General features: G+C 34.1%; 1 protein-coding gene and 1 pseudogene across 3 annotated transcripts; one reads left to right on the forward strand and one right to left on the reverse strand.

Annotated features, from left to right (window-relative positions):
- Positions 1-37,298: 37,298 nt before the first annotated feature.
- DUO3 (Homeodomain-like superfamily protein) lies at positions 37,299-147,457 on the reverse strand. 3 transcript variants are annotated; one of them, XR_016362122.1, is made up of 11 exons: positions 144,774-147,457; positions 144,608-144,691; positions 144,156-144,504; positions 138,669-138,753; positions 115,933-115,989; positions 96,440-96,499; positions 96,143-96,358; positions 94,174-96,054; positions 38,809-39,174; positions 38,535-38,699; positions 37,299-38,058 (listed from the first exon to the last, which is right to left on the reverse strand). XR_016362122.1 is itself a non-coding variant. In XM_089819546.1 (11 exons), exons 1-11 carry the CDS (start codon positions 146,410-146,412, stop codon positions 37,979-37,981), a joined length of 4,977 nt encoding a protein of 1,658 aa, XP_089675672.1. In that variant the 5' UTR covers positions 146,413-147,457; the 3' UTR covers positions 37,299-37,978. The 3 variants fall into 3 exon arrangements, 2 of the variants coding, with proteins under 2 accessions (XP_089675672.1, XP_089675671.1); XM_089819546.1 differs by having other exon boundaries at positions 38,535-38,703; positions 94,174-96,045; XM_089819545.1 differs by having other exon boundaries at positions 38,535-38,703.
- On the forward strand, positions 89,630-90,479 carry LOC149566116 (cyclin-U2-1 pseudogene; annotated as a pseudogene).
- Positions 147,458-288,358: the final 140,901 nt, after the last annotated feature.

The following is a 288,358-nucleotide window of genomic DNA, read 5'->3' on the forward strand; positions in this document are numbered from 1 at the left end:
CTCAGGAAATGCATATGAAGTAGAGTTTCCAGATGGAATTCACATTTTTCTTATTTTCAACATTGCAAACTTAACAAAGTATCATGATGATGGTGCAGATGAGGAGCTGATGTTAGAGCCATGTCCAATTCCTACTTCTAAGAAGGAAGAGATAGAGGAGATTCCGGATAGTCGTGTGGCTAGGAGTACCAGAAATAGGCAGTATGAAGAGTATCTAGTCAAGTGGAAAGGATGGCCGATAGAGGACTCAACTTGGATATCAGCAACTAAGGTTTCCCATTTGGGATTTCCTCTACCATTCATAAAGTGACAGAGTCACTTTTCAATCTACCCTAGGTGTCTGATGCAGGAGCATCCAGAGGTACAAGAGTAATCCTGTGTCACCCAAACATAAATGTACTTAGACTTAGTTTCTATTTCATGTGTTTTCATTTCTGGTCAAATAAAGGTTCCAACTCTCACAGTTCCACTATCAGTGTTCTAGGTTAGAGTATTTGAACACCTTGGGATACATGTAAATGTCAAAAAAAAATACTATGTAATTGAGCCATAATTTTTGTAAATTAGATGGTGTAAATTGGTTGGATGAACGTAATTGTAATTTAGAGCATTCCAAAAAAAGAATCAAGTCAAAAGGCCCCACAGTTTGAAATTTATCGCAGTTTTTCAATTTTTGGAGACCTCCTAAGAATGTTTCAAAGTTGGGTTAGGGGCATTAAATGACCTTGAACAAGGTCAAAAAATGGGAGACAAGTGAAGCTATCCACATGGCTATAGAGCACTTTGAGAGCTTTCTAGAAATGTAAACGGTTCGTCAATCGGAGCTATGGTTCAAAAGTTATGCCTCCTGGAAGTTCAATTACCATTTCTGGATTCTTCTAATTTTGTGCTGACTTCTAAAGCAACTTCTAGAGCCTTCTATTTGGTCAAAGGATGCCAACTAGCACTTTCTAGAATTTATTCCTAATCCTTAACCCTTTGGGGTCTATTTAAGAACATTTATGGCATTGTAAAAGGCAGTTCGGAGTGGAGTTTGAGAGAAGGTAATGGGAGAAGAATTTATCTCCAAATTTATGCTATTGTAATCCCATAGGGCATGTTTTGGATTCTATTTCTCTACGTGTACTAGCATATTTTCATAGTTAATAAAATTTTCCCTTTCCTATTGTGTCCATTCTGTGCTTGGGTGGTGTCCCCATCAATTTATCACACTTTTTGATTGTTTACCTTCTTTCTCAGCTTCTTCTTCTTCTTCTAATTCTTTCATTATCTGTTCTACAAGGTTTGTATAAACTTCAAGTTGTTCTTTTAATACTTTTGTTTGTATTTTTTTTTTCATTCTCTACCAAATATGGTATTCTCCATTCTCTGTCCATATCTATTCCATCTTCTTGTCTTGTTACTATTCTTAGTTTGCTTGTTTGTTGAGATTTGATTTAACTTATCTTCTTCCTTAATGATTAACATGTCTCTTTTTAAATCATCAAAGGTGTAATTATCTCCACCTAGTTTCAAAACTCATTGCATTAATTCCTTTTTATGTGAAACACTACTTTTATCGATACTGTCAAAGTTTAAGACTTGGATCAATTTGTCAGTTAATAGTTCCAAGTTCTCTTTATATGCTTCATCTATAATGAGCATTTCCAAATCTTCATTCTTTTTTGGATAGTTATTCAAAAAATCATGAAAATCTTGTGTAAGGTCTAAATTCCCTTTCATGTTACTTTGTCCCTTCTCACCTGAACTGTGCTTTGTTCGATTATTAATAGGTGAATTTTATATTAGGGTTGGTGTTTGCTAGAATTTGGTGAACATATTTATTGCCTCTCTTTTAGATTATATGTCCTCCTTCTTTGACTCTTCTTTCTTTTGAACTGGAGTTTCCATTATTTCCTTTAGATTCTTAGAGTTTCTTTGTTTTGGAGATTTATCAGAGAAACAAAGTTTATTTTCTATATCTTCAAGAGTACTATTGTTATTTTCTAGAAAATTTATGTCTCGAGACCTAAATTCCTTCTCTGGCACTTTTTCTTTCCCACTTAGTTCTTCTATTTTCTTTTCTTTATGTGTTTTCTTTTGTTTCTTATTTACCCTTCTATTACTATGGACTACTTTATTTATCTTGATTGATTTCTTCCTTGTACCAAAAGTATTATGTATTGTTTTCTCTTCTTCACTTTTGATATTTTCTTTGGAGCTTTGATCTTCAGTTGTAAGAGCTATTTTTGTCTGTAAACTAGTCCCTTTATAGTCCTTCAATTATTCCTATTGAATGACATCTTTATTGTTATCTGCTATTGGAAATTGTTCCTTTTCTTTGCTTTGGGTTTCCCTTACAATTTGCAATATCTCTATTTCTTCCTTCTGATCTTTCTTGGGGATTCTTATTAGATATTTTATTTTTTCCTTTCTTATTTTGCCATCCTCCAATTCTAAATCTATTTTCCTTACTGAATTATGAGTAGGCTCCATAAGGTCTTTCATGTTTAAGAACTTCTCTTGAAATTCCTTTTTGTTTATTATATTCATCATAGGAAAGACATCTTTAAGATCAGATGTTGGTTGAAAAGTTTTAAATATAATCTTTCTATCATTATTTGTCTGATTATTTCAAAGATTTTACCTTCAAATCTAGAGTAGTTTAAGTTATGAAGTGATCTGTCTGTTATTAACTTAATAGGTTTGAGTTGCAGGTTTTTAATTTTAGATTTAATCAATAATTTAATATTATTATTTTATTTATAAGAATTGTCTATTCCTATCAGATGTCCAATTGAAAAGCCCATTTTTCTAGGAATCTCTACATGCATAAGTTTCAGAGGTAGAGATTGAATGCAAATCTAGGTTGGTATGAAGAATTTTATCTATTCTTCCTTACAATCTGGAGTCCATTCAAAAAAATTAACAACATAACCTTTAAAATAAAAATCTAAAATAAAGAGAAAATCTTTCTTTAAATATTCATTGTTGCAATGAATATATGTTAATCTATCAGAATGGTGAAATATACTTACCTAATTTTTACAAAAGTCCTTTAGCAATTTAATAAGATTGATCATTTCTTGTTTTGACCTATTCCAATAAGTGAATACGCCTACTTTCTAGCAAACCTGCCAGGGATATTCACTTTCCTGATTGTTGATAATCAAGATTTGATCCTCATCTTTTTTAAGGTTTACATTGGGGTCAGTTGATGCAGGGAGATGGTTGGGGGAATATAAAGGAAGCTTGGTAACATTATTCCTACGGTGAGGAGGAATGTATGTGTTAGGAAAGTTAAGTGGTGGTTTGAGGGTAGAATTCTATTTCTTCCAAATAGGTGCTTCAAAGGTTTTGAGGGTAAAAGTGTAGGGATCATATAGGAATCCTATCTATTGTGAGTATAGGGGTAATATGTCTCAGACTGCATATTTAGTATGATTAAAAAAGAAAAAAAAATTGTCTAAAGTTGACATGGAGCAGACGATATTGGATCGGGAACATTTTTGAGCTGAGGTGCAAATTATTTTAGGGAAACCATCTATCTTAATAGTTTGAGGAATTGACAAAAGCTTACTTGCCTTTATATGAGAAGGGAAGAGAAGGGGCGGAGTGACCTAGTTCGTTTCCAAGTTGGATCTAGTTTTGTTATTCGTGTAATTATTAGCATTACATTCTTTCTTTGGCTAAAACCCTACCCTCTCTATTGATTTTTTCATTATCATTCGAATGGTAGCACTAGGCTTGTTAACATTTTTTAAATTTGTCTGTGATCTGTTTGGAGGTTTGACTTCAATGTGCTCATTTAGGGCCAAAAAGGGGTTTGACATCTTCACTGAATACCATAACTTTGCAAGGTGTACGAGTTTGAGGGGAGAAGGATTTGTGCATTATTTCTTGTACTTTTTTACATCCCTGCTAGGGCCTCGTGGAATATACAGAGGAGAAGGTTCTAGCTGTTTACGCAAAGGCTATGTGCTAGGGTTTGATTTTTCCACTAACTATGCCAATTTTTTGGAAGACCAAAAATTGGCATATCTATTTTGTTAGTCATTAAATGAAAAATTGCTCTATTCGCATTTTTTGTATGTTTCGCATTTTCCAAGTCTGCTCTGACTACCATTTTTTTCAAGATTAAATTATATTATAATTGTATGTTTATTTTTATTTTATAAAATATGATTAAATTTTCAGATTTATTTATTAGAAAATAAAATAAAAACATAAACCTTTTTTATGATCAATTTTTTAAAAAAAAATAATAATAATAATTTATTAATTTTGAAAACTAAATAAATATTATTCATTTAGTTATAAAGTGAATGTTAGTATTAGTGATTCTTTAAGTCTAGTTAAACTCTTAGTTGCATATAAATGATCTTATGTTTATTAATGCAAGAGAGAAGTTAATAAATAAATATTTATAATTATATTATATTTTAAGAGAAGTTGTGGTGGAGTTCACTTTGTAATCATCTAGTTAATAACTATTTGATTTTATGAGAGAAATTATAAATAATTCAATTATAATTATAATTTTATCTCTAGTTGCTTTATGAATTAAAGGAAAAGTAAATATTAATATTAAACTTTAAAAAAAAGTCAAATTAATATATTAGAAATGAAATTGATATTAATATTTAATCTAATAATATACATTTATGTTATTAATTAAATCATTGATGTTTTAAGATTATTTAAATTAATAACATGATAATATTGCTTGATATTTTATATGCTCAAAGAGATTGGATATTTAAAGGACATGGCTATCCTCCCTACAAATTGTATGGTTGATCACTTTTTAAAAAATCAAAAACATCATGAATTTTTTTTGAAAATTTTAGCATTTGATCTTCGTGATTTACCTAGTTCGTAGTCGAAAACAACAAAAAAATTGGAAAAAAATCACTATATTTTCGTGAATCTAGAAAAAAAAAATTTTGACTTTGTTTTGTCTTTGGTGTATTTTGTCTGGAGATTAGTCTGTCCCATGTTTAAATACTTATTGATTTAAATAAGTATATTAACATAACAATTTATATTATCCTATATATTCTTACTTTATTTCTAAACACATCCTTATGACCCAAACTAAACAATAAAAATTGATGGAATTAAATCATATGGCTGAAAACTATGTATTTTCTTATATTCTATTTATAGCCTTGTGATGCAGATTTTCGTGAGGGTTTTCTTTGTGGGTTGTTTAGTTGGCCAAGTTAGGATGCGCACTAGAGGCATTTTTGAGAATTCTTTTATAATTATTTGACTTGATGTCATGATATACTTTATGATTTGAATTGAGGTTTATGTTTTATGAGCTTTATGCTATTGAGTATTTATGAGAACTTGGGTTATGAGAACCAATATTATTTTTGGGTTGCCTATTAAGGAACTGAATTTGATCAGTATTACTTTTGTAGTATGAGACAAAATTGTGGTTTCTGAGTTTTGGGAAGGTAGTCTATGTGCATGTCTATGTAAGTGGCTTGCAATGAGGTTAGAGCCCAAAGTGGCTGCCACCTAGTAACTCATTGTGAGTTGTGTAACAAGTGATAACATAGTAATTTAAAATATTTAGACACACATTAAAAAGATAAGTTAGAGACTTTTTCCCTGCCATGCCTTGAGTGCTTGTATAGGCTAAGGATGGGAATGAGATGATATCTAGTGAGAGCTATGATTAGTTTTCCTCATCTTCATGAGAAAGTACTTTAGTTCCGCATGTGTCATGTTGAGGGTTTGGGGTCTAGAGTGACTAGTCTAGAGTAACCCAATACTTGAGGGTTTGGGGTCTAGTGAGAGACCAGTCTAGGGTAACTTAAGTAGTTTGAAAATGCGATGACACTCCCTAGTATGTAGCTTGAGTCTCCTTCATGGTTTTTTTCTTTTAATATTTGCCTCTAATGGTGTACATTTTGGATATTACTTTTAATGGTGTCTTTATTGTGAGTTGTTACTTATTGATTGGATTTCATTTATTGTTGATAGTTGACTTTTATTGTCAACTATTTATTGGTGGTGTACTTATTGTTGGTTGTTCTTATTGTTGGTGATTTAATTTTATTGATGACAGTTGTTATATATTGATTATTATTCTTGGACATGTGGCCTTTGACTTAAGGTGGATATCTATCATTGACTTTATTTTTTATTTTGATACTTTAGTGTATTTGGTATATGGATGTTGACTTGGTGTGTGATGTTGGTATTGGAATGAGTGTCTTTTTTTTTTTTTAATTATCTCTTCTTCTTGAGTAGTTTGTGTTACCCTTGAGGTAGTTTTGGCTATCAAGATTCCTTTCCTAGGATTGTTTTATGATTTGATTATCTGTGTGTGGAGTGTACATTATCTCTCCTCCACAATGGGAGTGGAAGCTTGAATAGGTAACCATGTGGTTGAGAGGTAGTGTCTTCTTACCATTTGGGTCCCCACTTAGTTTGATAGATGTTGGATGCTCGTTGATAGAGTTCTACTATCATCATTCTTATTCTTATCTCAAAGACTTCTATTCAATTGATGTATGTATGTTATCATGTATCTTCTATTATGATGTATTTGTATATATTCTCGCATGCCTTGTGACATATGCAGTACATGTTGTTCATTGGATGTATTTTCATTATATCAGTTGTACTTATGCATTTGCTTATGAGATGATGTATCTATTATTATTTATGATTCATGAACATGCAATAAACAATTAAACTAATTATTATAAACTTCTTAAATGTGACTCAAAGTGAAGAAATCCTTGAAGAATGAAAAACCTTATTTATATTTTCTTATGTGTACTTGATGTGTATGTGTATATTGCTTCCGCATTGTTAGCTTGTGTTGTTTAAACTTAGAAAAAAAGAGTTCAGTAAACATTGAATCGTGTTAGGTTATGTATCTTGGGTTCCTGAGAGGGGCATTACAGTTTGGTTTAGATTTATGATCATATGTACATGTTCAACTTTTATGCAAATTTTAGGTATCGGGCATCGACTTCCCTAAATTGCTAGGATGAGTGTGTCCTATCACAATATCTCAATGGTAAAAGAGGAGAAATAGTTCTCAAGTCAAAATCCTAAACTTGAGCCAATTCATCTAAGTTGGTTACCTTTCCAAATTCATCAAGTGACATGAATTCAAGACTCTAACCTTTGATTTTGACTCGTACTTTTTCATTTAGATGAATTTTCTTATTGAGTTTGTGGGTCTGTTGTGATTTTAGGTTATAATTAAATCAAACAAAGATATGATTAAATGATTTAATTAAATGAAGATTTTATAAAGAAAAATCAAATTTTAAATATATTTAATTAATTGAGAAATTAATTAAATAGAAGAAATAAATTTAAAGATTTAATTGAAAGACCAAATTTGGCATAATTATATTTATTTAATTTAATAATAATAAATTTAGAAGTTGCATTTAAATAATAAATTTTAAATATTATTATTAGTTAAATTAATAAATATGTTTTCTAAAAAAATCTTCTTATTTAATAAAAACATAGTGAGAATAATTTAAATAAGTCTTATTCTAATTTTAAAAAATTTTAAAATGTGCACAAGGGAATTAAATAAATTAAATTAATAAAAGAAGAGGCTTTTGCATATTCGTAAACCTGAAACCTTAGGATGAGTAAAACTCTTTATTAGGAGATTAGATCTCATCTCCACACAGGTTTGGGGGAGCAATTTTTTGAAAGGATTTTGGGAGATGAGAATTTTTGCATTCATCGAGCTTTGGTCAGATTTTAGCATCAAATTGAGGTAAGAATTCTGTAGAGTTTAGCATAGTAAATCTTTTAATTTACCTCTATCTTCTTTGTGTTTTTTATATGGATCTTTGTCTATGGAAATCATATTTTAAAACCCTTGTTCTTGAAACAATTGTTCTTCATCATAGAATCATCTTAGAGAAACAAATATGAGAACCTTACTAGGAAATTGGGAGAAAAGTAATTCATGGCTGGGGTATGAAATCGAGGAAATAATTATTTTAAATAAAATTGATTGGTTGCATCTATTCTTTCTATCAGACTATATAAAAAAAAAATTAAAAATATGTAAAAAGAAAATTAGCACAGTAATAAATTATTATTGTGGTAATTTATCTTCTTTTTTTCTTTTACAAATATGGGCGTTAGGTTTTGTTTTGGGAGGTTATATATATATATATATATATATATATATATATATATATATATGACACCACCCCCCTTTACCCACCATGGTCGGCACCCTTTGTCACATACAAGCCAAGGGCTATCGTGAGCAAACCTTGTGCTACCGCAACAGTCCCAAAGGTTGTTGCGAGCAACCAACCCTCTATTAGGACTATTAAATTATTGTTTTCTAAAGTTTTTTTTTATTAAATCTTAAAAAGAAGGAAAAAGAGGTTATTGTATTATTTATAATTTAGTTTTTTAAAAATATATATTATAAAATATTAAAATAATTATATTTTTTTAATTATTGAAATTAAATTTAAATTTAAATTTTATTGAATTTAGTTATTATTAAACTAGATTTAGTATTTATTAAATTTAATTGAATCTTTAAAGATATTGTTAAATGGAAGTCTTATGAAAAGTTTTTAAAAACTATTTAACTTTCCATGTGGAATGTCATTAGACTATAATAAACACATAGTTATTTGGAAAAACATAGACAATTAAGATATATACCTGAAACTTTGATTTTGACCAATCCAACTTAGAAACCTATATCATCTGGGATAATTTTGAAGACAAAAAACTTGAAACATTACTTCATGTCATTTTTTACAAGATTATATCAAAAAATAAAATGGCTTTTTAACTACACTTGTAAAATATACCTTTGGAGGTTTTGTGTTTTATCTTATGATGGGTTTGGGAAAAACTAGTGTTTTGACCAGCTAGGTATGTTTACCAAAGGCTTGAGAAGTGATTGATTTATGATTTTGTATGTAATGTTGTTTAGTCACGATTGTTTCATTCGCAACCTTGTGATGCATTCATGTGTATTTTGTGGTGAGAACCAATTATGTTGTATTGTAAGCTCGTGTTGTGATTTTTGTGATATAACCCTTGAGGATTGATTAGTTATATATGGTTCTTTCTAATTGGGCATATAGGACTGATGTGATTATTGTGATTTTATGAGATTTTTTGTTATGAGCTTAGGGTAGGTTATCTTTGTGTATGTTAAGAAGTGGATTGCAATGGAGATTGAAACCCTAAAGAGGTTTCCTAGGTAACCTATTGTAAGTTGTATTAGTAAGTGATAACATTTCATTAATGGGGTTAAAATGAATTAACAAGAGTCAATGTATTACCTTTCCCATGCCTCGAGTGCTAGTACAAGCTAGGATGGGAGTAGAGAGGATGCTTGTTTGTGACCTTGCCTCGTTCCTTGTCTGTAAGAAAGGATATTGATGCCACGTAGAGTCACTAGGGGGTCAGAGTCTAGAGAGACAGCCAAGACAACCTTAGAGTTGACTCATGTGATGACACTTGCCCATATGCATATTAAATTTCCTACGTGTCTTTTTTGTCTCTGGGATTAGATGTTTCTTGTGTACTTGGTGCCTTTGAGATAGATTGTTATCAGGATTCTTTGACCTAGATTCTTGTTATGACTTTGGATTGTTATCTGTTTGGGACTTGAGATTATCTCCTTAGTATAGTGGGAGTGGACCATTTAGGTTCCATGAGGTCGGGTGGTATTTTTTCTTATACCATTGAGATCCGACAACTAGATGTACCTTGTGCAATTGTTCTATTCTTCTGATCTTGTGATTATGTTTTATGGTCATATTCTAGTTCAGTGTACTTTGATTCGTAGAGATCCTATGAGATGTTGTATCTTATCTTGATGTATATTATTTTAGCATTTTATACTCTGTGACATATACAGAGGATGATTATGCATTTTAGTTATGCCATGTGGCATCTTATGTACTTGTATAATATTTCATATGATTTCATACTTATGGTTATATTATGACATGGACTTTTTTTTCTTATTAGATTTAATCTTCATAAAACTTATGTGTGTGATTCAATGTCATGGAACCCTTGAGAAATGTAATTGTTATTGTATTGCTTATGCATGTATATGATTTATCAATTCCACTATGCTATCTCTTGTTTGTATTAATCTTTTATAAAAAAATGTTTCACCAATTTAGTGACATAATAGGCTAATTTTGTTTGGATTTCCTGGTGGGGTGTTACATATGGTATCAGCGTCTAAGTTTCTACATTGGGAGCTCTGGGTATATTGGAACATCACTAGATGACATCTAGTCAACTTAAACAAACTTGAACTTTAGACTTGAATACTTAAACATAGAAAAAAGAAAAACTTGAATAACTCTTAATTTTGAAAACATGATTTCTTATGATTATCCTTTAAGGTAGTATTCCTTTGATTGACTCTGTTGGCATTTTGTTATTCTTTCTTGGATGTTATAGGAAGATGGTGTTTGAGACTAGATCGGTTGTTAGAGGTCAAAGTGTAGGCCAAGGTAAAGGTCATGGTAGAGGTGGACATGGTATCCCTCCTTTGATTCATAGAGAGAGTCATGTTAAGGGAGAGGATAGAGGGGGTAATAGTAGAGAGCGACATGTAGACTCTGAAGAACCTGATACTAGGCAGATACTGAAGATTATTTTAGAGCACCTACCAAACTAGGAGAAAGTTAAGAAAGAGAAGTCATATCATTCAGGGAATGATGAGAGATGGAGATCTTAGAGTCCTAGGAGAGGTCATATAGGGAATAGGTTAGAGGCTACCAAAGCCAATTAGATGAAGGACCTCCTGAGAGTCAAGATTAAGTTTTTTACAAGAGCTGGTACTCAATACAATGTAGAAAATTGTTTGATTGCACTGGATAGATGTTTTGCAATGCAAGACTTTGAAACAAATGTCAAATTAAGGTATGCCCTTAACCACATAGAGATATTTTTAGAAACATGGTGAAAAATTAAGGAGAAGAAGTTGGGTCTAGATATGAAGAACGTCACATGGGAGTTATTTCTAGAGCACTTCCATGAGTAGTTCTTACTTGAGGAGTGGAGTCAACATAGGGAAGATGAGTTTCATAATTAGAGACATCATACCCTAATAGTGGCAGAGTATGAGTAGAATTTATTTGAGCTCATGTCCTATGTGGGGATTAGTAATAGTTTTCCACTTATGGTGCAACACTTTACATAGGAACTGAATAACCATTTCATTGGTTGTGTGAAGGTATTCTAGCCTAAGACCCTTAAGGAAGTGGTTCATTAGGCTATACTTGTTGAGCAGAGTGTCACTTCAAGACATGGTGGTTTTGTGGGTACACCTATTAGTGGACATGCACCATCAAGGTCTAGGAGCACACAAAACTAGGGAACACTAGTAAATAAGAAGTATCTTTCATCTAGAGCCAACCAGAAACAACAGCAGCAAGGAGGATCTCATCCTCCAACATAGAGTGGTGGCAGTGGTTCACACTCTAGGGATTCTCATTACTCTCAATGCAATAGGCACAATCAGTATAGCCAGTCGACATAGAGTACTTATTCTTTTGCTAGTTAAACACACCTAGAGTGTAGGGGAGCTTTGTTGGAGAATGTTTTTCATGTAGTCAATGAGGGCATAAGTCATCCCATTATTCCCATTGAGAACCATAGTTCTCAGATCAAAGACCTACGCTTTCAGAACCCATGGTTGGGGATATGGGTAGATCTGAGAGGGTGTTTGTAGTGAATTCTTATCATCCTACAAGGGGGAGGGTCAAATGGGCCCACACATTAAGTTCTTAAGTTTTATCTTCTTGTAGGATTCTAGGATTAAGCCTAAGTCTAGTGGGGAGGATTTAGTCCCTACCCCTAGTTTACTTTTATGTTATATTGCCAAATTATTTTAGGCTAACTTTCGTGATTATGTGATGTGATTTAGTGGTACTTGGTTACCTGATTCGGTTTAATGTTATTTTCATACTTAGATTATATATTTGTGATGTACTTTATACTCAAATATTTCACGTGTTCATGGTTATTCTATTGATGATGATGCTTTGTACATTTCATATAGTCATTTTAGTTATCTTCATCATGATAGTTAAATGGATGATTTATATGTTGTTTTATGGTTACCTACCCCATAATTTCATGTGTATAGTGTATATGTATGTTTTACTTTATGATTGATGTTTCTGATATGGTTGAGGGAGGGAGCCATAGTCACCTACTAGTCAAGATCTACATGATGTACTACTCCCTAGCATTGCCTATTTAGTTTAAATTTATATGAATATGTACATGTTCAACTTTTATGCAGATTGTAGGTACTAGACATCAACTTCCCTGAATTTTGAGGATGAGTGTGCCCTATCGCAATATCTCAATGGTAAAAGAGGGGATATAGTTCTCAAGTCCAAATTCTAAACCTAAGATAATTGTCCTAAAATATAGGTCAAGTATCTAAGTTAGTTACCTTTCCAAATTTTTCAAGGGTCTATTTAGTTCATGGAAGTATAGAAATCAAGATTTCTACAAAGCTTGGTTTAGCCAAATCAAGATTTTGCAAATCTTCATTCCTATTTTTGGGATTTTACTTACTCGTTTGTTTCACTCGAAAGATGAGTGGGAAGACACATTTTTATGTGTAAGCTTGGAGTTGTAGGAAAACTCCAAAAAGTAGTCCAATCTATTATTTTTACACTCCTCAAAAGGCAAAACCAAGTTTTGATTTTCAATTCCGACATGCTAGTAGGAAGTCAGGAAACTTGGTGTTGAGACAAAATTAGAAGTTCGGTATTCTAATTCCATTTTACCAATTTTGGAACGAACACAAAAAAATTCAAATCCAAATGTTGAAAAAGCTAATTCATGTTATCTTCCATGGACCAAACGGGCCCCAAGCGATGTGAATTCGAGATTTTATCCTTTGAGTTTGACTTGTACTTTGTCATTTAGATGAGTTTTCTTGTTGAGTTTGTGGGTCGGATGTGATTTTTGGTTATAATTAAATAAAACAAAGATATGACTAAATGACTTGATTAAATAAAAAATTTATAAAGAAAAATTAATTTTTAATTATATTTGATTATTGAGAAATTAATTTAAATATTTAATTAAAAGACCAAATTTGGCATAATTATATTTACTTAATCTGATAATAATAAATTTAGAAGTTGCATTTAAATAATAAACTTTAAATATTATTATTAGTTAAATTAATAAATATATTTTCTAAAAACCTCTTCTTATTTCATAAAAACATAGTGGGAATAATTTAAATAATTTTTATTCTAATTAAAAGCAAAAAGGTGTGCACAAGGGAATTAAATAAATTAAAATAACAAACGAAGAGGCTTTTGCATGTTTATAAACCCGAAACCCTAGGATGAGTTAAACTCTTCATTAGGAGATTAGAGCTCATTTTTCCACACATAGGTTTGGAGGAGAAATTTTTTGGAAGGATTTTGGTAGATGGAAATTTTTTGCATTCATCGAACTTTTGTCAGATTTTAGCATCAGAGGAATTCTGTAGAGTTTAGCATAGCAAATCTAGTGATTTACCTCTATCTTCTTTGTGTCTGTTATATGGATCTTTGTTTATGGAAATCGTGTTTTAAAATTGAAACCCTTGTTCTTGAAACAACCGTTCTTTGTCATTCAATCATTTGAGAGAAATGAATATGAGAACACTACTAGAAAATTGGGAGAAAAGTAATTCATGGGTAGGGTATAAAATTGAGGAAAGAATTATTTTCAATAAAATTGATAACTTGCATCTATTTTTTCTATCAAATTATATAAAAGAAAATAAATTTTAAAAATATGTAAAAAGAAAATCACCATAGTAATAAATTATTTATGTGGTAATTTATCTTATTTTCTTTTACAAATCTGGGTGTTGGATTTCTTTTTGGGAGATTTTCTTTAATAAATAAATATATCTATAAATAAATAAAAATGGGGAGGCGAGGCCATGACCCCCTCACTCACCTTTACCCACCATGGTCAGCGGCCTTGGCTCTTGCATACAACACAAGGGTTGTTGCGTGCAAGCCAAGGGCTGCCACGAGCAAACCTTATGTTGCCACAAAACCCAAAGCCAATCGTGGCCAGTACATGGGCTGTCGCAGGAAGCCAACCGTTTATTAGGGATGTTAAATATATATGTATATTTAAGATTTTATTATTATAAAAAAAATCTTTAAAAAAGAAAAAGAGGTTATTGTATTATTTATAATTTAGTTTTTTAATATATATAGATAGATAGATAGATATATTACATGCAAATGCACTTGTAGAATTTGATTTTGGCTTGAAATATATGTGTTTGGCATACCAAAGCATATTTTAAATATGTAATGGACTTCCAAGAGTCCCATTTACATGAAAGCTCCCTTCTACGTGCAAAAGATGTCACATGTAACACTAGCGTGTGACTTTCTCTAGGAAGCCAAGTTGTAGACTTGGTCAAATAAATAAGTGTATTTTAAAATATGTAATTGGCCTTCAAGACCACAATTTTCATGTAAATGGCTTTTCTAGCTAACATGTAAAATGTAATGGGCCTTGGAGAGTGCAATTTTGTACTAAAAACACATGTAATGACCTCCCAAGACCCTATTTTTGCACTCAAAAGTTTAAAATGCATGAGTTATAACATGTATTGCATATGTAATATGTGATGAGGCTGGGAGAGTACAATTTGCATCTCCAACCTACATATATGTTCATTTTAGATATGTAATCTCATCCCTAGAGTCTAACTTGGCTTCCCAAGCCAAAAATGTTGACATTCTAAGCCCAAATACCATATGTTATTACATGTTTAAGGTCTGACTATGCATTTAAATGCATGTAAATGATATTGGAGACCACTTTTTGTTGTTTTTCTTCAAAAATGTCTCATGCATTGACATCTAAATGACACGTTTTGACCAAAAATGACTAGAAATTTGCATTTCCAGCACATGTGTTTGCATTTGGAGGAGGCATTTTGGAGTTTGAATGCAAGATTTGGCATGTGAGGATCATTTTTTTTACCAACATAAAAAATGAATCATGCTTGTGGATCTGGAGGGAAATTTTTTTCCCAAAACGCCCAAAGAGGTGTATTTCATCAAAACATTTTACATTTCAAGGGTTTGCTAACTTGCATTCTGCGTTTCTACATGCAAAAATGCCCAAGAAAATGACCATGGAGATTACCATTTGCAATTTTGAATTGGTCAAAGCCTATTGAGTTTTTGTGTGCATTTGCACTTGGAGAACCTAATTTTGGAGAAGACTTGTTCATCTAAACTTCTATTTCATCCATTTTTTGGTCATTAAACTCCAATCAAGTAGAATATTTCAAGTTTTCTTGTATTTCTTGTTTTGCTACAATATTGCATTATTTGGATCATTTTTGTTCATTTTTTCAAATGTAGCCCATGTCTTTTTCATTTTGTCTTTAAATAAGTTTGAAACCTTTGTGTTGTTGCAAATGCAAAAGTCTTCCAACTCCAAAAACAAAATTTCATGTAAAGAGAGGTTTTGAATTTTTTCACATTTGAGTCAAAAGCAAGAGGCAAGTTGTTATATTTTTAGTTTTTCTTTCTTATTTGTTGCTTATTTTTTATTTGTTTTTAGAGAAAAGTTGAAGATTTAGGCCCAAGAATGAAAGTGCATTTTCATGTTTCCTCCTCCCATGCTTCATCCATTTTCCACTTTCAAATAAATGTAATCACACTCTCTGAACCTGATTACATATTTTACATCATGTAAAATGAGGAGATTTTACCACATGCAATGTCATCTAGAGAACTCGATTTGGGTGAAAAAGTACATTTTAAAGCACCCAAACTCTCATCTTGCACATAACAAATGCTTCCAACTTGCATTCTTGACCTTTCCCAACAAAAGCCTCTTTTTTACCACATGTAATCCATCATCCTAAATTTGATTTTGGCCACTTTTGTCAATAATATAAGTTTTTTCATTCATTCCCAGTCTTCAAAAGTGTTCAATTAGTATCTAATCAATACTTCAAACACCCATCCCTCATGGACCTTTCATTGTGACTTAAACCCCAAAGCTTTCAAGGAGCCAATCTCATTGGGAGATGTTTTTATCTTCATGTTGCAGCACACTCTTCAATATGTGTTAGAACTTATTCAAAGAGTAGTGCAATCTTGCTGAGGAGACATGTTCTGATTCTTTAGAACTAATTATTCATGCGGTCTCCACTTTCCCAATGGTAGCCTTGGAACCTAAGTTCCTATGGCAATATGCCTATTAGTTTGTGGTGACTAATCAGGAAAGTATTGTACATATTTCATAAATTCTTTGGGGCTCAAGGCATCACCCCAAAAAAAAATTTGGGCTACTATTCACCATTCTCCAATGGCAAAAAAATTTGGGCTAATATTCACCAATTGGCTATTGTTTATATTCGCCAATGTATGACCAACATGTTGTAACTAATTTTAACCCAAAAGTGGGAAAATACTTGTAGAAATGCACTTAGGGTTAGGGATTTTTCTATAAGGTGATGTGAAAATTGGTTCTTGTGGCGGTATTGAGTTGTAAGAGATTACGGATTGTAAATAGGCTATAATCATCGGATCGTAATAATTTTGAACTTTTTGTTTGGTGGTGGACATAGCCCAGGGTTTGGGTGAACCACGTTAAATCTTGGTGTCTTTTGCTCTTTTCTATGTGGTCTATTATTTTTTGATATTGTTTATATTTGCATGTAATTGTTATTTCTTTCTGAGGTTTAACCCTAAAAAGTGGTATCAAAGCCAGGTTTTTTTTTTTAGTTATCTTCTGCAAGAAAGTCTCATGGTTGAGTGGGAGTCTCACGATTGAGTAGGAACAATGGTAGATGAGGGTAATCTGAGGGTTGACAAGTTTAATGGGTAGAAATTTTAGTTATGGAAGATGCAAATGGAAGACTATCTTTATCAGAAGGATTTATGGAAGCCATTGGAAGGAAAAACCAAGAATCAAGGATCTATGTCAAATGATGATTGGGATCTTTTAGATAGAAAGACACTTGGAAGCATTCGATTATGCCAAGCACCATCAGTGGCATTTAATATTACAAAAGAAAAGATGATAGAAGAGTTGATGAAAACTCTAGCGAAATTGTATGAAAATCCCTCCACTTCAAACAAGGTATTTCTCATGAAGCGTTTATTTAATATGAAAATTAGAGAAGGTCGATCTATTGCAAATAGTTTAAATAAATTTAATACTATTACTAGCCAATTATCTTTTGTGGGCATCGATTTTGATGAAGAAATTAGGGCTCTCTTGATTTTGTGTTCTTTGTCTAAAAGTGAATGATTTGGTAATGGTTGTGAGTAATTTTACTCCTGGATCGAGTACCCTAAAATATGATGATGTGATCGGTGTTATTTTGAGTGAGGAAACTTATAGGAGGTCCTCAGGTGGATCTACATCAAGAAGTGCTTTGAATGCACAAAGCAGAGGCAGAACGACTAAGAGAGGTAGTAACTCTAGAAATCATGGAAAATCAAGAGGAAAGTCAAAGGGGAGGAGGTCTCAATCGAGAGGACTGAATGACTACTGGTACTATGGGAAATCAGGGCATAAAAAGAAAGATTGTTGGACTTGAAAAAGGGAGACAAACCAGATGGAAGGAGGCAAATGTGGTAAGTAACAAATCCGAAGAGGATGCTTTGCTTCTATCTTTAGAAAGTTTTGATGATTCATGGGTTTTAGATTCTGGTGCTTCATTTCATGCTACACCTCATAGAGGTTATTTCATTGATTATGTCCAAGGAGATTTTGGGCTTGTTTATTTGGGGGATAATGAACTTTGCCAAATTGTTGAAAAGGGAAAAGTTAAGATTAAGTTGCAGAATGGGAATCATTGGCTACTACATGAGGTAAGACATGTTCCAAGGATGAGTAGGAATTTAATTTTAGTAGGGCAACTCAGTGATGAGAGTTGTGTAGTTGCTTTTAATGATAAAAACTGAAAGGTTTCAAAAGGGTTCTCTTGTAGTAGAAAAAGGTGTAAAAGTAGGCACCTTATATCTTTGTATAGGTCACATTGTTCCTTCTACTTTAATTGTTTTAGATAAAAATGAATGTTCAGGACAGTTGTTGTGGTTGAGCAAGGAGAACAAATAGTTGGTATAGATTCTGATACAATGTTGTGGCACTACAAACTTGGGCACATGAGTGAGAAAGGTATGAAAGTACTTAATTCAAAGAAAGTTTTACCATGTCTAAAATGTATTAATATGGACTTTTGTGAAAGTTGTGTGTATGGAAAATAAAAGAGAGTGAGTTTTATGAAGACTGGGAATGAAAATAAAAGGGAGAAATTAGAGCTTGTGCATACATATGTATGGGGATCTACTCAGGTATCTTCCCTCGGTCGCTCTTATTATTATGTTACCTTTATTGATGATGCAACTAAAAAAGTATGAGTTTTTTTCCTTGACAGAAATGTGATATATTTCAAACTTTTAAGAAATAGATATGCTTGTTTGAAAATGAGATTGGTAAGAAATTAAAATGTCTTAGATCTGATAATGGTGGTGAGTATTGTAGTCATGAATTAGAAGATTATTTCTCCAACAATGGTATTCATAGACAAAAAACTATTCCAAGGACTCCACAGGAAAATGGAGTGATTGAATGCATGAACAAGACTATAATGGAGCATGCAAGGAGCATGAGGTTACATGATGGGTTGCCCTTACACATATGAGTGGAGACTATCAATATTGTTGTTTATTTAATTAATAGAGGTCCCGCTACTCCTTTGAGCTATGGTATTCTTAAGGAAGCATGGACTACTAAGAAGGTGAGTTATTCTTTTCTCAAAACCTTCGGTTGTGAAGCATTTTCTCATATAGATTCTGAAAATAGAACCAAGCTAGAAGCTAAGTCAAAGAAATGCGTATTTGTTGGATATGGCATTAATGAATTTGGTCATAGGCTTTGGAATTTTGAAAATCGTAAAATTGTAAGAAGCAAGGATGTCATATTCAATGAGAAAGTGTTGTACAAAAATTTGTGGCAGTAATATGAGAAGAAAGAAGATGATTATGTAGTACTGGATGATATTCCAAAAGATGATTTTCCAGCAATTCCTCATGATGTGCAACAATTGCAACAAAAAATACCACACACACCAGTGAATGTTAAATGGTCAACAAGACTAATTTGACCTCTAGATAGATTTTCTCCCTCTTTGTATTCTATTTTACTAATAGATGTTGGTGAACCTGAATTTTATGATGAAGTTATATAGGTGGATACTAAGATTCGGTGGGAGTCTAAAATGAAAGACGAAATGGGCTCTTTGCTAAAAAAAAGACTTGAGATTTATGCAAATTGCATGCAAGTAAAAGGGCCTTACAAAATAAGTTGGTTTACAGGTTGAAAGAAGAGGATAGAGGTAAGAAAAGATTTAAAGCTAGGTTCATTGTAAAAGGATTTGCATAGGAAAATTATGTCAATTTTGATGAGATATTCTCTCCTGTTGTTAAAATGACTTCTATCTGTACTGGTTTAAGTATTGTGGCTACTAAATATTTGCATTTGGAGTAGCTTGATGTTAAAACAACCTTCTTTCATGGTGATTTGGATGAAGATATATATATATATATGGCTCAGCCACAAAGGTAAGGAGAACTTTGTGTGCAGATTGAAGAAAAGTTTATATGGCTTGAAGCAAGCACTTTGGCAATGGTATCTAAAATTTGACAATTTTATGCATGATTATGGATATAGCAGGTGTCACTCAGATCATTGTGTTTATTTTAAGAGGTTGGATGATGAAAAATAGATTATTTTATGTTTATATGTTGATTATATGCTTGTAGCTAGGTCTAACATGGATCACATTAAGGGGATGAAATGTTAGTTAGCGCATGCATTTTCTACGAAGGATTTGGGGGCAAAAAAACAAATCCTTGGTATGAAGATTTACAGAGATGGGAAAAATAGAAAATTGACACTATCTCAAGCTGATTATGTTGAGAAGGTGTTGCAATGTTTCTCTATGGAGAATGCTAAAGTTGTCAGCACACCTTTACCCGGTCATTTGAAGTTGACTAAGGAGATGTGCCCCAAGACACAAGAAGAGGAGGATAAGATGTCCAAGGTACCCTATGCTTCAGTTGTAGGAAGCTTCATGCACACTATGGTATGTACAAGGCCAGATATTGCACATGCAATGGGAGTCATTATCATGTATATGAGTCAACGTGGAATTGAGCATTGGAATGCAGTCAAATGGATTCTCAGATATTTGAGAGGAATATCTAGTAAGTATCTACACTTTGGGGGCTCTACTACTGACTTATAGGGATATGTTGACTCAGATTTGGCCGAGGATATTGATACCAATCAAAGTACTACAGGTTATGTATTTACTATTGGTGGGGTAGTTGTGAGCTGAGTTTTTAGGTTATAGAAGGTTAATGCTTTATCCACTATAGAGGTAGAGTATGTTGCTACTGCAAAAGAAGCCAAGGAGATGATATGGCTTTAGTTCTTCTTGGAAGAATTGGGACTCCCTCAGAGGAATAATTATTTGTTTACAAATAACCAGAGTCTCATTCATCTTGCAAAAAATTATGTTTTGCATTCAAAGACAAAACACATACAGTTGTGGTACCATTTCATTCGGTCAATTTTGGATGATGGATAGTTGAAGCTAGACAAGACACATATAGATGAGAATCTAGTGGATATGTTTACAAAGGTAATGACAAGGGAGAAATTGAATTCCTATTCAACTTTGGTTGGTCTTCTAGACTAAATAGGAATAAAAGAATAGAAAATTCTAGGGTGGTTTTGATCTAGTGGGAGCCCCATGTGGTAGTGGTATTGCTATAGGATCAGTCTCCCAGTGAGAGATTGTTTTCTAGTGTGGAGTTTGATCAGTCCCCAAGTGGGAGATTATTAGTTTGTGGTGACTGATTAGAAAAATATTGTACATACTTCATAAATTCTAAAAAAATAAAATTGGGTTACTATTTTCCAATGGCACAAAATTCATGGGCTACTATTCATCATTTGCCAATGGCACAAAATTTTGGGCTACTATTCGTCAATTAACTATTGTTTATATTCGTCAATGTATGGCTGAAATGTTGTAACTAATTTTAACCTTAAGGCGAGAAAAATACTTGTATAAAAGGGCTTAGGGTTAGGGATTGTTCTATAAGGTGATGCAAAAATTGGTTCTTATAGAGGTATTGAGCTTTAAGGGATTACAAATTGTAATCAAGTTGTACTCACTAGATCGTAATAATATTGGACTTCTTGTTTGGTGGACGTAGCCCTGGGTTTGGGTGAACCACGTTAAATCTTGGTGTCTTGTGTTCTTTTCTATGTGATCTATTATTTTTGGATATTGTTTATATTTGCATGTAATTGTTTTTTTTGTCTGAGGTTTGAACCTAATAGTGCCAAGCATTTAAAAATAATAATTATAATAAGTTAAAGATGTTGATGGGAAATTTGTTCTAAGTTTTCTACCTCCATACATCATTGAGAATGTCTTCAAAGTGTAGGAAAATTCAAAACGTGAAAATCTAACGAAGGAGAACTCATGACAATTGTGAATTGAGGAAAAGCTTGATTATGTCCTTGATTATGTGACCTTTAACTTAATGATATCCTACAATTTTTTAGCCCTCTTTCAAGAACTTCTTGGATCTTGTTAATGCATTTGGTCTTCTCCACAATTTTACTAGTTGCAAGCATTTTTATATGGCTGAATATATCGATCTCAAGATCACTAGTAGGGATCAAAGTTGTATTACTCATCATGTTTTCTAAGAGTAACTCCATGGGTGACTTTGAAGTGCTACTTATATCTCTAACTGGGGTCACCAATTGTGTCTTTGTAACATTTTGACTATTATCAATTGATTGCTCTACTTCATCTACTTGTTGATTCATTTTTGTTTCTACTACTATCTTTGTGTGCTTTAGTTGGGGTAAATAGAAAGATGTTTTGTGAGTAATTATTTTCAAACTAGCTTGGAACTTCTTATCCACTCTTTTATGCTCACATGCTAAAGTAGCCAGATCTTCATTTTTCTTCTCTTCTCCTTCTTTCCTTTCATCTTCTTTAATTTTTTCCTCTTTTTCTTCCTTGTCTTCATCATCAAAACTAGTATACCATAGAAAATTATCAACACTAGTGCCATAATCCTTAAAAAGATATTTTCATATATCAACAATGATGTTTGTGTTGTCAATATTCATTATATATGCACTAATTATTACCTTTGGGGCCTTTGATGATGTCATTTATGTTGCTTTCTTTCCTTTTGTATCTTTCATCTATGTGTTTGTTGTAGTAGTGGTAGGTATTGTTGAATATTCTTCTAATCTCATTATAGTATCATCCTTATTCTCCCTTGCTACTACTAACGCAATAGGAATAGGGGTTGTTCTCCCTAACTTTATAGTTTCTCCTTCTTTGCTAGGCTCAGAAGTAGTCAACATTGTTTTTTCCTCTAAAGTCTTTTGCACTTTAGTCACAGTATCCTTAAATTCTATCATAACCTTGAATATTGCTTCATTTGTCTCTTTGTTGACTTTCTCATAGTTTCCTCCCATAATTAGAATGGCTCTTGTTATTTTCCTCAAAAAAGGTTCTAGGCTACCTATTATTCTTTTGAAGTGTTCTTAATTCTTAATTTCACAAATCTTTTTGAATACTCTTTCCCTTATTGATTTATCTTCTAACTTAACTCTTTCCTTTATGTTTTTTAATCTTTCATAAAAATAATTTGGAATTTGTCCCTAAATATTTTTAAACTTTTTCTTGAACAAAATCATATATATGTTTATTGCATTCTCTAATTGCAACTTGTCAAAGTTATCATACAAGTGGTAAAATTTGTTTAACTTTGTTAAGTTTCCATCATTGATGATCAAAACATTCATGTTCTCCATCTTTAGTTTCCACTTCTTTTTTCTTTTAGTTGAAACCTAAGGTTTATCTTCTTTCTCTATTGTGTCATCTGATTTTTCTTTCTATTTCTTTGGTTTTGTGTCTTTCTTCTTCTTCTTACCCACATAAGTTACTATTGTCTTAGGCCTGTTACCAGGTCCTATGGTAAATTCTTTGACTCTTTTGTGTTTAGGAGGTTCAACTTCCTCTTTCTTTACTTCCACTAAGCTCACTAACCTTTTAGACCTTGGAGGTATGCTAGCATCCTCTTCCTCTTCTTTACACTAAATTGCTAAAGATGGAACAAATTATTGTTGAACTGGTGCAACTGTTGCATGTGGAGTAGTGGATGACTTGGTTGATAGTTCTGCAATAGTGGCTTCCATAGTAGATCCAATTTCTACTATTAAAGGTATTACAATTAGAATCTCTGACTGTATGCTTGGTCTCAACTCTCTAGCTATCCTCGTAGCTTCTTTGAATTCATCTTTGTTCATGCAAGTTTCTCTAAGAAACTCATTTATCTTTTTATCAAATTTCTTTTGAATGTCCTTGCTATACAACTCACTTTGTACTTCTTTCAACTTTTCTTCATATGTGCCCCATCTAGGGCATTCCTTATCTCTTTTTGATTCCAGAATTATCTTTGCATACCCTTCAATCAAGTATTTTGTCATCTCATAGCCCATAGGTTCAATAAACTTAACTCTTGGTTGCATATTTCTATACAAGTTACATCAATTTCTATAATAAAACATATTTCATCCTTATACTTTTCAACTATATCAGATGGAATCCTAAATATTTGCTTCATTTTAGCTTGGAAGCTCTTCATCATCCTAGATATGTCTTTGATAATTCTTTCCTCAGGCTATTTTCTATAGTAATGAGTGATCAACTCCATTGCGCATTTGTTTGAATTCCACTCATAATCAGGCATACCAACAAATCTCCTTATCACTTGAAAGAATAGGTGTGTCAATAAGGATTCAAATCTAAATCTTTCATTCTTGATCTTCTTGATCTTGTCAATGTTATCGACTATTTGTTGTCTTGGGATTCACACATGTTGACTTTTTCTCTCCCTACAATCATCATAAATATTGCATGGATAAACCCAGTAGGTACAAAGTTCATTCTTGTATTATAGTTCATCTTGTAACCTATAATCTTACTAATCAACCTTATACCAACTTGTTTGATCTTATCAACTTTCATGTTTCTTCCATTAGATCTTGATCTAATGTTGCTTTCTACCAGTTTCTTGACATTCTTTTCATTTATAGGGTTATTGTCATCATTACTCAATCCATCTTATGAATCAATCATTATCAATCATGATTGGAATATTTGCTACCCAGAATATGTCTTCATGAATACGACTCATAATTATCCTTGTCCATTCATGTCCTCAAAGAACATATATTTTGTGATATTTAGGTCTCCCAAATGCTCCAACCCTTGTTTTAAAGAAAGGTCATTGTTGTACACTAGATTCATGTCTTGCTAAATGTCATTGTCTCCTATTGTTTCGTACTTGTGCTGAATATACGCATGGATATATTCTACGTGTATGACTCTACTAGGTACTTGTGAAAATGCTCCTGATGGGTCATCATTTAGTGAAATGTATGGATGTTTCTTAAATTTATACCCAGGTCTTTCACTTACATCATGTACAATAGGATTCTCTATTTTCTCAAATTAAAGCTTCAAATTATGACTGTACAAAAGATAAATACCTTTAAAATCATAAAACTAGGGCTTGCAAAATTCGCTTTCAATTTTGCTTCAATACACTTCAATTTTCTCTCAAATTTGCTCCTTTATTCTCCTTAACTTCTTGCATGATCAAATGGTTCGCAAAAATCTGATTTTAACTTTTAAATCCTTTCCAATTAACTTTTGCAATAAATGTGCAAGTACATAGGGCTCAAAAAGTTATTCTTATTAATTAGAGAACTTGTTTCTCTTTACACACTCATATATGAACTCATATATTCATGCGCTCTTAGGTATAGCTTCCTTTCATCCATGTATACCTCATATTAACTATATGTGCAAACCTTGATTCTTTCTCTAAGGGTTATAATAACTTTCTAATGTCATTTCCCTTATAGTTTTCAAATGAAATGGTTGCTTTGATTAATAAAGGTTGGTTCACAACACTACTACTGATTTCAACTTGTTTTTGGGTGTTTAACTTGACTTCTACCTACCCAAGCTTGTGAACTTGTTGACTGTTACTACTATTATCATTCCTTCTAACATTGTTCACATTCCTTCTAAAATTTGGTGTTCTCATGTTTTTTTGCATTCTCATATTGTTCATCTTACAAAATCTTGTTGTGTATACCATATTATAACAAGTTTGACATGTTATCACATTGTTTCCATACCTAGGTCCTAACTGATTGATCTATACTATGAAATCTCTAGCAGTATGTCCAAATTTGTTACACTTATAACACATGATTCCATTCCTTATAACATTGGTTCCTCCAATAGGTACAGTAGTTTTAGGGTTAGTATCTTGATACATATTATTATTAAATCTAAGTCTTCTACATTCACTAGCTATAGGTCCATAACCATACCAATTATAACAATAACTAGAGATAGGGTTAGTGTACTTACTTGTAAAGTACTTCTTCATATGACCAAATTCATTTCATGCATAACATTTTCTAGTAAATTGCATCTACATTCCTTTAGGTGGTTCAAATTGTTTAGGTATATCTTCATATTGTTTAGATTCAACCTTGTTCAAATCTTCTTGTCATTGTTCAGGCTGTTGGATCACAAGATCTATTTCATCTATAGCCTCAAATCTCTTTGATAATCCTCCTTCATGGTAACCAATACAATTCTTTTCATAAGGAGGTCTTTGTGTCATGATCTTCTCATCAAGCTTCTCACTGCTTGAATATAACTTCTCAATATGTTTCTTTTTCGGTGTGAGCCCTCCTTTCACAATAGCATTGTACTTCTCAAGTTCTGAATACTGTAACTTTGATAATTCAAGTTTAGATATCACCTTGGTAAGTCTGAATTTCATATTTGCATTCTCAGTTCTCAAATCTGATTCAATCTCATTGTCATCATCCTTCAGACTCAACTTTAGATTTGTAATCTTTAGCTCATGCTTCATAATCTCATTTTCTTTCTTAAGCCTTGAAACTTCATTACTTTGCTTGATCTGATATTTAGTCTCTTTCTTGGATATGATATATTTATCTTATCTTTCAACTTCTTAATTTAGTCTTTCACATTTTCAAACTCGTCCTTCAAAGTATCTCTTTCCTCTATGATTACATCAGGTTGCTCAAGAGCTTCTTCTAGGTTCTTCTGTAACTGATCCATATCCATAGAGATCTTACTCAATTTGTCAGGCCTTCTTTGAGTAACTATGCTCTGATAGCAATTGTAAGAAATAGGAAATACTAAGAGAGGCAGAATTAGTATTTCACAAGCTTTTTCCCAACTATGGATATCTTTTATAACCTTAAAATATGCACATGTGAATATACTAAAAAGTAAACATAATAGTAAATCAACGCAACTCATAACACCATTATTTGTTAGAGGACTAGGCCTTGTTAGAAGCCTCAACCTTGTTAGGATTTTTTATTACAATTACAAAATGTATGAAAGATGAGCCCACTACCCAAACATGCAATATAGAATAATATTTAGTACACAAGAGGTATAGATACAAAAACCTCTTGCCAATGTTGATATCTTAATTAACTGATTTGACCTGTGTAGCTCGTTGTACAATCTTTACATATACTACCTCTTACTTTCAACATCAAATTTGCATCATATAACAATATCATAAAAATGGCATAGACATAACAAAACTTTGCATCTAAAGACCTTTCCTTTATACCATATTCTGATATGTCAGTCATCACAGCATCACACATGTCCCAAAAGCAAATATGATGTTTGCTCACTTAGGGTTAACATCTAGGATGTTGTCCCTAATTGGTTACGTAATTGATTTCATAATGTGCTAAGATGTACCACTCCCCGTCATTTCATGTTTAGTTTAGATATATATGCATATGTACATGTTTGGGTTATTTGCAGATTGCAGGTATCAGACATCAACTTTCCTAAATTGTCAAGATGAGCATGCACTATCACAATATATCAATGGTAAAAGAGGGGAGATAGTTCTCAAGTCCAAATCCTAAACCTAAGCCAATAGTCCTAAAGTATAGGACAAGTATCTTAGTTACCTTTTTGAATTCGTCAAATGATGTGAATTTGATATTTTAACCTTTGAGTTTGACTCATAGTTTGTCATTTAGATGAGTTTTCTTATTGAGTTTGTGGGTCTATTGTGATTTTCAGTTATAATTAAATCAAACAAAGTTACGATTAAATTATTTAATTAAACAAAAAAATTATTTTTAAGAAATCATTTTTTAATTATATTTAATTATTCAGAAATAAATTAAATGGAAGAAATAAATTAAAATATTTAATTAAAAGACCAAATTTTGCGTAATTATATTTATTTAATTTAATAATAATAAATTTAGAAGTTTCATTGTAATTTATATATAGCCAACCAGCACATAGTACTCATTCTTTTGCTAGTAGGGGTAGCTTTCAACAATCTAACGTACCTAGAGTGCAGGGAAGCTTTGTTGGAGAATGTTTTTCATCCGGACAACGCAACGCAAGCATAAGTCATCCCATTGTCCCCAACGAGAACCACAGTTCTCGGATTAAAGGCCTACAGTTTCAGAACCCATGGTTGGAGATATGGGTAGATCTCTGAGGGTCTTTGCAGTGGAGTCTTATCTTCCTATAGGGGGGGAAGGGTCAAATAGGACCTGGACATTTAGTGCTTAAGTTTTATCTTCTTGTAAGCTTCCAGAAGTAAGCCTAAGTCTAGGGGGAGGATGTAGTGCCTACACCTAGTTTACTTTAATGTTATATTGTTAAATTCTTTTAGGCCAGCTTTCGTGATTATGTGATGTGATTTAGTGGTACTCGGTTACCTAATTTTATTGATGTTATTTTCATACTTAGTTTATATATTTGATGAGGTACTTTATACTTAGATCATTCATGTGTTCATGGTTATTCTATTGATGATGATGCTTTGTACATTTCATATAGTGATTTCAATTTTTTTCATGATGACAGTTATATGGATGATTTATATGTGGTTTTATGGTTACTTACCCCATCTACATGAAAGCTCCCTTCTACATGCAAAAGATGTCACATCTAATAGTATTTGGAGTGTGTGACTTGCTCTAGGAAGCCAAGTTGTAGACTTGGGCAAATAAATAAGTGTATTTTAAAATATGTAATGGATCTTCAAGCCACGATTTGCAAGTAAATGGCCTTTTCCAGCCAACATGCAATATGTAATGGGCCTTGGAGAGTGTGATTTTGCATTACAAACACATGTAATGACATCCAAGACCTTGTTTTTGCACTCCAAAGCCAAAAACGCATAAGGTATAACATGTACTATATATTTTAAATATGTGATGAGGCTGGGAGAGTGAGATTTGTATCTCTGGACTACATATATGTTCATTTTAATTATGTAATCTCATCCCTAGACTTTGACTTGGCTTCCCAAGCCAAAAAAGTCGACATTCTATGGCCAAATAAAATATGTTATTGCATGTTTAAGATCTAACTATGCATTTAAATACATGCAAATGATATTGGAGACCACTTTTTGTTTTTTTTCTTCAAAAATGTCTCATGCATTGACATCTAAAGGGCAAATTTGGACCAAAAATGCCTAGAAATTTGTATTTCCAACTTACGTGTTTGCATTTGGAGGAGGCATTTTGGAGTTTGAATGCAAGATTTAGTATGTGAGGATCATGGTTTTCACCAAGAACATCAAAAATAAATCATGCTTGTGGATCTGGAGGGCAAGTTTTTTCCCAAAATGTCCAAAGAGGTGTATTTCATCAAAATGTTTTACATTTCAAGGCTTTGCTAACTTGCATTTTCCTTTCTACATGCAAAAATGTCGTATATGACCATGGAGATTACCATTTGCAACTTTGAATTGGTCAAAACCTATTGATTTTTGCGTGTGTTTGCACTTGGAGAACCTGATTTTGGAGAAGATTTGTTCATCTAAACTTCTCTTTCCTCCATTTTTGGGTCATTAAATTCCAAGAAAGTAGAATATTTCAACTTTTCTTGTATTTCTTACTTGTTTTGCTACAATACTAGATTATTTGGCTCATTTTTGTCTTTAAAACCTTCATGTTGTTGCAAATACAAAAGTCTTCCAACTCCAAAAACAAAATTGCATGTAAAGAGAGGTTTTGAAGTTTGTCATGTTTGAGTCAAAAGCAAGAGGTAAGTTGTTATGTTTTTAGTTTTTCTTTCTTGTTTGTTGCTTGTTTTTTATTTGTTTTTGGAGAAAAGTTGAAGATTTATGCCCAAGAATGAAATTGCATTTCCATGTTTCCTCCTCCCATACTTCATCCATTTTCCACTTTCAGACACATGTAATCGCACCCTCTGAACCCGAATGCATATTTTACATCATGTAAAGTGAAGAGTTTTTGCCACATGCAATGACATCTAGAGAACCCAATTTGGGTGAAAATTCACATTTTAAAGCACCCAAACTCTCATCTTGCACATACAAAAATACTTCCAACTTGCATTCTTTACTTTCCCCCAAAAAAGCCTCTTTTTTCCCACGTGCAATACATCACCCTAAATCCAATTTTGGGCATTTTTGTCGAAAAGTGGCCAAAATCACTTTTAGGGTGATGGATTGCACTCAGTATCTAATTAATACTTCAAACACGCATATGTCATGGATCTTTCATTATGACTCAAACCCCAAAGTTTTCAAGGATCCAATCTCATTGGAAGATGTTTTCATCTTCATGTTGCAGCACACTCTTCAAGATATGTCAAAACTTATTCATAGAGCAGTGACATCTTGTTGAGGAGACATGTTTTGATTCTCTAGAAGTAATTATTCATCCAGTCTCCACTTTCCTAATGGTAGCCTTGGAACCTAAGTTTGTGTGGCAATGTGCCAAGCGTTTTGGGAAAAAAAGAAAAAAAGTTAAAGATGTTGATGGGAAAGTTGTTTTAAGTTTTCATCCAGACATCATTGAGAATGTATTCAAAGTAGAGGAAAATTCAAAATGTGAAAATCTAATGAAGGAGAACTCGTGACAATTGTGAAATGAGGAAAAGCTTGATTACGTCAAGTTTTCAAATGACAAGAAGCAATTCGTCAAAGAGAATCAGAGGCTATCAAAAGACACAACACTATGGTTATCAAGGTCAATGTAGTTGCAAAAAATGCAAGAACTCCTGATGATGTGATCATCTGGAATTGCATCATCAAGTACAAGGCCTTTGCCAACAATCTTCAAGATTGATTCATTAAGAATCAACAACTTCAACATTTTCTTCCTCTAACCTAGTTTTACCAGGTCAAAGTGGTTGAGTTGCTCCCACTTTGTTCTCCTTTCTCTCACTTATTTTCTTATCTAAAGAGTGCCTCCCTCATTGTAAAAATTATTTTATTGTATACAAGAAACCTTTAAATAATTGTGCAAGCATAACTTCTGTTGTGTAGTACTATTTTGAAGAAAGTAAATACAAAGAAACAATTGGACTTGAAACTTTGATTGAGTGCAATTGTGATAATGCAAATTAGAAGCTTTGACTTTAGTTTGCATCTTTTATCTTTGATTCATGTTATTGTTGTACATTTTAAATAATTGGGCATAAATGAGTTAAGAAGTACATCAACTCTCTCTCAATAGATTCTACACATATCTCTTTTCATGATCTATGTTACAACATGCTTGCACTCTTCACATGATACACCATACTTGCACTTTTTTTTTGTGAAAGTTCACTATGGTGCATAAAATGGGTATTTGTATTATATTGTGTGGAGAATAGCCACATTCGAGGAAATAATACCCATCATTGCTATGGGACAACATAGAATCAAATAATGTCTTCATTAATATCCTGGACTAAGAGAGGTAGCTCAACAAATCCTAGCTGGATGATAATCTACATAAAGTATAGTTTTTTAGAGTTTTCTATGCTCCCTTTTATGTGTGTTTCTTAGCTTCTTCTTTTTCCTAGGAATCAAGAGTTGTGGTAGATATGCATTTAGCATGACCTATTATGTTGGGTAAGGGATGCAAAATATCTATTATATAAACAATACATTTTTTTCACCAAGCCTACAATTTATTTATGAATTTAATATATATATATATATATATATATATATATATATATATATATATATATATATATATATCCAAAATGTACAAAAAACATAGAGTTTACATAATATATGGCATTCAAGTTACAATGTCCTATTGGAAGGGGGGAAATATCCATAAACAGAAAGTGTTGATCATGCAACTACTATTGTAGTCCATGTCAACTATTAATCACTATTAGAATAACAATAAAAATGACTTTGTAGTCCAATAATTAACACCACACACTTTAGGATGTACCACTCTCTAATTCCATATTGGTTTCAAATGATATTTTGGTTGGGAAATATTATACCAATTATTGAAATTTTTAAAATAACAAATGGAGTTTTTCATCTTCTTTCACAACTTGCACACCAAAAACGTATAATAAAGACTCCCTATTAGTGGGTAATGTGAAACTCTTGTTTATTAAAGTTAGAAGTAAATCGAGGTGTTCTACCCATGGTACAAAAGGTTTAGCAGCAAAACAAGGGTGTTGACCCTTACACAACCACAAAGGTTGTCAAGAGATGAGCAACACATTAACTAAAGGTGTTGGTAGTTATAGGTCATGGCCACAATGGGCACATTTCAGCAAAGTTATCGACCTTCATTTAAAAATTCACTAAGGGAACAATCAACCACAACTAGCACTTACAACATAGAGGCCAAAAATAGCCATTTGTAACACATGGGCAATCACCCAACAAGTGGGCATACTACCAATAACAATTCATGTTTGACTTCATTGAGAGGACCATTATCAATGTTTTGTTCTATTAAGGTAAAACATAAGTATGGTTTTCATTAATACAAGAGAAGTCCATTGTTTCCATTATAGATAGAGGCCCAATGAATTACAATGTCAACATTTTAATCCTCTTTAGGAAAATGGAACATGAGTTCTATGGTAAGATGCAGATGATGATTTCTAGAGATGGTTTTGGTTCATACTTTACTAGAGTTTCAAGTCTTAAAAAAGAGAAAGCAAAGGGTTTCCTTTAACTTCTTGTATTTCGACAAAGATTTTACTATCAATGTCGAACTGACACCTTAGCAATATTCCATTTTCTATATTGAGACTAGTTCCTCTTGACCATTCTATAATGAGTGTGCTTAGTTTGTCAACAAAGAACTTAAATTGTGATTTTGAGCAAAGTGACTTAACAAATACATTATTATACCATTGGAAATAGAGCTATAGTCATTTAGAAAACATCAACAATTTTTACTCCCATTGTTGAATAAATTTACAATTCTAGGTGCTCTAATAGAGAATTTTTGTTATATAATGGATCAAGTTACCTATATGTAGGGCATATGATTTTATGGTAAGTTGTTGCTCTTCCGACCAAGCAATGCCCTATCTAAAATACAACATGAAGGATTCTCTACCCTTTGTGTTGCTAAGAAGCATCAAAAAAAAATTGGCTACCTTTGTCGATTCATCTACCTTACAAGGTGTTCTCAATTGTGTTCTGTAACAACTTTCCCATATGCCTACATACTTTTTTTGTTTGACTACTTAAAATGTCTCTCATTGATCATTGGACTCTAGTATAAAATATTTTTCCCTTGAACTTAAGAGTCTTGTAGCAAAATCCTTTCTTCAACAATTTTTTTAGTGAATGAGAAAGGTAAACAAGTAGCAAATTTTACCATTTATCACTTAGTTATTTTTGCAACACACTGTCCTTAGTATTTTTTAAACTTGCTATGTGATTCCATGAGGCTTATTTATTTATAAGTTATTTGTTTAACGCTTAGGGTTTAATTATGCCAATAGATTGTGATTTTCTAGCAAATTGATTAAAAAAATACTTTTTTAAATATTCGTTTCATTTTCCTATAATATAGTAAGTCAAGTTCCAAGGGAGGTTAGAGATCCCTATATGTCTCAAGGACATCTTAGAGATGGCAACCCATCTTCCAACAATGGATAATTTGGATACATCCTTAGGTAAGCGATAGAGGCAGTGGAACAAGGAGATGCTTCTTCTTAGTCCTTGGATCTCAAAAACGCAGATACATTGTGTGGGGGTTGGTATGGCAATGTGGAGGGACAAGGTAGCCCTACAAAATTGGTTAGAACCAAATTCACAAACAAATACCAAGTTCTTTGAAATGAACAACAAAGATAGGTTACCAATGAATGCATGTCTTTAATTTTCATTAGAATACACCATCAAATCTTGAAAATGGATACTAAGCTACTATGTCTATTTGAAAAAGGATCATCCAAAACTTTTATTTATATTCATAATTCTGTAGCTCACTAGAACTTTCAAAATGTTGTTAACGGGCATTTAATTTAATGTCAAGGTCAAAAGTGTAGGCACCTAGATGGCGTTGAGCTCAAAACTTACACCACCAAAAAAAAACTAAAAAAATTATAAAAATGTTGAATTAACTTTAAAAACTACTATGATAAATGATAACCCCGTGGGCTTAAAGAGTGATAGGAAAAATGTAGGAGTTGATGAAATCCAACTCCACAGCTGGTCAAAATCACCTACATGCAAATAGCCTGTCGAAAGGAGGCCGAGAAGGAAGAGGTGGAGCTTGAAAAAACCCTAAACAAATTTGAGAGAGAACATATTGCAAAACAATGAAAACGTAGTTACGATAAAAATGAGTTGTGAGTTACAAAGAGAGAGACCGAATATAAAAGCCTCATAGAAGCTTGTAGAACAAGCTGGAAAGTGGTAGAAGATAAGGTTGACAACTAAGCATTCACAAAAAGATGGAACATGCTAAAAGGGAACAAACTCTCATATTGTCAACAACTCATCACTACAACAATTAACTACTTAATATTAAATAAATGCATTAACCTAAATAAACGTAAGCAAATAGAATAATTAATTAATAACTAATTATTTACTCTAACAAAAAAAACATTAAAAATAAATAAACGAAAGAACCTTTAGGTATCAATACAAGTATATATATATATATATGAGTTCAATCATCTACAAAATTTAGTGCAATGAAAAAGTGTGGAAAATCCAACCCCACGTAAAAGTGGCTATTTTACGCACAAAATACCATGACCTTGAAAACACAAATTGACATGCATGTTTTTCTGATTTTTTTTTTTAATAGAATTGGAGACCAACTATGAAGATCAAACCAATAAAAAAATTATTCAAAGTTCATTGTGGTGCAAAAATGGATTTTTGTACGAATGTGTATGGGCATACTATTCGATGTGGAGAATAGCCCCCAATCGAGGAACCCATGTGGAACCAACATAGAAGCTGATAATGTCCACATGACTAAGAAGGGTCGTTCAACAATCCCAGCCAAATGATATATTCTCTCTTTAATAACATCACTTCAACATGCATGGTTGATAAGTACTTGCAATTGAGTGGAGGCCAAAAACCGAGTACACCTATTTGTTGAAACCTTTTTAAATAAGAACCCATGTATAAATACAATACCAATGGCACATATGCTTTTCAGTAATCTAAATCGTACTGTAACAAATGTTTAGTTGCATACATTTGCCAAATTTTCTCCTCCACTAGGACCCTTGCACGACTGTTGTGAAATTTGCAATCTATAATAAAGCAAAGGACACTAAATAATAATCACAGTTTTTTTGTGTCTTTTTGGTCTGTCGCACCTTAGTGGTCCAAGTATCTGGTTCTGGTTGTAGTGTCTGGTCGGTTTTGCTGGTCTCTGTTTTTTATTACCGCTGTTAACTGTCACCCTTAGGGGATTTGTACTGAATTGTAATGCTTTATCTTTGAGGTTTCAGGTACTTGTAAAACATGTATCTTTTGCTGATACTATGAACTTAATGCTTTATCTTGGCTAATTGTGTATGGGGTTTGGGGTCCCCTCAAAACCTGTTTTTACATTAATCCAAAAACAAAACAAAAAACACAGAGTTGCCTGAAAAAGCTGATCAAATTATACCATAAAAAATATGAACAAAGATCAAACAACTGCAATTTGGATGGTCTGAGCAATGACAGTTTGCAAAAGTAAAGTTTATGTTTACAGTTTTTTAGTCTGCTACGCTCCCTTTTGACAAATGTTTTTTGGCTCCTTTTAGTTTCTAGGAACTGAGAGCTGTGGTAGAAAAACAAATAGCACGACCTATTTGGTTGGGTAAGGGTGGCAAGACATCTATTGTATAAGCAATGTAATTTTTTCACAAAGTCTGCAACTTACCTATTAATAAATCAAGAATGTTCAGAAAACACATGTTTGCATAGCACATGACATCCGAGTTACAATGTCCTATTGGAAGGGGGAACAAATCCATAAATATAAAGTGTTAATCATGCAACTACTATTGTATTCCATGTCAACCGTTAATTACTACTGGAATAACAATAAAATTGACTTAAGTACTCCAATCAACACCGCACACTTAAGGATGCGCCACTTTCTAATTTCAAATTGATCGTGAATAAGATTTTGGTTGGGAAATATTATACCAATGGTTGAAGTTTTAAAATGACAAATGGACCTTTTCATCTACTTGCACACTAAAAATGTGTTTGAGACTTAATGTTAGTGGGTAAATGTGAAACTGCTTTTTTATTAAGGTTGGGAGAAGATCAGGGTGCTCTCCCCATTGTACATAAAGTTCAGCAGCAAAAGGGTGCTAACCTACACAACCACAACCAAAAGGTTGTCAGAAGATCAACAACATATTAACAAAGGTGTTGTTACAAGTCATGGCCACAAAGGGCAAACAGTCACCAAAGCTACTGGCCTTCCTTTGCCAAGGGAACACGAGGCTACAACTGGCCACTTACAACACAGGCGAAAAATAGCCATCAATAGCGCACAGACAAAAATGACTGTAAATGACTGTAGCCAAAAAAACACACGAGTACCAGAGCAAGGCCACAAGTGGCATCCAAACCTCAGAGCATAACGTAATGAGCAGACTACCACAAAACAAGGATAGGGCCACAGTGAAGCCCAAGTCAAGCCAGTTCCACGACCACTAAGAAAATGCGACCTGGACATGAAGTCATGCCCAAAGTACGAATAAATTGCCAACACCTCCATGAAAACAAGGCAAAAACCTTCATCTATAAAAGAGTAGGTGACTACAAGAGCTTCAATGTCCCCAACTCTCCCTTCATTGTCCGTGTCCCCCTCCCCTTCTGCATCTTCATTTGAAACTCGGCCCCACCACTCCCTTTCCTGCTTGCTCAATGCTCTCCCATAGTATCTCCTCAGTGTGTAAATGTGAAGTTGTTTAACGAAATGTGACACATCATAATTTAATAAAAAACAGCAGATTCAAATTTTGGGTATTAATAATAGGCTTGGTTTCAGTCCCACAAATAGAGCATGCAATGCCTTCCTCTTGAACCACTTGTACCATACGTAACACTAGCTGTTGCCTGGAACTGGAGGAAACCTAGCTTTTCTTGATATATTGCAGCCAAAATTGTCAAATGATTATTAAAACTTACATGAGAGTTGAACTTTTTCGCTATGAAACTTGCTCATAACCTTTAAATTTGCATACAGTTCCATTTTTCTCAATTGATCTATATTTACAGCTTCCAACATCCTATATGTTGTAAAATGCCCAGCATGACATAATGTCATAACTAATGCAAAGCCATATAAATTTACCACAAAGGACAACTTCCTACACATAAATTGCCAAATTTACAGGTGGCATTACAAAAACAGAATTATGAATTGCAAGAATAAGAGTGCATGAATGTGGGGAATCTTAAATCAGAAGACCTTTAAATTTGCATACGTTTCCATTTTTTCTCAATTGATCTATATTTACAGCTTCCAACATCCTATATGTTGTAAAACGCTCAGCATGACATAATGTCATAACTAATGCAAAGCCATAAAAATTTACCACAAAGGACAACTTCCTACACATAAATTGCCAAATTTACAGGTGGCATTACAAAACCAGAATTATGAACTGCAAGAATAAGAGTGCATGAATGTGGGGAATCTTAAATCAGAAGGTTATTTTGTATAATCTCACCCAAGACTTAGTGGCTACCCATTTCAATCATAAGCTTATACATATTAAATACAGTTTTACAACACTGATCAAAAGCATATAGGTTAGAGCTCTTTTCATTTTTGCTCTGTAGCCCTAGTTAGAACAAAAATTTCAAAAGAAAAAAAATCTTTGGTCAACAACTTTATTGACTTTCCAAGGGCCTTAATATGGCCAGACAAAACATGCACTAATCCGGAGATCCTGGGATCATATCATACAAATATAAACAATTTTATGACATCCAATCACATACGGTGTCATCAAACCCACAGAATACAAAAGATTACAGAAATATTTTTGGCCTAAAACCAGTCGACACACCTGCCTCTCAGAAACATGAGACCACTCTGTGAGAACAAGGATTATTTAACCTTAAACATCTTCTTCTGACAAACTCTAGGTCTCAAACTCTAGGCTAAGCTCAGCATAAAACCAAGCCTTTCCAATCACTCACATCATGTTCACTGAACATTTCTTTCTCCAGTCAAGGAGAATGACCATTATACCTTGTTACACTCATATGAATAACTTAAACACATCTCTTAACTTTCTTCTTGTAGCAAGCAAAACTTATATAACATGGTTAAGAGAAAACAATTAAGGATAGACGAGTCATTGTGGTTCAGATAAAATGGATTAAAAAAGAAAAAAAACGAATGAAGTAAAAATGGCACCAACACAACAAAATATTGCATATTATGACACAAATGAATCAACTTTGATTCTTTGGATAAAATACAAGACATATTACAAGAAATATAATTAGAAAGCTTTTAGCAAAAATGAAGTTCAAGAAGTTTCTTTTTCCTCATCCATCATGTTTTGCTGGATTCCAGTGAGAACTTGGCCTGCTTCAATTGTAGTTTTTCCTGTTTGTGCAAAGACATCTCAAATTAACAGTGTTAAAAGCTACAAAAACACGACAGTATTTCATGAAAAGATGTATTCTTCATCCTTTTAATATTTGAAGCTAATTAATTTTCTCATCTCCCCTTTTCCGCAAAATTCAAGGTAAGATTACTTTCAACACTTTAAGCTAAAGAACTCCATTTTATTTCTCTACCAATTTACAAAAGCACTGTTGCTCAACAGCTTGATCTGAATAAATTTTGAAAGTGCAGAACATAAGTTCTCAAGGTATGACCAAATAATTAAAATAAATTTCTTTCTTCCACATTAGCCACATCAATTTCCAAGGACATTCTACACACATTAGCTTGCTACTTGCCTCTAAGTAACACTAAAGAAATTTGAAAGGTTTGACAAATTACTCATGAGATAAAGAATGAAAACTACTGAAATACTGTTATATTTTGAGAAACATTTCCTCGGAAAAAAGGTATACCTTTCAGACCCCGATGATTGGAAATTTCCTTGTTAAGAGCACGAGACTCATTCCTTTCTGCAGCAATCTCAGAATGTATTCCTGAGCCATCTGAATGTGTCTGCAATATTGTTTCATTTTCAAACACACTGGAGCAACCATCTAGTCCAGCATCAGTACTTGGTGCTATCTGTCCAGCACACTAACATTTTTACACTTCTGCAACTACTTCACATAACTTTTCTGATAAAAAATTTCAATTCTGAAGTATTTAAATCAAATACAGTGTACTCACACTGAGAATATTTCCTGCTTGTATGTCACCATTATTCTGCAATTCTTCTATCCTTCTCTTCCTCCTGCTTCCAATCTGTACAGTTTCACCTTGCCGCTTGTCAACATCTTGTTTGCAACTTTTCTTTTTCCTATTGGATTTGACATCCAAAGAATCAGCAGCAGAGTCCCAACATTTTGACTTCTTCGACCTGTTCTTGACTAAATTTTGGTGCATACTAACAGATTCTGCAGCTGATACAGATAATGCAACCCCACTTGAACCGGTGGTTCTACACAGAACAGTATCTTCTCCCCTGCATTCATCTTCAGTCTCATCACCTTCTGAGAAAATTTCCTCTTTCTCGAATTCAATAGAATTGTCTTCCTGTTCAATAAGATTTACTTATAAGAATAAATGACAAATTTTATGTTCCATTGCAATCACTAAATCTAACTCCTCTTAGTAAGGAATAGTTTCACAAATTTAGCTAGCAAAATTCAAAATCCCATACAATATAAGGTGTCTAGTGCAGAATTCTTTTTTAAAAAGCACACTAGGTGTGTAAAGAAAAAACTCAGGTTCCTATTTCAAGCATGCATTTGCTGAAGCTTTCAAAAGATGACAAATCATGATAAAAGAGAAAAAGATAAATATAAAGCAGCTTCGCCTTAAACTACAGTTTTTCAGCAATTTTCAGATTTGCTGAAAACTCATTATGGTAGACACTTATTTTCAGATGCTGGTTTGGAAGAGACATACTTGATTGCGTAAATAATGAGACGTGATCTTGGCATCAGGTGTGTGATAGTATCATTACCAAAAGCCTAAAAGTAACATTTTCTGTTCATTTCCTGTAAAATAGTTATGGTTTATCACTCCATCTGACATTTACATATCCAAAGCTTCTCAATATCCACATGATAAGAAATTTTCGAGTTCAAATGGAAAGACCATTTCGGAACAGACATTCTTATCATGTAAATTATAAGACGGGTTCTTGCCATCAGGCATGTGACAGTATAACTGCCCAAATGTAACGCTTTTTGTTCCTTAAAATCTTTTCTTCAATGATTTTTTCTTATCAGTCCATTTTTTTTAAAGACCCAAAGCTTCATAGTATCAGCAGGTTAAGAACTTTCTGAGTTTATTTGGAATGATATCAGGTTTCTGTGGTTCCTGCACATTTCAATCAAGGCCAAGCAACAATATTTTTTTCTCGCAGCTCAAAAGGTGTGTTTTCTACATAACCATGAAATTTTGTTCTGCTATATTTGTTAAGCAATAAAACTAAGTTGTCATGTCCCTTTCTTGTAAATGCCCTTGGTTTGCCCAAAAAAAAAAATTCCTAGCAGGAGATGGAATAGGGTTACATGTCAACTTAGATCACCTTTATTGTTATTTCCGAGTGCCGTTCTACTTTAATCTAATTGTTAATGTTTTGAGATTGTTCAACTTATTTCTACCAATTATTGTCTTGTTTTGAGACTACGATTTTTCTAAGGCTCAGATATCTCTTCATGGTGGGCATTACATACTAATACTATTATCATCCTATACCAATTCACAGGGATTCTATTAATACTGTTTGATGATTGATATTTTTCTTTGATCTTCATTAATAAGTTCTACTAATTCAAGGTCGTTTGTATATAATCAGATTCTGCATTTGCTGGTTTTGGATCACTTATCTCTGCTGTTACTACCTTACTTCCTATGCCTGCTTTGGTGAGAATAAAATATTCCTTCGCACATGCCCAAAATGAACCCCACTGACCTCTTATATATACCAATACACAAACCCTTTCATTCATTGGTTGCTTCTCCTTAAACAGGTCAGCCAACAATTAATGTAATTATTAATTTGAGTTCCTGAAAAGTTGGGACCAATCCTATAAGAAAATATGTGACGGAGTCAAAACAGAAGCAGAATAATATTACATAAAAAAAATACCATACTTCATACTTTAAATTCAAATACATAACAATTATATAGGAGTTGTCTCCTACATTATAGGAAACTCCCATAACAACTCACCCAAATAAACATTTGCCATGCTCAAAGCCGATAAAATGGTGATAAGTGCATTATTTATTGGCCACAGTCACACAATAGGGACTGCTGACTGAACACAATCTTATTTTTAATTTTGTAAGTTCGACTGTGCTATTTGGGGAGGAAAAAAAGGGTTCCAAGGTTTTGAAATGTGATTTGTAGGGATTGAGAGCAATTTTTGGTGAATCTGAAGAAGTTTTTGTAGCAAAATCAGACTTGTAGGTACGTTTCATATATTTTAATCAATTTATCGTCTTTGTTGCATCTAGGTTATACAAACTCTACAATAGCATTTCTTAAGTACTCTAAATCAAGATTTAACATCAATTTTTAGCAATATTTTTAGATTTTTTCACAAGTTTCTTAAGAGTTTCACTAGGATGTCCAGTTCGTCCCTATGGGCCCCTGGACCAACCACGGAACGAACTGTTCCGTGGATCTGATCTGGTCAGCCAGTGGGTCTGGACAGGGTCCGGCCCACAGGTGGGTGGTTCGAACCATACTGCACCTAGTTCAGACCCAGGCGGACTGGGCTGGAAAACATCAAACGAACAGCAAACTTGATCCAGTGGATGGTCAAAGTCAGAGGCCAAGTTTTTTTTTTACGCAAATTTAATTATTTTTTGACATATAACAACATTTGAGTCTGATTAGGCTCCATTTAACAACAGCCACAACCCTAAAGAGTGGATTCTAAAGGCTTAGATTGGCTTCCACTTCTCAGCTTGCACTTGATGAATTTGAAGATTTTGACACCAATAATGTTATTGGTGCAGCTGATCCCACTGGCCTTAGCTCTGTTTGTGACTCAATTGATGCCAATGTAGTAGAAGAAGACACTTGAACTTGATGTTATGATTTATCACTTGACATTTTAATGTTCTGAATCTTTGATGTTGAACTTGAGTATATGTCAATATGATGCTATGATGGTATGCTCATGATGCCATGATTACAAGTTTATGTTGTTTAAATGTTTTTATGATACTAAGTGACATCTTAACTCATGCTTTTAGGCTTCACAAATATGTATACACATAATTTTTAAATGTTCTTGTACTAACAAACACAAACGAGACCAAAACCCTTTTCAAAATTTTGCCTACCAAGGGACTGGTTCTTCGAACCCAAATCCAAACCGACAACTAGAGAGTTCCATTTTTTTAAATAATTTCAACCCTAACACTTCTTTTAAATATTTTTTTCCAAGTTTCAAGTATGTTTAAAATTATTTAAACTAATTTAGCTTATTTGCTATATTTCTTTATTAAAATATAATATATTAATTGTTGGTTTTGTATGTGTAAGTTGACATTCTATTAAAATGGCAAATAGAGATTCATCCACAACTAGGTTAGTTGCAATGTCTGCCAGTGCCTCAGTTGACGCATATCCATCTAGACATATAGGCATGCATCCTAAAGGGGCTAGAGATTATTATTTTAGGATTGTTTCTGCGAATGTAGAATCATAACCATTGTTATTGATGATCTCCAAGTGCAGTTTTGGATCTCATATAAATATGAGACATGTCTTATGAATAGACATGTCTCTATGCTGTAATCATCATTTAAATAATATTATATTAACATGAATAATAATAATATGTAGAACAATATATATAATATAATATAATATATATTATTTACTATTTTATATATATATATATATATATATATATATATATATATATATATATATATATATATATATATATATATATATATATATATATATATATATATATATATATATAATTAACATGGATAAGTATGTAGGAAATGATTATTACTAATAATAATAATGTATATCAGATCAAATCAATCCAACTGAAGCTACAACTTCAACACTCCCTCTTCGTTGGGAGGATTGATATAGAACACATTATGCTCTCAAGTATATGAAGAGATATCATCTCACCTTTTATAACACACAATTCCATAATTTTAATATAAGCTTAAACACCACCTTAAGTGTGGTCTATAATAGTAACTATGTCATAGTGTTTGACAAGATCCGACCCAAAGAACCATAACAAGTTGGTTATCATGGTGTCCGGCAAAATCCAGCCCAAAGAACCATGATGAGTTGGTTATCATAGTGTCCGGTAAAATCTGACCCAAAGAACCATGATAACAACTCTACCATTTATAAGATCGCCACCTTACAATGGTTACCTTATGTTTGTTCGTTATCATGACTTCCAACACTCTGGAACAACAATTTATTGAAGTTTGTTATGATAACAAGTCTACCATTTATAAGATTGTCATCTTACAATGATTACCTTTTGTTTATATATGTCAATGAAAGATCATCACCTTTCATTACATATCATATGTGAAATAGTAACCACCATGAACCCAGTCAGAGGGTAGTACAAAGGTTTTCACCTTAATTTTCTCTCACAAAGAAGAATGCATTACAAGGAGTTTCACTTAGAGCTTCTCCTCATAGAGAAGATATCATTCACAAAGGATTGCACCTCAAAAAATTCTCCCTCTAAACAATGATCCTGGGAAGTTAGGTCCAGTTGTTACTCTCTTAGAGACTGTCTTCCCCAAGGATTCTTGTTAGACTCACTCTGAATCTGATATCTAATTTTCTGGTGATAAGTCATCACTTCCTCATGATATACATAGGAGTGGGCCCATCAAAATCATGCAGTTACACACATGTATTTCTAGACTCCCTCTGAGTATCAATCTTCTAAGCTCTTGTGTTGGCTTAGAAGAAGTGCCATACTCCCTCTTAATGTAGAAGAATCTCATAATCTCAATCATCAAAGATGTTTTCTTCAAGCGCCTCACTTTATCTATCTTGATCATCAGGGTCTTTGGAGCTACTATCATTAGACTAAGTCTACACGATATTAAGTAGCACATGTATAAGTACCAACCTTCTTTTCCTATAAGAATATCCTCAAACATAAAGGAAAAGATCAAGGCAAATAACCCTTATAGTATGTATAGCATTACAAATAAGAGAGAGACTACAAAGAGTAGATAAATGTAAAAGATAAAAATACTTATCTACACATAAAGATTCAGGAATTGTCCTTTTAGATTATTTGAGAATGGAACATCTCCCCTCTAAATAAGGTTCACGTGGGAATGGAACATTGACTATTATTCCCCCCCAAATGTAAAATTTTCACTCATTCTTATATTGTTGAACAATTTTGTATCAAATATGACAACTCCTTTCTAAGTTCCAACTTGCTCTTTTCGTCCATTTAAGGTCCAAACATTCATTTAGCTTAACAGTAGAACCGAACATGTCCTTCCATTTTATCAAACTCGTCCACAATACGCCAATATCTTAATTTAGTATAATTGTGCCATATGAATGACTCTACAACTCATACATCAAGTTTCATTCATCAAGGAGAGACTCGTAGATGGTTCAAATGAATTCTTAAAAACTTCATTAACGTCTCACGACAACTCAAATTTCCTTATAGTAACTTTTGCAAATTCAAGTGACATCATTTAGATGTCATCACTTCCTCATGATGTACATAGGGGGTAGGCCCATTAAAATCACATGGTCACGATGTATGAATCACGGTCCTCTTGACAGTGGCAAATTATTGATCACTAGAGAAGTCCATCTCAATATTGTTTACTCCCTCTAAATCAATGATCAAGATCACCAAAGGTTGACTAAATCATATCCTCTATCTCACTCCGTATCTTTCAAGGTTTCTCACAATGAAATGTCAAGCCCCTATAAATCTTAATCTCCCTCTGTCTACAATAACATTCTCAAAGGAAAAGATCAAAGCATATAACTTTTATAGTACATATACAAATACAAAAAAGTAAGAGTGTGACTACTATAATACTCAAGGATAATGATAATATTAGGAATAATAAAATATTCATAATAATCATAATAGTGTAATATTATTCCTTTAAAATAACATAATTACTCTATTCAAGATGACATCTTATTCATTATTCATTATTTTCCTTGTTTATAATTAAATTCCATATTTCATTATATTCAATAACAGTATTAGTAACTGGACATAATACTAATAAATTATATTGTTTAACATATTTTATATTACCAATTCCATTATATGTAATAATAATACATATATTATTATTACATATATTTAAAAAACTTCCTATTATTTATAAAAACATCATCTCATAAAGATTAATATTTAAGAAAGTATAACATACCTTTATACTTACCGTGTTGGGTGGGTACCCAAGGATATCACTATACTTGCGATTTGACTTACCCAGGGTTAATTCACCAATAGTAATTCACTCATTGCTTCTAACATGAAATAAGGTGATAGTGCCTTTTAACTCCTTTTGTCACTTGCATGCCTGTTAGATAATGTATCATGTGGATGCCACATGGATGGCTTTTATTTTAACACCTTCCTCATTGCTCATCCTGTGTCTTCTTCGAATACATGGGTCTCCTATCAATACACACAAGTATAGTACACATTTCTCTGAACAATACCACGCCTATCTCTAGGGCTGAGATTAGTGCACAATCTTCATGTAAGAATCATCCTCCCCTGCAATGTGCTCAGATGATGACAAAGAAACCAACATTGGATACCATACAATATAAGTATGTGGGTTTCAACTTGTAATGGCACTTGATAATTTTGTATATGTTGTAACTTGTAATGGCACTTGTTAATTTTTTTTTTAAAAAATTGTGCGTATGAGCTATCTCCTTGATAAAATCAAAGGTAGGCAATAAAGAACGAAGAACATTGCAAGTAGTTGTTCTTAAAACATGTGAGACGAAACAAGATATATCCCAAGAGGGATTATGGGATGAGATAGAGATCAAATCTGAGGATATGTTTTGCTTTCATAATGCTTCGAATGAGAGTCTCAGAGTTATTAATGGACCATTTGATGGTTAATTCCAATCCATGAGTTCAGTGCTTGATCTCAGATGAAATGAAGACTATTAAGGATGCACATTTGACTATTTTGGATGCTTTTGTGCATCTATCAAGAACTTCATTTCTTTGTTATAGTAACAACTAAGAATGTATACAGGCAACGGTACTATAAACCAATATTTGGATCGATACCCCATTAATTTATTGGTAGAAAATCTTCACCATATCACAGGTCAACCACCTAGGAGTCACTTGAGAGATTGTAAAATAATCTTAATGCTACTTCTATTATATTTCATATGGAGGGATGCTTGGCCATTAAAAATCTATTACAAATCATTTTCAAAATATATCTGTTCCTTGTGCTACGATGACTTAGGCTTATATTACTAGGTGACAGTGATTCTTCGCCACCATAAATATTTTCCACCATATTAAAAATCAACGTCATCTTAATATTTTCCACCATATTTAAAATATAAACAACACTCCTTTCTAGCAATTCGATACAAAGCAGAAATCATATCACATCCAATTCTAAAATTTGTGCCAAGTCTTGGAAGAAGTCCATGGTAGTATTCCTTCCCATCTGTGGCATTTTGTTTCTGCCAATAGGACGCGGTATCAATTCCCACCACAGCGGCTTCCACTCAGTAGCACTCATCAATGAAGCCATAGCACATGGAGGGTGGTAGGGCCATTCTGATCTTCTGATCCAAACATTTTGTTTTGAAGAAGCATGATATCATTGGCAATTTAATTTTCAAGGCATAGGCACGTTGTAAGATCTCCTCTCTACTTACCTTTCCAACACAAGACAACGATCTCAGACTTCTAAACAACGATTTAACCACAATAGTTGCTCTTTGTATAGCACAAGCTCAGTCACTCACACAAGACTTTTATTGCCAAAGTCTTTGTGACTCTTCAAACACCACTGAGGTGATAGTTCGAAAAATATAAACCCTCCTCTTCCGCACAAAACATGGTCCAACTCCAGTGTATTGATATTGGTTAGCGAGAAAACACTACTCTAACGCGGTTGTTGATAGAACATTACATCTCGTCAAGCCTAGATTGCATCTGAGCTAAGCTCAATGCCCCCACACATCAAAGAAACATATGTGAGAATTTTGAACCTAATGATGTCTTCCTTTATGAGTTCTTACATATTCACTTGTCTTAAGGGAAAGATTCCATGGTTATAGCCAACGAACCTTCTCGTTGTCTTCTAAATTCAAGACACGCTTCTTAGTTGATAAAATTGATGCCAAATTGGAGATTTAGAACAAGTTAGACTATGCGGTCATTAACGTGTTCAAAGAGACATTCCAAAAATTTGAACTTCTATATTTATTTCGATTAATTCGTTTTATTGTGTAATTCAATAAACTCCTCTTCTTCGGCTACTGTGCATTATGCTTCGCTTCCTACAGACTCCCATTCCTCTGGAGTTTTGCATATGATTTGAATCAATTAAAGTTACAGACTCAAAAATGAACCTGCTCTGATACCATGCTATTTTAGGATCATTTCTACAAATGTAGAATCATAGCCATTGTTATTGATGATCTCTAAGTGCAGTTTTGGATCTTATATAAATATGAGAGGAGACATGTCTCTATGTTGTAATCATCATTTAAATAATAATAGCACTTGCACCCAAAAGGAGGTGCAAGGGTATGCCGATAGGTTTTTGATTGGAAAGTATAAATGTGCAACTTTGTATAATTGAAAGAACCATATTAAAGTGATGGTTTGACGGTGTTTGAACTTGTTGCATTATAGAAGTGTATCATGTGCACAACCATTGTCTTTATGAAGGAATTAAATTTACAATAGTACAATGTTGTATTTTATATATGTCATCATAAGAAATCATGGTATTGAATTACACAGAAAGACATAAAAATAGATCTATATGTAAATATAATTCTTCTTTGTACCGTCTTTGTGATCGACAAGTGACATTGTATAGAAGAGAAAAGATTGAATACTTGAGAAGGGAAAAAAAAGATTTCATTCAATGATTGAAAAAAATTAAATTATAGTAATTAAATAGTTGTTGAAGCTAAGTAGTTATTCTTCTTTGTGTCATCTTTGTGATCAACAAGTGTCAATGTTTAGAAGAAAGTAATGGAATACTTGATAAGAAAGTGATCGAATACTTGATAAGAAAAACAAGATTGGCTTGAAGGAAGGATGCAAATTAAACTGTAGTACTTTAAAAGTTGGTATACAAGTATCTTAACATGGACGAGCTTTGTGCAAGATCAAGTGCAAGAAGATATTCTTCTTTATTTCTAATAATGTTACATGGAGTCTTTTACATTTTGTTAAAGTGGTTGAATTATCAAAGATATTACCAAGGATATCTTTCCTTGGTTGTATCTTGGTTAAATTCTCAAAGATATTACCAGGGATATTTTTCATAATGCTACAAATGATAATATGAATATCGCCAAGAGAAATGTGGTCCCGTGGAATATAATTATTACAAGATATGCATATAATTGATTTATTGAAAAGACTTTAGAGAAAATGCAAGTTGGTGTAATTCTTGATTTAATGACCTTTTCCAGCGTCATACCTAGACAAGAGAAAAGAAGAGCCTCAAACAAGGTATAAACATGCATAGAAATTCATCAAAGCATAATGGAAGTTGACTTTTTGTCAAATACTATTGTTGTAAATGTTTTTTCTTAATAAAAGTTGGATATACTTTTGTAGCTATGAATGCCAAAAGTCGGATATGCTTTGATAAATATGAATGCAAATAGTGGAAACATAAATCATTTTATCTTTTCTCCAAAATGCTTCGAACAGATGGTTTGTAGTAAGCATTACATGCTGAAATTCACATAACAAGACCTCTATGGGTAGTTGGTCACTCTAAGAGGATTCTTTAAGCCTACAATCTGCATTAATTGTCACACAAAGTGCAATTGGGATATTTAGTTCTTTCAACATTTTTCTATTGCGGAGTGATATGTGTTCACTTGTAGTGAACAAATGTCAATCTTTAGTAGTTGTTTGGGATCTATAAATCTCATTTCATATATTAAAATGTATTGAACATTTTTCATGTCTTCTTGGAATTTTGTCAACGCTTGTCACTGTAGTGGTTTCATTTCTCTAATTAGAATTTTAAGATCACATGTATGATTGATCCATGGATATTGAAAGGCATGATGTACGTCGGAGCAAGAACAAGGAGTGGAATGATTCTATTGTGCATTGAATATTTTAGTGTGTTGGGTATGCGGTCAATAAGGTAAGATTTTCCAGTTAAGTGATTCCTTGTATGACCATATATTAATTTAGAAACATTGTTTAAATATTGGGAATTATTTGACAATTCCTTGTCTGAAAAATTGATAATTATTTGTGTTCAAATGCAGATGAAAAAGGAAGGAAAACGACTTCTCTTTATAAAACGTTGTAATTTGTAGAAGCCATGAGCGGCAGGACGAAGACAGGTAGACTGCAAGATGCTACCAAAAATTGACAACATCTTTAACAAGTGGACAAAATCCCAAACTTCAATGTGGGCACCAAATAAATGGTGTTTATGTCTTCCTTCTGCATTTTGATTACTGACTTTATGACACTGATTTATAAGGAATTCTCACTATGTTCAATAGAGAACAAGTTATTCTCTGATGGAATTCTATACAATCGCTACTTTCGTGCATTGAAATCACCAACCAGATGAAGACTGACGTTGCTGTTCAACGAGATGATAGATAGCATGCAACTTCAGTATTGATCGGAGAATTCATTATCATGCATTTCATAATTTTAGGAACTCTCAGATCTCTGTTTTTTTCATTATCGTCAATCAGGTAGATTTTAGATTCAGATATAATAAATTTGTTGCATCGGCTTGAGATTCATGCAGCCATTAACATGGATGCTAATGCAATGTTTCTATGCTATGTTAATAAGAGATTTCCATTTTCAGGAAGTTTAACTCTTAGTTGTTTTATAGTTAATCTTACAAGAATTTACAAGTACGCATGTTGTTCAAAAATCAGAAATAATGTAATTTGTATTAAGTCATGATAGAGTTGCTGCAATAAAATTTGTTTTTTTACTCTGCTCCAAAACAGAGCATTCTTTGTCCTCTGTACAGAGTTCTATTATTAAATTTGTTTATTTTTGTTTTCTCTGTTGTTATATATTTGCTTGTTGCTACTATTACGATTCTACACCAAAGCTCTGAAGACATTAAGGTGTGCTTCCTCATAAATGTTAAAACTCGCCATATTATTTGTGATGAATCCAACAAAGAATTTGTCAATTTTCCATTTAGTCTTCTTTCTGTCTGTGGGAGCTGTCCTGAGGGCTATGGGCTAGGGCATGTATATATGTTTTTTTTGGTATATATACATTGTGTATGTCTATTTTTATATGGCATGTGGCTCAGGGTTGGAATATATACTAAATGAATATATGAATGTCATGGAATGGACGTGTTGTACAGATGGGCCAGGGGTTGCATTTGAGTTGCAAAATAGTGCCGACAGGAAGTCATTCCAAATAAAATGATGCCACAAATTATGTTGCTGAAATGCAAAAAGGGTTACACTGTTCTTAGGGCGTAATGTGGTGTTTTTGCACAGATATTATGTTCCTGTTGGGTGAGTTTGTTTAACTCTGCAGAAGAACTAAGGTTTCTTAATCATGTTGAGTAGCGTCACCATGAAATGCACATTTTTATTCATTCATTTTGAAACTATTTTGGGGTTTTGGGAAATGCGGAAATATAGATTTGTCATTTTATTTTTTATTTAATATATAGATTGTGCAAAAGCATTACTGTGAAAGAAAATCATGTTATTTCACACATGTAATTAGTTAATGTTTTTGGTATTTAATATATAGATTGTGCAAAAGCATTACTGTGAAAGAAAATCATGTTATTTCACACATGTAATTAGTTAATGTTTTTGGTAATCTTCTACTAGAGGTAATCTTCTATTACTGTTTGATCATCGGAAAAGAGCACATACATGCCACAACAGAAACGGTTGAGAATCTTTTGAAACTTTACAGATTGGGAAATGACATGGCCATCGGGACATACTTTTTCAGAAAAAAACAAAATAAGAATATCTATAGAGGAAATCGAGATGGAGAATGCTCCTGCAGAACAACAGCTACTTAACTATGTAGATCAATCATCGCACTCTAACAATGGAGCTTAAAATTTTGCCTTCTTTGAATTAGTGATACTAGTGATCATATCTGCAAAGACACCAATAGTGAATGAATGCATTCTCTTTTATGAAGGAGATGGATAAAAAATTAAGATCTTCTGCAATGAAAATATTTGTTAGGCATCTTGATCTTCTAAAATTATTGCAGGACATATTGCCAATAGGGAAAAATTATCAAAAGTCCATTCTCGCCAACACTGAGAATTATGAGGCATTTATTTACAGGCACGAGTCTTCCATGGCAAGGCATATTTCTCCTAGGACTACTCTCCAATTTGGTCAGATTAATACTCAGAAATGAGAAAGTAGAGAGAAGATAGAAGAATTGAAAATCTGGACACAGAGAAATTTAAAAATGAGTTCTATTAATCTGTTTCAAATACATCCAATTTATAAACTTAGCAGATTGTGCTCAGTGCAGAGGGAGGGTGGATGACACGCTTAGTAGGTTGGCAGAGTGCGTTGGTGGAATACAGGTAAGTGGTGACAGATAGTGCACAAGTTGGCGGTCTTGCACTATTAGTGGGCAGAAGGAGGCTACAATGTGTTGTCACAAAGTGAAATGCCCATGAAACGATGTGGACAAAAACCATCTTCGGAAAATTTATTTTCTGACAGAGATTTCCAAGTGAGACACAATTTCCAATTGCGTGAGACAAGTCCCAGTTGCAAGCAACCTCAATGGGAAAGCCTATCGGCTAATTATATTAACATGAATAATATATATATATATATATATATATATATATATATATATATATATATATATATATATATATATATATATATATATATATATTATTAACATGAATAAGTATATATAGAATATGATGATTACCAATAATAATAATGTATATCAGATCGAATCAATCCGACTGAAGCTAGAACTTTAACAAAGATAAAGGTTGGAAGTAAACCTTTGAAGGACCCAAAATTAATCCTATGCTTTGCATAAAGTTTGAAAAAGCAATTAGTGAAGGCATAGTTGGAAAACTCGGACTTGCCTCAAATTCAACAATCCAAAGAATTGGACGGGACTTGAACTTGGAAACACTCAAGAAAGGACTTGCCAAAAGAAGAAAAGCCAATAGATTTCCACAATCCATGAAATTATGTTTGCAATGCTTCTAGATTAGACTGCGTACGTAGTTTTTGCATCAACATTTTGGATAACAGTTTGTGATCCATCATCAAAATGAAAGAGATAATTGCAAACATTAAAAGAAAAGCAATTAAAACTGTAGTTTTACAAGAAAAACAAAAAGAGATTAATGCCTTCAAACCCTACAAACTTGTTTTGAGCTTTAACTAATCATATAAGTGCTGAAAAGGTTATTTTTGTTTTATGTTTTAACCTTGGCTGGGAGTTCTCAGCAAACAACAAGAGTCTTATTCAAAGACTCCATGTCCAAGTCCCAAAAAAAAATCCATGTGTCCAATCAACTCACTCTAGTAGACTCAGACTCAAGAGTCTATGGCAAGTTGACTCAACTTGCTTATGGACTCGAAAGTTTGTGGCAAGTCCGCAGGTTTTTCCAACCATGAGTGGAGGCATATACCACATGAAAAAACATCTTGCAAGGATCACAAAGCATGACACGAAGATTTGTGACAACACCACAAGAAATTAAAAAAGAAATGAATATCTTGCTTGTTGCCTAAGAAGAGGAAATTTTGAAAAGGGAAAGGGCAAAAGTAGGCATGAGGGTAGCCATTTCTCAATCTCAAGTATCCCACTACGTCTTCTTTCAAAGAATCATTTATTGATTTCTAATCACCATTACTAGTTTGGATTTTGCTAAAACAATTTAGATTCAACTCAAAATATAAAGGATCATAATGAAGTAATGTGGGTTGTGACAATGTATCCAATCAACCTTGAAGAAGTAGAGCACTTCAAGGCATAGTGGGCTCTCTTCGTGGCCCACGTATCAACAAATTCAATATCCCCTCAGCCACCACTTCTACTTCTTCTAGTAGATCACCACCACAATTGTCTTCTACAGATAGATTTTTTGTGCACAGAAACACACCTAGATCACAACCATCATTAGAGAGTACTAATTTGAAGTACCAATGCACATTGGCAAGTAGACATTGCTTGTGCTGATTTCTGGTACTTCAGCAGCATTCCCTTCATTGTTGCAGAAGGTCAATTTTCACTAAATTTTGTTAACAAAATTACTCTCGCAAGTAAGGGTACAAGGCACCTTCTTGTGGAGAGTTGAGTGGGAGGTTAAATCACTTGTTTTAATTTTTAAATGTTTTACTTTAGTTTTGAATCTTGATAGCTTATGTTTAATTTTGATGTTTAGAGGGTAGACCAAAGTTATGTTTACAGTTTATTTAATATTTTATAGTAATTACTTATTTTAAGAAAAAGTTACAGTGGAAACAATGTGACTGAGCAATCATTTTAGATGAATGGACAGATGGCAAGAACTGCACCATCATCAACTTTTTGGTTTCTCACAAAAATGATGTGGCTTTTTTTGAAATCCGTGGACGTCTTCAACAAGGTAAAGACAACTAAAACTTTGGCTCTAATGTTAAAATGAGTTGTAATGGATGTGAGAATTGATAATGTGGTACAAATCATAACCGACAACTGTAGCAACATGTGTCACTAGATAGGATCCTCCAAGAAAAATATAGGAAACTTTTTTGGACTCCTTGTGCAGCACATGTCCTTGACCTTCTTTTTGAGGACACAGAAACCTAGATTGGTTGAGACTAGTTGTAGAGGATGCAAGAAAGATTAAAAAAATACATTACCCTTGGATTCTTCGCTTGACGACAGAGCACACCCAAGGGAAGGAATTGATTAGAGCAAAAGTCACAAGGTTTGCGACAATTTTCTTAACATTGCAAAGTATTCTTGCTTCTTTGCATACCTTTTCTTTGACAACCGATTTTCAGAAAGAGCTATAGAAATCGTGAAGGTAACTTGGAAACTTCAAAAGTTGAATATTTATTTTTATTTTTTTTTTAATTCAAGTCTTTCATAATTAACTTGTAATTGTAATGATAAATTATAATCTTTTTCTACATTTTAATTGTAGGTATCAAAGCCCCTAGTTTGAGTTTTCTGCTTGGTATATGGGGATTGAACCCCAATTGGTATCTTTATGAGGCCATGGATAGGGCCAAAGAGGCTATAAAAACTTACTACATCGAGGGCAAACCCACATTTGACCCTAAATGGTAAATTATTGATAGGAGGAATCAGCTCCACCAACCCATTCATGAAGCAGAGTACTTCCTCAACCCTCGTTTTCACTTCTCTCCAGCCTACTCGAATCCCAATGGAGAGGTCGCGGAGAGCCTCATTGAATGCATGCAGAGGATGTTGCCTAAGGTTGAGGTGAGAGACATCATTGTGTCTGAATTGGACATATATTAGTATGCAAGGGGCAAGTTGTTCTCATCATACATGGCAAAGAGAGGAGGAAATGCTCAAACCCTAGGTACAATATTTTGATTTTTGGAGTCTTTCACATGTATGATAAGTAGATAAAAACTAAAATATTTCTTCACCTTGCTTTCTACATTTTCAATATTTTATTTTACAGATGCTTGATGGAAAAATTGGGATGGAAATGTCCCAAATCTGCAAAGACTTGCTCTCGAAATCTTATGCCAGGCTTGTGGTTCATCCAATTGTGAGCGCAATTGGAGCTTGTTCGAGGCCATCCACACAAAGAACAGGAACAAGTTAGCACAAAAACGCCTCAATGACCTTGTCTTTGTGCAATATAACCTTTGGTTGTGCATAAGAAAGGAAGATGAAACATCAACTAGTCCGCTTGATTTGGGTGACAGATCCTTACAACACCTGGACATCACAAGAGCAACCTCCATTGTTTACAGCAGATGAGATCTATGATTTGGAGAGGCAGGCTATGGAGGATGGTGGATTTATAGCAGGATTGGATGACATTCAAGAGGTTGAGGATATGAGCCATTGCTTGTATCAGCACCATCTTCATCCAGGATGGAGGTCGAGTCACAAACAAATAATGCAAAGGGAGTTAGCAAAGCCATAGAGGACTTCTAGGACTAGAATGCCTGCTTCTCCAGCAATTCTTACAAGAGCTATAAGGAACGGGAAGAGGAAAGTGTAGACTCCTTTGATGTTACATTCATATTTACTTATAATTTTACAAATACAAATTGCTATATTTAGTTTTCTTCGGATTTCAGACTATCAGGATATGGCTACCAGCCATTAGCATTCCACATGAGGATGTCATTTTGTACTCCATTTACACTTATATACATCTAGGATCAAATTGTTTAGTTTTTTACTCATCTATAACATATAAGATGCATTTCCTCATTGAGTTTTGCAAAAAAATGCATTTCTAATTAAATTTATGCAATTTTTAAGTTCCTGATTTTTTGGCTGATATGTGTTGACTAATCTCAGACTTTTTGCCAAATATTTTTTGCCCTTGGCGATAAGTTGTTGTTTACTGTTAGAAGTTGTAATCTTTCCTTGGTGTATTTATAAACCAAGGTTAGACCTTCTTCCTTTATTGTTGTAATATATTAGGATATAAGCCAAGGTGCCCTAATATATTTCTTTTTTGTCCTTTTTCCACTACATCTTATTTTGTCATCTAGTGGAATATGTGAGGACAAATATTTATTGTAATTCCTAATTTATATTATTCCTCCTTAAGCGGAATCTCACACTTGGCCTCACACACTTATGAATGGTGGCATTCATAGATATGGGAGTTACATTCTAACTCCTCTCTCTCATCTCTATTTAAGAGATGACCCTCTTCTCTCATTTAACAATGAGGTTTCTTCCTCTTCTCAAATATTGTATGAGCCATTGCTCTCTTGCTCTCTCTTTTTCTTCTTAGGCTTTTCATGCCTCATTCATAATGTCACAAGGGGTTTTCTTTGCTTTCCCCTTTCCAAATATCTTGTCTCATGGTGTTGGATCTTGAAGCTTTCTCTCTCCTATTTTATGGTAATATTTTTTCATGCATTTACTCACTTAGATTCTTTCCTGGTATTGCTTATTTACAGATTTCTTTTTCCATTTCTAACATTTACAATATTTTCAACTATGTTTAAAATCACAAAGCCAAAGAAAACCAAAAAATGGAGATCATATTAAGATGGAAGTGGAAAGTATTTTGCATGTATGATGATATCAATTAAGGCGAAATTCTAAGAGATGGAAATTTTAGATCATTTGTCATAATTTCAATCAATTGGCCTTAAAGTATATAAGATTTCATTTTGTAAAAAGATATATTCTTGACAAGTGATTTTGTTTTGCAAGATGGATATTTCATGAGCATGTGGAATATTCCAGGTCAAGCACTATAAGGTTACCACTTCAAGACTGACATATGAAAATCAACAATGCACAAGGGATACATTGAATAAGTCAAGATGAAAACCAAGTTCCAAGGCAAATGAGTTATTATTGTATGGAAAGGATGATGAACAAAAAATCTAGGTATAACATGAGAATTGATCAAGCGAGTAAACCAACAATATGTTAAAGGTCGAGCATGTTGTGAGAAAAGAGGACTTCAATTCAAGTCCACGTTCATGCTATAAAGATGGATTTTGAAGGACACATTGTGCAACATCATGATCAAGTCTACAAACGAAGGAGATCATCATAAGCTTGAATTCCCTTTAGAAATCCAAGTCCAATTAGAAAGATCCAACAGAATGAAGCACCTAATCACTTCTACAAGAGCAAGATCAAGGTGCGATACTACTAAAAGCAAGTTCAAGACATGTCAATGAAAGAAGATTTCTAAGAGGATTAATAAAATTAATGAAGATGACACAATTTGATCTCAAGAGATATTGTGAATGCTGCAGAAAAAAATTTATGATGATGAGAGGTGCAACTGATGAACTGTACAAGATAAGCATTTTGAGGTGATTATTAGAATATCGTAATGTTATCTTTAGTGGTCATCTTTGTTAGATCTTTAGTTTATTATGTAGTTTCTGATTCGTCTTTAGTTCACAATTATTCTTTCAAAAACATCGTCATTGTAAATCTATATAAGGAGCTTTCATCTCCTTCGTTTATTACAGCATTGTTGATCTATCATAACATGGTATCGGAGTAGGTTGATGGGATTTCATTAAATCTAGCAAATGTTTTAAGAAACATTCGAGCCTCTTTTGATCTAAATTTTTTTCCAGAAATTCTTTTTCAATTTTTTTTTTAAATGGAGGTATTTTATGAGCAAAAAATTGATGTCTTTGCAAATTTTTGCTAAAAATCACAAGCCTAGTCGATGGTTTTGATCGCATGATTTTCTAATTTGAGAAAAAGTCTCTGATTTTTAAGGTAGCATCTTCCTGCATGTGTTGTTTTACCATGCAAAGTCTCATGTTTTGCTGCATGAAGATTTTCTCTGATGGGTTTTCATTATTTTTTACCTTTATAATTTCTATTGAGTTTAAATTTCCAGTGGGTTTTCATAATTTTGTTCCCTTGAAAAATTATGCTTGGGTTCTAATAATTTTATTCCCTTGAAAAATTATGGTTGGGTTCTAAGAATGTTTTCCCCAAAATCATCTGTTGTGCTTTACCAGTTGTTCCTCAAAAATGATACTCTGTATTCTCTAACCAATGTCTCAGATTTTGCTATCTGCTTTCGATTGATCTTTCACCTCAACAATCATCTCCTAAAAATTTGTGGACTTTTAAAGTTTGTTTTGAGTTATAGTGCTCATTTACAAAAGTTCTCGGTGTATCATCTTGTAGTCCCATTTGTTACCCAACATAAAAATGGATGGTTTCTTGGTCATTAACATTTTGCATATCCAAGGTGGTCTCAGCAGCAAAACAGAATGTTATGGGGAATTCGTGGCCAAAAGGCAACAAATAGACAGTGACCATTAAGGAGGTGTATTAAAATATCGTAATGTTTCCTTAATGATCATCTTCGTTAGTCATTAGTTTATAAGGTAGTTTTTATTTTGGTCTTTAGTTCACGATTGTTTCTCTGGAATTATCCTCTTTGTAAATCTATATAAGGAGCTTTCATCTCCTATGTTTATTACAACAACAACGATTTACCATAATACTGGTTGTAATGTCCCCCTTTTTATTATTTGGACATTACATGAAGTTACTTAATTGTAAGTTTTTGAACCAGAATAATATAAATGCAACATACAGAAAATCAGAAAAGCATATGCACAAATGACACGATTATTTACCCTAGGAAAACGCTCCTACTTGAGGGAAAAGCCCAGCCACACCCAGAAAAGATTCTCTTCATTATATTTGAAAACAGATAGAGATCTTGAGCTTTTGATTGTTAACACTTAATAATCAATCAATAAGCTTTATGCAGAATAATTTAAGTATTAAGTATCTCACAGATATTCATAAAAAGGGGTATGAATTAAAATAATTGAAATTTCTTTCTTTGATAAAAGGTCAGAGACCCATACTTGGATTTATAAGGATAAAAGAATACACCAGAGATAGAGCTGCCCAAAACAACTAAAACAAGCAGCATAATCAGACTATGAAACTCCAATTCGAACATAAATGAGTGACACAAAACATCTCCTCACTGTGGCAAACCTGAACCAAACATTACTACAATGTTTTGAAACCCCATGTTACCTGTATGGACTGGTAACCTACACACTTTCCAAAAGAAAGACATAACAGAACCAGAGGATACCCTCCAAGCTTCAATAACTGTGCCTCTAATTTTATTGGAAATATGAACCGAACACCTCCCCACCTGCCGAAGGACATATATCCAACTCTTGAGCCAACCCTGGTGATAACCATTGTTGGCTAGCTAAAACTTTTAAGCTATCCCCCTCTGAGACACATGAGCCCTGCTCTAGCTGAGACCCTAAGTTGGATAACCAGTCCGCCACCATATTCACCTCTCTATAACGATGAGTAACTGTGAACTCTTGGAATTTGGGTAGCAATCTCCAGACCTCCCCAAGCACATATTGAAGTTCCCAGTTCACTATCTTCTTGTGAAACAAAGCTGAGGTAATAAGTTGAGAGTCTCCTTCAATCACTATCTTAGAGACACCCATAGACAGAGCCAATCCAACTCCTTCCAGCAGTGCTCTCGCCTCTGCTAAATTACTCGACCCGTCTGGGGATATAGCATAGAACGTCTTAAGAATTTTCCCCTCATGATCTCTAATAACAGCAACCCAAACCTGATCTACCTGGGTTTCCTTTAGAAGCACCATCAAAGTTCAATTTCCTAAGAGGTGGGGATGGCTTAACCCACTTAATAGTCTTCCTTGATTCTTATTTGAACTGTTTTCTTACCAAAACCCCTTTGAAAGGGATCTTAATTTGCCTCCATTCATTAAGAATGAGATTGTCAGTGGAGGAGAATGCAGAGGACAAGGACTTTGACTTCATGGTATAAGCATTTATGGGCCACTGAAATGCAACTTTCAACAACTCCCAAAACCTTTTCCACACTCGTAGATTCTTTGCAAAAAATTCATTTATTTTGTTCCCACCATATGCTCCACACCACAGCCGAAGGCACTACTCTCCATATTTCTGCAAAGAAAGAACCTTTGTGCAGCAAAGTTCAACCTTCTACCAATTGGTTAATAATATTTGGAAACAGGCCCACCCAATTTAACTTTCGATTAATCCCTTTCCAACAGCACTGAGCAAAGTCACAATTCAATAGAAGATGACTAATGTCTTCAAAGCATTTGCCACAAAGAACACATAGGAAATTGTCTGCTATTCCCAACCTTTAGATCCTGTCCCCTGTGAGGATTCTATTATGTAGAACTAACTGGACAAAAGCCCCAGCTTTGGGAAGCACTTCTTCATGCCATTAGAAAGAGAATTCCCTCTTACCTTGTAAGGAACACCCTCCCACCAATGATATATAGCCATCTCTGACCAAATATCTTCCACTACTACTACCAGTCCGTATTAAAGAATCACTCCCCAAATTAATACGTAAGGGTCGTTGTAGCAAAATTTTTGATATCATCTCCCTCTCAGCTTGTGGAATAGGAAGCACTAACACATCTTTCCACTCCACCTGTGGTACGCCGTCAACTGATTCCACTCTAATATAATCCCTCACCAACAAACCCCATCTTGCCGCCGAAATTTCTATCAATCTTGGCACATGACATATCAGATTCACCAAAGGAAGGCCAGTCCATGATTCTGTCCAGAAAAGAGCCTTATCCCCTGAATTAAATAACCCATGAGAGTTACCTCTCTGCACCTAATTATAAAATTCCACATAGATGAACCTCGAGGGGGATTTCTCATAGTGAAAATACACTTTGGTTCATCCCCCTCCAGATACTTTACCCTTAATATCAAAGCTGAAGGCTTTTCATAGTATTTCCATGCTATCTTTGCCCCTAAGCTAATATTTCTAGCCAAAACATTGTGGACTCCCAAACCACCTCCATATTTTGGTTTACTAATATTATCCCAAGAAACAAGATGAATTCTCTGCTTATCTTCTAGGTTACCTTTGCTAACAAATACTGCACTTGACACACACACACGCAGAGGCAGCTCTGCACTTGACACCCACACAGACAGGCAGCTCACAATATTTCTTTTAACATGCACACACCCAGGCAGTTCTTGATATTTAACATCCACACACCCAGGAAACTCTCGATAAGAGAATGGATTATTCAATTTTCATTTCATGAACCAAAACGTCACCAATTGGAGCTGATGTATCTTCAAGAAGAGGCCAAGAGTCAACAATTACCAATTCAAACAGCATTCTCCACAAATGAACTGTCAAATGGCATAAACCACCACATGATGCCCGCCATCACACACACAATAACGGGACATAATTCACATGAAGAAGGCTCAGAACAAAAGATGAAATAACTCCTGAACAACATGTGAGAATAATATCTCACATGGCTACAAAACCTCAACATGAATTCCCTCTTCACTTGTCTACTTCTTACAATGCAAATATATGCAGTGATAGTGAAGCGTGAATAAAAAGACAATTAATTACATAGACTGGTAGATATAAACGCTACAATAAGGGATTATAAATGCAATAATGAATGGTATTGTTAAAGTTGTAGCTTTTGTCGGATTGAATTGACCTAGAGATATTCCCTCTATGGTAATTAGTTAATCATCAATTAGACAAACGCATGCACGCACGCACGCGTGCGCACGCTCGCACACACACACATATATATTGATTAATTTATAAATTATCAGAGAGACATGTCTCTTCACAATAGATGCCTCTTCCATGGATATTTATATAACATTCAAATCTGCAATTGGAACAACCCATATAATGGCAGTGTTATTAAATTTGCAGAAAACGATCTTATAAAACTCAACAAGGTATCAGAGAACATTGCAGAAATAAAGAGAGGATTCATGGCATGTTTCAAGTAGGAGAAAGGTCATATAAATCATCCTAAATGCCCGAGATATATTCAGAGGAAGAACCCATGTGGTTGCAGTCCACACTTCCAGCTATCCTGGAAGATAAATATTTATGTCAGGATTCATAAAAGGTGCAGCGAGTGCATTTCAGCAACAACCCATAGTGAAAGCTGTTATTGACGGCAATGATATGTGAGAGCAGCAATTATCATTAAAAATATTGGTTATGAAGGCAACATCATCACTCAGAGTGTGCTGCAAGTCAGAAATTAAGACGGGCCAAATTTGACATTCTTTATTAGATATTTATGTGGAAGTACAGAGTCATACATAAAGACTACTATTAAATTCGCAATCGCTGTTTTTAAGTGCTTACGTTGAATAGCTTGTCGGGAAAAGGAAAATGTATTGTATGACACATCAGCAAGAGAGTAATGTATATCAGACATAATCGAGAGTATGGTTATCATTCCAGAGGTATCTATCCTGTGTCAACATCTATCTTCAGTGATAATTTACATGAGCAATATTATCTTTGTATAAAAGCTGGCTGCACATAACAGTTGGAAAGAAATAAATTTAATAATCAAATTTTGATATAATATTGGCGCTGCAAGCCAATTCATTGCTAAATCAGAAGTCTACATGTCAGGGAGGTATATTTCAAATATTTAGTGGATTGAAGTCATCATGGGACCAGATAATAATTCATTCTCCATTGGTGAAAGAATAGCTTGTGATTGAATATGACATTTTTGGAATAAGATTGGATTATATGGGTACTCCTAAATTCCAAAGACTATGGTCTTGAAACAGATATTGGAATCATTGATACTAAACTTAGTGGCAATAATATGTAGTCGGGCCAGCACTGTGGAAGAACCAGTCTGCTATTTGCGAAAAGTAAGATTAATAAAAGAAGTTAAACGAGCAATAAACATGGTATGAATAATGTTGACGTCTTTCAGATCTAAATGCCCTTGGATGGACATGTGTACGTTTGCTAAATTGTAGCCAGCTTACATCCACGACATAGTATGGAAACGGAAACATGTGCTTGAATCAGATATGGTCAACCAATAGATAACGTCAGATATATTAAACCGCCACAGGAGGCTATACTGACGGGTCAATCAGTGAACCCGGGATATATATACACCAACTTGCCTTGCATTGGAAGATCCATCAAACAGCATACTTACCAGATTAGACGAGCAGATTCGACTAAAATAAATTGCACAGCCTTCATGGATCAGCAATGAATGGGAACCGATATTGATAATCAGCAGATGAAATGTAAGAACCATTTCAGAAAATAAGATGAAGTTCCAAGCCAGCGAATAAAATCGCGAAGATTTCATTTATAGTTGAATACAAAAGAAAAACAGAAGCTAAGAGCTAAATGAGTATTTTTATACGTTGGATATGAGATGAGTGTGATTTGAAAGCCAGAGGGGTTAGCTGCAAATTTGAAGAATTTGGTGCTTCTGCTGTTCCAACTATACTGCAAGTAGATAGCATGAAAAGTAATGACTGGGATAAAGACTTGATGAAGAATAAGTCTTAAATCTTAGGGATTACAAGCTCACTTCTAAAGCAAATTAGAAGAAATGTTCCAACTCCATAAAACAGAATGAATGGGAAATCTACATTGTGGGGGGAATAATAATAATCAATGTTCCATTCCTACTTGAACCATCTTTCAAGGGAACATGTCAGAGAAGTGACACATATGGACCTTGTTTGGAGAAACTTGTATCAAGGGTATTGATGTGCAGATAAGTATTTATTATCCCTTAGTATTACATTTATCTCCTCATTGTAGTCTCTCTCTTATTTGCATATGTACTATAGGAGCTATTTGCCTTGATTTTCCCTTTGTCTCTAAGAATGTTCTTGTAGGCAAAGAAGATTGGTACATTAGTCATGCTACCAAATATTGTATATTAATCAAAGTTCCATGACAAAGGGAGTCACTAGAGGATTTTCTTAAATTGATTTTCACGGATCCTGATCATATTTGTTCAAGAGGAGATAGACCATGTAGAATTGGTTTCTCGAGTGATTGGGAATCTGTAGTAGTCAGAGGACTATGATTAATAGTAGGAAGACCTTTTGTTGATATCTAGATTGAAACATTCTTAAATAGATGGATACTTGTTGAACCAAGAAACATAACACGACTTGTTACCAGGGAGTCAGAAGATTGATATTAGATTCAGAGGGAGTCTAACACTTCATCAAAAGCAACCTTGGACGAGGAAGTCAGAAGATTGATATCATGTTTAGAGGGTGTCTGACAGTTTATCACAGGCATCCTTGGACAAATAGCGAAGAAGTCGAAACGTGAGCTTCTAAGGGAGCAGCTAGAGGATCTGACTCCCCAGGATCTTTGCTCAGAGAGAGAATTTTGATGTGCAATTCCTTGTTAATGAATTCTTCTCTACGAAGGAAAAGTTAGAGTTTAAATTCCTTATAATGCATTTGCTTCTATGAGAGAGAAGCTTGAGATGAAAGCCCTTGTCCATCCTCTAGAAGCAACTATGGTGGATCCACCCTATGAATTGGTTCATAGTGGATATCATGAGAGTTACTATTTCGCATATGTGGATTATGTCACAAAAGGTGATGATCTTTCATTAATGTAATTGTGAGGTCGCTATTGTAAGGTGGCGATCTTAACAATGGCTTGACCTTTTATCATTATTGACTACATTAAGTTGTTGTCCCGGAGTGTCAAATATCATGATAATGAACGTATCATGATAGACTACATTAAGTTGCTATCTCGGAATGTGTCGGAGATCATGATAGTATAATTGTTGTTCTTGAGTTCTTGATCTAGTATCATGGTAGACCTCATTAAATTATTGTCCCGGAATGTGTTGGAGATCATGATAACTAACATATCACGATAGACAACATTAAGTTGATGTCCCTGAGTGTGTCGGAGATCGTGATACTTTTGTTGTTGTCCCTGAGATCAAGGTTGTTATCTAATAGAATACATTCAATATTGTATTGGAGTTTGTCGGAAATCAAATAATTCATATCCTTCTAGGATGACATATTCTTTTGGTAGGCATCGTGATCATGATGCCAGTGCACATACCAAGAGAATATTAGTATGATGAATATCATATGATTGATATTTCTTGTTCAATCATGCTTTAGTTAATATCAAAAGATAACATCTAAGTTCATGGATATATGTTGATATCCTTAATTTGCCATTCCAAGAATATCATACTGAGATGATACCTATCTATATGCTTGAGAGCTTAATGTGTTCTATAACAATCCTTCCTAGCTAAGAGGGAGTGTTCGGGTTGTAGCTTCTATCGGATTGAATTGACCTACAGATATTCCCTTTATGGTCATTAGTTAATCATCAATTAAAAACACACACACACACACACACACACACACACACACATATATATTATGTATTATATATATATATAGATATGTTATATTAATATTGATTAATTAATGATTAATTTATAAATTATCAAAGAGACATGTCTCTTCTATGGACATTCACATAGCATTCAAATTTGCAATTGGAACACACCAATATAATGGCAATGTTATTACATTTGCAGAAAACGACCTTATAAAACTCTATAGATATGTATAACAATAATGACAATGTGATTAACAATGTTGTAATGTGAATGCAATGATAATATTAAAATATTCTAATGTTTCTTTAATGATCATCTTAGTTAGTCTTTAGTTTATTAGGTAGTTTCTATTTCTATCTTTAGTTTACCATTGTTTCTTTTAGAAACATCGTCTTTGTAAATCTATATAAGGAGCTTTCATCTCCTTTGTTTAATACAACTACAACAACATTGATTTATCATAACATGGTATTAGAGCAGGTTGATGAGATTTTATAAAACTTGGCGGATTTTTTAAGGAAAATTCGAGCCTCTTTTGATATGTAAGTTTTTTCAAAAATTTGCTTTTCGATTTTTAGAAATAAAAATCATTAGAGATATTTTATGAATTTTTTGTGGTTCTTCGAGAATTTTTGTTGGAAATCACAAGCTTGGTTAAGTGTTTTGACCCCGCGATTTCTTGGTTGCAACAAAAGTCTTTATTTTTTAGGGTTGCATGTGCTTATATGTGCTTGCATGTGCTAGCTTACCATGCGAAGTCTCATGTTGTGCCACCCTTACTAAATTTCTAATGGACTTTCATAATTTTTTCCATTAAAAAATTTTCTTATGGGTTTCTAGAATTTTTCCCTGAAAATTTTCTTATTCTATAATTTGCAAAGTTGCATGGGATTCCGTTGTGGGTTTATAATTTTTTCTTCAAAAAATATCTTCTAGGTTTTACCATTTTTCCTAGAAAAGACAAAGCTTTGTATTGTTTGGTTTAGATATTTTTCACCTCAAAAATCATGCTGGATTTTGACCAATTTTTCACCTCAAAATTTGTGTTCGGTTTTCGTTGATTTTTCTCCTCAAAAATTATGGCTTTTTGCAATTTGTTTTGGGGTATTGTGCTCATCTACAAAGTTCGGAAGGTTTATCTAATTTTCCTCAAAATCGTTCTAGTTGTTCTTAGTGTTTATCTCTGTCTCTAGGGAAGAGCAGCTTTATTATCCAACATCAAGTTGGATATTTTGTGATTTTTTTGTTTAGATGCTTTGCTGATTCTTGGAGGCTTAGTGGCAGACCCATCTTTGTGGCAGATTCAATGGCAAGCTCTTGTCTCGATTTGTAGAGCATTCTAAAGAAGGGGGCACCCTTCTCTATTATTTTTTGGACAGACTTTGGCTTCTTGGTCATTGACATTTTGCAGATCCACAAAGGGTCTCAACAACAACAAAATGTTAATTTGTGACCAAAAGACAACAATTAGACACTGACCATTAAGAGAAGGTATTAGAATATTCTAATGTTTCTTTAATGGTCATCTTAGTCTTTAGTTTATTAGGTAGTCTCTATTTCTGTTTTTAGTTCACAATTGTTTCTTTTAGAAACATCGTCTTTGTAAATCTATATAAGAAGCTTTCATCTCCTTTGTTTAATACAACTACAACAACATCGATTTATCATAACAGATAATGGATTATATCAGAATGTACATATGATTGGTAATTCCAATGTATCAATGATGAATCCTCTCAATATGGATAATGGATGGTTCTGTAGTCTTAGAACGCAATTTTGTAAAGGTTGTTTTTGATGTTACAATGTATTATATGCATTACATCTTGTATAGTCTTCTCTAATGTTTATATGTATTATATGATGTAAGTTACAAGATTATACATAATCTTCGAGAAGAGATATGTCATCTCTAGTATTATGTATACAATCTTCTCTGTCACATGAGTCGTCTCACATATGTATCTGTTGATGTATTCTCTTCTATGGAAGTTGTCTCTAATATACAATTATAATCCTTGCACCAATGGTTGCAACAAACTTCTATGCTCTATACATGAGTGATTCCACAAAGGGAAATACAAGTAATAATATCAAATCTTCTTCAATGTCTTTGGAGAGCCAATTGGCCAATATACATGTGTTGAAAAAACGCAATGGGAAGACACCACTCTTCATAACCAATAATTGCCATTTACTTATAACAGTCATTTATGATTATGAGTGATCATATGTAATTGTTTTTTAGACATAATTATCGATATATGCCAATTATCGATGGAGATGTGATATAGCCATCGTTGAGTATGTAATTGTTATTTACTCATAATAATCACTTGTGATTATCATGAGTAATCAAATAATCATAAGTCATTATAGTGAATGCAAGCCTGGAAAGACCATCAGTAGCATTGTCTAATTTCTCAATCATCCTAAAATATCGCCAATTGCATAATACACTAGCCCAAAATATCATCGACTCCATAATGTATAGATATGTACATGAACATGATGCTTAATGCATAGTGTCATTATGCTTAATGCATAGTGTTATGAATGCACAATGTGGGTCCATCTATGCATGGCATGATTTTCCCTATATGTGTGTCAATGTGCATGGAACAGTATATCATGGGTGGATGTATTTATAGAAAATTGATATGGATAATTTAATAATGATGATTGGTAGTATAGACGTATATGATGGCATATCATGCATGTATGTATATGATGATGTATATATGTTGATGGATATGCTGTAAACGATGGGGATCTACTAGTTTATTGAAATAAATCTAACTATTATGCAAAGTGCAGGGAATGTATGTTGTTTACTTCTCTTTGCCCGTATTTACAAGTTTGTTGTTTTGATTAGAAAAGTAGGAAATTGTTGCGGTGCCTAGTTATCTTCAACCAATTAGAGGGTCCTAGCTCCATGCATCAATGTTCATCCAATCAAATTGTTTAAAGTCTACACATGGAGCCCATTTAATGTCTCTACCTAGCCAATTTTCTCATTTGTCTATAAAAACAATGTAATTCTCTCATTGGCCCACAAGGTGGTTCTTTTATGTAATTGGGTACGCATTTAATGGTTGTAGCTTGTAGTTATATTATGGCTCTAGGCTTGATCTTGGTCGTTGATCACATACCAATCTTTGCCAGTCATTGTAGTTGAGCTCCCTATATAAGGGAAGGCCTTCTCATTTGTAAAGAGGGAGCATGGGAGAAATTGTTGCCTAAATTCTACCAAGATAACTGCAAGTTCATGATTGATTTCATGATGGATTACTTAAGCTGTTCTAGAGTGTTGCATGGCGGATTTCTTAAATATTAGAAGTTACAAATAGTTGGAGTAAGATGGATAGTTTAATGGAAGACATTGTCATTGTTGAAAGCCATGGTGAAATAGTGTCCATACCTTTTTGGTGATCATTGATTTGCATTATTTATGGTTTTAATGAGCACAAGTGGTTTGAACCATAGTAACAAGAATCGCGGCAATTCACGCAATTCAATTCAAGCCAAACGATTTGTTGTGAATCAATGAATTGAATCAATGATAAAGGGTTTATGAAATTAGTTACTAAATTTCAAGGGTTTTTTAAATTTGCCAATTCCATTCCAATTCATGGCCGATTCGCAATTCGATTCGGCCTTGCCGATTCTGATTCTCGTTACTTTGGTTTGAACATCATACTTGCACCCTTTGAAGATTGCAGTTGACTTGGTAAGGCAAGGACTGGTTTGGTCTCACCACAAGCTTAGATCTCTAAACCCTTATCGACTTGCACTTTATTTCAAGCAACTATTAGGATTAGTTTGAAGAGCTCAATTGCTTTATCATTCACGTTTTAAGAAGTTGACAAATCCTCTACAAAGAAGCTAAACTAAGTCCCCAAGTGATTAACAAAAAACCAAATCATAAAATAAGTTATGTTGAACAAGAATAGGAACCCTGAAGTTGCCTCTGCGATCTTTTCTTTGCAATCTTTTGTTTAAGGGGGGATTAGATATTTGGGAATTAGATATTGTTTTAGGATTGCAAACTTAATAAAGAATAATCTAGGATTTGGCCCATTACCGATCAAAAAATAAATAGAACATGATTCATTATTTTCAGTAGAAAAACGTCAGCAAATCCACCAATAAAGAAAGAACCCACAATATTTGTGTGAAAAAATTGTGCTAAAAATGAAAACATGTGAGCACGATTTTTTTTTAAATAAAGCAAAGAAATTCTGAGATTCTATCATGAGAAAAACTTGAAACCCAATAAAACTCAGAAATATAGAGTGAAAAAATTGTGCCAAAAATGAAAACACTTTTTTTAAAAGAAGGCAAAGAACTTCTGAGATTCTATCATGAGAAAAACTTGAAACCCACATAAACTCAGAAATCTAGTGAAAACCCACCATGATTATTTTTGGAAAAAAAGTTACAAAACTCTTCCATGATTTTCTTTGGAAAAAAAATAATAAAAACCATTCCATGACTTTTTGTGAAAAAAGAAACAAAAAATACTTTTGCAATTTGCAACAGCAAGTAAAATCACATTTTTTGATTCAAAAATGATTCAAAAAAAATCTTTTAAAAAAATTCAAGTAGCTATGAATTTTTGTAAGAAAAATTGTCAATTAACTTAATCCGCTTTGATAACAAGAAATGATAATCAATCGATATTACAAGTCAACAAAAGAGAGGAATACTCACATAGAGATTGCATGCATAGTTTCTAAAATAGAAATGAAAGACAGAAAATAACATTCTAAATAAAAACTAACAACAAAATAAAAAGATCTTGATTAAATAGCCATTGTAGAAACATTATATAAATAATTTAACACAACAAGATTTGTTATGATTTCAATGTAGTTACTTACTTAATGAAAAGAGGCTGCATTTATCTTGCAATATGTTTGATATGGTATTTTGGATTAAGAGATCATCAAATTAATTTTTCATTTTATAGTTTCACATACAGTGGCATGGAATTTTGCTATTCTTACAGTTGCGAGATTTGTCTGTTGAGCATGAGTAACAAATGAGGCAAAGATTATTCTATATTTAGCTCTTTCTTTCACCAGCTCATCCCAATTGTTCTTTGCATTGAGAATCCTCCCAAAATGCACTCTTTGCATTTCCATGCATGTTGGAGCATAAATACATTGAAGACCACCAGTGGCTCCAACAAGAGGCCATATATATATGGGATATCGAAGCAGCATGATCCTATTTAAAAGCTCATATGATCTATGGATTTCGATTTGAAGTTGAAAAAGATGTTTTGCATTGCCTAATAATAGGAGTCAACCAACAAAGATTTCAATGTTACTATTGTATTCGATTCATCCAACATGGATAGTCAATTAAAGGCATCTCGATCTATACAACACAAGTTGATCCAATTTGACAAAGTGGGAGAAGCAACAAAGCACAGAGGAGAAGGGGCTTTTTCCCAACAGTTTATCAAACCTGCAGCCATCAACATCAATGACTAGAGCCATTTTGAGGAGATATTGCATTAACTTCTTAGGCAACTGAAACCTGGTGCAACCTCTATCTAACTGTTTGTCCCTCTTCTTGGCATAGAATGTGTGAGAGGTGTCATTACAAGCTACAAAGTCATCATATTGTACATTCTTAAGAGCCTTTCCAATATAAACATCACCACATTTGGTTACTTTTGTGTAAAGATTGGGTGCTCACTAGATTTTGTGGGGGTAGTACTACTTGGAGTTCAATCTATACATTCTTGACAGATTGTACAGACTAGTGCAAACATTGCGTGGACCTGTTCCCCCTTGTTCATCGTTGGGTCGTAGAGAAGTGCAACCATCTAGAATTCTGAAGTAGAGAATCAAACTATATACAAAAGGTTTGTTTGATATAAAGTTGAACTAAAGATATTCATAAGAAACTTGAAAGTAAATAACATATTTGTTACATATAAGTAGGCTTTAAACTAAATTTTTTCATATGGACTATTTATTTTATGAAATGTTATTTTTTGAAGGACTATTGGGTTGATGTAGTGCATATAGCAGTTTATCCCTGGAAAACCCGCCAAGCACCCTTCCATCCTAGTGAGCTTCATCAAGCCAACCTTTGCAACAAGTGTGCACAGATCTATGCAGGCCCATGGCATTTAGTCACAATGGTTTTAGATATTTTCATCTCTTTGTTGATGATCACACAAAAAAAACGTGGATATATTACTTTCAAAGTAAAGATGAAGCATTTTCCTACTTCAAAGAGTTTTGAAATCTTGTGGAGAAAGATATGAAACAATGTATTTGAAATGCACGAGCATAGAATCATTCACCTACTTGAAGAAAAATGGGATTCAGCATCAACTAATTGCCACATACACCCCTAACAAAATCAAATTATTGAACGACGTAACCAGATCATCACGATAACTAATATGTTCAAGGATTTCAATGAGGTGAATGTATATTGGATTGAAGATGTGCGTACAAACAATTTATCTTTTGAATTGTGCACCAACCTAAGCACTTGATGGCATCACACTAGAAGCAGCCCGAATAGGGAGAAGAACCTTAAATCTCTCATCTTTGTATATTTGGTTGCACAACATGTACGTGCACTTCTAAACAACAAAGAACTAAGCTTATTGAAAAATATATAAAATGCATTCTTTTATCTTATAGTTGAGTTCTCCCCTCACATCATCACTTGCTCTTCACAGTGCTCCTATTTTCAAAAGAACTATGCCTAAGTGGACCGTTAGTACTATTTGTGATGCGAAGCTAGATGGAATTCTGGACACTCAACTTTAGGTCTAAGGACTTGTAACATGAGTGAGAATGGCATAGAGCTAGCATTGATGAGATCAATAGTTGATAATTTTGAGCCATTAATGTTCATTAAGCACTAGAATCAAATCCTTGGAAAGAGATTATAGATGCAAAGTATCAATCTCTAATTAAAAATAAAACTTTAAGAGCTTGTTGTATTACGATAATAGATAGTTTCTATTATCTCTGTTTAGTATCTAATGCTTATCTATTGTAATCTTCTGTAAATATTAGAATATTTATAATATTTAGTTTTCTCTTTCTAGAATAGAATGTTTCTATTCTTTACGATTGTTTCTTAAGGAAACATCGTCCAACCTCTTGTATAAATTGATCTCTTGATCACTGTTAATAACAAGCAAATATTTTCAAATTACTTCCATAATATGGTATCAAAGCCAATACTCTAAAAAAAATTAAACTATCTATAATTTCGTGGTTGAAATCATCTGTCTTTTATTTTCGAAATTATTTACATGCATATTTGCTTCCAACTCTCTCTATAATCCAACTAGGGTTTTTGTTTTGAGAGATTTGAATCCACCGACTTCTAGTTTGGTTCTACAACCCATTTCTATCCAGATCCGTCTGTTTTTCTGCACATTTCCGCCATTTTTTGTGGGTTTGTTTTGCAACAAGGTTGTTTTTGTTCAAAACCCTAAGTTTTTGTACCGGATCAACAAAAATACAGATTCTTGGTAGGTTTTTTGAGATCTCAACTGGGTTGTCTATTTTTCTGGGTGCCTCGATTTTTGTGCATCAATTTTCAAGCCAGCTTGTAAAGTTTCTTACCAAATTTCAAATTCATGGCTTGCTGATGCACAATTTTATTGCAAGTATGAACATTGTTGACAAAGGATAGATTTGCTCCAAAATCTGTTTATGTTAGTACAGAGATAATATAATGTTCTTGAACTTGAAATGTACTTTGACCCTTTGATGTGCTTGCATTAATTGATTTTGATGCCTTATTTATTCGAGCGGACCAAGTATACATATCACGCGAAGGGGTGTGAGGGTGAATGGTCATGTCTCTGAATGGAGACATGAACATTAACCATCACACCAATTCGGTGTTAACTAATCATGCTTGATTTGTTACAGACTTACACAAGTCTAAACAATATATAACCAATCATTATGAACAGCAGCCAAATATAATATAGATTGATAGTGATCTAAAATCAAAGGAATCAAAATAAGTTTCGATCAATGCCTAAATGATCTCAGACAATATATATGATCATCGGTTTCAACTGTGCATATCACAATTATTGTCAGACCGAAACTTCCTTCCATATAACTGTGCATATCACACTCCCTTCCATTTCCACCAACAAGAGTTATGACTCATGAAGATCCCGTTGATTTCAAACAGCAAGCCAACCAACATAGCTTCACAAGGTACTATAGACCTTATCTTCTGCGACATCAAAGCACACTAGAGCTTGTTGACTTTTATGGTAATCGCTTCAGTATCATCCAATATTGATGAGCTATTCTTCAATTATGGATCAACAAAAACGATAAATCTTGGCCCTTTCATGATGCAGTTAAACATCAATTTGGGGAAGAAGCAAATTTAGACATAATACGCTTTAACCAATCAACACAATGGTTGTGGGGTGTTCAAACTACTTCACATAGCTTCCTCTTGATTCACGCACATACAATACTTAGCTTCCACATCATTTATCGATACTTAATCCAATCACGATAACTATGCGATCTGGGGACCATGTGTTAAACCTTCATTTGACATTGCCAACTTAAGCATCTTCCTCGACTTCTACTTGTCAACATGCGGCAATCATAATACCTATCTCTATTTCATTTGCACAAGGAGATATCGTAGTCACCCCCAATTCAATCCATCAGTCAACTTAGTGATTCATATTTATCATACAGAATGTTTCATCTTCCACAGTTTAAGCAATTCGGTGCAAAGACAAAACTACTAATATTTCTGCTATATTGATTGTTACAGTCAAATCCACTGGTTACACAATCCTCGTTATCTTTTAACACGACCCTAATTTCACAAATCACCAGCTCTAGAAAATGAGGTATTCCTTAGTGATGAAGATGGTCTAGTGTGCTTGTCGATACGTCTTTCTTTGCTATGGTTGCAATATCCCTTGATGAGACACTGAAACTATAGTATTACCAATCCTAACATTCAAAGCAATGTGCTTTTGATCTAATTGCTCCAATGTGTGCACCACGATCAAAGGACATCTCTTATTTTTACTTCCACCAATGCCCAAGTTTGGATATAGAAGAAAACATTTTGTAGCAAGCATTATAAATAAGGGCCAATCTTGCGAGGCGGGTGCTGGGATCTGACATGTCGGTTATGATCCATGTATTTCCCAACGATCTTTGCACCAGTGATTATTTTTCCACCTTCTTGGCAGCTTTTCTTATTTACTCTTACTTTCTCTATTTGATTCAAATGCTCACATTTGTCATCCTGAAGAGAAATGAGAGACTGCAATTTAATGTGAGATCTGATCTCTTAAATTTAATGAGATCTCTCCTTAACCTGGCTCTAATACCATGTAAAGTTTCTTACCAAATTTCAAATTCGTGGCTTGCTAATGCACAATTTTATTGCAGGTATGAACACTATTGACAAAGGATACATTTGCTCAAAAATCTATTTATGTTAGTAAAAAGATAACAAAGATAATATAATGTTCTTGAACTTGAAATGTACTTTGATCCTTTGATGTGCTTGCATTAATTGATTTCAATGCCTTGTTTATTCGGGCAGATCAAGTATACATATCATGCGGTGGGGTGTGAGGGTGAATGGTCATGTCTCCGAATGGAGACATGAACAATAACCATCACACCGGTTTGGTGTTAACTAATCATGATTGATTTGTTATAGACTTAACACAAGTCTAATAATGTATAACTAATCATTATGAACAGCAGACCTATATAATATAGATTGATAGTGATCTAAAATCAAAGGAATCAAAATAAGTTTTGATCATGCCTAAATGATCTCAGACAATATACATATGATCATTGGTTTCAACTGTGCATATCACAATTATTGTCAGACCAAAACTACATGCTTTAACACAACTGATCCAAAAACCGACAACATATTCTTTTAGAGTTTTTTGAGCTCTCTTCTGGGTCATCCTTCACATTTTGTGGGTCTTCCATTTTTTGCCTCGAAGAACATGTCTTCACAAATACTCATTTTTTCATTGAAAAATGTGCTATGGCATCTCTCACTCATATTTTGCTCGAGGAAAATCAGAAGTTCACCTATTGCAATTATGGCACATGGAAACAACGGATGCTAACCATCTTTGAATATCGTGACAGCAATAAGGTGGTTATGGTTCACAGTAGTCTTCTCAACAAAGGCCTTCTGCTCCGGCTTCAGAAGGCTCCGAGTAGAAAAAAATTCAATCCAACTATTGCCACAAGTTTGGTGAATGTCGGAAGCGCTTAGCTGCCCTATCTAAGCAATCTGGTTCATAGCCCACAACGAACAGTGCAAAGCACTCTGGGCAGAGAAAATCTATTTTTTACGCTTTTTGAAAGCATTATGCTCGGGATAGATTAACTATTAAGGGAGGGTATTACGATAATAGATAGTTTCTATTATCTCTGTTTAGTATCTAATGGTTATCTATTGTAATCTTCTGTAAATATTAGAATGTTTCTCATATTTAGTTTTATGTTTCTAGAATAGAATGTTTCTATTCTTTACTATTGTTTCTTAAGGAAACATTGTTCAATCTCTTGTATAAATTTATCTCTTGATCACTGTTAATAACAAGAAAATATTTTCCAGTTACTTCTATAATATGTTGATCTATCACGAAGTAAGAAAGTCATTGGATGTATAAGGACAATCAAAACTAAAGGCAAATGGTAGAGAAATATAAGACTCGACCTGTGGCAAGGGATATGACCAAAGGGATCAACTATGATGAAACATTCACTCCCATATCAAAAATTAAAACCATCAAAATTATTTCCACTTTAGCTGTACAATATGGATGGACATTGTATCAAACGGACATTAAATATACATTTCTTAATGAAGCCCTTACCTATATGACCCAACCAAAGGATACATTGCAATTAATAAAGAAGAAAAGGTATGCAAACTTGTTAGGTCTCTATATGATCTCAAATAGGCTCCTAAAGCTTGGTGTATTAAAATTGAAAAACATTCTCTAAAACATGAATTCAGCACACATCCATTATTCCATATCATACAAATCTCTACCTTGAGGAACAAGCTAGGTTAATTGATTATTTAAGGTATGTGTGGATAATCTAATTATCAAAAGCAGGTCAAAATAAATGGTTGAAACTTGAGATAACCATCTCAAGAAGGCATTTGATCTAGGTTATTGCACTATTGTCTCAATCTAAAGGTTTGGCAAACTGATCAACATATCTTTGTATTTCAAAGAAAATATGCCAAATTACCACTTGAGAAATTCAGAATGATGGATTTTGAACCCATGTCTATACCTATGGAGTTAGGATTGGAGTTACTTGTTTCTAATTCATCTCCTAAGGTAAATGAAACTCTCTATCGATAGATGATTTGAAGGTTTGGCTTACTTGAGTTACACTTGATGCGATATCGGTTTTGTTGTTAATTGTCATTCAAAATTCATTGAAGAATCCAAAATGTATCACTGGAAAGAGGTAAAATGAGTCCTAAGGTATATACATGGTATAGTGAAACATGATTTGGAATACAAAACGATGATGAATTCTTCTTGACAAGATAAACAAATGCAAACTATATTGATGCTAAAAAATCCATATCCAATTTTGTATTGTTCCTAGGTTTAGGTATTATTTCTTAGGGAAATAAGAAACAAGTCATAGTTGCTTGTTCCTCAACAGAATCAGAATATTGTGCAGCAACTGCAGTAGTTTGTGAAGCAGTTTGGCTATACTGCACACTACAAGAAAAGTGGGTAACTCAAAATCAACCCACAATCCTCTAATGTGACAATCAAAGTGTTCCCAAGCATGTTCATAATCCAATCCTTAATGATCAAACCAAGCATATTGACATTGACTGCCATTTCATATGAGAACATGTTTAGCAAAACAATATTCACCTTCAAGTATACTATATTCAGGAATGTGCTAATTGTTGGCATTATGATGGAAAGACTGGTGGCAGTGATAAGAAGATGCTTGGTTGTCATTGATGGCAACTAAGTCAGCGCAGCTAAACAATATGTTCGGTGAAATTAGGATGAAAACATCACATGAGAGGTGAGAAGGTTTTATGATCGGTGATGTTGAAAGTAGGCTAAATCCAGCAGAGCAGTTGACATCATAGACAGCATTTTGGTGGCGATCATGGTACAGGTGTAATTATATAGTGCAATCACATGCACAACATCATTATGATTATCTTTCATCATAGTCATGACCACAACCTAATTGGTTGATTGGTAAGAGAGTTTGGATTGTCACAGTTATCGAGACAATTAAAAACAATTAAGTTCTTGAAGATGGGTAGAAGATTCCAGATAGAAAAATGGTACAGTAAGCGCGATCATGTTGGGTAATGTGATGATAAAGATTGGAAGTTATGGTATGATGAGTTGGCATTCTTAGGATCGTTGAAGAAGGAAAAGGCAGATTTGAAGAGGTGTATTGGAGGAGTCAAAACATGTTTGACTACCTGGGTATATGACAAGAAGATCTTGTTGAAGGCTGATGCAGTCATGATAAAATGTATTATGACATCGTGATGTGAATTGCTTAAGGTGTTTGTGTGGCAAGTTTAAGGTTTGAATGCATGGCTAGGATCAAGAGGCAAAAGTTGTGTCTAACTGAAGTGTTCTTAAAGAGGTATGTGATGAGAAAAAGTAGGAGTTGATTGTGAACTGCTAAGGTTGTGATTGAGATATTAAGCAGAGGAGAGCAGTGAACAGTTGCAGAAGTGCATAGAGTGAATTGGATCTGATAGGCAAGCAATGGCACATCCAAATCAAAGATCTTGTTCTTTCCTAATAGTTGCAGCAGGCCAATACTTGAATTGGATGAACTCTAAGTTAAAGTTCTTGGTGTAAATTTCTTAACTGGGTAAGCTCTCTAAAAGAGTTTTTCAAATACTCTCACAAGGTAGATCTTTAGAAAACTGTTTGTACTAAAATTACACTCCTGATTTTTGCTAAAATTATACATTTTTAAGAAATTAAGATGATTTAAGTCTTAAAAGGCCCCATTTAAAGGAGTAAATTGAAAATGGTTCAATAAAAGCCTCTTAGATTAAACTCTTTAGTATAAGTTGTCTACTCCTCAGCCACACTTGTAATTGAGTCCCCTTAGCACCAATTAAAATGTTGAAGTTTGTAGCTAAGATATAGATCTTTATCTCTGATTTTATGAGATAGGAATATGTTTGTCATGACTGTTATGGTCATCTTCAGCTGAAAGAGATATTTGTGATTATATTTAAGTTAATATTATGCAAAAGGACATGTGTCATACGTCATGCGAAGAGGCATGCGTATGGAAATGTGAAGTATTGAAATATGTGGAAATATGAAGGGTCTTATTTTTGGGACTCAATGAGACCTTCGTGTAAAGTTTCTGCAAATTCTGTACTAAAACTCAGACTTGATTATATTCTTTGATTGCTGAATATGATCTTCTTAATATTCTGAAGTAAGGAGAAGTTATCTGTATGTTGAATGCTGTTTTGAACTTTATTTATTTCTGCAATATATTTGTATAGGTATTATTGCTTGAGGGAGCAGACGTGTGTTTATTGTGTGCTCTCAAACTACAATAAAACCTACGCTTTATATCAAGACCAAAGGGCATGTCCCTTAAAGGGACATAACTTAAGGGACATGACCCTATCTAGGTCGGCCAAACACCAATTCTTGAAATCAGTGCCTAGAAGGAAGTAACACAAAGTTTAACTAACATAACCATTTGTTATGGTTAGTACACAATGTAATTTCTGCCAAGGATCTCCACCCATTCTAATATCAAGTCTAGTGTATATATATGCCATCTATGATATAATAGGTGAAGATTAAGGTGCGGTCTGCACTTCTCAAACCAGTATAGTTATCATGGTTAATATTTAACACTCCCCCTTAACTTGATAATCATACTGAGAGATAACATATCTAGCATCATCAATTACAATAAATAAGCATAGATTGATACTCTATATATATCTGATCTTCTTAAGAAAATGGAATCATGGAACACATGATATTGAATCATATAACCATCTTGTGATACGACTCGTCACTTATATTAGTGATGTCAGTATTGCATATAATGCAACACACAGGATAAAATCCGAAGAATGATTAAATTCTTCATTTATCCAGGTTGTGACTCATAGGAATTGGTAATCTTGTATCACAATTTGATCTTGAGTTAAGATCTACCAAAAAACATGATAAAGTCTCAAGAATAAATTTTTCCTTTATCCAAGTTGTCAATAATAGGCATAGAAATGCTTATGTCACAAATGATCTTTTGAACTCACGTAGATCAAACAATAGTTCTATACTGTTCAATACATTATCTGACGGATCGTCATCTCTCATAATGTTTTTTATACAAGTATTCATTACCTCATAGATCGTCACCTCTTTAAAAATGAATACAGATGGTGGAGCCCATAACAGTCAATAGCCTGACAAAAACTATTTTATTAATAATTTAAAGAATACAAATGAATTTACAATTCAGCCATGCCAAGTCTTTTCCTAAAGTGATCTATCTTCACTCTAGAGAGAGGTTTGGTGAGAATGTCTATTGTCTGATCTGTAGTGCAAATATATTCTAACTTTACAGTATTCATGTCTACCATATCTCTTACATAATGGTAAGGAATTTTGATATGCTTGGACCTGTCATGGAAAACTGGATTTACCGAAAGCTTGATGGAACTCTGATTATCACAATCAGTAATCGTAAAATTCATGGCTTGCCCAAATAATCCCACGAGTAACTTTCTACGCCAAACTGCTTCTCAAGAGGCCATCGCTACCACAATGTATTCGGCTTCTGTAGAGCTTTGTGCTACCAAAGGCTGCTTTCTGCATATCCAAGATATCATTGCTGATCCTAAACTGAAACAGCATCCTGAAGTACTTTTTCTATCTTTAACACTTCCACCCCAATCTGAGTTAGTGAATCCATGCAAATCTTAATCAACCTTTTCATATTTGAGCCCAAGATTAAGAGTGCCTTGTATGTATCACATAATGTGTTTAACTGCAACTAGGTCTTGTATTTACCAAATACATAAGGGATCCAATCATCTGTCTGTAGAGAGTAGAATCTATGGAAGGTGATTTTGCTGCTGCTTTTTAAGTTTATGTAGATTAGTCTTCATTGAAGAAGACATAGACTTGCAATTCCACATTCCAAATCTCTTCAAAATATCTTATGTATATTTCCCTTGATTAAGTATAATGTTGTCAAAATTATGTCGTACTTCCAGTCCTAGGAAGTAATGAAGGAGTTCCAAGTCTTTCATATTGAATTCTCTAATTAGATCTTTCTTGCATTGATCTATGAGATAATCATCACCTATTATTAGTAAATCATCAACATACAGTATCAAAATTACCATATCATCTTTATCCCTTTTATAATATAAATTTGGATCAGCGTCATTTTTGGAAAATCCTAAGCCAGTGAGATACTTATCAATTCTTCCATACCAAGCCCTTGGAGCCTACTTAAGCCCAAAGAGAGCTTTCTTGAGCTTGCAAACAAAAATGTTAGGATCGTGAGTTTCAAATCCTTCAGGTTGCTCCAAATATACTTCTTTTGTAATCTTTCCATTTATGAATGTTGTTTTTACATCCATCGGATGTGCTTTCCATCCCTTCGATGCTGCAATGGCTAAGACTGCCCTTACAGAGGTATATCTGGCAACAAGAGCAAAAGTTTCTTCATAATCAATCCCTTCTTTCTGAGAGAATTCTATCGCTACAAATTTGACTTTATATTTCTCAATACTACCGTCAGCAGCATGTTTTATTTTAAATATCCACTTGGAAGAAACAACAAATTTTCCTTTAGGTCTTGGAACAATTTCGCAAACATCATTACTCATAATAGATTGGTATTCTTCTATCATAGCTTCTTTCCAAGTTGTATGTTTAATAGCATTTGAAGGATTAGTTCGTTCTATTTTGGACAAATCATTCATGTTTGTTGTATAACTAGAAAATCTTTTGAGTCTTTTGCTTTCTCTAATTGTTCCAGAACGTGCAGCAAAGCCTTGTGCTTCCTCGACTGTTTTAATGGCCCAAAGTGGTCTTTTTTTAGCATTTTGAGTTTTCTCTAATATTAAGATTTTGAATTTCATCTTCAATTTCTTCTATGTTCTCCCTCTGAGACTCAGACTCGGTATTTCTATCAGAACTAGGTAAAGGAGAGGGTTCTTCAGAACTTAGGGCTCTTTTGAATGCTAGATCTTCAAAAATTGCATCCCTACTAAGTTCAATACTTTTCTGTCCAGGTATGAAAATCCTATATGCTTTAGATGTTTCACTATACCCTAAAAAAACACCTTTCCTCCCGAAGGGTTCTAACTTAGTTCATTTTTCTTTTGGAACATGGATATATACAAGGCACCCAAAGTTCCTAAGATGACTTATATTGGGTTTAACCTTAGTAAAGACTTCTTCAGGAGTTTTATCTCGAAGGAAGGAGTGACGGCTTTTGTTTTGAATATAGACAGCAGTACAAGAGGCTTCTGCCCAAAGATAATATTCTAGATTTTTATCAAATATCATAGCTCTAACAACTTCTATAGTTGTGCTATTCTTTCTTTCTACTACCCCATTTTGTTCTGGATTATAAGGAATGGTATACTCCCTCTTAATTCTTGTTTCTCTACAAAACCTTTTAAACAAATCTGAAGTGCATTCCCCTCCATTATCAGTTCTAAGAGTTTTAATTTTATGTCCTGATAAGTTTTCAGTTAATGTTTTGAATTCTTTAAATCTCTTTAGGATTTCTTCTGATTCTTTGCACTTTAAGAAGTAAATCCATGTTTTCCTAAATAAGTCATCTACAAACAAAATATAGTGCCAGAATCCTCCAAGAGAAGGAACAACCATAGGTCCACATAAATTTGAATGAATTAATTCCAAAACATTATTGGTTTTTCTAGTGCTATCATGAAATGGACTTTTGGTATTCTTACCCAGAGTGCACCCTTTGCATATGCTTGAGTGGTCTTAATTTAGTTTAGGTAAACCAGTAACCATCTTCTCCATAGTTAATAAGGTTTTGAAATTTAGATGTCCTAACCTTCTGTGCCATATTTCATTTATGTCTGCAGCTTCATGAATTAAAGCTTGAATAGGTCAACTAGGTTCTGAATTTAATTCATACAAATACCCTTTTCTCTGACCAATCAACTTAGCTTTCTTAATTGAGGAGTTTTTTTCCCAGCTTATTACTTTACTATCCATGAATGCAACATTATGCCCATCATCTTCAAGTGTTGTAATTGAGATTAGATTTCTTTTTAGTCCTGGTACAAAGAGTACTCCCTTGAGAAGAAGAGAATATCCTCATTTTAGTTTCAAGGTGCAATTTTCAATTCCTTTAATGGGAATGTGCTGAATTATCACTGATGGTGACTTCGCCATTAACTTTTTCTTATATAGAGTCTAGTGCTTCTTTGTATCCTATAATATGTCTAGATGATCCACTATCAATCATCCATGCTCTATTTGAGACTTCATTTGATAGTGACGAATACAATACACAATTCTCAGGATCATAGTTATCTTCTTCCCTAGTGACATTTGTACAGTTTACTTGTTGTTTAGAATTCTCAGGACAATTAGATATGTAGTGTTCAACCTTTTCACATCTGAAGCACTTTATTTTGAATAGATCTTTCTTAGATTTGTCATTCTTTTGATTTCCCCTTTTCTTCTTGAAATGCTTCTTCTTGCCATTATAGGAGTTTGTATTAAGAACATGAAGTGCTTCATCTTTTGTTTTCAATTTCCCTCCTTTCTTTAGTTTTTTGGATTCTTCTTGAAGACAATTTTCCTTAAGTCTATTGAAGTCAAGAAGTTTATCTCTGGCACTTTCTCCTTGTGCGAAAGTTTCCCATGAATCCGGTAATCCATCTATAGCCATCAGTGTTAGTTCTGTGTCACAAATGATGGTTCCTATATTTGAAAGTTCATCTCTTAGGCTGGCAACCCTTAGAAAGTATGAATTCATCGTTTTTCCCTTCTTTATCTGAATGTGATTTGGTTGCTTTTTTAGTGCGAGAACTCTAGTTGCATTGTTAACCTCATATGCATTTAGTAGTGCATTCATCATAGCAAATGTTGTTTGATGTTTTTCAAGCATGGGTACGATATCATTTTTCACTCCATCTAATATGATTTGAATGGCTTTCCTATTTCCTTTAATTTAGAAGGATTTATGAAATTCAACTATAGGTTGTTTGGATGTTGATTCAACAAATTGTTTTACATCATTTTCTTCAAGAATCATCATGATTCTAAATTTCTAAGCATCAAAGTGTTCTTTCTCATCAAACCTGTCCTCGGGTTTGATTGTGTATACCAATAAAGATAGGAGAATGATGCTAAATATATATATAAGGTCTGATTACTTAATTTGCAAAGCCTAGGTTCGACCACCAAAGTTCTGATACCATGCAAAGTTTTTGCAAATTCTATACTAAAATTCAGACTTTTATAATATCTTTTATATTGCTGAAGATAATCTTCCTAAGATTCTGAGGAGTTGTTAGACCAGGTTATTACTTTACCATCCATGAATGCAACATTATGTCCATCATCTTCATGTACTGTAACTGAGATTAGATTTCATTTTATTCAAGGTACGTAGAGTACTCCATTGAGAAGAAGAGAATTTCCTTATTTTAGTTTCACAGTGCAATTTCCAATTCCTTCGACGAAATGTGTTGAATTATCACCAATGGTAACTTTGCCATTAACCTTTTCTGATATAAAGTGTAGTGCTTTTTTATATCCTATTATATGTCAAGATGATCCACTATCAATTACCCATGCTTTACTTGAGACTTCATTTGATAGTGACGAATACAATACACGATTCTCAGGATCATAGTTATCTTCTTCCCTAGTAACATTTGTATAGTTCACTTGTTGTTTAGAATTCTTAGGGCAATTAGATCTGTAGTGTCCAAACTTTTCACATCTGAAGCACTTTATTTTGGATAGATCTTTCTTAGATTTGTCATTCTTTTGATTTCCCCTTTTCTTCTTGAAATGCTTCTTCTTGCCTTTATAGGAGTTTGTATTAAGAACATGAAGTTCCTCAACTTCTATTTTCAATTTCCCTCCTTTGCTTAGTTTTCTGGATTCTTCTCGAAGACAATCTCCCTTAAGTCTGTTGAAGTCAAGAAGTTTATCTCTCACACTTCCTCCTTGTGCAAAAGTTTCCCATGAATCTGGTAATCTATCTATAGCCATCAGTGTTAGTTCCATGTCACTAATGATGGTTCCTATACTTGAAAGTTCATCTCTTGGGCTAGCAACCCTTAGGAAGTATGAATTCATCATTTCTCCCTTCTTTATTTGAATATGATTTAGTTGTCTTTTTAGTGCGAGAACTCTAGTTGCATTGTTAACCTCATATGCATTTAGTTGTGCATTCATCATAGCAAATGTTGTTTGATGTTTTGTTAGCATGGGTACAATATCACTTTTCACTCCATCTAATATGATTTGAATAGCTTTCCTATTTCCTTTAATCCAGAAAGATTTATGAGGTTCAACTGTAGGTTGTCTGGATGCTGATTCAACAAATTGTTTTTAATTATTTTCTTCAAGAATCATCATGATTCTGAATTTTCAGGTATCAAAGTGTTCTTTCCCATCAAACCTGTCCTCGAGTCTAATTGTGTATACCATTGAAGATAGCAGTGTGATGCTAGATAAATTTACGCTCTGATTACTTAATTTGTAGAGCCTAGGTTCGACTACTAGAGCTTTGATACCATATAAAGTTTGTGCAAATTATGTACTAAAACTCACACTTGATATCCTTTGATTGTTGAATATGATCTTCTTAATATTCTGAAGTAAGGAGAAGTTATTTGTATGTTGAATGCCGTTTTTAACTTTATTTATTTCTGCAATATATTTGTATAGGTATTATTGCTTGAGGGAGCAGACTTGTGTTTATTGTGTGCTCTCAAACTACAATAAAACCTACCCTTTATATCAAGACCAAAGGGTATGTCCCTTAAAAGAACATAACCCTATCTAGGTGGGCCAACCACCTCTTGTAGAAATCGGCACCTAGAAGGAAGAACACAAAGTTTAACTAACATAACCATTTGTTATGGTTAGTACACAATGTAATTTCTGCCAAGGATCGCCGCCTATTCTAATATCAAGTCTAGTGTATATATATGCCATCTATGATATAACAGGTGAAGATTAAGGTGCGGTCTGCACTTCTCAGACCAGTATAATTATCATGGTTAATATTTAACATGAAGATTTGATACATAGTTTTTTTTTGGGTCAGATTTTTTTATCTCTTAGTGTCTTCTATATTGCTTCATGGTTAATATTTAACATGAAGATTTGATACATAGTTTTTTTTTGGGTCAGATTTTTTTATCTCTTAGTGTCTTCTATATTGCTTCAATTTCCCAGGGATGCAGAGATATTGGATGATTTAATGTGGATTACGCTTGGAATTGTCTTGTTTTGATGTTAGTATTCATTACATTATATTTCAACAATCAAAAGTAGTAAGTGGAAGCTTTTGATGTTGGGAAGGATTGATTTTATCAGAATTCGACTCCCAAATGCAGTAAGCGGGAGCTTTTTGATGTGGGTGAGGATTTAGTTAATCAGATTTCAATATTGAATGCAGATTAAACATCTTGTGATCCGTGAAGGTCATCACACCTCAGTTTAAGCGGCATGCCCTAAGAAATTCATCATGTTATGGTTTGAATTTGAGCTAGCATGATTTCTCTATGGGCCTCCATCTACTGACTGTGATCTATCTAAGCATCTGATGATTGGAAGTTTATTTTCTCAGGCTGGGAACTCGTAACTTGTATAAACTTGTTCCAAATTGGTAGGGAGAGGTTAAATTATTTTTTCAAAGTTCTTGAGGAGATGGGAGAAAGCATCACAATTAGGGATTGAACTTTGATGGGCACGACTCTATAGCATCGATCACATCATAAGGACTCATTTGTATACTACTCTTGTTCGATACTGCCTAAATCAAAGTTGCTCAATTTTCTGGGCAATAATGGTCGTCGAGCGATCAAAAGATTGGAGAAATGACTGTTGTGTTTAGCTCTAGCTGCCAACCTCTGGAAAGGGTATGATTCAAGATAGTTTGTCAATATGAGAAAACTTCGTCAGTTTTAATTTTCATTATAATGGCTGACTGTTAGTATGCTGCTAGTATTTCTTCAATTACCGAAAATTCTTTCAATCGTTTCTCATCATGAAAAATGAAGTATCTTATAATGATGAGAGCTAAGCTCTAATGTGATTTACTACTACTCATGTTCAGCATTCGTTTAAACATCATACTCGGCCAGAGAAGTCACGAGTGAATTTATTTTAAAGTGTTCGAAGGATATTGCAGGCCAGGGCAGAGTTTGGTTCTAACAGCAATTGTTCCTTCATTCCATTGATCGCAACATGTCACCCATAATTTGTTTGGACACTCTCTTCATCCACCACTCCTCTATTAGGTTGAGAGAGGAAGACGCGTCATCTTCAATTACTCATGTGCATGCATCGTGTGACAAAAAGGGAACATTTGGTGAGAGTCTGTACCATATGCGTATCTCCAAAATAGAAAATTCAAAAGCCTTGATCATCTCCCAAATGGAAAAGCTATGATCATCTCTTGAACAACAAATTCGTAATTGCAACCTGAACAGAAAAGAAATCAATTCAACTTGAACAAAAATTTGTATTCTGAATGGAAAATTCTTTATCAGGTCTAATGGCAAGTCTATTATGGAATTGAGTTTCTCTGAAGTGGTGCATCGTATTAAGCAGAGTTGCTAGGAATATTTGACAGGTCCAGTAAAAACTTCGCCATCAGGTAATAATCTTCAAACCATTATTTCTAAATGTGCATGACAAAGGGTAAAATGCAGCTCGGACTTGTTGCGTTTGGATGTAGCTGATAAACAAGTCACGGGTAAAATATATACTGCCTTGGAGTTGTGTAAAGGATTCAACCCAAGATGTTTCTAAGGAAAAAATTGCAAACAAGAAGGTGCATTCTGATTAATGAGAGATTAATGGGCATGAGAATGCTGATTGCAATCATGGGCAGATATTTTTGCATTAAGAGAGAGCTTTTGAGGAAGATTTTCAGCCTCAGAGGGAGGTTACAACAATATCTTTTATGTTGACCAAATTTGTTTTGATTAAGAGGGGGTCTTTAAGAAATCTTTGATTTTGTTTTGACTCTTGAGTATTATATTACCTGTGATCATTGATTCTGATTCTCAGAATCATATATTTTTTATTATGTGTCTCAGAATCATATATTTTTTATTATGTGCATGCTGACTTAACTTTGTGCAAAAGCCTATGAAGAGACTGGCAGGATATTTGGAAAATGTCAGTTCTCATTTTCCTTTATGGGTGCAATGAGACGGTGAGAAATTATCCAATGTTATTTGCAGTCTTGATACTAAACTGGTGGCACTTTATTAAAAGGGGAAGATCATATTTAGAGAAAAATACTATTCAACTTTAGAGGGAGATGTCCAACCCTTTGCAAGTCTATGCAATAGTCAGTCATCGTATTATGGTGATTAAAATTATCCCCACTAAGAGGGAAAATTTCAGTTATTAAAGTTGTCCTTGCTGAGAGAAAGCCTCTGTTAAGAGAATATCTCAGTTATTAATGCATTCTTCTATGGGAGAAGTTTGAGGTGAAAGCCCTCGTTTCACCCTCTACAAGTAGGTACTGTGGACCACCCTCTGTGAGTAGGCATGGTGGAAATGTATTCTTTTCTGGGAAAAATTTGAGGTGAAATCCCTCATTCCATCCCTTTGTGAGTAGGTACAGTGGACCACCCTCTGCGATTAGGCATGGTAGAAGTGTTCCCTTCTCTGGGAGAAGTTTTGAAATAAAAGTCTTCATTCTACCCTCTGTGAACAAGCATGGTGAAAGTCATGTGTGTAACTTCATTCTACGTGCTTATGAAGTAACTATGGTGGTTTATGTTATGTTGAGATAACATATAGTATCATCTTTGGTTGCAGCTATGTGTGCATGCCTGACTAAAGATCTCTCTTGTTAAGAGGGAGTGTAGACGTTTGTAGCTGCGATAGAGATCTTTATCTCTGCTTTTATGAGATAGGAATATGTTTGTCATGAGTGTTATGATCATCTTCAGCTGAAAGAGATATTTATGATTATATTTAAGTTAATATTATGCAAAAAGACATGTGTCATACGTCATGCGAAGAGGCATGAGTATGGAAACGTGAAGTGTTGTAATATGTGGAAATATATAGGATCTTATTTTTGGGACTCAATGAGACCTTTGTGTGATAGATGAAGAGTCTTTTGCAATCTATTTATATGATTGCTTGGTGTATTGTAATTCAATCAAGTGGAAAGCCATGTACTTGAACATTTTATGATCAATAAAAGACATTTTTGCTGATGTGGCTGGGATTTTCCCTTCCAATGGAAGGGTCTGCCCAGGATAAATGTTTTAAGTGTTGTGTATGGTTTATGCTCTTTTATTTCTGTTTATCTTTCTTTCTGGGATAACACATTAACACAAAATGCTGCCAAAAAATAACTTTAACATTATCTTTTTGGGGGATCAAATGAATTTATTTGACAAAGCCAAATGTAGGATGATAGTACTTAGAAAAATCTTTCCAATGATTATTATTTTTATATATATTAAGTTCTTTTTTAAGCAAAAGGCCAGAATCTTGAATATTTTATTAATATATAAAAGGAAATACATAATAATTACAAAATATCAAATTGGCTTTTAATGTTTTGTAGCTTATGTCAAATAAAACTTATTGAAGACACACACACACACACACACACACACATATGTTATTATCACAATCTTAACCATAATAAAAAAAAGTGTTCTTGATAACTAATGAGAGTTGAAGAGACATGCCTCTTAAATGTCATACACATATGCATTGAGAATGTAATTTGGGAAAACACATAAATTAAAAACAGTGTTAGTACATTTAAATCCTCTAGAAAACTTAACATGGCATCAGAGCCACTGGATCCCAGGAATCTTTCAAAGAATTGAATGAGAAATGGTGTCGCTCAAGGGATGGGACTCTTGTCAATAGGTATGCTGATATAAGCCACATGCCTTGATCATATCAATATCTATGTGGGCTTCAAGCTATGCCACAGATTGGAGTTTTGGCAACCTAAGTTTGCCACATCTTGAGCCTGGTTTCTACTGTCCATATTACAAGTTGAGGAGACTGGTCAGGGTTCTGAAACGTGAATTTTAGCCAAGAAAGGACTTTGATTTTAGTCGGCTCCCAATTTAATCCTTTTTGAGTCATTGTTGAAGCTACATTGCGATCGCATATAATTTGAATTGTGTGGTGCATCAAGGCTCTAAGCCCACTGAAGCATTGAGCATTGGTGCCCTATAGTGTCTTAGATCAGAAGGAAATATATTGTAAATGTATTAAGAGGTTTTGATCCCCCGAACTCACCTTTATTTCCTCTTAGTGGCAATAATACTGGAGCAGAAAGATTCTTACCTATGATGAATGTTCATGAGATATCATGAATCCACTGTTGCGTGTTTTGGAGAAACATATGCGTTGTAAATTAAATCTACTAGTGCTTAAGACATATCAGGGAGTTGGTTAAGGATATGGGATACTGATCCCACTAAACATTTTCTTCATCTGTATAAATGAATGCTTCAAAACATAAATAGCATTGTAGCCACCATTTGACAATGAAAGGCAAAAGTTGGGTATGGGCAGTGATGAGAAATAAGCCACGATTGCAGGGCCTGCACATAATCTTCCCACAAAGTGAGTCATCTGCGATGTACAAATATTAAACAATCAATCCCAGTGGTGGACACGTATTACAAACAGATCAAATGTAACTACTACAAGGTTTCCAATGGAATATACACATATCATACATCATTCTATAATTTTTTTTTGACAATTTGAAAGGGATCTCTGCAATAACGGACTCTGTCGATAGGCAACTCATCTCTTCAACAATAATTTGCTTTGATCTCTACTCTTGACAATGTCGAGCAGTCTTGGCCACCCTCAACTCCCTGTGTGCTCCCAGTTTTATAATCTCTTATACACAGAGTTGTGGTGAGGAATGACAGATTGGCTGTGTCAAACATCCTCACATTTAGCTCAGCAAAGTATGAGGTGTTCAATGGGACAGAGGTACCAAACGTTAACATTCAACTTTACTTGGAGAAAATTTTCAAATAAATTCGCTGCAGTTCATGGGTATTCCTAGTGGCATATGCTTACATTGACTGTCTTATTCAAGTCCATCCACAATTCAAAATAACATATCAGAATGTGCACAGACTTCTCATTGTCACCCTCATAGTCACCTCCAAGTTTGTCGAGGACATTAACTAAAAGAACTCATACTATGCCCAAGTTGAATGGTTTAGCACGGAAGAATTAAATAAATCAAAGATGGAGTTTCTTTTTCTTCTTGGATTTAAATTGCAAGTAACAGTAAAAAAATTAAAAAAGTATTGCTGCCATTTGGAGAGGGAAGTTGCAATTGATGGAGGATTCCAAATTGAGAGGAGTCTCCACTTATTCATCCATAACTGTAGACAACATTGATCGAAGGAGAACTGAGAAAGGGAACTAATATGAAGGTGATGTGGAGTACCCCATGGCTTATTATGGCCCCTTTCACCTTGGTAGGGTCACAATAAAGGTAAGTGGAATTATATGAATGTTTATCTTTATTGTGACCCTACCAAGGTGAAAGGGACCATAATTGTCAATGATTTTGTGAATTTTCTAATATTTCTATTTGGAATATAGAGGAAATGAAATCCAATCATGATCATTGAATTTTTATTTTTGAAGTAATAGAATAAAATTCTTATAGATTAGAGGTTTTACCAAGCCTTATATAAATGGCTTTGTGCTAGTGTAAGATTTGGGGTTGTTTCTATATAATGACTAAGTTGAGTATTATATTAGTCCTACTCTTATTTATATTTTCAATATGTACTATGAGTTATTTGCCTTTATCTTTCCTTCCAAGAATGTTCCTGCAGGAAGAGGGAGATTGCTATCAGATTCAAAGGGAGTCTGATGCTTCTTCAAGTTAAAGAAGCTCAAAAGATTGAGATTTAGAGGGAAATTGACATTTCATTAAGAGACAACCATGAAAGAGAGGAAGCAAATAGATGATATGATTAGTCAACCTTTGGCGATCTTGGTCATGTTGATTCAGAGGGAGTAAACCATGTTGAGATTATATCTCCAACGACCAATAAAGTGTAGCAATTAAGAGGACTCTGATTCATGAATATACCTTGTAACTATATGATTTTCATAGGCCTACCCCCTGTGTACATCATGAGGAAGTGATGACTTCCAAATGATGTCACTTGTATTTGCAGAAGTTACTGAAAAGTGACCATCTCACAATAACTTAATTTTCTATTATGATGGATATGATATGATAGCTAAGCATATCATGATAGATTATAATTTGCATGTTGGATATTTATATGGTAAGCATTATGAGAATGTGTATGCACCTACCTTATTAACATTTTCTGAGTACATGGTAAATTATGTGAATAAATGTTCTAGAGGGCCACTACATAGAGTACTTGGTGAACATCATACGACTTGATGTTCTGGAAGACCATTACTCACAGTACTTGGTGAACATTTTGCATCTCAGCATTTTGGAAGGCCATTACTCAAAGAGTATTTGGTGAATATCATTGATATTCTGGGAGACCAATACTCATGATATCAAACCTTATTGAGTACTTGGTGAATATCATGTATTGCGGGAGACCAATACTCATGATATCAGGTGTGATATCAAACCTTTTGAGTACTTGGTGAATATCTTGTGCCAATATTTTGGAAGACCAATCCTCATGATATCAAATGTGATATAAGAATAATGGAAATCTTTTGATCAAAGATTTCTTTTGTGTCATTTCCTAATATTACCAATGGTATAACATTGGTCTTGTGTTTATCATCCCTAGCTAAGAGGGAGTGTTAATGTTATAGAAGATAAAACTTATTGAAGATATATATATTTATATGTTATTATCACATTCTTAACCATAATAAACAAGTGTTATTGATAACTAATGAGAGTTGAAGAGACATGTCTTTATGGAGACATGCCTCTTAAATGCCATATACATATGCATTGAGAATGTAATTTGGAAAACACAGAAATTACAAACAGTGTTAGTACATTTACATCCTCGAGAAAACTTAACATGGATCAAAGTAGCCTAATATTTTCTTTTCAGATCACAACTACCCTAAACACTAAGAATAACATCAAAATGAATGTTGGCATGATATTCAAATTTGAACAATCGATTGAAAGCCTCCAAGTTTGTAACAATTTTGCCAAATTTATAATACACCCAAACTCTGGTTTTGACGACTGGACATAGAATCAAAACTAACTTCAAAATCCACATCTGATGTGTATACTTTTAACTAGAAGGCAGTATGCAGAAAGAATTGTCCATACAACCAAAACTAACGCAAGGATGTCAGCCTATATAGAAGATTTAACTGCATTTAAATGAATTTGCTTATTAAGTTTTACTAAACTTAAGTTCTCTGGCCATTCAGAAACCTGTCTCTTTGATGCTTTCGGAAAAATAGTAATTTGGGGAAAAAATTTGGAAAATATGTAGAAAATAGGCATTTATGTTACCATTCTATCAAAAGTAGAAGAAATAAAGTTTGATAGATACAGATCAAGTTGGGGCAATCAAAAGTAACCTATCTCTAAATTATAGTTAATGTCACTTTAGAACTTAATAAACTATGATATATTGAACGAAAAGTAATGAAACCAATTCCATCCTCTAGATATTGGTATTGCAAACCGAATCTCGAAAGATATACATCATTATCATTTTTGAAAAAAGAAAGTTATGCTCATAAAAGTCAACTTTCACTCCTTAAAAACGCTGATTTTTCACACAAGCCACTTTTTGAAGGAGAAGGAAAAATGGATACAAATCAATTTTAATTATTTTAAACAGTATATATTTAGAAACTAGAAACAAAATGCTAAAAGACACTAGTTTACATCATCTTCTAACTTCCTAATATTTTTGTGGCAATAGGTGTTTGAAAGTGAAGTTTTTTTTTTCCAGAATGTTGATCTCAGTATCAAAGTTGGCGAAAAAGTGGGACACACGATTGTGGCCTGACCCCCCTCTCCCCATGCAATTGACGCTATGGCTTTACCGGTCTGCCAACTTATCAGCATTCTACCTAATTGCATCCTCAATTCATGACATTTACAATTACAATGCAAGAACTCTTGAACTATACACGGGCAATCTAATGGCAACTATCACTAAAGTTGCATATTGTAAGGAAACTCAGGTGCGGAAACAGCTTCCTACACTAATCTCATAAAGAAAGTATGATGCAAATCCTATTAAAATCTTCTACACTTACAGATTCAATATCATGTAAACAACAATATTGCAGCCAACAATGCATACAGAAAATAGACAAAGAAAGAAACACATAACACAAAGATTTGCCAGTGGGGAAAAACCTTTCGGTAAAACAACCCCACCCCTCCAGAACTTGCACAATGTATTATCTTCAACAAAATGTTACAATACACTTGCAGAACAAGCTCAACAGCAACAACAGAAGACTCCAATAGCAACTCACAGTACCAACAATACATTCTCACGCATCATCTCTCTTCGCAACCCTAAAAAACGCTTATAACATGCGCTTCACTTTAGGGCTACTCCCAAAGGTCTTAGTTGCCACATGTCTTCACCTGTCATTCAATCTTCCTAACATAGCTCTTACGTGTCATAGGAATCCGTCATAACCGTTTTAGCCATGATCTCGTTACACACAATTCAAGATGTCGACACATCAACATTATTTGCAAGAAATACATTTTACAAAACAAATAATAAGAATAGGAATTATACAAGGTTGAGACACCTTATTCCTAACACATATAGCAGGTGGAATATTGTATATAATATGATTTTTTTGTAATTTGATATGTTTCAACATCGAGAAAAAAAAATGTGCTTAAATTTTGTAAGATATGCAAGTGGCATGAATTAATAATTTAGGCCCAACAAACAGTGTTGAAAACTTTAAACAAAAAAACAGTGATTCTGCATTTTAGCATGCTATTGTAGATCACAATTTTCTAAGATTCATAAACTGTGACATGACTATTTATTAAATATTTTTCCAAAAAAGATTTAAACTATTAAAAGTACATTAATTTCAATGACATCCATGAATTGTAGCATACCTTATCTGACATATTAAATTGTTGCTCAAATGCAAAGTAATCCCTGTCCGAATCACCCATTTCTTCACATTCAAATTGCACACTTTCTCCAATATCATCTTCGGAATCACTCAGCTCCTCTCGCTCCATCACTATCCCTGGTAAAGAGTCATCTTTAAGACTCATTTCCTGTGTATCCTCATTCAAGTCTCTTGAACTTGCAATATTCTCAGAAGATTTCTTGAGATTCATACCCACATATATTGCAGGGTCATTTTCCATCACACTTTCAACTACATGAAAATAAGAAGCTGAATTATTTAAAATGGGCTGGTCCCCCTGCATATTTGGATTTTTTTCATTTTTCCTCCTCTTAGCAATTTGATCAGTAATCTGTTTTCGACTCCGAGATGTCTGCTTCCGCTTTAAAACCCTACTATTGCCCCCTTCTCTAGTTCTGGGCTCCCGAATCCCATTCCCTTCCTCTGAAAAGGGTATCTTATTGTTTCTAGTATGTGAATGCCTTTCAAATTTCAGCTTACTTGCATCACTTGCAAGATATGTGATTGGAACTTCCCTCTCTTGCAACTGATTCTGTTCCTGGGTTTCTGTCTGACATGCAAGCGGCCTTGAAATGCAATTTGACAGAGGGGTTTGCATGGGCAGAACTCCAGTTCCTCCAGAATTGCAAGGCTGTTGCAGACTTAGACTAGTATTGACAGTTGACGAAGCCTCAGTAATTTCAATGTTCCTTTGTAACAAAGGGTGGAAATCAGCATTACTGGATGGTAAAGCAGTTCCTTTCTTCAATGAAGAAGGGGGATAAGAAGCTGGATATTTCGTCATGCCACTTTGCTGATAAGGAATAAAGAATGAGGGGAAGTCAGAGTTGCGTGCATTTCCACGCAGAGTACTAAATGGGGTCTGGGTTGTTGCACCATACTTATAAAAAACAGAATCTTCACAGGAATTTTGCAAAAGCAAAGGATGCATGTGAACATCAGTCTCATTTCTTTCATGATTTGCTTGGGTATCCACCTGTGGTGTTTCTTCATTCTCAAAATGTTTTGGCTCCTGATTTGATGTTGATCCTAATTTTTTATGTGCCCTGCTGATTTCTTTTTCAAAATTATGACAATTAAACAGAATATTGGGTTCGCCTGACAAATTTCTTTCGAAGCCAACAGAGGAGGCTGACACAATTGTAGTGGTCGAGACAGTTGAAGAATCCATCCTGAAATTTCTATTTGTGCTACCACTGGAGTTTTGCAAATGAATTTGAGAATCTGCTCTGGCTGGTATTGGTGGTGGATTTGCCTTTTTGTTTTGTGCATGAGCAAGTCTATGGGAACCACCACAATTGTGACCCATGAGCATAGATTGAGGGATCACACGAACAGATGGGGGAAGGTTCAAGGTTGGCAAATCAGGAGCTAGTTTCACTGTCTGAACTTTATTCTTGTTACGTGACCTATATGGCCGTAAATTAATCTGTGTTCTAATAGGTCTTCTTGCATAATCAACAGAAGCTTGATGGGAATATTGCATAGAAGCAGTCACAGTAGAGGGCAACTGAGAAATGTGTGTTATTTGGCCACCTGAAGTCTGATGTAAGGGTTGGATTTCTGACATAGATGGAATGAAATTATTTTCCTGCATTGAACTCATTCTTCCATTATAACTTCCTTCCCTCTGAGACCCTGAGTTAGCCAAAGTAAAACTGTGGTTATTTAAACCCAACAGAGGTGGAGCCTGTGGCATGGCTGCCATCAATCTAGAACCATAAGGCTTCCAATCTGCTAAAAATGCTTCATGGACATAAGCCTCATCTACATCCTCGGCATTGTCATCTCCACTATTCTCCTCACCATCATCATTTTCAAGTTGTTGCCCCTGCTCTTCCTGAAAAGTAAATATAAGTTTCCAGCTGTGGCCAAACACAACGTAATCATAAAGGAAAAGATCAATAATTGTTAGAATAATATAGCACCTGTGTACCATTACAACCCTCTTTTTGTAGAGCCTTGGATCTCCTTCTCATTGCTTCATATATTCGTCTCTTTTTCTTTGTTGCATCATCTTTTGTTCTATATGACTTTTGTGTGCCAAGTGCAATTCGCCACTGTCTACGCAACAAATTAGGATCCCGATATGGAACACAATACTCCCATACTTTCTTCCAATCATACTTCAAGACTTTGAGACCCTACATAAGGCATGAAAAACATCAACTTACAACAACAGAAGATACTTATTAAAAATTTGCTTACCAAATTTAACATCTCACCTCATGAATGCAAATCTTTTCTTCTGTTGTCAAGGGAGATGTCTTCATTCTCCGCACTGCCTGTACTACATTATATGTTAGAATTCAATACATTTGGAGCAAGACATCAACATTCATTGTTCATGTAACATTGCCATGTTATTCTAATCATAATTTGAGCATTTCTTTCTACATAATTATTGTTATTCAAGAAACCATGATGGTCAACCAATTAAGTAGGGAGATTGTTTTGCAGCTATTATTGCAATGGTCCATTCATTAGTGCTAGTTAATGCACAGTCTACAATGTATTGTGGAAAAATCTATTGGAAACAGGGTCTGCATGCCTTCAATACATAAATTACTAAAGCATTGGCATGTAGACTACCATAAGTTGAAGGCATTGATTATATACTCAAAACAGTTCTTATATAGGCAAGTCACCATTCCCTAAATGGTATCAACATTTGATGCATGTGCACCTGAAAAGAGAAATAATAGTGCCTTCAACTATGAGGCAATCAGGAATTCCCCTTTGGCCTTGGATTTCAGAACAGATGTTTCGTTCAATTAGCCTTTAGCAAAGAAATAATCCACATCCTAGATCTCTCTTATCTTTCCCAGAGTACCTTATATCGAGTAACAGTTTTCTTAAATTAAAAGAAACTATGACCCATCATTAGAAACTGAGATTAACACTAAAAAACTTTCCTATTAACAATCTAGATTCATCATTTTACTTCTACCTTCTCCCTTTATTATCTTGCCCAGAAGCAGCTTAGTTGAGGATTTTTCATATTCGTTATATCCATAACAGCAGTTTCCAAGATTCATACTACTCAGGATTAAAAATCAAATGCAAATGAATATGTTTTATAAGTGAAGTTGAAAATAAATCTCTAGTCGTTAACATATAAGTTGCCTAGCAAGTAAACACAGTAAGATACATAATATTTACACAATCAATGTCATTGATTAGAAAAAAAAAATGAATGTAGTTTCCTTGGTAGGGTATTAGCTCAACTCCGTGAATTTCTTTTTGTAATCACTCAAATCCTAGCTCTTTCTGACCACCAAATTCCCTGTAGGCAAGACATGAGCATATAGAGACTGTAACAAGGACAATGGAAATAAGCCGACAGATATTGGAAAGTAGCCATCCAAATTACATTAGAAGCAAAATAATGGAATCAGTTAAATCAACATGGCTGGCTAATAAGGATATGCAGATTCCGATCAAGCCAGCATGGCTAGTAGTGATACACAAATTCCAATCAAGAGAGATTAACTGATTACAAACAAAAAAATCAACATTGGCTAAATGGCAAACTATATCACCTGATTCCAGTACATGTCAATTTAGCAGATAGTATACTAAAAATACATAGAATCCAGTAGACAAACCAATCAAAATCTTTTACAATGAAACACAAATCTGGCAAACTGCACAAAATCTTCATGATCTAAATAAACTGCTGGTGGTAACTGTTCCCGCTTTTCCAATAATATTGAAATCCACAGCTCAATTACATTTGACTGCAATAATTGTATCATCTTATGATAAAGTAAAAATCACAGAAAGTTGTCTTGTACTAGAAATATGATTTCAAACATACAAAAATGATAACATAGCATAATGACAACTGTAGAATAAGATGGCAGAAAAAAAAATATGTTCTCATCATCCAACAAACATCTCTAAATATATTAATGATTTGATAATAACAAAACCACAAAATTTTAGGGTCAAATATAGTGTAGATACCTCTGGTGTCTACAATAAACCTAAGTTGCTGGTTCGGGTTCTGGGACAGATTAGGGTTCGAGTTCAGGTTCATGGGTTCAGGCAAAAAAAAACATCCCATTTGGGTTCGTGAGTGTGTCCGCATGCGCGCGCACACACACACACACAATATACAAAAAAAATAGGAGAAACGTACATAGTCGCAAAACTAAGTCATTTCACAGTATGAATATATGTTGTTTGACCATTGATCAATGCCAAATGTCAACGATAAACATTAAATACTCGCTCATTAATCTATCTTCATGATTGTAAAGAAAATCATACATTGAATTACTAAATTACGAAATGAAATTGCAAAACATAGACTAGTTCATCAAATAATAAAGTTTGAAACATAATGATAAATAGCTAGTGTTTAGTACTTTATCAATGATCATACTATCAAATGCCAATCAAGGTTTAAATCGGTCATCAAAAAATGAGAGATCAATGGCTTCATCCACAACTGAAACTATATCTAGGTCCTCATCATCGGAACCCAAACCAGTTCCACTAGTTCTAGATTCCGCTATATCGTCCTCCTCTTCCTCAACATGAGAGATTAGATGAGTGAAATAATTTTTTTATTAGGTTCCTTTTAGGGTTACATAAAAAAATATTACATAGAAAACACTCTTTAAAGTTGTTTTATTTCACATTTTGGACCCTACTGCCCTGGTTTTCCCGGGTTTGTAGTGGGTTCATTGTGGAATCGCCCGGGTTTGCTCCAGCACGGACCCAGGCGAACCCACACTCTGAATAAGGACCCTGCCCAGACCTGCAGTGATCCCAGATGCAAATCTGGACCTGCATGGACCAGGACCCAAATCCAGGCAGCAGGGGACGAATCCAGTAAGGAGGCAATAAACTATACAGCCAGCTCCAATATATTGTATGGTAGGCAAGAAATCAAAATATTATTTGAGGAAGTATTGAACAATCCCTTTTCAGTAGCATGGTAGGGATCAAGACAGTCAAAAAATGTTATACGTCTCTGTTTATTATCTACGGCAGCAGATAAAAACTTGTACGGCACGTATAAGACAGTACATCATCACAATATAGATTGCTAGAAAATTTAAAACAGCACCCAAAGTAAATTTTGACAATCAACACGCATACCAAGGTTTACTACAAAGCTATAACCAAGCCCAAATGTTACAACATACAGCAAGGTACTGCAACCTTAAATATATCAAATGCAGCTTCATCTTCAATGTTATCATTGTCTACCAGTCTCAGAGAACATCACATCAAAATTCGGGAAAGCAAAATTGAAAACAATATTTGGAACTTAAAAATAGAAATATTTTTTCTGATAAATGTGATGAACCTCCTTATAGCAATATCGTGAGAATGCTCGAAATAACAGAATACAAAGTAATAGCAGAACTCAGAATGAATCTACTGATCGCAGGCCACTTCGAGGGGGTAACCTCCTTTGAGCAAGCTCAATACAATAAATTCGTCCGTGTCCATCAAGGGCCTCAACCTATTCTTATATACTGAGTACGATCTAGAAAAGTAATACTACCTATGCATGTGGGATAATAAAATATACTCACGGGACGACTTACAAAGCATATGCGTCCAACAACACTACTCTAACAAAATAAACAGAAGGAACACACAGGTTCCTAACATCCCCTCTCCCTTAGAAAAAAGCTTTGTCCTCAAAGCTTAAGGTGTGGAAATTGTTGTTGAATCTGAAGAAGGGGTTCCCAGGTAGCATCCTCTGGTTGCATGCCATGCCACTGAATCAAGACCTCAGAGATGGAGCGAGAGCGAAGCTGGCGAGTGCGCTGGTCAATGATTGCCACCGGCTCCAGGATAATGGATCCTTCCGTATCCATTTCAGGGAGAGTAGTTTGTGCTCTGACAGTGGTACCCAGAACTTTCTTTAGACAAGAAACATGAAAGACTGGATGAATGCGGGAAGAAGGAGGAAGTTCCAGTTTATAAGCAACTGAACCAATCTTCTGCAGAACCTTATAAGGCCCATAAAATTTTGGGGCCAGCTTATGACGCCCTTTCAGCTTTAGGGAGGATTGTTTGTATGGCTGTAGACGAAGAAAAACCATATCCCCAACTTGAAATGAGCGCTCAGAACGGTGTTGATCTGCTTGCTGTTTCATCCGATTACGGGCCATGTGAAGATTATCCTGTAAGGTACGAAGAATCTGATCCCTGTTGCGGAGAACTATGTCAACTGCCTGGACTGGTGAGCTATTGGGAGTGTAGGGAAGGAGCACTGGAGGTGCCTGACCATAGACTGCTTCATATGGAGTCATTTTAGAGGCAGTGTGGTAAGAGGTATTGTACCACCATTCAGCTAAAGGGAGCCACTTGGCCCACTGATGTTGCTGTTCGGAAGTGAAGCAACGAAGATAAGTTTCCAAGCATTTATTGACAATTTCAGTTTGACCATCAGTTTGTGGGTGATAGCCCGAACTCATCTTCAGTTTGGTGCCAGTTTTCTGAAACAGTTCAGTCCAAAAATGACTGGTAAAAGTTGCATCACGATCAGAGACAATGGAAGAAGGGAGTCCATGAAGACGAAATATCTGGTCCATGAAGATTTGTGCAACAGAGGAGGCAGTATAGGGGTGGCTGAGGGCACAAAAATGACTATATTTCGAGAGACGATCAACCACAACCAAGATCACTGTCTTGCCACCGGATTTAGGAAGCCCTTCAATGAAATCCATAGAAATATCAGTCCAAATCCGTGTAGGGATGGGCAATGGTTCGAGCAAGCCAGGAAGGAGGGTCGTTTCACCCTTGTGGCGTTGGCAAGTATCACATTCAGCCACCATCTGTTGAATCGTCTGCTTCATCCCTTTCCAAAAGAAGTTTCTCCTTGCTCGCTCATAAGTTTTGAGGAAGCCTGAGTGCCCTGCTGAAGGAGAAGCATGGAGTTCATAAAAAATAGCCTGATGTAGAGCTGGGTTCTGAGGAAGCACTAGCCGACCCTTGTATCGAAGAGAAGCACCATCCCAAGAGTAATGTGGTATAGCAGAAGGATTATTGGCTAGCTGGTGAATGATTTGAGATAAAGAAGAGTCACTGTCATAGCCCTGCTGAACAGACGCTAACCAATTGGGAATGGGCATAGAAATAGCGGAAAGGGAAGCTTGATTATCAAATGTGCGAGAAAGAGCATCTACCACAATATTCTCCTTACCCTTCTTGTAGGTGATCTCATAATCATACCCCATGAGTTTGCTGACCCATTTCTGTTGTGTAGAAGAGGATACCCGTTGTTCCAGGAAGTATTTCAGACTTTGGTGATCGGTTCTGATGCAAAAATGACTCCCTAAGAGGTATGGCCGCCACTTCTGTACAGCATGCAAAATAGCCATCATTTCTTTTTCATAAGTAGAGAGGGCTAGATTCTTACCAGAGAGGGCTTTGCTAGTGAATGCAATAGGATGGTCATCTTGCAGGAGAACAGCACCCAATCCATTGCCGCAAGCATCACTCTCAATAGTGAAGGGTTTGGAAAAATCTGGCATCGCGAGAACAGGTGTACTGCACATAGCCTGTTTCAGTTGTTCAAATGCAGTCTCAGCAACAGGGGTCCAGGAGAAGGCATCCTTTTTTAACAGAGCTGTCAATGGTGCTGCAATTTTCCCGTAATCTTTGACAAACTTGCGGTAGTAGCCAGTCAACCCCAAAAAACCCCGAAGGCTCTTGAGAGTTTTAGGATGCGGCCAAGTTTTCATGGCATCTATTTTTGTAGGATCCACTCGCACTCCATGGTGTGCAACAATATGCCCGAGATACTCCACTTCCTCCTGGCCAAACACACATTTAGATAGTTTTGCACAGAGTTGATGATCAGAGAGAAGTTGCAAGACAAGCTCCAGATGATGGAGATGCTCAGCCCAAGTTTTGCTATATATGAGGATATCATCAAAGAAGACCAGAATGAATTTCCGAAGGTATGGTCGAAATATGTTATTCATCACTGCCTGAAATGTTGAAGGAGCATTCGTGAGGCCAAAGGGCATGACTAAAAATTCATAGTGACCATCATGTGTGCGGAAGGCAGTTTTAGGTATATCCTCCTCATTAACCCGAATTTGATGATACCCAGAACGAAGATCTAACTTGGAGAAAAAATGAGCCCCATGAAGTTCATCAAGAAGTTCATCAACAACTGGAATGGGAAACTTGTCCTTTATAGTGAGATGATTAAGTGCTCGGAAATCAATGCAGAGTCGCCATGACCCATCTTTTTTGCGAACAAGCAGAACTGGAGAAGAAAAGGAACTGGTACTAGGGCGAATAATACCTTGCTTCAGTAAGTCACGGACAAGTATCTCGATTTCGGTCTTCTGATGAAATGGGTAGCGGTAGGGCCTGATGTTGGGCGGAACACTGCCAGGAAGGAGCTGAATACGGTGGTCCTCTGGACGAGAAGGAGGTAATCCCACAGGTTCAGCAAATACACCAGAATACTTGTCCAAAATGTGTTGGAGATCGGCAGGAGTGCTAGAGACTGCTGATGGCTGCATCTGAATGGAATGGAGCTGAGCGATGACACCATGTGAATTCTTCTTAAGAAGTTTTTCCATACGGTGTGAACTGATGATGCTGAGAGACCCTGGTTGTAAGCCTTTCAAAGTGTGTTGGTGCCCCTCGACTGAAAACTGCATCCAAAGTTCAGCAAAATCCCAGAGAATGGGGCCAAGAGTGCGTAACCATTGGGCACCCAAAACCACATCACAGCCACCTAAGGGTAAGGCAAACATGTCAGAGCGCATGTTATAATCTCCAATAGAGAGACGCACATTGCGACATTTCCCTTTACAAGGTAAAGTGCCCCCATTGGCAATCATGACTTCAAAGCTAGAGCAGGGATGGATAAAGCAATCAGCCTGTTTGGCTATGCGTGGATCAATGAAGTTATGAGTGCTACCAGAATCAATGAGTATAGTAAGAGGGATCTTCTTGAAGAAACCCTGGACCCGCATGGTTTGTGGAGTAGTGACTCCTGCCAAAGCATGGACAGATATCTCTGGTGGAGCTTCTGGTGAAGGAGGTTCAGGCTGGTGAGGCTCAACCTCATCATCCACTGTTTCCTGAGCATCTACATATTCTTCCAGTTCCGGTGGAGAATCCACATCCAAGAGATAGAGCTTTTGCTGAACACATCTATGGCCCCGAGACCATTTCTCATCACAATTATAACAAAGCCCTTTGTCTCGCCTGACTCGCATCTCTGTTTCAGACAAGTGCTTGATCGGAGTAGTTCTGGAAGCTGGTATGACTGGAGGGTTGTGAGAACCTGTATTTCTGAATGGAACAAAATTAGATCTGGAGCGTTGTAGAGCACTAATCTTGTCTTCCGCTAACTTAGCCAACCCAAGGGCTTCCATCATTGTAGTAGGTCGAAACATTTTGACTTCTGAGCGAAGTGCATCCTTCAGACCACTGACAAAACAACTACGGAAGAATTCATCAGACAAGCCCTCTGTGTGATTAGCTAATTTTTCAAACTCTGTCTGGTATTCTCTTACAGTGCCTGTTTGACGCAGTTTAGTGAGTGCTCCTGTGAAATCATCAAAGGAACTAGGGCCAAAGCGCTCCAAAATGAGGGTGCACAATTCTCTCCATGTTGGGCCTACATTAGCCTTGATGTACCAACGGAACCATTGAAGAGCTTCATGTTCCAAATGAAAAGATGCAAGGGGGACTTTGTGGTTATCCAAAGTATTATGCAAGCTGAAATACTGCTCTGCCCTATAGATCCATCCAGTCGGATCAGAACCATCGAAGCGTGGAAAATCAAGCTTTGGGCCACGGAAATTGCCAGAAGAGGACCCAGTATCTCCTGAATGGTTTCGGCTCATGGCTGACTGCTGAAAGTTAAGACCCAGAATTTTGTCATCCAGATCTTGAAGTTTGGTTTTGAGGGATGCCATTTCTTCTTCCATGATTTTTGCTCCTGAAGGCCACGACAGAAAAAAAAATTTGATGTAATTTCCACCCAGCGAGCCCAAGAGAGTGCTCTGATACCAGATGTGATGAACCTCCTTATAGCAATATCGTGAGAATGCTCGAAATAACAGAATACAAAGTAATAGCAGAACTCAGAATGAATCTACTGATCGCAGGCCACTTCGAGGGGGTAACCTCCTTTGAGCAAGCTCAATACAATAAATTCGTCCGTGTCCATCAAGGGCCTCAACCTATTCTTATATACTGAGTACGATCTAGAAAAGTAATACTACCTATGCATGTGGGATAATAAAATATACTCACGGGACGACTTACAAAGCATATGCGTCCAACAACACTACTCTAACAAAATAAACAGAAGGAACACACAGGTTCCTAACAATAAAGCACATTAGAAAACCTCAAGTAGAACTGTAATGAAAGGCGTAGAGGGAAAAGAAATTGTTCAAATGCAAGAACGCCCTTTTTTGAAAACTTTCCTCCATTAATAACATTTTCAAAGATATGATGTGATAATATTTTCTGTTTGTTAATTACTCCGTCAAAGTTATTAAAATACAAGTCATTTTTAATTTTCACTCAGCTCTTGGTACCTTGGATCTAACAACAATTTGTTCATTAACTTATAACAACCTTTCAATAATTAATTGAACTCATCTTTTAGTTTATAACACAAAGTTACTTTTCAATAACTTAATTTAATAAATTGATTTCTTTTTCCCACCACCCTATTAGCCTATGGGAAATATAAAATAATTAAGTGAAGGATGCTCGGTGAACTTGACAAAGAAAGAGGGAAACTCTGAAGCAAGTGGCAGATTCATGTGCTTCCTAGAAAGAAGGGACGATTAGAGCCATGGGGTGTAATGTCCCCGGTAATTTAAGTTCAGTTATATTTAAATTAATCTTAGTTCTTATATCCTAAACTGATTTGACAAGAACATGCATTGATTTCCACAAATATATGATATAGGTAGGGACAATCATCCATTTGTATTACATATTAAGTAATTTAACATCATATGCTATATATATTTCTTCTTGCTAAGCTGGATCTGCTATTACTTTGTTATAAGGAAAGTGGAGCTCTAAGTACAATCCAAGGCGCTTGGTGACCACATGATAGATTCCCTCAAAGCTCACAGATCCAAGCCCTCCCTTGGGACTTTTGCCCTCAACGATTCGAAGATTGTTGATCCCCATCCTCTCTTGGTTACTGTTCTTTTGGAGTCTAAACCGCCATTCCTTGAATTGCTTCAGCCTTCCTTCTACATCACTAAAGTAACAACAAAGATCTTAGCAATATTCCCTTCATATATATATATATATATGAATGTTTTCTTATGTATAGTAGATGTTTATGAAGATGTTACTATTATGTATGTTTACGAAGATGCTTACTTTATATATCTGTGTGTGTGTGTGTGCCTGTATGTGTGTGTATGGGGATGGTTGAAAACATATTGTGCTGGAGGTTGATTAGTCACTTATCAATTTGATAATAAATTTGGTGTGGAGGTTTCCAATAGTAATATGCAGATTACTGTATTTTCAAATTGCCAACTTACCGTAGAGTCTAAAGAGAATAAAAGATCTAATGGTTTATAGCCCATCCACTAAATTGTAAATTGAACTCAGAAAAGTCTCGAGACAATGCCAGTTTGGAAGTATAAATTAGCTATGATGTGTATGTGGGAAATCGTTCCTATTAAATGACACCAAAACTTAATACAAACATTTGGTTAGGAAGATATAATTATTATACGAAAATAATTATGAATGCTGTGTGCATACTTCAGATTTATCTCTTTGAACCGGCATCAAAGTCTTTTGTTTTGATAAGGGCTATTGAGCTAGTGAGATGACTTTTGATAGAATTTTCCTATTTTTTATATAAATTCAAACTTTACATCAAGTGTCTTTCAAACTTTAATGTTTTCTTTATAAGAGGTTTCTGATATAATTTTTTTATTTCAAACTTCTTGTAATATTATAAATTTGACTCCTCTCGAGTGTAATTGTATCATGTATAATGTCCATTAATCATTGCAATGTACAGATGGTAGCTTCTTCTTTTTATGATTAATGGACATGATACAATATATTATTAATGTCTTAGTGGATGCTATCTCCAATGACTTTTCAAAACAAAGTTGAATGATTATTAGCTGAATATTATTTTTAATCCCAACATAGATGTGTAAATGATTACTTTCTGAGTTGAAAGTTAATTTTTATTCTGTAAATTCAAATCGCTGAACTGAAATGTAATAATCCCTGCTTAGTTTGATCAAAGAAGTTGAACTATGGCTAGTGAAATTTTGTCAAACAGTTGGCTTGTTACCCAGATCTTAAGCTCTGACACTACTGAAATATTCCAGCTCTTATTTGGCCAAGAAATTAGAATTGGACTAATGGCATATTGGCAAACAATTCACGAGCAGCCTAGTATGAGAGATCTGATATGGCTGTATAAATCCAGCAAGGGCAACTGCTGATTCTAATTCAATATATATTCTTAAGTAAAACCGACTGTATTTCGGACAAGATAATCCTCCCATAATAAAGATCTTAACAGGAAAACAATATTCACATGGAGTGCTCAGTAATGTAAATATGTTCAGAGATAACAATGAGGTAATGAGACTACCCGAATTTCAACAAACAGTTGACATACTCTTGTCTTCTGTCAAGTATTGGTGTCACTGTTATACTGTTAATGATCATAACCAAACTAACAAATAACTGTCCCACAAATTGGATTTATTGTTTGCAAGAGATTACAGTGTTGGTGTGTCAATGTATAAAATTGCAGACCCAAGTTATGGAGATTAACCAGGTAATATTCTCCACACTATTTGAGTCACAGTCAGACCTCTACGCACTAAGGAAATCATGCAAAAAGCAACGTATCTAATATGCAGAACAATGGCTAGATAACATACATTCTGAACTCAACGATTGAATGATGCCTTCTGCTGGAGAGGGAGTACTCGTGCTGCTATAGGATAGTGAACCCAAGCTGCTAGGGTAGGTGATACTTATGCTGCTGCAGTATGAGGACGCCGTTAGACCACCAAAGCATCTCCCACAATCACTTCCAGTCTGCATGTCTGGCTTCACCGTTATTATCTGCCCTTGTAGCCAACATTCTATATGAGGTTGCTGCTGCGTGAGTCCACTATGGAGCTCAGAATGGTGCGGGCCTGTTGCATCCTAACCCCACGCTAACCTAGGTGACCGTTCGCTGCTAGTAAGATCCTGTCTCGGGCAAGAGCACTAAGGAGAAATTAACACCCCGTCTTGCATTCCTTTGTTATCACTGCTATGGTATGACTGTTCTCCAGCCTGCCTACTAGCTCATGTCTGCTGCTATTGACCTGTACCTTGCTAGCACAGTCGGATATCTCAGTCCCTAATTTCTTTCTGCTATTGAAACTCCAACCTGTCTGCTCCTGCTGCCTGTACATTACCAATATCTGGTATTACCTTCGAATCTCTGTTACTTCTATCTACTATAGAGGCTCCAACTTCCTATAAACCAATGTATCAATTCAACTTTCAGTTCTGAAAATGCAATGTGAGTAATAGGTTTGCGTCCAGCCTCACTATTTTCCTTAAGGGGTTTCGTCCTTAGAAAATATCCACTCACATTTAAGCAACCTTTAGGATTTGTAAAATAACATATATTCGTAGTGTCAATCCCAATGTAGCTCCACGCTTTTATAACCTTGATATGAGGGAAGACACAAACAACTAGGCAATGTGGGATAAAAAGCCAATTTTGTCTTTTAGTCACTTAAGTTACTTAACTTTATAATAACATTAAAATATTTAAATAAATCACTTAAGTCACTTGAACTTTAATATCTCTTGAAATACTTGTCTAATTGCCATGCCGTCTAAAATAAGAATCTTACCTCATAATTCCCGATGTGACCAAATACACTTTCTAAAAATAGAAAGGGTCTATCTCTATTACTCCTAACTTACTATACATGGTAAGTATGGCAAATGGTGTCCAAAAGATATCGAACAAAGGCCAAATCCATATATCCCTGAATGTTGGAGACAAATCAATCCTTGTAAGACCCTCTAACCATCCTCATTAGCCTACAAGGATCTAATATTAGGCTAATCCCTGAAATTCTGATGCTGGCAACAAATGGGGACATTACATGAAACAACTTCTGAATTCGATCAAGAAATAGGTGTGTATAGATATAGTCTTGATCAGTTAAGAATTATGTGGATGTTTAGTTGAAGTGGCCTTATTAAAGAGATTTGTTTTTTACCCCTTTAAATCTTATCACATTATTGTAAATAGATATGGATTGTTATTTCATGAGGCACATAGCATGTAAATGCAACTGTGGAATTCATTTAGAAAAATAGGATGGAACTGTGATGTCCTCTTGTTTTAGTTTAGTTCTTCTTCCATAAGTTTGAGATGGAAATAAAATTTTGGGAAATGGTATCAGATAGAAAAATTGTTGCTTCTGTTTTTTACATGCATTTTGTGTGAACTACATGTAATAATTGATGTATTGGAACTATAAAAGGGAAGCATTTCACTTTCATATTAAATCATTAGATTAATTATATGTTTGTAAGAGTACAAAAATTAGATCGTGAATCATTTTGAAAATTATGATAGACTAATGCTGAGAAAAAGAGCTTTGAAAAAATGTTTCATTCTCTTTTCTAGATATATAATTTTCATGATGCACATGTCATGTTATGAGAACACTGAACTACATGAAGCGATATGTTAAAAGAATTGTAGTGATATCTGGATGCTTTTCCATGTATGAGATTGAATCACAATTCTATGAATTGAAATGTGATAAAAGCATACGTTATTCTTCTTTTCCCTTATTGGGATACATGCATTGGAATGTCCATAATAGTTATATTAGTCGAAAGATATCTCACAACAAGATTCCATTACTACAGTCTGTTTTACTTTGTTAGACTACCTCTAGCTGGGCTGGGTATCCTTCATGTCAGCAAGGATTCGGAGGAAGCATTAATGATTCATGGAAGGGCGGAAACACACTCCCACAATATTCTCACCCTAGATAACTTTTGTGAATAGGTGTTCAAAGATTCCTTCTGGGAGGACTTTTGTTTATAGTGCTTATGCTTCCATGTTTTTGTTCTGGTGTTGTCCTGGTGGTATTGGTAATTTGTTGTTTACTTTTGTCATCGATATAGAAGTTCATATTTGGTTCAATCTTTATCTTACTTTTGTCATTGATATAGAAGTTCATATTTGGTTCAATCTTTATCTTACTTCGATATGATTCAGCAGTTGGAAGATATCTTTTTGAGTTTTTAACTAGACAAGTTGGTTGAATTTTAACATATGTGGGCCGATATAACATATCTTATGGTGATTATGCTAGAACATGTTGACAGATGGTCGACGTTCCATTTTACTTGCACACCCAAGTATGCCTTATCTTCGATAGTTTTGGTCATAATTGCACATTTGTTGTTCCTCTATTATCTAAAATATTTTTATATCATGTCAACTTGTGCAATTGACCTTTGAAATTTTTGACCAACTCCTTGAATTACTGTGAATGTTTCTGATATGGCTTTAGTGTCAGAGGGTCTGTGTTTACATACAAATTATAAAAACAGCCAGAATTCAAAAAAATGTGAATCCCCACTACTGAAATAACTATTTCCACCAAATCATATGGAAACAGCTGCCCGCAATGGGTTCAGCAATGTGACACATAGGTCTACAAACAAATTGCCAATGGGAAGGGAGCTAGCGATGGTGAAAATTGAAAAGCTATTTGTTTTCCCTAGTAAACCCAACCAGAAGTCTAGGTCTACAAACTAATTCAACACAACCAATAGAGCTCTTCTCCATGAAATAGAAAATATAAAATAAACAAGATTATAGCATCACACAGATGAAACACTTGACTCCATTGTTCTCCTATCCTTCAAGGATCTTGTATGAAAGTGGTGTTTTCTCTTAGCTATTTAACACATGCACAAGATGGCATTGAAGGAATGGAGCATGGTTGATTGATGTTGATTCAAGATAATGATATATGAATATCATAGCAAGATTTGAAATCCCATTAGATTCAAATGTGGAAGAGAGGTGTTCTTTTATACAACTCTTCAAGAAAATCAAGGGTGGATATTAAGAGGTGAATAAAAGAATGACTAAGATTATTAATAAGATTAAGAGGTTAATTTGAAAGAAGGGATGAGATAAAGCAACGGTTAAGAGTTGGTTGACTTTTGGTATTACATCACAAGATGCATTGCATTTAGACATGTTGAGAGATGTTAGAGGTAAAAGATAATAAATTAATAATTTAAATAAAAAAAATTGTTTATTTAAATATATTGGAAAAGGCTGATGAATTAATTAAATAAATAATAAATATCTACTTAGTTAATAGAGGAAAAAGATAATGAACTAATTTAAAAATTATAAATATCTTATTTAATTAATAGATGAATTATGGTAAAATAATCAAATAAATAAATAAACTTATTTAATTATGGGAGGACAATTTTAGGCATCTACAAGAACTGGAAATGGAACTTGTTGGCAAATGATCATACTGAAAGCATAGATGTTGTCAATGATGGCAACATAATCAGTTGTTAAGGTTGCTTGACTTGATGATCAATTTTGATGGATAATATTCAAGAAAAATGCCCGAGTTTAGTGCTAGAAAACAGTGTCAGTCGGACAGTTTTGGACAGTGAACACAGGATATTGACTAGACATGGCTAAAATTTTGGATTAAGGTAATATATACTTCAGATAGGGCCGCCTATGTTCATGTGATGGTTGGCACACATTTTGATGAGAAAAGCTAAAATTAGCATACAGTCATGCAGGAACAGTTTTTGAAGATGAGGCAAATTGGCCAAAGTAATTTAATTGTTTTACCAATTCAATTGCTTGGCATTGTAGAGACGACATCCTAGATGTTAACCCTTGGATAGCATTGTGTAATATTTAACTCAGTAGTTTGTGCCACACATTTTGCAAGAGTTTTGTTTTTTGACATCATAGATCTATTCCTCCCAAATCAATATATTAGGTAAAAATTTGGGGACTTCATCATTACCATTTTTGTATTGTAAACTAATATGACAAAACTCTGCTACAAAAGTTCAAAATAAGAATAACATAACATCATTCTACACTTATGGAAATTGGGATCAAACTTTGAACTTATTAATTCATCATTTGTCAGTGAACCAATGTATTTTCACTTGGTGAGCAGTTTTATTCTTCTTACTATCACTCAACCTAGCTAATGTTTTGTAATAAGTTACTAAATGAGTTCTCTGACATCATAGAAACTCTGGACTTTGGCTTTCTATATAAGAGATCTATGGACTCTGTGGTATAAAAGTATAAGATAAGATAATATAAAATAAATTTATTAATATCCCACAATAGACCACAGGGTCTAATGGATGGGAAAAGTACAAACAAGGTACAGCCAACAACGGGAGCACTAAATGGTGTGCACAAAAAGAACAAGAAAGAAAGCAAAGGAATGTAATAAAGAAATACTGAATACTCCTCACATACGAGACGTAATTCAGAACCAATGGATTCACTCTGGGATGAGGGTGTGCCTCGAGCAATCTCCAAAAAAGCTGCTAGAGAGAGGGTGATATTGCCGACTGTGTCCTCTGCAAGCCTCACAGACTTGGTGTGACCTGAAGGAAGATCGAGCTACCCCTTCGTCCCCCGAGTAGGAGACATGGGTGTAAAGGAGGAGACGATGAGCTGGTCTGAAGTCTCTCTCAACGGGAACTGAAGCTGCACAGTGTGATCACAAAGCCGCATGGCCTCCTGGAGATGAAGTGCAAGACACCGCTAATTGTTGTACTGAAAAAAGAAGGGAGTGTTGTGCACTCTCTAAACAAGCAATAGAACCTCACCTTGATCTCATAGTAGATGGGGCAATGGAAAACAAAGTGGGCCTCAGGTTCCACCTCACCCACAGGACAGAGGCAGAAGATTCTATGTACTAATTCTTAGAATTGATCTTAAAAAGCCTACAACGAGATACATGTCTACTCTTGATTTGGTAGTATTTATTTGGGAGACCAAGCTATAAAATAAAATGGCCTTATCTTTCATTAAGGAAGAATGCAAGCCAATTCTCAATATAGAATGTGATGCAATATGGTTCCAAAGCTTATTGAACAATCTCCAACTTAACCAAACAATACCAACCAAACTTGTTTATGACAATCGGTAAGTGCTCCAGATGATTTAAATCAATTTTATAATGCCAAGACTCAGAACCCAACATTTCCAAGTTCACAAAACACATCTAGCCATCTGACATGAATCAGATCAGCATCTTTCCTCATCACCAGCACAATCTTTGAGGCTATCATTTTTTTTCCTCTAATTACTAACACGATTCCAAAGGCTGGTTTATCACAAATATACTGCAGTTTTTCCATCTGATTTTTTTGATTTGCCTATGAAAATTATGAAAAATGACATGTGCCATGAAGATTCATGAAACCTCAAAGACTTTAATTTGGGATTGGTGGCATAGTACTCAATCCTATATAATGCATCAGATGTGTTGCCTGCACAACCCTCGAGGTAATACACTGCACTGCATTTCAAAGGAAAATGGTAATAAATTGCTTTGGACTGTGTCAGATGGAAACACTGTTTCCTTCTTTAATTAACTTGAGATTTTTTATATAAAAAAATTGTATTTTACTGAATTTTTAGTTGTTTTAATTTCTCAAGTTTGAACCAATTACAGGAAAGTCAGATGGAGGTCTTTTATCTTATTGATGTGTATGAGGAAGCTTATGGAGCTCATCCTAGTACAGTGTATCTGTTTAGTAATTGTTTCCAGCTGTAGGAAATGGTGTCAGGCATAAAGCAAGATATCTCTCAGAAACTAATAGGATTTGAATGTGATGAATTTTAGTATGGTGTCTATCAAGCATAATTATGCATTTAAGCGACCTGATGTATTGATTGGAGAACGCTATGTTTTGAAATTGAGCTATCCTTTTAAGGGCTCAATGTTATGACAGTATGTCCGAAGCGGTCTTAAATATAGCACCTTCAGCAATATGTGAATCATGTCAGATGATAAGAGTCTCTTGAAGCAAGATATCTTCCATGATTGGGACTATGTGAGTAGGGTATGCTTCCGAGACAGAGGGAGGAACTAGAGAATCTGCTTCAGCTGTCTTCCAAGGATCTTTATTATATTGATCAAAATGATCTCTATTTTGATCAGTTTCTTCCAAGAGGAGGATATGACAATTAGCGGGAGCTTGAGCAGCAGAGGGAGAGTGTCAAATCTATTTTGCTAAGTATAGCTCGTGTAGCTCCTTGTTTGGCCAGCTTTGGAACCAACTCTATTTTTATTATGACAATCAAGCAATGAGAATGCCACCCTTGCTGAAAGGCAGTCTCTATTCAGAGAGAGGCTGACATTCCTAGGACGAGGAGGTCAAAACGTTGGTATCTATTTCATAAAGAGCCACACCATCATGAAGAATTGATTAATGAGTTCCTCTTTGTGAGGAAGAATTTTGAGGTGCAATCCCTTTTTAATGAGTTCTTCTCTGTGAGCGAGAAGTTCAAGGTGCAATCCCTTATTAATACATTCTCTCCGCGAGGGAGATTTGGGGAGTGAGCCATTATTACCATCCTTTGATATGGTTCATCGTAGATACCATGACAACACAAAGTTAGAGAATTTGTGGTGATTTTCTTGTACTTGTGTGGTATATATCTTTGTGAGGTAACCATCTCACAATGATAAAACAGGTGTACATCTTACCATCTTTTGTGAGGTGACAATCTGACAATGATAGTTGATAGCTCATGGAGTAACTGATATCCATGTGGATATCCTAAAATTTATTATGGTGGCTAGCACATGTGGTGGTACCCAAGGACATGTCATAATGGTAGATATTATAAATCCATTATGGAGGATAGCGCATGTAGTGGTATCCAAGGACGTAATGGTACATATCTTAAAATCCATTATGGTGGATAGCACATGTGATGGTATATGATGACATGCCATAAAGGTAACCTTTTAAATCCATTATGGTGGGCAGTGCATGTGGTGGTACCCAAGGACATGCTATAATCGTACATATCCTAAATCCATTATGGAGGATAGCGCATGTGGTGGTATCCAAGGACATAATGGTAGATATCTTAAAAATCCTTTATGGTGGATAGTGCATGTGGTGGCATACGAGGACATGCCATAAAGGTTACTTTCTAATTCCACCATGGTGGATATGACATGAGGTAATGCCTAAGGACATGTCATGTGATACATATCCAAAATGATCATATCGCATGACATGAAGTCCGAGAATATGTCATATGGAGATATCTAAAATTCATTATGATGTTTATGGTTGTTGATGAATTATGGCTTCAATCGGATAAAAACAATGACTAATTACTATTCAATTCAATTGTAGATGTATGAGTATATTATATAATAGAGAAAATTATTATATATGTATACTTAAGTACATACATATAAATAGAGAAAATTAAATAGTTATGTAATGCTGAATTAAATTAATTGATACAAGAAATTTTATATATAGGCCCCTGCACGCATACCCCTACTATTTTTAGGTAAGGGACCCCTTTTTGCATAGTCATTCGATGTTTGCTCATTGGACCTTCTCCAATTCCCAACGAACAACATAATCTCGACCTCCACCAGAAGGCAGCTTATTAGGTACTACTTTTTAAGCTTTCTTTGTCCCCCCTACTATTTAAAGGCTGCTGGTGCAAAGCCCCAATGAAGGCAAGCCTCGGCTTCTATGATAGATCGAGGGTGGCTATGTAGAGTCCCTCGTCACAGGCGAATAGTAGGGCTGTGGCCCTCTGTACACATGCACAAAGATCTACAGTTTCTCTCTTTAGGGAGAGGCAGAACCCTAAACTATATTCTTGGGGGGGTGCCCTTACATGTATACATATACACACACACACACTTCCATATCGTTCTCATAAGTAAATCATTTAAGATAGTGTTAGGAACTTACAAGGACGAACTAAAAGTTATCAAGAAGGATTCCTCCCTAGCTAAGAGGGAGTGTTGATATTATTGTAGCTACATAGATAACATAAAGGTCATAGCAACACAATAATTATATCAAATTAAAAACATAATTAATATAGTAATAATAATAATATATAGTTATTGTATTAGATAAGTTGATAATATAATTATTATATTATACAATAATATAATTATTATATTATACAATAATATAATTATTATATTATACAATAATATAATTATTATATTATACAATAATATAATTATTATTATATTGAATTATATAATTATAATCATAGCATAACAAAAGGTTGTGTCCCTTGGCTATAGGGCACCACCATCATATATGTAGAAAGATTGAGTCTTTCTCTAAAATAGAGATTGGAAAATATACACTCTAAAAGATTAACACGGGGAATTCATTTCAAAAATCAATCTGATAAAGATGGCATTTCAATCTGCACCTAATAATTTCTTTTAAACTGCTATGAGTTTAAGTTTTCTACATCCTTTCCCATAGTTGAAATGAATTAGCATGTAAAGGTGGTAATCAATAAGATTGACTAAACAATAGAAAAGACATTAGACATGGAAAAAATGAATACTGCAACCTTTTACATTAACATATACAGTTTGCAATACAAAAAACATGAAAACAAAAACATTACCTTGATAGGATTTTCGGGTGCACGTGAAGAGGCACGATTTTTTTGCCTTACAAATATCTGCAGCACATAAACTAACAAAGTTCAGAAAAGTTACAATCTTTTACAGTGTTAGATTCTTATCTCCATTTAATAAACTAATAGGTTCTTAAGTTTAAAACAAGATTTGCAGTCTACTGTTTGAATGTGTATAAACCAATGACATCAAGAGAGATTTCCTCTGCAGTTTTTGACAATTAAACAACCCAGTGAAACTCAGAAGGAAAGAGGAATTAAACTTATTTTTATGAAAATGCACCCAGGCATAAAAGTAGTTAAGATCACTGTGATGACTTAACTATTACACACTGAAACTGTATGACTTGCTAGCAGTTGTCATTCATTATAGGCCTGTGTGATTATGTTGGCATTAGCAATTTATCTCTGCTTGTTTGATACAACGACTGTAGCTCTTCATCATTGCCATTTTGTCATGTCACTTTGTTACATGCCATACTGAATAAATGATGTTCATAAGTTTCAAAAGTAACTGCTCAAATTTGATCTTGCACCTTCCAATCAATTAGGATTGGATCCCTGTTAAGTACAAAACAAAAAGTATTCAACTAAGTTTTAAGAACAGTGAAGGATAATGGGACAAAAAAATAAACAAATGGTCCACCTTAATACAGAATCCTCTTACTCAATGTACAGTGGGGATTCCATCTGTTCATGAGCATTTTGGAAATAAGGAGACAGAGAGAACATCCACTCCCTATTCCATAAAATAAAGTTATGGGGAGTAACTCCCCCTTTGAAGCATCAGTTTGGAGACAAACTCTCATCTCCACCTTGCCACAGATGTTGGGGTGCTTCTCTTCCTAAGCAACAGATCCTAGTACATGAGTGGATACCAGTTTCGGTATGGCAGCATGGTAAAAAGTTCCTTGTGTACATTGTGTATGTGTATATAGTTAGACACACGTGTGTGTGTGTGTGTCTTTTGGAAAATTCAAAATTATATAATATAAAACAGTGAGGTCTAGGAGTGGAGACGCCAATGGGATTTAGGAGCAGCACACCTTAAGGGGTTCATAGGCTTCTGAAAACACACATCGACAACACGCCATTTTCACAATTTTATCACTTAACCCTGAACCCTAATGTTTAGACATTTTTGTTGATAAAAATCTGTTAAAAATGCCTTAAGGTAGTTTTTGTTCTTAGAAAAAAGTTTGTTTGTACTTTATGGGGCCTAGCAACCACAAATCCCCCTGGGTTTGGCCTCAGATTTACCCAAGGTGTGCATAACCAGGTACAAAGACACTTTCTTTTATTTAAATGTTTTTGAAAAGCCTTTAGGTTAGTTTTTGCTTTTTATGACCCAATGGCAGCAAGTCCCCCAAGGCTAAACCAAGACTGAACCCATCCCAGGCCAAACAATATTAATGTGGGGCGGGTTCTAAAATAACCGGTGGCTCAGTAACATAGCTCTAACCAATTAAAACATTCGCTGTAACAGAAAAAGTCCCTAAACAAAAAAAGAATCTAACTACTCAACGACGGGGGTTTGATACACAGATCCAACAAAAAATTATTTTATTTTATTTTAGTTTTGGGGGGGTGGGGTGGGGGAAGGGGGTGAGAAAAAGAGGGAATAGAGACATCCTTATTTTGGTTTAGTCTGTACAAAAAGCATATGCATATCTCTTGGCGAAAACTTCTAAATGAGTTAAAGATTTACAAATTAAATAAAGTAATATCTATTTAAGCTTGGGCAATATTGAAGATTAAGAAAATAAAGTCTATGAGAAAATGGGGTTTAACATATACTAATGTAATAATGTTTATACCACTTGTCCAACTTGCATTCAACAGCAAACTATTTCATTAATGGTTGGGTTAGAGTTATCTCCTTAAATTGAGGCTCAGACTTATTATTGAGAAACCACGTCTACTTTAAGAGCAAGAAGTTGCTTGTAGAACTAGACTTATTAAACCTTGGTGGAAGAAGAATGCCTTTCTCGTCCTCAATAATGTCTAACCGAATACCATGGCACAAGACAAAACAACAAACTAACTAATATCACCGAAGGCAAGCTGGGGAGGATTGTAAACGTGATAACCCTGTCTGGTTATGGCTAATCAAACAACAATTTCTTCAACAAATTCATGTGTTTGACATTTCGTCAAACACTTGGCAAGCTAGCCCAATATCACTGTAATGCTAAATCTCTCTTGTAGTTTGGATTTATTGCTCTTGCATTTTGAACATTGAATTTCTAAATACTGAAATCATCATTTGTGTACAAACTTTTCAAGCAATAAGTTTAGTGAATTCCAATACTTAGCTATCATTATCAAACTCAATTACACCAACTACATAAACTAATAGCCATTTTTATTCAATGCAAATCTGATTGCTGTCATAACAAAAGGCAACTGGAATTACAAAGTATTAGATTATGAAGACAACGGCACCTGGCTTTGTGCAACAACAATTTTCCCTAAGCCCAGGCAGCAGTCAGCCAAATTACCACCATTCCACATTGAACACAGCCTCCTCCAGTGCTGCTTGGCATCCAAACGAGCACCTTGACCACTGACAATTCAAACACAGCCCTTAAACAGAAGCGCAAGCTCCTAAGTTTGGATGCAGGCCACAAGTAACTGATCGCAGGTCTCACACAGATAATCACAGGCCTCTTCAGGTGAACGCAGGCCTCCAGAAACTAACAGCAGCAGCGCACAGAATTTGTCAGCAGGTCACCAACATGAATTGCAGGCCCTCCAAAGTCATGCACAGGCCCTAGAAATTGAATCGCAGGCCTAACAGTACATCACAGTGGCAGAATTCTTAAACACATGCCTTGTAAACTGTGACACAGGCTCCCAGCATTCATTCACAGCCTTTCTAAGGTAGAGACAGCCCTGTATTGGATTAACTGCTGCCTTGAATGGCAACCGCAGCCCTTCACAATGCACAGTTAATTCCCAGAATAAATTGCAGGTATTTAATTAACTAAAACAGCTTCAATGATTTCTCCAAATAATGTCGACTTCTTCAGCATAGATTGACTTCTCAGATACAGAGAGAAACAGTAGAGAAGTAATAGCAAAATTGCACAAACTCTCAGCACCAAATCAAACCTTTCAGCAGTAGAGAATAGAATTAATGCTAATTCTAGATCTCTCAGCTACAATTTTCTCTCCCAGCCAGAGACGAATACAGTAAGTAGATTCAACCGAATTCAGAATTAAATCACTATACCTCAGCAATGATTCAAAATACCTCCCAGCTTCAAACCCTTATACTTCAGCAAGGGCATAAAATCAACCTCAAGAAAAACTCTCCACAAGTAACAAAAGAAAATAGACAAGCGGATGCCTTTCCCTTCACAACGTGCTTGTTATCCTGCATTTTGTCATCACAAAATGCAGGTAACAGTACAAAACTTTTTAAAACCAGTTTCACATCTCTCTAAGTTGAATTTGATATTCAATTGCTTAATGTCGATCAATCAATCAACTAAATTCGTATATCAAATTGTTTTACTGAAGGCTTTCGTCAAGTCTTTTTCGTTTTGCTTTCTGTCGAGCCCATGCTTGATTTTTGAGGCCTTCATCGTCCTTTTCTTTGCCTTTGAGTTTGCGTTTGTTGGTTCTTCGTCCTTTGGTCTTGCTGAAGTCATGGTTTTCGGTTTTCCCTTCGATCTGATCTAACCTAGAGCATAATTGGAGTTGTCAGTCAAGAGATATGGCCGTTTTAGTGCCTCAAAGTGGACATTTTTTATGCAACAGCACGAATTAAAAATATCATGGTATACTTTTAACTTGACATTCACTTTTTGAAAAATATAACTTAAATTTTGTAATGATCTCTACTGGATTGGCTCAGAATTATCAAACTTGGCTACAAACATTTCATCTTACAATTGCTATATGAACTAATCTTTAAGCAAAACTATGATTGCATTCCCAAAATTACCATCTCTCTGAACTAATACTAATAGGAAGATATACCAATCATTTTACTCATAACAACATTAAATACATAATCAATAACATGAACACATAAAAAAAAGCCAATGTTTCTTATAAAACATTTTCTAAACTAATGGCAGCGTTACATTCCCATAAATGAGATATTAATATGCAAAGTTAAGCAATTAAAGGTGGAGAAGAGAGATGACAGAGCCGTGATTTCTACGTATGCCAATGGTGGTCAGGACCTGAAATGGAGATAAGACCCGATGCCACTACCAAGACTCAACCAGTTTGCCTTCTGCCAATGCATATTGTGCCCGAAATCCACCACAATGTAATACCATCACATCTTCCAAGCTCTATACCGTTTCAGACATGGTTGCTGCTTCAAACGTGTGAATGCCGAATCCGACCCGTTACTGGTGCAAGCCATGAAACACTGCTATATATCAAACTTGCATGAATGCCACGTTATCTCTGTGATTTACTCCTTCGAGTATCTCTGTCCTATCCGCTTGAGATGAAATCCCTCTACTACTACCCTCTTCGCTCCGCTATGTAGGTATTAGTCAATCTTTGACAATTGCTCATGCCCAATATGCAAAGTACATACCCAAATTTGGCTCAATCTCCTCTACGGAATTCCATATCAAAAAACTGTTACTTGTTGATGATTCCAAGTTGTATCCACTCCTTGTTATCTCAAAACTTGTACGTGGATACTAGGTTTGTGCCTAGTACCACAACTTTCTTAAGGGATTTCGTCCTTAAGAACAATCCAATCACACTTTAAGCGACCATTAGGATTTGAAGAGTTTTCTTATATTTATTCATTGTGTCTTTCCCAAGACTGAGCCTCTTATTTATAACCTCGAAGTGAGGGAAAAGTGTTGGAATAAGAGATGTGGGATAAAACACCAATTTCGTCTTCTAGTCACTTAAGTCACTTTATAAAGTGAATGTCTTAATAAAACATAAAGTAACTTTATTAAAGTGCTTTAATACATTAAATAACAAACTTAAGACAAATCTCCCCTTGTGACTAGCAGGCATCCTTTCTATAAATGTCGTTAATCTATCCAGATGTGGAGATAGATTAACCAGGGGCCAAAAGAACTAGCGCAAAAGAGGGGACATGAAAAATTCACTATATGTTATGTTTTTAAGTTACTTTATCAATTAAATTTCTCACTTAAAGTAACTAAAGTGCACTTTATCTTATAATTTTAAGTTGAGTTACTTTTGATTTTTCACTTAAAGTGACTATATTAACTATATAGTTCAATTTAATTTTTGATATGTAAATCAAATGCTCGTTTAAATGTTACTTTTTAAATGATATTTATATTTATATTTTTAATATGATATGTAAATATGGTTTATGTCCCATTAAAGTAACATTTTAATGAAATTAAATTGACATATGCTTATTTAACCACTTTAAGTTATCAAAAGTGGATATTTTATATGCTATTACATGTAAAATCCATCAAAAGTGGACATTTTACATGTCACTACATATAAAGTTCAACTTAAAAGCATAAGATCATCAAAAGTGGACCTTTTTGGTGCCATTGCATCTAAAGGTGAATTTTATGACTTAAAATGTGCTATTGCATCCAAAACATGAGCATTCAATTAAAATATGCCATGCCTCCCAAAAGGTGCGATTTTAACCAAATGCATATTTTAAAACATGTCATGCCTCCTAAAAAGTACGATTCGCCTTATGCGGAGTTTTTAAAACATGCAATCCATCCTAAAAGGTCCGATTTGCATCTTGTGCATATTTTAAAACATGCACTGCCTCCTAAAGGACCAATTTGCACTAAAGCTCATGTATTTGCTCTCAAGAAACCTGATTTTGGAAGAACACATGCAATGAGCCTCGAAGAACCCGATTTTGAAGATTGTGAGAGATTTACTTAATGGTTTTTCATGACATCTTCTCTAATAAGGTCATTTTTCTTAGCCATGGAATTTTCAACATTGAAAATGGATTCATCTTGCTTAAAACGTTTTTCCAAGTTCCATCCTAGGGCACATTTTTGGAAAAAATTCCAAAATGCATCATTTTTAGCTCACATTTTTTCCCAAGGATGAATCGATTTGGCTTTTGATGTGTTCTACATTGCATCTTGGTACATGTTTTAACCTTTAACAGCCAAAACATTTTGATCTTTTACATTGAAGAAAGGCATTTGTTATTAAAAAATGTCTCATTGCATGTGCATACAAAAACATTGGATTTTGGAGCAAGAATAGGGCGCATTTTGTCATCTTCCACTTAAAAAGCCTTGTTTGCTATTGCAAAGTTTGAAAGATTCAAAGTGTTTTTGAAGAAATTTTCAACATTGGAGCATTTCCCTCCACCATTTTTGGCACTTAATCTTCATGTAAGTGGACAATTTCTTTCTTGCTATTTAATTTGTGCTTATCTTGCTGATTTTATGCACATTATTGCTTAATGATTGCCACTTGTTGAAATCAATACCATGGAAAGTGCAGTTTTTCTTTAAAAATGAAGAAATTGTTTATTTTCATGTTTTTGGTTTTTCGCCAAACTCCAAAATTCAAAATTGTGTGTTGAAGTGCTTTGCATATTGACATATTTGAGTCACTTTCCAAAGGTACGTCTTTCTTTTGAGTTTTTGTGTTCTGTGTTCTTGCTTTCTGATTTTCTCCACTTTGGAGAAGTTACAAGTTCTTTCCCAAGAAGTTGTTTCACTTCATGCAAAAGCATCATCACGTTCCACTTCTATCTTCCATGTCACAAAAATTTGCATTTCATCGGACAAATGCGATTACATGTTTTCCATCTCATTCACCATCTGCACATGCATGTAATCCCATTTTCACTCATCTCACTTTCTGCATTCACTTGCACGACACAATTACACGAAAAGCCTTACATGTAATTGCATCTCAAAACCTCGTTTTTGACTTAAAGCCACTTATTGAAAAGTCAAAAAAATGTCATTTTCATCTTCCACGTACTTTGACTTCACCTTCTCACCAAAGATGACTATAACATTTGTTGTCCCTCTTCCATTTTCCATTTCCATTCCTCCATATGCACTCACGCCCTCATGAGCAAATACATGTTTTTTCCATTTTCTGCATCTTTCCATGCTTTGCATTTCATCTATTATCCGCACCTACATGTAAAAGCTCATCCTCCATCCGCATTAGCATCCCATCTCAATTTCCATTCTTCATTACATGTTGCATATACATGTAATCCACTTTTCATGCAATGACATTGAAAGCCCAAGTCACTTCTTAAAAAGTCAAGAATTTTCATTTACACATATTCCCATGTGTTCCACTTTCATGTTTCAAAGCATATCCATCCTTCCAAGTCTGACTTTGGCTTTTTCCATCCAAATACATATGCTTTCCAATTCATTTATAGCCATCAAATGTGTTCCATAAGTGTCTAATCCATACTTCAAATACTCACTCCTCATGGATTCGTCATTGTAACTCAGATCCCAAAAGTTCTCAAGAATTCAATCCAATTGAAACTTTCATGTTGCAGCAAGTCAAGATATGCCAGAGTTTTTATAAAGAATGAAGACATCTAGTAAAGAAGGCGTGCTTCAAAAATAGTAATTCATTTGGTCTCCATTTTCCCGATGGTTGTCTAAGAACCTAAGTTCGTGTGAGAATACGTCAAGCACTTTGCTTTAAAAAAACAAAAAAGGTTGCAAATGCTTGTCAAAAAATTGTTTTGAGTTTACATCTGGACACCATCAAAAAGGTTTTCAAAGTGAAGGAGACTCCAAAATGTGTCAATCTACAAAAGAGAATTCACAACAACTTGAACAAGAAAAAGCTTGATCACATCAAGATTTCAAATGACAACAATCAATTCATCAAAGAGAGTCATAGGCTATCAAAAGACGCAACACCATGGTTATCAAGATGAATGTTGTGGTACAAAGTATAGGAACTCCTGATCCTCTGATCATCGGGGATTGCATCATCAAGTACAAGGCCTTTCAAAATAATCCCTAGGATTGCTTCAATTATTTTTCATCTTTCCTCTTCTTCTTCTTTCATGTTTGTAATTGAAAAGGATGTACTACATGAAAATGTGTAAATACATGTAATGCGAGTTGCACGTGCAGTTGCATGTAACTCAATAATTTCTCTTTTAGTTAGACCGGGTCAAAGTTGGTTGAGTTGCTCCCACTTTTTCCTCCATCTTTTTCTCAACTCCTATACCTATATAAAGGAGTGCCTCCTAATTCTAAAAATCATCTTTTGTTGTATACAAGAAAGCTCTGCCACAATTGTGCAAGCATAACTTCAATTGTGTAGTACGAATTTGGGAGAAAAGTGAATAAAAGAAGCAATTGGATTCGAAGCTTTGACTAGAATCAATTGTAATAGATAAAATTAGAAACTTTAACTGTAATTTGTGACTATTGTCTTTGATTCATGTTATTACTGTGTGTTCAATAAAAGAGTATAGTGATTTAAGAAACAATCGGAGCCGAAGCTTTAAAAGGGAGCAGTTGTGGTAATACATAGACTAGGAGCTTTGACTATAGCTTGTATTACCATCTCAAATTCACGAAAAATAGTTGGAATTCCCTACTTTTGAAAGTCTTTGTGCCCCAATGGTAGAGGTTATTCTTATAAATAGGTTAAAATAGGACTTAGAGCCAACCCGGTGTGCTTTCAGCTAGCCTTTGAGTTAGTGTTAGTTTATCGGTATCATCGTTTACAACTTTAGATAGAAGTGTAGTTTGAGGTTTCATCTTGCCCATTACTTGCTCCACAGGTAAGTGGATTCTTTCCTAAAAGCTAAGAGGAAAGAATATTGGTAACACCCCTTACAAAATGTCTCAACTTCTTGCTTGCCTTGAGTTGATCCAAGGAACGGTGAGAAGGGGGACCCTTCCCTTTAAGGTAGGAGAGACTTTGTCTCATGCACTGTCCCTAGTCATCCTATTTTGCGATTGGATTTTATCCAAAAATGTCGGGTTGCAAAATATCCACCCAATAGAGCTCATATTTATAATCCCCCAAAGGCACTTGTTTCCCAAACAGAACTCCACTTATGAAGCTTCACCAACACAACATCACTTTATAACATCATATTAATAAAGTGCCATTATAATGATATAAACTCAATAATTAATTAATAAATATGAGCCCGTGCAATAAATAGCCTCATCTGATGCAGGTGATGACCGATAGCCAACACCACCAATTGAACTACCAAATATGACAATTGCCTGAAATAGACTTAGTAAAACTAGTAAGTCCACAACTAAGACCCCCAAATCACCCTGTCAACTCATGAGCGTCGCTATAATGTACTAACTCAATCAACTACAAGAGCTCAAAAAAATAGGGACATTACAATAAACTGATCCATTTCTCTAGATTATTATTGTCAAACAACCATATATTTGAGACAAAGGAAATTCCAATCTTCATTGTTAATATATCAATATAGTAGAAATATCAGCAAGAACCTCATGGATAAATGAATGCGATGAATATCACTACATGCACAAATGTAACATCTATAAGAGCAAGAAGTAGCTTATATGTGGAAATAGACTTATTAAACATTGTGCTCATGGGGGAGATCAGGGAGAAAAATGCCTTTCTCAGTACTCCTCGGTAATGTCTACTCAAATCCCATGGCATATGGGCCTATGAACACAAAAACAAACCCACTAATATTATTAATAACAAAATAGGGGGGTTTGGAAACCGATGCACTTCTCAAGATTATTATTGCAAAGCAACCATATATTGAGATGAAGGCAATTCCAATTTTGGTTGCTAATATAGTATGTACCAGTAGAGTGGAAATATCAGCAAGAATCTCCTGCACTGATCAATGTGATGGAATGTAACATCTAAACATAATGAAATTCAGTTTCCTCACTCCTTTTGATATCAAGAACTAGCACATATATAGCATAACCAAAATGTAAAATTGTGCTACCCTATACTTAAGTCAGTACCAAGTTTCTTCAAGAGTTTGGATTGAAAATTTACCTAGCATTAAAGTTCTTGTGAGATAAAAAAGCTCTTGAATCAATAACCCAAAAAAGTTTTGTCAATATTCATACATTCAACAGTTTAATCACCAAAAATGTTGGCAAAAATGGGCAAACAGCTAGCTTGTAGCTGTTAGAACTATGCATTGCACAAGTGTGAAAACATCATATGAAGCATATAATGCAAAAAACATGTTGTGTGAAATCACCCTCGACCACGCACATGTCACATGTTTGTAAAAAAAAGCACAATCTTGTCAATATGTTTTCCAATAAATTAATAAGACTAGATTTCCACAATCCATAATCAATCATCTATTTTGCAAATGCATTTTCTAATTGCAGTCCATTGAGGAAATATCATTGTATCATGAGCAACTAGATGTTTGTTTTTGTGAGAATTTCCCATCACAAGGAAGCAATTTAATATCACTTGTACAATTAGTTTTTGTCAAATCACCTAGTCCGAGTAAAATTTGAGCTTGCCGAGTTTTCTACAATCACAAGTTTTCAGACCATGTTCATATTACGGAAGTAATTGGTAAAATACTTGCTTGTTATTAACAGAGACCAAAAGGTCAATTTATACAAAAGAATAAAACGATGTTTCTTTAGGAAATGATCGTAAAGAATAGAAACATTCTATTCTAACAGAGAAAGCTAAAAAGGCGAAAGCTAACTTAAAGCTAACTAGATATTTACAATAGATTACCATTAACTAATAATACCTTAATGGTTAATCTATCTAGAACACCAAGATGTCCTCTGAATTTGACAAACTTATCAGGACCAAGAGGCTTGGTGAGAATGTCTGCAGTCGGATCTATGGGAGGAACATATTGCAAATCTATAGTCTTGTCTTCAACCAGCTGTCGTATGTAATGACAGTGAACATCCACATGCTTGGTTCGTTCATGGAAGATTGAATTTTGCGCTAACTTGATAACACCTTCATTATTAACAAATAGAGTAATTGGTCCTGCTAGTGCCATATGCACATCCCCACGCATCTGACGAAGCCAAACAGCTTCACATCCTACCTTGACAGTCCCTTTGTATTTGGCCTCTGTAGAGGAGAAGCTGCCTGCTGCTTCTTATTGGTCCATGTGATTGCACCGGATCCCAAACTGAACACATATGCAAAAGTTGACTTTTTATCATCAACAGAGCCTGCTCAATCTGAATCTGTGAACCCATATCTAGACGTTGACTTTTTATCATCAAGAAAGCATGCCCAATCTAAATCTGTGAACTAATAATAGACAATTATCTATTATTGTAATACCCTCCCTTAATGGTTAATCTATCTACAACACCAAGTTGTCCTCGAATTTGACAAACTTGTAAAGACCAAGAGGTTTGGTGAGAATGTATGCAATCTGATTTGTGGTAGGAACATACTCCAAATCTATAGTCTCGTCTTCAACCTAATGACAGTGAACATCCACATGCTTGGTTCGTTCATGGAAGACTGAATTTTGTGCTAACTTAATAACACCTTCATTATCAACAAACAGAGTAGTTAGTCCTGTTGGTGACATCTGCACATCCCCAAGCTTCCGACGAAGCCAAACAGCTTCACATCCTACCTTAACAATCCCTCTATATTTGGCCTCTATAGAGGAGAGAGAAATTGCCAATTGCTTCTTACTGGTCCATGTGACTGCACCGGATCCCAAACTGAACACATCCAGACGTTGACTTTTTATCATCAACAAAGCCTACCCAATCTAAATCTGTGAACCCACTGAGTTTAGGAATAGAACTTCAAGAGTACAGAAGTCTATAATCTGAAGTGCCCTTCACATAACGAAGCACACGCTTTACTGCCATCCAATGATCGGCCTTAGGAGCTGTCATAAAGTGTGAAATATAACTGACTATGAAGCTAATATTAGGCGTAGTAGCAAAGAGGTAGATGAGGTTGCCTACTAGTTGACTATATGTAGTGTCATCAATGAAAGGAGAATTAGAGTTTGCGGATAACTTGAGACCTTTCTCCATAGGCGTTGATGCAAGCTTGCAATCTTGCATACAAAATTTGTCTAATAAGGCCCTAGCATATTTGGACTGAGAGATGAATATATTAGAAGACTGTTGCCAAACTTCAACACCTAGGCAATAATGCATGAGCCCAAGGTCGATCATACCAAAATACTGGCATAAGCTCTATTTGATTCCCTAAATCAAAGATGTCAAGCTGTCAATGATGATCAAATCATCCACATAAATAACCAAAAGGATGATGTCACTGTTAGTAGTCTTGATGTACAAATTTGAGTCTGAAGAACTTCTCTTGAAGCCTTGATCACTGAGGTACTTATCAATTTTTATGTACCAAGCCCGAGGGGTCTGCTTCAAGCCATAGATGGCTTGTACCAATCTGAGAACTTGATGGTCTTTACCAACAACCTTGAAACCAGGAGGATGCGTCATGTAGACCTCTTCATGGAGATCACCATTTAGGAAAGCACTCTCGATGTCCATCTGATGGACATTCCAACCAAACTATGTTGCCATGGGTAGGACTAATCTGATGGTGCTCATCTTTGTAGTAGGAGCAAAGGTCTCCTCATAATCAATGCTTTGACGCTGAGAAAAGCCCTTCACCACTAAACGAGCTTTGTACTTATCCAAAGTATCATCTGATTTGTATTTGATTTTGTAAACCTATTTGCAACCAATGGGTTTCTTCCCTGATGGACGATCAAAAAGGACCTAGGTGTTGTTCTTCAGCAAGCTCTGGTGTTCAGATGTCATGGCCTTTTCCCACTCTGGAATTCCTTTAGCCTCGGAGTATGCTTGAGGTTCAAACACACTCTGAATGTTGGCCACGAGAGCAGAGTTAACAGACTCAGTAGTTTTGGTCTTTTTCCGAGCAGTTCTCCCATTAATGAGCTCATCATTACGAAGATCAACAAGTGTCTTAGCCCACCACTTAGGCCTAATAGGAGAATGACAAACATTAGTATCACGAGATGTGTGACAATCAGGTTCTCATTAGAAGAATCTGGATCAAACTCAAGTGAAGCATCTACAAAGCTAGGTGATCCTGCAAGAGACGTTGGAGGTGTGTGTACAAGGATCACTAGTATAACTGAAGCTGCAAGAGCTACTAGAGCCCTCCCATCAGGTGGACCTAATGGAAGTTGAACTCCCAAATCACGATCCTTCATAGGCTGGTATGCTGGATCAGGAACAAGAGAAATAGGCATGAAAGGTTCTTGTTGCTCATCAAAGACTACATCACAATTATAGATGAGACAAGATGCCTCAACATCGATCAGGCAATAGGCTTTGTGAAGACTGCTATATCCAACAAGCATGAGTTTCTGACTCTTGGCATCCAACTTGGTGCGTGATGCATCAGGGATCCAAACAAAAGCAAGGGAGCCAAAAACCTTCAGGTGACTGATTCTGGGCTTGCGAAATGACTAGGCCTCTTCCGAAGTTTTACCTTTGACTGCCACTGTGGGTGATCGGTTCAACAGATAAACTACAGTGTTAACTCCTTCTGCCCAAAACTTCTTCGGAACATGTTTGTGTTCGAGCATGGATCAAGCCATCTTGGTCATTGTCCTATTCCGACATTCAACTACACTGTTTTGTTGTGGCATGTGGGGTGTGGTTAACTAGCATTTGATGCCATGTGTATCCAAGAAGCTGGAGGAAACATTAGAGCAAAATTCCCCCCCCCCCCCCCCCCCCAATTGTCTGATTTAAGAGTAATAATAGATTTCCCAAACTCTTTTTCAACTAAAGGTTTAAACTTCTGAAATATAGGAAATGGATCTGATTTCTTTTTAAGGAAATACACCCACATTTTTCTACTGAAATCATCAATAAACAACAGAAAAAAACCTGGACCCAAGAACAGGAGTGGCCATAGGGCCGCAGATATCGGCATGTACAAGCTCAAGTACCTAAGAAGCTCGCCATGAATCGCCACTGGTGAAAGTTGTGTGATGTTACTTCCCATCCTGGCATGCATCACAAACTCCAAGCTGTTGAGTTTGAATCTCTGGCAATCCAAGAACAAGCTCATCTCGAGCAAGCTATGAGAGATGGTGCATATTTAAGTGCCCATATCGTTGATGCCAAAGTGTGCTGACAAAAGACCACTGAGCAGCCATAGCTAAGTCACGAGAATCACCAAAATCAGTAAGTCTGAAAAGACCATGATTCTCAAGACCCACTACAACAATAGACTGAGTCGCCCAATCAGTGATGGTGCACTAATGTGAACTGAAAATGACATCCAAGTGTGGAGAATGTCACAACAACTGATTAATTGAGAGTAGATTAAGTTTCATCCCTGGAACGTGGTACACATCAAGGAATATGAGATTCCTCCCAGCAGACTTAATCTGAATGTTGCCTTTACCGACAACCGTGTACTCTTCTCTGCCACCAAAAATAACAGAGTTTGAATAAGGCTGGTAGTCAGTAAATTAATCTCTGCGGTGAGTGAAATGACGAGAGGCACCTGAATCAATGTACCAAGCACATGACTTCACATGATCTGCAGGTTTTTTAGCCATGAAGGCATAAAAGGCAGATTTCATCTGCTTAGTGTGCTTTGCACTGTTCGCTTTGGGTTGCAAACTTGATTGCTTAGACTATGCAGCTAAGCGTTTCTAACATTCAACCTTCATGTGTCCAAACTTGTAGCAATAGTTGCATTGAATGTTCTTCCTTCGAGAACCATCTGATGCTGGAGCAAAAGACTTTTGCTGAGATGGCTGTTGAAACTTGCCTTTATCCTTTTGAAAGGATTTCGCAAGAAAGGCTTGCTCTGTGGAGGTGGAACTGGAGCTGCTACCGAACTGTTGTTTCCACTGATCTTGTTGAAGCAGCAAGGTGCAGAGATCAGTGAACTTCAAATCAACACCAGAAGATGTGATGTTGAGAGTCTCGATAAAATGCTCATAAGATTATGGTAAACTCCGAAGAGTGATAACCACAATATCCTCTTCCTCCATCTTGCAACCGATGACAAGTAACTGATCACGGATTTCCTAAATCCGATTCAAGTGTGCCTAGAGCGAGGTGCGCTCATTCATGACAATAGAAAATTGAGTGTTTTTCAAAAAGAAAGCTTTGTTTTTGTCAAAACTCTCATGAAGACCTTTGAGATGTGTCCAGATCTCGGCAGCTGTCTTGTCGGATGGAATCTGAGAAAGCAGACAGCTGGTCATTAGCCACGAATAATTTGAGAGGCATCACCGCCTCTCAATTATTCAGATTCAATGTATCCTAATCAGGATCAGGAGAAGTCGGATGTTTCGTAACACCCAGAACATGTTGATCGGTGTTCAAATATTCAAAAATTGCAATGATCCGCTACTTCCAAGTGCCATAATTTCGACCACTGAATTTGGAGTTGTGCTCGAGCAAAATGTTTGTCAGAGATGCCATGGCATGTTTTCCAATGAAAATTTGTGAAAATCTGTGTAGGCACATTCTTCGAGGCAAAAAAATGGAAGACCAAGAAAAATCAGAGAGTGACCTAGAAAAGAGCTCGAAAAACCTAGAAAGAATATGGTGTCGTTTTCTGCATCTGGTGGCTCAAAAAATGAGGCACCCAAAAAAAACGGACAACAACCCAGTTGATCTTGAAAAACCCACCAAGAATTTATAATCAAAAAAAATTTCCAAGGTCAAAAATTAGGATTTCGAAAAAAATGCAATTGGCAACCATGAAAGCTCAGATTTGCAGAAAAATGGCAGAATGCTGTAAAAAAGTGCTTGAAGATGGAGGATGCTGGTGCTGGAAGAGGCATTTTTTGCAGGGACAACACAAAACGAACAGACTCTTCACCCTAAAATCACAAAATGCAGAATCACGAGCTGCCTTATATCAGCAAAAAACAGCACCATAGTTCGGCACACACAGGCACAAACACCAGTTCGACACACATGAACAGTCACGATTTCAAGATTTTCATAAAAATTCAAAGATTTATTTCGCTAAAAACCCTAGCTGAGTGTAATACCAGATCAATTTTTTATGATTGTAATTCTCCAAAAAACAAATTGAAATCCTAGCCGGGTTTATGTAAAAAAATCTCAGAAATAATTTCAAAAAAATTTAACAAAAAATTTCAAAAGAAATTATACTTTTCTGAAAAAATTTGAAGTATTGGTTCTAATACCATAGTACGGAAGTAATTGGCAAAATACTTACTTGTTATTAATAGAGGCCAAAAGGTCAATTATACAAAAGAATAAAACAATGTTTCCTTAGGAAACAATTGTAAAGAATAGAAACATTCTATTCTAACAGAGAAAATTTTTTAAAGTGAAAGCAAACTTAAAGCTAACTAGATATTTACAATAGATTACCATTAACTAATAATAGACAATTACCTATTATCATAATAGTTCAAAACAAACATCTTGCAAGGCTTTGCAGGGATTTTTGTACCAATGATACATTGTCAGGTTTACTACTTTACCTTGAGATCTATACGACACATCATTGTTGTGCATCATGCACTAGGCCATCTCCATGATCACCATAGTTCTCACATCAATTCTAAAACTATTAGAATAATATCAGCATGTTCATATTTTAATGATCAATAATGTATTTTTAGGTAGATTAGATTTGATTTTAATTTAGTCTTGAATGTTCAATTGTTTAAAAGGACAAATCAGCAATGTAATTCGCCTATAAACACACATTTGATTCTTTCAATAAAAAATGCAATTCCCATTGTTTAGTATGGTGTGAAAACAGGAGTAAAAAAAATTTAAATGATCCGAAAATTTCTTCAATGAAACCTTTGTTCCAATGATTTTCTTTTCTGGAAAACACTTTTCAGAATTTAAGGAACCCTTTTTGGACTCTATCAAAAATTGTCTTTGGCAGCAACATTTTTTTCTGATTCACGAGTTTTCTGTCAGTTTTTTCTTGCAAATGAAGAATTTTTGCCACAAAGAAAGTCTATTTTTATGCCTCTGCAAATGTTTGAGGGTTCTTATGTAAGTGTTCATGGTTCATTTTTGTTAGTTTGTAGTCACTTTCCATGCACATAAAAGCCCTTTTTTCATGCCTGTCTCTCTTTTGAACCCGTCATCTGTGTTTCTCAGGCATTGCTTTGCCTAAACAATTGCCCTGTAAAAATGGCAGAAGCTCTGTAAAAATCACAAACAGCCTTGTGTTTTTTTGTGTGACAGGAATTTGTGTATGCAAGAGGAGACTCTTTGCAAAACAGGACACAATTTTCCAAGTTGGGGGTCTCATGCAGCCCAGTTTAAAGATGGTCTTTTGGGTGTCATTTTGTGAGTCTCTACAATCTGTGCTTTTGAGAAAGGTCGGCTGCCCTGGTTTAGGTAAGTATATTATTGTTGCAGCTATTTCTGCAGACACAAGTCTGTAAAAATCAAGATTTTTTCTTCCTTCACAATCTCGCCTAGAGTTTCAATTTTTTCGCTCATCTAGATGCTTTTATATCCAGCAGCTAGGGTTTTACAACCTTATGTTTTATGTGCATTGGGATTCGTGTCTCAGGTTTAATGCAATCAGCTTTTAGTTTTACCTATCTTTTCATCAGTTTCTACCTCTTCTATCTACTTTGGTTTTTGTACTTTGAAAAGTGTGAAATATGACATATTTGACCGACATAATGTTGGACAGTAGTCAAAAGTTCAATAACCACAACTAAAACACATGGATGTAGCAGACAATGTCAATCTTTGAGATAAGTGCCTTGACCAGATTGTTTTGGGTAAGCCTACCCCTCCCATAACGATGGGTCCAAATCAAGACAAATTTGATAAGTGGAACCGAAAAGTCATGATAACATTTGACAAGAGTCGTGTATTCATTTTGAAGAGCATTATTTTCTTGATCATGATGGATGAGCAAATGTCTCTATAGGAGAATCTCACAAAAATCAAATACATTTGTAATCAATAGGAGGCAATAGGTCAAATGATGGTGAAAGAAGACTGTTACTAGAGTGGTTGTCGTTGCACCAAAAGATCAACAAAATCAATGCCAATTACAGCCACTAGACTTTTAAAATCTACATGAAGTAGTTAAGCTATGTCATGAATCCTGCAAGGAACACTGGCACACTGCCAACAATTCCCCCCAATGTAACTTGCCACAAACCCGCATCACTCACGGACGAAATTTGAACCTGTGACCAAGCTTTGATACCACCCGTTACAAGTGTGGTTGTCGTTGCACCAAAAGATTGATCTGTCAATGCCAAATACAGCCACTAGACTTATAGAATCCACATGAGGCAGTTAAACCATGTCACGAATCCCATAAGGGATGCTAACACACTGCCAACAGAGGACATGGTAGTATTTACTTTGAAACTTATACCAATGTCTTATGAGCACTTTATTGAGACGCTCGACATTGCCTCAAATAGTGTTGATTTGAAGTTTCCATATCTTTGCTCTAAACTTCTACAATGGGATGGTTGAAGACACAATCTTGTAACTACTACTAGCTCAAACTTCCACACAGGAACAAGCCTTCATGGAGAACTCCTCTGCTTGGGACAAAGGGAATAGTTAGTTATCTCAGTAGAAAGGTCCAAATCAATCCCAGGGTGCTCCAAAGAGAAGAATACTCGATGCAATTATTGCCACAAGTATTGTCACATGAAGATAGATTATTCACACCACTTGGCTTTTGAACTGAAAAAGCAAGGAGGGTCTCAACAAAAGGCCAATGAGGTGTAGCACACTGAGGAGTATGCGTTCTATAACTTTATGGAAAACGACCAACAAATCATGCCAAATCATCTTCTTGGTATAATGACTTAGGTGGTTCTCGGCACTTCACTCATCATCAAGACTGGTTCACTCATTAAACGCCATACACTGATGCAATTATTTTTTAAGAAGAGTACATTGTTGCCAATAAAGGCAACATGCAAATTCAATTTGGCGAGAGGAATCTCTTTTTCCCCAATGTATGCTATATTCCAAGCATGGAACTCAACCTTCTCTCTTTAGTCGAATTATGAGACACTACAATTGTTGTACAAATGTGATATTCAGTTTGCACAAATATAATATTGTTGATAGAGACTTGCATTCAATTGTTGTGGGTATTGAGGGTCATGGTCTTTGTCGAATCACTAAAACTGGTGATTCTCAAGAGCATGTCATGGCAGCCAAAAGTTCATCTATCAGCACTCTTTGGCATTAGTAGTATGTGCATCTAAACATACACAACCTCTCTCAGCTAGTTCAAGAGGGTCTACTTGTTGGCTTACCTAAGATTCAAACTCATAATCGCGGAGTTGCCAGTGCCTGTTAGGCTGGAAAACAGCACTACACAACATTTTAGGTCATTAGATATGGGGATGTCAATGCACCTAGCCTTGGATAGGTGTATGAGTGCATTGATTCTATGTTTGAATTTGATTGAGTAAGGGTTGCCATGTGAGAGGACCCCATATTAGCATTCTATAATAAGCACATTTGGCCAATCATTCATCAAAGAAGGGAGAAACTCAACACTACCTTGCACATTGTTGCCTATATATCGAACCCTAACTAGTACAAGCAAAGGCCTAGCAAAGTTACACTGATAAAGGACACTAAGGTGAAGACAAGGTTCTTTAGGGTCATTTAGAAGATGTATAATCCTATGGAAGCAAGCATTTGCAATGACCCCTCTTCGAAATTATCCTTAAATAACTTCTAATCCCCAACTTAGTATTCAAATTATCGTGAGCATCTTATTAATATGTTTAAGTCTTCTTCCAATTTAAAAGCTACAAAGTCTATGCCCACAAATATACAATGTCTTTGAAATAACTAATAAGCATATAGACGATTATTTCATATGTGAAGATAAAGTCTATTTACTTAACATTCTTCCCATATTCATACTCCATAATAATACATGCATCTCTTTGTCCTGAAATTTTTTTTTTTGCTTAATTTTCTGATTTCTATTTACACACCCTATGTCTTTTAAATCACTTTATTTTGATGTTCTTTTCCTTATTAATCTTTTGTCGTTAATTAATAATCTCCAAATTGTTATTATGTGGAGCCTAATCAAACTCATAGGTTAATTTTTTCCCACTTCATTCGGCACAATTTCCCCCTAGTTTTTTCCTGCAAGGGTTCCCATGCTAGGGGTCTAGGGCAGTGCACAAGGCAGTTCTTGGATTTGCGCCCAAGGCACACTCCCCAAAATGAATTTACTATTATATAAGGTGTCAAGAATTGTTTTTTATTGGAAAACATATTCTAGCCCTAATTTTCTAAGTGGCATTAGTTTTGTATAAAATGGCTTAAGGTTAGGGATATTATAGCGTATGATGGTTTTAGTAGCTTCGTGCAATCGTATTGAGTTGCACGGGATTGCAGCTAGTAATCAGGTTGAAACCACTGGATAATAATATTGGACAAGTTGTTTTGTGGACGTAGCTCAAGGATTGGGTGAACCAAGTTAAATCTTTGTGTCTTGTGTTCACTTATGTTTTTTTTTTGTACCTTTGTGATATTGGTTATATTTGCATGTAATTGTTATTTTTGCCTCTCTAATCCTAACAAAAACTCCCATATATTATAATTGGAATGGTGACAAACTTATTTTATTACCCCCTATACTCCATCGCTTGACCTATCATTCTATATTTTTATTTCTTATTTCCTTATATATCTCCCTATTATAAAATTTCCCTTATAAGTCACCCCTGCTTTACTTAGTTCTTCATTTATTCATTTTTGTTGCCTTGTTATTTCTCGCTCTCAACAGCTGCTAGGATTCCTCTCTTTTATTAGTTTCTATCTCTATTAAAAACCTTTGATCACCTTATTTAATTTTTTATCCCTACTCCCCTTTATTGACTACTAGTAGTTTCACATTTTCAAGTTCCTTCCTATCTCCATTTTTTTCCTTTATTTTTCTTATGCCTTTATCAGCTAAACCTTACATGCTCTCTCTTTTTCAAATTTTATGCATACAATCTATTATTTGGTGGCACTTTACTTTGTTGTCGCTTATCATTATAACATTATATCATTATGGTTGCTCTTTCTGCTCTCTTTTTTTATATATAGGCACTGTATATTTTGTCCACTCCCTTTCTAATCCTTCCCTTTTATATTTATCCCCCCCGATGCCCATTTCTAAATTGAGCCTTGGTATATATAGTTATCCAATCGTTTTATTTATTACGCTACCTCATTTCTGTGGCCCTCTAACTCTCGTGGCGCCTACTATTAGATCGAGTAATTTGATTATAAATGATCGGAATATAATAAGTTTTATATTAAGAATGGTTTAGGAATACAAATTATTATATATTATTATTGTTAGCATATATACAAATATTATTATTCTCTTCAAAAACCTACAACATTAATAATTTGATAATTATGCTATTTAATATTAAATGGATCATTCCTATATTTGTCGGTGACATTTCTTTTGATGACTCAATATCTTTGATTATCGAGTATGACTTGTAATGGTTCCATAGAAACACGTTAATCAAGCTAACCTGGATTATTTCAGACATTCCATTATCGATGTTCCTCACTTTAATTTCAACTAGGTATATTTATTTGTAATGATATTATTAATGATCTTATAATACTTGTTCATATATCTTTTAGTTACATCTTAACAATTATCGCATTATATTATTATTATATTTATTTACTATTTAATGTTTTTAATCATTTATAATCGTTGGGTCCTATTTCAGGAGGGGTCATGAAAGTATCATTTGTACTAAGTGGACTAAACTTGCCACTCTTAGGGGTTATTCTGAAGTAACCGAGATATATATCCCAACTATGGCATAGGAGGACCCAATTGTGGTATAATTGTTATGGACTGAATTCTTTGACTAGCACTCTAGCCATTTATTTTCTATCTGAGGCTTCTAGTTCTTCAGTTGCTCAGATGAAATGGTCTACATATAGTTTCATCCACTCTCATAAGAGCAACAGACTTACCTCTAGAACAGTAGATAAGCTTGTGGCTGCAGATAATTCTTGTGTGCAAGGAGAGTCCAGCAACATGATCGAATGTAGAGCTAGTGGAGCTAAAAGAGATTGATGAGGATGCTACACATAGAGAGGTGAGGCTGGTTGATATTAGTTAGGTGGAGCTTGACCATATGGACTATAGTAGCGCTCCCAAAAATTACTCAAGGCAATAACATACTGATACCTGCTCTGTAAACCATATATGCTTCAAAATTCATATAAACTGCCAAGACTAAATAAGCATAATTACAAATTATTTATCTTACATGGACACAATATTAGATGGCCAGCAATTACACAAAAGGACATGTGCAAATGTCCTCCTGTCAAGAGTGATCAGTGAAGTTGATAATTATATAGACTTCCTGAGACAGATTTTAACATAGCTCTGAATATTCAAAGATATGATTGAAAACTAAGATGCTTTCATTGTGTATTCCACAAAACTGACAATTAAATATAATCATTCATGATATTGGCCAGTGATACGACAACCATTGATTCTTCCTAAAATAAAGTTCAATGAGCTATAAATCAAGAATAGTAAAGAAACTCAGTTCAGAATGCAATAATAAATGCTAAATTTATTAATTCTTTTGATAAGCTTATCGCACTCTTAAGAACCTTATAATGTTAGATTATCATTGAATTATATGATTATCTCAATCATTTAATGTAACCAAAAGCATACCCAGTGATCAGCATTCAGCAGAACCAAAAACAATAGAAAAAAGGGCACAAACTTTACATACTAACCTGATTTGCAGATTTACTTGGAAGAAACCTTTCTTTGATTGCCTTCCAATCATTATTGTAGGTCATTAGGCCCATTGCCAACAATCTACCAAAAAGTAACAAACAAAAATATTAAAATTTATAGAAATATGATAATAATGTAGGTAGAGTTCTGTACCAAAACCTTGCAATCTATAACAATTTACTCCAGCAAAATTAGGAATGCATGTTGTCTGTATTTTCAAAGGAATATGAAATTGCTTTTTCAAAGCTATTTAGGGATCTTATATGAAAAAAGACCACCAGAAGTACCTGAACATGGTTATCACTTGAGCATAGAGGTGGCTAGAATTGTATAAGGTAAGGATAACAAAGGTGTTTCTTGGATATAATATCAAGCAAGAAAACAAAATAAGGCAAATTGTAAAGGAAGTTGGAAGAGAACTCAGCAGAAGCTAGTGAAAATGGTATCACTGATTTGCTCTCACCAAGGCACCTGTCCTGATACTGAATCCTAACTCAAATACAACTTTCATATGGATTTGTTTACCAAAGGTCAAACTTAAAGGGGTCTGATCTGACTTTAGTAAGCCGACCCATAACAAAAATTGATCCAAATTTTGTACAATGTGATAATATAAAATTCAAATAAAACAAGAACATCAAAAAAAAACGAGAAGGTTCATTTTAAAGATTCAATGCATCCTATTCAATTAGATCTGACCATCAGAAACCAATTGTTACCATTTTGAAACTGGAAATAGACTCGCTTATATTTATTCATGAATCATAATTATGAAAATATTATTTTTGTGAGTATTCTGATGGAAAAAACTACAATAGAGGCTCATGTATAAAGTATGTTGTGTCCTCTTACAGTTCATGTAAATGAATCTCTTGCTCAAATCTCAATGATGAAAATCAGTGGCCAAACCAGTATTCCAAATAGGGCAAGCCATGGTGACAGCAAAGCCATGGAGGGCTCATCCCAATCACCTCCTATGCCCTTAAAGACCTTTAATACAGGCTATCACATGTGAGGTAAACATCATCTATTAGACAGTGCACTATGTTCTATATCCTAGAAAGGTACCAGTATATTTTAATATGTTCCATACCATCCATACTCTGGCTCCTTCTATACAATACACAAGATTGGAAACCTCAATTTGTATATGTGTTTCATTGACTATTGACTTTTGATAATCAACGTATGTTGATTATATTTTATATTAGACTTATATGGTACTATACTTGAAAGGAGACACTGGGCAATGTTGCAATTGTGGTTAATTATATAATGCTTGTATAAATAACTACGTTACCAAATGCTTACGTAGTGTGCAACCTGAACCCTTCTCCCCCCGCCCACCTCCCGAATGCGCATCCACAGGGCGCTGCAGCGCTTCTTGTGGGCTTCTTCAGGCATCCCCAAGCATCTAGGACCTAGAATGCCCAAAAGTAATTTTTTTTTTTCATTTTTCACTCAAAACATGTGCCCAAAGCACTTTTTAAATTTGATTATTCCCTCTAAACCCTAAAATGACCCTAGAAGAGGCCATTCAATGTTTTACCGTATCATTTTGTTTGCTATTGTGCTTTCTTCCAACTTGAAGCAGTTGGAGATAGAGGGATTTTTTTGAGCATCCATATGATTCTTATTAGTGAATCTCGATTGATGAACACTGAATCATGAATTACATTTTAGTCATTTGAATATTTGTGAACTATCATTTCGCATCTAATATTTATCTTGAACTATCATACTGTCATATGATTTAATTTTGCATATTTCTTGCATTTTTTTGCACACACACACAAACAAACACATCCAAACACCGCACCCCCGCCCCCAAATTAAAAAAAAAAAATTGTGCATCCATGCATCCAATTCTTGTAACCACATCCACATTCACACCTGAATTGGCAACTTAGATAAATAATCAAAAATATGTAGCTATTTGTCGAGAAAAATGAAAATGTAAATTGGAATGCAAACTGCCACTTCAGCCTATCAAATTCATAGCAGTTCAATGCACAAGGTATGTAGATAAAAAACTTGAGCCTCGTTGCAAACCAGCATTGACAAGAATTAGTGTACTTTTACAACAACAAAAAATGCATGCCCTAGAGGTAAGTGGATAACTTTCTTATTAGGGTAGAATAATACCAAAAAGAAAATGTTATCATGCCATTTCTTGTAACTTTTTTGTGGGAACTGTCTAGACTCTAATCATTTGTGTGGAGGAAGAGGATGCACAGATGTGCCTCAATTTATTTACTGTAGAGTGGAACAGCCTGATTTTTACAAGTAAGATGCAACCAGTACAGAACACACAAAATAATATACATAAACTTTCATGATACCAAAAAGTGAAACTCATAACATTCGGGAAATTTTGAAGAGAGCTACAAAAATGAATAATAAAAAAAAGTTGAGAACTACTGGGAAAAAGCATTAGAACAATTACAATGATTTGGATATAGAGAAGGAAAAGATAATTATCTTGAACTATTTCTACCATTTCTAGTATAATGTTTCTCCTACCAAAATCCCAAGATTACAAATATTAACCAAAAATTCAATCAAATGTGGGGCTGTGAATACTTTCCATAGCACCCAAATGCAAGAGCACATTATATTCTTCTACAACGACTTTTGCAATTGCTCTGCAATGATCTACTCAGACTAAGAAATAGAGTTCATGCACTCTGCTCCAACTTGCAAGCAACTGTGAGTAATCAATTACAACAGCCATATTTACGCATACAAAAAGTTAATGGATCATCCCAGAAACCTGCTGGGGCAGCTGGAACTCAACAGATGGCATGTGATTCAATTCATCTTTCAGTATGGGAAGTTTGTTCTTTGCTATGTGATATATGGACAGGTTTGGAGAATGCCAAACATGCGTGTTTGTATTTTGAGCAGTTTAACCCATGATAAACCTGCCACATTTCTTGTGGTGCTCATAAACTCTAACTTGGTCATAAAATAATTTCTACATTTCAGAACTATAGGAGTGGTCGCCCAAAGCAAAATTATAAGGTTTCCATAACCTAATTATAATATAAATAGGAAGTAGTAATCAGTATTTGACATCATGTCTACTGATTTCATTCTAATTGTAATGGTTATACTGGCTGACCCTCCTAGTGATTCAACTTAATATTCAGAATTCTGTCATTTCATTTAAGATATATTGCTTATATCTAATTTATTCTACTATTAGTTTCAAATTATTTCTGATATTTTCTTGGTATATCGCATTGATTTGAAAGGCCTTCTTGTCATTCCGGTACCGTGATATGATAGGTTCATTGAAAGTGATATCAGAACTTTGATTTAGGCATCAATCTGTACAAAATGTGGCTGCAGTGGACAGCATATATCAATATTCCAGGTAAAATGGTTCATATTCTTTCCTAGATCTACAGCAATTTAGTAATTCGCTACAGTCTGCCAGGTACTATTCATTCCAAATGAAAACTCCTGAGACCTTTTGTTTTGGTTCCATTTTTGCACCATTTTGAAGAGTAACAGTCAATAAATTTGACTCAGCAGTGATTACAACAATATACGTTACCAATAACCCTGAATTTCAGATGTAGGCTTTTTCATGCTCGTGCAATGTAGCAATCACCATATTTTGCTTTGACAAGGAGATCAAGATAGTATAGGTTACTCGTAACCCTTTTGTTTATCTTCAGACAATTATTTTAATTTAGGTGATCTTCACACATGATGCAATGGATAGTCATCAACAACACGGTGCAAGAATATTCCAAGGATAATCCTTCAGAAAGTTAGTTGTGCCAAAAATGGGGATCATACAAATCATCAACAGGATAATCTGCAAGATCGCTGAAAAAAGACGAACTGCATGGCAGCCAAGGAGAAACTGGACAAAGTTTTCAATATATTTTCCATTCAAACAGATTTTCTAGCACTACTTTTTTGTCCCCTAAGTTTTCACAGACAACTGAATCAACTTGTAATTGTGCCTATTTTACTTGAGTGACAGAAGCTACTAGTTTCAAATCTTTACTCTGTTTTGCAGGTTGTTGTGAACTACTCAGACTAAGGAAAGAATTCAAGATAGGTCCATTGATGGTTGAACCAACTTCCAACTGTGCTTAATTTTACTTGTGGGACAGAATCTAGTCATTGCACATCTTTTCTCTGTTTTGCAGTTTCCTGCAAAGCACTAGAGCATGGAGAGGAACATGTCACAAATTCAAGGTCTGTTACTTTACACGTATACTCCATATCCTTTTATGTCTGCATATTAAATTTGGATGCATGGCTGAGATTGTTCATAATCTCACCCACTTCAAATTCATGAGAAATGTAACCATATACTGTAATATCTACCTTTTTAACTGCAAATACTGAAATCATTGGCAATTAAGCACCCAATTTTGACTAAGTCCTTGTTGGTAGTTAGAGAGAGGAAGTCTTCCAGCTATAGGGTATTGTCGAGTATAATGATATGTGTCGTCAAATATGTTATTAAATGTTAATTATGTTGTTGGTTGTTACTATGACCTAGGGGTAGGTGGTTATAGCCGCAACAGCTCATATCACACCCCCTCAGGGGTTATACGTACAATCTCTTGGATGAAAGTGGACATTACCACTGGTATCACTGGTGGCGTGCTTATCACTTGATGTAAACCTGATTGATATTAATGGAAGATACAGCAGTTCTCAGATGTTATATCACTGGTGGCGTGCTTATCACTTGATGTAAACCTGATTGATATTAATGGAAGATACAGCAGTTCTCAGATGTTACATTGCACTTACTTGTATCTATTATAACTCCCTATCAGTGATTCAGTAGTATGCATTAATTACCTTTACCTGTAGGCGGTAAACACAGGGTGGCAATACATGATAAATTTGTGTGGAAGGGTGACTCTTTGCAGTACAAGGACAGCTTGTATCTTTGCAAGAACGCATGCCTCAGAATATAATTATTCAAAATTTCAAGTACCTCCTATTGGTGGATACTAAGACTTCTTGATGACAAATAACCAGCTCAAGCAAAAAAAATTCTAGGAAGGGATCAAAAATAGTGATGTGTAGAAAGTTGTAGTAAAGTATTTGGCGTGAAAAAAACAAGGCGCATAATATGCTTCAAAAAAACAGTTATAAAAATAAAAAATAAATATATAACATTTAAATTAGTCATTATATATTGACAATGCAACATCATACTTAGCAATCACCCAAGTAAGCATTCACAGCTTGAATCCTTCAATATCGATTCTTAAGCATCAAGAGTGAATAGAAGTCTCACTTAACAAATAACTTAGCTCAAAGCAAATTGCAATTAACTTTAAAAAATGTATATTACACAAAATAACTTTGGCCAAACTGGGTACCCTACTACCTAAAATATTTGTAAAATCATGGATGGAAAAAAAAATTGAGAGCCGGCAAACTGATTGACAACTGAAATTTGAATTATTGTGACAAACACAACAAAATTGGTAGCTTACTCATCCTCTGCATCAGTGAAGAGCACTCGATTCGCAGTAGCTGCAGGAGGTGGCTTATGAGGAAACAATGCAGCATTAAAGAATGGAAAGAATCTTTGCACAACATTTACAATGTTCTTTGAAACAAGAGCCACAGATTGTCTCTTAGTATTTTCCACCATTACAGAAGCCATTGTCTTTTTCTGAGGTGGATGAATAGATGATACAATGCCTTTTCCAGATGAAATCAGTCCTCTTGCTGACTTTTTCGGAGCTTGTGAACATGCATCGATACTTTGTAGTGGAAAAAGGGGCTCTTGTTCAGAATGGTTAGAGCATTCCCCAATCTTAAAATGTGGTTGCTTGTATGCTGGTGTAACCAATAAAAGCATTTAAGTATCAAGGCATTACTCAGAAGAAGAAAAAAGATTAAAGACAAACAAAACAGAAATAAAACAGATGTATGGCAGTACCTGGAAAAGGAAAGAGAGGCTCTCGTTGAGCCTTGCTTTGATATTCTCCAACTTGAACATGTTGCTGCCTGGACTCCTGTACAGCTGACCGAGACATTTAAATTTAAGGCATTATTCAAATTTATCCATATAATAACATAAACAAGGATATCATCCACATACATACCGAGGTCAACATCATTAAAAAAATCTCTGAGCAGTCTAATGGGAGCAACATCTAGCACTGAATATATTATCCCAGAAATTACAGGAATCCATTCTGATTCCATATCTCTCTGAAGAGTGTTTCCTGCATTTGTTGTTTTGTTACTTAGATCTGAAAGCACTGGCATTGGATGCAACTGAATACTTTCTGTCACGGAGGGATGAATATATGGAGGATGAAAACAGAACTCTGGATATGGAGTTTTCTTCCATGATGATACTTCATCAAATTTGTCAACAAGTTCATTCAGCATCTTTTGAGTCTCAATGGCAATGTGCTGCTTGGAAGGATCCAATACACAGAGGGAAAATACTTGAACAAGGAGTTGAACATGCTCATGAATCAAACAATGCAACTGACCAATCTGATGGGCTGTGAACCCGGTTAGCAGATTTCTGTTCTCCATATGTACTGCATCATACCCAGTTTGGCCAATCATAACATTTTTTCTATCTAGAGGTCGAGATTGTGTCTGTAAACTCTCTGTCAATGGAAGCAAAGGACGAAGTGGGGTTTTCGCAAGCCCAAGGAGTCTTTCCTTATTCTCAATAGAATTTCTTTGACGCCTTCTTTCTCTTGTATTTGGCCTAATATAATTTTCCCAATGCTTTCTCTTCTTGTTGTTTCTAGTAATCATTTCATCATCACTCTCCAATGCCTCTTCAATCTCAATCTCAAAATCTGCATCATTATCCTCATCGTCTTCTTCCTCGTCATCTTTATTTTCTGACACTTGATCAAGTACATTGTATCCTTCTAAACTTCCTGCAACAGCAGCCAAGAACTTCCTATATTCTTCCTCGTCGTCAACATTTTGGAAATAGTCCTCTTCATCTGACTCCTGAAGGAAAGTTTCCAACTCATCAAGTGACATATCCGCCAAAGAGTACCGTGCCCGAGTTCGCTTCGATATTGCATCTTCAATATCTTCATCGTTACTTTCACCTCTCTGCCGCACAAAAACTGACTTCCTTGGACATTTCAAATCTGGTAAAGCATCCATGGTTTCACCCAACTCTGCATCTGCTTTGTCAGTTAAGTTGCCTGTGTCTTCTTCTATCTCAGGGATATTGTAGCTGTTCAGCATATTGGATCCTGCACCTGGTGCATCACTTTCCACTCCCAATCTACCCAACATATTTGAACATCCATGCTGATCTTCTGTGCTCTCATCCACGTTGCCAATAACTTCCTCATTGTTATCTTCTGCGTTCTCCTCTTCATCAATGTCTTCATCATCATCATCATCATCATAGTTTCCCACAAGCTCATCTTCTTCCACATCACTCCCCAATTCCAACCATGTGGCCTCATTTTCATCATACAGCGCACCTTTTACCTGATCCTTTCCCTCCTCTAGTCCTTCTTCATTCTCTGAACTTAAGCTTGAGGATGCATCTTTCTCATCAGTGTACGGCAGGAAAGGGTCAAAGTCAAAGTCTTCATCCTCATCGTCTTCCTCAGGTTCCACATCTTCCCCCACAATTTTTGAGACAGACTCTTCGGAAACAATGGCATCATTATCCTCCTTCTGTTCGGAAGCAACAATTTTACCATCTTTTTCTTGTTTAGAGGAAGTATTTTCCCTATCTTTCTCCATGCTTCAAACATTTAATAACTTCCTCCCCCTTTTGCTTCCTCTAAAATAATAGTTTTCTAAGGAGGTCTGAAATGCAGTTGTACTTGCTGCACCCAGGACGACATAATCTACATTTTACTAATCCAAGGTCAAACAGATGCCATTCTTCTTCACCACAGCTAGCGACCCCAAAATAAAAGTTTTGTACTTCAAAGGAAATCAAAATATGCTTAGAAAATAACAAGGATGAGGCGGAACGCCTGGCTAACCGTGATCCAATAACAAAGCAGAACAATCTCCCTGATCGTCAATCTTAAATCAGTGACTGAATTACCTATTGATAGTTAATAAAGCAGTGACTACTACAATTCCCTGTAAAAAGTGGAAAGGGCTAATGTTCAGCTAACAACAGATAAATGTCAATATAGTCCCAGGATTCGCCAAATCTGATATATGAAATTCGAGACTCCGGAATTTACAGAAAATCAAATAACAAGAATTTCCATTCGCCCTAAAAATGGGATGGAAAAAGGGCACAGTGTTGTTTTAACTATAATATCTTTAAATTACCTGTTTTCGAATTTTTTTAACTAGTATAAACGTATGGAGAGCTTCATTGCAAGCTTCGCTTCTTGTTCTGCAAATCTGCCCTACGGAGTGCGACAATGTTTATTGTTTACTGTGTAACCACCACAGCCACGATGGACTTGTAGCGCCAAAACGCGAAGGAGAGGCCTTAGCGTCAATTTTATTCAAGGCAAAAGATTTTATTGAAAATCCTTAAAAAGGTGTTGCTTCTCTGTCAAGAAATTCTAATCATTTTCCGGAGGATGATACTTGCAAAGATAAGGTATGTAGCCTCCAACTGTGAAATCATAAACTAGGCCTGGGTTCGTCAACAAACGCGGGCTACAATGTTGGTTGCACTACCTTGTCTGCAATTAAATCTTTGCGGGAAAAATTTCACTGAGGGTTGCCAAACACCGTGCCCTAATTATTGACGCCCAGCCACTAATCGTATTTCTGTGAGAGGAAAACTTAAAAAAGAAGGTTCGAAAAAGAAGATGGCCCAAGTAACAGTTATCTTTCGTTTTAATATTCTTCTAACTATAAATATAATATGAATTGTTTATATAATAGGCAGCTATTGCGATCATTACGTGCAAAATCTTTTCTCTACTACTAATTTTTTTAAGTGATAAGAACTATTTTTAAAAGTTAGTGAAAATGGTTATATTAATGAAAATAGGAAAAAATTATTATTATTATTGGTTGTAGTGAAAACTAGCAAGGACAAAAGTATTTTTATTGAAATAAAAATAAGAAAAATACTATAAACTTCAATATGATCCAACTTATAATAATGACTAAGTCTCTAAAATGTTCAATCCTAGAATGTTCAATTCGATCATTTAAAAAAGTAAGGTGCTCAATGTAGGCATAAAGTTTGAGAATTTATTTGAATACTAAATTTAGAGGTTGAGACTTGAATTCAAGATAATTGAACAGAATATTTTATCTAATTTTATGATTGTTCAAAAAAAATTTATTGATTTGATTATTCATTATTAGTGAAAAAAGAGAGAGAAAAGAAGATTGTATTATTTTTAACAAACCTAGAAATTTGATTGATTTTTATAGACATGGAAATTTTGTTTGATTTTTAACAAACTCGAAGAATTTGATCAATTTTTTACTTTGTTGTAAATATAGGTTGCATGACAATAGAGCTTCTAGTTTCTTGGGAAAACAAACTTATTTCTCCATGTTGGATTGGAGCCTAATTTCTCAGTTGCACCATGGAAAGAAGAGGAGCAAGTTGAGTAGTGAGCAGATTGGAAGATGGTAAACTCGTGATAGAGAAAAAAAAGAAGCCCACACAAGAGTTGGAAGAGCCAACATCTGCACCTACACAATGATCATCTCAAGCAACATCCGATGTTGTTATGGTATACAATCACAAACTAAGAGCCCATGTAATACAAACTAGACTAAAAGTACAATCTCGAAACATAAAACAAAGTCTTGAAACAAGAATGGATGTTGACAATTTCATGATGTAGTTGTCTTCAAACAATAATGGATTTTGACAATTTCATGATGTAGTTAATTTTAGATTTAATTGTATAAAAGATTTTCATATCAAAATGTTTAGGATTTCCAAAAGGCTTGAATTCATGAGAATTTGATAGTATGGGAGTGCTCATACTACAATAGGATGTGCACTTATTGTTAATGTTTACTATCCCTATTCATTCAACTCTCGAATTTTGCATGGGGCTTGCAAATAAGGCACACTTGCTACTCCATCTATGTGGAAGTTTCTAAAGAATTTTTCAACAAACTCACTTATATTTTTTTTGCATTAATTTCTTCTGTGGACAAGTAATCCTTCCAAACAAGTTCAAAAAAAACTTGGTGACAATTTAAATTAAAATTTCCATTTTGATTTTTACATTGAGTGTCACATTAACTTGATCGGAATTGAATCAAAATAGAGCTTCCATCAACTTCTCATAAAATACACATGAAGGCAAACTTAGAAAATGAATGCCAATGAAGAGAAAATATACTCCATTCAATGTTATTCTATAAATTGTGAATTCCTATTTTGAGATGGCAAAAAATTAAAAAGAATGAAAAGATAATACGAATTTCTGACTTGAAGAAAGCTCCCTGCCAAGAAAGGCCTTAAAAATTTTGAAATTGTTCTATTGGCTCTAGTCATTGATCAAGTTAATCTCGTTGCCCCATAATTCTATTTGGATATATATTGAATATCTTTCCTGATATATTTCCATAAAACTCACTTATAGAGCTCTTAATCAAAATGAGTGGACGATGTCTATAAGTGCTTTGAAGGGTTTGAATGTAGTTGTCAATGCATACTAACGAGAAAATTCATTTATCCTTCTCTCCAAAGCTAATTAACACATGCAATTACTTGGCATGCTTGCACACGATAATAATACGAGATACCTAGATGCATAAATAAACTGAGTGTATAGATTGCAATGGTGAGCAATGTATGTGCCATCTTGCCTTGCCTCTCTTTAAATGATTTTGACAGTTGTTGCCTTAAGATGTACCTTTTTGGAGAAATTGCCATAGTGAGACACTTATAACTATCTCACAAACTTTATAGAGTTTGTTAATATCTTGCAAATTAGTTTGCACTTATCAAATTGTATCTGATTTTAGTTCTGAAACTTTAAAAATGAAGACTTGATCTTTGACTTGTCTATTTTGGAAATAAGCATTAACACATTATTAGTTCCTGCCAAGGCAGGAATATTTATGCATTCATGTCAATCCAAATATGACATTAACACTCACCAATCAAATCCAAAAATTTAAAATATTATATGAGATTTCAAATGTTTATATCTTTTTTATCACATTTTTCATCCATTCTATTGGTCCATACTATTTTTGGTGGGGGAGATAATTAATTTTCTTCAACAAAAAATACAAATATTTTCTAACAACTTCAACTTGCATTAATAAATGTATTAATTATAATTTTATCTTTTCCATATTTGTGACAAGTTGATAAGATTTTATTTTTTCAATTATTTTATCTTCCACCTTACACAACATGTCTAATCAATATTAATTATCACAATCTATTAAATATTTTTAATTTCTTATTTTAAATATATTTATTATTAGTTTTACATTGATGTTTTTTTTTTACTATTTAATATAACTTGTTCCTAAAACTTCATGTAATGTATAAGTTCAAATTATATATATATATATATATGTGTGTGTGTGTGTGTGTGTGTGTGTGTGTGTGTGTGTGTGTGTGTGTGTGTGTGTGTGTGTGTGTGTGTGTGTGTGTCTTTTTAATATAATTTCAATATGTTATATCTTTGTATTTTAATTTTTAATTTTTTTAAAACTTTTCCTTTTTATTAAAAGTAGTTAAATTATTACTATTATTTTACTGTTATAAAAATAAATTAAACAATATTATTTTTTAATTATATTTTATAATTGTGTTCAGTGTTACAAATTTTAAATTATATTATTTATTATTATTAATATTTTTTATTTAAACAATTTATCATTTAGTTTAAATACATTTAAAATTTAAATATATATTTTAATATGAAATTAATAATTATATTTTATATCAAAAAGCATACTAAAGAAATAACCACAAAAAAGAAATAATTCAATTCTAAAAGATATATAAATTATTATTAGGTTCTTATTTATCATATCATATTTATTCATCAACATCAAATTTATATGTATTACATCTATTTATTATTTACAAATGTACATATTAAATTATATAGATATTATTTCATAATTAAAAATTACTTAATTTTATGAAACATTTGGAAATACAAAACATTAAATAGTAAACCTTCTCTAATTGTTTAAAATTAAATAATTAGTTTTACTTATAAAATATTTTTATAATCCAATACATTTCATTTTTATATAGATATTATTTCATAATTAAAAATTACTTAATTTTATGAAACATTTGGAAATACAAAACATTAAATAGTAAACCTTCTCTAATTGTTTAAAATTAAATAATTAGTTTTACTTATAAAATATTTTTATAATCCAATACATTTCATTTTTCTTATAGAAATGTGAGTTTTAATATAAAAAATTAAATTCTTAGTTTTATTAATTAAAATATAATATATTTTAATTTTTTATTATAACCATGATTTTATTTTGACTATTTATTTTATTAAGAAAAAAAATTATATTTAATTCTTTCTCTCTCACACACAACTTATGTTGGTATCACTCTATCTTACTATTTTATCTCTCTTCCTCTTCCTCTATATTATCTATCGTTTTTAACTTTGCATATATGTTTATGTTGTTATTGTTGTATATTGCTATTTATCTCTATCCTAGTTTTTGTCCAATGCTAATGATTAAATAAAAATAGTGTGAGTTCCATTTGATAATCAAGATGAGAATAATACATAGTTGGGGGAGTTATTCCAACTACTTATGGTTGTCTAGTAGCATGCATGGTATGCTTAAACATATAATATGATACTCCAAATGCTTCATCACTTCTTCAAGTTCTATAATTCAAATATTGGTATGGATATCTTTCCTCATTGCATATAATTTAAGTTGTCAATGTAGAAGGTGCAAATTTGTCTAAAGTATATGTATTGATCATAGTATGATATTAAGTACTTAGTGCCATATTGGGGACTTTGGCCTCTTATTATTGGGCTTAAATGTCCAAAGATATAATAATATAGCACGAGAACTTAACAAAAAAATATGAGTCATCCTATCAGATCAAAAGCGTGTTTCTACGACAAGAATTTAACAACAAAATATGAGCAATCCTATCAGATCACAAGTGCATTTCTAGGCAAAAATTAATGCATTCATAATGTTAATTTAGATTCTCACTCATCTACACCTCTACAACCATTATGTGTTAGGCAGGAACTATGACACATTGTGTCTCTTGTTTCTTATGGAATTGAGATAGATTGGGTAGAGTTTGAAGGTGTAAATTATTGAAGTTCAAATCTATTTTGTTTAATTTCATATTGTTTAAATATTTTGGCATTTATATTCTCTCCAATTAACTTGTTAAGTATAATTAAATTTCGATATTCAGCATACTTAGGTTAGCTTAGAACAATGAATTGAAAATATTAGATTTTTAAGTTTTAATCATAGTACACCATTTTTGTTTTAATTAGATGTTTATATTCTTTTTTATCTTATATATATTGAGTTTGCTATTTTAAATTTTGAAAAATTACAGACAAGTTTTGTATAACAAAATATTTATAACAATTAGACTTGAAGTGGAAAAAATTAAAATAAGACATAGACTTCTTTTTGTCACACTCTTCAATAGATTTCAAAAAATGAAAGCAGTTTGATAGTATATCTTCCATCTTCGTAAGTTATAATTCAACACTACCTTAGTTCGTTCAATGACCATTTTAAGTGAATGTTTTTTTCTTTTATTAGGCATTATCACCCATTTTCAAACCCATCAATTTAGGAGTCCATAAAATGTAGAAGTTTATTTTGAGGCAAACTTATTATTATAAAAAATTTATTTTAGAATATTTTAATTCAAGAGTTTATTACATTGAAAAAATTATAACATTATTTATTACTTAAAAGTATAAATATTTATAAATATTTTAATAAATTCTATAGTGATACTAAGCTTAATTAAAATTTATGTCAATCTTTTATTTAAATAATTTCTCATAATTGACCATGTATTTCTAAATCTTTACTTTGTTTTCCTTTTTGAAATAGTTTGGAAAATATTGATGTTTAGAGTATGTGGATTACACAAAGGCAAATTAATAAAAAAAATTAAAGTCTTGAATTTTTTATAAAGAAAATAAATATTAAATCTCGTGGTTAACTTTATACCTACATAAATAGCAAGAAATGGCATTAGAAACTTCGTGTATCCCTTTAATAAAGAAAGATTTGAGTGTCATGAAACTATATGGGCGCTTTCAAGGTGTTTGAGCATTTACAACTATGTGTATTTGCATCATTAGAGAGGATTTTCTTTTCTTTTCGTGGGCTTTTGTATCAGGGTATTAATTGGTAGCAAGGTTGTAAAATTAGAGGAACTAATTAAGTGCCAGAGGATGCAGTTATAATCAAGATTATGACAGGGTTAATATATAATATCTATTTATCATCTAGGTCTTTATGTTATTTTCATATTTTCTCTATTATGATGTTTTCTTACATTACATAGAATGTTAGGCATATAAATAGAAAACATGCAAATGCTATTCTATTGCTTTCACATATATACCCAAAAAATAATCGACTCTTGCTATTGTTAGGAGTACTACCAATATTTGTATACTTTGTGTTTATGTTACACAATTATTTTGATTTCACCTCTTAAATTGTCACATAGATAGTTTCAAAGTTGGATATGTTGGTGTGGGAGAAGATAGAGAAAGTACACATGCATTCCACAACTAGAAAGGAGGCTAACATTCATCTTATATTGCTTTGTATAAGAAGCAAAAATGTCTTTACATTTTTTCAAAGGAGATTTGTTTGTACCTAGCTAAACTGATTAATTTTTCTAGCCACTCCTATTACATTTGTATAAGCATATAATTTTTACTCTCTTAAATCAAAGAATTGTTTTGATTTTGATAGAAGAGAGATCCACAAATATCCAATAATTTTTTGTTCTCTATAAGCTTGTTAGCATGAATGTTGGTGATACTACATTAGGGGAGTACCCTAAGCATTGGAGAGTATTGATTTGTTGCATTCCTGACTGTGTTTGTCATTGATGTCAACATAGCATGGTTTTTGTAAAGACTAGGAGAACAATAGGCAGAGATCTTACTAGTATGGACAATGGTTTGATTGTCTAGTGATGCACAGTTAAGGACATGTTCTAAATTATGTCTTGATGATGTGGTTAAGTGTGTAGAGTCTAAGTCGATGGCATACAGTAGTTGTACTTGATTTACTAAGAGTGGTACAGAAACAAAGTATTGAAGAACAATGTTCAATTTTTTGATTATTATCTTTCATCTGAGATGTAATGAAGAAGTGCACAATCACGCAGTGATAGAGGATAGTCATGCAATGATGTCAGTGAGTGCGCAAGCCCTAGTATCGCATGTGTGAAGTTTTGTATAGACTGTGAGCCGACAGTGCTATTATGATTGTAATTTAATTAATTATCTTATTATAAATAATTGGGAAAGCCTCAAAGTCGACTCAAGGAATTATTATGAAGATATGGTATAGAGGAAAGTTGTTTTCCTTATTTGTAATGTATCTTAGATCAAGGGATCAAGTGTTGTATGAATTGTAAAGTGTGAAAAGGAGCAGAATGCTTACTGAATGTGAGTAAACGATCCAAGGGATTGTTAGATGTAAAGTATGAGATCTGGAACTATAAGATATGAAGGAGTAGAAGTCCAGTTGACAGGATAGAGACAGAGGAAGGAAGTACAATTTAGTTTTATTATTCTACAAGGAATGATACAGAGATCATTTGGACAGTGGGTTCATTGGTCTTAACCTTGAAGTTGTTTGGGCAATGGGTCTAGCTATCTTCCACAACTCCTAACAGGGTTGGAATCTCCTAACAAGGATTCAAAGTCTCCTAAAAGGGATTCATATGTATTGAATGTTGTAATAGACTCCTAACAGGGTCTATCCTCTAATAAAGAATATTTATATTAGTACATCATCTTGTGGGTACCATCCCCACCGGGGTTTTCCCTCTGATCAAGGGTTTCCCTAGTTAACATATCTAGTGTTAATTGTGTATGAGTATCTTGTTGTGGCTTCAATTTATATTACTCATATGGTCAATTTTGGTTAAGGTTGATGTTTATGATAATAGTTGGATAATTGATTCGCCCTCCCCCCCATCTCAATTATATCAGTGGACTATATATTTTAACAAAGCTACCCTCAATTGTTTGTCTTCTACAAGAAAATATAATGTCACATATATGAAACATCTAATGTTTCAGAGTTTTTTGTAAACAATTACTCTATTACAGTAGCTTCTTCTAAATCAGTATTTCAAGGTGGTAGTAAACATTTTTCACTTATTATGAAAACTAAAATTCTTCGTTCAAATTTACATACATATTTAAATTTTAAACCAATAAGCCCCTTTCAAGATAAATATGCAACTTTTACAGATTAGGCATTATGAATTTTTTTCTCAATAATAGTTCTTTTTTAATAATAATAAGTAAATTATTTATATTGGATCCACCTCGAATTAACTTTATGAGGTTCTATCTCCCAGTCTAACTTACATTCAACACCCAAATCCTCCAAAAATCTCAAACACATCGGGCATTACATTTAAAACCTTTTGGCATGAAAGACAAACATAACAAGTACAGGTGCTAGACATTCTTGCCACTCCTAAGCTGAGAAAACTGTCTACAAATAAAACCTTTTAGAGAACTACGACACTAATTTTCTTTCTCATTCCTTGTCCACTAATTTTCTTTCTTGTTCCTTGTCCACTGACTATGCATTCATTCTTGCATGCCAAAACCTACCCGAATGGGTGTCCTTCCAAAAAAAACATAAAATATCCCTAAGAAGATTAACCCGTTGAACATGCAACACATCCTCCCATTATCAGAATGGCCATAAGGATTTATCAAACGAAACCCCATTCTACCCAAACTATCATTACATAGTGATTGTGTCAAACAAGATTCAAAAACTGACATCCATAATACAAATTGGTCTACTCTATTACCTTCAAAAAGAGAACCATGTAATTAGTCGTGTCTTGTTATGAAAAACACAAACCATTAAGTTGCAAGCATGTACAAGTTTACCTACTAGGACAAAAACAAAGGTTTCTAAAAAGTGTGACAAAATAAAAAAGTAATAAAACAACCATTGCAACCATAATCAAACTTGCTACCCACTTAAGGGCTTCATTTCAAGGCTTGAGGCACAATCTCCTCAATTCTCTCTTAAATCATTATGTTCAGGTTCAAATTTGCATCTTGAATCCCTTGAAGAGTTATCACATGTACTCTCAAGTTTTCTGTAAGATTCTCCTCATTAGCTTTTAACCAACCCACACTAGCTTTCATTTTTTCAATATCATTATCATAAATGTTGATTATTACCAATAATTTTAGGGATTTCCAACTCCTTCTAGCCTACCTAAAATGCTTGTATCTTTGAATTTCTACAAAGTACCACACAAAAGGAGTAAGTTTTGTACCTAGAATTTTTTATATACATGTTTCCTTTTCACCAAAGTTTATTCCCCAACCTAGGACTAAAATGGATAAAATTTCTCCAAAGCCTTACAAGGATTCTTGTGGAACCAGTTGATGCATCACAAAATGAACTATGTCTTTGGAATCTCCAAGTTGGAATGCTCAAGCCATAATCATTGAGTACATGTAAATGTTTGTTTAGTGAAGAACATCTCCCCTAACAAAAACTCAACAATCTTTGCAAGTTGGGGATGTTGAAACTCAAGCATGTTATACATCTTGGCTTTACTTGCCAAACCATGGAATGGATTTTGCTATTTAGTGCATTCAAAGGTAAAATTCAATTCCATTGAAGATTATCCCTACAAAACCCCTCATCTAGACCCAAAAATCCTTATTTGATCAAAAAAAAGAGATGGGAAATGTTGCATTTGAGGTAGCTACTTTTGTTTGATTGGAAGAAAGGAATGAAGGATGCAAGTTATAGTACCATTAATGCAACTCTCGTCACCTTAACTATCTTGCATGTGACACATTCTACAAAGAACTTGCCAACCAATTATCAAATGCATTTTGAAATGTGTTCATCTTTCAATTAATGTTTCAAGGAATTAGTTCATTCTCATCTTTCCAATGTACAGTTTGGAAATCTTCTATAACTACTTCATATATGTTAAGATTTAGTGCCCAATTTGACATTCAGTCAAATTTCATGTTGCTTGTCCATTTATGTGGGAGATTTTAGAGTCTTCTAGTGTGGCCAATTCCTAAATGATGTTTGAAATGTAACTTTAAAAGTGTCAAGCTTCCAAAATGCCTGTAATTATTGTATTGATGATAATTAACAAGTCCCCTTCCACATGAATTTTGGTTTGCCCTACATTTTTAGGAGCTTTGATTGCCAACAACGTTGCTTCTACTTATGAAACATTATTTGTCCCATTTTGAAGTCTTCCCCCCTAGAGCTACAATGTCTCCATTACTATTTATGAGGATGAAACCTACCCCTTATGGTCCTGGATTTCCTTTGGATGCTCCATTGAAATTATACTTCCACCATCCACATTGTGGTTTCTCCCAAATGACTGGTGTCATAGATAGAGTGGTAAGATTAACCTTAGGGTGCTCATTCATGGGCAGGTGTGATCAAATTTATTCACTCTCTATTACTCACATTGTTGTTTCACCATATATTTTCCCTAAAAGCATTATACTATAAGAAAGATTTGATGCTTGTATCTCTTTTTATTACTTGTCATAAGGCATAATAGTGTTGTAATAAATTTTGGATTCTATTATTAGTTATTGGTTCAATGATTAAAAATAATCATATGAACCAAGCAATTTATTTAATTTTTCAAATTTATCTTATTATTCTTAAGTTTAGATGCATGTTATTTAAGTTTTTGAATTTTATAAAATGTTTTTCTACAATATGGTTGGTTTGTGATTTGAGGTGTTTTATACAAATTATTATTATTCTTTTTTATTCCAACCAATTATATATAAGTTTTTTTATTTTAAAATTTTATTTTTGATCTTTCTTATATATATATATATATATATATACATAAATTTTTTCATTTCTAAAATCTACAATATTTTACTTCATTTTGACTGACTTGTATATTTTGGGACTAATAGGAGAAAATTTCCAAGAAGCATACCCCTATTGTGAGGCAATATTTTTGCACGGATATATGAAAATATGAAGCGATAAAGTATATTTTAATAAATTTTGGACAAATAAAATATTAATACGCTAAGATACTAACATTATATTTATATTAGAAATTAGAAATGATTTTTAATGATAAACATTTTTACAATAAAAAACATATTTTATTTTTTAAGTATTTAAATATGAAATAATTTTATTAAATAAAATGATAAAAAAAAAAAAATCTTTCTAATAGAACTTTTTGTGTGAAAGTTTCATCTAAAATAATATTAAAAATCTGAAAATATAAATTAAATATATTAAATATTATCATTGCCACCAAATAAATTAGTTCTCCTGTAATCGAAGCCTAGATTAATTATTGTTATTTGTTGTAATTGATTATTTTTATGTGTTACGGGAATTTGAACCCAAGACCTCCCACATGAGAGGCTCACAAGTTACCATTGTGTTGTAGGCTCTTGCCTTAGTTTAACATACTACTTTAATACAGCTAATAAAACTTACGATAAATAAAAGTCACTAAGTGGCACTTGTTATTATTAGAAATGATTGCAAAATGTGAACAATTGTTTTTCTCCACTTTTTAAGATATGTTACATACTTTTAGCCACTTATTGTGATAAAGCATTAAAAATAAATAAAAAATGTCATAGTGTATTGTAATTTATTTTTTAATAAATTAATTATAACTTTTGTTATGTGTGTCGCAGGCTAGTCCTATTGCATTCACTTTGCATGATTAGGGAATTAACTTTGCATAGATCAACCAATCATACTATGTATTTTTACCTCATTTCAATTTTTCTAAAATCTACCTATTTTTAATCAATAAAATATATTATTTAAAATGATATATCTCAATCTTAATTGGTTCAATTCATTTGGTCTTACAGGACCCCTTTTTAGAGCTCCCTCTATATTACATTTTTAACGGTAATTTTTTTGGAGATTATTGATAAATATAGATTTGTACATAGTGTAATCAAACATTACTATGTTTACCTCAAAAAAATGATATATATATATATATATATATATATATATATATATATATATATATATATATATATAATTTATTATTTTTTTATTTTTTAATTTTTTTAAAATTAATTTTTTATAGGTAAACGACCGAAGCCTAGGTTATTTATTATTATTATTAAGATTAATTATTATTATGTGTTAATCGTGAGTAGATTCGAACCCAAGAACTCCTTGATGAGAGGCTCGCAATTTACCAATGCATTGTAGGCTCTTGCCTCATATTGAATAATATTGATATTTAATGTTATATGTACAATTTTTTTTTGAAAATTTACTTTTTTTAAATACTTTGATATTATAAATAACACACTATTCTTCTCATGATTAATACACTCTTTATTATATTATATTATATCATTACCTCTTAACATATAATGTTGTACTTGTATTTGACTTTTACATTGTCATGCTAAATAGAAACAAGGTTAGATATGGATAACAAACATTTTTTTCATATAGGTAAAACACCATGTGGCCCAAGATTGTGTTTAGATTTTAAAAACAATCTCAATTGGGCACCAAAGAGCATAGATTGACAGGTATCATTGGTGTAACCCTGTCATAAATATTTCATAGTGATTTATCCAATTTTAGTACCTATTTTTTAATTTCCAAATCTATAACTTTTCTCTTGATGCTTCCTGGTGAATATTGTTGGAAATATAAATGGGAAACTAAGTTCTGACAAGGGGGGGTGGGGTGAATCAACACTTAAAACTTTTTCCATAAAAACATTTCACCATTCATCCATCTCATAACTTATCAAATAAATTGAAATATATCAAACCATGCATCACATCCATAGCATAATGTAAATCAACACATAACACAAAATATTTTGGTTACCCAGAAACCCTCGAAGGTGAAGGTAAAATTGGGGTAGGGATGACACCCACAAATCTTCACTACTATAGCAATAAAGTGTGGCCAATTATGGTTACAAATTTTTGATCATAAATAGGATCATACCCTTTGAAAGTTTTTCCCTGTTAAAGGCTCACAAGACCATTAGGTCTTACCTTGATGAAAGGATTTAAGCTCACAATTAAGCAAGCACTCTGCTAGGAGATTACAAATGTCTATTAGGACTACTCTGTTAAGAGATTTACCTTATATCACTTGTCAAAAATAATTTAGTACTTGATCCTTCAATTAACACCTTCTACTAGATAACATATCTCCTCTTTACTAGTTGTATCTTGATCCTTCTGATCTAATTTCTCTTCTTTGACCCTCCACCGCTTGTCTTCTCAACTAACTTTGTTCTAATCAACTAGTTTTGCATTGTTGATCCTTCACTTAAGCATCTTCTCCATCATGAATGTCTTCTCTCCACTTAGCATTCACTTTCATTTGCATATGATACTTCTCTTCACTTCATGATAACTCCCCCTTGGGGTTTACCTCTTTCAATAAGCATTTGGAGACGATTTTAGGTCATAATCAATGACTCTGGTTGATTATTATTGTTGCCTTAAGCTTCCCTTTTTCTTATTAGTTTCTTAAGTAATCTAGGGGTACATGATATGACTTGATCCTTATCTCTTAATATCGTAAAATAAAGATTATGTCAGCCAATAATGATTTACATACGAGTTTGTGCAAAAACAAACTTGTATGTCCACAACTAGTTCCTTGACATCAATAGACTTACGATGCTCGGCCTTAACTATGCTCTCTACTATCACTAGGCCTCTAAGTAGCTTGACACATATTGTTGCTTGGCTCCTTAATGAATTGGCACTAACTATTTTCTTAGCACCTGAATGACTCAGCATTCACTATTTCTTGCCATGTACTAACTTGTCATGTCAACTCAATGTGTATTGTCTGACCACTTTTGCTCGGCTTGCTCTATTTTATTGGCCTAAGTAGTAGCTCGATCATAGTGATTACTAGTTAACTCTATCAGATAATGACTAAGTATTTTGTCACTAACTTGTCAAAACCAAAATGAGATCAATGATCTCCCCCTCTGACATGAGTGGAAAAAACACTTTGTCATGGCATATATATTATGTAGCACACAAAATTCGAACAATGTATATTATCTGCTTGGTCTATATACAACATTTCAAAATCTGCAAAAAATTGTTGTCTCATACCTTGTTACTCCCTCTAAGTAAATGTTGCATTCTATTTTTGTAACTCCCCTTGAGTAGATATTATCAAAAATATATTGTATTCCCTTGTTTACATAAAATTCCCCTTTTTGACACTTATGCCATTTTGGGCGGTACACTTACAGTGTGTTTATCCAAAAATGTTTTGTGGACCTGCATAATGATTCTCAATGTGGAATCCCAATTATCTCTAGCTACATCTAAAGATTGAATCTGTATCTTCAAGTTTGTTGCCATGTCCACTAAGCCTTCTTTAGTTGAAAGATGGGGGTCTTTCTTCAACAATGTCTCGACAAATGTGAGCTCTCTTTGCAAAACTTCCATGTGTGTGGTCAACATGGACTAAATACTGATCAAAGTTGATCTAATGTTGGCATCCTTGGCTTGCAACCTAACAAGTTGATCCTGTGTAAGTAGTAATCTCTAAAAATGTAGTTGATTAGTGCCAGGAGATGTTTGCAATGAAGATCCAATATGCTTCAATTCTCCTTGCAACCTATCAATAGTTTGTTGATTTTCTTGAGTAAAGCAAACAACATTGCAAAGTTTAGTATACAGAGTTTTCCAAAGTTTTCTTCACATTCTTCATCTTTGTTGACAAGTCAATCTATTTGAGTGCAATAGCACTGGAGATTTTATCTAGAACCGTAGTGTGAAACTTCATTTTAGACCATTCCAATAATTTGAAATTAGTCTCTAAGTCTTCGTCTTTTATCCTATCAACTATATGTACAAGTTGTTCAATGATAGGCTTATAGGACAATAAATCTGAAATATAAAAAACATCTACAAACATATCTTTAATATCATGCAAAACCTATTTTTGCTTATGCTCCTTCCTAAGCTTCTCTTGCATTGATTTCCTTTATAGAGATTCTCAAAGAATTTCCATCTCTTCAAGTGTGATTGTTGCAGTATTAAACAATGGAAACACAATCACTTCATCCAAACTAACATCCTAAAATGATGTAGTATCAGAACTCTTAGGTGTGTTGGTACTTGGTATTGATATTCGCAATGGAGTTGCTTAAGTACTTGATCTCTGAAGAGTCTAGCTATTGGGAGATGGTATAATAACCGGTAAGGTAACTAATGTTTGTATGACTTCTTGCTCCTTGGTTTCAATAGTCTTATTATCTTCTTTTGTTTTTTCATCCTCCTTATGTTCTTCAATAGGTTTCGGTGAGGTGGGTGTAGGACTATCTTTCTTGTCCTTATTCCCTTCTACACAACCTTCTTTATCAATCACCACTAGTGTTGGTAGTCTTGAGATTTTTAGAGTAGGTAGTGATGTGGCTGGTGTATCTACCTCTTTCTCTTTCATCTTAATGACAAACGTTGGCATTAAAGATGGTTCATTATTATCCTTATCATGTTCAACTTTCTTTTCCAAAACTTCACTCTAACATGTTGGTTGTTCATGTGACTCTTTCTCCTTATCACTCCTTTGATCACCACTTTTAGATTATTCTCTTTTCTTAGTAGTGGAATACCCAATCTAGTAGTATCACCATTTGCTCTTGGTGTTTTCATCAGTTTTTCAAAGTACTTTATGGCTTTATAGGCTTATTAAACCTTTTAATGATTTTGTTTTGAATTTTCAATTCATTCTAAATTAGATCATTTTGTGATTTCAATGTTACAATCTCAATGTCTTTTGTATTCAGTTCTTGATTTGCAAGCATCAACTAATTCATTAAATCCAATTGAGTGTTTGTCAATTTTTGCACATCTAATGACTTCTTCTCAAGTCTATTTTCTAGTAATCTTTTGTATTCTTCAATCATGCCTTTGTCTTCCTTGACTTTCTTTTTCAGTTCAAATATATCACACAATAATACTAATTGAGTTTCTTATTTCCTTTTTAGATTCCTAACTTCTTCATTTTAGGCTTTATTCTTTTCCATCATATCTACAATTGCTACATCAATTTCATTGGAGTTCTTGTCCTCAAACAATCTTGTAATTTTTTCTTCTTGATACTGAGTGTCATTTTGTTTTATGGCCAAATATTTTCTCCTCTTTAATGATTTTTGTAGTTCATCTCTTGCCTCCTTTAGTTCATGTAGGGCAAGTTGTATTTCAATCTTCTGGTTCTTAATAGTCTTCCCCAATTTGTAGACTTCCATCTTCAAGATCTTATCTCTCAAGCTATCAAACTTACTTTCTAGAGAACAAAGCTCTGATACCAATTGTTGGAAATATAAATGGGAAAGTAAGTTCTGAGAGGTGGGGAGGTGAATCAACACTTATAACTTTTACCATAAAAAAATTTCACCGTTAATCCTTCTCATAACTTATCAAATAAACTAAAATATATCTAACCATGCATCACATCCATAGCATAATGTAAATCAACACATAACACAAAAGATTTTGATTACCCATAAACCCTCCAAGGTGAAGATAAATTGGGGTAGGGATGAGACCCAAAAGACTTGACTATTGTAGCAATAAAGTGTAGCTAATTATGGCTACAAAGTTTTGATCATAAATTATGATCATACCCTATGAAAGGTCTACCCTGTTAAAGGTTCACAAGACTATTTGGTCTTACCTTGATGAAAGGACTTAAACTCACAATTAAGTAAGCACTATGTTAGGAGATTTACAAAAGTCTATTAGGGCTACTTTGTTAAGAGATTTATCTTGTATCAATTGTCAAAATAATTTAGTACATGATCCTTCAGTTAGCACCTTCTGCTAGATAACATATCTCCTCTTTACTAGTTGTATCTTGATCCTTCTGATCTAATTTCTCTTCTCTAATCCTTTATTGCTTGTCTTCTCAATTGACTTTGTTCTAATCAATTGGTTATGCATTGTTGATCCTTCACTTAATCATCTTCTCCATCATGAATATCTTCTCTCCACTTAGCATTTGCTTTCCTTCACATATGATACTTCTCCTCACTTCTTAATAACTCCCCCTTAGGCTTTATCTCTTTAAATAGGCATTTGAAAATGATCTTAGGTCATAATCAATAGCTCTAGTTGATTATTATTGTCCCCTTAAGCTTCCATTTTTCATATTATTTGCTTAGGTAATATAGGGATGTGTGATATGACTTGATCCTTATCTCTTAATATCATAAATTAAAGATTATGTCAGCCAAAAATGATTTACATACAAGTTTGTGAAATTACAAACTTGTATGTCCAAAACTAGTTGCTCGAAATTAATAAACTTATGATGCTCGACCTTAATTGTGCTCTCTACTATCACTTGGCCTCTGAGTATCTCGGTACATACCATTTCTTGACTCCTAAATGACTTGGTACTAACTATTTTCTCAGCACCTGAATGACTCATAATTCACTATTTCTCGGCACATACGAACTTGTCATATCAACTCGACATGTATTGTCTAACCACTTGTGCTCAGCTTGCTCTATTTGCTCGGCCTAAGTAGTAGCTCGATCGCAATGATGACTGACTAACTCTGCCAAATAATGACTAAGTATTTTGTCACTAACTTGTCAAAACCACAATGAGATCAATAATAATCTGAAAATTAAACTTGGCTATGATCAAGTTGTTTAAATGAAAAGAATTATGCTTCATAATCAAAATTGAAACTTGTCTCCCATTAACTTTAATTTTAAAATCAATTATTATATAAGGAAAAAAAATTACTAACCAAAAACATGTGACTTATTAACTTTAAACCTCCATGATATCAGCTAAATTTAACATGTTTATTTTGACAAAATAAGTTCTAAAACACTTTCGCTTCAACAACAAGTGTCTAACTTATCATATTAGCTTGTCTTATTAGAATCTCTTCTCCATCTCCTCCTTTTTAAGTGAGATTATTTGGCTTCTCTATTAGCTTTTATATATATACATGTTATGATATGGATAGCTAATTTTAAACTTATTAAGAAAGTTCTATATTATTTTACTTGAAATTATATTATTTATTAGTATATATGAAAAGGTTTTCATATGATTTATACATTTTAATTATTAGTCGATAGGCTTTCACCCAGGCAAGAGCCCACAAGAAATTCCTCACGCTATTGCTTCTGGACAAAAAAATTGTTGTCAGAACTCCATAGTTGGTCATTCATATTTAGCTCTGGCAACAATAGCCAAACTCTTGGCAAAAGACATGTTTTGGGTTGTCACAATATCAATGCATGTCTTACACATGTCCGATGTCGATTGTCTATACACAGAGTGTTCTCTAGCACCAAGGGCATCGAGCTCCTTGATTTTGATTTTTTTTTGGTTCTATGGCCATGTTGATTACATTTTTTGGGCCAATCTGACATGAAAATTATGCAGATATGTGTTGGAAGGAAGATTGCAAAAGTCAAATAAAATAAAATTCGTTGCTTCCAAACTCAAGAAAAGGAAATCTTCTGGAGCTTTGTGAGGACTTTAAAAGTTTTTTTATTGTGATCATAGGTACACAAGTGATGTCTTTTTTAGCATTCCAAGGAGTTTAAGCTTTTGGATTTTCATTTGGCCTAGCGAAATTTTGCAATTGATAACGTCTTTTGAAAAATAATTGTTGGCATTTTTAAGATGATCCACAAATCTTTTCTATGGAGCATCCTGAATGTTGAATGTTATTTGGTTTTTTAGTGTTTGAGAACATCAGAGAGACCCCAAAGATCAAAATTTTAGGGTCTTTATGGAGAGATAATGGTCATTTTTCCAATTCACTAATTCCCATAGGTCACTTATCACACACCTGTGGCATCAACATGCTAGCTCGCTAGTGCAGAGGTAGATCAATGGACCAATTAGCCTCAAATCGAGTATGGAGTTGTAGCTTCATCTTAGCCTTTCTTAGATTAGAGTAGGTGGTTGGGCCAAAATATGGCATGACAAATTGATTATGAAGAAGTAAGAGTAGGGTCAACTCCGACTCATTTACAAGGGGTGCAAAACCAAAGATTAGTAAGGGGGAGGGGATTTTGTTTGGTCATTAGATGTATGGATTATCTTCGCTACACAATGTGGGTGTGAGGAAATAGAGTGAGGATCAAAAGTTCAGGCTTCCATACTTGCCCAACATTAAGAAAATTAGTAGGTCTTTGGATCAGGAAGCATGTGACCTTCTGTAAATATGTTATTTATATTATTGGTAGTGAACGCGTTTCCATCATGACCGTCTTTGCCACTGAGAAAGTGACGAGGTAAACATTTGGTCCTGCCAACACATTACTAATAAACATTTAGTCAGTTTCAGAAAAAATAAGATCAATTTTAGTATGTAATATGCTTTTTCCAATTGTGATCTCGGATTTAAAAGAAATACCCAATTTGAAGGCACAACATAGTAAATTAATGGAGGAGACCACAAATCTTATCTTGGGCATCCTAGATTTGGCTTTCATTTTTTTGGGTACAATCTTACCTTTAATTTATTCAAAATTTGTTGGAAAAGAATGCCTAAAAAGGTTTTTAAATGCACAAAATGTTTTTGAAGCTGCCCTATTTCTGATGCATCTATGTAATTAAATTAAGCCATAAATTTTTCTTTTCCCTAAAATTAATCGACATTTAAAATTTGAATCCATTTAGAGTAGGTCGTTGGGCCAAAATATGGCACGACAAATTGATTATGAAGAAGTAAGAGTAGGGTCAACTCCAACTCATTTACAAGGGGTGCAAAACCAAAAATTAGTGAGGGGGAGGGGATTTTGTTTGGTCATTAGATGTATGGATTATCTTCGCTACACAATTTGGGTGTGAGGAAATAGAGTGAGGATCAGAAGTTTAGGCTTCCATACTTGCCCAACATTAAGAAAATTAGTAGGTCTCTGGATCAGGAAGCATGTGACCTTCTGTAAATATGTTATTTATATTATTGGTAGTGAACACGTTTCCATCATGACCGTCTTTGCCACCGAGAAAGTGACGAGGTAAACATTTGGTCCTGCCAACACATTACTCATAAACATTTAGTCAGTTTTAGAAAAAATAAGATCAGTTTTAGTATGTAATATGCTTTTTCCAATTGTGATCTCAGATTTAAAAGAAATACCCAATTTGAAGGCACAAAATAGTAAATTAATGGAGGAGACCACAAATCTTATCTTGGGCATCCTAGATTTGGCTTTCATTTTTTTGGGTACAATCTTACCTTTAATTTATTCAAAATTTGTTGGAAAAGAATGCCTATAAAGGTTTTTAAATGCACAAAATGTTTTTGAAGCTGCCCTATTTCTGATGCATCTATGTAATTAAATTAAGCCATAAATTTTTCTTTTCCCTAAAATTAATCGACATTTAAAATTTGAATCCATTTAGAGTAGGTGGTTGGGCGAAAATATGGCACGACAAATTGATTATGAAGAAGTAAGAGTAGGGTCAACTCCAACTCATTTACAAGGGGTGCAAAACCAAAGATTAATGAGGGGGAGGGGATTTTGTTTGGTCATTAGATGTATGGATTATCTTCGCTACACAATGTGGGTGTGAGGAAATAGAGTGAGGATCAGAAGTTTAGGCTTCCATACTTGCCCAACATTAAGAAAATTAGTAGGTCTCTAGATCAGGAAGCATGTGACCTTCTGTAAATATGTTATTTATATTATTGGTAGTGAATGTGTTCCCATCATGACCGTCTTTGCCACCGGGAAAGTGACGAGGTAAACATTTGGTCCTGCCAACACATTACTCATAAACATTTAGTTAGTTTTAGAAAAAATAAGATTAGTTTTAGTATGTAATATGCTTTTTCCAATTGTGATCTCGGATTTAAAAGAAATACCCAATTTGAAGGCACAACGTAGTAAATTAATGGAGGAGACCACAAATCTTGTCTTGGGCATCCTAGATTTGGCTTTCATTTTTTTGGGTACAATCTTACCTTTAATTTATTCAAAATTTGTTGGAAAAGAATGCCTAAAAAGGTTTTTAAATGCACAAAATGTTTTTGAAGCTGCCCTATTTCTGATGCATCTATGTAATTAAATTAAGCCATAAATTTTTCTTTTCCCTAAAATTAATCAACATTTAAAATTTGAATCCAATAATTTCTTTTTAATTCACTCATGGGCATAATCACATTCTAAATTACATTATAAAGAGGGGATGTGTAGAGGAGCTTTCTCGAATTCCATATGTGGTCTCTTTTTAAAACTTCCTTCTAGACGCGTGGTGTGTACATGCTCATCTTCTCATAACAATTTGATGACACTTTGCAATGGTCTAGGTTTAGTGCGACCATATCTTACTCTTCTTTTTTCCTTGTGTCGAGGCTTCCTAGATGTTCAAGCTTTACATGCTCATCTAAAATTACACATTCAAATCTTGCATATTTAAGCTCTGGATTAGGATTACAAGTGATCTGATCTTTTCAGAACTTTGCTTTTCTAAATATTAATCATTCAGAATTTGCAGGTTATAGAGGCAACAATAATGGCAAATTCTAATATAATTTGTATAAACATGCTTCTCATATTAAAATTATTCAGTCATTGTTGCACACTTTTAAACATATCCTAGCATCCTTATTGATATCCATAGTAGTAAAATTGACATCATCAAGGAGCTCATTATGGACACATTCTATTTTGAATTGTGTTTAATTCTGTTCTGGCATATTTTTATTAAATACCAAATGAGAATCTATTTTTAGCTGTGTTGCCTTCCACAATATTAGAAAAAACTAAATTCTTAAAATTTATTTATTAAAATGTTGTATGATTATTACTAAAAAAATATCTTTCATTCAAACATTCTCTTCCACTCTACGATTAATGAATTATGAAAAATGACTTGGTGTTGACTACTCCTTATGCCCAAGGATGTTGGTTCCACATGAAGTTCACGCATAAAAAATATTTGCTAAAAGTAACTACAATATCAACAAATTGTTTCTCTATGTTGCAAGAAAGATGTTTGGGTTAGTGTTATTGAGAAGTTCTATTAAAGATTGAAGCCTTTCCTTATCTTGCAAGAAATATTTTGAGAAGTTTATTTTTTTTAGCATTGGAAATAATGTACAAGAGTCAAAAATTATATAGATCCAGATAATTGTATTTAAACTAGCCTTGCTTACACCTCTCTATCTATAGAGATCCTAACCTTCATTATGTTGAGGCACCTGTCCTTGCTCTACCAGAAGTTCAAATTGATATGGGATTTTGTAGAGATATTTTTTCATACATGATCATATTTTGCATACATAAATAAATTATTAATCATTAACTACACATAAATTAGAGACAATTAAAACAAAGCAAAACGATCCCCAAAACTATAACTATCAGCTTTACACTTGCACTGTATCCTAGTGTAAGCGCTAGTTTTTATATGTTCACAACTTTCAAGATATAGTGAGATAATAATAGTAAATAAAATTATTGTTACATTATTAATGTTACAATTATTTACAAAGTTCAAATATAACGAGCTCTATTTTTTTTAGTTCCCTTCGTACCTTCTTGGCTTTTAGTAGTCCGTCGTTTCAAATTCTCACCCCTTCAAGTTCAGTTTTTTTATATGGAAAATGAAAATCTTCATTTTACCCCTATCTACAATGATCCCTTTGCACCATTTATTGAACCTTGGTTCTGTGTTGTAAGCAAAGGCTTGAAGAAGTGCTTAGTTTGAAACACCAGAGATAGATTTCAATCACCTTCACTATCCCTTCAACAAGAGACATAACCCTCTAACTATGTTAAGGTGAGAAAGGAGAACCCTAGACAAGAAATTAAAGGAAATCTATCAAGCTCCTTAAACCCCCCTTAATCCCTCCTTATCTTGGAAAGTTGATGGTCACTAGGAAATTTTGCTATCCTCTTTCATTCCCTAATTTGCAACTGGTGCGAACAAAATCCCCCTTAGCGGCTCTACTAATCCCTCCACCCATAAATCCCCATCCTCCCCACTAATGATCTAATGGTCTTCCTCTCCAATTCCAACCCTAACCCCATGTACATAGATCTTGGTTGGACAACCCTATCTCTTATTCTTCACAAGTTGCTTTGCGTGAGCTCTTACAATTTTTTGGCTCTCTGGAAAGGTAACCATGTTAGAAATTTGGCTAAGAGGAGAATATGGAGATACTACAAGGTTTTCATTTATGGCAACATATATGCTATATTTAGTGAGCACAATGTAGGTATTTCTTGGAGGAGATAACTTAGAAAACTATCTAAGTGTAACAAAGGCTACTTATCAACGGAGACACCTTTTTGATTGGTAAGCTTCACATAGAGTGAATTGGCACATGCACATTTGACAAGAGGTAGTATAGACATTAAAGATCATATCCCCAAAAGTGTGTGTCTAAACGAGTTGTATGTACATAGTTATTAAAGTTTTGCTTGTTGTAGTCATGTATAGGTATAAAAAATAGAGGAAAGGAATTAGTAAATTGTGTTAAGGAATTAGTTTGGTTTACTAAAAAATACTTAACTATTATGGGATGACATCCTAGATGTTAACCCTATCTTATCATAAAGAGATTTGGGAAACGTGTGAAGACATGAAGGTCGACAAGACATAACAAATAGGTAATAAAGGAAAGAGATTTGGATGAGAAGTGATGTAATGACCATGTCATCATTGTGTGATAATTATATGATGCAAACTCTATGTTAGAGTAGAGAAAAATAAGTATATATGAAGTTGTGTAAAGAGAACCATCAATGACAAATCAGATATGAAGATATCAATAATGTCAAGAGGTTTTTGCATCTACGCCTTTTGTGTACAAAATATATTATTGTATATCCATGTTTGAGCAGTGGGCTCATCTTTCTACTTTTGTAATTGTAATACCAACTCCTAACAGGGTTAATGCTTCTAACAAGACCTAGTCCTCTAACAAGGGCATATACATTATACGAATGTAATAGACTCCTAATAGGATTAATATCTTCACAAGATACTTTTGATTAGTGGATCATTTTTTGAGTACCATCCCCACTAGGGTTTTCACTTGGCTAGGGTTTCCCTAATTTAAATAATGGTGTTATGAGCTGCATTGTACTACTATTATATTTATTTTTTAGTTTGATTACATGTGCATGTTTAAATATTGTTAAACATATCCCTAGTGGGCAAAAGTTTTTGGAATACTGATTCACCCCCCCTGAGTATTTCCTATTTATAACAAAATATCCTACAAACATGGTTAATTGGTGGACAACTTCTTTTATGGGTCAGGTAAGTATTACACCTATGGAAAATAAGTTGTATTGCATCGAATGTTATTTAGACCAAATTAAAAATTATCTTTTAGTACAGGGTAAAATCTACTTTTAAGGTTCCCTCTTTTTATTCTTTGAGTATCCCTTAAATTTCAATACCCTTTCCTTTAAAATGAAGTTCATCCCAATTTGGTTTAACTTGGGATCTCTCCTAATCTCCCCCACCAATTGGGATACATTTGTTCATATAGGCAATTATTTTAGCTCTTTTCTTGAGTTTGAAATCCTTTCTTCTTCCCAAAAGGATTATAAAATTCTCTTACTTATCAATCCTCTACTGAACCCTTTAAGAATGATGATCCACAATTATAATTCCTCCTTCAATTTCTCTCCTAAACCTTTTTATGGTGACATCAATCCTAATTGGGTGGTCTTCTCTTAGGACTTCCTTTTCCCCCAACAAATCCTTTCCACCTTAGGCATCCACAACTTGCCTTCTAATGACAAATCTCAACCTATCTCGATCAAGTTTTTACACAAGGGAGGATTTGCTTTCAATAATGTTCCTTCCCCTGTATCAGACCCCCAACCTAGGGATCCTAAATTCCCCTCCCCTAAACCCACTATTATATTGGTGATTGTCTCCAACAATATCCCCAATCAAAATACTTCTCCCCCTCCCCAATCAACCTAGATTGTAGTGATATGTTGTTTCTACTAATGTGCAATCGGCTGAATTACCTGTAGTTTATCCTTTTGGGAATTGATGTGGTTCTCCCCCATCCCTCTATATTCCTTTGTTCCACTTTCTTACTTACTCAATAATCTTAACTCTACTAATAAAGAAGAGATAGAAGCCATTATTAATTCTCTGAAACCTATAATGTTACAACTCAATGATCTTATAGGGGAAGTCAGATTCACCCAGGAAGAAGTTAAAAAAAATGTACTTAGATGGTAGGAACTGAAATCTTTCATGGTGCAATCTCTTCAATATAATATGGTTACTCCTTAGGATGCTAACTAAGATTATGAGAATATCCCAATGGAGCTTGAAAAAGTATATAGTTTGATTGCTATAAACCTAATGTCTAATTTGGATAATTTTTTGCTTTATAACTCCCATTGGATTAGAAAATGGTCACCTGTCATCAACTCTTGGAACATGATTTAGAATCAGAAACCTTAGTCAATTCCCTTTGCCAAGATTCTCCCTCAGAGCCTAATCTAAGCCTTGTAGCTAACCTCCAAGGGGAGAAATCTCCCAATTGTGGTAAAATAACAAAGAAAAGAGGGCATACATCTAAATCAAATTTCTAAAAATTAGACAGTGAATCTAAGAATCAAGCTAAGCTCACCTTCATCTTTCACAATGGGAAGGGGGAGCATGCTCCCTCCTCCCAAAGAAGATTACCTCTTGGAACATTAGGGGCATTAATGCCCCTATTAAGCAACACCTCATAAAGTGGTGCTTGAAAAAATTGAACTTGGATATAATTCTTTTATAGGAAACTAAATTGGACTTAGTGGAACTATCTAGATTTCACAAAAAAACTAGGAATTTGGAAGGTTTAAGGTCACTTAGTCATCCCTACTTTGGGAGGCCTCATCTGCAATTGGAACCCCACATCTATCCTCTTTACTCTTGATGAATGGCATCCAAAATGGATGAGTGGTTTGGTGAAAAGTATCTCAATCAATCTTTCCTTCCTCCTTATAAATGTGTGTGGTCCATTCTCTTCCTCTGGTAAATTGAGAGTTTGGAGTGAAATTAAAGATTTCATGTCTAGACATTTCATCCACAATGTAATCTTAGGAGGGGATTTCAGTGCAACTATTGATCTCAAAGAAAAGCTAGGTGGTTTTAGATAGCTAATCAAGCATGCAAAGACTTCTCGTAGTGGATTTCCTCTTGAAACCTTTTGGACATCAAAACCTCCAATGGGATTTATACCTAGAAAAATAGGAGATCAGGGTCACTCTACATAGTTGAAAGATTGGATAAATTTCTTTTATGTGGTAACCTTTCAAACTTTAATCACTCTCTTTGATGCAAGTAATGGGTGTAATCAACTAAAATGTTCTCACTATCCTTCTTTGAGTTCCTCCTAATCCCAATAACTAATTCCTTCTATCCCTCAAGACCTACCTAAGGCTAGATTGGTAGTGAATGGATTCCTCAACACTTCCACTTTATCCTTCAATTCCATCTCAGCCTTTTAGGTATTCATAAGCATTCACAAAGGCAACCAAATTCCTCCTACACCTTACTCCTTTGTACCCTCTAAGATCTTAGGCCTTACTACACCTCCTTACACTATTCTCCACCTTTTCACCAAGTTTCAGGACCAACCCATAGGTTTTGGGAGTTCTCCTAAAGCTAAATAACAAGTTGCTCTAGGAGGCTTGATAGGGGCTCTTTCCTTGTAGCCCTATTAAGTAGTTTTAATCACCAAATTCCAAATTATTACAAAGAACCTACCAAAAAAATTAGGTAATCATTCATAGGTCATGAAATCGTAACAAATCCCAAAAGATTAGTTTTGGGTATATCCTCCTTACCCCTTAACTCTCGAGCCCCAATTTAGGCCTAATTAGGACTAAAACTACAATTTTCACTAAAATTCATCATACTTTGAAACCCACTTCAAGAATGGTTCTACCAACACTCAGGAATCTCAAAACACTACTATCTTCCAAATCTCAAGCATCAAAAACCTCCATCATGCCTTCTGCAACGTGATTCCTAACTTTCTGGACACTAAGCACATGAAGATGCTTAGGCTAATGACTATCAGGGACTCCAGGTTGGTGGGTGAATTGAAAACAGAATGTAACACATTCACCTCCATCCTATACCCCTTTTGTACACCAAAATTTAGGGCCTTTCACTATGGGATTTAGGAGGGAGAGTCCATTTGAGCCAAAACCCTGAGTATAGATTAGGGTAACAAGTGGATACAAAATAAAGCAAACTTATTTCAAATCTGTCCTACACCAACCAAACTAATTAGCACATTCACTATAAAGTAAAAGAATAAATATTTACAATGAAAACATATACCTAAGAGTGTCACTGCAATAAAATCTCAGACTGTACTTGCTATCTACGCATTTTTCTCACCAAAGCTTGCTTATGTTATTGATTCAAACATTACATATCATGTCCAAGCTCTTCCTTGGTTGAAAAAAATTAATATATAGGTCATGGATCTTGAACTTTCAAATTCATTCCTCCTTGCTCGACCATTACATGGTCATGACTGTCAGCCTTCCCAAAAATTGCAAAAGTTGCTCAACAACAAAAATTGTTGCATGAGAACTTTTTTTTGTCAATTTTGCAACTTTTCTGGATTTCCATTCTACATACCTTCAAATTCCTACAAATTTATGTAAAAAAAAAAAAAAAAAAAAAACACTTCTAAAAAAACATAAAATGAATGATTTTTGGTCAAATGCTAGCATTGATTGACCTAGATCTTGCTCATAGAACTTATTACAACATGAATGAAACTTGCCTAAATGAACTCTAGAGATGCTTGAAACTTAACATAATGATTTGTGTCAACTTAGGCACTTATGAACAACCTAATATATCCAAAATTGAGCTTTGACCAAACTAGTCAGGATCTTGGGCCCCTATACCATACTTCCACATTTGAAAAACTCAAGTCCCTTGGGTTGCTAGGTGTTGAAGAGAGGTGCCATGCTTCACAATGTCCTCCTCTGTCATCTAGATTGCTTCAACCTCTAGTAAGCCTTTCCATTTCACTAGGTACTCATTGTATTATCTATTTCTTGTCTTCTTAATTGTCTTGGTGTCTAATATGCATTCCAACTGCAATGGTTTGTTGGGTAGTAAATCCTTTACCCATTCTACTTTTGGATTTGCCTTGTTGTTGTTGTTGTCTGAACTCGTGTTGTTGTTGTCCCCTTTGAACAATGTAAGGTTTGCTACATTGAAAATAGGTGATATACCTATCCTTTGTGGAATTTCTAGCTCATATGCATTATTGTCATATTTATGTAAAATTTGGCAGGGACCCATCTTTTTCATTTGTAGTTTGCTGCCTAGTCCTTTAGGTAACATGTCCTTGTTTAGGAATGCCATGACTAGGTCACCAAATTTGAAATGAATCTCCTTATTTTTCTAATTTGCTCTGTCTTTATGTCATGAGCCCAAATTAAAAGGATATATAAATATTTGAATAACATATTATACAATGATAATAATTAAGAATAAGAATATTATAATCCATTATAATAGTGATATATTTGACACTATAAAATAAAACAATATATAAGATTATAGCATAATTATAATGTAAAATATTATATTATAATTATAATATTAATAAGTTAAATAAATAATAAATAATTTGATTATAAATGATATCAAATACTAATACTTTAATAGCGTACCTACGTGGGATAATATTATAATATATTCAAGAAATAAATATTATTATAAATAATATATAAAGAAAATATACTGTGTAATAGTATTAAGAATAATGATATTTCTAATATTATTAATATAATATATAATATGTTATAATTACATTATAAATCAATAAGATGATAATGTATCTAACTATTATCACATTGGATATAAATACTATTAATAACTAAAGGTAATGGATTGATTAATTAATCAATATAATATTATATATATTAATAAATATGGTACAACAATTAATATAAGTTCAATACGGATATATAAGTATAAAGTAAATAGTCTAAATATATTTAAATATTATATAGCAATATATAAGATAATATATTATAAAATATATTATATCATAACTATGATAAATTATTTATTAAAGGATGTGACTATTAGCCACCAATCCAAGTAACATGTATAAATATAGCTATCAAACGAGGAGGATCAGTTTTATACACCGAATTACGTTGGGAGCAGATCAATTCCTTATCGCAGTTAAAGGAGACTGGCAGAAATACATCAGACAGAGAAATAAATGTATCACAGTACAAGCTATCAAAGTATTCCATTAGTATCTCAGTCCATAGCATGGAGTAGAAGGAAGCACATAGCATAAGGGATAATTACATGAATATCATTAGGGTACAAATGCATACATGTTCAAGCTATAATTGAATGTATTTAAGACTAGAAGATAGTTTGAATATAATTATGGACGAAATCCACATCATATTCATTACTATTGTGACATAGAAAAGATAAAAAACAATTGGTAGTAAGGAATGTTAAGTTAGCAACTAAATTCTGTAAAGGAGTGACATAGTTTGAGTGATAGATCAAATGAAGACTCATGGAATCAAGGAAAGTAATCCAGTGCTAGAATGTCTTTGAACAACATCACTAAATATTCTTGTATGGCAGAGATAATAAAGATTGAAATATTTCATCCGAGACAACATATATACTTTCAAACAAACAATTATATTTGGTGACTAGAAATGGGTGGTAATAAATGACAGAATCTTTGACCTGAGAAATTGTTGTAACATTCAATATAATACTACAGGAGTACCGATCATTACTGCACATGTAGTCGAGGAGATTATCAAGCGAGAGCATATCATTACTGCACGGAATAAATACTACATCAATGAGAAGGTTGTATTATGATGTCATATGCAATTGTTATCAATGATCAATACAAGTACTGAGAAGATAAGATGGTCTGACGGCATTCTGATATATGAAGGAGTTGAGTACTCTCGAAGTGAACTATAGTCTTAATAAAATGCTTCTTCCCAATACGTATGGATGCAATTAGGTAGGAATTGGTAATAAGTAAATGTGAGAGAACTATTACAGTGACTTCACCTTGCCACTATACTATATCAAGACATTCTAAAATCATTCATGAGAAATAGTGAGGTAAATTCACAATCCATATAACTACAAATGCAAAGCAAGCATTTGGGCAATGGAAGAATATATAAGAGGAAAATGAAATATATTTTAAAAAGGGTAAATAAATGAATGACCCAAACAAGGGTCATTACAAATGGTATCAAAGCATGATCTTGCCATCCTATACAATATACAAACAATACTACATCATAAAAATAATATCATAAAAATACAAGATGAGGTGGTTGTCTGATTGAAAATATGGGAGAAATTATTGTCTTGACAACACAAACCCCATCCAAACATCAAATGTACCAACACTATAGTGATCTTGGTGAGACATTGTCATAGAATGAGACAATTGAAATGCTTCATCGAGTTATTAATCAACAAATGTATCTACCCCTGTAGTTAAAGTTGTATGGTAGAAGTGTCTTCTCGAAGATGATAGCTATGCGGTCTCATTGCCTTTAATGGTTACAGTATACACTGATAATGGATTTGATGGAAATGCATTAGACATTTTCAAGCCAATACAACTGTTGGCTGTAAAGACAAATTCATAAGTATTCAAATAATACATTGATAATTTTAGTAACACAAGTTCTTGTCTTTATGGGCTCATGAAATTACCATATCTCTTCGATTGAGTTAAAATCCTTGAGTCAACCAATCACAATGATTACAGTAAAAAAGGAACATAGTCGAGTAATAAACGACCAGTACATAGATCAGGGTAATACGGAAAGACAAAGTCTTTGATAATCACAGATTGAAACAAAATATAGAGATGATGTGGATCATTATACAAAGATTCCAAATCAATTAAACACAAAGAAAGGTGCCAAGAGTTTCATGGAGATAGAAGGCATGTCAATGGAAGAATTGAACAGGAATTATAAGATGAAATGAAATAACAATGACAACAGCACTGGATGTGTCATAACAATTATCAACCCCAAATAGTTTTAGAAGGAATTGAAATTGAGAAAAGTATAGTAACACGCTTTACTAATCAACATTGGGGACGTCGATTTACTGCCAATACAACTCTTCAGACTGTGTAAGATAATTAAGGAAGAGTAATAAGCAGCTCATGGTTTATCCTTGCACATGATCTTGCATGTCATGTAAATGGTGTGACTTGCAGTGATATCCAGAGAAATCTAATACTATTCTTTTGAATAGCTATTATATATTTGTTCCTGAAGGTCGTATCTGAAATAATTGGTGGAGTATGTCTATACTATGAAACATGCTGGACGAATGGAAAATATTGTTGATTGGTATCATTCACATCCTTCTTATGGTTGTTGGCTATCTAGTATCGATGTGTCAAGTCAAATGCTAAACCAATAGTTTCAGGAGCCCTTCTTGGGAGTAGTTATAGACCCAACAAGAATTGTATCTACAGGAAAAGTTAAGATTGGTGTATTTCAAAACATACCCACAAGGTTACGAACCTCCAGATGAGCCTACCTTTGAATATCAACCCATCCCTTTAAACAAAATTGAAGATTTTGAGATTATGTTTCAGATCTTGGATTAAACTAAAGAAGTCCTTAAGTAGATATGAGGATTACTTCAAACCCCTAAATCACCACATCAACACAAAAAGGTAATGAGGTAAGGTATATATTTTGTGCATATATTTTTATGAAATAATTGTTAGTGTCTTTCTTATTACTGACACATTTGTTATTGTGAAGAATATTGAATAGTCTATCAATAATTCTAGTTACAATGAAATGAAATCAGAATATATGAAAAATGAAACATAAATAAATATTTCATATGAAAATGGAATATAAATAAAAAATGAAATTTACACATTAGTGACAAATGGTTATGTTTGAGATGAGAAAATGGAAGCACTACGCAGAATGTTTTGTAAGTTTATAGTTTATGACAGTTTATTACAAGATTTTTATCAATTACAATTTTGTTTAAAATTTCCAAATGTTGAAAGGAGTGGAATAATGTGGCAATAATATAAATGAACATTTAAGTTGCATTAAAATGATTTTTTAAGTTGTTCTAAGCATCTATGTTGAAGATCACTCTTTGACTGTCCATGACAGTGATAGTTACAGCCAAGGAGTTCATTTGTTAAATGCAGTTAGTTTCCATTTTGCTATCAGATTGAAAGCTTAACAATTGTTACCTTGAAGGAGATGGTATTTGATCACAAGGTCTCTTCCAAGTTCACGGCAAAGAATATTAGTTAATACTTTTTCTTAACCTCTGATTTTAAGGTAAAGTCCAGATAGTTCCACAACCATGACTGCAAATGTTGAATATCCATATTGTGTACAAATGCACATAGGGGTTCTAAGGGATGAAAGGTAGCAGTGTAGATTGTGATTGATCTATGCATCCCCTTTCAAGCTTGTCACAAAGCAAGTGTAACATTTTAATCTGTGTTATTGTGAATGTTGATCGGATAGTAACAAATGATGATATTTTGTTCATTATGCCCTAACTCACCACAAAAGATTTTGCAAACTAGTTGAAGTCATGTTGGGTTGGTGTTGTAGATCGGTAAGGTCTATCAAATAAAATAGTTGATAAGACAATAGACTAATGTTTGAAGGGTTTTTTGTACTTGGATATAAAACTGTGCCTTATTCCTAGATTTGTCATCCTTGATAAAAAATGTGGTGGAATATCAGTTAATGGAAGTTTTTACTAAACAAGACTCTTTATGTTTCAATGAGTATCAATCCATTAGAAGTGCTTGGGGATTTGTCCATAAGATGTTGAGATTCCATTATAGGAGTGAGTAGGAAGTTTTTCCTTGAGTTGTGATCAGTCATGGGTGATGTAAGAATTCTATGTTCCCTTGGAGGGCTTAGAAGTGTAAGGGTTTTATAAGCATTTAAGTCACAGATGAATAGATGTTTTCAAGTTGAAAAGTCATTATTCTTGTTAGATACCTCATTTCTAAGATCAAGAACCTTGAATAGAGTCTGGGTCAGCTAGTACCCTTGAGTTAGTATTGATGTGGAAAAGTTTTATATGAAACCCTAAACTGTAGGTGGGGGAAAGATTTAGTATTATAACATTATTATATCAAATTAAGTAGATACATGTATAATATATAAATCTATGTTTTCATAAGGATCATGATGACATTAGGAACATATTCTAATTATGGTACATAGGGGTCTATTTCTCATCCACATTATGATATCCTAAGGTAGGGAGTTGGTGGAGGGAGAGGCGGAGTAATTTTGGGCACATGACGGATATCCTATAGGGAACCACTTGTAGCCTATTTCGTGCGCCCTCTGCACCGTAAATCTACCATCTCAAGATGATTGTAATAAGGAGAGAGAAAGATTCCTGTGCCAAATGATTATGTTCAATAGATTAACCCTCATCTTCTCATCCACATTATGATATCCTAAGGTAGGGAGTTGGTGGAGTAATTTCAGGCACATGATGGATATCCTCCAAGGAATTTCTTGTAGCCTATTTCATGCGCCCTTTGCAATGTAAATCTACCATCTCAAGATGATCATAATAAGGAGAGAAAACGTTGTCTCTGTACTATAAGAAGAAATCTTCCAAATAATTACATTCATTGGATTAATCTTCTCATCCACATTATGATATCCTAAGGTAGGGAGTTGGTGGAGGGAGAGGCGAAATAATTTTGGGCATATGACAGGATATCCTCTAGGGAATCACTTGTAGCTTATTTCATGCGCCCTCTACACTGTAAATCTACCATCTTATGATGATCCTAATTAGGAGAGAGAAAGATTCCTTCCAAATAATTATGTAAATGAGAAAAGAGATCATCACAAGACTCATCTTTCTTTGGAGCAATTATATGCTAATAATTATCTGCATTTGTAGGATCCATGATCAAAAGGCGTATTAGGGAAGTATATTTTATAAATCATTCCCTTTACTCTACTTCATTGCGAAATTTAAATTGTAGAGAATCAACAAAGAATGTATGATATGTCTTCATTGTGTATGCTTTGTGTTTTCATGCACTTATGTGTCTACTTCGTGCTTGCTTCATGGCTTCTTGCATTAATGTGTATACTTTGTGTCTTCATGCATTAATGTCTAAATATTGTATATATTTATAATTTTGCTAGCATAATCATTATTTTAATAATCTAAAGTAATATGATCAAGGAATAGGCCATTGATTTTTAAGTTGAGTGGAAATTAGGAATTGCTTGAGGGCAAGCAATTTGTGGAAGGGCAGACTTGTCATGAGCCCAAATTAAAAGGATATATACATATTTGAATAACATATTATACAATGATAATAATTAAGAATAATAATATTATAATCCATTATAATAGTGATATATTTGACAATATAAAATAAAATAATATATAAGATTATAGCATAATTGTAATGTAAAATATTATAATATAATTGTAATATTAATAAGTTAAATAAATTAAATAACAAATAAATAATTTGATTATAAATGATATCAAATACTAATACTTTTATAACGTACCTACATGGGATAAATTTATAATATAATTAAGAAATAAATATTATTATAAATAATATATAAAGAAAATATACTACGTAATAGTATTAAGAATAATGATATTACTAATATTATTAATATAATATATAATATGTTATAATTACATTATAAATCAATAAGATGATAATATATCTAACTATTATCACATTGGATATAAATACTATTAATAACTAAAGGTAATGGATTGATTAATTAATCAATATAATATTATATATATTAATAAATATGGTACAACAATTAATATAAGTTCAATACGGATATATAAGTATAAAGTAAATAGTCTAAATATATTTAAATATTATATAACAATATATAAGATAATATATTATAAAATATATTATATCATAACTATAATAAATTATTTATCAAAGGACGTGACTATTAGCCACCAATCCAAGTAACAGGTATAAATATAGCTGTCAAATGAGGAGGATCAGTTTTATACACCTAATTACGTTGGAAGTAGATCAATTCCTTATCACAGTTAAAGGAGATTGGCAGAAATACATTAGATAGAGAAATAAATGTATCACAGTACAAGCTATTGAAGTATTCCATTAGTATCTCAGTCCAGAGCATGGAGTAGAAGGAAGCACACAACATAAGGCATAATTACATGAATACATGAATATCATTAGGGTATAGATGCATACATGTTCAAGTTGTAATTGAATGTATTTAAGACTAGAAGATATTTTGAACATAATTATGGACAAAATCCACATCATATTCATTACTATTGTGACATAGAAAAGATAAAAACCAATTGGTAGTAAGGAATGTTAAGTCAACAACTAAATTGTGCAAAGGAGTGACATAGTTTGAGTGATAGATCAAATGAAGACTCATAGAATCAAGGAAAGTAATCCAATACTAGAATGTCTCTGAACAACATCACTAAATATTCTTGTATGGTGGAGATAATAAAGATTGAAATATTTCATCCAAGACAATGAATAAACTTTCAAACAAACAATTATATTTGGTGACTAGAAATGGGTGGTAATAAATGACAGAATCTTTGACCTGAGAAATTGTTGTAACATTCAATATAATACTACGGGAGTATCAATCATTACTGCACATGTAGCAGAGGAGATTATCAAGCGAGAGCATATCATTACTGCATGGAATAAATACTACGTCAATGAGAAGGTTGTATTATGATGTCATATGCAATTGTTATCAATGATCAATACAAGTACTGAGAAGATAAGATGGTTTGACGACATTTTTAGATAGGAAGGAGTTGAGTGCTCTAGATGTGAACTATAGTCTTAACAAAATGTTTCTTCCCAATACGTATGGATGCAATTAGGTATGAATTGGTAATAAGTAAATGCGAGAGAACTATTACAACAACTTCACCTTGCCACTATACTATATCAAGACATTTTGAAATCATTCATGAGAAATAGTGAGGTAAATTCACAATCCATATAACTACAAATGCGAAGTAGGCATTTGGGCAATGGAAGAATATATAAGAAGAAAATGAAATATATTAAAAAAAAAGGGTAAATAAATGAATGACCCAAACAAGGGTCATTACACTTTATATTTGGCTACTGACTTCTCCAAATGATCCTTCAGTTGGTCATGGATTGTCTCCATGTGTAACGCCTCGCTCGGGAACCCAAGAGAAATAAACCTAACATGTTACAATGTTTACTGAACTATTTTTTTTTTTGAAGTTTAAACAACATCAAGATAACATTAATGCGGAAGCAATATGAACATACACATCAAATACACATATGCAAATATAGATACAGTTTCAATTCCTCAAGAGTTCCTTTACGTTGAGTCACATTTAATAATTTTTAAATTAATTAGTTTAAGTTCCAAGTACAATGTCTCATGATCATAAAGAAATAACAGATACATAGTCGCATAAGAAAATGCATAAGTATAAACAATACAATGAAAGTACATCCAATCAATAACATCCACTGCACATGTCGCAGGGTATGTGAAAATAGATACTGTACAACAGAATACATGATAACATATATACTTCATCTGAAAAGAAGTCTCTGAGATAAGAAGTAAGAATGATAAAGGTACATCTTTTGCAATGAACATCCAACAGCTAGCAATGTGAAGGGGAACCCAAATGGTAAGAAGGCACTACCTCCCGACCGCGTGGTTACCTAGTCAGGCTTCCACTCCCACCGTGCAGGGAAGATAATGAATGATCCACAAACGGCTAATCAAACATAAAATATTCCTAGGCAAGGTACCCCTAATAGCCAAAACTACCTCAAAGGTAACACATGCTACTCAAGAAGATAAAATAATCCAGAAAGAACACTCAATCCAATACTGACACCACATAACCAAATATCATACACAAACCAAGTATAAACCAAATACCAAGATCATAAGATAAAGTCAACGAAAGATAATCATCTCAAGTCAAAAGCCACATGTCAAAAGTACAACATCCATGAATCACCAATCATCCTCAATGAAAGTAAGTAACTATAATAAACACATCCGACAATAGATACACTACCAACAATAAGTACACCACATCCAACAATAAGTACAGCACCAGAGATACACAAAATCCACAAAGATCTATAGAGGAGACTCAGGCTACATACTAGGGAGTGTCATCACATGGCTGCTTGAGTTACCCTGGACTGATCTCTTAATAGACCTTGGACCCTCAAGCATTGAGTTACCCAGGACTGGTTACTTTGAACCCCGGACCCTCAACATCACACATATGGAAAACTAGAAAGCCCTCTCAAGAAGACGAGGTACTCATCTCATTCCCATCCTTAGTCTATACAAGCACTAAAGGCATGGGTAGATCAAATATCTCTAACTTATCTTTTTAGTGTGTTTTCCCCCCATAAATTTTAATTACTAGATTATCACTTATTACATAACTTGCATTAGGTTACCCTGGTACTGACCACTTTGGGTCCCGGACCCCTATGCAAGCCACTCCCAAGTCACATACCTAGACAACCTCTCCTAAGCACATAAAAACACAGTTGTGTCCCATACCACAACACCCATAAAGATCAAACTTGGTTCCTTAACAGGCAACCTGATAACAAGATGGATCAAACTAAATCCAAATACACATAAATGCTCACAAAACAAATCTCATAAGTATAAACTCCAATTTGAATCACAAGAATCATCATAACATCTAGCCACATAATAGTATCCAAGAAATCTCACAAAACCTCTGGTGTACATCCTAGACTGGTCGACATCTAAACAACACCAAAATCCAAAAAGAAATATAGACAGTACATAGAAAACATCATAGTCTCACAGTTGGATTTGATTGATAATATATTGTTGAATTAATGTAAGGTTTCAATTTTCGTTTTCAATATAAGTTTCAATTTGCGTTTCAATGTATGTTCAAGTGTATACGATTCTCAGTATTACTCATACAATACACCCATGTATTTGTTTGAATTAAGGTTTTAAATTTCCAGTTTAATACATGTTTTCAAGTAAGTAAGTTTTTCAGTTAACCTTCATAATTAACCCTTGCAATTAAACTTATTCTTGTTCATATAATAACATATCAAGACTTAGAAGTAATATTAATCATTTATTAAATTATTCGATTACTAAATAGAAATATTTCCCAATTCCATTAATAATTCAAATGGTTAAATAGTAAATATTATTAACCATACCACTGCTGTCGTAGCTTGCGTCAGCAGCGTACGGCGCCGGCAGGGGTTATAAAAAATTTCGTTTTTTTATAAAAAAAAATTTTTTTATAAATTTTATTTTATTTAAATTATTATTATTTTTTTAAAATTTAATTTATTTTATTATTATTATTATTATTTTTTTTTTTAACTAAGTCAAATTTCAATAATTTTGTTTATTAGAAGAACAACCCTTCTAATAAATTTAGATAAATTATTATATATGAAAATTTTAAGAATTATATTATAATTCTATATTCTTTATTTTATAATATTTTTCTCAACGAACTTCATAACAATATTATTTTAATATATACATATTTTAATAACATTTACGATATTAAACTGATAGGAAAAATAAATTGAACCCTTCGAATTTTCAATCCTAAGATTTTCATTTCCAAAAACAAACCCCTTCCAAATTTAAATTTCTTAATTCCATTTTAATTCAAAACCCAAATTTCAATTTAATACTAAATTTCTTTCAGAAGTAAAACAAGGTTTTCTAAATAGTTTTTTTTTTTTTCAATCCCGATTCCCAGAAGAAATCAAATCGCAAAAGATTCAGAAGAAAGGTAGCAAGATTCATTCAATAAAATTTGACAAAGCAATTTCCAACAAGCACGAAGAAGACAAAGATCCGAAAGTGTTTCTAGAATGGTTCACAAACCCTACCTTGATCTGATGCTAACAATCTGGTCAAACCCTTGCTAATCCGAACCCTTCCAAGCTTCCAAAGATTTCTTTGCTCCCCTTTCCAAAAGTGTGTTCCCTGAAAACCTGTGTGTGCAATAATGACCCAAAACCCTCTAATATAGAATCTATTTACCTTTTAGGGCTTCTGTCCCCACAACTCTAAAATAATAATTACTTTATTTAATTAATTCATTCATGCACAATTAATTTCCCTTTTAATTAAAATTATTATTTTATTATTCCTTTCATGCACGTTAAGTGAATTGTTAAATTACTTTATTTAACTTTCCACTTTACTTTAATAAATTTATAACTTTTTAAATCTCATGTGCACATTATTAAAATATCTTTATTCAAGTTCACATTTTTTTTTTTTAATCTTTTAAATTAATCTCTTATATTTAAAACTCATTCATGCGAACTTAAATCTTTTCCATAAATTAATATCTTTTTTCCTTTTTAATATATTTTTGAACGTTTTAATTTGATAAATATTTATTAACTTAAATAACAATAATATTTAGCATTTATTTAAAAATGAACTCTAAATATATTATTATTAAATTAATAAATATTATTACGTTCTAAATTTAATCTTAAAACTTTTATCTTCAATTTAATTCTTTATATTTAATTAATTTCTCAATTAATTAAATATAATTAAATATTCATAATATCATAATAATTTTCCATTAAATTAAATTATTAATTTAATCTATTAATTAGACTTAATTAATAGAAATTACATCAAACACTCACAAAACAACATACATACAAAAATACTCACGGGTTTTAAAAAGGGTAGACAGTCTGTTACGAGTCCTTGCAGGACAAGTATTATAGGCTTATGGCTAGGATTGGACCTGATCATTATCTTCCCATTCTCACCATTTGAGTATTTGTAATAGGGCGCGCTCATCCTGGCAATTCAGGGAAGTCGATGCCCGGTACCTACATCCTACATAAAAGACAAGCATGTACATGTATATAATATATCTAAACTAAACAGACAATGGCGGGGAGTGGTTCATCGTGTAGATCCCGACTAGCAGGTGACTACGACTCCCTCCCTTAACCACATCAAACACGTCAGACAGAAAGATAAAATAAACACACACACCATACACATGCAAGTATGGGGTAAGTATAATAATCACAAATCTAAGATCAAATGCGTACATATAATAATGCATCTCTATCAATACAACATAATCATCATTAAAGACATCATGTTAACATTTTTATGAAAGAAACCACATTTACTAACTAGGATCATCAAAATACCATTAACAACACATGAATGAAATCAACTAAGCAATAATAACCAATGCATTTGTAATCAAAGTCATGAAATAATATCATAATAATGTAAATCTAGTATCTCTAAAACTAATCAATGCATAAAATTAGCTTAAAAGAATTTGACAATGATAATAGAATGTGAACTAGGGGCAGGCACTACACCATGAGTTCTACAAGTGTCTCCCCTATGGCACTTCTTGACTTCATATCTTGTAGATCCTTTAGTTCTATAGGTCCCCTTGGATGAAACCCATATACTACCTCAGAAGGTGTCCTTCCTATGGATCTATTAACTAAGTCATTATATGCATATTATGCTTGGCTGATCACTTGATCTCACACTAGACCATGTTGTTTTGTTAAACACCTCAGTAGATTTCCTAAATACCTATTTACTACCTTAGTTTGGCCATCAGTTTGAGGGTGATAAGCTGATGAATAGGCCAGATGTGTGTTAAGTTTCTTCCATAATGCTCTCCAAAAATGTCCAATAAACTTTGTGTCTCTACCAGTCACTATGGTCATAAAAAGTACATGAATTCTCACTATTTCTTTGAAGAAAAGGTTTGCAATTTGAGAGGCATCATGATTGCTCCTACAGGGGATAAAGTGAGCAATTTTTGTGAACCTGTCAACTACTACAAATACCATAACCACTCCTCTAGTAGTTTTAGGTAACCCAAGCACAAAGTCCATGCTTATGTTGTCCCAAGGTTTTGTAGCTATTAATAAAGTTTGATATAACCCTTCATTTGATGATGTTCCCTTGGCCCTTGGCAAATTAAACAACTCTCAACATATCTTCTTACCTCATTCTGCATTCCATACCAGTAATAGAATCTTGCCACTTGTTCTTGTGTCTTGTCTACCCCAAAATAACCACCAAGTGCACCATTGTGCTTTTCTTTGATGATGTTTTTCCTCATTGATGAGTTAGGAATGCATAATCTGCTACCTTTGAACAATAGGGCATTTTGTAATACATAATTAGAAAACTCACCATGGAAAGTGTTAGCATATTCCAAACAAGTTTTATAAGACTCTTTGAAATCAAAATCCTCCTCATACAGATCCTTGGTCTGCTCTAATCCCACACTCTACAACTTGAATTCTTGAATTGCATGTATCCTTTTGCTCAAAACATCAACCACCTTATTGACAATCCCTTTTTTGCTCTTTATAGAGAAAGTAAATGCTTGTATATGTTCCACCTTCTTAACATGTCTATGAATAGAGTTGTCTTGTCTATTTAGGAAGCTAAGGGAATGATTATTAGTATAAACTATAAACTATTTTTGCATGAGGTAGTGTTTCCATTTCTTTGAGGCATGTACCATGGAGTACAATTCAAGGTCATAAGTGGAATACTTTTGCTTTCAACTTCTCTAAAAAGAATGCAATGGGATGATTCTCTCAACTAAGGATTGCTACTATAACATTTTTACTAGCATCACACTCCACAGTAAACACCTTATCAAAACTAGGTAGCATTATGGTATTAGAATGTCATCTAAATAGACTATCACAAATTGCTAATGAACTATACTAATACCTCATTCATTAAAATGTGTTAGGTGCATTGCTCAAGCCAATTGAAATCACTAGCCACTCATATAGTCCCTCATTAGTCTTGAAATTTGTTTTTCATTCATCTCCCTGCCTGATCCTAATTTGGTGATATCTTGATTTTAAGTCAAGCTCAGAATATACACATGATTCTCTTAGATAATCCATTAGGTCCTCAATTCTAGGCATGGGAAACCTATACCTAATTGTAATCTTATTGATTTCTCTTGAATCAACACAAAGTCTCCATTTACCATCCTTCTTGGGTGCTAAAATTGAAGGCATGCACATGGACTCAATCTCTTCCTTACCAATCCTTTATTCAATAGTTCCTAGACTTGTCTACATACCTCTTCATTTTGTTATGGTGTGAGCTTATAGGTAGGTTCATTGGGTAATTTTGCACCAGGCACTAAATCAATTTGATGGCTTATATTCTTGATAGGTGGTAAGTTCCTCTGGTTTCTCCTCTATAAATAATGAAGGGTATTGTCTTGGTAATTCTTCAACCTCTACATGTAGTGGTTCACTATTCATGACTTCCCCTTTTGGATTTTCTATTAGAGCATATCCCTAAAAATTCTCTTCCTTGGTCATTTTTAAGAATTCCTTACCTTTGATCAATCTAATTGCACTATCATCTTTATCTTGCACCATATGACTAGGTAATGGATCCCTCCTATACTATCTTCCATCCTTCTGTATCAAATAGGTATTGTTCTCACCATTATGTTGGGATTTCACATCATATTGCCATGGCCTTCTTATGATTAAATGAAAAAGATCGATAGGAATGATTTCACATAGAACTCTATCCTTGTACTCACCTAGCTTAAACTCTATCCGTGCTTATTCTTCTATTGTAAAATTTTGGCTCTTATTCAAACATAAAATCTTGTGAGGGGATAAATGAGGTAGTCTTTTAAGTTTACACTTCTCAACCATTTCCAAAGATACAACATTCTCTGTGGATCTAGAATCAACTATGAACTTTCACAACTTACCATATGCCTTACCTTGAGTTCTGAATAGAAACTTTCTTTGTGGTGGCTCTGATTTCAAAGGCATCTTCAGCATAGTCCTTCTTAGTGTCATGTTCTCCCCATCAAATACTGGTGCTTCACTCCCAACTTGTGTGGCATTATTATTACAACAAGCTTCATCATTCATGATTAACTAGTTCCTTCTATCTCTAGTATTATTATGAGGATTTGTGGTTTTAAGTGGGCATTGAGCCATTGTATGTCTTGGCTGCCCACAAGAATAGAATTTTAGGACTTCGTGTCCTCTCCCTTTTATGCTTTCATATCCTCTACCTCTACCAAATGGCCACCTATGACCTCTAAATCCTTGATTACCTTTGTGAGAACTTTCACCTTTGTTACCACTGTCATTCCTCTACTCATTATGCCGATGATCTTTTGGCCTCCTATCTCTATTCCTAAGAAAGTTCCCCCTTCCCCTTTGCTGATCATTTCTTCCTCCTCTACCCCTATTTGAATTCTTCTACCTCTTATTTATCTTCTCCTTAATCTTCATAGCTATCTGAAAGCATTTTTCCACTGTATTGGGGCATAAGATGGTGACTTCTTCCTAAATATTGTACCTTAGGCTAGTTAAATATCTAGCTAACTTCATACTCTTTGGTTCTACCATCCTTGACCTTACACAAAGCCTATGAAATTCCTCAATGTACGAGCTCACATTTAGTTCCTTTTGCCTCAAATTTTGTCTTCTCATATGTAATTGGACTTCATAGTCCTTAGGGAAATAAGTATCCCTAATCATGTTTGACATCACCTTCCATGAGGTAATCTTGTTCTTACCTTCTCTTATTCTTTCCTCCTGAATGAAGTTCTATCATGTGAGAGCTTCTCCTTTCATTCTTGACTATTCTAGCCTCACCTTGTTTCCCTCTATTATCCCATGGCATTCAAAGTAACTCTCATATGCCTCAATCCAATCCATTCTGGCACCAAGATCCATCTTTCCTCTAAAAATAGGAGTGTCAATTGATTTTGTCCCAAAAATTTCTATGGCTCTTATGAAGGTTTCTTGGTATAGGCATGTTGTCATACTCATCATCCATATAATTCTCTTCCTTCTCTTCCTTCTCTTCCATCTATCCTTCCCCCCTATTGAGATCTTCCTTAGTCTTCTCTATAGTTTTCTCTACTACCCCAATCTAACTTTCCAATTTTTCTAGTCTCTCTTTCAATTGCTTATTCTCATCTTCCTATTCTTGTAGCTTCTTGGCCAATTCTACAGTTGTCACCATCTTGTCTCTCCCTGATGTAGAACATTGATCAGGTGTAAACATCTAATCCTCAAGCTCCAAGCTGAGCTCTGATACTACTTATGATGCGAGTAATGGGTGTAATCAACTCAAATGTTATCACTACCCTAATATGAGCTCCTCGCCCAATCAATAATTCCTTTTTTTCCTCAAAACCTACCTAAGGCTAGAGTAGTGGTGAATGGTTTCCTCAACACTTCCACTTCACCCTTCAATTCCATCTTAGCCTTCTAGGTATTCATAAGCCTTCACAAAGGCAACCAAATTCCTCCTACACCTTACTCCCTTGCACCCTCCAAGATCTTAGGACTTACTACACCTCCTTACACTATTCTCCATCTTTTCACCAAGTTTTAGGACCAACCCATAGGTTTTGGGCATTCTCCTAAGCATAAATAACAAGTTTCTCTATGATGCCTAATAGGGACTCTTTCCTTGTAGCCCTATTCAACAATTTTAATCACTAAACTCCCAAATATTAAAAAGAACCTAGAAAAAAAATTAGGTAATCATTCATACATCATGAAAACTTAACAAATCCCAAAAGATGAGTTTTAGGTCTATCCTTCTTACCCCTTAACTCTTGAGCCCTAGTTTAGGTCTAATTAGGACTAAAACTACAATTTGCACTAAAATTAATCATACTCTGAAACCCACTTCAAGAATGGATCTTCCAATAATTAGAAAATCTCACAACACTATTATCTTCCAAGTCTCAAGCATCTACAACCTCCATCATGCCTTTTGCAACGTGATTCCTAACTATTTGCATGCTAAGCACATGAAGATGCTTAGCCTAATGGCTATCAGGAGACTCCAAGTTGGTGGGTGAATTGAAAATATAATGTACAACCTTTACCTTCATCCTATACCCCTTCCTTACATCAAAGTTTAGGGATTTCCATTGTGGGTTTTAGATGGGAGAGTCCATTTGAGCTTAAACCCTAGGTACATATTAGGGTAACTAGTGGATACAAAACAAAGCAAACTTATTTCAAATCTATCCTAAACCAACCAAACTAATTATCACATTTACTATAAAGTAAAAGCACAAATATTTATAATTAAATATGTACCTAATAATTTCACTACAAGAAAGTCTTAGACTATACTTGCTGTCTGCACACTTTTCCCATCAAAACTTGCTTATTTTATTGACTCAAACATTACATATCATGTCCAACCTTTTCCTTGGTTGAAAAAAAATAATATATAGGTCATGTCTCTTTACCTTTCACATTGGTTCCTCCTTGCTTGAACATTACATGGCCATGACTTTTGGCCTTCCCAAAAATTGCAAAAGTTGCTCAGGAAATTGTTGTATGACAATTTTTTTTGTAAATTTTGCAACTTTTCTGGATTTCCATTCTAAATAACTTCAATTTCTTACAAATTCAAATGCATGTAAAAACATAAAATACTTCTAAAAAAACATAAAATGATTAATTTTTGGTCAAATCCTAGTGTTGACCAATGTTGACTGACCTAGATCTTGCTCATAGGTCTTATTACAACATGAATGAAACTTGCCTAAATGAACTATATAGATGCTTGAAACTTAACATAATTCTCTATATCAACTTAGAAACTTATTAACAACCTAATATATCAAAAATTAAGGTTTGACCAAACTGGTCAAGACCTTAGGCCCTTGCACCACTCTTACTGCATGTATCAATCTAGTCTTGGGATCGAATCACTTTCCAATCTATCTTGACATTACTGAATTAGCCAAACCTAGCAAAAATCCTTTCAAATGTGAAAATATGTGGTTCCTGGATAAGGAGTTTTCTTTCTTTCTTGGAGACTTGGGGGAATGAATAATCATGTACAGGTTCAAAAATGTTTTGCTTTGTCTCCAAATTAAAAAGACTAAAGCTCAAAATCAAAGAGTGGAACCAAGATTCTTTCAAAAACATTTTTGAACAAACAACTATTTTTTAACAAGATCTTAAAGATTTGAATGATGAATTTATGAAAATGATTATGAACAATGACAATTATTTTCAAGACAAACTCATTTTGAATACACATGTTGATTTGCTCTCCAAGGAAGAATTGTTCTAGAAATTAAATTCTAGAGAAAATGGGCTTTCGAAAGGTGATAGGAACACAAAATTATATTATAATAGCTCCAAAATGAGAGCTTGAATTAAGAAAATAACTAGCCTCATAAATTCTCAAGGAATCCTTCTTGAGGACTCTATGGAGATAGCCAATAAAATGATCAACTGCTTTGAGGATGTTCTAACTAATTGGGAATTCTCTGACCTTAGTGCACAAACTTCATTATCAAACAATATTCCAAAACTCATCACCAAAGACCAGAATATTATGCTCAATATGAAATTAGTGAAAGAGGAAATCGAAACAACCTTATTCTAGATGCATCTTGATAAAGCCCTAGATCAAATAGATTCCAAGTTGGTTTCTTCCAAAAATGTTGGCACTTTCTTGGTGATGTGTTACGGGAATCTCTTGAGGGAGTTAAAAATTTAGCTTTCTTCTTAGAGAAATAAATCACACCCATCTTACTCTTATCCCTAAAAACCAGAGGCTACTCATCCAAGAGACTTTAGACCCATTTCTTTGTGTAATACCTTATATAATATCTTAACCAAAGCCTTGATCAATAGACTAAAAAATGTGCTTCCCGTCATCATTTTAAATGAACATACACACTTCATTCTAGGGTGATCCATCATGGATGGGATTGTTATCACTTAGGAAGGTCCATTCATTCGATTCAAAAGAACAAATCCCCTTGTACGTTAATCAAGCTTGATATTCAAAAAGCTTATGAAAAAGTGGATTGGAGATTCATGTGCAAGTGTATGGAAGCTTTTGGCTTCTCCAAATAGTGGATTCATGTTATTTTAAGTTGTATTTCCTCCCCTAAAATCTTCATTCTCTTCAATGGCTTCCCTATTAAGCAATGCCTTAGTAAGTGGCGCTAGAAAAATTTGAACTTGGATATAATTCATTTAAAGGAAACTAAACTGGATTCAGTGGAACTATCTAGATTTTACTGAAAACTAGGAATTTGGAAGGTTTGGGGTCACTCAGTCATTGCTATTTAGGGAGGCCTCGTGTACATTTGGAACCCCAAACCTATCCTCTTCACTCCTTATGAATGTCATCCAAAATGTACGTGTGGTTGGGTGAAAATTATCTCATCCAATCTCTCCTTCTTCCTTATAAATGTTTGTGGGCCAATCTCTTCCTGTAGGAAATTAAGAGTTTGGAGTGAAATTAAAGATTTCATGTCCAAACATATCATCCAAAATGTAATCTTAGGAGGGGATTTCAATGTAACTATTGATCTCAAAGAAAATAAAGGTAGGTTTAGAATAGCTAACCAAGCATGCAAAGACTTCATGTAGTGGATTTCCTCTTGCAACCTTTTGGACATCAAAACCTCCAATGAGATTTATACCTGGAACAATAAAAGATTAGGGTCACTCTACATAGTTGAAAGATTGGATAGATTTCTTTTATGTGGTAACCTTTCAGACTTTAATCACTCTCTTACTGCATGTATTAATCTGGTCTCAGGATCAGATAACTTTGCAATCTGTCTTGACATTATTAAACTAGCCAAACCTAGCAAAAACCCATTCAAATGTGAAAATATGTGGTTCCTAGATAAGGATTTTTTTTTCTTTGTTGGAGACTTGGTGGAATGAATAATCCTTTAAAGGTTCCAAAATGTTTTGCTTTGTCCCCAAATTAAAAAAGACTAAAGCTCAAAATCAAAGACTAGAACCAACATTCTTTCAAAAATATTTTTGAAGAAACAAATATTTTTAACAAGATCTTAAAAAGTTGAATGATGAATTTATGACAAAGAGAAATTATTTTCAAGAGAAATGCCTTTTGAATATAGATGTTGATTTTCTCTCCAAGGAATAATTGTTCTAGAAATTAAAATCTAGAGAAAATTGGCTTTCAAAAGGTGATAGGAACACAAAATTATTTTATAATAGCTCCAAAATGAGAGCTTGCATTAACAAAATAACTAGCCTTATAAATTCTCAAGGAATTATTCTTGAGGACTATGTGGATATAGCCAATGAAATGGTCAACTACTTTGAGAATGTTCTAAGTAATTGGGAATTCTCTTACCTTAGTGCACAGACTTCATTGTCAAACGATAACCCAAAACTCATCACCAAAGAGCCAAAGACCATAATACTGTGCTCACTATAAAATTATCGAAAGAGGAAATCAGAACTGCCTTATTCTAGATGCATCTTGATAAAGCCCTAGGTTGAATAAATACCAAGCCAGTTTCTTCCAAAAATGTTGGCACTTTCTTGATGATGAGTTATGGGAAGCTCTTGAGGGAGTCAAGAATCTGGCTCTCTTCCTAGAGATAAATCACACCTTTCTTACTCTCATCCCTAAAAATTAGAGGTTACTCATCTAAGAGACTTTAGACCCATTTCTTTGTGTGATACCTTATATAAGATCTTAACCAAAGACCTGGCCAATAGACTAAAAAATGTGCTTCCCCTTATCATTTCAAATGAACCTACATGATTCATTCTAGGGTGATCCATCATGGATGGGATTATTATCACTTAGAAACTCATTCATTTAATTCAAAAGAACAAATCCCCTTGTACGTTAATCAAGCTTGATATTCGAAAATCTTATGACAAAGTGGATTGGAGATTCGTGTGTAAGTGTATGAAAGCTTTTGGCTTCTCTAAATAGTGGATCCACCATATTTTCAATTGTATTTCCTCCCCTAAAATCTCCATACTCTTCAATGGCTCCCCAAAAGGCTTCTTTGATATCTTAAGATGCTTAAGGCAAGGGGACCCCATCTCTTTGTTCATATTTTTTATTTTGGTTGAATCTCTTGGAAGATTAATCTTAGTTTCCCAAAGTTAGGGACTCATCCAGGAAATCAAAGTAATGGAAGGGATCCCTAATGTTACACATAAAAAATTTACTGATTATACTTCCTTCCATCCTTCTCTACTCCCTTCAAGAATCCTCTTCCCTAAAATCTATCCTAGAATTAGACACCAAAGCCTCTAGAAAATTGATAAGTGCTGAAAAATATTAAATCTTTTTCATTAGCTTAAAACCTATTATAGAAGATAGGGTATAAAATATCTTGGATTTTAAAAAGGGTTCCTTCCCCTACAAGTACTTAGGTATGTCAATGGATAAAGGTATAAGATCTAGTAATCTTTTAGATCAAACCATCTCGAATTTGAATAAGAAAATGGATAACTAGAAAACTAGATGGTTATTTGGTGTTGGTTGCTTAATCATGATCAAATTAGTTCTCACTGTCATCCCCTCATATCAAATGTCTTGCTTTCCACTTACTACCAATGCAAAAAATGCTCTAGACAAGAAAATCAAAACCCTTTTCTGGCAAGGTGTTTCACAAAAAAAGAAGCTTGTTGTCATCAAATGGTATAATATTTATAAGCCTTTAAAGAATGGGGGTCTTGGAGTAAAGAAGTTTTTATGGAAAAGAAGAGCCTTTGGCGTCAAATTAGCATGGAGGTTTTTCAATGAATCTAATAGGAAATAGGCTAAAATTATCTTCCATGCATATCTTAAACCATATGCTCCTTATAACATCTTCAAGATTAGCTCTCCCCCAAGGGGCTCTAGAGTTTGGAACTTCATTTTAGATAAAAAATCTCTAGTCAACCAACATCTATCTTGGGATGTTGGTAATGGACAATATACTCTATTTTGGGACGATACTTGGGGAGGATATCCTCATCTCCCAAAATACCATTGGCACCCTCAAAAGTGTTTGAGGAGACACCTTAACTAATGCATCAACTTCCCATCTGATGATTCTAGGTTAGGCTAGGAATGAAGATCTTTGAAGAATACACCCCCATCCACATTGGAAAAAGCATATCTTAGTTCTACTCTAAAGGATAGACAATTATTTCCCAAAATTAAAGTCAATTCCCTAGTTTGGACTGGAGCTAGATTAGGCATTTAATGTCTCTAGTAAACTCACAAAACCTATCATCTTAGCCTCCAATAATGTGGTGAAATTGGAAGCTCTTATACAAGGTCTAATGTCCTGCAAACCCCTTAACATTGACAAGTTGATCATCAAAGGTGATTCTCAAATCATTCTTAATGCTTTACAAAAAGGATCCACCCCTAATTGGTCCCTTAATTCTAGACTAGATAGAGACTTAGCTCTCTTTAAAAAAAATCCTCTCTTCAATAATGTTCATACCTATAAAGAACATAATTATGAGGTAGACTCTTTAGCAAATATGGGTGTCGATGGCACCCATGTCTCCTTTTCACATATTATATCTTCTTAATTCCCTAATGTTGATTACTTTAATTTGACATAGCTTCCTATATTATCACTTGTCCTTTGTAATTATTAACCCATCACCCTCATTATGTTTATACCCTGCACCTTTCCTAATGTTTAGAATCCTTTAAAGCTCTATTTACTAAGCCTATTCCCTCCTTTGAAATGTCCTTATAAGCATTAAGCTACTACAAAATGTGTACTATGAAGTGTGCTAATGAGTAGAATATCTTTTGTGCCTTGATTTCTTGGGATTTCTAAATATTTTGTTGTACTTTCCTCATTAAGTAGGATTTTGATGGGTCATACCTATTATTGGTATCATTTCCTTTTATATTTTCTCTAGCTTTATTTTAACTATTCACTTTTGCAAGTATGGATACAAACATTTGCATGAAGATGGTGAAGAGAATTCTACAATTCAAGGGTAGCATTTCTCAGAAGAGGTTGAGGTTGATGATGAATGCCTCTCTCAATTTGATTATTCAAGCAATTAAGAAGATTGTGGATAAGGAATTATTGCAGTTAATTGATAGATAAAAATCAAATGTAAAAATTGTAGCTATGTTCACTGCTATAATTTTACATGTGGACAGGGACAAAGGAGGTATCCTTGACCTTGTCATAGTATTTTCAAGCCCCATGATCTGGTCATCAAGCTTGGAATTATCCTAGATAACATTGATGCCAACCTTTGTATTCCAAAGTGTAGAAATTTTTCTATTGCATATAGGGTGGCCAAGGTCCAACCTATCCTCATTATTAAGTATGTTCAAGATTTCAATGCTAGGGTTCTTTTGATTAAAATGAATTGGTGGTTTTTGCTAAGTGTGATGCATGCCTATGATCCTTTGAAATGGCTTGGCCTTGAATACTTCCTAGTGGTTGACTAGGTCAATGATAGTGATTGTAGAAGTGGGTCTTCCGTTGAGGAAGATTAGAAGTGTTTCCCATGCTTTACATCAATAGGTTATATGCTATATTTTGTTATAATAGTTGATTATCTTTTTGTACTTAACTCTACAAAGTTTGAACATAACTTAGACTTAGTTAAAATCTATACAGTTATACTCTTTATTATATAGGTTTCCATTTATGATGTCTCTCTATTAGTGTAGCTTCAATTTTATTTGTTTCTCCTTTAAGTAACCTTGTTATGATTTTGTAAATAAGCTAGAATTTCCAAATTGGCTCCAATTGGTTGAGCAATTAGTTTCTCACTACAATGCCTTGCTCCATCCCTATTCTATTACCTTGGATCTCCCTTTTTTATCTTGTTCCTTTGTTGTTATTCCCTCCCAACTTCTCCCTTTGAGTTTGTCTTTCATTTTCCCTTTTCCCCTTCCTTTCCTCATGGTGATGCTTCCCCTTCCTACCCTCATCTTCCCTCTCTCCCCTCAAAATGGTGCTATAGTTTTTCCCTAACCTGGCTTTACTTTCTTATGTTACTCACAAGCCAGAGGCTTATTTTTATTCTCATTTAGTAATCATACAGATTGTTGGGAAGCTTTGGGTTTTTCTATGTAGTCAAATATCCACCTTGGGGCTCTCACTCCCTATATTAACCCATATTGTTTGGCTAGCCCTTGTTAGTCTCCTGGTTTCCCGTTTTTAGGCCTTGATGTGGTTAGTTTGGGCTTAGAAGATTTTTGGTATGACTTGTCGACCAGTTTTCCCATTTCTACCTCATTATTACTTGGGAATTTCTAGCTCGAGCCACACCTCCTACCTGTCTCAAAGACCATTCTCTTCATCTAGCCACTTGGCCCTCCATATTTTTAAAAATTTCTAAGTTTGGGTTGGCCTAAAGTAGTGGTGTGCCCTTTTCCCCCTGTCTCAAAAATCACTGTTAGGATGGGCTATTATTTTTCTATATGGGTTTTGAATGGCATTACTAGATGGTGTTTGTTTATATTTTGGATCTTACTTATTGATGGTTATTATGACTGTGACTTTGATTAATGACTACACAATCTCTATATTTTGCTTCAAGGCAATTATTTTTACATTCTTTAATGATATCTAGGAGATCATACTATCAACATGAGCTTTATATCTCTCAAGAATTAACTCGATTGATGTGTCTTTACTTCCAAATGTGATCCTTTACCTGTGTATTATTGTTTCCTTGGATTGGTTGGTTATTGATTTTATTGTGATATGTAGGTGTAGGACAATATCAGTACAACTTCTGGATCTTTCTAGCTAGTTTCTTTGTCTTCTATGGAAGGCATATGGCTAAAGTTACAAGGATGTTGGTTTTGGGATTTCAGGATCCCCTTCTTCCTTCCTCCTTCCTCCATGTAAGGGTAGAGATGCCTACCCAAGTCCTCCTAGATGAGGCAATTGTATTTTATCTCTTTGATATTGAATGAAAGGTGGTTTGCTACCTAAGTGCATAATTGATATATACCGAGGTATGCCCTCGTGCCCTATAGGGGTAGTTTGAATTAGAGGCTACCTTGCCTCCTATTGTATGCAAAAGTTTGGTCCCAAGTCACACTGAGGTTTTTTTCCCATTATTTTTCCCCCAGTGCTCACACTTTGAACAAGGACAACATTTAAAATTCATTTAATTATTAAATCAAGGCTTTAACTGCCTACTGATAAATAAATAGTAATTTATTTACAAAGTTGAGGTATGGACACTTTCTTGTATAAAAAAAGTAACATATATTACACATTTTAATCATCACAGATATAGATATAAGATTTAAAATGAGTAAATTCAATACTCAGGAGAAATTTTACAGGACTGTAATAACCATAGTCAATCACTTAGAATTGAAATCAGGTTGTGTTATGAAATCCTTAGTATAGTTCATCTATGAAGTCCAGAGCTAATTATCGACAAACAACTTATATTTAATGATCAAATAAATCACAGAATAATATTCTATAATTCTTTTATTTTGACAATATCAATCGTGAATAATTAATCTTCTAAAATATTCATAACTATTTATAACTTCAAAGAGGACCAGTAAATCATAGTTTTAGTTATACTTTGTGCACTATTTAACTATAAAGCCATTCTCTAAAATGATAAAATTGGTGTTGGGTTTTCTTCATTATTGATTTCAGCTCTATGATGGCATGTTTGCACAATTAGAATAAAAACATAGAAACATTTTTCTCTTATTGATAATGTGATTAGTTGGGATAATGGTTGATTATTCCATAATACGAAGACAAAAAGGAACATGCTATAAATTTGGAAAGTATGATTTATATTGCTCTCTCAAACTTCAATGCGGTAACTTGTACAATTCGATTGAAATATGGGAAAAAATTCTTGCATGCCAATTTTTTAAAGAAAACTAATCTACGTCTAGAACGTTTTGGTTGTGTAGAGTAGATAACCAACGTAAAAGAGTGCATTTAATAGTGGGATTTTTACTTTGATTTTTAAATTTCTCAAAATAAATCTTTTGATTTTTTCCTCTCTTTTCGACGGTAGATCCAAGTAAACATCTGAGAATATCAATTGTATACTATAGTTGTATAAGGTAAAGGATTAGTTAGTTTTCTTAAATATTTTTATGTTTTTTGTTAGAATTTGGTTTGTTGGATTAGCTTATGTTTTGTAAATTTAGTAGTCTTTTCTAACTACACATACTACATATTCATACTATTAACTATAATTGTAATGAAAAGTATATGCCTCTACAAGACACTTGTATTATAATTACATTAAATCTCTTTTTATGAAATAATACCAAATATATTATACTTATAATTCATTCATATATATAAATATACATATACATATACATACACATACACATATACATATATGTGAGTGTATACATATATATGTGTTTATATACATGTATATATACATATAGGTGTATATATAAACATGTATATGTATATATATACATGAGTATAATATATATACATGTGTATATAGACATAAATATGTGTGTGTGTGTGTGTGTGTGTATGATGTAGGAGCATCTTAGGTTGTTTTGCTATCCTACTCACCTTTGTTCATTTTGCATGTTAGAGCTAAGTGCTAGTGGTTTCCAAGTTGTTCTTGTTGTTGGCCAGTTGTAGCTAGTGATGGCCAAGTTATTGTAGCTAGTAATGGCCGAGTTACTGTAGCTATCTTGTATTGGCTAAACTATCTAGTGTTGGCTAAGTGTTCCTTTATGTGCCAAGTAAACCTGATATTTGCAGATGCTCGAGTTCTTCTTTGACCGAGTTTTTCGTGATTGGTTCTTAGTTCAAGTTGAATTACATATTTAATTTGGATCGTGAATTTAATGATGGGATTGTGTCTTGGGATGAGTGCAAACCATTTTAAGCTTAACCTTTCTATTATGTAATGTTCTAGAATCTTCTATAAGTCATTTTAGCAAGTATAAGTAGAGGTATTTGGTTTAGTTTAGAAGAGGAATTAGAGAGTCAAAGAAAATGTTTCTAGAATTGTGAATTCAAAGTTGGATCATAGATCTTGAAGTTATATTTTGTATCTAGCTATAACCTAGAAGGGCTTATAGCTGGGCATGTATGGTGATAGCTTGATGAATTAATAAAAGTGTTTGTTCTCTCTCTTCATGGTGTTGTTCTCTGTGTGTTTGCTTCCATTATGTTTACTCAACAAGGTGTTTGTAAAATTAGGTGTGCCTTTGGCCCTAGCTATTCATCCCCTCCTTGCACCAATATATATGTATATGTATATATATGTATATGTGTGTGTATATATACATACATATATATACATGCATATATATAGACATATGTATATATGTATATGTATGCATATATACATATACATACATACGTACATATATATATGTATGCATGTATACATATATATGTATGTATATATATATTCACACATACATATATATATACACACACACACACATATATGTATGTATATATATATATAATTAAAGAAAATTTTCATTTAATTAAAGTTAAGAAGGCCAACAAGTAACTCTACTTTAAAAAAATATAATTATAATTAATTATATTTCTAATTGAACTGAGACATAACTATAAATCATCGATTCAATCTACATAACACAAAAAATATAATGATAATTTAACTATAATATAGTGCCTATGATTATTATAATAATATATTAATATTTTTAAAGAATTATTTAATTTAAAATTTGATAATTATATACTAATATAATTTAAGCTACAACCAATTACCTAACTAAAAGCAAGTACTTGCCTCTACGTGGCACTTGCTATTTATACATTTCATTCAATATATAATTTGTTAGTTTTTGTTGTGGTCTTGTTCTTGTATTTTTATGTAGAAAACTTGTCTCGTATTATAATTTTATTGAAATATCATATTAGCAAATCTCTTTATTACAAAGTTATCCATTGGTATGCTTTATTTAGTCATCATATTTTAAAAACTCTCTCTCTTTCTCTCTCTCTCTCTCTCTCTCTCTCTCTCTCTCACACACACACACACACACACACACACACACACACACAAGCAAAAAATGTGAGAAAACTAATTCCTAATTTACCAATGCAACTAATAAATAAAGAAATTATTAGAAAGATAGGTAATCAATTACGTGAATTTGTAGGGTTCTTTAAAGAAGGGTTAACTTATTACAATTGTGTAATTTTTATGTTAAATTTTGGAACCATGTCGAAATAAAAAATAGAGACCCTCCTTGATTAACCTAGTTATTTATAAAGGGCTTTTAGATTTAGTAGAGGAATCAGATCTAGCGGAAGAGCCAACTCATTCCAAGTTTCACACTTTGGCCATAGAACATGAAATTGGTGCTAATAATTAGAAGGAGGGGCATGTAGCTATGGAGTGAGTCCCCAAATATGAAATACAAGAGGTAGAAGACAAACATATTTTGGAAATCATGTTAAAAAAGGTAAGAAGACAAGAAACAAATCACTATCAAACACTAAGGAGGAGATCAATAAGGAAGAAATTGAAGGAAGTGAAAGAAATAAAGGGACATGTATGGTAACAAGGGGGCCAAAGGAGGCAAGACATGAAATTTGTAAAGAAACATTAAAGGTAACAGAGATAGACCATGATGGTGAAGAAGAAATCATGAACATTGTAGTGATAGAAGGAAAGAGAACAAAATTGAGAATGTTGAAGATAAAGTTGAAATGGTGAAATCAATTGAAGATAACTGACCCCAATATAAGGAGGTAGAGAATATTGAGTTAAGGAGGAAGAGCTTAAGGTGGAAAAGGATATAAAGGATCAAGAAATGATTTGCATCATTAACCATTTACGTGAGTTTGCAAATGAATATCTCATGAATAAATTATTGGATGAAATAATTGACATTGAGGAAGTTGGTCTACAAAAAAGATTTCTGATAAAGAAAATTAATAATTCGATGAAACCCCCTCAATTTTTGGAGATAGAATATTTGACAATGGGGTTATATGATAGAAATATAAGTGAGGCCAAAGAAGCCTTATTCATTGAACAATGAGAGGGGAGAAGGAAATTTTGATTGTGCTAAACAAGGAAAGAAAGGAGACAAAAAATCCTTCTCAAATTTGAGGGCAAATGATGGAGAGGTTGAGGGTCAGGTCAAAATCATGGATGTGTTTTATGGAGGGAAGGGGAAGGTCCTTTCCAAACCACCATGAAGGTACTCTCATAGAATTTTGGGGGTTTAAATGCCCCTAACAATCAATGGATAGTTAAATATTGCCTTAGTAGTTCCAATTAAGACTTGGTTATAATCGAGAAAACATAACTTGACTAGATGGATCTAGCCTCCTTTGGGAGGAAGTTAGGATTTAGAGAACTTCTAGGGACATCTTCTAAGGGATCCTCTAGAGGTCTAGCTATAATATGGGACCCACGTAATGTAGGATTCACATTGCTTTAAGACCATGAAAACTAGCTTTGTGGTAGAATAATTAGTTTTAAACATAAACTCAACTTCCTTCTAATCAATATCTATAGACCTAAACACAATGAGGAAAAAATAAGGGTGTGGAAAGAAATTGAAATATTTTTTAGTAGTAGCCAAAAGAAAACTTGCATTATAGGAGGTGATTACAATGCTATTATGAATCATATAAAGAAGCATAAAGGACGTAGAAAAATATTTTAGAGAAACCTTAGACTTCAAAAATTGGATCCATCATATGAGATAATCAAGATTAACCTGAAGAAGGAGTATTTCACCTAGAATAATAGAATTTTAAGTTTTAGTGACATTGTAGAGAAATTAGATAGAGTCTTCATATTAGGTAGTCTCATTGACTTTCCTTACATAGTGGAAGCCTTAATCTCATTGATACCTAGATTAGATCACTACCCAGTCCAACTTAACATTTTAATGGATTTTGGACTAAGGAAGTGTCCTTTTCAGTTTGAAAATATTTGGCTAAGAGATTACAATATACTTAGACTCTTGGGAAGTTGTTTTAAAGAGAATGAAGTATTAGGATCCAAGATTTATAAGGCAGTCAATAAGCTTAAGATTATCAAACAAAAGCTCATTAAATGGAACAAGGAGCACTTTGGAAATATATTTGAAAGGAAATTTTAGGTTAAAGAAAAATTAGAAGAGGTAAACAAAATATGTCATGAAGAGAGGTATGGATGAATCCTTTCTCCTGAAAGAAAAGGAATTACCATAAGAACATTAAGATACCCTAGCTAAGCAGTTATAAAAATGATACAAAAAATCAAGGGAAAGATGGCTAGAAGAAGGAGACAAGAATACAAAGTGCTTTCACAATAGTGTCAATCAGAGAAGAATCATCAATAGGATTACAAGGGCCAAAATTAACAATGGTTTGGAGATTAAAGATCATAAGCTTTTCTCTAAGGAAGTAGCAGATTTTATATAGGCTTTCTTAACAAAGATTTGAGTTCTGGCTATATTGATTAAGTAGCAATTATGAAACATATGCCCAATGTTCTTAAAAAATGATCATATTCAAAGCCTTTCTACTAAATTTACCTTAGTAGAAGTAGAAATTTCTCTAATGAAAATGAGGTTAGATAAATCCCTTGGTCCCAAAGGCTTCCTCACAGGTAGTTTTCAAAAATGTTGATCCTTTATGGGTGTATGCACAAAGTTGTGGTACCAAAAAGGTGTCACTTTATTTATTTTTCTATCTAAAGCACATGATAGCACTATAGTGCAATCGTGTTATAGTTTGATCATCCTTAGGATTGTGGAATTCAAAACATAATGTGATCGTGATATATGTCAAAATGTAATAAAATTGCAAAACCTACAGTTGACTCTTTATTTCTTTCATTTCAACTTTGTGTTCTACCTTATTCCTTCTTCCCAAGAGTGTGAATGTGTAATACGTTGCCAAATTCTTTACCAAATCACTTAAAAGTGCCTCAACATTAGCAAAAATTGAAATCTAGTGGAAGCAATAAGTTTTTTAACCATTATTTTTTATAAGTTTTAAGTTTTTTACAGTTTCAATCAATTCTAATTTATGCTTTTTTAGTTTTTTTAAACAGTTTTATTTAATTATTAGGTAATATGCAAAATTGATCTCCTAATCCTCTTGAAAATGATTCATCGAATCCACCAAAAAATCCTTCACCAATTCAACCAAATCCAACACCAAACCATCAAATAAATGAACTAAATCAACCACAAACCCAACAAACGAAGAACAAGAACCCCACAACCTCCACAAATCTAAAGATCTACTCTTAGGACCCAGGAAAATTTATTAATTGAAATTGAAAGAGAGAGAACTAATTTAGAATCTATGTTTAGGAGGCTAAATTTTTTAGTTAAAAAAAACTTGGTAGGGCACAATTAGCACAATCACCTTAGACCATTTCGACTCACGTAGCCTCAATTAGTGGCTAGTTGTATATATGGCATAATAAGAGAGAATATGAAAAATAATATTGTGCTAATAAATTGTCCTAAAAAAATGTAATTTTTCTATACAAAAGATGACCTATGTTCTTTGTTTAAAAAGCCAAGAGAATAGATCGCCCTGAGAACTACAACAAAGAGGTTCCCAATTCATTGGTGCATTAATGATGATAAAAAAAAAAAACTTTTGGGATAGATGGTGGATGGTATTTGATACCCCTCCTTGTAATAATCACAAGGTTCCAAGTTATTTCTTAAGGGAATTATATTATAAGTTATCCTTGGAGAGATCCCCAATTATTTTTATATACTATATTCTCAGTGTAGTGGTGGGAGGTCATTATTTGAGAGGTCGGGAACACATTGTAGCCCTTATGCAGCTAGGGTGCATGTTGGCAAGCCTTAAGTGGAGCATATTACTATTCCTTTTGCAGTGAAGGATCATGTGGAGGTTGGCACACTAGGCACCATTAGTGCTTTGACTCAGAGCCTTATTCATTATGCCTCTCCTTTACTTGGATTAAAGGATTTACAAATGATTGTTAGGTCAACCTTGATTAAAGGATTTCAAAATAATACAATGGTTAGGAAATAACATCAGGTTGATATGAATAAATACAACTCACTTTTCAAATACAGATCATAATATAGCTCATACGATGATCCACTGACTGACCTCCATTATCATCTCTATCTCTAATTTACTTGGCAATCCTTCAAGTGATCACACTTCACCTCTTCACAAATCTTCTTAGCTCCTACTTAAGTTCGTTAGTCAATAAAATCAACAAACATCTGCTCCTTGCTAAGGGCTTCACTAGCTCTACTAACCTCTACTATGATTAGCCCTTATGCCTGATTATATAGGAAACTTTGATATTTTTCCACTTAAACACCAACATAGCTCTTAGGGTTTGGTAAGATTCATCAAATCCTCCCACCATTTTGTTCTTCTTCTCCCCTTCTAGATACTTCTTAAAACTTCTCTTTGAATCCATGATTAGGAGTGCACAAACATGGTTTATCATGCATTAAATGCTCTAGGTTATCCATCATTATCTTCAACACATTCTACATATTCCAAGAATTTAATTATGTCATTTGTAAATTAATATTTCCTCACAAACTATCAAATGTTAGCACTCAATCATCATTATCTTTTGACACTTGGTCATCATTGAATTAATTGGTTGATACTAACTCTTCTATTTGGTATACTTTTTGATACTCAGTCAATATTGTATTATGCTTAGCTGACACTGTCACTCGGTCAAAAGTAGCATTACTTGACATATACTTAAAGTTCCTTAATCTTTTATGCTTTTTCTTGGTCAACCTATGCATCTGGTCTTCCTTTGATAATTTCTTCCATGCTTCAATATAATATGTTGGTATCTCTAATCATTGTTTCCTATTAGTGTCAACCACTTAGTTAATTTAGAGGTAGAGTCAGACGATCATCACTGCAACTGAGCTACTCTATATAGGTCGAGTCATGTACATAAGTATGTACTGAGCTCTATAGGAGTCAAGAAAGTGTATGGTCATAAAATAATTTTCTATAAGTACCAAGCTCATCAGCAACCAAGATAATTCCAAGTATACAAGTGCTAAGTGATATAGTGTGTGTCAAGCACAATACATGTTGAGCATCATTAGGGTAATAGAGGTCGAGAAACAACAATATCGAGCATCGGGAGTAATAAAGACCAAGCAATGTAGAGTTTACATAAAAGTCATGAATGGAATAGAGTTTGAGGCAAAATGATTATCAGGCTGACTTGGAAGGTATATTTAGGCTTTGAAGAGGTTGTTATAGAGCATTTAATACTGGAAGAGGTTGTTACAAAACATCTACATGATGTGGAACACATATCCTTATGTTGTGTGTTCAACGATCAAGATGAAGAGGAAAAACGTGGAACCATCTAGAAATTTTTTTATGGAAATCTTTAAATAGTAATGATCTTAACCTAGATTGAGTAACAAAGAGAAGAGAAGAGTATATGTGCAGACATGAAGCATTATACAATGAAGGATTGAGAAGGCTAGAAGTCATTGAAGGGTTCTATTATCATCTAACAGAGAAAGTGACCTATTCATAAGCAATGAAGTGAAAGGGAAACAAAAGTATTATTAGATTAGAGGAGAGGATCAGTTAGCAAGAAGGAGACTCAAAAATAGCTTGTAGAGAAAACTGAGAGTTAGGTGCTAAATTAGTTTTAACCAACTTGAATCAAGGTAAATCTTTTAACAGAGTGGTTTTAACAGATCTTTATAAATCTCCTAACAGAGTCCTTACTTAGTTGTAAGTTTAATATCCTCTTACAAGGTGAGACTTAACAGTCTCTTAATCCTTTAACAAGGTAGATTCCTCATAGGGTAGATCATATCTTATAATCAAATATTATAACTTTAACTAGTTAACTTTATTACTATAATGGAGATTTGTGGGTGTCATCCCCACCCTAGTTTTACCTTCACCTTGTAGGGTTTATCAGAAACAAATATTGTGTTATGTGTTTTACTTTTATGCATGTGATTAAACAAATTTATATGTTACAACAAGTTTACGTCAAAAGTTTTATATGCACAAGTTATTGATAGATGTGGATGAATTGGTGAAAAGTTTAAAGTGTTAAAGATTTTGATGATTTTCCCCCTCTCTCTATCTTATTCATCATGTTTACACCTCCATAAATCAACACAATTGTCTTCTCCACTTAGGTTATTATTAAATAATCACATTATCTTGTCAAGGTCTAATTGATCAAGTGTCCATTGTAGTTTCACATAAATAAACATTTCCTCTAGGTCCTTTTGTTATCTCTTCTTTTAAAATCCTCTTTATTAGTCATCTTGATATGGCACTCTACTTAGGTAGGAACTGTCTCACCAATAAGGTTTGACATCAATGACAACATAACAATTGTTCCAATTGTAGTACCAAAAATCTCCCTCTGTGTTTAGTATTAGATCTTCATTAATATCCTTAGTTTCATTCTGATTCATATATCACTGTCCAACAATCTCCCTTTTTAGTTTCATTATGATTCTCATTCATGCAGCTCTGATATATAACACATAGAATCCCTCTATAATATAAGATCATGAAATCAATTAGCTCCCTCTTTGATATACAACTCCTAAACTTCTGGGTTCTTTGATTATTAGAAACACCTTTCACTAATTTATCTTTCTTAATGCATTCTCCCTTTGAATGGTAACTACATAATATCTCCATCTTTGACAACAATTCCAAAGATACTTTATCTTTCTCATACATCTTCACTATTTGGATATCTTCATGTTAATGCTCTAAATCTGATTCTCCAACTATCATCTTTGCTTATGACTATTACAACATCTTGTGCTTCTCTCTTCACTACTTTAGGTAGCTCCAAAAGTATGACTTTGTGCATCAACTTGTAAAATATTCTGATCAACACATTTGATGCAGAACTCCATCTAAGCTTAAATAGCCTCAACATGGGGAATCACCCCTAATTTACCTCTTATATACTCATCTGTATCCTTAGTTAAAGCCTTAGTGAAAATATCAGCGAGTTGCTCCTTAGTATTCACATAATCCAATCTTACTTCTTTATCTTGAACTAGTTCCCTCAAGTAATGATACCTAATAGCAATATGCTTGGTCTTTTGGTGCATCACAGGGTTCTTTGATATATTTTTAAAACTTGTGTTATCACAATAGATAAAAAATGGATCAGTGATCTCTTCCTTCATTCCTTTCAACAATTGCTTGATCCACACCATGTTAGAACAATCCATTTCTATTGATACATATTCAACTTCTATTGTTTATTGTGAAATACAGTTCTGCTTCTCGCTTGTCCATGAAACCAATATCTTTCCTAGAAAGAAATCTCCACCACTATACTCTTTCTATCATCAACATTTCCTACCCAATCAACATCTGTATACACTTTCAGTTCAAACTTGTCATTTTGTTTTAAATATAGTCCAAAGTCTTCTGTTCTTTTCATATACCTTATTATTCTTTTTACTACCATCTTGTGATTCTCCTTAGGATTTGTAGAAAATATTGTAAGAATCTCAAATGCTAATGCAATATTTGGTCTATTGTAAACAACATATTGTAACTTACTAATTATTCATCTACTTAATGTTTGATTCACATCAGTACAATCATCATTCTTAGAAAGCTTATGTCCAATAGCCATAGGTGTGTTGATTAGTCTTGAATCTTTCATCCCAAAAAAATTTAGTATCTCTTTGATATATTTTGATTCTGTAATGTAGATACCTTTCTTCATATGATATACTTTCAAACCAACAAAAAAATTGATTTCCCTTAACATAGACATTTCAAACTCCTTCTGCATCTCATTAGAAAATGATTTGCATAATGCATCTTGTCCTTCAAATATGATATCATCCACAAATATTTAAACTAATAGTATCCCTTTACCACCTCTAGTCTTCAATTATAGATTACTGTTGTCATTAATTCTTGCGAAACCAATCTGTACCAAATAGTTGTGCAACCTTTCATACGATGCTCTAGGGGATTGTTTTAGTCCATATAGTGCTTTGTATAGTTTACATACCATGTTCCTCTTGCTTGGATCAAAAAATCCTTCTGGTTGTTCAATATAAACCTCTTAAAGTATTCAATCAGAAGTGCATGTTTCACATCCATTTTATATACTTTAAATCCTTTGTAAGCATAATATGCAACTAGAGTTCTAACTCCTTCCAATCTTGCAACTGGGGTAAATGTATTTGTTAGAAATAGATAATACTGAGGTTAGGGGGGGTGGGTGTGAATCAGTATTTTCAATAATTTTGCCCAAACTAGATATTATATTACTTTAATACATGCATAAGGAATAAACCAATAATGTTGAACAGTATAAACAACCAATAACATTACTTTGCATCACATATCATAGCATCACATCGCATGCTAACTTCACAATTGAAGTTCTTTGCTTATATGAATCATATTAGTAAATTCTTCCTTAGTCGACTCACATATCATCCTTAGAGTTGGCTCATCAAGATTTAGTAATCAAAACAATTTTGTAAGTCATAGAACTCAATTTGCTAACCTGCTCTGTTTTGCACTATGAAGTAATTGCATAGGTATTTCCTTCATAATTTGAAATTGGTTGCTCATATAGACATGCACACTAGTATGCATCATCAAAGTGACATCATGCATCTATGGTTAACTACGCAAGAGAATATTCTACTATCAATAAATCTCATCATGTTGTTGTAACATTGTCCAATAGACAATTTTCCTTCACAAATAATTACAATCAAACTGCAAAACATATGTTGCCATAAATGACAACCACATATCTCACCTAATTTGACTGATTGGTCATATTGTGAATAATCTCTCCCTTTGGCATTGATGGTAACATTTTGGGAAAATTGGCTAAGTCCCAAAAATGTTGTCATACCAATCAAAGTAAATAACCATACATAATCATAGTAAAAACATAATATTCATGTTTTGAAAAAAGATTACATCCCTTATAACTCTGATTACAAAGCTTGCTTAAGAAAAAGCGTACTACTATATGTCAAAGTATGACTATATAACTTACAATTACAATTTTCCTTATTTCTCCCCCTTTCACATCAATGACAAAGGTGTCAACAAAAAGAAAAACCTGTCAAAATTTGGAAAAATAATCACTGAAGTTAGTCTTCAACTGTGCAAGATGTTTCTTCCAACTTTCTTTTAGTGCATCTGGCACACTTATTAGCTCACATAAAGCATATGCGGCTAACTCTGTTGCATTCAAGTCTATAGCCACAAACTTGTCATATGAGGCCTTAGCTGCCAAGCATTCCTCCAACTAATTTTGTAACAATGTAATCTATGGGGATAAATGGCCCCTCAAAAAAGTAAACCTCTTTAGAGCTTTCTCCTTTTTTGCTTGTATATCTTGGATGCTATTATGAAGTGCTTGCATTGTATGCTCAAAGGTTTCTAATTTTTTATTTTTTTTTAGAAAGTTATTAGTGATCGTATGAAGCTTAGTTATCTTCTCTTTGATTTGCTCATCAAAAATGTGAAGGTGAAGGTATGCCAAGTTGCACTTAGCATATATATGTTTCCCTTCTTTCATACTCTACCTCAATACCTTAATGCATACATTTAGTGTTTCTATATCATTTCTTATATTTGTACACATAGTATTAAGAAGTTTACCATCATGCTCAGTCTATGCTTGAATTGTAGCAACATTGGTAAGTGTTGTAAACTCATTATCAAAGGTTTTGCACACAATTGTTGCTCTCTGTTGAATGTCTATAGATGTATCAACAAAGCTTACCAACTCCTCCAATCTATCCAAAACTAAAGTTAAAGTCTTCTAAATTGACTTAATTGATTTCTTCTTTTCAAGGAATTTACTTAAAGAAGATATAAGATTTTGTGCTTAATCTTAATCATCTGACTATATTGTTGAGGTGATCATTGCCACTTGTGTAGGTGGTGTAGAGGGTTTCACTATAGCTGTTGCCAAGGGAACACTTGTAGTGGCTACCTCAATCATAGTTTCAAATTTCTTTTTAGAAGATACATCTTCTTTCTTTTGCTCTAGTTCTTCTTCTTCATCAAAAGAGTTGCTATAATCAACAATATTGCCAATAATGACAAAGCCAAAATCTCTGAATGGATTTTCAGTTCTATCTGCTATTACATTGGTGTTATCTACTTGCATAGATTCACTGTCAATGGTAATCTGTGGTGAATCACTTGGAATTGAAGTTTCAACTAGTTACTTAGAACTGTGAGGTGGATTGACTGCTGCCATAGTAGGGCTTATCTTCTCTAACTGCACACTGTTCTTAGGCTCCTTAGGCATAGTAGACATGTATGTGACTATTTCCTTTTGAGTTTTCGCATTCACTTCTTCATAATTTTCTCCCATAAGAAGAATAGATCTCTTCTTATTTCTCAACAATGGTGCTATTCCTTTTAGAATTTCCTTTATGTCTTCCTCATTATTTACTATACATAGCTTTTTCATATTCATCCTTTTTTTTTATCCTCCTCAATTACTCTACTTTTTCTATTTCTTAGTCTATTATACAAATCTTCAGCTATTTGACCTTTTATGCTATCACACCTTTTATCTTTCAGAATCATATTTCTAACTACAACATTTTCTAGCTATCTCCTATCCATATTATTGTACAAAGCATAATACTTATTTAATTGTACAAAGTTGTTGTCATTGATAATTTACATATTGAGATTTTCTACCTTTGGCTTCCATGCTTTTCTTCCTACTGAAGTCTTTTCTTCTTGATCTGCTGGTTCTACTAGTCTGTCACCAATTTCTTCTTTAGATTCTGAGGAACTAATTTGCAAGGTTCTTCTTCTCTTACTTGGTCCACTTATTGTTTGCTTGACTCTCTTGTCAGGAGGAGTTTTCTCAAACCTTGTGGATTTTCTTGGTGCTAATGTTTCCTCTATTTTCTTTGGTTTCCTCAAGGGTTGCTATTGCACAACTACTACATATGGCACTGTAGATGCTTGCACACTTGTCTATGCAATTGTGACCTCTTCAGTAGGTTTGACCATTGTAATAGGTGTAGGGGTCAATAGTTTAGTTTGACCACTAGACTTCATTTCTGAGGCTATCCCTTTCATCTCTTCAAATTCCTCTCTAGACATCCTCGTATCTTTTAAGATGGAATCAATCACTTTGTCTACTTTCTTCTTAATATCCTTGTCCATTAGATTTGTTTTGACTTCTTTCATCTTTTCAGTATATGTGCCCCATCTAGGGCATATAGAATCAACTTCAAAGTGTAGAATTATTTGTGCATAGCTTTCAATTAGTTCAACACTCATTTCATAACCCATAGGTTCAATGAAATTCACTTGAGGGACTACTGCCTCCACGCATGTGAAATCTATTTCTACCACGAAACATAGTTCATCCTTGTATTTTTTTATTAGCGCAGGAGGTATCTTATACCTTTGCTTCATTTAAGCTTGGAATGATTTCATCATTCTATCAATATCATTATCCCTGAATATTTTTTATCTAGATCTGTAAGCACAAGTGATAATTTGCATTTTGCACTTGCTTCCATCCCAATTTGAAACACTAGGAAACTTGTTTGCTGCGTAGAAGAATATATGAGTAAGTAGGGATTCAAACCTAAAGACTGTGCTCCTAGACTTCTTGATTTTTGATATGTTATCCAAAAATTGAGTTCAGATAATATCACATAGATTAACCTTTTCACCCTTTACTGCCACGATAGGGATTGAATCTATCCTAGATCCATGGTTGAACTTATATCTCAAAATTTTATTGATAACTCCCACTCCATCATCTTGAATGGTGTTGATTTTCATGTTTCTGCCATCAAAACTTATGTTGAGATTTGTTTCAACTAATCTGTGCACAGTATTTATGTTCACAGGATTGCATCCTTCATTGCTTAAATTTGTGACCTTGTAAATTAGGTCATTATCAATGCATATAATTGAATATCCCAACCATATAAGGTCATCATGAACTCTGCTCGAAATGATTCTTTTCCATTTGTGGTTATCAAGGTCTGTATAGAACATATGCTTAACTAGGTTAAGTTGTTCTATGTATGAATATTCTAGTTTCAATGACAAATCATTGTTGCAAATTCTCTCCAATTCCTTATGAATCTTAGTATCTCCTAAGCTTTATATTTTACAATGAATGTAACTTCTTATGTCTTCGACATGAAGAACATTTTCTAGTACTTGTGAAAATGCTCCAATGGGGTCATCAAGTAAGGAAAAAAATGGGCGTTTCTTGAAGTTATATCTAGGTCTATCACTAATATTAAACACTCCTTGTGTTTCCATTACTAAAAATATGTTCAACGAATTTGAAAAATACCTTAATTTTGTGTTTTAGTATTTTCAGCGGTCATGTGTATCTGCAAACTTCTTTAGTACTTCAAATCTCTCTTCAAACTTGCACTTAAGATTTTGCACAAGAAAATGATGTTTGCAAATCAATTTGTGTCCTTTAAATCTTTTGCGATCTATACTTCACATTAAATGCATATCTTTCACTAGTTTAAAGTATTGTCTCTATATAATAGAGAGGTTATTTTTTCTTACATAACCTTATACTAGTCATATTAAGCAATGCACACTTCATTGTAGACTTCTCTCAATGTCTAGTATATACTGCTAATTGTGTAACTTGTGATATTCTCTTTAACATCAATTATTATTAACTAATGTGCTATTTTATTGAGAATGATTAATTCAAGTAGGCTGGGTCATAGACAATAAGTGACTTTACTATCTTATCAGGTACATTAGGATGTACTTCTTCCTGAACTACATGAGAACTTCTAGTTTCTTTTTCCTTTACAAATGTTTCTTTAAATTCTTCTATCAGCTCCTTCATTTCTTCCTTTTGACTATTATTATTTCTTCTATTGTTCCTTTTGTAGTTCTAATTTCTATTAAGGTTTCTTTAATCCATTTTGTAAAACTTTGTTGTGTGTCCAAAGTTATTACATAATTGACATACAGGTACATTCCTTCTTTGTTCATTATTCTAGTTGTTAGGTGCTCTGCAATTCCTTGCTATGTGTCCAAGATTGTTGCATCTGTACCAAACAATTTGGCTTCTTTCTCCACTTTCATTGCCGTGAGATCTTCTTCTGTTGCCTACAGATTAGTGTTCCTAAACATTCTACTACTTGCATTATCATTATCAAATTTAGGTTTCATTGCATTATGTCCATATCCATGACAATTATGACAATAAAAATTTGAAATAGGTTTAAAAAAATTACCTTTGCAATCATCTCCAGTATGTTCAAGTTCATTACACCTGGCATGAGATTCCTTTCTTCCATTGTCCTCATCTTGATCAGATTCTTTAGATTTCTTAGATGAAGTAACATTCTCCTTGTCTTTAGATGTATCATCTGTTTTGCTTATGCTTGGATCCTTTTTGACTTTAGGAGTATCAAGTTCTTTTCTCTCAATAGATTCCTTGGTAGATTGTCTAAGGAAGAATCCAAGTCCAATCTTGTCATAACTAGGTCTCTATACAGATATTTGTTCTTCAATATTTTCACTACCAGTATATAATTTCTCAAGTTGCTATTCAGTTTGCACCAATTCACCTTTCACAATAGTGTTGTATTTTTCTAATTCTGCATGCTCGAACTTGATAGATTCTAATTCAGATGTTACTTTGCTTAACTGGAATCTTAGATATGCATTTTCAACTTTTATTTCAGAGTCATTCTTTCCTCCATTTTTCTTAAGACTTAGCTTGAGTTCAACTATTTTTAACTCATGTTTTAAGATCTCATTTTATTTCTTTAGATCTTCAATATCATCATCATTGGTTTTCTCACTAGGTCCTTTTTGCTTCAAGTCATCTATCTTATCCTTTAGTTCACTAATGTAAGCTTTTGCATCTTTATATTTGTCTTTTAGGCCATCTCTTTCATTAGTAAGGAGATCAATTTGTTCAAGATTCTTCTTCAACTATTCCATACCCATAGGGATCTTATTCAAGCTATTAAGCCTCTTTAGAATAACTAAGCTCTGATACCAATTGTTAGAAATGGATAATACTTGGGGGGGGGGGGGGGTGGTAAATCAGTATTTTCAATCTTTTTGCCCACAATTGTAATTATTAATTACTTTAATACATGCATAAGGAATTAAACCAATAATTCTAAACAATATAAACAACCATACACAAAGAGAGCTCATAACACCATATTTTGTTAACTAGGGAAACCTTGGCCAAGGGAGAACCTTTATGGGGATGAAACCCACAAGATGATTCACTATATATAAGAATTTGGTTAAGTATATTAATCTTGTTAGGAGTCTATTAAGAATGTATAGTGTCTTGAGTCCTTGTTAGGAGACTAGGCCTTGTTAGAAGCCTCAAACCTATTAGGAGTTGCTTCAACTCAGTTAGGAGTTGGCGGATCATATACAAATGTGTGCAAGAAGAGCCCACTACCCTAACATGCAACTATATAATGAGCTTTTCAAGAGAATAAATATACATACAATAGTGGATCACTTGATGTACTTCACAATTCTTCCGATTATCGATTCTTCATACAAAGAGTGACTACGCATATATCAATTTGCTCAGCACTGGCTTCCTAAATCTCAACAACCTTTTCGTATACATCAATATCATTCTACTGATGCTCAATTTGTACAGTCTGTTGCTCAATAACATGCTATGTTAACTCAACATTCATAGTTTTTTGTTTCTCAATGGTCTTTTTCCCTAGCTTAGGTAAGCTCCATGGCACACCTTCACCAACATATATAAATGTGTTATAATCTCCAGGTTCTTTCTTGCATTGAACTTTGTTATTTTCTACATATTCATCAATTCTCACATTTGCATTTTTCACAACTTTCTTAGTGTTAGAATTCAAACACTTGTAAGCTTTGATCTTAGTGGAATATCTTATGAATATGCCTTCATCACTTTTAGCATCAAGTTTTCCATTTACATTGTCCTTTAGTAGATAACATTTTCTTCCAAAAACTTTAAAGTATTTCACATTAGGTGCATACCCATACCATAACTCAAAGGGTGTAAGATTTGTACCTTCCTTGACTTGTACTTGATTTAAAGTATAAATTGGTGTACTTACAACTTCTCTCCATTATTTTTGTGATATATTCTTCTCCATCATCAGTTTTATAGCACAATCCATAATTTACTTGTTCCTTCTTTCAATTATTCCATTTTTTGGAGAGGTCCTAGGTGCTGACATCTATCTCTTAATTCCTCTATCATTATAGAATATGTTGAATTAATTAGAGATAAAATATCCCCCTTTGTCTAATTTCAAGCACTTCAAACTTTTACCTGTTTCCTTTTCAACTCTTGATAAATACCACTTAAACAATTGAAAAGCATCATATTTTTATTTTAGAAGCATCCCAATCATCATTCTAGAGTAGTAATTAACAAATAAAGTGAAATATTTATCACCACAGTAGCTTTGAACTCCAATAGGTCCACAATGGTCAGCATGAACCAATTCCAAAATATCATTAGATGAGCAGGTCTTTCTCTTGAAACTAAACTTTGTCATTTTACCCAACTGACATTGTTTACACATAATATTATCAGGTTTCCTCAATTTTGGTAATTTTCTTACTCTTTCCATCTTACTAATGCTTACCAAATTATCAAAGTTCACATGACATAACCTCTTATGCCATAATCATATACCATCAAATTGTGCAAACAAGCAGGTTTCATCAGATAAATCTAGATAGAACAAGTTACCTCTTGTCTATTCTCCACTTCCAATTAGTTCACCAGTAGCACCAAATATCTTGGCCTTCATGTGATGGAATTCAACTCTGTATCTAGATCTGTTCAACTATGCAACACTCAAAAAATTATAGTCAAGTCCTTCAACCCAATAAGCATTGTCACACCTAATCTTACCAATCAATTTAATTGATCCTTTACCTTTCACAAGACATAGTGCATCATTACCAAACTTGACATAGCTTCCTTTATATTGTTCCAAGGTTTCAAACTTACTTTTATCACCAATCATGTAATGTGAGCAACCACTATCAATTATCCATCTATCACCTATACTCACATATGAAATTAATGCAATTTTCTCATCTTCAAAGCAACATTGACAACTTCTTCGTCATTACTATCAAACTCATTGTCAGTTTCTTCTTTAACAATATAACAATATTTCTTACCTTGATCTTTGTAGTCCTTGTTTCTTCTGTCATCTCTTCTTCCTTTATGCTTGCTTTCCCTTCTTTCATCCTTGTCTTCTCTGTCAAGGCACCTTGCAACAATATGACCAACTTTGTTACATGAAAAACATATTATAGGAAGTTTACCTTTAGATTTTCCTTTGCCTATTGGAAGTCTCCTAGCTATTAATGCTTCAAGCTCATCAAGATCACCATTAGAGATATCACTATCACTATTCTCACACTTTTCTTTTTCTTTCTTACTAAGAACCAATTGAGATTTGAAAGCCAATTCAATAGTTGTAGGAGTAAAATTATCAAAATTTGATAATTAAAAAGTAGTAATTCTACTAGCTAATCCTTCCAAATTTAGATTGTTACCATGAGTACATCTTAGTTCTTTTATTGTAGAAACACTAATAGCATAAATAGGAAGTAGGGTTTTTAGTACCTTGCTAACCATAGTTTCATGATCAATCTTTTCATTGGATCCTCTTATAGCAGTTACCACCTCTTTGACTTGTCCATAATATTGAGCAATAATTTTACCTTCTGTCATTCTCATCTCATCAAAATTACCTCTCAAGCTTTCTATTTTTTTCTCTTAAAATATTTGTATCTCCTCCATAAATAGTCGACAATGTATCCCGCATTTTCTTGGCAGTAGTGTGTTCTTTTATATCATCAAACTTGGTGTAACTTAGGGCTGATGCAATCTCCAACATTTCCAGATTGTGTTCTTGCTTCTCTTTCATCTGTTAAGCTGTTAGAGGTCTTGGTATCTCTACACATGCATGTTACACACAGTGTATTGCTCATTCTCTAATTTGTGCCAAATACAACTTCATAAGACCCTGCCATGCAGAGAAGTTCTCCTTGTTTAGCCTTGACACCTCTTCTTGTACATCTTGATCTTTAGCTTCAAGTACCTTCAAAATTTTATTTACAAGCATTGAAGCTCTGATACAAATTGTTAGAATGATTTATAATAACTGAGAGTGGGGTGAATCAGTTGTCCTTAGGTCCAAATGTACAAATTCAACATTTAATCAATTCAAATTCTCTAGATTTAATTATTAGGTAGCTTGGTCTCTATAGAAAATAATCAACAACATAAAACTTGTAGCCTAATGTTCTAATTGTAACAAACTTTTAGAATGTAAAACATTAACAATAAAAAATGTCAAATAAAATCCACACAAGTATGACACCATGATTCAACATGGAAACCCAATTTGGGATAAACTATTAGTAACATGCTACCAATTTTCCACTCTTTCAAAGTGAGCTCTATAAGGAGCCAACCCTTTTAAAAGTTATAATACACAGTGTTAGATATGACCTTGTTAAAGGATTTAATCACCCTATTAAGAGTGTCTTGGTTAGAGGTTTGAAGAACATTTCATTAGAATGTCACCTTTATTAAAGGATTTACAAGTGTTTATTAGATCAACCTTGATTAAAGGATTTCAAACCGATACAATGGCTATAAAGTAACAATAGGTTGATCTAAATAAATACAACTCACTTTTCAAATATAGATCATAATGTACCTCATATGATGATCCGCTAACAAACCTCCATTATCATCTCTATCTCTAATATGCTTGACAATCCTTCAAGTGATCATACTTCACCTCTTCACAACTCTTTTTAGCCTCTTGCTTAAGTTTTCCAGACAATAGCATCAACAAAAGTCTACTCCTTGCTAAGGGCTTCACCATCTCTGCTAACCTCTACTATGATTAGCCCTTATGCCTCCTTAAATAGGTAACTTTGATCTTTTGCCTCTTAAACACCACCATAGATCTTAGGGTTTGGTCAAGTTCATAGAATTATCCCACCATTTTTTTCTTCTCCCCTTCTAGACACTTCTTAAAACATCTCTTTGAATCCATACCTAGGAGTGCACAAATATGGTTTATCATGCATTAAATGCTCTAGGTCATATGTTCCAAGAATTCAATTATTTTGGTTGGAAATCAATATTACCTCACAAACTGTTAAATGTTGATACTTGGTCATCATTGAATTACTTGATTGATACTAAATGTTATGTTCAACATACCTTATGATACTTAGTCAATATTGACACTCAATTGATATTGTACTCTGCTCAACTTATATTGTTACTCAGTCAACACTAGCATCACTTGACATATACTTCAAGTTCCTTAATCTTCTATGCCTTTTCTCAGTCAAACCTATGCATTTGGTCTTCCTTTGATCATTCCAACTTCTAGGCTTCAATAAAATTGTCTTTTCCACTTAGGTTATGATTAAAAAATCACATTATCTTGTTAAAATCTAACTAATCAAGTGCCCATTGTAGTTTCATGTAATTCAACCATTCCTCTAGGTCCTTTTGTTATCTCTTCTTCTCAAATTCTCTTCATCAATCATCTTAATATGGCACTCTACTCAGGTAGAAACCATCTCACCAATAAGGTTTGACATCAATGACAACATAACAATTGTTGTAATTTTAGTTACAACATATGGAAGAAGGATAAATGCAAGAGATCTCCTCTCCAATGGCTTGCAAAAGGATCTCTTTGAATGTACTGGAAGATAGCTTGGATGCTTGAAAACTTGAGTGCTAGTGCATGATGTCTTAAGATATTTTGAATGCATGACTAGTGAAAAATAAGGCAAATATATGGACTTATAAAGGGGTCAGAATAAAATTTCTCTCTTTAGTTGGTTGAACCTCAAATTTTACACCCCAAATTAACCCAAACTCAATGCTTGAGAAGGGGACCCAAAATAGGTCCCAAGCAAGGATTCACTATGTCCTTCAATGAGTAGGGATGCACTACATCCCTTCCAACCTAGCCCATAAACTCCAAAGATTCCCTCAAGGTCCTAAAATAGTCCCGATCTTCATAAATTAGGTACACTTTTTGAGAAAAGTCAAATTTGGTGCGCAAAATAGATTATGAGTGATTGGAGGAAGGTAAGGGAGGACCTAAGTGGATAGATCCTACCTTGAGATTTGTGTTATAAAATAGGAAACTAAGGAGGATCTATTAGGTCCTACCCTATTTCCACCTAGGAGAAATGAGAAGAAAGGATATGAAAGGGAATAAATGCAAATAAATGATGAAATTACATTAAATGAGTGCTAAACTATCATTAAATTGAAGTGCTTCCAGTTTAGGATGATACATTTAGCCCCCACTTTGGTGAGAGTATGGACTCGATCCAAACTATTGGTAAAGTAGAGCACAAGCATAAGATGATCTTGTCATAATCAAGTAGACAAAGAATACATCAAGCCCCCAAGGGATTGAGTCTTTGCTAACTCCAAGCTCATAGTAAGAGAGAAATCACTTACTAAAAGAAGAAAAGCAAGAAGAAGTGTGATCAATTTGTCCAATGATAAGTGTACACCCCATTGTGAATCACTCAAAAGGGGGAAAAAATGTGTTACTTGTGTATGGGACTTGGTATGTGCTTGTACTTGAATGTGTTACCCATATGTGAGATTTAGAAAATTTGTATGTGTTACCCATATATGATATTTATAAGAAAATTTGTATGTGTTACCCATGTATGAGATTTAACATATGTTTGTATATATAAAAGAAAGAGAGACTCAATTTCAAGGATGCTCACTTCCAAAATTGAAAATGCACACAAAGAATCAATTTTTAGGATTGTGCATAATTCATAAAGGGATTCACAACATGTGTGTGTAAAAAATGATGAAGTAATAATGACGATACCCAAGAAAGCATAGCAAGCCCCCAAGGCTAAGCCATACTCAAAATCTGTATTTTCTACTCCATGATTATAATAAAAAAGGTGAGAAAAGTGTATACCCCATTGTTAAAGTCATTGCTAATACTTTAATAGGAGCAACAACTTTACCAGACTATACATATGTCCACTTAGAGACATTTCCACTATTGAATGCCCCCAAGAGAAGACAAAACAAGGTAAATAATTACATAACATATAGAGAGTACAAAAGGGATCTACAAACTTTGGGGTTAGTATGTTCATATGTAAATATTATATCAAGTGTGAAATTTCATCATTCCCCAAAGGAGATATAACTACAATACAATGGAAGAAAAACATATAAGAGTTACAGAGAAGAGTCTTTTTAGAATAACATCACGGAGACAAAAAGGAATTGATGCTACCATGTCACAAATCCAAGCGAACAACACACAAGGGTACAATTACAAATACTAACACATGTATAACATAACAAATAATAACATATTGAAGAAGTGAGACACAAATAGAAGAATGATATGACAGCTGGATTCCTTTATCACCTTATGCCAACAAAGAAACAAGGGTCGTATAAACAAATATTTAAATAAAAATATAGCAAGGACAATACAGGGAAGCACATCATAATAGACAAACACAAAAAAAATCTACTATGCTAGGGAACTCACTCAAGCATATTGTCCCCCTTCTTAATGTTGGTATTTAGTATTTATAGAAGGTAGACAACTTGCAAGAGGAGAAACATACAAGAAAACAAGAATAATGACTAAGTTTGAATAGGGACCCCCTTGAGAGCACCATACTCAAGACTAGGTGCAAGTGAAAGTTGTTTTGAAAGAATGTTAGGAAAATCATTATCAAGATCAATAATCTCATGCTCATCATCTAATATATATTCTTCATAAAGATTAATAGCAATAGAATATAACATATGATTATCTAATTTATATATCTCATTAATATGATTAACTTCCTCCACAACATGGGTTGATCAAAGGAAGGAGAAGAAGAATGAAAAGCATGCTCTCAAACTAGCTCACTTGTAATTGATAATGATGAAGTGTGGCACAAAGTTGTGAAAAGGATGTAAATTTAGTAAGTAGAATCTTATCTCTAATGTCTTTTTGTAAATTAGCAATAAATATGTGTTGAATATAAATATCAGGCACAAGATCAGAAACATGGGCATGCAAATTCTTAAATCTACCAATAAAATCAGTCACTTTTTTGTTAGGACATTTTTTATAATTCATTAAATCAGTCAAAGACACCTAAGGACAAATGCATTATAAAATTATTAGATGAAAGCATTAGAAAATTTGCGAAAGGAATCATTAGAATAAGGTGGCAAAGAACAATACCATTGCAAGGCCTTGATATGAAAAGTATGAGCAAACAACTTAGCTTAAATGTTATGATCATGAGCATAATCACTATATAGAACCTGAAAAGTTTTAAGATGAGTCACACAGTCATCATTACCATTATAAGTATCAAGGTGAGTCATATCATCTTATTGAGGGGCAACAAGACATATAATGTATAAAGACAAAGGACTATCCATATCACATGTAGGCACCATAAACTTGGATTGAATTAGGGAAGCAACTTGTTATTGCAAGGAATAAACAATTTGAGAAAGACTAATGATATTAGAATCATTAGAAGAAATAGTTGGAAATGTCACATTTAACACACTAGGAAGAGTGCATGAATTACCTAGAAGATAAGGTGCTATAGGTGGAACACTAGGAACTACTGTAGTAGGATGATTAGGATAAGTGTAAGGAACACTTTTGTATGAAGGTTGCAAGGTAGGAAAGGAAGCAAGTGGAACAATCACATGAAGATAAGGAATAGGAAGGTTCATAATAGGATTATTGGAGGGTGGAAGAGAAGTAGTCACAATACGAGTAGGAATGATACATATAGGTGTAGAAATAGGCAAAGAGGGGTCAACATGAGTGTTAGGTGGAATTATTCCTATTTCAAAGGTGGCTTGAGCCAAAGGCTTAACATTTGAATGGATAAGGTGAGTAAGACCATACAAAATATTTGAACCATGTTCATTGTTATGGATCACTTTCTTAAGAGTATTAAAAGTAGAAATATTATCAGTATTGTGATTCTCTTGAATAAGCCAAGCATACATCTTGTCAATATTAGTAATGAGCTTATGAACTTGTTTGGGAAAAGCTTGTAAAGCCCCATCTTCATCATGAGATGAATGTGAATAATCACTCTCCATGAAAGGATTAGAATAATGGGAAACCATAGTGTCACTAAGGTTCCTAAAGAGAGGGGAAGAATATTTGGGATCAAAGGAAGCCATGTGCCCATGGATTCTCCTAATGGGAATAATATAGGTAGGGCTTAAGGTAATGAAGTTCATACACCAAGTAAATCAGAAAGTTTACAAAGTAGAAGTAAATAATATATATTTTGAACAAGATAACACAATCTAACATATAATTGAATGTACCAAGCTAAAATATATGGAGGAATATAACATCCCAAAAGAAAGAGTTACTATAGATTGGTTCAGCAAAGATGGTAAACATGCAAAGCAATCAAACTGAAAAAAGGGGTCACAAGTAGGGTTCACCAAAGATATGTAGGGAGAAATGTAAAGAAAGGAAAATAACCTAAGTTTATTGCATAGCCTAACACCTCAAAGGGGAATTAGGAAAATTGATCCTTTCAATTCCAATTGTAAGGTAACTAGATCTAAGGAGATTATTACCAACCAAGGGATAAGGGAGCACTAAATCCAAAAAAGTTCTAATAGTTATAGAAATTTTGAACAAATGCAAGGTCCTTAAATCCCTACTGTAGTAAGAGTCATGGTATGCAATTAATAATATAGATTTAGAAAGAAGATATGTTGAGATAAAGAAAATAATTAAATGACTCATCTTGAAAATAAGGAGGAATATTGAATCTAGTTATCTAATGTTTTTACAAATCTAATCAACGAAGAGTTCAGGTTCTTCACCTAAAGTTGTAAGATCTTTGAAACCCAATTTTTTTAAAGTTATTTAGAAGAGTTAACTTTTTTTAGTAGGGTCGACTTGGTAGGTCCATGGTACATCCCTGCTCAACACTGCCCAAACATGAAATAATTTTTGAATCTCTAAAGTATAGTGGAAAGGGAATCTAAATTTGAAACATGTTTTCCCTTCTTTTTTTTTTCAATAAATATGGTTTTTTTGTTAATGGGGTTTTTGACTTAGTCAAACCCTAATTTAGGAATTAACCTTGAAATTGAAATAATTGAAATGCTGAAATATAAAGAAAATGCATAAATTCACCTTACAATAGTAGGAACTCTCAAATCAAATGTAATGAGATCACTTTACCAATTGTATTAGATTAAGAGGAATATGAATATGGAAGAAGGATGAATTCAAGAGATATCCTTTTCAATAGCTTGCAAAAGGATCTCTCTAGATGTACTTGTAGATAGCTTGGATTCTTAAACACTTGAATGCTTGAAAACTTGAGTGCTTGAGTGCTAGTGCATGATGATGGTCAAATATTTTGAATGAATGATCGATGAAAAATGAGGAAAATGGATGAACTTATAAAGGGATCACAATAAAATTTCTCCTGTTGTTCGACTAGGACTCAAAATTTGCACCTTGGATTAACCCAAACTAAGGGCCCAAGAAGGAGGTCCAAAATAGGTCCCAAGCAGGGATGCATTGCATCCTTGGTTGGGAAATCAGTTCCTGATTGTTTAAGAAGGGATGCACTACATCCCTAAGTAAGAAGGGATGCACCACATTACTTCTATCTTGACCTAGAAACCCCTACAATCCCCCTAGGGTCCCAAAATACGTCTTGGTCTTAAAAAATTAGGTACAATTTGTAAGAAAAGAAAATTTCATTGTGGAAACTATATTTTGAGTAATTGGAGGAAAAAAAGGGAGGACCTAAGTGGAAATATCCTAGCTTAGGCTTTCTGCCATGAAATAGGAACACTCAGGAGGATCTATTAGGTCATACCCTAATTTCACTTAGGAGGAATGAGAATAAATTATAAGAAAGGGGAGAAATGCAAATAAATGTTGAAAACACATTAAATGGGTGCTAAACCATCATTAAATTTAAGTTCTTACAATTTATGATGATACATAATCATATGAATCATCGACTCAAAAATTTTATGATCCATGTGCATTAGTTCTCTGCTAAACTGTCAATGTTCACATTGGACTCTGAACATGGGCGTGATACCAAATATGTAGAGGTATATTTATTTGCATGTTAATTTTATTTATTTTATTATGTTTATTAATAAATTAATGAGTAATTAAATTAGTTGGCATATTATAATCACTATATAGAGCCAAAGTGGTGTGATGTTGACTTAGGGTCAATTAGCTTTCAGACCACTTCACTTTCTCCACAAGTATATACATGTAATAATGCATTATAATTGGTATTTCTATAGTATATTATTTTATATGAATGGTTATCTAATAGATTTACATACATGTATAATAAGTAAGTTTTACATTGACACATCACAATGGAGGACACGATGGTACATTCACAAAGGAACCCAAATTTATTAATTGATCACATATACTACAAATGTTTCTCATGTTGTATCATTTTCATATATTGACATCGAAGCTTCCTTCACATGTTTGTGAGTCTATTGATCATGGAGCTTTTGTTGTAGTGGCTAGTTCTAAGCCATTGACTAAATTATGAAAGAGTTTTGATTTTTTTTTGTTATTTACAATAGTTAGTATTGAAATTTTAAATGATAATCATAGGTAATATTGAGTGATTATTTTGATCATTGTTGTGGGGCCTTATTACTCTCTATTGTTTGTGTGCCCCAGAGGTAGATGTAGAGAGTGACTATTTGCTAGCGATAAGAAAATATTTTATTTTATGTGTACATATATTTTACTTTTTATGCATCCTAGTTATTGATTCATATATACTTTTAATTGTATCATCTCAAGTTGTAGAAGATTCTAGATTGACGAACTAGCGAGTGTGTTTGAAAGACCCCCTCATCCACAATATCTCCCTCTACATGACAAATCCAAGGAAGCTAGGGATTTGTTTTCTTCCCCTTGTGAGGAGGAGTAGATTAGGGATGTACATTATATGCCTATACAATGTTAGTAGACATATGCCATTTATGTTGTATTTGATGTATGATATTTTCAACATATATTGGACATATAGAACTTAATGTATATTCAATCTCAATTTTAATATTATATTTGATGTATGTCTGATATATATATGTATGTATGTATGTATGTATGTATGTAACAAAGGAATAAACAATAAGAAACTAAAGTATATTCCTACATATTCATGCAAACCTCAAATATGAAAGACAACATGTAAATAATGATGACATGAAATCAAAATAGCTTAAACCATTCAAAATAGCACTAATGCAAACCTCATAAAATCACCAAGTTGTTGATGATTTCATAGTTGTGGGATGTGGTTGCTCACAAATCCTGTAGCATAACAATGGGCTAGATAGTGCTTATGGAAATGAGGAGAGGGTTCTCCTTTTATAGGAAATGAGATAAAACTAATGGTTGAGATTCAATGCAAGATGAAGGGCTAGGATCTCTTAGGATCAATGAGGTGTCCATGAGGTGGAGGCCAAGTAGACTCCATGTGGATTAGGATTTTTGACCATTCAAAGGGGGAAAGATGCTCACACATGTGTGAGCAACCTTTGATGTGATGGGTCAATGACAAGTGTAAGAGGTGTGAGAAGCATGGTTTCTCACACATGTGTGAGACACCTTGATTCTCATGTGAAGGGAAACAAATATGTAAGAGGTGTGAGAAGTGTGAGGGGTGTGGGAAGTGTGGGTGTTCCTCACACATGTGTGAGCACACACTTAGGATTAAAAGGGGATTAACAAGGTGATTAGGAAAAATAAGTCAGATTAAGTAGTGGGTAGGCTTAGAGGGATGAGTTAGGTTAGGAAAATGAGGTTGGGTGAGGGTTAAAGTTAAGAGCCATGTGCTCAAACAGGATTAAATTTAATATTTAATTCCAAGTGGGATTAAAAAAAGATTAATTAAGTAAACGAAGTACTTTACTTAATTAAAGTGAATGGGTTATGATGTAAGAGGGATGAGGGGAAATAGAATAGGATTAAATAAACCTAAATTTATTTAAATCAAGGAAAGACAAATGTAATTAAATAAATGTAAATTTATTAAATTAAAGGTAGGATAAGACTACAATTAAATAATAATAAATATCTATTTAATTGGTTAGGAAAAGGGGTATTTAGACAATTTTAGGTGTCTACAATGTATATCTTGTTTATGTTTTAAGTATTTCATGTATATCATTTGAATGCAATTAGTGTCCAAAATACTTTAGCATGCTAAAAAAAATCAATATTGCTCTACTATTGCTCTATTTAAGTCATTTATTTCTCTATGATTATTTGCAACTTCATTTATTACTCTATTTTAGCATGTTATAAAATTCCAAATGTATGTCATTTATTGCTTTATGTGTATACGTGGAAATGTGAGTCGAGAAAAGTGATCCTAAGTTCAACACATAACTACACACAAACACAACTTAAAGAGGGAGATGAGGAAATTAATCCTTTCAATCCCAATTATAAAATGACTAGATCTAGAAAGATTAGTTATAGCCAAGTGATAAGGGAGCACTAATGCAAGCTAGAATCTAGTGGTTAGAACAAGGAAAAAGATGCAAAAGTTCTTGAAACCCTTAATATAATGAGAGTTAGGAAATGAAATTAAGACACTAGATGTAATAAGTAGATATTTTGAAATAAAGAAGGAAATTAGAAGACTCACATTAGGAGTAAAGAATCTAATTTTCTACTTGATGTGTTGCTCAAAATGGACAAAAAATAGAGGATCTGGGTCTAAAACTACCAAATCTGCAAAACCCAGAAATTGCTTGTTGATCTGGTAGGGGTGACTATTGCATGAGGGTGAATTTCTCCTAAAGAGGAGTAGTACATCCCTAATCAACTTTTTTCTAACTTGATTTTGATTTTGAAATTTCACAAAATGGTGAAAAGGGTATTTGGATTTGCAACATGTTCCCCCTTACAAGATCTGAAACTTGCAATAAAGAGGGTTTTTGTTTGTTTATGGGAGGTTTATCTTAGTCAAACTTGAGTTGAAAAATAAATCTTAAATTGAAATAATTAAATTGTAGAAATTTAAAAATTCACCTTACAATAGGAGGATCTCTCGAATCAAATGTAATGATCTCTCTTTACCAATTGGATTGGATCAAGAATGCAGATGAATGAATCTAGAAGAGGCAACAAAGTACATTGACTGTATTGAGAGAGATCTTGAAGATAAATTACTTCAATTGCTTTAATGCTTAAATTATTTATCATTAATGGGGGAACGTCCTTGAATTCCTTGAATACTTAAGCTTGAGAACAGTTGATAGTGCTTGTGCATATGATTTATGGATGCAAAATGGAGCAAATAGATGGGTTTATAAAGGGCTCAAAATTAACTTTCTTCCATAGGCCAACAATTCTATGCATTAACTTTAGGGATCAATTTAAATGTGAGACCCATGGGAAAGTCCCAAAATAGGGCCCAAGCAAGGACACACTAATCCCTAATTGGACACGGATGCATCATGTCCCTGCCAACCAGGGCTCAAAATCTTTGGGATTCCTACGGGGTCCTAAAATAGGTTCGAGATCCCAAAATTAGTTATATATTTTTAGATATGACCATTACAATGTGAAAAAGAGATTATGAATGATTGGATGACGGAAAGGAGGACCTAGGTTATTAGATCCTTCCTTGAGATTTACACCATGAAAATAAGATCTTTAAAGGGGATCTATTAGATCCTACCCTTATTCAACCTAGGAGAAATAAGAAGAAGAGGAAGAAAGGAGGGGAGATTCAAGGAGATGTTAATATCACATTAAATAGGTGTTAGACCATCAATAGATTGAAGCTCTTCCAATTTAGATGGTACATTTATCCCTTACTTTAGTGAGAGTGTGGACATGATCCAAACTCTTGGTATGATAGAGGACAAGGCACAATATAATCTCATCACAATTAAGGAGTCAAAGAATCCATCAAGCCCTTAAGCTATTTGAGTCTTTCCTAACTCCAAGATCATAATGAGAGAGAAATCACTAACTAAAAGAATCAAGGAGAGAAGGGATGCGATTAATTCACCAACAAGAAGTGTACATCCCATTATGAATTGCAATAAAAACAAAAACAAAAAATATGTTACTATTGTATGGGACTTAGCATACTGTGCTTGAATGCATTACCTATATATGAGATTTAGCAAGCTTGTACGTGTAACCCATATATAATATTTAGCATATATGTTTGGATGCGTTACTCATATATCAGATTTAGAGCTTGTACTCATTACCCATGAATAGGATTTAACATATGTCTGTACAAAGGAGAGAGACACCCAATGTCAAGGATGCTCACTTCCCAAATTAAAGGTCTACTTGGAGAATTCATTCTTTAGTCTTGTGTATCATACATAAAGGGATTCACAAGATATGTTAAAAAATAAGGGTGATGAAGAAGCAATGCATAGATTTTAGGATAACCCAAGAAGTATACCAAGGATCTAAAGCTAAATTACCCTAAGCCATACTCTGGATATGTATTTATTCCTATGTGATTAAAAGTGGAATGAGTAGAGTGTATGCCCCAATGTTAGAGTCATTTCTAACATTTTAACAACAAAAATGGATTTAACAGAGTATACATATATCCACTAAGATATGTTTCAACTATGAAATTTCCCCAAGAGAAGATAAATCAAAAGAAATGAGCACATAAAATATATATAGGGAGTACAAAGGGATCTACTAACTTTAGGGTCAATATGATCATATGATAACTTACAAATATTATATCAAATATGCAAGATCATCATTCCCCAAAGAAATTATAACTACAACACAATGGAAGAAAGATACATAAGAGTCTTTTTGGACTACCATCATGGAGACAAAAAAGAAATGGTGCTACCATGTCATAAATCCAAGTAGAAAAATACAAGGATATAGTTACAAACACCAAAACATGTACAACACAACATATAACAACATATAGAAGAAGTGACATACAAATAGAAGAATGATACAATATTTTGATTCTATTCTCACCTTGAACCAATTGAGTAACAATGGGTCTTCTAAAGAAATCTAAACAAACATATAACAAGAACAACATGGGGGAAGTACATCACAACAAAAAAATACACAAAAAACTACTATGTTAGAGAACTCACTCAAGTGCATTTCCCTCCTCCCCTATTTCAGTTTGTAATAAGTAGGTAAGGTGGACCACTTGCAAGAGGAACAACTTCCAACACAAGAGGAACAATAGCTAAGTCTAAAGAAGGACCCCCTTGAGAGTCTTTATGCTCAAGGCTAAATTTAAGTGTAAGCTATGTAGAAAACATGTTAGGCAAATCAATATCAAGATCAATAATCTCATGATTATCATCATATAATGTATCTTCTTCATCAACATTATAGAAATAAAATCCAAAATATGAATATCACATCTATCTCATTCATATGATTAACTTCCTCTATAGATATTCTTTAATGAGAAGCATATATACAAGCTTTAACATGATATTGATGATTCTTTTGATGTTCACAAGAATGTCCGTTACACATAGTATTACCTAAAAAAAATTGAGAATAAGGATAAAAAACCATAGGTTCCTTACCATCCCTTGATAAAATAGTAGGAGAAACAACATTGGGTTGAGAACTAGAAGAAGGAACCACACTAGAAGCATCATTAGATGCAAGAGGTGGTTGACCATTAGAAATGGAAGGATTGGAAGAAGTAGGTATAGGAAAAATACCATGAGTAATATCTCTAGGCATACTCAACTTGGAAATATTTTGATGTTTATGTGGGTTATAGCATTGAAAAAGATAATCAGGACAAGTAGGAGGTGTAGTAGGAATAGAAGGCCAAAAGAAAGCAAGGGTAGGGCCATGTTTGGGCCTAGAAGGATGATAAAGACTTTGATTTATTGTCTTAATCTTACCATTACAAGGAAATTTAATGTACAAATGAGTAGGAGAAACAATGGCTTGTATGTCAATCAACCAAGGTAAACCAAGCTTCACTTAGAATTGATCAAAAGTAGGAATGACAAAAAAGGTACCACTCACCACTTTACCACATAGTTTGACAAGTAAGAAAATGGAACCATGAGGGGGATACAAGAAACCATTACAAGTTTGAATACAAGTATTAGTTGAATGATAGAAATCATGGTGTAATTTCTTAGCAAACAAAAGTTCCTCACAAATAACATTGACCATGGAGGTAAGATCAACAAGACAACCATAAGGAAAATACTTAGTAATCCAAGTATAAAGAAGACCATTAGGAGCCTTGAAAATATCAAAATGATCAAATGAAATAGTAAGCTATCTAGCATGCTTGAGGTTAAGCTTAGGTTTAGGTTGACTATTAGATTTAGATGGAACTTTCTTCTTAGGTGGAAGTGGAGGTTGAGGTACACGTTCTATAGTTTTAACAGTACAATCATTCTCTTCTTGTAAGGTATCATAAGCAACATCCAGATTGGGAGAAGAAGAAGAAGGTTGATAAATTGTATTAGTAGTGCATTGAGGTAAATGATTGGCAGGTTTTTATTAGGAGGCACAACATAATTTTTTAAATTATCATGCCTATCAACATATAAAGCATTAGAATTAATCAAGTATTGGATCTTATGTTTCAAAGTATAACATGCCTTAATATCATGTCCATGTTGATGATGATATTAATAGAAAGCTTTAGGTTCAAAGTGTGCACATGATGTCATAGATGGAATAAGTGGTTTAATAAGAGGTATTTTAATAATATTATCACTAACTAACCTTACCATAATGCAATGCAAAGATTTGTAAAGAGGAGTAAACTTATGATTCATCCAAAAAATAGAGGAAGAACTAGTGACACCTTTTAGATTTAGTAGCTACTTCTTCATCTATTGTATTTGTGGAATTGTTGATCTTGAAATAATTGTTAGGTTTTTGGAATTTTTTGTTACTAGATGCAACATCACTCTTATTAATGACTATAGGAGCCATTGGGGTGGTGCTTTCAAACTGACTCACTTGTAATTGATAGTGATGAAGCACTACACAAAGTTATCAAAAGAAAGTAAACTAAATAAGCATAATCTTTTCTCTAATGTATTTTTGTAAATTCAAAATAAGAATATGTTGAATATCGATATCAATCACATGATAAGAAATCTAAGCATGAAAATTCTTAAATCTACCAATAAAATCACCCACTCTTTCCTTAGGACCTTATTTTCAATGCATCAAATCAGTCAAAGATACTTGAGGACCAATCTTATTATATTTTTTTTTGATAAAAGCATTACCAAGTTTATGAAAGGAGTCAATAGAATGAGGTGAAAAAGAGCAATATCATTGCAAAGGTTTTTCACAAAAGGTGTGGGAAAATTACTTGGCTGAAATCCTATGATCTGAGAATAATCACTACATAGAACTTGGAAAGTTTTAAGATGGGTCACAGAGTAACCCTTACCATTATAAGTATCAAGGTGAGGCATATTATCTTGTTGAGGAGAAGTGGTATGGATAATATCAAAGGAAAAAGGACTACCCATATTGCATGTAGGTATATTGAACTTGTATTGAGCAAGGGAAGCAAGTTGTCGTTGTAAGGAAGAAATAGTTTGAGCAAGGCTAATGATAGCAGAATCATTAGAGGAAATAGTTGGTAATGATACATTAAACACACTAAGAAGAGTATATGAATTAGCTAGAATAGAAGGTGATATAGGTGGGATACTAGGAACCACAATAGGAGGATTAGGATAAGTCTATGAAAAACTATTGTATGAAGGTTGTGAGCTAGGTAATGAAGTAAGTGGAACACTCATAGGTAAATAAGGAATAGGAAGACTACTAATAGGAGGAATAGATGGTTGAATATAAGTAGTAAAAATAGGAGAAACACAAATAGGAATGCTAGATATAGGTGAAAAAATAGGAAAGGAAGGTTCAATAATAGTGACATGTAGAGCAATTCCTATTTTAGATGTGTCTTGAGCCAAAGGATGAACATGAGAATGGACAAGGTGAGTAATACCACAAAAAATATTAACACCATGCTCATCATTATAGATCACTTTCTTAAGAGTATCAAAAGTAGCAATAGTATCAGTATTGTGCTTATCTTGGAGAAGCCAATCATGCATTTTTCAATCTTAGTAGAAAGCTTATGAACTTTTTTAGGAGGAACCCTTAAAGCCTCACCCTCGTGATGAGATGAATGAGAAGAATCATGCTCCATAAAAGGATTAGGATAATGAGAAACTATAGGATCACTAAAGTTCCTAAAGAGAGTAGAGGATTCTTGATCAAAGGGAGCTATGAGTCTATGACTTCTCCTAATAGGAACACTATAGTTAGGGCTTAAGGTAATAAATCTCATACACTAAACAAGGCAAGAATACAAAAAAGGAATCTAATCTTATGATATGAGCTCAATCACAAAATATATGGTATGAGATAAATCACAAAATACACAATATAATCTTAACAAAGTAAATACATAAAGTATGCGAAGATAGATCACAAGAGATAACACAATGGCATGCAAACATAAGCCTATCACTGCAAGAGAAAGACTTGACAAGTTAGGTTCACCAAATATTTATAGGTGGAAATGTGAATCAAGAAAATTAATCCTAAGTTCATCACATAACCACACACATACACACTCAAAGAGGGAGTAAAGGAAATTGATCCTTTCAATCGCAATTCTAAAATGAATAGATATAGAAAGATTAGCACTAGAAAAGTGACAAAGAATCACTAATGCAAGCTAGAATATGGTGTCTAGAATAAGGGAAAAGATGCAAAAGTCCTTGACAACCTTAATGTAATGAGAGCTGGGAAATGAAATTAATACACTAAATATAATAAGAAGATATTCTAAAATGAAGAAGGAAATTATAAGACTTTCCCTAGGGGTAAAGAGTCTGATTTTCTTCTTGGTGTGTTGCTCAAAATGGACAAACAACACTAGATCTGGGCTTGAAACTACCAAATCTCCAAAACACAAAAATCATTTGGTGATTTAGTAAGGGTGACTTTCTCCTAAAGTAGGGGAGTAGTGCATCCCTAATAAACTATGTCTAAACCAATTTTAATTTCCCAGTTCCTTAGAATGAAAAAAAGGGTATTTCAATTTGTAACCTTTTTTCCCTTTTAATAGCTAAAACCTGTGATAAAAAGGGTTTTGTTTTTTGGTGGGGAGTTTTCCTCAGTCGAACTCCAATTTAGGAATTAACCTTGAATTGAAACAATTAAATTGCATAAATGTAAAATAATTGTATGAATACACCTTACAATAGTAGGATCTCTCGAATAAGATGCAATGAGCTCTCTTTACCAATTGGATTGGACAAAGAATGTAGAAGATGTAGAAAAGGACCTTGAATGTATTGACGGAGATCTTGAATATAAACTCCTTCAATTGCTTGAATCCTTAATCTTCAATGGAGGAATTTTCTTGAATGCCTTGAATACTTGAGAAATTAAATGCTTGAGCATCATAATTATTGATAATTCTTGTGCGTATGAGTGTTGGATGCAAAATGGAGCAAATATATGGGTTTATAAAAGGCTTATAATTAATTTTCTTCCACAGGCCAACAATACTATACATTAACTTTGGGGATCAATCTAAGCATGAGACCTTAGGGATGGTCCCAAAATAGGGCCCAAGCATGAATGCATTATGTCCCTTATTAGCTAAGGATGCACTATATCCTTTCCAACCAAGGTCCAGAATCCTCAAGTTTCCTACAAGGTCTTGAAATAGGTCTTGGATCCCCAAAATTAGGTACATATTTTGAGATGTGACCATTACAATGCCGAAAAGAGATTTCAAGTGATTATATAAGAGAAAGGGAGGACCTAGATGATTATATCATTCCTTGATCTTTATGCCATGAAAATAGGAGCTTTAAAGAGGATCTATTATGTATCACCCTTATTCCACTTAGGATAAATGAGAAGAAAGGAGGAGAGATGTAATGAGATGATGATCTCACATTAAATAGGTGCTAAACCATAATTAAATTAAAGTTCTTCCAATTTAAGATGCTATATTATGGTTTCATGCCACTTCAAATCTACTATGGGAGCACACCCTCTCAACACAAGAGTCTACATATCAATTTGACATACTTTTGAACAAGTTTACGTTGATGGTTTCTACTTAGCTTGATCACACCCAAAATAGGTCTTGATTAAATTCTTGAAACAAGTTCAAAACATCAATGTGCAACTTTCTCCTTAGATGCCTTTAACTAGGCTATTGAGGTTCACCTCCCCAAAACACACCCAAGTACTTATGAAGCCTTGCCAATTTGGAAAATGAGCTAAATCCTCCAACTAACTATGTTCCAACTATTTTTTTTCATTTCTCAACTCAATAGGCCATACTTGCTTCTAAGATGACCCTAATTCCTAATATCCTAATCAAACTAGTTTTTCTTAACTATTAATTTTCCAAAAGGGCTTAAAACACTAATGGGAGTTATGTATACCCTTTTTGGGCTTCATTGCAACTCCCAACTACCAAATCCTAACTCGTAGTAAAAATATCAAAATACTAAGAAGTTGGAGTGAGATACTTGGCTTAATTAGCCCTAATTTGTGAATCGACCCCAAGATGTAGATCCTACATGTAAGAGCACAAGTCATTGCTATTATAAACAATAGTCCACCTATATAATTGAGAGTGTGGGGGGGGTGTGAATCAATTATCTAATAATTATCAACCTTAAATAATCTTAACTATTCAATCAAAGTAAAAAACAACCATACTAAAATGCACATACACAAATACACTAGATTTGTTAACTAGGGAACCCTTGATCAGAGGGAAAACCCCAGTGGGAATGATGCCCACAAGATGATGTACTAATATAAATATTCCTTGTTAGAGGATGGACCCTATTAGGAGTCTATTACAACATTTAGTACATATGAGTCCCTATTAGGAGACTTTGAATACTTGTTAGAAGATTCCAAGCCTATTAGGAGTTGTAGAAGGCAGAAGGATCCACTATCCAAAAAACTTCTAGGGCAACACCATTGAAATCACTGTCCAACTGATCTCTCAACTATTCCTTGCTAAACAATTATCTGTACTATACTTTAAGTTCTTTCCTCTATCTTGTCAACCAGACCAATCACTGTCAGACATTGTAGACTAGGTCATGAACCTTAGATCCAAATATCAAGCTTCAAATCACACAAAAAACCTCGGCAACAAAGTTTCCTTTACCTTCACTCTACTCTACTTATCTTTGCGTTTTGATCTTCGTGCTTCTTGCAATCAATAATATATTCCCTATATGATAAAGGAAAATGTCGTTCCTTTATACCAAATCCATAAAATAATTCCCTGAGTCAGCTATTACACCTTCTCAATTAATTATTAGAGGACCTCATTAAGAACATATTACACTTAGTGTTAACATCAATCTTTTGCCTTGTAACTTGAATAAATTTCCATGTGTAACATTATGATGAGTGAGCTTAGCTACGTCATCTCCATAATGTCTTCTTCACATCTTTAACTTTGACTTCTTAGAATAACAAATCTGCTAAGAGATATAACAAGTTTAACAGAACATGCTTTTGTAAATTTTACTTCAGAATAGTCTTCATTGAAACTTGCATAACTTCTTCCAAAATTAATATCTTATGCTTCTGAGGTTAGTTGCATATACTAGATACTTAGCAGTATCTCCCTTTAACCTTGCTTAGTGAAAATTCTCAACTATCTATCCATACCAACTTGTTCTTTATTGTTGTTCTTTTGTCAAATACCACAAAAAATTGCTATGTTTACATCAATGACAAACATAGTCATGAATGTAACATATCATCATGATAATGATCTAATCATGTTTCTACAATACTCTCGCATAAAAGTTTCATCAACATTCATGCTTCCAACAATCTCCCCCTTTGGCATTGATGGAAACATAGATGAAAAACATCTAGTTCTAAAAATACCAACTATAAAAGATTGTTAATCTTTCTTTTCAAATCCTCTTCATCAATCATTTTCCCTCATTGATATACCTCAACGTGCTTTATAAAAAACTATTTTTCCATGCTCAAACTATTTTTCATGTTGTAACTTCTTCTCCATTGACATCAATGTCAAAGGTTTCAACAACCATCAATCTCTGTAACAACTGTCTTTGACTTGCTCAAGTGTCCAAAGACACTATTCAAAAACAACATCTATCAAGAGTCCTAGATGACTTTATCCATCACAAATATGCCCCCATATAGGAAGCATCAACATTTAGTCCAGACAAACAATAGTGCTCTATTACATTGGACTAATGCACCCTTGCATCATCTACTCTGATGTAGGAAGGGGCATAACCCTAGCATACCTCAAAAATACTCAAAAGTCTCTTTGGAAAGAGGCTTGGTGAAAATATCTGCAATTTTCTCTTTGGTGCTTACATACTCCAATCTAATTTCCTTATTAGCAAATTTCTATCTCAACATGTGATATTTGATAGAAATGTGCTTAGTATTAGAATGCAACACTGGATTCTTAGACATATTTATTGTGCTTGTGTTATCACAATGTATGACAACATGTTCACTAAATTCTATTTTTATATCCTTTAGCATCTACTCATCCAAACAAGTTGATAACAATTTTTTGTTGCTACAACATATTTTTATTTTGTTGTACTTTGTGAGGTACAATCCTGCTTCTTCCTTAGCCAAGAAACCAATCTTCCTCCAAGAAAAAAGGTTCCACCACTAGTGCTCTTTCTGTCATCCATATTGCTTGCCCAATCAATATCAGTATAAGAATATAAAGTGAAATCATTAGATCTATCATACCACAAACTAAACTCTGGTGTTCCTTTCAGTTATCTAAATATCCTTTTGACTACTGCATAATGTGCTGCTTTGGGATCAGTCTAAAATTTTGCAATAACTCCAACTACATTTGCTATATTCGACCTTGTGTGAGTCAGATATTGCAACCCTCTAATCATAGATCTATACTTCTTCTACTCAACAATAGGTTTTTCATTCTTTGTAGATAACTTGTGTCCAATTACCATAGGTGTTCCAATGGGTTTACATGTTTGTAAACCAAACCTTTTCAATAGATCTTTCAAATACTTACTCTGAGAAATAAAGATTCCTTCTTTGTCCTGCATAATCTGTAATCCTAGGAAATATTTCATTTCTCCTATCATGCTCATTTAAAATTCCTTCTTCATTTCTTTTTCAAATTTGTCACTTTCATCATCATTTCCTCCAAATATGATATCATCAACAAACATTACCAAAATCATCAATCCATCATCAATTTCTTTTTCAGTATAGATTATTGTCTACCACACTTTGTTAAATCCAAGTTTTGTTAAATACTTATCCAACCTTGCATACCAAGTTCTGGGTGCTTGCTACAAGCTATACAATGCTTTCTTCAACCTGCACATTATGTCCTTGTTATCTATTAAAGGACAACCTTCAAGCTATTCTATGTATACCTCTTCTTAAAGTTCTCCATTCAAAAATGTTGACTTGACATCCATCTAATACACTTTGAATTTCTTATATGCTACATATGCTAAGAATAACCTTACTACTTCTATTCTTGGCACAAGAGCATAGGTTTTGTCATAGTGTATTCCTTCTTATTATGAATAACCTTTACATACCAATCTTGCTTTGTTCCTTACAATTTCACCTTGTTGATTCATCTTGCTCTTGAATACCCATTTTGTTCCTATCACATTCCTATCTGCTGGTCCAAGGACCAATTCCAATGTCTCATTCTTCACTATGTGATCCAATTCTTCATTCATAGCTTGTTCCCAATAGTCATCTTTACATGCTTCATCTATGTTCTTTGATTCAACTTGAGATATCAAACATAGTTCTTCATTGATTATGCTTCTTGTCATCACACCTTTATCTCTACTTCTAATGATCTACTTGGATGGACGACTCTTTATCATATTCTTACTAGAAGTAGGAGTTGTTATCTCAACTCTTAGCTTTGTTGAAGGTTTTGAGCTTTATTCCTGCCTTAGCTCTTCTTCATTCTGCAAATCATTGTTAGTCTCAAATAATACTTCATCATTCCTTGGTTTAGTAACAGCATTCTCATCATCTAAATTGTAGTCAATTATTCTTTCTTGTATCTTGAATTTCTCATCAACTCTTACATTTGCACTTTCAACAATAGTCTTAGTTCTCAAATTATAACATTTATAGGCCTTTCTTTTTAATGAATAAGCTAGAAACATACCTTCATCACTTCTAGCATCAAACTTACCAATATCATCATCTCTTTTTATATAACATTTTTTACCAAAATTCTAAAATACTTAACTATAGATGAGTGACCAAACCATATTTCATAAGGGGTCTTGTTTGTGTCTTTCCTGACTTGCACTCTATTCATAGTGTAGAATAATGTATTCACAACTTCTCTCCAAAACCTCTTAGATACATCATTCTCAGCTAACATAGCTCTTGTTGCTTCTATTAATCTATTTCTTCTCTTTGCAATGCCATTTTGTTCATGGGTTCTCAGAGCTAACAACTATTTTTTGATTACATTAGCTTCACAAAAGATGTTAAACTCATTTGAAGTAATTTCTCCTCCTCTATCTAATCTTAAAAATTTAATTTTCATAGCTGATTCATTCTCAACTCTATTCTTTAATATCTTGAACTTATCAAATGCCTTAGTTTTTTCTTTAAGAAATACAACCCACATTATTCTAGAGAAATCATCAACTAAAATCATGAAATACCTTTCACCATAGATTCCTTTAGTCTTCATAGGACCACTAAGATCTGTATGTGTGATCTCCAATTTTGTTGTAGTAGTAAAATTCTTGCTGGGAGAAGAAGTTCTATTATGCTTTGCCAATACACACTCCTTGCAAATTGTGTTAGTAGGATTTACAATCTTAGGAAAATCTCTAACTACAAACATACTACTAGTCTTCACAATGTTGTCAAAGTTTATATGAAAAAATATCTTATGCCATAACCAACCGTCATCTACCTTTGTAACCAAATATGTCATTTCAATGGGATTTAGCTCAAATACATTACCTCTAGATCTGGTTCTTGTTCTAATTATCTTTCCATCTTTGTCTCAATTATGCATGTCTTCTTTCTGAACTATAACTTATAACCTTTATCCACTAGTTGTCCAACACTCAGAAGATTGTGTTTCAAACCATCAACAAAATTTACATCCTTGGTGTTAGTCTTACCATCAAGAGTTAGATCCAATACCTTTGACATGGCACATTGCATTGTTTCCAACTTTGACAAAGCTTCCATCATGATTTTTGAAGTCAACAAACTTGTTTATATCACCAGCCATATGATGTGAACAACCAGTGCTAGTTATCCAATAAGATTTATTTTCAACCTATGATACCAAAGCCATTTTCTCTAGAATTTATTCTTTAATAGCTACAAATCCTATTTCATTGTCACTAGCACTCACTGGTTGTTTATCAGAATCATCTTATTCATTTGCATACAAACACTCTCTATCTCTTCTAGGTTTAAAATTTCCTCTATACTTTTTCTCTCTTTTAGGACACTTAGATTCATAATGACCAAACTCATTACAAGTACAAAATTTAAAGATTTTCTTACCATCCTTTTCTCTTCTTACCAAAAGGGCTACTCCTTCTATCTTTCTATCCTCATCAGATCTTCTATTGCTAGCAGAATCTTCTCTAGCACTTGTGCTCCTCGATAAACTAGGTCAAATATTTAGGGCACTAAAAGTTGTTTATGTTTTGGTCTATTCTCTGGACTGTTTAGGCTGATTCTCAACTGCTTGAAGTCTCCCAAATAATGTTTCCTCTGTGAAATCTTTGGTACATGAGACCAACAACTGTATCATTTGAACTACTTACTTAAATGGTGGTGTTAAGCTCTTCAATATCTTCTAGATCACCTCATCATCTTCCTTGGTTCCTCCTTGAGATCTAATACCTACAGTAATTTCTAATATCCTACCTACATATGTTCTTATAGATTCATCTTCTATCATTTTAACATCTTGAAATGCACAGATCCAGCTTTATAGCCTCAATTTCTTAGAATGGTCATCACCTTCAAAACTATTTTCCAAAGCTTTCAAAATCATATGAGAAGTATTAAGTGACTTTACTTAGTTGTACTCAATTTTAGGAAGTGTAGATAACGGTGCTTCTCTAGCTCTCATGTCGCACATGAAAAGTTCTCTCTCTTCCTCAGTACGAGTTTCCCAATCTTTTTCAACAATGATTGTCTTTTTTGATTTTTTCGAGATCTAATATCTTGGACTCATACACAATAGATGTTTCTTCATATTTTCCTTCCAACTATAATAATTTCTTCCATCAAACTTTAGATTATCATTTTTGAATATGTTTTCAATGGATCTCCCAAAGTTGTTAAACTTTGTCTTCAAGGACCTGATCCTCTGATACTAATTGTTAGAAATAATAGTCCACCAATATAACTGAGAGGGGGGAAGGGGTGAATTAGTTATCCAATAATTATCAACCTTAAATAATCTTAACCATCAAATCAAAGTAAACAACAACCATACTAAAATGCACATACACAAATACACCATATTTGTTAACTAGGGAAACCCTTGATCAAAGGGAAAACCTTGGTGGGAATGATGCCCACAAGATGATGTACTAATATAAATATTCCTTATTAGAGGATGGACTCTATTAGGAGTCTATTACAACATTTAGTACATATGAGTCCCTGTTAGGAGACTTTGAATCATTGTTAAAAGATTTCAACCTTGTTTGGAGCTGTAGAAGGTAGAAGGACCCACTACCCAAACAACTTCTGGGGCAAGACCACTGAACTCACTGTCTAACTGATCTCTCAATTGTTCCTTGTAGAATAATTATATATACTATACTTTAACTTCTTTCCTCTGTCTTATCAACCAAATCAATCACTGTCAAACCTTGTAGACCAAGTCACAAACCTTGGATCCAAATATAAAACTTTGGATCACACAATAAAACCTCAACAATGAAGTTTCCTTCATCTTTGCTCTCCTTTTCTTATCTTTGCATTTCACTCTTCATGCTTCTTGCAATCAATAATATATTCCATGTATGATAAAGGAAAGTGTCCTTCCTTTATACCAAATCCATAAAACAATTCCCTAAGTTGGCTATTACACCTCAATAATTATTATAGGACCTCATTTAGAACACATAAAACTTAGCGATAACATTAATATTTTACCTTGTAAATTGAATAACTTTTTGCATGTGTAACAAGATGACGAGTGAGCTTAGCTACTTCATCTCCAGAATGTCTTCTTCACATCTTTAACTCCAACTTCTTAGAATAACAACTATGCTAAGAGATATAACAAGTTTACTAGAACATGCTTCTATAAACTCTATCTCAAAACAATCTTCACCGAAACTTGCGTACATTTTGTAAATGTAATAAAAACTCCTAATAGGGTTGAGGCTCCTAAAAAGGACCGAGATACTATACAAATGTAATAGACTCCTAATAAGGTCAATATCTCTCATAAGATACTTTTGATTAGTGAATCATTTTTTGGGAATCGTCCCCACCAGGGTTTTCCATTTTCCATGGATTCCATAGTTAACAAATAATGGTGTTATGAGTTGCATTGATTTAGTATTATGTTTACTATTTAGTATATTCACATGTGCATGTGTTAAGGTTATAAAAGATATTCATAGTGGGGAAAAAGTTTGTGAAATACTAATTCCTTGCCTCCCTCTTAGTATTTTCTATTTCTAACAATCAGTATTAGAGAATAGTTACTTAGATAAGGCCTAACAACTTGAGTAAGATCTCTATGGATATGGATTAGTTACAAAAGAACCAAGAAGAAGTTCTTGAGCAACTTGATGTAATCACAAAGGAAAGAGATACTTTGTAGGAAAGGTATGAAAATGTGAAAGACTAAATTGAGAAGTTGAAAGATAAGATAAAATATATCATATCCAAGAAAGAGACTAAATATCAGATCAAGGAAAGTAATGAAGTTTCAAGGCTTAAGAAAGAAAATGAGATCCTGAAGCATGAGGTAGAGATTACAAATCTAAAGTTGAGTCTGAAGGATGATGACAATGAGATTGAATTGGATTTGAGATCTAAGAATGCAAATATGAAATCCAAACTTACGAAGGTGATATCTAAACTTGAATCATCAAAGTTACAATATTCAGAACTTGAAAAGTGAAATTCTATTGTGAAAAGAGAGCTTACACAAATAAATCAACATATTGAGAAGTTGTATCTCAGCAATGAGAAGCTTGATGAGCATAGCATGGCATCAAAGGCCTCCTTATGACAAGACTAGTATTGGTTAACATGAAGGAGAATCATCAAAGAGATTTGAGGCTATAGAGGAACTAGATCTTGTGATCCAACAACCTGAACAACAACAAGAAGATGTGAACAAGGTTGAGTCTAAACAATCTGAAGACATACCTAAACAATTTGAACCACCTAACAAAAAGAAGAGGAAAATCACTATAAAATGTTATGCATGAAATGAAGTTGGTCATATGAAGGACTGTACAGGTAAGTACACTAACCCTATCTTTGGTTATTGTTATAATTATTCGTTAGCATCAATAAAGCAGTATCTTGACCCTCAATAGATAAAGCATTAGCATCAATAAAATCATGAATCTTATGTTTCAAAGAGTAATAGGCTTCAATATTACATATGGGTTGGCAATGAAATTGACAAAAATCTTGAGGATTGAAATGTGGACTTTATATAATAGAAGGAAAAAGTGGTTTAACTAGAGGAAGTGTAATCATATGAGCACTAACCATCCTGATCATAATGGAATGTAGAGACTTAGAGAGAGAAGTAAACTTATGGTTCATCCAAAAACAGAGCAAGAAGTAGTGGCAATCTGAGAGGCAACAACTACTTGATCATCTACTGTATTCATGGTTTTTTTATCTTGACATAATTTTTAGGTTTGTTGATTTTTTTAGGATTAGGTGTGACATCACTCTTATCAATGGGTGCAAGGGTCATTGGAGTGGTGCTTTCAAACTCACTCACTTGTAGCTAATAATGATGAAGCATTGCACAAAGTTTTGAAAAAGAGGTAAACTCAATAAGAAAAATCTTATCACTAATATACTTTTGTAAAATTGCAATGATCATATGTTCCATATCAATATCAGGCACATGATAAGAAATTTGAGCACACAAATGCTTAAATATACCAATAAATTCAGTCACTTTCTCTTTAGAACCTTGTTTACAATGCATCAAATCACTCAAGAAAACATAAGGACTGATATTATTCTAAAATTATTTTATTAAGGCATTAGGAAGTTTATGAAATGAATCAATAAAATAAGGTGGCAAATAGCAATACAATTGCAAAGCTTTGTTACAAAAAGTGTGAGAAAACAACTTAGCTAAAATCCTATGGTCATGAGCATAGTCACTACATAGAACTTTTGAAAATCTTAAGATGTTTTATAGGACCATCTTTACCATTATAAGTATAAAGATGAGGTGTATTAACTTGTAAAGGAGCAGTAGTATGGATAATGTCAAAAGACAAAGGACTACCGATCTCACATGCAGGAACATTGAACTTAGATTGAGTGAAATATGAAAGTTGTTATTGCAAAGAAGAGACTGATTGAGCCAAACTAAGGATAATGGAATCATTATAAGGGATAGATGGAGTAGTCACATTTGAAACACAAGGAAAAGTGTATGAATTATATAGAATGAAAGAAACTATAGGTGGAACACTGGGAACCACAGTAGAAGGATTAGGATAAGTGAAAGGAACATTGTTATATGAAGACTGTGAGGTTGGAAATGTAATAGGTGAAATACTAACAGTACAAAAGGAATAAGAAGACCACTAAGAGGATTAGATACTTAAACAAAATTAGTCATGATAGTAGGAGCATATGTGGAAATTCTAGAGATAGGCACAAAGATAGGCAAAGTAGGCTCATGAGTAGAAATAAGAGGAGGTAATCGAGCTTTAGAAGTAGCTTGAGTCAAAGGCTTAACATGAGTATGGACTAGATGAGTAAGACCTAGAAAATTATTAACACCATGTTAATCATTAAAAATAACTTTCTTAATAGCATTAAAAAAAGAAAAGTTTTAGTATTATGATTTTCTTGTTAAAGCTAATCATTCATTTTATCAATCACACTAGCAAGCTTATCAAATTGTTTAGGGAAAACTCTTAAAGTCTCATCTTATCATGAGATGAGTGAGAAGAGTCATGGTCCCTAGAAAGGTTAGGATATTGAGGAACCATAGCATCACTAAATTTTTGAAGAAGAAGAGAAGAAGAATCTGTATAAGTAAGAGCCACGAGTCTACGACTTCTCCTAATGGGAATGCCATAAGTAGGACTAAAAGTAATAATCTCATACACCAAACAAGGAAAAAAGACCCCAACAATATGAACTCCAAACTAATAGATTGTAAATAATTCAAAATATAATAATGTAAAGGATGATATAACACCACAAATTAAAGAGTTGACATAGTCAGGTTCACCAATAAAATGTGCAGTAGCAAATGTGAATCAAGGACATAAAGCTAAGATCATCACATAATCCTACCTATATATGTATAAATTGTTTTGATTGATTGTATTCAATTGTGCTAGTCTGTGATATAAAAAGGGGAGATAAGGAAATATGAACCTTTCAATCCAAATTCCAAGGAACTAGGTCTAGCAAGATTGATGCTAACCAAGTGTACAAGGAGCATTGATGCAAACCAGATACAAAAGAATAAGGGAAAGATAGCCAAAATTCTTAGAAACCTGTGATATGTGTGTAGGCTAAGTAAAGATATGTTTAATTGACAAAGGAAAAATAATGACTCACCTTTTGAAATCTGTGTTTTGCTTGCTGTAATGATTAGAATGGGAGAAAACCTTTAGATTTGAGCCTAAAACTATGGGATAGAAAAATCCCAATAATCTTTTGGCAATCTATCAAGAGAGAACTAGTGCATCAGTGGTGAAGTGTGACCCTAATTGACTATTTCTAATGTTGATTTTGTATTCACAAATTTGTAGAAGGTTGAAAAGCGTACTCCAATTTGCAACCTATTAATTGATTTAGGATCCACAACCTGCATTTAAAAAAAAGGGTTTTTTTTTTTGGTTTATTGGGAGTTTTCTTTGGTCAAACCCTAGTTTAGGAATTAAACTTGAATTAAAATAATTGAAATAACATGAATGTAAAGTAAGTGTACAAGTTCATTTTACAAAGCTAAATCTCTTGAATCAAATACAATGTGCTTGTCTCTACCAATGGATTTGGACCAAGAAGATGAAGATGAATGGATTTGGAAGATGTATTAAAGGACCTCGAATAATATCTTTCTAGATAAACTCCTCCAATTTCTTGGAATGCTTGAATCCTTGATCTTCAATAAAATGCTTGAATGGATACTTGAAGGCTTGAACTTGAATGCAAGATCACTTGACAGATAGATCTTGTGGATGCTTGAGCATTTAATGAGTAGAGATCTTAAAAATGGAGTAAATGGAAGGACTTAAATAGAGATTGAAATCAACTTACTACCACAGTTCGACTGTCATAGGAGTTTGTACACGATTGTCAAAATATGGGACTCGAAGAAAAAGAGGCCAAAATAGGGCCCAACTAGGGTTTTAGTACACCCCTAATTGGCTCATCAAGGGTGTAGTGTGCCCCTAATGCATTAGGAGTTCAATGCACCCATGATTGTTAGGTGGATGAGCCTTGGGGATAATTTGGAGACCCCAAAACAAGTCTCAAAAACCAAAAATCTAACCCAAATTTTGAGGAACCCCTATTTTAGTGCAAGGATTACTTTCCAAGTGGAAATTTGGATGGAAAGGAAGGATATGGGGGAAATTTATCCTACCTTAAGCTTATCACCATGAAAATAGGAGCTTTAAAGATGATCTATTAGGTTTTATCCCAATTCCACCTAGGAGAAAGGACTGAGAAGGGATGAAGAGATGAAAGAGGAGAAGAACATGATGAACTCACATTAAATAGGTGCTAAACCTCCATTAAATTGGAGTGCTTCCAATTTAACACACTATAGGTATAAATAGAAAATGATCCACATTTTTTAGTCTTGTAATGTCCATGTGAGGAACTTCACAAATTTTGAATTTTTGAGTTTTTGGGACTTAGCCAATTTTCCCATATGTTGCCATCAATGCCAAAGGCAGAGTGTGTTGGAAATTTGGCTAGGTATATAGTTTGGAGCTGTAATTTATGGAAACATATTACTTGTATGAAATCAGTGGATTATGAAGTTACAGTTTTTAGGTGTTGACTTAGAAAATTGTCTAAGTGTTATGAAGTTTATCTATTAGCAAAGATACCTTTTTGGTTTGCAAAGTTGATATACAGTGATTTGAAGTGTACACACTTAGGGGAAGAAATAATAGGCTATAAGGACCCTACGTGCAAGAGTGTGAGTCATTACGAGTTGTATGGACATAGATATCAATGATTTAGTGATAACAAGTATACACATGCAGAACAAGGTAGAGATAAGGAATTGGATATTTTATATTAAGGAATTGTTTTTTTTACAAAAAAAATTTCTTAACCAATTAGGGATGACATCCTATATGTTAACCCTAAGTAAGAAAAGGTTAATTTTTTATTTTTGGGACACATGTGATCGTATGAAGGCCGACATATCACAATAATATAGTATAAAGGAAAGATCTTTAGATGCAAAGTTTTGTGATGTTTGTGACATTGTTATGCTATTGTTATATAATGAAAAATTGATTTTGAGAGTAGAAGAGGTAGTATATACAAAGATTGTATAGAAAGCTACAAAGTCAAAGAAGATATCAAAGGTATCAACATTGGCAAGAGGTTTTTATATCTATACCTTTCGTGTACTGAATATTATTGTATATTGAATGTTTGGGAAATGGGCTCATCTTGCATATTTTTTGTAAATGTAATAACAAATCCTATTGGAGCTAAGGCTTATAACAAGGCCTAGTCCTCTAACAAAGATCGAGACACTATATAGATGTAATAGACTCCTCATAGGGTCAATATCTTTCACAAGATACTTTTAATTAGTGGATCATTTTGTGGGTACCATCCCCACCAGGGTTTTCCCTTGGATAGGGTTTCCCTACTTAACAAATAATGGTGTTATGAGTTGCATTGATTTATTGTTATGTTTACTTTTTAGTATATTCACATGTGCATGTTTTAAGGTTAGAAGAGATATCTGTAGTTGGGCAAAAGTTTATGAAATAATGATTCCCCTCCCCCTCAATATTTCCTATTTCTAATAGGTATATATTACTTATTTTATCATTCCTTTCACATGATTTCATAGTTTTCATATAGGGGAGGATGGTGACATAGTTTGTTGAATCAAAATTTCACTTGCTAATTGCATTTGTGTGAATGTTTGTAATAATTTTTGTGTATTTTACGATAATATAATTATCATTCCCTCAACATTTGATCAGAATCATTGCATTTTCCTCAAGGAACTTTTATGGAATGGATTATTTGGTAATAAATTTGATTTGGTTTCCTTTATAGCATTTGATTATGCTTCCTACTAGGAACCTTGCTATCACTTACCTATGTCCACAATCAGTGCATATATTGAAACCTTGTCTAGGTCTTATTTTGGCACCCAAAGGAAGGATTTGGTGATTTCATAGCCCTGGTACATTTTGTCCATGTTTAGCATCTTTTAAATGAGAGTTACAATTTTGTTTGAAAACTACTTCCATTAAATATGTAATATATATGAGTTTTAATAGTAAACAAATTATTACATTAAATCAGCTATCAACCTCATTGACAACATTTATACGACTTGATATGAGAAATCACCTTTTTGACCAAACTTAGACCTTCCTATGACCAGAAAACATCTAAAATGACAAGACTCTACCACACATGTCCTTACTTGGTCATTTTCATAGGTTAGCTTATAGTCATACCACACATTGAAATGCCCAAAAAAAGGACTTATTGCTCAAATAGATAAATAAAACAAGCATATGACTTCAAAGTGACCTTATGCTATTTTTTTGCCTTCCATGGGTGCCCCTACACCAAAATCATTGCCCCATTCAATTTATTACACCTTAGAAACACTTAGGTACATCATGCTCCAGAGTGTTTGTAGTGCCTACCCCTAGTTTACATTCAGTTATTATTGCTGAACTCTTTTAGGTCGTCTTATGTTTATGCTTGATGATTAGTAGCATTATTTTCTAGATTATCATATATTGTTTTCATACTCAGTTGATTATATGATGAGACTACTTTGGTATCAGCTAGTTTGAATGTATGCGTAATTACACCTTGATGATGATTATTTACAATGATTTGATGATGTTCATTAGATGGATTATTTATATGTGTTTTCTTATGGATACTTACCCCATATTGCATGTGTATGGTGTGCATGTATATTGTCTTTATGTTGATGTTCTAATGTGGTTAAGGAAGAGAGTTGTAGTCACCTGCTAGTAGAGATCTACACAATGCACCACTTCCTGCCATTGCCTATTTAGCTTAGAATATATGTGTTTGTACATGCATGGATTTTATGCAGATTATAGGTACTAGGTATCGACTTCCTTGAATTGCTAGGATGAGTGTACCCTATTGCAATATCTCAATGGTAAGAGAGGGGAGATAAATTCTCGAGTCCAAATCCTAACCTTTAAACCAATTGTCCTAGAAAATTAGGACAGGTATATGTGATGATTACCCTTCTGAATTCATCATATGACATAAATTCATGATTATAACCCTTGAGTTTGATCTTGTATGTGGTATTTTATAATTGGGTTTTGATATTTTAGTCTTGTAAGTCTTTTGTGATTTTTCTTTCAATTAAGTCAAATTAAAATATTAATTAATGATTTAATTTAATAAAAAATTATTATGATAATTTCAATATCTAATTATATTTAATTAATTAGTAAATTAATTAAATAAAAAGAATTAAATTTAAAGAGAAAATTATAGTCTAGTTTGAGAGTGTAATTATATTTAATAATATATTTAAGAGATCATTTTAAAATAAATGCTAAATATTATTATTACTCAATAAATATTTTATCAAAAACACTTCAAAAATTAAATAAAGAGTGAAAGAGAAATTAATTTATATAAGATATTCTAAATTGCATAAAGTATGCATGAATATTTGAAAAAGTTAATACAGAGTTAAAAGATTGTGATCAACAAGTTCCCTCATGTGATCACACAATCAATGCCCTGATTTTAGGGAAGAACTCTTTATCAGAGATTGAGAGTTCTTTTCGCAGGGACCGAGAATTTTGGAGAAGGGATTTTTCAGAGGGAAGGTTTTGAGAGAAGAGAATTCTCTCACAATCTTCGGGTGGTTGCAAATTAGCATCAAAACTAGGTAGAGCCTTGTGTTTTATTTTACCCAATGAATTATGGTTCTTCAAATTTCCTATCTTCATTGTGCTTGTTAAATCATTTGTTTCAAATTTCATTTGTGATAAATCTTTAAATCTCTCACAACAAATTACTATTGTTCATATGAATTCTTCTATATATGACGATTGAGAATTAGGAAACCCACGTTCCATAAATTGATTAATTATTAATTGATTAGAGTTAATTTTGAAAAGAAATCAATTATAGATTGAAAATTCAATCGGTTGATCTAGGCTTTCCTATCAGATTGAATTTACTATGTTTATTAAAAAAAATATGCTTAAATTTTATTAGGGGGCTTGTTTTGTAAATGTTTCTATATAAAAAAAGTATATAAAATAATTTTTTTTAAAAAAAGAGTTTGGATGAGGCAGGACCACCAATTCCCACCTCTTCATTTTGCCTCCTCGTGAACTTTATCACTGCTTGAGGCATAGTCTGTACTGCCACTGCAGGAGCAATATTAATACTATTGTGTGCAGTAGCAGACAGTCTACGGCTGTATGGCAGCCGCCTATAAAGGCTAGTCAACGAGCCTTAACCGCATTGCTATTGTTTTAAAAGTTGTTTTTTAAAATTTATTTTATTTAAATTTAAATTATTATTTATTAATAATTTTAAATTATTATTTATTAATAAATCATATTAATAGTTTTTATTAATATTTATTAAATTAATTAAAAATTAATAAATATTAATTATTAAAGAATTTTAATTAACAATTATTAATTTAGTATTTTAGATTATCATTGATGAGTATCAATTAATAATGTTAAATAATATTTACTTTATTATTATTTAATAAATTGATTATTAATATAATCATGAATATTTTATTCAATAATCAATATTTATTATTTTAATAATTTAATAGATAATCATTTTAAAAAAGTCATCTTGTGATATTTATTGGGGATATTGTAACTTCATAAATTTAAGGATAAATTGTGCAAATTGTTCAAAAACGAGAATGGGTTAAGTTGTAAGGATAAATTGTAAAATTCATATGTTCAAAAACTTACATTGAACGGAAATTCAAACCTTACTATTAACTCAAACTATGTGTTTTCAAAATCAAACAAAACTATGAAACTACACTATTAACTGTATGTTGTCTTATGTTTTGGGTTTGGGTTAAATAGAGCGTTTACGAGTCTTAGGACGTCTACTAGAGGCTTAGGAGTTCTGTGTTTGTGATATTATGATGATTTGATCTTGATCTTTTAAGCTCAACCATGGTAATGTGTCTGGTATGCTCAATGATGAGTTTGGTTATATTGTTCGTTATTGGTTTCAGTGTTCTTGTGTGATAATGAGATGAATGTTATGACATACTTGACTTAACCTTTGAGTCATCGATCAGTTATTTTTGGGATACTTTCTAGTTGCTTGTGAAGAATTAGGGTGTTATTGTGAATTATCTTTTAATGCTCTCCAGTCACTTGTATAGGACTGAGGTGAAAACTATGATTCTTTGATTAGTACTTTTATGAGATAAGGGTAGGTTATCTATATGTAATGCCAGGAAGTGGCTTACATTGGAGGCCAGAGCCCAAAGTGGCTACTAGGGTAACCCATTGTAGGTTGTTTAATAAGTGAAAACACTACACTAAATGGGAATAAACTGAACCTAATAAGAGTCTTTGTCTTTCCTCGTGCATGCCTCGAGTGCCAGTATAGACTAGGATGGGAGTAGAGAGGATGCTTGGTTGTGATCATGCATCATTAGTATGCCTTGTTAGTATGAAAGGATACTAGTGTCACATAGAGTCACTAGGGGGCCGGGGTCAAGTTAGATTGCCAGGGTAACTCTAATGTTGATTCGTGCGATGACACTTGCCTACTTGCATAGTAGATTCCCTACATGTCTTTGTTTGCCTGTCGGTCTAGATGTCGATTTATCTTGGAACCTTTGAGTTAGATTACTTTTAGTTTCCTTGACTTAGATATTACTTTTGATTTTGGGATTGATATCCTATTTGGGACTTGAGACTATCTCCTTAGTGCGGTGGGAGTGGACCTTTTTGGGTTACCACAAAATCAAGTGGTATTTCTTTTTTACTCTTACCTTTGAGATTCATCTGTTGATGTCATGGCTAGAGTTCCTTGTTCTGCATTTCCTTTCATTCCATCTTTTTGTATTATGGTGGATGGTTATATCTATATGATGGATGATTTTTCTTATTGTATTGTATGTTGTTTCATGGATCCAAAAGGGATGATGTAATCTATTTTATAAATGTATATTCTTTCAGCCTTTCATACCCTGTGACATGTATAGTGGATGATTGTACATTTTGAGTTTTATTGCCAAGTGGCATTTGGAACAAATGTATATTATTTAAATAGACTTGGACTTGTAATTATTCTTCCATGTGGATGTGTTATTTATTAGACTTAGTAATATTTAAGTTTAAATGCGACTCAACATCTTGGGATCCTTAAGGAATGTAATTTGTTATGTTTGCTAATGTATGATTGTATGTTATTGCTCCTGCTACTTTATAATTGTTGTACATGTTTTTTTTAAAAAATGTTTTGCAAACTTAGTAAAACTTTAGGTTAGTTCTTTTGGATCCCTTGGTAGGGTGTTACAATGTTCTCAAGGCTAAGTAAATAAAACAAGGCATCCACTAGCATTTACCCAGCTAACCAAAGCCAATAGAGTCAACAGATTGTTCTCAAGATGAACGGTTTGAAAGATGCACCATTTAGCAACTTTCAATTGTGCAAGAATGCAAGTTTTTGCACCAATTTAAATGTTCTCACAAAAAAAAAACCAAGTCGAGTATCCAAAAACTAAGCTATACACACTTAGGCCTACCCAACACTATCCTTGTGCACTTTTCAAATCTCTTATGGTCATCATGAGGTCTAAGATATCACTATTTGAAAATTGTTGCCCTATTCCGCTTAGTGCACCTTGGGCCATGAATTTTTGAGGCTAATTATACCATCTTAAATTGGAAGCACTTCAATTTAATGAACTATTAGCACCCATTTAATGTGCTCCTATAATTTATTTGTATTTTTCTTCTATTTTTCCTCTATTTAAATAATTAATTTAAGCTCATTGGACCTTTTATTAATTTAGAATTAATATAAATAGGTTGGACCTTTATTTATCTTAAATATTGTGTCCTCATTTATTATTTAATTTAAATTAATATTTAAAATTGGTCCTATCTTAGACAATATTTTATCTGCCCTATCGTCTTGAAGTTAACTCTTTGCTTAACAGTAAGCCTAAAGTTAACTCTTTACATAACAATCAACCTTAAGTTAACTCTCTATTTCCTAAGTCAATCTTTAATTATTTTCCCATTGGAAAATTAGTATAAAAGGAGGCTTGGTGGTTTCATCTCATCATCAACTCATCATGCTTTCACAAGATCAAGCACTCAAGCCTTCAAATCTTCAAGCATTCATTCAAGCAATTTCTCCATTGAAGATCAAGGGTCCAATCATCAAGCCAATGAAGGAGTTTATCTAGAAAGAACTTCTTTAAGATTATTTTTTGCATCTTCCACATCCATTCATCTTCATCTTCTTGATCCAAATCAATTGACGAAGTAAGCACACTACATTCGAGTTGAGAGATCCTACTATTATTAGGTGAATTCATACACTTACTTTACATTTATACAATTCAATTATTTCTATTTAAGGTTAATTAATTCCTAAATTGGGGCTTGACCAAGGCAAACCCTCCATCAACAACAAAAAAGCCTTTTTTTATTGTTGGTTGAGAATCTTGTATTGGTGAACAGGTTGTAGACCTAAGTATCCTTTTTGGCTTTTTACAAAAGTGCAAAATTAGAATCAACATTGCACATAGTCCATCAAGGCTATAGTTTCCCCTGATTGGTGTAGTTCTAACTTGATTGGTGTAGTTCAACCCTGATTGGCTCTAGGTTGACCATGATTGCTCTATTTTGACCCTAATTAGGGAGGTCATCCCTGACATCTTGTCAAACAATTTCTGGGTTTTGTCCATGACATAGTTTTTCATCCAAATTACACGAATCAACCCTTTTAGAGGTCATTTGAGGACCTTTTTTTCAATTTTTTTGCAAGGTATATCATTTCTTCTCTATCATTTTAATACACTTTATCATTGCATGTCTAGTTAATTTCTCTTCATAACTCTTGCTAAATTAGAGTTATAAGGACCTTTCTATCCTTTCTCCAACCCTCTAACTATTATATATTTGTTTGCATTAGTTCTCCTTTATCACTCTACTGGCCCTAACTTCCTAGATCTAGTTGACTTAGAGTTGGGATTGAAATGATCAATATCCTTGACTTCCTCTTTGAGTTGTGTAGGTCTAGTTATGTGATGAACTTAGAGTTTTATTTCCTTGACTCACATTTCCCCCTTAACACTAAGTGAACAAAATGAGGTGTCCACTGGCGTTTACCTAGTTAATTGGAGCCAAAGGAGCTGACAGTGGTGCAGCGGTACCCATGAAATATTTAATTCTGATCATTATTTATCTACTGTTATGCAAAAAATCTAAGCATGCAATGATTCTTAAAGAACTGCCAAATAATCATAAATGTAACCGATAGTTGGATAATTAATATGTAACTGAAAGGGAAAATGTACAATTTTGTAACTATTACAATTGTCTTTATATAGACAAGATTATTCAATTAGAGGGGGTGATCGATAGTTGGAAGGGATAAGCTTAAATAATGGGGGCTCTGGGCTCTCTGGCGGCAGCCAGAGACCCATGCAAAATAAAGAAATTAAGGAAGAGATACAGATTGAAGTTTTTTTTTCCCTCTCCTCATCAGATTGGTAGCAGAGCTCAGAAGATTCTAAGTGTGTAGAAGGCAATCTACACCAGGCAGAGTTGGGTATATGATTTTTGTTAGTGAAGTTTTTGTGGTTACAAGTGCTAGTTCACTCACTGCAGATGGGTGGATAAGAGGTCTACCAGGTGAAGGCCATAGGAGATGGTCTAGGGCCACAGAAGATGGTCCGTCGCCAAAAGTCTTGGGGAGAGAGGCAAGAGGGACTCCCAAGTGAGGGACAAAGTGTTGGTGTTTGTGAGCAGCATGGAGGAGTGGACAATGGAATGGGAGAAGCACCTTGACGGCAACTAGTTGAACTTCATTGATGGGAGTTAGTCTTTGAAGAGTCACAATTAAAATCGGTAAAGAATGGAAGTAGTAGAGGCATCGATCAAGTGAATACATTTCCATAGGGACATGGAAATTTTGAAGCTGGGGAGTATGGTGCAACAGTACCCATGAAATATTTAATTTTGATCATTATTTATCTACTGTTATGCAAAAAATGTAAGCATGCAATGGTTCTTAAAGAACCGCCAAATAATCATAAATGTAACCGATAGTTGGATAATTAATATGTAACTGAAAGGGAAAATGTACAGTTTTGTAACTATTACAATTGTCTTTATATAGACAAGATTATTCAATCAGAGGGGGCGATCGATAGTTGGAAGGGATAAGCTTAAATAATGGGGGCTCTGGCGCCAGAGAGCCATGCAAAATAAAGAAATTAAGGAAGAGATACAGATTGAAGTTTGTTTTGCCCTCTCCTCATCAGAAAAATTGGTCCCAAGACAAAATTTTTGAAAGATACACCATTTAGCAACTTTTAACTATGTAAGAATGCAAGTTTTTGCACTAGCTCAAATATGCTCACCAAAACCAAACCAAGTCAGGTTTTCCAAAACTGAGCTACATGCACTTAGGCCTACCCAATACTATTCTTATGCACTTCATAGATCTCTAATACCTATAACAAGGTCTAAGATATCACCATCTGATAGTCACTATGTATTAGTGCCTTGGGAACACTTAGGTTTGTCATGCATCAAAACATTCTTGAGGTTAAGTAAAAAAAATGAGGTCTCCATTCGAATTTACCTTGTTAACCAGAGTCAATGGAGCTTACAAATTGGTACCATGATGAATGGTTTGAAAGATGCACCATTTAGCAACTTTCATCTATGCAAGAATACAAGTTTTTGTACCAATTAAAACATGGTCGCCAAAACCAAACCAAGTCAAGTATCCCAAAAGTGAGCTATATGCACTTAGTCCTACCTGATGTTGTCCTTGTGCACTTCACATATCTCCTATACCCATCACAAAGTTTGAGATATCACCATCTAAAGGTCACTTCTCTATTTCACTTAGAGCACATTGGGAACAATTAGGCCTATCATACTTCAAAGCACTCTTGAGGATAAGTGAAAAATGAGGTGTCCAATAGAATTTTCCCAGCTAACCGAAGCCAACAAAATTGGTCGTAGGATGAAATTTTTGAAAGATGCACTATTTAGCAATTTTCAACCACACAAGAATGAAAAATTTTGCACCAACTAAAACATGCTTTCCAAAAACAAGCTAGATTGAGCATCCAAAAATTGAGCTACATGGACTTAAGCCTACTTAACATCATCCCTTTACACTTTAGGGATCTCTAGTATCTACTATGAGGTTTGAGATACCACCATCTAAAAACTTCTGCCCCATTCCACTTAGTGCACATTGGGAACACTTAGGTTCATCATGTGCCATATCATTATCAAGGGAAAATGATGAAATAAGGTGTCCACTAGCATTTATTTAACAAACTGAAGCTCACAGGGTTGACAGATTGGTCCTAGGATGAACGGTTTGAAAGATGCACTATTTAGCAACTTTAATCAACTTTGAATGTACAAGTTTACAATTAATTTAATATGAACACACTTTTAAACTACAAGTATTCAATTAATCTTCATTTTAATTTAAGATAAATCAATAAATCATTTAATTCAATAGTAATATTCATGTCTTTATATTAATGATATCAATATCTATTTAAATCTTAGCTTTAAGACACCAATAGGAAAGAGCTAAGGAGAGAAAACCTTTGATCTTGCCCAAAAAACCATATGAAATGTAAATTTTACATCAAATATTTGTGTATTACATTCATTCCAATGAACTAGTTGGATCTTCTCTACCCTTTATTATCTCAAGTATTGCCTCGTGGTTTGACTCATGAATCTTCCCAAGAGTCTTATATTGTGGTTTTCCTCCATATTTGATCAAGTGGACATTTGATACAAAAAAATATTGGAATAATGAAGAATATTTCTCTATGTTTGTTGATCCTAGAATAACCACAAGTTAGGGTTCTTTATACCATATCATCTAAAGCATGTACTAGTTACAACCACTGCACCTATAGGGTATTCTAAGCCTTCAACATGTACTACCAAGTGATCCAATTTCTTTTTTCTCTAGATACAATAACATGAATATTTATTTCTCCCTTCTTCATTGTCTTCAGGGTGCAATAACAATAAAAGCATGGCCTACAGTGATAGAATCATAATGTGCCTATTAATTAACAAAATAGTTAGCTCAAAGTGAAAATTTATGTATTAATTTGACACTATGATATATATTACTAGGTTGGGTTGCACCAAATTAGAAAAGTGGTCAAAGTCAATGAATGATTCCATTTGTACCATTTCCAGTGCTTGTGGGGGATGATAGGTGTCAATTGGGATCAAAATCCACAATTGTCATTTGTCCACCCATTCAGTCGACTTAGACACATCCCAATATTCCTTTATACATCATGGGAAAAAACATGCCATTTATCATGTGTGGATACTCCATGAACTTGCATCATAGCTTCTAAAATATCTCACTTAATCCTCTTACTATACAACAATTCTGATATGGTGCAATGTTAGTATTATCTATCAACCAAAATAATTATGCAAACCATAGAAACACCTTCCTTACCTAGACCCATTGTAGTGTTACACCACTAGAAGATACCTTTTGCATCTGACAATGTTTCTTTGTCTTTGTACTTAATTCTTCATGAGCTAAAGCTCTTTGACACATGTGCCTACACCATCATGCTCTCTCATTCCATGACCAGACTTTATGAAATTCCACATATAGTGAATATTGGCAATCCTATGCATCCTACTCCCCCAATAAAAAATCCATGCATTCTTGAATTGTGATGCACAATTGTCTAGCCGGATAACACGTTGATAATATGATATGCCCTTGTTAGCCAAATAACCATAAAATAGTTGAAAGCAACCATGTAAAAACATTGTAGAATGTGAGAGATCATCATTAATATAAAAATGATACTCCCTCAATATCTACATTTCCTCCCCTATACTTGCAGCTGAATGCATGAATGTCATATGAACAAATATGGAAACTTGTTGATAAGTATAATACTTTTCTTGCACCTCACTTTGTGGTTGTAGTGTGTAGTTCTCTACAAAGTCCACAACTGAAAGAATGGTATCTAGTGCAAATATGTTTAGCTTATACAACTTGAATCAAAAATCCAACCATTGAGTCCTATGTTTATGCCTTGCATACTCATAAATAAAAAATTCAAAAAAAAATTCATGAACTCATAAACTGGAATCTTTTCAATTACTAAATCACATATTTTACCCTCTTTTCCATCTTTTAGAGCATACATCATAGTCTTATATTTTCTAAAATATATCATTTCATTTCCAATTGTATGTGTAATGTCCATATGTTGACAAGATAATAAATGTTGCAAACCATCACAAATTATGATGTACCATTCAAGCATGACATCTTACAAAATTGTTTTTTGTCCCCTCTTTTAGATAAAATGGTAGATACAAATCCCTTGAAGATCTAGGTGGCTCATTTATGTTACAATCCTCCAAAAAAAAATTGGAATGAAAAAACACACATATATGCCTAATAACATCCAAATGGTTAGAAAATTTTATATGTGTCCTACAAAAAAAAATTGTGTGCATTGTTTTATCTTCACATTAATACCCATTTGATAATATATTTGATGAATTTTGATTTGAGGATACATACTGATAATTCTTCTAAAGAATTGTGGCTAAGTTGAATCCAAAAAAAATTTCGCATGTGGATTGCGGATTCAACTACCAATCCTTTTTCTTACAACATCTCTTTGATTAGGGGAAACACATGCATTATTCTTCTAAAAAACTTCAATCAATGATTTCAAAGCTTCACTAATTTTTTATCCTTTCATGATAGTGTACTAAAAAATGCTCATAACTCATTTTTTTGTTGGATTTTCCACTCTTTCATGCCTTCCCATGGATCTTATTAGAGTACCTCTACCTATTTTCAATATTTTTCTTGTGTTTCTAATGCATCAAGCTCTCTTCATTTGGGTGCTTACTATTTTTGATGTAAGACAATATTACTATCTTTGGTGCATGATATAGAGCCCAATTTATTATATGCACTCATTATATTATTTATAACATTTTTTTTTTCGTTTGACTCATCCTTCATTCTTAGCACAAGAATCTTCATGATGGGCCTAAATTTTCAATTCCTCGAAACTTAAAAAAATATTTGACATCTTCATATCACATTTAATTCTTCAAAGAATAATCTCCATATACAATTAACTTTTCTTTGACAAGTACACTTTGGAATCTTGATAGTCATTGATTGCAAAATATTAGTATCAATATTAATCAAACATTTTGGTTTTCTAAAAGTAATTGCAGAAGTCATTCTAATCTCTTTAATGCACTCAAAATTAGGAACACCAACATAATTTTGGGTGAATTTCATACCTTCAACCAAAGATGACCTGCCTTGACAATAAGATATGATAGATGGATTATCACTTAATTGGTATGTTGATGTTGTGCCTTCAACATTACATGATGGAGTATGTACACTATCTAATGTAGAACATGGTGTACCTTTAACATGATGTGAAGGTGTGATTCCAATGTTGGATGATGGTGTACCTTCAACACTATATGAAAATGTGACTACAACATGAGAAATCATAGATGCATCTTCACAATTCAATTGTCTTGTTGAGTGTAAGAGTCTCATTTTTGCTCTTTCTCTTTCCAATTCTAATTCTATCTTTCTTTCTCTTGGTGGTTCATGTTCCTCATCCAAAGACAATTCTTAATTAATGGATCACAATTTTGTTTGTTTGTGTAATAGTCTCATTTTATCCCTTTTAACTACCAACTCTCTCATGCTCTTCTCATGTTTTAGTTTTTGCTTTCTTCCTTGGCATCATGATGATTTATATATATCAAATCATTCAAGCATATTAGTTACAATAGTTTATATGCATTCAATATATTCAAACATATGAATTACAATGATTTATATGAATTCAATATATCACAACATGTCAAATTAGAATAGAATTTATCTCTTTAATCGCATTTTCCATTTTAAAAAGGAAATGTTTACCTCAACTATGTTGCAATGTTTGGTAACACTTAAAAGATTGTGTAAAATGATTGGATTTGGTACTTTGTGACCTCCAACTCCATGAAAAACATGTTTTTGTCAGAAAAGATGTACATAAAAGATAGTAAAATAGAGAATGTGAGTCATTCTCAATAGTAAACTTCCCTTTTTATCATATTGTGTGTTTTCACGTAGCACGATTGCACTATGTTAATAAATAGTGTGATCACACTATGTAAAAACATATTGCAATCACACTATGTAAATACACATTTTTCTCTCCCTTTCTCTCTCTCTCTCTCCCATACACAATCTATCTTGCCATCCTATCCCCTTTTTCTCTCTTCCTATCCCCTTCTCTCTCTCCCCATCCTATCCCCCCTCTCTCTCCATCCTATCTCCTCTTTCTTCCTATCCCCTAATCTCTCTCTCTCTCTCTCTCTCTCTCTCTCTCTCTCTCTCTCTCTCTCTCTCTCTCCCTCCCTCCCTCCCTCCCTCCCTCCCTTTCCCTTCATCAAAAATTTTAAATGCCATTTATTTGTCCTATCCCCTCTCTCCCATTTCCCCCCCCCTCTCTCTCTCTCTCCATCAAACCTCATAAATTCCATTTATCTATCTTATCCCCTCTCTCTTCCTATTCCCCCCCCCTCTCACTCCTTCCCTCCCTCCCTCTCTCCCTCCCTTCCTATCCCTCTCCCTCCCTCATCTCCCTCCCTTTCTCTCTTCCACCTTTGTATATTTCTCAAGTAGCCCATATGCTTTATAAATGTGACTGCTCTATAGTACTTGCATACTTGTATTTCTATAGCATGTATGTACTATATTGCAATTGTACTTAGAGAAAATGTGCTTCATAATGTATTGAAATTCACCAAGTCTAGGCTAAGATTTTCATTGGAGATCCAACCCAAAGACTCAATGGTCTCAAATACGTTTGAGGTGTATTTTCCAACAAACATATCAAAAACACTTGACATTTTTTGTGTGCCCTCCATTAGGTTTCCTTGTGGTTCATTGTCAAGAAAATCATGTAACATGATATTGTAGATATTTGTGTTAGTTATCTAACCACGTAATTTATTTTGTATTTTGACTATTTAAAGCCTTTACACCATATTTTCTTTTGAATGTATGTCCATTTTTTTGTCAAAAACCTACATGTAGTATTTGGGGGTTAGATTTTGGCTTGTTTTTCAAAGATTGCAACAAGTTAGTTTTTTAGAAACTAGAGTCCACTCTACACACTTCAAAAAAAGTTTTAATTTTTGATCAGTTTTCAATGATTTCTAGGGGTACACACAAACATTTCACTTTATTGGGACATGTCCACTTACAAAAAACATAAAAAATAAAATATACTTAAAAAAATTATCAAAAAATATGGGATAAACTGTGGTGTTAGGTAACTTTTGACGAGAGTGATTAAATAATTTCAAAAAATAGATCAGCATTTAGGGGGGCACACTAAACAACATTTATATTTTTACTATAAAAAAATACCACTTTGTGTGGTCCCCCCTTTTGAGGGCCTTAAACTCTACCATTTAACAAAAAAATAATAGTTTAGAAAATAGATTTAGAGGACTACTACTTTTGTTTCAACTTGAAATTTTGAGTATGACTATCATCAATTTCTTGTTGAAGTTAAGAAATTATTGATTTTAGAAAGGAAAAAAAATGGCATCTTAAGCCCCCCTTTTGGTACCACATATTTGTGCACTTACCCTTGTAGTTTAAGAGGTGATAAAGTATCTTTTGGGAATGAGAAATGCATGTAACATTCTTAAAGGGGTCAAAAACACTAACTTATCTTTAATTCCTAAGAAGGAAAAGGTTAAAAACTTTGATGGCTTTAGGCCAATCGTATTGTGTAATGCTATCTACAAGCTATTCCCCAAAAACTTGAGCTATCCTACTCCAAAAAAATTCTTTCTCTATTTATTAGCAAGGAACAAGTAGGCTTTGTCTTAGGTGGGTCCATTTATGATGGAGTCATCATTTCCCAAGAAGTTATTCACTCAATCCAAAAGAATGGAAACCCTGATATGCTTTTGTAATTAGAGATTAGGAAGGATTATGATAAGGTGGACTGGAGATTTCTGTGCAAATTCCTAGAGGTCTTTGGGTTCTCAAAATCTTAGATTAATCTAATTTTTGAATGCATCTCAACACCTAAAATCTTTGTGCTAGTTAATGACACTACTGAAAGTGTCTTTAGCACATCCAGAGGTCTTAGACAAGGAGACCCCATATCTACATTCCTCTTTATCATCATGGTGGAATCTTTAGGTTGAGTTATCACTAAAGCTAGGGGAAGCAATCATATTTTATAAATTAGATTTACCAATGATGTAGAAGTTTTCGCTCATCAACAATTTGTTGATGATACCATGTTGCATGGACTTGCTGGAAAAAGGGAGGTTAGGGCATATAAGAAGATTTTAGGCTCTTACTCTAGTGCATCAAGACAATAATTCAACTTGACCAAATCTAAAATCTTTTTCTTAAACAACGAAGAGGGTTTACAAAATGATATTTGCAATATTCTTAATTTCAATAAAGGTAAGATCCCATGTAAATACTTAGGATTACCTCTGGATAATGGTAGTGAGGCCTCAAGTTATGGACACAATGATGGATAGAGTTAATTAAAAAAATTCCTCTTGAAAATGAAAATGGTTATCCCATGCATAAACAACAACCATGGTCTAATCTTAGCCTGCCCCTTTGCCTTGATCCCCTGACTCCTTTTGGAGATCCTTGATAGATAAAATTTTAGAAAGGATCTCTCCTTAGTTAGGCTAGTAAGATAATTGTGATAAAAACTACTATTCAGAATATCCCTTTGTATGCTTTCAGTGTGTTTAAGATTCCTAGGAAATATGTTGATATTATTGAGAGAAACCAAAAAAAAATCCTATGGACAGGCATGGAAAAAATAGAAAATATTGGCTCTTATCTCTTGGGAGAAGGTATGCAAGCCTATTAGAAAAGGGGTTTGGGGGCTGAGAAGAATTAGTAATATGAATGATTACTGTCTAAACTTATTTGGAGATTTTTTAATGATGATGGAGAGTGGAAGAATATTTGGCATAATAAATATAATTTGGATAATGGGAGCCCTCCCCATTTTCTTAACAAAGATAATGTTCAAGGTGGTTCTATAGGATGGAAAAAAACTCAAAAAAAATGAATAGATGGTTAATAAGGGGGTGAGATGGAAAGTGGGCAATTGTAAGACTATCCAATTATGGGATGATATTTTGGTGTTGGATCACCCTCTCGGTACAAATCAATATTGGAATGGCTATATGATACAATGTAAGATGGCTTTTGGTACTTATGTTGTTGATTATTGGGAAGATGGTAAATGGGTGGAATTTTTTAGAGTGGATTTATCTCTCAAGGATATAAACATAATGTTGAATGTTTTCTTTTTAATTGAAGAGGAGGATCCTCAATGGACTGTTCTCAGTTCCTCTCTATATGTTCACAATTTTGAAGATTGCCATGAACCTTGCTGGGTGAAAGATTGGTTTAAGGGTATGACCCCTAAAGTTAACATCTTTTTTTTGGATTTTGTTGCAAGCTAAAATTCTCACCACAGATAATTTAAAGAAAAAAGGATTATGCCTTGTCAATAGATGCTACCTTTGCAAGGAGGAAAAGAAATCTATTGATCGTATGACTTTACATTGTGCGTATGTTAGAAAGTTATGGGACAAGTTCCTTAGATTCTTGTGTATTGATTGAGTGGGGTCTTCCTAACAATATCCAAGAACTTTTTATTGCCTAGAAGGCTCATTCTCACAATATTTTGATTATCAGTATTTGGAACTTTCTCCTACCTCACTTTTTTTGAGGGGTTTTCAAAGAAAGGAATGAGAGGGTCTTTAGAGTTAAGGAGTCAAATTCCAACTAGATTTTTCACAAGATTAGGAGGGTGGTGACTACAAATGTCAGGATGAGAAGTAAAGATCAAGAGCCTAAAGATGACAGGGATACTTTTTTCATTCATAATTGGAAGGTGGATGGCATTCATCATCTTTACAAGGAGAACAACCCTAGAAGCAATGCTAGATGGGATTTTCCTCCTAAGGGGTGCTATGAAGTCAATTTTGATGGCACCTCGAAGGCAACCCAAAGATTGTAGGATGTGGGATCATTATCAAAGATGAAAATGGCTATAGTAATAGGGTTATAGTGATCCCTATAGGTAATCAAACTAATCATATAGTAGATTCTAGTGCTACTCTACTTGGTCTCTTGTTTGCTAAGAATAAGAATCTTGAGAACATATGGCTTGAAGGGGACTCTTTAAACATCATCACCTGTCTTAATAAGGTTACTACCCCTTCATGGACTATTAAAATATTATTCTGAAAGCCATAAATCTTATTAATTCATTTGAGGAATGTGTCATTACCCATAACTATAGAGAGGCTAATATGGCAGCTGATTGGACTGCTAACATGGCTTGTAAAAATCAAATAAAGATTGTATGGAATAATGGTAGTGACATCCCTATTGAGGGTTCATCTCTGATGGAGTACGATCAGATAGGCAGTAAACAAACAAATCTAAAAAAATGATTAATTTTACAATGAGATATAATTATGAGGTGAGTTGGAAAAGGTATTTTTGGCTGGGGTACACTTATGTCGAGGTCATTTACTTTCTGTCACACAGATTGTGGGTGATTTTGAAGAACATGAGAGATAGTTGTTTCTTCAAGGCCAAGACTGTGACTCCCCTTGATTTTTTGGATGAGATAGGTAATTCTAATAGGAACATAGATATGGGTGGCAAGAAGAAGAGATGAAAGCTTGGTAATTTCTTGGAGTGGAAACAGAAACTTGATGTATGGAGCATTCTAGAGAGGGGTAAAGTTACAGGCTACTTAGAAAAGCTTAATGGTAGCAATCCCTCCATCAATAGACAATTTCTCAAAACCTAGAAGAATGGAAGTGTTATTGTAGGGAATCAACACATGGAGGTTACTGAGGATGTTAATGCTGAAGCTACGAGTTTGGAAATGGAGGGGATCAATTTCTTTGGGGACAGAAAAGTCTCAAACAGAGTTGTTGATGTTTTTACAAAGTCAAACCAGGAAATAAAAAGGTTTGTTAAAATCACTAACTCTTACTTTAGCCCTAAAAGTATTTCTAGACCTTGGAGATTTTTTTTGTTTGTCTTGATCGAGTTCACTACCGTAGATGGGTCCTTTTCCAAAATTTATGGTCATCATTTCATGCTGGTGAACCGTTTTAGGCATGGGGCTAGGATTAATTTTCCTTTTTACCTCATGCAATCTTTGGATAGCTCTATTTTGAGCTTACAAAATGACTCATATGGAGACCATTCCTACCATGAAGGGCTTATGAATTTAATCATGAATGTGTTGAAAATGAAGAAAATAGAAAGGCCTTGTATAAATAGGAAGACTCTTGAGGATTATGATACTAATGGGAGTGATTTTAAAGATGACTATGAGGAGGAGATCGATGAGGAAGAGTATCAACTCGTGGAGAACAAGAGGAAGATTTATTCCCACCATGGCTCATCTTCTAAGAGAAAGAAAAGGAACAATGATGAGATGGATTATGAGACTGATTTGGGTACTGATGAGTAGTTTGTGGAGAAAAAAGGTAAGAACTTTAAGAGGGAAAAATCAGACATTGATCTTCTCTCCTATATGGGGGCTATGGACAATAAGGGTAAGAAGAAGATGCCCAAAGGGGATGTCAATCTAAACCTGGAAGATAACACTAAGGATGTTACTATGAACCCAGGATAGGAAAATTTGACATAGAGCTTTGATTTTAAACATCATGGGAATGTGACTTGTGTGTTTGTCAACCCAGGTCTAATGAGGAGGGATATTGATTTGATTAAGGAACAAATGCAGGATATCAAGAGGGATTTTGAGCATCTTAGTAAAACCAATAAGGGGAGCGAACTTTGGGTCAACACCTGGATAGACTTACTAATCTTATTTCTTTTTCTAATGTTACAAAGATGATGAAAATAGTTCCACCCCCGAAGGATACAGTCAGAAATACAGACAAAATGGGGAAAGATCTACAGAATAGGGTTGATAAGTCAAGGAGCAAAGTTTTGGGTATTAAGAACATAATGAAAAAGATTGTAAAACAAAGCTACTCAATTTTATAGGCCACTGTTGAAAATATTAAGATTCTTTTGGAAAAGATGGGAAAGGGGAGAAAGGACCATGGCAACAAGGATTTGAGGGATGATCAAGGACCTAGTAAACATACTAGGGCAAGTTCAAATAAATTTGAGGCTATGGATGATAAGGAGTTGGATGAGCTAAGGGCTTCAATAGTTAAAATGAACATTCTGGCTAATCAGGTGGTGAACCTGTTGAAGACTTTCTAGCTATTCTTTTATTGTCTTTCTTTGGGTTTTTTGCTATCTCTATTGTTTTCCCTTTTGTTGGAGATTCTTTGGTTTTGGATGCTACTTCTCTGGATGTTGTTGCATAATTTCATTTGGACTTTTAAAGTTTATATGCTTGACCCTTTGTAAAAGGTTTTGGGTCCTATCAAAACTCATTTTTACTTAATCAAAATAACCATGGTCAAATTAGTCTTATCATCTATGCTAATTTACTAAATATCATGCATCAATCTCCCTCAGTCAAAGAGGAGGAGGTAAATAAGCATCTAAGATCCTTCTTCTCGCAAGGAATAGGGGATAGAATGAAAAATCCCCCTCATGGCATGAGATAAGGTATGAATACAAAAATTAGAGGAGGGCACTAGTATTAAAAATATTAAGGATAAAACTAAGGCTCTGAGGGCTAAAATGCTATATAGAATGTTCAAATTTTTCCATCTTAAATGAGCGCAACTTCTTTTCCATAAATATCTCAATGACAGGGATCCATCCAACATATTTAGGGATAGATCTTCTCTTGAAGAATCATGCTTTGGAATTTTATGATAGAATGTAGAAATTCAATAATATATAGTTAACTCAGAATCTGGATAATGAAGAGCAAGCTGACCAACCTATACATGACAAGGATGGTTTTGGAATCCTCATTGGGAAGGAATGTTAGGGATTAGATTGAGTCTATAGAAGGGGATTTAGCAAAGAGTTGGAAATGGAGTTTCCTAGACTTTATAAGTATATATGATAGGAGGAAACTCTTTCTCAATGATATCTTGAAAGAGAGAAGGGACTCCTTTAATTTGGGATCATATACCTTAGTTTGGGATGGATGTAAGATAGGGGAATGCACCCCTAAATATGGTTATAACCTATTAGTTAACCAAAAAAATTCCTCCCACACAAATGTCCCCATAAAGTAGTGTTGGAATAAGATGTGTCTTCCTAAGGTAAGGCTATTCTCCTGGTTAGCCTTCAACAACAAGATTCTCACTACCAATATATTTAGGAAGATGAAATTTGCAAGGCCTAGTAGATTCCATTTATATGAAGAGGAAGAATAATATAACGATTATATCCTCCTCAACTACAGTTATGCTTTGTAGTGTTGAGTATTGTTATGTAATAAATTAAGATGGAGATCAAAATTTCCCAACTTCATCCTTAGTATGTTCCAAGTGTGGAAAATCTTACAATAATGGTCCCTCTTTGGAAATATATGCAAATTGGCTCCTTCAATTGTTATTTGGGTTTTCTTTGGAAAGAATGTAATAGGAGAATTTGTAAGGACAAGAAACTAGATTGGCAACAATTAGTTAACAAAATTAAGGCCTCCATTATGGAAATGGTCAAATAGTAGATTTCAAAAAATTCAATCAAATCATTAGAGATGACTTATTGGGATTAGAAAATGAGAGGAATATGGACTGGTTTAAAAATTCTCCCTTTTACTGGGACAAGAAACTCTAATAAGAAGAAATCAAGGGAGGCTTGTTGTTGGCCAAACTCAATTCTGATATATATACATGTGGATGGAAACCAATCCTCTCATTTTCTAATATTTAACTAATTGATCATTTATATAGGTATATATGTGTGTATAGACTTATATGATCCTAGAAATTAAGGCCTCCATTATGGAAACAGTCAAATATAGGATTTCAAACTCTTAAATAAAATTATTAGAGATTTTTTTTGGGATAATAAAATGAGAGGAAGATGGATTGGTTTAAAAATTCCCCCTTTTAATGGGATGAGAAACTCTAATAATAAGAAATCAAAGAAGTCTTGTTGCTTGATGACCCCCAAGAAGGGTTGGTCCAAACTCAAATTTTATGAAGCCTCTATAAGGAGGAATACATACATGTATATGATGTTGTATTCACAATGATTTAGGGATGGAAATAGAAAAGGTGACTAGGCCAATTAGGATAGAAACCAACAATAAAGCTGAACTTCTAACATTAGTACAAGGATTTGTATTAAACCAAAAAATTAGCGTCAATAAGATAGTCATTAAAGGAGATTCTACCATTATCATTAATGGCTCAAGAAAAGGATCACTTCCAAATTGGAGGCTAAATGAAATTTGTCTAGAGTTCTCAAGCTTCTCCAATCCTTTAGAAAAGTGACAATCAATCACATCTACAGAAAGAGAATACCAAGGTAGATGAACTAGCCAATGTTGGAGAAAGTGAGAGCTATATTAACTAGGTTCTATTATATATACAAGTTAAAATTATCACTAACCCTTAAGAGGAGAGAAGAAATTCTTATTTAATCATGATGATGTGCCTATATTTATGCTAATTATATAAAATTTTATATACATATTTATATGCACATATATATCTCATATACATGTATATATAGGTATATATGTGTGTGTAGAACTATATACATTTATATACCTATATGTACACACACACACACATATGTATATTACACACATGTGTGTGCGCATCTATATATTATATACACATACATGCATGCATGCATACATACATACATTAACAAATAATATTAGGATCATATCCTTCTCAACTATAGTTACTCTTCATACGGTTGACTATGACTATATAATAAATTAGGAGGGAGTTCAACTTTTCCCAACTTCATCCTTAGTATGTTTAAAGTGTGGAAAATCTTACAATAATGGTCCCTCTTTGGAGATATACGAAAATTGGCTCCTTTAATTGTTATTTGGGCTTGCTTTAGAAAGAATGTAATAGAAGAATCATTAAGGACATGAAACTAGATTGGAAACAATTAGTTAAGGATTAGGATCTCCCAAAGTAGGGTATATATATACTTTAGTTTCTTATTGTAGCTTGGTTTCTATTCTTGTATATATAATATATATATTTGTATGTATATATACATATATATAGATACATACATACATATGTGTGTGTGTCTATATATATATATATATATTACAATCAATAGATAAATGTATGTAAGTCTATACATGTGTGTATACATATATATACATGTATATGAGATACATATGTGCATATTAATATGTATATATATATTTTTATAATCAACATAAATATAGGCACATCATCATGATTAAATAAGACTATCTTCTCTCCTTTCAAGGGTTAGTGATAACTCTAACTTGTATGTACAATAGAACTTAACTAATATAATTCTCATTTGCTCCAAAATTAGCTAGTTCATCTACCTTGGTATTGTAGACACCTAAAAATCCTTTAGAAAATAAAGTATTTTTATTTTCTGAAAAATTCCCGATGACATCATCATTTATTAATTAATTAATTTTTATGCCATTAAATCCTTTTATCTTAATTAAAAATATTTAATTAAGGAATCCCTCCCAAAAATGTTTAAATCTTATTTAAACATTATTTCCTTATTTATTAATTATTTAATTAATAAATTGACCAAAAATCCTAAAATAAATAAAAAATTTATTTTTTTCCCAAAAGTTGGCCAATTTCCTTATGACCAATAACCTCTTCCAAAATTTTCTAATCCTTCTTTAATTTTGATTAAAGGCTAATCCCATCATTTCCTACCCCTAATCCCAACTCAAAATATTTAATTAAAATTAAATATTAATCCTCATGTTTATTAAAAAAGTTTTAATAAATATCTCCTCAACCCAAACCCTTGAAATAAATAAAACTTTATTTATTTCCTAAAAATCTAATTTATCCTCATCCTAAGAAGTTCTAGACTCTTCTAGAAAGTCTTCATCCTCATCCTAGGAAATTCTAGACTATTCTAGAAAGTCTTTATCCTCCTCCAAAATCTAGACTCTTCTAGAAGATGTCTTTAAACCTAATCCTAATCCCCTCCTAACCTTGTCACATTCCCTAAACATGGGTTAAGACTTACTAACCCAAGCCAAAGCTAACAAATATCTCCTCCTTCACCCACCCTCATTAAATGCCATCCACTTGCCTATCCCTAAGCTAATCCTAAACCATCCTAATCCATCCTCTAATCATTTGCATAAGCCTAAGCAAGCTTAAAACCTTCCTAATCAAGTCCAAGTCGAATTTGCTCTCATCACCCTCAAAATATCTCAACCATAAAACTTTATGAAGTCCACTAGGTCATAAATGACTCTTACAAGCCCTTTTATTGCTCTTACAAGTCATTATGAGGGTCTTTATGAAGATTTTATCTCTTGAGCCTCCTTTGTTGACTCATCCTTGCCCTTTCCTCCATCCTCTCACCATGTGACATGTGTCACTCCTTGATTGGCTATAAGGAAGCACAATCCATGTGCTCTCCTCTCATGCAATCTGAGCCCTCCATAAGCTTTTTCCCATCCTTGCATCTTAGCCCTCAATCCCTCAAGCCTCTTGCCTATATATTGGATCCTTCCCCTTTGCAAAATAAAACAATCCATGAAGTAAAGTTATAATGCTATTTTGAGAGCCAAATCCATTCTAAAGCCATCTATCCACACCAAAAATCCACAATCATCCATTGAAGCCTTTGGAAGCATATTGAGCATACATCCTATCCATTTAGATAAAGCTACTCAACAAGAGAGCTTCTTATTGAGAGAGTCCATTAATGGCTCATATTCTCAATTAAGAGCTCATCTTAGTCTATCTTGAAGTTTATGAATTTTGTTTAGTTTGTAGAAGCTTTATTTAAATTTGGTTTCTATTAGCATACTAACATTGCTCATATACATTTTGGCACGCCCGGTGGGACCCCGCATGGGTCATCTTCATTAGCTTTTTTAGTCAAGTTTTGTATGTCATTTGCTGATTTTGGCTAATTTTTTTTGTTTTTGTGATTGGTAGGATTGTATAAATTGGTTTTGTAGGTCCACATGAGCATGAAGAAGACAAAGGAACTCATAATCTATCTCATAGTGTTTGCAGATTTTTCAAGCTTATAGGTGGACAAAGAACTTGAAATTCTTCTTCTTCTTCTTGTCTATATTCTTCTTATTCCATCTACTTCTTCTTCTTCTTCTTGTGGGAGATCTTGGCCATTTTTTTTTAAGAAAGCAAAATCATACACACTTCTTTTTAGTGCTTAAAATGAACCCCCAAATCATACTTAAATCCATTGAAAAATTAAAAATTTGCAAAAAAGAAAAAATCTTTTAACAAGTGAAACTAAACCAATCTAATCATTTGCATCCTTGCAACATCAAGGTTCTAGATACATTCATGCAAAATTAGGAACACTTCATTTTTGGGAATTTAAAAAGAACTTCAAGTTTCCATTTCAAAAGGTTCAAAATCAACACTAAGTGCACACTAAAGTTCTTTTAAAAAAAATCTCATAAAAACTAAGAGTCCTAAATGGTTGCCAAAAATTGTCCTAAAAAGCTTTGTTATTTGTTCCAAACAAATGTCTTATTGCAAAATCTTGAATGTTTCTTAGGATTTTCATGCATCAAAACAATCTAGGAATATCATTTTTGGGCTTAAAATATGCAAACTAGAACACAAAATCTTGAATGAAAACCAAGTCCAAAGAGTCATTTTCACTTTTGAGTCCAAAACAATCTTGAATGATCTAAGGTTAAAACAAAGCACTTCAAAGTTCTTAAAACAACACACAAAATCTCAATCTTGAATGCTCAAAAGAAAACACTTGAATGTTTAACCACTTTTCTTTGAATGCATGTTGCTAAAATCACTCTTGAATGCCATGGATTAAAATAAAGTTTTCCTTGAATGCATGGTTAAAACAACAAATCCAATCTTGAATTCTAAGGATCAATTAACTATTGCAATATCAAACACTTCATTTGGAGCTTCTAAAAATTGAACAAAACAAATCTCTTTTCCACATGCAATCTAGGTAAAGTTTGATTTTTGGACATTTAAGAAACCTTGTTAAGTTAAAATACAAATTTGCAAAAATCAATTTGAGTAGTTCCTTGGACTCACCTCTTTTCTAATCACCCATCAAATATTAACCATTGGTTGCAATCTCAGCGCCATTTATGGGGATGGGTCTACTTGAAAAAGGTGTTAAATGTTCCACAATCTAACTCACTCACTTGGTCTTTGAATTTTTGCTTTAACTTTATCAAAATTCTTAAATGATCAAAACTCTAGATTAAATCGATCACACTTCAAGTTTGGGCACTAAAATTGAACAACAACTGACGTGGAGAGCCTCCGGGCGCGCGCTTGAAATCGAATCTCACACACTTTTGTTTTGGGCTTAAAACAAACTCACACTCAATCTTGAATGCCTTAAAGAAAATTAATCGATACTTGACGTGGAGGGCCTCTGGGCGCGCGAGTTTGCTTTTGTTGACCCTAACTCTTCTTATTGTTTTCATTCTTTGATCGATTTACTTTTGTTGGCGCTTCAAGTTGGAATAAACATTGTATCTTAAACATGAGTGCTTGCAAAGTCTAGATCAGAAAACTTAAGCGTCAGTTGGTAAAAGAACAAATGTGTTTTTTAGCCCAAGGTCATCCAAGTCTTCTCTCCCCTTGTCGTCTTTCGAGGCCATCTTGGGTGCATAAGATTAGGATCCAAAACCTTATTTCTTTTTAGGAGGCCTGCTTGGGGATTTCATCACCCCTTGGACGACCTCAACTCCAGCGTTCTGGCGGAGTATAAGAATCGGAAGGTGAATCGAAAGACACCTCTCTTGGGATCAAGATTTTGTCACTCGGGCTAAGCCTCAAGGAACTTTATACCCTTGAGAAGTGAAAGAGGAGAAGTGGGTTACCGCTCCTCTCGGCTGTGTGACATCTTTTTGGTCTCATCTACGGATTTGGGCCTCACGTACCTTGGGTATATCGAGGACTCCTTAGCTAAACCAACTGTCAGCCTTGTAGACAACCATATAGGATGTTAATGTATTTGAGGTGACTGATCGAAACATTTGTAGAACATACACACTCCTTGCCGCAAGTATCACTTTCTGAGAATCAAAAACTTCTATCTGGTTGTTTCTATCTATTGCTTGATCTTTTATTTGTTGAATGAATGTTTGCCAAACTTGGTCAATCCTAGCTTAGGGCATACTTAGCGTAGTCACTGCCTATTCTAGAAGTTGAATGAGTTGAAGCAAAACAACCAAGATCTCTCAAAGCCAAGCAAATTCAGAAATTGATGTCAGAGCAACTCAAACCCAAACAAAAGTTCCACAAGGTTAAACTCAAACCATCTCTAGCATACCAAGAACTTTCAGCCAAGAGAAAAGAAATAACACCAAGCCCACGAATTGCCAAACTCCACAAAGTAGAGGCAAAAGCTACCGACGAAGCACTTTAAGAGGCCTGGTTAGAGCACACCATCAAATTTAGCCAACATCCAGGAGTTAATCCTGCTTATGCCTTACCAACTAGGCATGATTTCTATGATTAGACACCCTTGTTTCTCCACATCTTCTTGGATAAGCTTCACTTTAGAGTCATTTTTGTAGAAAAGCCAGCCATCTTAGGTTATCCCCTTAAGCATTATTAGCTCATCCATCTCATTTAGAATCAAACCATCTAGTCAGCAATCAAAACCTCACATCCAAGCCTTCACAATTGTTGTCACTTTTGCCAAAAGTTTTCCACTCCTAAAATCTTCCAAATCCATCAATCTCACCAAGGTTATCCCTTTGACAGAGCTTTGTCTAGGGTGATCCAGCTTTGTCACTTGTTATCCCTCATCACCTTGAGCTAAAGGTTGGGATCCACAAGTGGTCAATCTCATGTTCTTCCTAAAGGATCATCAGTCTATCCTTAAGTTGACACAATCACCACCAAGCTTACACATAGGAAAGCAGACTTTTCGTGCTTTGGCAACATATCTTTGAAGTTAGAATCTCCAACCCAATCCTCCTTAGGTTTTGTCGTATAGCTTTGCCTTAACCTAGGAAATCATTTGCATAGAGAAGCCTTCCCCCTTTTGCATCCATCAGCATTATTGCATCTCATCCCTAAGAGCATTTTTCATGCCACCCGTCACTCGCTTAGCCAAGAAGAAAGAAACAATGCAGCCCTATCATTTGGATCGAACAGCCTCACCCCCCTTTAGCACTCAGCCATCCTTCAGCGCAGAGAAAGCTATGCCATCACGTACTGACATTGAAGCTTTCATGAACCAACCAGGAAATGCAGTATTGGTAAATGCCATTATAGACAAGAACAAAGAGACAATCATGGCTAATTTTCGAAGGGAAAATGTAGGAACCTTTGACTTTGGAAGACCCCCTCCATTATCAGATCCATATCACCCATTGTTTGGGCAGCTACCACCACCCATAGGCTCTTATGATCCAAATTATCCTCAATATATGCCAAAAGAAGAGCCTCCAGCCAATCCATATGATCCAACAGACCCAAACATACCATCATCCACCCAAGTTGAAATCTCCATGCCGCAAGCCAACCCAGCCACCACCACTCCATCCTTGGTTCATACCTCTCCGCTCCAAACCCCCTTTACCCAAAACAGCTCACCGTTCACCCCCTTCACTATTGCTGCTGCTGCTCCCCAACCCAGCCTTCCAAATCCACCCATCTCCCAAATTAGTGCTAGCATCTTTGGCCAACCTCAGCAATATACAACAGGGATGCCACCCATGGGGCCAAGTAATCAACCTTTCATCACCCCCAGCTTGTTCACTGCAGCCCAACACACAATCCCATCATTTCCATTAGGTCTTGGGAGCTCAATACCACTAGCCACAAATCTACAAGCTACTACCCTCACTCCACAAAGCTATCAAATCCCACAAGCTACTACCAATTTTCTACCAAGCTCCCAAGTGACCCCAGCCCCTGCCACCACTCTACCAAGCTTCCAAATCCAACCACAAAGCTATCAAACCCCATCAGTTCCATTCCCAAGCTTTCAATTCCCACCACCTCCACCACCAACTAATCCATTACCTCCAATTACCAACTACTTTTCAATGCCACTTCTAGGAGGTAATCCACCACCCCAGCCAACCACCAATTATTTGCAGATACCATCCCAAATGGGGGCACAACCCACATATATTGGTCAAACCCCACAAGCCCCCCGATCCTTTCCCCAAGCCTCTCAACCATCTTATACCTTACCTCCACAAAGCAATCCATTTATCCCACAGCCAGCTTATGTTCCTCAATCCCAACCTCAAATCCCATATCAACAGAAAGCCTCGCAGCACATGCAGCAATATGCACCACCTCTCCCTCAGCAACCTGTCATCCACCATGCAGCTGCCCAAACAATGTACAATCCCTATCAGCAAATCCCTCATAGCCATCCATATTCAGTGGCCCCATCCAGTACATACCTACCTCAAGGCACTCCTACATTGGGGGCACCCCAGCCATCACCTATCAATTCAGAATGGGAGCAAATGAAGATAGCTCTGAAAGCCATCCAAGAAGGGAATGATCCGAAGACATTCAAGTTTGAGAATGTGTGTCCTTACCCATTTGGCAGAGCCATTACCATGACACCATTTCCCAAACACTTTGAGGTACCCAAATTTGACAAATTCAGAGGAAAAGGAGACCCTGTCACACATATCAAAGAATTTTACATGCACTGCCAGGATGTAGCATACAATGATGTCTTCCTCTTGCGCCTTTTTCCCAAAAGCTTAGCTGGACCAGCTCTTGAATGGTTTTATAGAATCCCCTATGGTACAATTAAAAACTTTGCTGAATTATCTGAGGCATTTGTAGCCCAATATGCCCATCTTGTTGAAACAGAGCTATCAATAGTTGATCTTGTCCACACCAAGCAAAAAGGTGGAGAAAGCCTTGCCGAATACCTGCAAAGATGGCAAACCCTTACTACCCGCATATCCTGCACCTTGCCAGAATGCCATGTGGTGAAAATGTTTATTGATAATGCCCATCCTAGCTTGGCTCACCACATGACCATGAACTGTTTGCAAACCTACAAAGATATCAAAGAGAAAGGAATGATCCTTGAGCAAGGACTCATTAAAGATGGTGTGGTCAAGATTTACAAGGAAGCCAACCAAAATCAATCACATTCCAATGACAAGTCTAGGTATTGGAACAAAAACAAGCATGTTGCAACAGATGGCGTCACTGACACCAGACATGTGAATATTGTTGGTCCTTCTCACAACCAGTCCAACCCACCATATCAACCAAAAAATCAACAAGCTATCAACTACCAACAACAGAATAACCAAAGCTATCAAAACCACACTCCAAAACCCAACTTTCAAGGGTCTAGCAATCAAGCTAATGCCATCAATGTAGCTGCAGGACAAAAGCCTAGATTCCAACCTACACCTAGAAACTATACACCCCTTGGTGAGCCATTGGATGTCATTTTTGAGAAATTAGTCAAAGAAAACCTCATCAAATTTCCTCCTACCCAGCAAATTGACCCAAGCCAATCCAAAGCTGCATGGTACAAAGATAATGAGTACTGCAAATTTCATAGGGTAAAAGGTCACACTACCCTCAGATGCATGAAACTGAAAGACTATGTGCAGGACCTCATTGATCGAAAGGAAATCACTGTTGGTGCCCAAACCTCTCCCAATGCAGGCTTACAGATCTATCAAAATGCTTTTCCTCCACACCACAACCAAAATCCTGGAAAAGCACCTATCCAAACCAACAACAACAACACCAACAACCGTCAGCCAAACCAACAGCATGGGAAGAAAAATGACCACACTTCATCCTATATAGACTATGGTAGCCTTATAGGTTGTATATCCGAGAAAGAGCCTTCCGTCAATGTTATCAATATCCAAGGACCAAACAATGAGTGTGCAGTCACCACTTGAAGAGCGCGATTTAACATCGCAGGCCCACCTGTTACACCAACACCATCAGCTCCATCAAAAAGCCAGTACAATATCTTGGAACACCTTGGGAACATGCCAGCCCAAATCTCCATTTTAGACCTTCTTCGCACTAGTCCTGTGTACAAGAACATCCTTGATAGTGCTCTCATAGAATCTCGTGTCCCTTCTGATATCAATGCTACTGATTTTCATAATCTTGTTGGACACCTCTCATCCTCATGTGCCCTATCGTTCAAATCCACCGACATACCCGTGGTCGACCCAGATCACACCCTTCCGCTTCGCATAGCCATCATGGTATCCAACTTTGCTATAAAAAGAGTAATGATAGATAATGGATCAGCCTTGAATATTTGCACCCTAAAATTCATAAAACAAGCTGGGTATACTGAGGCAGATATCATCAGTGAGGTTATCACCATCAAAGCTTATGACAACTTGGAAAGAACCACAGAAGGAACTATTTTGCTGCCAATCAAGGTTGGGCCAGTCATCCAAGAGACACTCTGCCATGTTATTGATCTAAACCTACCATTTAACATCCTCCTCAGTCGCCCATGGATTCATGCCATGAAAGCCGTTCCATCCACTTACCATCAGTGCATCAAATTTCTGCATCAAGGCACTGAGGTAACCATCCATGCCGATCCAGAACCCTTTGCTTACTGCAATGCGGTTGAAGCTTCATATACAAACCATTGCCCTAGAATTGATATCGGCACATCCATCGCCAGCTCATCCCACACTTATAATGACCCAGAAACCATCCTTGCCTCTACCCTGTCTACCGTGAAGATCAATAACAAAGGTTGTGGAGAGTATAGTCTGTCAGATGCATTTGCTGTCGGGGCACTCCCACTTGATCCACATGCCCATGGACGACCGACATATCACAAAGCTAAGGAAATTCCACCTCCTCGATACAAACAGTTTGGCCCAACAACCTTTGTATCCTCGAAAATCCCTCTTCATGAGGAGCTCACTCCAGATATCAACAAATGGTTACATAAGGATGCACCTCAAAGAAATCAAGCACGCCTTGATCACTTCAGCCAAAAGTATCCCCAAGAACATAAGCTCATCACTGACAAATGGAACTATCAAGGTGGTGGTCTAGGACCAGAAGAAAGAGGCATGCAGTACCCCATCGACACACACAAGTGGGAATCGAAGTCAAGTCTTGGCTTTGGCATACCCACAACTGGGGGCACCAATGAGAACGGTCACGCTTTTTCAAACATTCACCGCGACCTTGTTGAAATTGAAGACATTCCTGAGGAAGTTGAAAAGAGAGCCTACGACGATATCCTAGACCAAATCTCCCTCGGAGACTCTGTTCTCCAAGAACTATCCATCCACCTCATTGACCTACCACTCGCCCATCCACAACTCATAGATTGGGACCAACCAAGTGTCATACACATCGATGAGTTCACATCAGAGGAGGCACTTCTAAGATTCATGGGAGCTGAAACTCCTCACAAGAAAACAAAGCCATATTTTTCCTATATCTACAAGCTAGATCCCAAGGGGTATTTTGGAGAAAATCCCCAACCTAGTTCCGATACACCCAAAACTGGAACTAAGGTGAATCTGAGACTAGCTAAGGCAACGAAGAGAACCCCTCAGCAAGAAAATCCAGAGCCACAAGAAGAACATGAGGATTTAGCATTGCCTCCTCAAGATAATCGACCAGAGGTGTCTTCTATTCTAATTGAGGATACTCGAGAAGTCAACATTGGTTCTTCAGAGATCCCCAGACTTGTTCACATTGCTGCATCCCTATCACAAGACCAAGCTGACCTCCTCTTTGAGGTCTTAAGAGAGAATATTGGCCGATTTGCATGGTCATATCAGGACATGCCAGGACTTGATCCAAAGCTTGTAGTTCATCATCTTGCAGTTGATCCAAAGATCAAGCCCGTCAGACAAAAGCTTAGAAAAATGCACCCCAAGGTGGCATTATTGGTCAAAGCTGAATTAGAGAGAATGTTAGCTGCTAAGGTTATCCGACCTATCGACTACTCAGAGTGGATCTCCAACATGGTCCCTGTCACTAAACCTTCTGGTGACATCAGAATCTGCACTGATTTTAGAGATCTTAACAAAGCTTGTCCAAAAGATGATTTTCCCTTGCCCAACATAGATATGATTGTAGATCTTACAGCTGGACATGAAATTTTGTCCCTCATGGATGGATTTTCTGGGTATAATCAAATCAAGATTGCAGAAGAGGATCAGCATAAGACAGCATTCACTACCCCTTGGGGAACCTTTTGCTACAACATGATGCCTTTTGGCCTAAAGAATGCTGGGGCTACCTATCAAAGAGCTATGACAGCCATTTTTCATGATCTCATCCATAGCATTTTGGAGGATTATGTGGATGATATCTTGGTCAAGTCTCATACCTTCATGGATCATCTTGCTGACTTGGAGAAAGTCTTTGATAGGTTAGCCAAATATCATCTCATGCTGAATCCCAAGAAATGTGTCTTTGGGGTCACATCTGGCAAGCTTCTAGGCTTCATAGTTTCTAAACGAGGTATAGAGATCGACCCCAAGAAGGTCAAGGCTATCTTAGACATGCCTCCTCCCCAGACACTGCGACAACTTTGCTCTCTTCAAGGAAAGCTCCAATCTGTTCGGCGCTTCATCTCCCAGCTTGCAGATAAGTGTACACCATTTTCACATTTACTAAAGAAGGATGAGAACTTCAAGTGGGATCCTTTATGTCAGCGCAGCTTCGACCATCTCAAGCAGTATCTCATCAATCCCCCTATCTTGGTTCCACCAATTCTTGGTCGTCCCCTAATTTTGTACATATCAGCAACACCTACTGCTCTAGGGGCACTTCTAGCACAGCTTGATGACTACAAAAGAGAAAGAGCCATCTACTACATCAGTAGAACCCTAGTTGGTTATGAACTCAATTACACTCCTATGGAAAAAGCTTGTTTGGCAGTTGTTTTCTCAACTCAAAAGCTTCGCCATTACATGCTAAGTCATACCATCCAACTAGTCTCCAAGATTGACCCTCTCAAGTATATGCTCTCTAGAACAGCACTTACAGGCCGTTTGGCCAAATGGGTTATGCTCCTTAGTGAATTTGACATCCAGTATGTGGATAGAAAGGCAATCAAAGGGCAAGCTATAGCAGATCACCTAGCTGATGTACCTCTAATAGATGCTTATCCGTTGATCACAGAGTTTCCAGATGAGCATATCTGTCTAATTGAAGAACAACCCCCATGGAAACTTTATTTTGATGGCTCATACACATCTCATGGATCAGGGGCAGGAATATTGTTGGTCACACCTCAAGGAGATTACATTCCAAAAGCCTTCAAGCTACAATTCCCTAGCACCAACAATATAGCTGAATATGAGGCCCTCATAGCAGGATTAAAGATAGCTGTAGAATGGAACATTGTTGAGCTACAAATCTTTGGCGATTCTCAGCTCATCATCAAGCAAGCCCTAAATGAATATCAAACCAAAGATGAAAAGCTATTACCCTACAAAGAGCTAGTTGATCAGCTAACCCAACATTTTACAAAGCTTCAGTTTACACAAGTGCCTCGAATACAGAACAAAGCAGCAGATGCTATGGCTACTATAGGCTCGCTCTTGGAAATTCCCCAAGCAGCTACACAGTATGAGTTTTTAGTGGAGCAGCTCCTCACACCCGCCTATGCGAATGAGGATTCAAACCGTGTTTGTATCTTGGTTGGTTCCCAATCCCCTTGGTACCATGAGATTCACGCTTACCTTAACGATGGTATCATATCCCCTCACCTCACACGTACCCAACGCCAGAACCTCATCCGAAAATCATCCCGCTATGTTATCATAGCCAATACCCTATATCGTCGGGGTTATCACGATACTCTCTCTCGATGTTTAGACCAAAATGAGGCCGCGATGGTGTTAAAGGAAGTACACTCTGGACTTTGCGGTGCCCACACGAGTGGTATTGTCCTAGCGCGACAAATCCTTAGAGCAGGCTACTATTGGCCTACCATTGAAGAAGACTCCTGTGACTTTGTCAGAAAGTGTCTCCCATGTCAGCAACATGCAAATCTTGTGCACGCTCCAGCACAGGATCTACAACCTATTGCACCACCTTGGCCTTTCGCTTGTTGGGGCCTTGATCTAGTTGGAACTATCACACCCCTCTCATCTGATGGACATAAATGGATAATAACAGCTACAGACTATTTCACTAAATGGGTGGAAGCAGTCCCCCTAGTCTCAGCTACAGGAGTTCAGGTCTCCAAGTTCATCTTGTACCACATTGTTTGCCGCTTTGGCATCCCATCCACCATCTTCACTGACCATGGAGGTAACTTTGAAAATCTCAACATGGAAGAATTATGCACTTCCCTCCGCATCCATCACCGCTTTTCTAGCCCATATTTCCCACAAGGTAACGGCCAGGCAGAGGCAACTAACAAAACCCTCCTCAAAATTCTAAAGAAAGTTGTCAATGATTCTGGCCGTGATTGGCACCTACAAATAAATCCAGCCCTATGGGCCTATCGAACTTCCTTCCGTACATCCACAGGAACAACTCCATACTCCCTAGTCTATGGTGCCAAAGCAGTACTACCTATAGAGGTTGAACTTCCCTCCTTGCGCATATCTTTGCAAGGGCAAATATCAGATGAAGAATATAGAGTAGCTCGGCTCACCCAACTAGATCTCTTAGACGAGAAGCGACAACAAGCCTATGATCATCTCACAGTCTATCAAACTCGTCTCAAAAGGAATTTCAACAAGAAGGTGCTTCCACGACACTTTCAGCCAGGTGACATGGTCCTTAAAGAAAACATGAAAGTCCAAGCAGATCGAGAAAAGAAAGGCAAGTTTGAACCTACATGGCTTGGTCCTTATGTTGTCACTGCTTCCTTTGGCTCTGGAGCTTATCAGCTATCTACACCAGAAGGAGAACTCTTGAATGATCCTACTAACATCATTCATCTCAAGAAGTTCTATGCTTGAAGATCCTTGGTATACCAAGCTTTTGAAAAATACAAAAAAAAATAGTAAAGAGAAACAAGCGTCCAATGGTGAAAACTTGGCAATTCAAGCACCTTGGATAGGTACCTTGGTGAAAACCTGGTAATTCAGGCGCCTTGTGTACTAAAGACTAATCCATTATCTATCACTATCCTATCCCTCATCCATTTACCCACCATCCCATAAGACACACTTGCTTGTTCCCTTGGTGTTCCAACCAAATATCCAAAAATCTGATGAAGCTTGTAAATACCTCCTGTACAGCTTGTAAATCTTGTACCAAAGCTTGTATTATACCTTGTAAATCTTGTACCATACCTTGTCTATCCGAATCTTGTCCAAGGTTTGTACCATATTCCAGCCTATAAATAATCTTGTATCCTAGCTTGTATACTATCACGTGCTCACACAAAACCCCATTTTCACTTAATCTTTTCGCAAACCATCTACCTATCCACCTATCACCTATTATAGACATCCCATCCTTCACAAACATTTCCATCTCACAAAAACCAAAACATGAAAAAACTTGTACATTTGTAACATATCTTGGTCCATCATCTTGTACATCCTCTTTAGCTTAGTACCATTGTATCTATCCAGCGTTTGTGTCAGTTCGTCCTTGGTCAACATCTTGCACACATTGCACACTTTGGTTAGATATTCCAATGCATCCTTTAGCTAGATTTCCTATCACCAAAGTGTTATCTTTCTTAGTTCAGCTTGCCAAACGCATCACTCATCCAAATCCACCAGCTTAGGTTCTCTCCGATAGGTCCTTGCAGGATATAGCTTTTCTCATGTCTGATCTTGGTCCGTTAGTACCTCGTCCTACCCATCTCGTTGGCAAATGGTTCTCTTTTGGATTTTCACTTTCTTTTGATTTGGGATCTTCCCTTTTGGGTCTTGAAGTATCTTTTCCAAGCAATCTCCTTGTTCCCTCCTCAAGGTTGCCATGATCTTCCATATCATGGTATGCTGCGAATGGGGCAATTAGAGCGTAAGGTCTTGATCAGGTCTTTCGTTTGTTTTTCTTTTCTGCTTGTGGGTTCTCCAGTGTCGTTTCCACGCTGCTTCCTCTAGGATTCATGTGTGATGCTGGGGCAATCCTTGTGTGTTTTTTTTGAGTTAGTTTGTCAGTCCTTTGGACGGTTGGTGAAAAGGCCTTGATGTTCTTGGTAACCTTGGCAATTAACCAATAGTCCTATAGCAAATCTAGTGCTCAACTACATGGTGGTACTTCTCTTTGAAGTATCCCCCCGCTCAAAAAGCTTCAATGGTTTTCCTTCATCTCCATTATCCCCCATCCATATCCAGCATCCGTCTCTCCTACCCCAGCTGATGCATCAGTATCTCTTTGAATCAATCATCACTCTTAGCTTTAGGGATCCACAATCCTAGTCTTAGGGATCCACCAATCCAAATCAACCCACCAAGCCTCATCTTTCGAGATCCACAATCCTAGTCCTAGGGATCTTCGAAACTGATCTTCCGCCAATCTAACTCTTTGAAATCCTATTGCATCATCCTTATAATCCCCTCATCCATCTCCCTATCCTGGATTCTTTTTTATAGCGCTCCGCTCCTTCATCCTCTGCAATCCCTTAGATCTTAAGCTTGCTTCCTCTTGTGCCTCTGATTCTCCCTTTATCATTCTCCCATAGTAAGAGTTTGAGCTAACTAAACCTCTTCTTTTAATCCACTTTGAGTCTCCTTGCTCATCCCAGATTCTTGTATTTTTCAAGAAGCCACCAAGCCTCGCTTTCTCTCCCCGCTGCCTTCTTGAGGGGGCATCTCATAGTCCATTCTCTCCTCTTCTGCTCTAGCCTTGGGCATCTTATTTTTTTATCTTTGATATCATGCCACTTGCGGCATCACATCAAAGAGGGGCAAAATGTAGACACCTAAAAATCCTTTAGAAAATAAAGTATTTTTATTTTCTGAAAAATTCCCGATGATATCATCATTAATTAATTAATTAATTAATTAATTTTTATGCCATTAAATCCTTTTATCTTAATTAAAAATATTTAATTAAGGAATCCCTCCCAAAAATGTTTAAATCTTATTTAAACATTATTTCCTTATTTATTAATTATTTAATTAATAAATTGACCAAAAATCCTAAAATAAATAAAAAATTTATTTTTTTCCCAAAAGTTGGCCAATTTCCTTATGACCAATAACCTCTTCCAAAATCTTCTAATCCTTCTTTAATTTTGATTAAAGGCTAATCCCATCATTTCCTACCCCTAATCCCAACTCAAAATATTTAATTAAAATTAAATATTAATCCTCATGTTTATTAAAAAAGTTTTAATAAATATCTCCTCAACCCAAACCCTTGAAATAAATAAAACTTTATTTATTTCCTAAAAATCTAATTTATCCTCATCCTAAGAAGTTCTAGACTCTTCTAGAAAGTCTTCATCCTCATCCTAGGAAATTCTAGACTATTCTAGAAAGTCTTTATCCTCCTCCAAAATCTAGACTCTTCTAGAAGATGTCTTTAAACCTAATCCTAATCCCCTCCTAACCTTGTCACATTCCCTAAACATGGGTTAAGACTTACTAACCCAAGCCAAAGCTAACAAATATCTCCTCCTTCACCCACCCTCATTAAATGCCATCCACTTGCCTATCCCTAAGCTAATCCTAAACCATCTTAATCCATCCTCTAATCATTTGCATAAGCCTAAGCAAGCTTAAAACCTTCCTAATCAAGTCCAAGTCGAATTTGCTCTCATCACCCTCAAAATATCTCAACCATAAAACTTTATGAAGTCCACTAGGTCATAAATGACTCTTACAAGCCCTTTTATTGCTCTTACAAGTCATTATGAGGGTCTTTATGAAGATTTTATCTCTTGAGCCTCCTTTGTTGACTCATCCTTGCCCTTTCCTCCATCCTCTCACCATGTGACATGTGTCACTCCTTGATTGGCTATAAGGAAGCACAATCCATGTGCTCTCCTCTCATGCAATCTGAGCCCTCCATAAGCTTTTTCCCATCCTTGCATCTTAGCCCTCAATCCCTCAAGCCTCTTGCCTATATATTGGATCCTTCCCCTTTGCAAAATAACACAATCCATGAAGTAAATTTATAATGCTATTTTGAGAGCCAAATCCATTCTAAAGCCATCTATCCACACCAAAAATCCACAATCATCCATTGAAGCCTTTGGAAGCATATTGAGCATACATCCTATCCATTTAGATAAAGCTACTCAACAAGAGAGCTTCTTATTGAGAGAGTCCATTAATGGCTCATATTCTCAATTAAGAGCTCATCTTAGTCTATCTTGAAGTTTATGAATTTTGTTTAGTTTGTAGAAGCTTTATTTAAATTTGGTTTCTATTAGCATACTAACATTGCTCATATACAGGTATTACCTTTCTATAGATGTGATTGATTTTAACTTTTCTAAAGGATTGGAGAAGGTTGACAGCTCTGGACAAATTGCATTTAGCTTCCAATTTGGAAGTGATCCTTTTCTTGAGTCATTAATGATAATGGTAGAATCTCCTTCAATGACCAACTTATTGATGCTCATTTTTTGGCTTGATAAAAATC

This window comes from Cupressus sempervirens, chromosome 3 (assembly GCF_028749045.1).
Source record: "Cupressus sempervirens isolate cs-2001-9-10 chromosome 3, ASM2874904v1, whole genome shotgun sequence".
Lineage (NCBI taxonomy): Eukaryota > Viridiplantae > Streptophyta > Pinopsida > Cupressales > Cupressaceae > Cupressus > Cupressus sempervirens.

What these genes read in the sequence shown, in the direction of transcription:
- DUO3 (XM_089819545.1), bottom strand. Translation starts at nt 146,412, where the DNA reads ATGGAGAAAGATAGGGAAAATACTTCCTCTAAACAAGAAAAAGATGGT. An exon ending in AAGCAGGAAATATTCTCAGT is followed by an intron (nt 38,704 to 38,808) that starts GTGAGTACACTG and finishes TGTGCTGGACAG; the next exon opens with ATAGCACCAAGTACTGATGC. An exon ending in CAATCATCGGGGTCTGAAAG is followed by an intron (nt 38,059 to 38,534) that starts GTATACCTTTTT and finishes TTGCACAAACAG; the next exon opens with GAAAAACTACAATTGAAGCA.